Genomic DNA, 227,971 nt, shown 5'->3' with positions numbered 1-227,971 from the left:
AAGCTTTTCAGTGTGGGAGAAAAAGAGGCTTTAAAATAACCTACACACTTTATAGTGCACAGTGTACAAAGGTAGCAAAGAATAACAAAAACCATTTATGCATGGAAGCCAGTGCGTGTTTGTCGTGGGTTGAACCTTTCCAAAGAAGCTACCTTTGGAATTTTCATCAGAAGTTTGTTGACCTCCAGGCGCTCCTCTCACAAAGCCGCCGTTCTATATTTACAACGGCCTTCATTGTATTTCGGTCATGTGGACAAAGTGGTTACTTTTATGCAGGTGTCGTGGAGCAAACAAGCGTGAATGACAAATAATGTAACAGTGGTGTCTGAAGCCAGGATGCAAAACAGCAACTGGAGCGGAAGGACATTGTAGGAAAATAATAATGTGGGATTAATCTCTAGTTTAGTTTGTCTATAAGGTAAAGTCATTTCCCTTAATCCCACACCTTCCTGGGTGCAAGTGACAACAGGAAAATAGAGCCTCTGATAGCTTTAGGTAAGAGGTCATATGGCGGGATGTTTTATATGAATTTATGATCACCTAAGTTAGAGTGTTAGTGAATTGTTACATGTTCTGTTTGATCCAGGGCTCTCATATTCTAGATGCTAAGTAGAAAACTTATCTGGGCTGATGTTTCAGTCCTGGCGTCAAAATAAAAGTTTCAAAGCCTTTGTTACTAAATGCAAAAGAGATTGAGTAAAACATAATTAAAGCAAATTAACATAAAATGCAGTTACAGCAGTTTTCCTGCAAATCCAATTACAGCGGGATATATTTGCTGTTACTCAACCTGTTTACAGTGTAGGCCTCAAGAGAGGTGGCTCCTTGCAGGGCAGGATGGTTATTAAACAGGACTATATCCTCTTTGCAGGTCTAGCACAGAATTAGCTGTGGTGTAGAAGAAGCAGATCCTGCACTTTCAGCACTGTTGTGTTACTGGGACATATCACAGGGAAGTGCAAGAGAAACATTTTTGACAAGACAGATGAAGAGAGACGGCGTATGGGCTCCTTCTGGAAGAAGATCAGACAGGGGGCTGGACACAAAATGCCATGGTCCAGGAGAAGTGCCACCAAATACCTGTCCGATGGAGGTGGCATCAACTTCTCAGAGGTTAGACAATATTTAAATAAAATGTGCTCGAAAGCAAAGAAGCCATCACCATGCACTTGAATTTTCCATATAATTTTGTTACACAAGAACGTAAAACGTTCAATTCAACGGAATCCGGTCAAATTACATGTAATTAATTGGCATACAGTCAGTTTGTACCAAGCATGTGCTCTTTATTGCTTAATTATATGAGTAAATAAAACTTTTATTTTATATATTTACATATTTTCAGTTTTTTATTTTATTTAACCTTTATTTATACATGCAATCCAATTGTTTCAATATAAAAGAGACTAACTAAACTAACTAAATGAAAATCGCGAAAATTGTTTACACAATATTAAAACGGAAAAATTCAGATGCATTTTACTCATATTTATTTCTTCATGTTTATAAGGGCAAATAATGATTTTTACATTGTGGCAAATAAGACATAGCCATTCATTTATATTCATTCATTCAGCATTAGTGACAACATTGTATTCATTCATAAATAATCCATTATAAGACAAGAAACCTTAATGATTGCTAATGTGCCTTGAAAGAGAAATGTGTTAAATAGCATATAGGTCGAGTAGCGTTAAGATACTCGTCATCATATCCACTATTATTATTATGGGAAGAAGAAGAATATCCCGTGTCTAGGAAAAACACTGAAATATGAGTAAGTATACAGACAGCTTTAAGCCCAAAATAAAAATGGTCATGTTGGAAAATATGTCAGCAATTGTAAATATGGGCTACACCGTGGTTCAGTGCATTCCACTTGCATAAGGTAGGCAGGTCTGCTTTACTTTAGCACCTGGACAGTCAGACAGACGGCAGAGGGAGGCAGAAGCGCAGCGGGGTCCAGGTCTCTCCACCTCTCCACGGGCGTGTGTCGTATTTAACAGTTACTCGCGAAGAGCAGAGTCTGTAAAAACACAGTAGTCAAAGAAACCGTGTCCAGTAACTTTGGACAGCTCTGATTTTTCACTTATTTTTATGTGTTGTCGACACTTCCCGACGAGAAGATGAGCGGCGGCGTGACGCGGGCGGTGGAAAAGGGAGAAGAGGACGACGAAACTAAAGTGAGTGATGCTGCGTGACACTGGTTTAAAAGCACTAACTACTAAGTTTAGCGTTGCACTCACCCGGATTTCATACTGGGCACATTTTGGTCCACAATGACATAGTTCCCATTAGACTTCCCAATTTTTAAGAGCAGTTTTTCATATGAAAGCGAAACTTTTACCCGCAAATAAGAATAATAATAACAACCTCACATGAACTATGTAAAATAATGTGACGTTAAAGCAAAAATCTATCCTTCCTCATCCTCGTTCACCATATTTGCATCACGTTTCCTTTGCTGAACACAACGCAGACTGTTTTTATAAAGATGGCAAATCTAACAACATCACTTAAGATGAGACTTAGGATCCTTGGACTGATGTCTATATTTCTCTAACAGTGTGGGGACATGATCGTGAACATTTATAGTAATACTTAATAAAAATTTGAGTAAACGCTTCTACTCACCTTAGACCGCCAACACTGTTAATTATAAGCTACGACTATTTAACTAATGACTCTTATTTTAAATAAATAAATAACTCACCTGTGCTGAGGTACTCAATATATGATGCAGTGTTTACCTTTCTTGTTGTTTACTTAAAAAGTGGAATAATGGCAAAAGATGTGGGCTGACCACCAATGCTGAAGTCACTTCAATCAAGGGACACGACAATAGTGTAGATCACGGGTGGGCAATTAATTTCCCCAAGGAGCTGCATGAGAAACTATTTAACTGGTGAAATTAACCAATATTCATTTCATCTCTTTATAAGCTTCTTAAGGAAATTAATTACCCACCTTTGGACTAAAAACTTGCTGCTGTATCCTATAGAAGCTGCAGAAAGAAATTTGACTACTATAAATAAACTATAAATAATGCTAACTGCAGCACATATATATTTTAAAGCAGAATTTAATAGCACATATGGCAATCCAAACCAAAACTGTGATGCTGCACCTGCATCAACAACTTCTAAAGGTAGTATACTTCTCATGTCACATATAGCAATATTCCTGGTGTATAAGAAATCAAAATCTAAGCAATAAAAGCATTTAAAGTAATTCCAAATGTTCTGTGATTTCAAAGAATAAAAAAATCTCAAGCAAGTCCAGCCACTGTATTGCAGTGCTTCTTGTTGCTTGACTTTAGTTTTATTAATAACTTCGCCTGCACAGAAAAATAAGCACTACCATTGTAGATACACCAATATTGCTCTCATGGGCTCAGGAAGTGGAACGGATCCTCTTCCAATCAGAAGCTGGTTCGATCCTTGGCTGCTCCAGTCTCCAGTCTTTCTCAAACTGAGTTGCGTGTGAATGTGTGTGTATGATGTTTACATAGAAAGCACTTACATGTATAAAGAAGTGCTTTTGGGAATGCTTAGAGTGATCAAGTAGAGAAGGGAAGTGCTACACATGAACCTTAACCGTGACCATATACAATAAACTTTTTAAGAATGAACTGATGTGTTCACACAAGGGAAATGTAAACGCTATCAACTCATTAAACACCAGTGAACAATTATTTTGTTTTTGTTTTTTATTACAGATACAGTAACTGTAATCTTTCGAGCCATTGTAGAAGGATGACAAAGCAGGTGACCGGACATTCAAGAAAGTCAAATTTACAGGGAACTCTGAGCGTCACAGCGCTCATTAAGAATGTGCCAGTACTTGTTGGTTTGGTAGTTAAGTAGAAATATGATCACTGGCAATCAATCAGTTTTTTTTCTTCCAACTGTCTTGCGCATTGTTTTCTTGAGATGCTTCCTTGTAGATATAAAATGACAACTATTTATTGTGAATCTGCCAAGTAAAACATTAAACATTGCGTGATGCTGTCAAGATCTCGGTTAAATTAATTTAGTGCTTTAAATCAATGATTTTATACGTGTCGAGTCCTGTTGTGATGCCACATGTGGTACATGGTGGCAGCGCGAATGAACAGATAATTTGTTTATAAAGACTCTTGGCAGGAAGCAGAAATCTTTCCCAACAAATGCACTCAGGCTGTTCAAGCTTTTCTCCCTCTACTGATAGATCTGGTGCAACAAATTCATATGAGAACTGTTTGTGGTTTGGAGGGGATCTTGTTTGTGTGGACTGTTCTGAGATCGTTCTTGACTATAGTCTCAGCAGATGCATGCAGCTGAGAAGACAGCAGTGTTTTCACATTCAGTTAAGTAACCGGTGAAATAAATTGCTGAAAAAGTAAATAAAAGCAACCAAATTATTTCATTTTCTGAATTGCCTCTTCACAACCATGCCTGTCAAATAATACGATGTGTTTGTGCTGATATGCTGTGCTTAGTTTTCTCCAGATGTAGTGCTTTGCATTAGGGCCAGACATCTTAATTTTGGTTTAATCTGTCCAAAGAACATTGTTCCTGTCTGTGTTTTGTCCTGCCTCCTTATGTTCTCTATTCTTTTATCTTCTCTTCCCTACCTCATTCCCAAACCGGCTGTGTCAGATTGCTGCCTCTGTTGGAGATTTCTTCCTGTAAAAAGAGACTTTTTCTTCCCGCAGTCACAAAGTGCATCTTCATATGGGGTTACTGAGTTTTTCCCCAGAATACAAAATCTTTACTTTTCAACATAAAGCACCTTGAATTGACTGTTCTTTTCCCCCCGACTTTTCAAAAAGAAAATCCACCAATATAGCCGATATTAGATTATTTTACATCATAAAAATGTATTTTAAGGCCACCTAATGTGAAAGAGTTACAGCTATGACTTTTTAGAATAGGTTTAGTGCCATCAGAAACAATTTAAGGCGGTTTATTGTAGTTTTATAGCTAGAAGTAAAAGTGCAATGTTAGTTTTTTGTCTCAAAAATCTTCCCAGTTTTCTTATTCAGAGAGCCTGAGACCCACAGGTGTCGAACTCCAGGCCTCGAGGGCTGGTGTCCTGCAGGTTTTAGATGTGTCCTTGATCCAACACAGCTGCTTTAAAAGGCTAAATGACCTCCTCAACATGTCTTGAAGTTCTCCAGAGGCCTGGTAATGAACTAATAATTTGATTAAGGCGTGCTGACCCAGGTTGAGATCTAAAACCTGCAGGACACCGGCCCTCAAGACCTGGAGTTTGACACCCCAGGATAAGAGCCTTTGGGTATATTGTATATTGTGTACTGTATATTGTATATATCAGGCAGAGAAAACATGGGTTTTTTCACCTTAAACATGACCTCAAATAACCCATTTAAATACATTTAGAGGTTTATTTTGTATTAAGTAATGGTAACGGTAATTTAAGGGTAATTTTAGGGTCTCTTGTGTCATGTGTGTGAACATGATGTGAACAACAAGCGCATTCTAGGTAAGGTTGTTATTAAAATACCTTAGCTGGATTCCAATGTGGTTTTCTTAGCTCCACGATATACTTGGAGAGCGACGTGGGAGAGATCGCATGCAAGTCTTTTGTTTGTATTGCAAACACGTCTAAAGGTTATGTTGGCACTACTTACACATCAACAAAAACAACTGAATGACAATGACAGCTGGAAGACAGTGAACCGAGGTTAAAGCAGCACTTAGAAGTTAGTGAAAGAATATGGGGATTTTACATATGTTTGTACATATATCACTAAATCAGAGCACGTGTATATATGACTTTTCCCTATGTTAAACATGAGTAAAAATGCTTTGTTGATACTCTATAAAAGTAGAAACCCCATATTGTTTAAAATTGTGAAAATGGTCCTGCACAACTTTCCAAAGACTAAATATGTCAATTGATGATTTTGTACTGTCCAACAGGAAACCAGAAGATTTAGATCATTAGTTTACTAACAAAAAATAACAAAGAAACCATAAAATAAGCATGTTTAAGAGTCCTTCTTAGATGGTCTGCTGTCTCCTCATTTGACAAAACAAATGATTAGTTGATTGTAAGTTGAACTGTGGCTTCATTATAAGCTTCAAATGGCCACGAAACACGTTATGTAACAGAATATCAGGATTAATATCATTTAGGAGATGTGCGTACTAAGTCAAAGATAGCTGGATAAACATGCACTAACATGAACATATTTGGTCGGTGCAGCATTTGACTTTTGTTTGCATGGTTTTGTTTGCTCTGCACACACGCACCGTGCCAGTAACTCGTTATATAAAGATACTTCATTAATCTCTGTTATGTAACTCTTAACACATTCCTCAGTGTGCTGCAAACTACCACTGTCACTATGTGGCAGATAAATGAGGTCATTCCTCATGCGTACATTAAGATACTAACAGATCAAAGAAATCATTAAATGCCCAAAATTAGCGTGACATTCATACCCATGATGAGTGTATGTAAAATTGTAATCACAACTGCTTTCCTTTGTCACATTCATCAACAAAAGATGTTAAAACAAAAGCTCAGTAGGTTCTTATGTTTAGACTCGAGCTGATCATTGTAATATTTGTTTAAATTCAACGCCAACAAAGTTTTTAGTCCACAGTTCTGTAGGGGAGACCGGGGATAGTTGTAATGTGGGTCAGTTGTAACACTTCCAATTTCTCCAATCAGGGCTAAGTTTCAAATGATGTGACTCATCCTGTGCATGCCCAACTCAGTTCTGCTATCACATGTGAAAAATCAGCACATTTTGTCAAAAACAGACAATTTAACACCAAAAAAAGTAATTTGTATGCCAAAAAGTAAGTTTTTCTACTTCATTTCAATTTCTAATAGCATTATCTGCTTTGCAGTTAAAGTCATCAAACTTAAATTATGTTATTTGTATGTCTATGGGGATATATTCTGTGTAGGTCTTTAGTGCTAATGTTTTAGCCATTGGCTGTAATGTTAGCTAGTTCATGGCTATAGGAGTCTGGGTCAGTTGTAACAGCAACAGTCTGGGTTAGTTGTAACAATAATGCAGATGTTACAACTTACCACACTATTACTTTAACTTATATTAAACAAGTTGGGGCAACGACATCAGCAGAGAGAGATTCACTGGTCGCTTTTGTATATGCGGTTAATGCCATTGGCAACACAATTCCTCCACTGTTTGTGTTCCCACACATACATTATGCAGACCACTGTGTCAGAGATGGACCAGTAGGAAGTACTGGTAGTGGAAATAAATCAGGATGGGTGCAAGAAACAGATTTCCTCATCTTTCTGAAGCACTTTGCAAACCACACCAAGGTAAGCCATGATAAAAAGTAATGGAATTGCGATGCTGGTGAACAACTACATTTTTTCAGGTTCATTGTTATGTTCAAAATTGGTGCAAGAGTTGTAGGTTATAATGCCCACTGAGCCAATGAGGCCAAACTCAAGGAAGACCAACCAAAATTAATGAAATATTCAGTTGCAGAAAATTCCATAACTTGTCTTTTTTGGGGGGTTGGGATATGTTCAAAAGCTAGATTTCTGCATTCTGTCACACACACACACACAGCTACATTAATGGCTCTAAGTGCATTCATGTGTTGAATAAACAAAGATTACATATTAATATTTTGTCAGTACCCTTATTTCATTGTGTTACATTTCACCCCAGGATATGTTACAACTAACCCAGACTATGGGGTTAATTGTAACATTTCACTCTTTGTGTTTGAGACCATACCATGCAATGGGTAATTGTGTTGCAGAGAAAATAGCTGCACTATTTAATAGCAGAGACATGTAAATACTTTGCATTACATTTTGAATCCACTACCTTAAAAGAGCTCCAAGTTACAGACAGAAATGTCAAAAATGTTACAACTATCCCCGGTCTCCCCTATAATCTAATCAGTGGAAATGCTCCCTCCAGTTTTTTCCATGCTGTATTTAACATCACAGTCCTGCAGGGAAGCTCTGAACTGCATGCCTCCTTGAACTGGCGCTCTCGCTGTAGCTCTGACGGGAGAATAATCTGGAGGGGGGGGGGAAAGGGTTGGGCAGCTGATGCAGCCTCGCCCAGCCATGTAAGGCAAGACAGCCGTGGCTTCCCATGTACTTAGTCACACAGATAGAGACAGTCTGGATCGCAGCTGCCTGATCATCCCCGGGAAAAGTCCTAGACAACTTTCTCAGCCCAGGTAGATGTAAGTGTGATTCTTTGTGAGATAAAGTGGCATGGTGATTATTATCATGGTGATTATTATGAGGGTAAAGTCTGTGATGGTTCTTGTGGTTGTAATATTTTGCTTTTGCATGGTGAAGTATAGAGCGGTGGTTGGCAGATGATTCATTTAGCTTTGTCTTCCCAGTAGACCAGTCGATACATGATCTCTGCAAGGAAATTCTTTAAATGAACATTGCCGTCTGTTTGATCAGCACGATTTCTCCGAAAAGCAACCACCAAACTTTTATTATTCAATCTGAATTGACCTGATTCTGTTAAGTTTCTTCTCACCTCCTGCGTGCTAGCAGCGGTATTTAACTTGTTACATAAAAGTAATTGTAAAAGTGACACCTCCTATTTGTCAGTTGTTTTCTTGTGTCATGAAAAAAATGATTCAGCTTTCATTGTATTAGCTCAATATTCTTTGGGGATTATTCATGAGACGAGTCTATATTAATACCTATAATGTGTATGGCGTGCGCGATCTGGTGGAGCAGGATTTGCGGATAACAAAAACTTGTTTTAAGCAGATAATTACGTCTTCATTCATAAGGTGTTTAGCCTGTTGCTTAGTAATAAAACACGTCTGTTTTGACTGGTAGTGGAGATGGGTAGGTTTCACACATGGCTGTGAACTCGGGGGGTCTTGCTGTGAGTTACTGCTCGGCCTGGTTTTCCCTTTCCAATGTTTTTAGCTTGCTTCAATGATCTCTGAGTGGCTGATCCTTTATTCGGTGTTGCTCTATCCTTTCACTATGACATCATCTCCAGATCAGTGAACGGCAGTCATGGAGGAGTTAGTTGCCCCCTTGGTGGGACGCTCCTCTATTGATTGTGTAAGGTCACCGGCGATAGAGGGATGCTCTGGTAGCCCAGACTCGTATAGGGGAAGCTGTGATGCCACCTACTAATCAGTACTCATGAGTCAGGCTGGACAGATTTATAAACAGCTGTTTTCATGTCTCCTGTGAGTCTGTTCCAATAATGATGATGTGATCTGCAGTGTTGTTGAGTCTTTGATCATCTCAGCTTCAGAGATAATGACTACCTAATTCTGCTCCGCTCCGCTTACACTGTCCAAGTCCCCCTCATGCTTTTGTGTTCTGGTCTGAGATAAGCCAATCTTAATCTGCTCAGTTAACAGTTTTACAGGTTTAGGAATAATTAACTATTTTGATCATTGTTAAAAAAATGATCTCCATTAAATAAAATTCTTTTTTTCTTTCCTCCAGTCAAATTACTTCTTTTCTTATATAGTAGTAAACTCCATATCTCCACAATATGAGCTGTTTTCATCCTTTTATATGAATCACTGAAGTTACACCCTCCACTAAAGGAGGTAGAAAGAACTAGAAATGCATACAGTAGCTTTGGCACCTCTCAGTATTCCACTTCCATTGTTTTTTATGCTGAATGCAGGACATTAGAGACAGAAAACAGACTCTCCCTTTGGGCTCTCTGCTGCTGCTCAGTTACACAGTTAAGCTACAGTTTGTCTTTTTACCAGAACCTTTATCTCAGCACTTTGTTTGCATTTTTGCATTTAATGTTTCACGTCTTTATTAGTGTCACAGCACTGAGATTCGTAATAATTTGTTTAACTAGTAACTAAATTGTTAGTAATTGTTAATGCTGTTGTGCTCTCACACACCAAATCGAAAAGTTCGAATGCCACGTGGTTAAGAGTGCTGTTCTCATAGCCAGAACTGTGACATCACACAGTGCCAAGAGCAAAAAAAACCCAAAAACTGCCTGAAACAAAACATTTAGCACAGTCTGAAGCATGAGCTTTTGGCTGATTACTTGCAGACTGCTAGTTCTACTTCATGTTGCACAAAACAGTTATTTAATGGTGCTTTGTTCCATGCCTTTAAAGGAAAATCAATCAACTCCCATAGAAAAGCACGTCCCTCAGTGGCTCTGATATGATCAGTTAAACTATTTTCATGAGCTTTCCCACCTTATGAAACAGTTATATTTGTAAAGATAATATTTCTTTGTGCAAAAAAGGCTACTTGACTTTGCACGCTCTGGGTTCTTAAGGCTTTGAAGTTATATGAGGTCAGGCTTTTACAGAAGCCCTGAGCTGCACAGACAAGCCTGGAGAAGCTGCTCTCCCAAGTGTCTGCCTCTTTGTCTCAAGAGTGGAAGCAGATTATTATCTGCACTGTAAACGCACAGAGCAGATGAAAGGTTTTTTTTTTTAAATTATGTTCATTAAAAACGTGAGTTAGCTCATGCCCAAAGAGCAGATACATGTAGATAGTGGAGCTGTGTAGCTCTGATGATGTGGAACTATATCGAACAATCTGTAAATGCAAGTCTATGCAAGTCATCCAGTTTAGGAGATAGCTGTACAAATCTTTTAAATATAACAAAATTTAATGGGACATTTAGATTTAAATTCACAAACTACCCTGGCAAGTGTATCATTCTGCAGAAAAGACCATCTAAGACCCTTGTGCTAGTGGCAGGCTTTATAACAATGATGGTGTCTCCACTCGGCTAAGCTGTGATGTTAGCAAAGTGCACACTTACTGGCAGGTGCAGACAGAAGTTTTTACAAGCAACAACTTGCAACAAGGCTTTGGGACTTTTTAAGTGTTGGGGTGATTCCTGAAAAGAAACTTTGCAGCTGAGTTTTCTTTATTTTCTTTCTGGCTCTTTGTTCGCCATAAAGAGAGTGACATCTGGTTTCCTAGCATTCTGTCTAAGGCAGATATTTCTATAGGTGATACTTTTAAAACATAACACTGCCAGCTCCGCCCAGGGTGCGCCTGTCCCATGATCCTGCCTGCGTCTCTGTTGAGAGCAAAGCCCTTGAGGTGTCCCTCCCTCAGATCAAAGTTTCAGACTTGGCTTACCTCTCACCGCCTCTGTGCTGATGGTTTTCAGGTGGCACAATCGCGCTCTGAGAGCTGCCATTCAAGCTAAGCCATTTGTTTGAATTGCAAACAGAGAACTGGTCGCTTACGTCAGTAGCCAAATGTGTTCCCCACATTTGATGCGTTGTTTAACGTGGCATGTTCATGCATGCACCGAAACACTCCAGAATCCGAAATCTGTTTCCACTCAGTCACACAGTTTCATTTTATCCCAGTGACCATCGTGATGAGCAGCCACTAATCAACAAACCACCAGCAGTCAGTGGGCGTACCCCCAACTGCCTTGCCACAGAATTACTGGAAGCCTGACACGGTTAAACGGGATTTCACAGGAAAGAAGGCATGGCTGACTAATGAATTTGCCAGTTATTGTATGTGAAACAAAATCTGTAAGAAAAAAGAGCAAAATATCTTATTCTAGGATGTGTTCTACTTTCCATCTGGTTTTCTTGACTAAAAGTGCCTTTCAAGTTTAAACCCCGAGCTTGTTTAGGATTACACTGTGTCCCTTATATCTCGAGTATGTGTGTCCATGTGCTCACAAGTAATGCTTTCTTAAAGCTGACGACAGACTGTGGTATGTAGAGTACGTGTCAGTGCCTCTCAGGTGTCATTTTCACTGCAAGCAAATTAAAGGTGTGTAAGTAGGAACAATGTGTGAGAAACATTACTAAATTATTTCAAAAGCATGCTGGGTGCCACTGATGAAACAGGGTGGTATTAATAGTGAGAATATTATAGAACAAATAGCGTGTAAATGTAAAATATGATTCAGGTGGAGTTTTATGGCATTCTTTTGCAGAACCAGAGAGGGAGAAACATCTGGTTCTTTGCTCTCTTTGCATTTTGTGAAACACAAGCATCTCAAATGCTTGTGAAATAGCTAAAATACCTTTGTGATGGAAAACAGGAGGCTGGAACTGGAGAAACATATTTATGTGGGGATCAGTAAACCAGTGAACAGCAGCTGTAAACATCTGGTGTACGCAATACAAGTAAACAAATCAGCATACCTCAAACTCATGCTATTAGGAGTGTTTGAACTAACTCAGCATATTCTAGCCTTTTGTCATAATAGTAATAGTTTTGGGTATTTACTACAGGATTACAAGTTCAAGTTTTTAAACTAAACGAAGAAGACAGTTACAGTGCAAGAGCTTTATTTTTGCCTCAGGCTCTTAAGCTGTGCGCCATTTTTGCAGCTACCTGTTGCCCTCTGTGGTCACGCCCACACGGAATTTAATTAAGGCCACTGATGACAGCGTGCACAGCAGAACCACAAAGCACACAGTGTTTTCACAGGAGCTCGGCCTACACAATGTCTTAGCATATTAAGCACTCCATATGCTCATATACTGTAGGGTGGGGACAAACTATACATGAGCTATACACTCCAGACATAGTGGATTTGGAGATAAGATAAAAATGAACTGTTACGTAGCTCACCAGCAATTAGAGTGTTATCCTTCACTTTCAGGGGATTTTGTTTGTCAAAAGGACTAAACCGTTTGTTTTCTTTGCATACTTGGACTAAAGCAACACAAATACACCTTCATCCTACTAAATGGGTGTTCCCAAGGACAAGTGCGTGTTTTTACAATATTAAGCATTTGTTTGTTATGTGGTTTGACTAAAATCACAGGTGGGTTTAGCTGACTTTCTCGGGTGAGTTAAATGTATTTGTGTCTATGTTTGTGGGAGAAAAAAATGAAAAGTACCCCTCAAAAACGAATTACTACAGCAAGTCACGCTGATTAGCATGTGAGCGTAGATTAAAGAGTCATGATCAGCACACAATGACACGTACTTCCAGTGAAAGAGTACTCTCACTGGCGGGAGTGTCTGCCTTATTAGGACAACAAGATGCAACACTATTGCAGCAATAACTGGCAAGGACAGTTTAAGGAGATGATCCACACAAGGGCACATTTACTGGGATTCCTACTGCCTCATTCAGAGAGCAGAATTAACTAGAACTGAACTGAAATATAAGTAGGCGATATATCAAAATAATAGAATAGAATAGAATAGAATAGTATACACATATATAACAATATCTACAAAATAGAATGCAATGCACTGCAGTAGATTCAAGAGAAGAGGTCACATCTCTCGGATCAAACATAAGGCATGATGCACTGATCAAAACAAACCAAACAGAACAGATACTATAAAAATGAGTGGGACAGACTAGAATACAATAGAAGAGATGGACAGTTACAGTGAATTACGTTGGCCATGAGTTATGTTAGTCAAACCATCTGAATCTTTCTGGAATTTCCAGTGTGTGTGTGTGTGTGTGTGTATTATATAAACTTTAGTTTATAAAAGCCTGCATGACAAATAATCTCCGTATTTTCTGTTTCCGTTGCCAAGGCGACACGTTGACTCTGGAGTGACTAAGCAGTCACGGATGTTTTGAGTTGTGATATTTTTGTCCCTGACTGGTCAGCCTTGGTTTCATTTTCTCCAGTGTTTGATCATAATCACCAGACTTGGCCACGAGGGCAGAGTGGAAATGTTTCCTCATTGGCGGTTGCTAGGCTTCACAGTTTAGCTGTGTGGCATCCAAGGAGAAACCTCAATAAAGGGGAAGTTTTATGCACCCCCCCCCCCCCCCCCCTCCCCCGTCTTTCAGTTGAGACTTTCATTTTGAGCCCTGCTTCATTTCCCGATGCTTCATTTAGCACATCTTATCTCATCTTTCATTTCAGGACCGTTGCAGGCAGCTTAGACTCAGCTTACAACGTCGAGACCAGACAGGCAACACCTCACAACAGCACAACAGTAAGGTACAACTTCAAAGCAGTTTTAAAACTATTTGTTAACTGAGAGAAAGAGAGGAATGCAGAATGGGAAGTTTGATATATACATATGAGGGTTTGTGTTTGTTTTTGTTTTTTTATACTGAATGTAGGAGAGCACCATAGAATTTGCGCCGCCGCAAAAACCTGAAGGGCAGGAAGACGAAGTTGAAGTCAGACCTCACATAGAAGTTGAAGTCATCAAAGTATGTGAGCTTGTTTTGCTTGCTCATGTTTATTGATAAAGTTTGAGCAACTCAACACTTCAGTTTTAACTGAACTACAGTCATATTATCTAACATGCTGCGGTCACTGTGTCATCCAGTTTTACCTTGGAAAAAACCCACCGGAAGAAAGCGTCAAGATGCTTACGGACGAGGTGTCCCAGATTCAGGAGGTCAGTGTGTGGACAAGTCAAAGCTGAAAAGCTATTGGTGGAAAGCAGAGTGTGTTTCTTTAAGCACAGCGTTCAGCTGTGTCAAGGGTATACCTGTGGTTCTGCATAGTACACATCTTTTTAATGCCTGATGTGTTTTTGTATTTAGGTGAGGTATTGTCTGAAGACTCTGAGACAGCAGATGGCAGCCAGGCAGAATGGCAACAACAACCAGGTACACACCCTCTGCCTCAGAAACAGTTCAACAGATTATCTTTGGTCCGGCAATTTGGAAGAATAGTGATTTTAATGCCTTAAAAGGATCAAAAGGTTAAGTATATTACAAGTTATGTATATATATGTGCTGCATATAAGGCTAATTTCCTCCTCTGACCAAACAGTAAAGATCTACAGTAAATATCTACCAATTTTACAAGATCTACATGACATTTATAAAATAAAATAAAAAGCTTTTTTAGATGAGCTTTGCCCTTAAAATAGGTGGCAGCATCTAAGTAAAATGCAAATGACTGAGCAGAGTTAGTGGTTAACAATAGCCTCCATATAAATGATAGAATATTTAAGCAAGAGTTACAACTGGAAAATTACTTGCCTAGTTTAGATGTTATTTGGCAGGGTTTCGATGTGAATGCAATTTCTTTAAGTTGCAAAGACAGAAATATCTGCCTGTATCCTTCAGTTTAATACCAAATGCATATCAGATAAAGAAGATGTTATTATTGAGCATAAACTTGTAACTGCATTTGAACGTGGGTAATTAGTTGATAGGTGTATTTAGTGCAATTTAATTTAATGTAATGTTTTTAACATGGGACTATAGAAAGTGACCTTTGAGTGCAGTCACTCCAGGACCTGCAGCTTTTAGAGCTTCATAGGTTGCTGCTTGGTCTTTGTGAGTGTTGAACTGTGCGTGTGGGTCACCTTCTCTTAACCTAAGAGGCTTACGAGACCTGCATGGCCTTTAAAGCAGACATATGGAATACCCAAATTATGTAACACCTTAGTGCTCCTGCTTCTTGGTTTAAACACAAACACAGCGTATCACAATATTAATTGTGTAGACCTGAACTGTTCCATTTTATGTGCAGCTTTTTCCGCACTAATTCCTCCTCCCATTTGCTCCTTTTTCCTATTCAGCGTCCAGCCAATGGCTTCAGAGTCAAAGCACCCACCAGCCAACCAGGTGTCATCAATGCCAACGGCGTCCACACTGATGCTTACGTAAGCTCGCCGTAGTTTGCAGAATTATCTGACCTCTTCTGAGGCGCTCCCGTGTGTAGCCTTTATCATTTGATTATTCATCAGTCTGAGATGAATGAAATGGGGAAATGGAAGAAGTCACTTTCAGCTGCAGTTCATTTGAATGCATTCAAAGTTTTATTCAAATGACAGTCGTGATGGAAAAAAATGCCTGTCCCTGCAGCAGTTCCTCATTGATTCAAACCAGACAACTGCCTGCTTTTGTAGAGAAAATGCTACCCAGGCTTTCATCAGCTCATAACAAAGCTTACCACACACACACAAGATATTGTCTTTCCCATGCATTATTCTCGACTTGGCGGATCATAACAACTGCTGTAATTCAACACCATCTACCAAGCAAGCAGTGTTGGCGCTGCAAGAAAGCTTGTGTGTGTTTGTGTGTGTGCATGCTAGTCAAACCCAGTATCTTCTATGTATCGTATATAGGTAAGGTAGGATCAATTTACACTTCCCTTTAAGTGGTTTCAGATTGTATCACAGTGCATTAGATGTGTTGTGTCTCCGGTAGAGGAAACCATTCTGTCTTCCCAAATAGGAGCCTTGAGTTAAAAGATTATCTGAGTAGAGTTTAACAGCTCCTTGTCTAAATGATTTTGTTACCTCAGGCTAGACCATGCAGCCTTGTAAACACAAAGCAAATGGCCTATCAGCAGCCTCTTTTATCAGTTTGTTAGCCCATGTTGAGCCCTCTGGTTCAAGAGGCTTGTGAGATTAAATCTAATTGAGCACTTTCTTTGTGTGTGTGTGCACTCTCAGGTTGGGGATAATCAGGAGGAGAGTGCGAGGCTCAGAGAGGTGACCAAACGCCTGTATGCTCAGCTGAAGGAGATGGAGAAGCAGCATCAGGAGGAGATCGACATACTGCAGGTCTGTATCAGGAGATGAGTAACGTGACACAGCTTCCTGTCCACTGCAGCTATGACTCACCCCTCTGATGCTCTCTTGCTCCTTTAATCGTCCTTGTTATCTGTCAGTGTTATCTTTGGATTTCATCCCTCATCTTGTGATCCTCCACTGTTTGGATCTTTGCTCTGCAGTACATTCATCTGTCAGGACATGTAGGGGCACCGCCCGAAGACAAACACTTTACTTTACATATGCAATTCTTTACTGTTAGTGACTCCAGCGAAACAAAATTACGCAACAGGAGGATATGAGACATTATTTACTAGGAAGTTATCTAAATCATTAATTTTTTTGACTGAATTCAGTTTAGACAGAAATAGCCGAGAACAATACATTTAAAAACAAAACATACAGTCACTTATCAAGCTAAAGGGGATCAATTATCCTGATTTTTTATATCAAATGTACTTTGTTACAATGAAAGTTTCAAGTGGTGAGGTCAAGTATGTACAAGCAATACCTGTGAGCCAGCAGCTCAGGCTTTAGACTGCATTAAATGCTCAGTTTCAGCATTTTTGTACTCGTAGCTCTGTGTGGGATCATAGAGGGAGGATATCCTTAATATGGTCATCCAGGGCACACAGATCTGCTGTTTAACCTCATGTTTGTGATCAAGAACACGTAAAACTACTCTAGTAGAGTCCAAGAATATTTTTGTATGCATAACAGGTTCTCTTTAATGCTGCCAGGAGAAATTAATAAAGCTTAGAATCATTAATTTAGCATTTCTAAGAAGCCCTAAGGAGACAGATTGGATACCTGTCCCGAGGTATACGCCGCCTCTCACCCAGTGACTGGGACAAGCTTCAGAATAGATGCATAATTTCTGAGCAGGCACTGTTTTGCCTCAACTAGTTCAACACTTTGAACATCTCATGTAACAAAAAGCAATAAAAAGGTGCAAATAAAATGAAACTGGGGGGATTCCAACTAAGCCGCATTTTCTACTCAGGTGGCAACATGAGTGAAAAAAATACGTGGAGTTACAATTTGTTAATTCAGCTATCTTAGGGATACTAACTGTGGCAGTGAATCGGCCTTATCAAATCAATGAAAACCAGACTCAGGTCAAACTTTATATTATAGCACACCAGAAGGAAGTTCTCACACTTTGATTTTCCTCTCAGGCCGAATCAAACGAGTATCAGGCACAGCTGGCTGAGCAGACAGAGCGGCTGCAGAAGGCCGAGGAGCAGTCTGCAGAGAGAGGTCAACAGGTGGAGGAGCTGCAGAAGCTGCTGGGAAACATGGAGATCGAGAACGGCATCCTCAAAGACAAGATGGCTGCAGGAGAGGCGGAGCTGCTGCAGCTTAAAGCAGGCGGAGAGGAAGCAGGAGAGAAGGAGCAAAGGTAAGACTGCACGCAGACTCATAAAAGAAGAAGTTTCTAATAAACCAATAATGAGGAAAGGCTCTGCCCAGAGAGCATCTTATAAAATCTTATCTGATTGATGTTGCGTTATTTAAGGGAAAGCCACTTTTATGTCCTGCAGTAAAAGAGAAATACATCTTTTACTCACGTGCTTGACTGTATATAAGCTTTCTCATGTATCTGCTTTCAGGTGTGCAGAGCTTGAGAAGGAGGTGGCTGTCCTGAAGGAAAAGATTCATCATCTTGACGACATGTTAATGAGTCAGCAGAGGAAGGTCCGCCACATGATCGAACAGGTATTTATGCACATAAGGATGTTGCCTGGTGGTGCATAGTGTACACAGACACACACAGACTTGCAAGCTGCCCATAAACACACACACACACACACAGGAAGCCACTAATGAGAAAATGTGATTTCTGAGGAGGCGGCCACATGAAGTAGAATTGATTTGGGGGGATGAAGCCAAGCGGAAGCATGTGGTGAAGCAGAACCGCTGGTGATAAATAAGTGATGATGCATCTGCTTCAAGCAGACAAGCATCTTGTGTTATTCATACGGTCTCTTATTGTTTGTTTGTTGCATCTATAACGCAGCTCCAGAACTCCCGCACGGTTCTCCAGGAGAGAGATCGAGCCATCAGGGATCTGGAGGAGAAGGTGGCTTTCCTGGAAGCAGAGGTGAGGAACTTTCTAAAAAAAAATGCAAACAGGCTGAATCACTGAATTTATCTCTGTTTTCTTTTGTTTTTAAAGCCTTTCTTTGCTCAAAAGATGATCAAAAACAGCTGTAGCTTTCTTAAATGAGCTTTTTAAATCTCATGATAAAAAGAGTCTATTATCCCCTGTGTTGTTCCTTAAACATGGCACACATAAAAGAAGGTGGTGCTCAAAAAAATGCACTTTTTGCTCCTGGCTGTGCCCAGGCATGTTAGAAAAATTCGTTGGCCTGTTATTTCAATGAAATTATATTTTTTGCAATTATAGATTTACAAGTTCATCAGAATAAATTAGGTGTTGGTCACAGAACCATAAACAGACTATCGATGTCAGGTTTTTGTCTTTTTATGGGCTTTGCCAACAGTAGGAAAATATAAAATGGCTTTGTTGTTTGAAGTAAAGCTGTGCCTGTGTCAAGCCGAAAGAATGCGCCGTTTAACGTCGTTAATCCCGTTCCTGTTTACAGAACAAAGAAATGCATGACCACATGGAGTACTACCTGGCAGGCCAGGATCTTCCACCCTCATCTACTGAGAACAAACCAGAGGTTGTTTACAGGTGAGCCATCACTTCCTAACTTACAGTCCTTTCTATTAGTCATCCTACAGTCAGATGTCTAAAATAATCTCTTAACATTTCTTTTTCTCCCCCACCTCTGTGCAGCAAACCGCTGACACCGACAACTCAGAGCAGCAAAGCCCTCCCATTCATCAAAGTCATTGAGATCAAATCATGATTGGAGAGACAACCAAAGGAGTTAAATACTGTGTACATATTTATATATTTAACCATATATGTAAAATGCAGCTCTGCAGTGATTTTCTTTTAATTGTATTTTTATAAAGGCTGTTTTAGCAGACCTCACGCACATTCTGTCGATACCTCGTTGTTGCTTCTAGGGCTGTTCTTTGTACCTTCTTTTGGTTTCCTCAAAACAAACAGGGATCCATGCAGAATCTGAATAAGCTGTTTCAACAGGTCAAACTATAAGGCGTGTCAGTTAAACGCTGATGCTAGTCTAGGGTCGAATGCACGAATAATCACAGTGATTTTAGTGTTTTCATGATCACAGTCACTCTCGGGGTTCAGGGTCAAATTCCTCAGTGCTTTGCACCACGTTGCCAATAGCAGGCGTGCGGTTATGATGTCAGCAACAAAATTTGTTTCACGCTTAGCTGAGAGATTGGGTCAATCGTCATACTATTTTGATTTAAGTTTGACCTTGTTTTAGCTGCGCAGTGACAGACTAACTGCCTCAACGTGCTTATTGTACAGGCCAAACATGTTTTGTGCTAAAAGGTTATATTTAATTACGCTTATTTTTGCTTGACTATTAACATAATTATGCATTGTTCGCATTGACTTTGCTGCTTCTTCCTGTCAAATACCTTGTTGCACTCCAGGATGCATATTTTTAGAAAGTTACTTTATACTGTGAAGAGTGTAGATACCCTTAAGTTCAGTCTGCGTCACTTTTCTGTAAACTTTGTCCAGTTTTATTTAAATTTAATAAAAGAAATGGTTTATTTGACTCAGTTGATTTACAGCGCTTTTTTTTTTAAATCATGGGTTACTATATCCTTCCTCTATGACCTCACACCGCCACCTAGTGGAAATACAGGGACAATAATTATAAAAAAAGAGGATGGGAAAGTTCCCTCAAAACCACAAAAAACCTTTTATCTTCATATAAATACACGTCACACGTATGAATTTAATAAGTTAGCATAAATATCTTACATTTGTACATTAATCAAACATTTGTATTTACAAGAAAAAAATAATAAATTCAGTTGACTTGCTGCTTTTACAAAAATGAAATGAAACAATTGTTTTCCTCTGCACACATTAAACAGCAAACACACACATACAGAAAAGGAAAAAAAACCTCCTGTGACAGCAAGACTTTAACAACTGCATCATTTTCTAGATCAAAAATATAGAGGATAAGATGTCTCTCGCTGTCCATTCTGAGCTTATTTTAAGTTTGATGTTTTAAAGCTCATTTTTAAAGCCAACCAGTCAGTCTGCTACAGCTTTTTATTTCCCCGTAGACTGACCGCACACCATACAACCATCCTATGACTGCATCACAGCGTGCTCTCCAGTGTGTTGTAGTTGTCTTTGAAACTTTTGAGCTCCAGAAAGTGTTTGGGCCTCTTGCTGCGCTGGCCGGTTGAAGGCAGGTAGGTGATCTGGATGGTGGAGGGAGTGCTGCGGACAGGAGAGCCTGTCAGGTCCTTGGCTGCGGACTGGTGATGCTGGTCGAGGCTGGTGGTGCTGGAATACGCCTTCACGCTGAGGGTGATAAAACAGATGATTTCAAATGTACTGCATAAACGGACAATGCAGACCGCATCACTTGCTGCAACAGAAATAAGACTGGTTTCAAGTCTGGACCAGTACGGTGACACTTACACGTCAGCCAGTTCGTTTAGAGCTTGCTGATATTCAAGAAACTCAGGTTCCCCAAACACCTGAAACAAATATTTAAATCCACATCAGCAGATGAAAGAATTTAACTCGTTATATTCTTGTCTTTTATGAACCCTCTGTGCCCCTCTGTCCTTCTAGTGAGTGTCAGATCACAGTTTACTTCATAACGTCAGGTGATGAGCAACCACAACTTTTTACTCTGAAGGAGGCTGTAAAACTTTGTAAAAAGCCTCGATGAGTCAAAGAAGCAGGATCACTGTCATCACGAGGATTTCCAGAACTTTTCTGTCAATAAGAGTTGCTGATTCAATAAGTGCATGCAATTAGGCCATGTTACTGAAACTTTGTTTGAAGTGACTTTAAGGTTGTTGGACTCAGATGCTTAGCAAATAAACTTTCATGTGATGTGAACACGTAATCAAACAGGAGACAAGGCTTGAGTTGAGGAGGAGGAGGATGAGATGGAGATTAGAGGGAGAAGAGAGAGCAGTGGTGGATGTGGCAGATGAAGAAGACGTCTTAAATGGTCCTAAATAGTTTGAAAGCAATAACTGCAAAATCTAAATTAAGATTATATTTAGAATTAACACTTTACGGTAGCATTAGATTTCCCATTCTTTCTGAATTCTGGAACCTGAAACATTCTAATAAAGTTCTGTTGGGATACAGTAAAATACAGTAAAAACATTTATGCACCCCAGTCCCATGACGAGCGCTGTCGTAGCCTTCAAGCAAACGGTCAATAAGTGCACTGCGGCTGCTCTTTATCAGAGAGTGGGAGTTGCGCAGCTCAACTAGCCAGCTCCTGAAGCTGCGTCCTGTAAATGCGCTGGGGCTCCCACTTATCTCCTGCAAAGGAATTCCTGTGGCAGAGAGAGGAAGGAAGACAAGTTGAAGGTCAGGAAAGACGTTTTAATGCTTTAAATGGAACAAAAACAAAACAAGAACAGAATTAAAAATTATTTTACAATAATAAAAAAAAAAAAAGCTGAGACACAGTAGAAAATTCAACTGAAACCACAACAAAAAGACTTGTGAATCACTAAAACTCTATATTTCACTCAAGCTTGAAACTTTTGTGCCACCACTGTTTGGCCAAAATTACAGAGAAAGCTGAGAAATGCATAAAACCACTGAGTGGACATATTACAGCTAACTGGCAAATGTTTACCTTTAATATGCCCAACAACGATTATATCATCTACTGATATAAAATCAGAAATATAAACAGACTCAGAGAAATCAGGCTGTCAGGTGGCACAGCAAGAACTCATGAACACGGCTGCAAACCACCACCAGCCAACTCAGTGGTAAGCTGCATCCACAAAGCCAGTTCAAACTCTACTGTGCAAATATGGGCCTGAACTGCTTTAAGTTGGACTCAGCTGAAGCATAAAATGATCCTGTCTTCTTTTGGATATTCTGACACTTCCGCTGGGATAAAGAGGAAAGGTGCTATCCAGGTTCAAAACCCATGTCTGTGCAGGTATAGGGGTACATTACTGCAACAGCACAGCTTGCATATGTAAGACGGCTTCATTAATTCTCCTGGACAACATGTTTTGGAGCAACACCATGTTGAATCTATGCTAAATCGCCTTTTGCATGCCGGTGCAGTAAAAGAGTTAGGGTGCTGAACTGGCCTCCCTGCAGATCAGATCTGTCACCCACTGAAAAAAGAATGAAAAGGGTAGCCCTGAACTCTACAGCCAAAATCCTATATAATTCAATAACTCAAAACTACAGCAATATAAGTAAAACACTTGAAAAAGATGATGTGGGTTTGGACAGCTGTGAACAAGCTCAGCATGTTAAAAATGTGCTCCTTGAATCCATGAACCTTCTCTGTGGTCTTCCTTTGTTCCTCCTGCACCTATACCTTCCAGTATATCCACTATCCCTCCTCTGCACATGTCCAACATATCTCAGCTTTGCTTCTATAACTTTGTCTCCAAACTGCTCAACCTGAGCCGCATTCTCTCTTGCTTCTACCTCTCCACCTGCTCCCTCCTTTTACTACAGATCACGATGTCATCTGTGAACATCATAGATCATCAGAGACTCCTGCCTGACCTCATCTGTCAACCTGTTGATCACCACTAAACTGGAAGGGGCTCTGAGCCGATGAATACATTTAAGGAACAAATTGTAACTCTCACCTGAGTCACGGATTGCATCCAGAGCTTTCATTCTGTACAGGTAGTTGTAGCAACCTTTGAAATATAAGATATCAATTTGTTACGTTTAAAAAAATAACTAAATAAAAAGGACAACATTTGCTCAAAATGAGTTTAAAAAGCTGACTGACTTATCTGTGATGCCCGCTTCAGTCTGTCGTCTTCTTCTGACAGAAGCAGAGGTTCATAACGTATCTCATGAACTTTGGACAGTCTGGACTCAATCTCCTCCCTCAGACCCTGTAGATTAATTCATAAAGAATTTATTAATATTAAGGCACAAAAAGTTAATAATAATAATAATAACAAAACAGTAAAGATCCACGCCTCACCTTTGGTGCATTGTGGCCAATAGGTACATGAGGCCCTCGGCGGGATCTCATTGCAAAACGCATGATCTGCCTTTTGACGAATATAAACAGCAATACAAACACCTGAACACAAAACCAAGCGTGACAGGATTGAGGTTAAAACTTATCATAAACACACCTCCGTGTACCAGGTATCGAGCTTTTAGTGTAACTTACTCACCAAGCTTCCATAGGCCATAACCAAAACAACATTGACTCCAGATAACGGCGATGACTCTGCCATGCTGCCTGTCAGTGCTTACAGTCTATGCGACGACGAATCACTCTACAGCTTCAAAGTATGCTTCGAAAAAATAAAATATCAGCAACTGAGCTGACCCTTGTCTTTTTCTTCATGGGCATCATGCGCTAAGATATGCTATTTAGCTTTCAGTTAGCTTTGCACTGTGAGGGCGGGGCCAGAGCTGATTTCCGCTTGTGAGTGTTGGATTACCGTAAGAACCATGCAAGAAGGACACGCTAAACAGACTTCCTGTCGTTATATGATGCTTAGTATATAGGTTATTATAATTACCTATTACTAAAGTACAAACAAAGAACTGCAAAAGAAATAAATAAAAAATAAAGACTTTTTTGCCCCCCCCAAACAACTAAGTAAAATTCATCTGTAAACACAACCTGCCTAAAAGGGCACAATTTATATCATATACACATTATATTACTGTTGGTGATATTTGTAACACATTCAATGATCTATGTAGAATGTAATACTTATACATATTATTTTACCTGTTTCATTTTTTGTTTATTATTATTATTATTAGTAGTAGTAGTAGTAGTAGTAGTATACAACACTATGTAAAAGTATTGATCCAGCCCTGTGTGAAACAGATGCATAACTAAAAATCTAAAATACATTAAAATGCAGTATATTAGGAAAAATAATTCTACTATACTTGAAAGTTAATATTTGGTATAATCACCTTTAATTCTTCAACACAGCCTGAACTCTTAGGTTGTGAACAACCACTTTGTACCTCTACTTTTGTACTTTGTACACTGAACACAGTCTGAACCAAATATTTCAAATATGTATTTATCACTCCACCAGACCTGGTTCCCCTGACTTTCAGTCCAGGTCTTGTGTAATTTAGCATATCTCAAACTTTGCTCCCCCCTTTCCTTCATTAAGAGTGACTTGTTGACAGCCACCATTTCTGAGGCTTCACGAACAGTAGATGGATCATCTGAAGGACCAGATACATCTCTCAGGTCCTGTGTCAGATCTTTTCTGGATTTTTTCTTAAGGACGTGGCTTTTAGATATTTCTCATCTGCTGAAGATATTTTTTTAGGTCTTTCACTGCTTCACTGCTTCTATCCTCCTCATGTCCAGTTTCCTTAAAGATGTTTATAGCACAAGCACATCATGCTGAGATATGCCAAGTTTTCTGTTAGAAGCACTTTGGGAATCACAAAAATAGTATTTTATGTCTGTCAATTTTTGAATAGATTCAGCTAAACAAATGGGAACAAGCCATGTGTTTGACACAGGCTGCTGGAAACAAAGTGTCTAAAGATGCAATTCATAATTGGTTCTTTGTTGTGTGTTGTATGTTGACAAGGGCTGGACTAGAAATGAGTGAAAAAGCAGCCAATGTCCGGAGGACAACTTTGAAAGACATCAGAATGCCTGGAGAACTGGTGCTCACACATTATCACAGCATTTATGCATCCATATACTACATATGAGGGTGTTATTATGAGTATACTTGTGCATAAATATCGACTATTACTTGTTCATTTACACATCAGTTGAATATATTATTATTATTATTATTATTATTATTATTATTATTACTTCTCCAGCTCTGACATGTCACGTCTCTCCGCTGACGATATATTGCTGATCACGTGGTGTGGGTCCAGTTTCCTCGATGCGCTCTGCAAACCACGTGACGCAGCTCTCCGTGGTGTCAGAGTGGAAAAGAAACAGGTAAATTCACCGTCTCTCGCTTATTGTGTGAGCGAGTCGGCTCGCTTTATTTTTCTCAATATAGCTTATAACACTCGGGGTTCAGGATTTAAATCCTGTCCTAAATCCTACTCCGGAGGTCGACAGCGAGATTACTTGTCGGCCGGTTGTGTAGCAGTGTGTAATACTGAGCCGGGTTTCTGGTCAGTATTGCCTGTTATTTATTTTCATTTTAGCGGCCTATCGGCCTACCCTCAGCCTCGGCGGTTTTTTACGCCTTCAGCCCGGTCCGTGAGAGTACGCCGGGGCCACTGGTTCTAAATGTTGCAGAGCGGTGTCGCGGCTGCTAATTCGCTAACGTGGCTAATGTTTCTTGGCTAACCAAGAGGACGTTAGTTTGTTTAGTTAGCGTGGCTATCAGTCGCTAGCAGACAACCGGCGGCATCGGAGTGGCATGGGCGTATTTTTTTCTTCTTTGGTTCACCCGGTCGAACCCGAAATCTCCGTTAGTTGTTAGCGAGCTAATTAACTTGTTTGCTATTAAGCTAAGTTAGCTAGCGACGCAGCTTTGTGTAGGTAGGTATCACTGTTTAGTTAGCAGGTTAGCCGTTAAAGTTAGCCTCGTTGTCGCCATGAGGTGAAGCCGTGAGAAGCGGAAGCCCACCGAGACTTGAAAGCTGGATGCTTTCCCCTCAACTATTAGCTTGCTGGCTAGCATTTTGGCCATGTGGCTGGATAGTAGATTTGGATATGGTCGACAGGCCCTGTTTTTAGGCTTGTTTGTGCGCGAATCAAAACAGGGTTTTACGTAACATGTGCAAGATTAAGGAATCGATAGCAAGGTTAACAGTATACTGTGTGAGATTGTATGTTGTCCTTCCCCATTTGGTGTTCTCCAAAGTGTATATATGTCTGTTTTTTTTGTTTTGTTTTTTGTTTTGTTGTTTTTTTAAAAGACATTCGCTTGTTTGGTAATCTAGATTTACCTCAGCATTGAGGCTGTTTTGATGCATAAAGTGTTGCCTCATGTTTGAGTGGTAAATAAGTTAGTGCTCGTTTTCCTTGTGTGCAGCTGCACCCAGTTTACTAAGGAGCTCTTCCCTTTTTTGTCCTCCCTCGGGTGGCCTTGGTTTAAGACATGGTCTGGGAACAAAGGTGATATCACTGCCAGCTTCCAGCAAACCATTAAGCAACCAGGCAGTTTGAGGAAGTGGTATCGTACCATACGTGTGCGCGACATAAGTAGGTCACAAGCCCTTCTAACACTCCTTCTCACCCTTCTCTTCTCAGGTGTTATTCCTTTGTAAATACTGTTATTTGTATATACTGTAAATGATGACGTCCATGGGCGGGAACCGAGCCCGGGGCAACTGGGAGCAGACACAGGGCCAGACACAGAGCCAGACACAGCACAAGCAGAGGCCTCAGGTACCCTCTCACACTCACCACCTGTCACACTGCCCAGATGCTCTGTGATATGCACCAAGGTTGAATATACTCAGACAAGGGTTTTTTTCTTTTCTTTTTTCAACTCGTAATTACATACAAGTTTTTAGCTACAAAGTTACATACTTGTTACAGTTAGATTTGAGATAAGTATAACTTTAAAAATTCAGTCAAAACTAAGTCTTTATTTACTGAGTAAAGGGCTTTTGCAGATGATGCCATCCTCACTATAAAAGCTTTGGATAAGTTGGGGTGATGCTGCTGAGTAATTACAAGTCGAGAACAAAATCTCTGATTGTGAGCTTTTGGGATCACGGCTTCAGTCTGAAAACCCAATAGGGAACACAGTCTGACCAACTAATATGCAGGTTTGATGATAACAGTAAAAAGACGGTGGTTACTGTTTGTGGTATAGTAGTTGTGTGAAAAGGGTTATTTACAAGTGTTAGCATTTTTTAAGCACTGTAGTTGTTGTTGAAAATGGTAAATTAGTTGCAATTAGTAAACCTGAAGTGGATGCAAAGGTGCTTTCAATTTTTAATAATAACTTTAGTGCTACAGATTCTATTAACATCTAAATGTTATGTTTTCTCAACAATGCAAATCCTGTGTTTGCTGATGCAAATCTTGGATCTTTTTCACTCTCTTGGAACAGGCTACCGCAGAGCAGATCCGACTCGCACAGATGATTTCAGATCACAATGATGACTTTGAAGAAAAGGTCAAACAGGTGAGCAGATGCACTTTCTTTTTGTCCTGCTGTTTAGGTGTTCCTGCTCCTTTTGTAGTTGCACCACTTCATTTATTGACACGTGTTATATTGTATCATTTATTGTGCTTGGCAATAGACATGTATGTCTCTTGTGTTAGGATTTTTTTTTTAAGTGAACATATACAGGATTTAACCATAAATGATATCAGGCCTGTCAGCTTTAATGATCAAATCATTAATTTTGACACACTCATTGTCATCTAAGTTCAGAAAACTCAAAAAACAAGTCATCGTCACCTTCTGATAAGAGAGTTTACTTCTCAAAGATCAGTGTCTTTATTTAGGAACTAAAACAAGTGGATGTAGTCAGAGTATTCATAGAAAATTAACTTTATATACAATCTGTTGGTTACCTATGGTCTTGTTACAAAGTTACTGAATGTCTACTCAACTGCTGAATCTCAGCAAGCATGTAGTTAACCCTCTATACTGACCTTTTGATAAAATTAGATTTTTATTCTAAGTGTAATTAAAATAGTTTACTTTTTAACAAATGACACAGAGATGTCATGGGTCAACTCTGTCTGATTGTGAAAACCCTCCTTTTCCAGCTGATTGACATCACAGGCAAGGATCAGGATGAGTCTATGATCGCACTGCATGATTGCAACGGGGATGTCAACAGAGCCATCAACGTGTTGCTGGAGGGCAGCCCAGACACTGTGAGTATTGGCTTTGTGTGAAGGCTTGTGCTGTGAGCGCCGGATTCTTGTGAAATCAGTGCCACACTGGATGTTACAATCACATCAGGGAAAACAGTGGTTGGAGACAGCAGCACAACTAAAATTATTGTGACCAGGTTCAATGAACATGCAGCCTTTGAAATGGTTGCTTTGAAGATGGGTACCACAAACGGTCAGATGCCATGTTCAAAGTGACTGTGATGCATGAGCAGGGCGATAAGATGGCGCCAGTCTATCAGTTTTCAATTGAATGCGGTTGTGTACAGCGATACAGCACTAAACAGATAAATCATTAAAAAATCGTAAATCTGCTGTCGTCTTTTGCTGTCTAGATACAAAGAAGTTCACATTTACTTTTAAATGACTCAAGCCAGAACCTCATAGGTCTGAAACGCACATTCAGAAATTCCTCCACAAATAGTGATGGAGTTGCTGCAGGACGGCAGTTTAGTAGGTGCATGGGAACCTTGCATTTTTGTATAGGAACATAACCAGAATCCAACAAGTTGACAACCAGTTGAATCAAGTCCCCAGTTGCAAAGAGACTCATTGCAGACGTACAGCACTTGTCAGTGCTGATTGATTGCAATCTTTCTACATTTATAAATTAGTTAGCAAGTATTTTCAAACCTTTGCCAATCTGTCTGAGAGTTATTACAGTCAGTCTGAGTCAGGCTGTGATTGTTTGGAAGCGGATTGTCTTCTACTGGGCGACTGTGCATTCATTTTCCTGTTGAAAGTGGGTACTGCAGCTGTGTACATTTTCTGTGTTTTCTTTGTCAACGTGCCTCTTTTGCATCCCCTAAGTATGTTGTCACTGACCTGTTGAAAACCAGAAGGGGACTTGAAGGAGGGCAGTCATCTCCTGAAGTGGAGACTGCATTCACAGGGCATAAGCTTCCTATTAGTTTCCATAAAAATATTTGGGTTCTTCTTTCTGCGATGTTTTAGGAAATTCTGCTTGGTACGTTTGTTGCAGTGTCGCTAACAGACAGACAAACGGATGGCACAGATAACATATCATATCTTTATTTGGCTACTTAAATGTGTGTAATGTTTATCTATAAGTTATCAAAAAATAACTTAAAAGCTTGAATAATAATCTGACTTGTAGAACATGGTGAGAAATTGAAACTAGAGTAAGACTTTGAACAGTATCTTGCCGTTACACATTAATCACAGCTGATCAAGAGATGCTATGCCCTTTGGATTGTCAAATACTGGTTCATTGGAGTAAAGACTTTAAAAGGAGTTTGATTTATACGGCTTGGTAGGGAATAAATAAAATGAACAACATTTCCAATTGTGATTTTCAACTAGCTTCCACAGCTTCCACTAAACAGCTTCTTAATGCACTGTATGTGAAATGCGATCCCAATCAGATTCAGACATACGTAAGCTTAGTGGCAGTTTATGCTCCCTGTTGTTAATCTCTGTGTATAGCGGCATGGCACACATCTGCAAACAGGTCCGTTTTTACAGGTCTTTGTATGATGCATAAGTGTGGTAGCATCACATTTTCCAGATGGCACAGAGCGATATTGCTGCAACCGATGGAAAAGGAAGAGATATTCGTCAGAAAACTATGAAAAGGCCGTAATGGTCACATAGTTTCCTGTTTTGGCCGAGGGTCTCTAACAGTGGAAAAAAAAATTCAGATCATCACCATATCAACTAACCTTTCATCCATTTCAGTGTGTGTTTTCCATCTTAGTGAAATGTGCCAAGACAATCAGTTCTGTAGTATTCTGATTTAGACGAGCATCATTGTAATGCTATATTTATGTATTTCTTAAGGACTCCTGGGAAATGGTGGGAAAGAAGAAAGGGGTGTCAGGTCAGAAGGAGACCAGCCAGGCAGAAACTGGAGACGAAGGAAAAGAGAACAGAGAGAAAGGAGGCGAGAAGGATGCAGCACGTCGCAGAGGTGGAGCTCCACGCAAGGGACGTGGCGCTAGCAGGGGACGAGAGTGTAAGTCTTTAACTCATCCTTACATTGATTTGCCTTCTTCTACAGTTTGATCTGGAAACGTTAGTCAGTGACTCAGTTTTTACAAATGGGTGTGTCTGCCAACACAATAGATTTTTCTGACCTTGAATTCAAGTATGAAGGGATTGAACAAAAATATTGAGAAATTTGTCATTTTTATACACAGTCCTGTATTTACAGAGGCTCAGATTTAATTGAACAAATACCATTATAATTTTCTGGTTATTTAAGGCTCTGTTGAAGTCAAGATCTGCTTGAAGTGTGGAGCCAGTTGAGATTACCAGAGTGTGGACCTTCATTGTGATCTTTTGCCAGGCCTTTATTGTATCTGTCTGCAGTTCTTGTTTATTTTTATTGGTCTTTACATCTTTAGTTTTGGCTTTAGTTTGATTTAGGTTTAGATGAAGAGGTCAGCTTGGCTGCTGCAGAATATTAAAAAAACAAACAAACATTTTGCCCTCAACTCTGAAAAGAAATCATTGAACAAATGGTCACTAACAAGGTGGTTATTTTATCAAATTGCATGCTGTAAATGTACAGCCTGAAAGATTTTTTTTCTTTGAATTTCATCATGTTTCACAAGTCAAGGAATGCTGTTAATTTGAGTCATGCCTGTGCTCTGTCAGACTCAAGTTTATCGAGTCATTTTGTAAAAAAGGCTTTTTGCTTTTGTTGCCTAAAGGGGTTCATTGAGAAAAGAAATGTATGGTTTGCATGAACAGTTGCTTGCTGGCTTATTTCGTCATTTAGATGAAGTTGGATACAGAAAGGTTGCACAGGTGCACCAGAATTCTGTAAAAATAAAAGTGCAAGAAAGCCTTTTAGAACTTATTTAAACTGCATACATCGTCATAGGAAAGGGGAGCCAGCACCTTTGTCTGTCCTTTTGATTCTATCTGAGGGGCTGTTAAGGTTCTCAAACATTAAGTTTTATTTAATTGTCTGCTGTTTTTGCACGCGCTATTGTGTCGAAATATGAAGCCATTTGCTCTCTCTTCATTACTCAAGTTCGTGGCCAAGAGAATGGCTTAGACGGAGGCAAGACTGGAGTAGCTGGAAGAGGTGCAGAGCGAGGCCGAAGGGGAAGAGGCAGAGGAAGGGGAGCAGTTGGTAAGTAATCCTCTTTACTGTTCTTTGAAGGACGTGTGTCTAATCAAAACAAGGGGTAGCTGGGATTTTTGGGATTTTTTTTTTTTGCAATGCATACATAATCTGCTGGCTTCCTTTCTTATGGCAAGATTTGTCGAACTGAGAAACTGACACACAGTCTCGTTCTGTCCCCAGGAGCATCTGGACGGCGAGGAGGCAGATTTTCGGCACAGGGCATGGGGTAAGGGAATACCTGCATTGCCTAAATCGAGAAGGCCTTTTGTTCCACTTTTACCTGTTGCTATGGTCACCAGAGAGCAGGACCCCAGCCTATTGTTTAGCATTAATCCAAAGGAGGGAGGACATACATCAGCCAATGGGACGGAACAGCGTGGGCTGAATATCTCTCTTCAGAGTTTGCAGTCTCTAAAGATTTTATTTAGAGTAATATTTGGATTGATTTATGAAGAAGACTGTCAGGGACCGAGCTGGTTTAGCTTTACAGTTATATTAAGCTCTCTGGCCCCAGGCTGCAGGATTATTCAGTTTGTTTTGCTTGTGTTCTTTAGTCTCTCTGAGCGCAAAAGGGTGCAGTTAATACGCATGTCAGTTGAACAGTTAGGTGTCAAAACAGAGGAAGTGCTTTTTGTGCTGACTGTGATGGCTTTCTCGACTCATTTGATTGTCATTAATTGGGCAGTGTATGAGTAAGACTTGTGCTGTCATAAGACATTTCCTGGATTAGGTTGTGAGCAGTCAGGTATGATGTGACTCTGGGTGTATATGTGTGTGCGTCCTAACTGAATGGCTCCCTTGCTGGAGAAGCCTGAATCTGATGTTCTTACAAAAACAGTGTGTTTTGAAGCTGCTGTATCAATACAACAAAAAGCATACTTGCACATGGTTTTAACCTATGGGAATGACTAGAATGTAAAATAATTGCTCTATGATGGTGCAAACGATAACCTGCAGTACGATCTTTATGGTCTGTGCTCTCTGAGCCTGTGGAAGTGTTCCAGTCTTGGCTGTGTTTGTTTTGAGTGTTGACCTAGATATTGACTTGCATACTCAAACACTATAATACGCTTTTCATACAGATTTGGGGCTAATGTTTTAAAGTGCTGGCTGAGACGTTTTTGTGTTACCTAAACTGTCCTCACCGTCAGCACACAATAGTTCTGTTATTGCTTTTGCTTCTGGATGCTGGCAGACACTGTTTACCAGCTTTGCACCAATGTTTGTTGAGAGAAGTGTGCATGGCTTTAAAGGAAACTGCCTTAAAGCAGATAAAGTACTTGTTGCTGTGTGATAAGATGGTGATTTTCAGACCTGCTTGTAGATGTGCGTCACTGATATTTTATGCTTTTAATAGGCAACGTATGCTATTCACCTCACATTTTGCTTTCAGATTTCATTGAAATTGAACTAAACCCAAAAATTAATACTCGGGTTTAAAAGGGAAATGAGTACCACACTTAATTACCAATGAATAAGCTGATCAGATAGATTTGTTTCAGAGTTGATGTGACGGTTTAGATGATTCAAGGGAAGTTGGTAGATGATTTGGTTATTATCTGCATGTGTGAGTCTCTCTGTGAAGTAATAGTGCTTTCAGTCTCTTTAATGGAGCCACATTAAAACCGGCAACCCAGATTTTGGTAACATGAAGACTGGATTTATCACTAATGTAGCCTGGTTCAAGGTGTGTTAAAATGACTGAATTGAACACCTATCCATTTGTTAAGAAATGCAAATTGTAATCTTTGGGTTTTTTCCTGTCTTTTCTGGACAGAAATCATGTCACACCACCCACCACCCATTTTTGTTTCCATAACCCCATTTTTTTAAAATCACCTATTGATTAGTGTCTATTTAGACAAGGTTTTCCAGGTTAAAAGGGCAGAAAGTAATTTCGCACCTCGGATCTGAGAACACCGTTAAAGTCCCACATTACAACTGACTTTTTTTTTTTCCTCTGGTGTTGCATTCAACTAATTTCTTTCTTTGTCTGCAGAAAAGAAACTGAGGGAAGAGATTGAAATCCACTCTGTTTCACACATATGGGATCATTTTATGTTGACATATATAGAAACCCAATGAAACAGGCTGATATATGTTTACAGCTGTAAAAACTGTAGTAAAAGTGTAGGTTTGCTTTGGTGGGGTGTTTGTCAGAATCGAGGCAGTTAATTTGGCGCTGTACAGAGTTATCACAGAGTGTGTATGTGACATTCTCAACTTATTAGGTAAATGAGAATGAGACTAAACAAGAGACTGTGTGATTTGAGATGGATGGAGTTATTATGCAGACCGATGCACCGTGTGTTCAACAATAGCTTTGAGCTCATGTAGTTGTGTGATTGAAGGTGTCGATGAAACTGCTAACTGCCATCATCTACCAGCTGTTTTTTGTTTGCGGCTGATTTATGAAGCCTATACGTCAGTTCAGCTGGGTTTCTTGTGTATTGACCCACTATGACTAAAAGCACACTGGCTTGCTTTGCATTGAAGAGTGATTGACTGGAGCAGAGTTGATATTAAAGTACTGGCTCAGGCAGCTTGAAGGCCTTTTGCTTACGCTGCTGTAGCTGTCGATGGTGGTGGTGGATAAAAAAAAAAGCTTTTTCTTTTACTTTGTTGTTCATCTTGTAATTGTTACCATTATTTTTCTTCTAAAGCCAGAATGATAAGGGGCCCAGATATGATATTGCAGGCAGTAGGAGGTGAGTGCATCGCCTCTTGTGTGTGTATGTGGTGTTCTTGCTTTCTTTAGGGAGCCTTTGAGTGCTATAAAATAGGATAATGTAATAGCAGACATTAAAACACCTCATTCTATTAATAGGATATCAAATGGATATGGCCTTCCCTTAAAATTTGTCATTTAATATGCTCATCCAAGCTATAAATGCATCTTGATTTGCACAGGAAGGATCTTTGACAAATAATGAAAGCTGCTTGGCTTGGCTTCACTCAAAAGAAAAGTGTTGCACTTGATCATGTTGCTAGGCTGCACCAGCTGTAATTTCCTCAGCATACATGGATGTGTCAAAATAATGAAAGATGTTTCTTGCCAGGAAAGAGTCGTTGAAAAACTAAAACAGTACTTAGATGCTTCCCCACTACAACAATGGTAGTTTCACTGCTTTAACCAAGTTTTTTTTTAGGATTTCTTTTACATATCATTTCCTGTTGCAAATTTGGTTTTGTTTCTGAAGTGTTTTATGAAGTAAAAAGCCTAATGATGTCAAAAGACCACTGCAAGCAGACAACCACCTTAATCAGTTGTGGTGTGCACCTCATTAAAACTTAATTGAGCGTTTGCTTCTGCTCAAACAGGGCTGACCTCTAGTAGGTGAGTAGGTAGTAGCTGTGACTTATGCAGACACTCCTTCAGTTGTTGGGGAAGTCATTAGTCCATTCATTCACTTCTTGACTCCTTATCACTATGTTTCCCAGAACATTCAACCCTGCTGACTATGCGGAGCCAGCTCAGACAGAAGAAAACTACGGAGGGGGCAGTACCTGGAACAACACAGGAAGCGTGGAGCTAGAGGAGGGAGCTAGTAAGTGAATTTATTCCACAAAGGTCACCCTCCAATAAGAGAAGTTAATCTTATCAATTCAGCATCTGTTTAACATCCAAACTATTTTAAAAAGCATGGTTAGCTTGCCAAAGAAGCTCTTGTTGTAAAGACTACAAGGATGGTTTGCTTGATAGTTGAGACATACACACATTTCAGACATATTGTAATGCTCTGACTAAAGAATGATCACTTCCTCTGGTAACTCTACATTAGCTTTAATCTCCTCACCTCGGTCTCTGTCTCCAGGGTTGGAATACTCTGCAGGAGAGGGAACAAATTATCCACCCAAGTTTGATTCTGCTCCTGGTAAACCTGTCTTCACTCCCCTCTTGATTTTTTTTTCTGCATTCCTTATTCTGTTTGAAGTTCTTTGTTCAACGTGAAATCACTGAACTGTTTCTCTTTCACTCACAGGTGCCTGGAGGTCTGCCACAGAGGAGTGGGGCACTGAGGACTGGAATGAAGATGTGAGTGTTTTATTTTTACCTCAATCACATTATTTCTTTAACAAAAACAGTACATTGTCCTCGAAGAAGTTATAGTTCAGTATTAATGATGGTGATAGCAGCTCCATGGTGTAGTGGTTTACATATTTGCTCGTACCTTGCCAGGAGGAACTTGCGTCAACCCACTAAATCAAACTTGTGGAGCTGCTGTGGCGACCCGTTGAGAATAAGGGAGCAGCTGAAAGTAGATTAGAACTGATTCTGATCTGCACACTTGAACAGAACTAAAACTTCATCTTCTGCTCTCCTTTCCTCTGCAGCTTTCAGAGACCAAGATATTCACAGCTTCCAGTGTAGCGTCAGTGCCTCCGCCTCAAGAGAATGTTACCATCACTAAGGGACAGAGGTGGGTCACTTACACAATTTATTACACTGCTGCTGAGCAAATTGCTTTTCTGGGAATTGATGAAGAGAAAAAGAGCAGTCACTGTTTTGTAACCTTCTCTCTTTTTTGTGGACAAGGTTATAATTGATTTCTTGATCAACTGATTTATGAATGAGTTGATGTTCAGAGAATTATTGGCCATATGCTTGTACTGTTAGTTATCAAGACAATATGCAAATATTTAATTACTTATTCTGCTAGCTGGACAAAAACGAGCAGTGTTAATATCGCTCACTTGATACTTCTGTTGAATTTAAATAGTAAAAAAAGATTAATCAAGAAAACAATGAAAATGAATGCAGCTTTACAATAATTAACCTATTTTTATTGAAACTTTTTATAGGTATCATAATGAATGGTTTTTTTAAATTTCTTGTTATAGGATTGATCTCGCGGTGCTCCTTGGGAAGACTCCACCATCTTCTTCCTCAGAGACAGAAAATGCCCCCATGGAGGCCACCCAGCCCCCCTCTTTGTCCCAGTCACTGGTTTTCAGCAACTCCAAGCAAGGAGTGCCCCTCTCTCAAACATCCTCCAGCACCCCTTACACCCAGCACAACATGGTGAGACTCTAAAGAACAAAGCATGGCAGTTTTTCCTAACACTGCAGTTAAATGTACATTGCCTCTCAGATAGCTCACTAATGCAAATCATCTTTTAACGTTGATAAGTCCACCACTTCCTCACCACACAGAACACGGGCGAGTATAGTGATATCGCGGCATAACTGCATTATTGTGGCTCAAGTATTTATTCAGTTGGAATAATGGTCTGTGTTCTTCTACCAACACTGCAGGTCAGCATGCTGAGCAAGGGTTTTGGGGAAGTGGGGGAACCTAAAGGAGCCAGCACAGGGACCACTGGGTCCCAGTTTTTGGAGCAGTATAAAACAGCCCAGGCACTGGCCCAGCTGGCAGCCCAGCATTCCCAGACTGGACCCCCCAACACAACCCCTTCATCATGGGACACCAGTGCTGCCTCACTGGGACAATATGGTGAGATGAGAGCCTTTTTTAAATTACTCTGAAGATAAATTATCTGCACACTAAATGCTATTGTTATTAAATGCCTTGCTGTAATATGTGAAGTGGTATATTTCATAATGATTATAATTGAGCTTTTTACTCTTCTTTTTTTTTTTTTTTCAATTTCAGTACCACAAAATACCTGCTGAGTTTATTTTTTCTGACTTTTGTCCCCCCACTATTGTCTAGATATGAAGGCTCAACCGGAGTCTGCAATTCATACGCCCTTTACAAAGAGGCAGCCCTACCAGGCCACCACCTCAACCTCGTCCATGTTGGATGTTTTCCTGCAGGACAAAGGCCTGCCTCCTTCCTCTTCTGTCTCCTCATCATCTTCCTTACCACAACAAACAACATCCTCCCCCCATGTGGTGCCTCCACCTGCTTCCTCCCTTCCTAAAATGGCTGGAGTCCCTTCTCTAGGTCAACAAGTTTCCCCAAGCTCCTCAGATGCCCAGGGTTCAAGTCCTCTGCCTTTGCAGCAACACAAAATCAAACAGCAGAAGAAGAGGGCCTCCATTAATACAAAGGTGACTTTTAATAAGAGATTTTGAAAAGGTGCCCAATAGAAGCTATTGAAAACAGACTGGTTTCATGTAGGGATGCACTGATCCAAATGTTTTCTCTTCCAATATGATGCCAAAATCTGTGCGTTGGATGTGAAAATGCTTCCAAAACAGGTGACAATTTGCTGTTGGCTTCTTTCATCCTGTGTTAGATTGCCCACATTGCTGTGTGGTAAACATAGAACAACAGAATTGAATTGCGTTGAACTGAATTGATCTTCCTCATAGATTGCTGTGTTGTCACCAATACTCGATCTAGTTGTCTGAGGCAGACAGATATCCAATTAAAATAGCACACCAGTAGAGTTTGTGTCTTATGTATGAAAGCAAGCTTTCAGTCTTTGTGGCCTTAAAGAAAGCAAATTGCTTTTGTCTTTACTCAGATTCCAGCAATGGCAGTGGAGATGCCTGGCTCAACAGACATCTCAGGCCTGAATCTTCAGTTTGGAGCGCTGCAGTTTGGGTCTGAACCAGTTCTACCAGAGTACGAGTCCTCCTCTGCCACCACAACACCAGGCAACCAGGTCCAGAACAGTCTCTACACAAGCCCCAGCAGGTTGGTACTTCCCAAAGCAAAGCTCTTCCTGTACGTAAACAGGAAGAGCTTGAATGGAGGACAGTACTCTTAAAAACCTTCCTCTCAGACCTGCTAGTTGTACTCAGTGTTGTGCCATCTGCTGTGCAACCAGCCAACATAAGGATAGTTCATGTTAGAAAGTTTATGTTGACACAGAACGCTGTGGAATGACAGATTTTTGTTTTTGATTCAAGAACGGTTCTCTGGAGTAAAGTTTTTCTTGACTTTGTAGTCCTGTTCATTGACAGTCATTTTGCTAATGCTTCTGGGCACTTATTAAGCGTGCCTATGCAATATCACGCTGCTTATTATTTGTTGGATTTGTTGTTCTTCTTATTTTGCTGCTCCTGCTGTCTAAATGGCAAGAGAGCTATAACTTTAAATAGAACTTGGATGTGTATAATTTATTAAATCACCTGTTAAATCAGATTTTTTTTTTTTTTTTTTAACTTAAGTTTGGGGACTTTGCCCCCCAAAATCTTAAAAATTCTTTTGTCCCCACAAGTTATACTTACTGTCTGCATGTGCACAGTCATGAAACTTAATGGAGCAGTCCAAAGTGCATGCTCAATCAACATCTCTAGCTCATCCCACCAGAGCAGGAGCCACATCAAAACAATATTGATACAGTGCTAAGATAACAACAATGTATGCACAAAACATGTTGTGAACCTCACCTGTGGGGATGCATCAGTGCAACAACTCAGTTTGGCAGTTGTGGGCAGGCAGGCTAGCTGCCATCGTTGACGCACAAATTTCTATTCAGGGTTTTAGTCGAGCCTGTCTCTCTCATAAAGTCTAACATTTTGTACCGCTTATTCAACAGTGTTTGCATACTTTTCTGATTGCCAGGAATACTGAATTATTTTACCAGTTATAACTGGACTTTTAAGAATTTGGCTTTTGATGTTGATTTTATTTTTTCCCCACACTCTGTTTTACTCAGCACTTCTTTAAAGGTTAGATCAATTTTTGGTGTGTGTCCCAGTCTATAAAACTCATTAAATTGTAATTATCATCAGTATTCAAGTCAGAACCATTAATTGAACCCAATTAACTTTGAGATTGTCCATTTCATTGCAATCTGCAGTGAGTCAACTCCAGTTCTCTCCAACTCCAGCCAGATGGACCTGTATGATCAGAGACCATCTCAAACACGGCGTTACCCTCCTTCAGTCTCCTCCTCCCCTCAGAAGGATTTGCAGCCCAAGGTAAAGCCAACACTTTCCTCTTTCACTTGATCTACTAAAATGTTAAATACCCCATTTTTAGTGAAGTATTAAAGGAGGAGTGACTGGGGACAGCATGCTCAACTACCACCTGCTCTGTTATGCAAAAGCCTTTTAAAATAAACTCTACTCTTATATTTCTAAATTCTTTTGTTTTCCATTGTTCTCGTTGTAAAGTGCTAGTGGTTTTTAAACATGGGCTGTATTTGATATCTGCGTATCAAATAAGCTTCAGCTTTTTATCAATGGCCTGTCTCCATAGAAACCTGTGAGCTCACGTTCATTGTTGGTTTTACAGAATGGCTTCAGTTCAATACAGGCAGCACAATCCGTGGAAGGTAAGCGTCTGCTTACTAGTCAGGTCATATTTTCTGGCACATTTAGCCCACATACACGTTTCCTGAGCATTATTAATTGAGTTTTGTTGGTTTTATTCCATCCGTTTCTCTTTTGCTCTCTGCACAGCTGCAGCAGGCTCTGCAGTATCAGTCAAGCCGGCCTCTGACTCGGTCACGCCCGCATCGGTCTCCAGCATGGGCACTTTAACAGACAGCAGCTCAGCCTCCTTGTTGACTGCAGCCAATCAGACGCCCCTTAGTGCTCTGGGTCACAATGAAGACTTGCCTCCAAGCAGCATGGCCCCTCCTCAGCACAACAAGTGAGATGCAGTTAATCTCTTAAATCTAAATTATGATTGGTGTTAACCTAAGTGTCAGTGAATGTGATGTGATTTGCTGATAAGTGTAATAACCCCTGTATATCCTGTGTTCTTTTACAGCTCTCACCCATCACAACAGAACAGTCTGACTCCATCTGTCCGGACATCGAACTCAGGCTTACTGGTGAGCACTTTGTATGCTCGTGTCAATTTTTACATCAGAATCAATTGTACTTATTTTTTTTTTTTTTTTTAACAAGTCACAAATGAGTATGAGTAGCTTATGCAGGAGGTTGGGTCTCCCTCCCCCACTCACTCAGTGTGAGCATTTTTCAAAGCTGCATTTCCTGTGGTGGTAGATGGACACATTATATGTTCATTCACTCTAATGGAAATGTAATCTCATCAATCTTCGCCGCATTTATTATCTTCCGCCCCTACAGCATCCCAGCGTCGATGGAGACTCGAGCCTGCACTCTTCATCCTTCCCTTCCTCTGTCTCAGCCGTGCCGTCTTCATCAGTCCCCTGCTCCTCTTCCTCTGTGGCTGCTGCACAGGTGTCCTTAGGGGCTCCTCAGGCCTCCTCAGTGGGCTCTGCCACAGTTTCAGCTCCCTCGGGCCTAGGCCCCGTCAGCAGTCTGGCCATGGGCCTCAACACTGCCTCTATGGGTGCCCCAGTAGCAGCAGCTGCCGCCGCCACTGCTTCAGTCTCCACAGCGGCCTCGACCATTCAGTCTTCAGCATCTTCGTCATCAACACGCAGCTCTGCAGCATCCTCAGGTTAGACAACACAAGCACAAATATATCAAAATGTAGATTCAGTTTAAATTGTGTTTGCTTTTCACTTTTTCTGCATAGCTGACTTTAAACTGTGCAGTCAATACCAGTGATATAATTATAAGCTTGGTAACTTGATGTGAGGCCTTCACAATAACTTGGTGGTAAAATGGACAGTCAGTCGTTTACTGTATGCGAATCCATTGTGGAGCTTCTGTTACAATATTGCCATTGATCGGGTCATGTGGTCTGGCTTCAGAGAGCACACACAAAGTAGAAGAAAAGAATAAAGGAAAGCATTAAGTAGAGCTTGTCTGGGGTGTTAGGCCGTTGTTTAATCCTTCATTTTGACTAGATTTTAGAACCAATTGAAGTCCTTAAGAGTTTAGTGGTTACAGTTACACAGATGATGTAACCTTCGGGGCATATTTTGTGGTCAGGTGGCAGATGGATGCATAAATTTATGTTGACTTACAGTAGAGCAACTGTGGTAAAGGATTTCTTGGGGAGTTTGTCAGAGATCGTCTTTGATTAAAGTGAGTGAGTCATGGGTGTTTTGTTTTGTCTGGGATTCGATCTGGTTTTCATTTCCTCATCATCACAGGTGTGCTTTTCATGATTCTGACTCTTTGGTTGGTCCCCTGAGGCTTTTTCTTTCACACACGTAGAGTGTAATCTTTGCTGCTAAACAGTTTGTCACGTGTTTTACTGCAATGTTTTCATTTATTATTTCTGCTAAAGGCAATGTATTTGTAATACTTTGGTTATGTAATGCAAGTTGGTGAATAATTAGAATAATTTGGTTGCTTAGCGCATGGGTAGAATTGTCTAGCAAATACAGGCACAGGTGTATTTTCATTGTGATTATGAGGCTTATATTTCTGTTTTGCAAATAAATGCATTTTATTGGTTTATTTTAATTTGTGCATACAGGGAAAGCACCTCCAAACCTTCCACCCGGAGTGCCCCCTCTACTGCCCAACCCATACATTATGGCCCCTGGACTACTGCATGCCTACCCTGTAAGTACTGTCAAAGTTTCTATGGCCTGAGCTTCACATGTACTTACTAGATTTTTATTTACTGTGTTACTTACTCCACACTAACTTGATTTACTGTTCTTTTCAGCCTCAGGTGTACGGCTATGATGATCTACAGATGCTACAGACAAGAATACCGCTGGTAAGTGTTGTTTGTGAAATGTGTTTAGCTGCTGCAAGAAAAATAATGTTATGCACAGTTAGGAGTGTAAAATTACACAGCATTGTCAGCTTTGTATGACTCGGGGTTTAGGTGTGACTGTTCAAATCTTCAAACAAGTTGGAGTTGTTTTTGGGGGGGTTGGTTTTGTTTGTTTGTTTGTTTTTTACTGCAGTTACTTGAGGGCCAAATCCCTCAAGTATAAAATACATTAACTACACATTACCTGTGCTGTATTTACGGTTTGTCTTAAATGAACCAATAAAATCAGCAATGTAGTTCCATCTCTACAAATTGAGAAATCCCCGGGCTCTCTGTCCTGGTCGTTGTGTCCTTGGGCAAGACACTTTACCCTACTGCCTACTGGTGTTGGCCAGAGGGGCCGATGGCGCGATATGGCAGCCTCGCTTCTGTCAGTCTGCCCCAGGGCAACCGTAGCTTGCCTCAACCAGTGTGTGAATGCGAGAGTGAATGAATAGTGGCATTGTAAAGCGCTTTGGGTGCCTTGAAAAGCACTATATAAATCCAATCCATTATTATTATTATTATTATTATTATTATTATTATTATTATTATTATTATTATTAAAGACGGGCTCATAGGCAACAGTGAACAGTTTAGAAAAAATGTTTACCATTACATACCCATCCCAAGTTATGTGATGGTATGTAGGCACTCAATTTCTTGTGTTCTTATACTGTAATATTTTTCTTATCCAGGATTATTACAGCATTCCCTTTGCAGCAACACCCACAACAGCACTGACAGGCAGAGAGGGCAGCTTGACAAGCAACCCTTATTCTGGTGAGACACTTTCTAGTTTTTAGTTTTTTAGCTCCATTAAAAGTCTAAAAGAGTGAGACAGACTATCTACTACTATGTGTGATTAGAAAATATCATTTTATTTTAAAAATGTATTATTTTACTGCTATATCATGTTTCAATCTTTTATTCCCATTTTCTTTAAGGTGACTTATCAAAGTTTGGTCGAGCTGATGCCTCTTCTCCGGCTCCAGCTACCACATTAGCTCAGACACAACAGAATCAGAGCCAGACGCATCACACCACACAGCAGCCCTTCCTGAATCCTGCGCTGCCGCCAGGCTACAGCTACACCAGTCTCCCGTACTACACTGGCATGCCAGGATTGCCCAATACCTTTCAGTATGGACCTGCTGTGTTTCCGGTGAGAAATCTTAATATCCAAAATGATTTAACTTTTTCCTTGTTTGCAATTTCTTAGCGTTATTATATAACAACAAGCAGTTGTTGATTTATTTATTAATTTTTTTTCTTTTCGTGTGGGTATGAAGTCCAGTGCCTTATATTTCCACCACTAGTAGATGAGGGGAGTAGATTAGAGTATTAGAGGCTCATTGTATAGTTTTACTGAGAAAGAAACAAATGTTAATTGAAAATACAAACCTGTGAGAAGTAGCCAGTCAGAAGAAAATTGCCTTAATGGGAGGGTGGCCTTAAAAGAACAGGAGCTATAATCTCCTCAACAACTGAGGGGCTGCACCAAGCCCCAGTGTATCATGAGTAAGTATTCTACTCTTAATAGTGTCCAACAATAAAGATAAATTGAGTATAAAAGGCCGCCTTTAAATTAATTCTTCCCTTTAGACAGTGAGAGACAGAGTGGCTTCTGTCAGCCTGTGGTCATCTTTGAAGATGTGTTGCATATTGAGCTGGCAGCTAGCAGTGATGGGAGAGTAAAAAGCTACTTACTGTAACAAGTACAATCAGTTTATCTTTGACTTCAGCCAGACAAGAGGCTGCAGCTCGACCTCTACCCGTCTTTCTAGTAGCTTTGCCTTAACGTTAAACTTTTCTAAAATAGAAAAAAAGAGGGACTAATTTCTTGTCAACGATTTAAAAGTTCACCCTAGCCAGTTGGAATTAAAGCCAAATTTGTGATTGTGAGTGACAGAAACACTGGCCTAAACAGGTTCCTTCAACTTGCCTGATATCGCTTCGTTTCAGCCCCCGACGCTGCCTGTAGCCTTTCCTCTGGTGGCAATATGAGAGCGATTTAAGCAGTTTAAAAAATGCATTATCAGAACCTGAATGTGTGTTTCACCAACATGATTGTGAACTTTTCACATTTTCCTTTGCTGACCTCTTGACTCTATTTTTTTTCCCCCGCCCGTCCAGGTGGCTCCTACCTCGTCAAAACAGCACGGTGTGAATGTCGGCGTCAATGCCTCGGCCACACCCTTTCAACAGGCTAGTGGCTATGGTTCCCATGGATACAGCACTGGTGAGAGCCTAAATAATGTTGAAACGGCATGTTTACGGGGTTGTGCTAGTATACTTGGACACCGATGACTCTGTGCTGATTCTCACAATGAGCCCATTGATTTTCCCATCGGTGGAGTGCGTATTTCATTCGAGCGCTGCAACATCTGCAAGCATAAACATGGTGCTCATGTAATGGCCTTTGTTATTCTTGTGTCAAGACACTTGCTCATGGTTTATGAATCATTCTTGTGACCCGGATGTTGACGTGAAAGTTTAATGTTTTCATGACCAGAACATGGTTTGGTGTGTCAGAAAACGCATCTGCATCTCATACAGTTTCAGTGCCTGTACACGTGAGGAAAATGCCTGAGTAATTCTTCTCTAACAACAAGAATGCATCTTATGTCACTTTTATTTAAGGGTGTCTTTAGATCAAGTATATGCTGTCTAAACAGAAAGGGATAAGGGGCTTTAAAAGTGGCATCTGGCTGTACCAGTTTACAAACGAACAGGGTTAGATTATGGGTTTCTCGCTTTTTTCCATGGCTTGCTTTGCTCATCTCAGAATGCAGTTTGCCCCAGAGCTTTACTATCCACCACCTCGCCTGCACACACCTTCATGTTGAACACATCAACACATGAAGCCAACGTCTTCCTATTTTTCCCAAAGACTGACATTTGAGACGATATTCTTTCACCGGTTTTTATATATTCTATCCAATCACTTCACTGAGGCTGTCGTTTACATACTTTATTCATCACTCGGTATCCACCTTTAGTCACAACATGTGGAAAACCTATTTGTTCTAAGCTGCACCATCTGCTGCTTTCTGCCATTACCCAACTCAAGCTCACTCTCCACCCCCATACACACGCCCTGCCTGCCCCCTCACTTCCCTCACCTCCTCCCCCTCAGACTTGGGTCAGATGGTACCTGCAAATGACGTCAGCGTTGATTCTGACCTGCTTGTTGTACCGGACGGACAGGTTTTGCCACACAGACGCTGCAGTTGGTATCAAAGTTCTGGTTGTTACAGCGGAGGGAACTTGATACCGTCTGCATTGTCCCAACTTGGTAAAACCTGTCCATGTGGTCCAATTTTCAAACAAAACGCTATGAATCATTTGCAGATGCTATCTGAGGCAGGTCTGCTTCCCCTGCCTGGTGTGTCTAATGCTGTGGGCTGCGGCTGTGTGTCTGACTGTTGCAGGCTATGAGGATGTGGGCCAGGCTTCAGGGAGTGGGGATTTCTGTAAGGGCGGATACGGCACTGCCGTGGCCGCTGCTGCTTCTGCACAAAACAAGCCAGCCAGCTCTGTCACCGGGCCTGGAGTCGGTGAGTGCCGCCACATGCCAAATTAAACCTAAAGCGAGAGAGAGAGAGAGAGAGAGAGAAAAACCAACCCTGTCCCTCCCGTCTTCCTCCTTGTGTCACCAACCATCCTTCTCCCCCCTCTTTGCTCTCGTTCCCTTGCCTCATCGCTGCTGCCTGCAGGAAGACCTGTCACACTACATGTGCTTTCAGATAGTCCAGTGCAGCCTGCCTCTTTTACAAGCCTTGTTTGCATTTCTTTACCCATTTTCTGCCAGGGTAACTCATCATCACTCCAATGTACTTCTATGTAAAACAGCTACACTGTGTTTAGAGGTTGTTTTTTTTTTTTTTTTTTTTTTAAAAAAAGGTCGTATTAACATTATTGGGCTTCTACAAAGTGATTGCGAGTTACTCTGGTTGATGCTTTCCCATTTTCCCCTGTGTTGCTTGCTCTTCACTCATGTTCTCATTGCTGGTGTGTCCGTCTCCAAAGTAAAGAGTTTGCTGTCCTGCGAGGGTCGTAGTTTGCAACCAAGGACAGAGAGGGCAACAAAATCATCTGTAGCACTGGTGATTGGTCAGAATAACGCCGTGTGTGACTGAAATGTTTTGTCAAAACTGTGTGCACTGAACCAAACCTGGTACATAGGAAGTTCTGCTTATTTCTTTGAACATCACTGACCATTATTGGAGTATTGAAGTTCAGCGTTACCTAATTAGATATGATGACAGTGGATACAACGGATGACATCGGTCACTCGCTCAAAGGGAAATCTGTCATTTCTGCAGGAGTTGTGATAGATTTCATTAATGACTTATTTGTTCTGGATTAAAAAACCCTTTATTACCTTGTGAGTGTACGAAGCAAGAAATGCTGCATTTAACGAGCGTCTCGTTAAACATGCAACTTGTCAGTGTAAAAGTGTTTGGACACTCAGGATTTTAACACATTTCTGTGAAGCTTCCACACAACACAGGGCTGAAATGAGTGCTTTCAGATTAACAGAGTCTCATAAGGTTGAGCGTCTCTCTAGCTGACAGTTTCTTTAGCAGCTTAAAAGCAAAACAAAAGTTTAAAAATCCATCACTTGTGTTATCTGCAGAAAAAATGACAGAAACATTTAATATCACTTGTATACAAGATTCTTCTGCTTTCCAGCAGTGCCAAGACTTCAGAGCAAAATATCTGAGAAACCTATCTTTAATCATTCATTCATTGACTTCTGTTAAAGAGAACTAAGAGATGTATTTTATTTTTATTAGTCTGTTAATTTATTTATTTATTCATTTTTTTGACAAGTACAATTTACAAAATGATGAAAATGCACATCTGGTTACTAAAGTTGTCTTCAGAATAGGGATGCACTGTACTGACCATCTTTTATTGAGTGTTACTGTTTTGGGGGAAATGGAAAAAAACAACAACAAATTAAAGGGACAGAAAAAAATATCTTATCCTTTGTTGGGCAAATTGTCGTCTTGTTTTTTCTGATCAGATGTCAAAAATCCAAAATCATCAATTATATTTTCATACAAGACAAAGCAAAGAAGCACATGATTGTCACCAGTTATATTTGGGTAATTTTCTCTGAAAATGTTGAAAATAAATCATCTGTAATTAGAAAACTGGGACGGGACTAGCATTTTGTTTAATATCCAGAGTCTCTTCTTTTTTGGTAAGCTGATATCATAGAGAGTTAAAAAGGAAGTGTCAGAGCAAACCAGAGCAACAGTAAGACCAAAGCCTGAAACATACACTCAGCTACACCATCTTTCTCTGATTCCTCTTCCTGTTCATCTCATCCTTCCTCATCTCCTCAGTCTCTTTGCCGTCGTCACTAAAGGGAAATTCTGCTGAAATCATCTATGGACTCGTGCTCACATAGATGTTCATACTTGGAATTTCCCAGTGTTCTTTTATAATTTGGATTCCCCCCCCCCTCATAGATAATGTCTATACATTAATTTCCTTGTTGTCCATCGACCCAGTATCATCTGTGCTGGTTGGAATCAGAGCGTAACCACGTGGGTGGTTACTGTAACATATTCGGTTTAACAGTTAATGAGCTCAGTTTGTGTCGTTTCCCCCTCTCTGCAGGAGTCTCTGTGACATCAAGCAACACAGGAGTACCAGATATTTCAGGGTCTGTTTACACAAAGACGCAGGTAACTACAGAAATATTTACTCGCAGGATATGCTTCTGCTTGTCTTGTAGCAGCAAACAAAAAAACACTATAGTGGCCCAACTGATTATTCTTCTTCCTGGTCCCCTGCAGTCGTTTGAGAAGCAGGGCTTCCACGCTGGGACGCCAGCCGCATCATTCAGCCTGCCCTCTGCGCTGGGCAGCGGGGGCCCCATCAACCCTCCTGCCGCTGCCGGCTACGCTCCAGCTCCATTCATGCATATCCTGACACCACACCAACAACCCCACTCTCAGATTCTGCACCACCACCTGCAGCAAGACGGACAGGTGCAGTGTGTATATATAAATGCTTACGTATTTGAGGTCATGTGATTTTTAGAAACAAGCTGAGCAAATAAAAACATATACAGGCATTATTCGTTGACAAGGAAACTCCACCCAGTGAGTCAAATAGTAATGATCAACAGTCTGAATGAGCTCAAAAATGCATAGGCTGAAAGTAAAAGATGGAAGTGTGTCGACATCAGTTTCCCCGAGCGGTGACCAATGCAGCGTCAGCTTTAGAGCCTGAGATCGGGTCGGCTTGACCAAAATTTATGGTCAATGCTGAAAAATGAGTGGGTGACATCACTGTAGCTCCATCTTTTATATTCAGGCTGTTAACTAGTTGACAACTTCCAGTCTTTTTGATAAAGCACATTCAAAATAAATGAAGTAGCACTTCAGCATCATGCAGTCAGACTGTTATAAGTAGTAATACAAATCTAGTGAATTGCCTATAAAAGATTTGTTGGCAAGTTCATTAAGTGTTTGTGGTTTCACCGTGACATTAGCTGTGCTGCTTTTAGGTAAACACATGGCACAAAGCGGCAGCTCACTGATGAACTTTGTGACTCTCCTCCACAGAGCGGCACTGGACAGCGCAGCCAGAACGCCTCCATCCAACAGAAGTCTCAGATCAACAAGTCGGCGTACAACAGCTACAGCTGGGGGGCAAACTAACATCCACTCACGGGACCTCACCCCGCGCAGTGTCAAAAAGCTGGGAGGGGTGGGAGGCTCTTCACTCCTTCGGCAAATAAGTCTCCACGTATAAATCCCCGCTTCCTCCTGCAAAGATTTCCCTCCAGTCTCTTGGCCCAGCACTCCCACAGCTCTGACCGCGGTCAGAGGAGGTGCTGTGCCGAGAGAACGAGCACTGTTAATGATGCATGGATGGATGGGTGGGAGGGACAGGAGGGGCTTTAAAAGTGAGGGGCGATCGGAGATAAATGGTGATAGAAGCAAACCATCAAGAGGGTGAAAATACTAAGTGTTGGGAATTTGTATCGTATTAATCTTCCCGCCCCTTGCGCCCCCCCCCCCCCCATTTTTTTCCTTTCACTTGTAACATAGAACTGTTTTTCTAAAAGAATGAACGTTTCCTGTATGGTCTTTTTTTTTTTTTTTGTCTTTTCCCATTTTTTTCCCCACTGAAGGGGAGGAATGAAGTAATCTCTAAAAGGGGGTGGGGGCAGGCTGGTTTTGTATTTTAGACCCTCAACTCCCTGTTACTTAACTTTTTTGCCGGAAATTCTTCCCTCCTGAACAATTTCCAAACACAATAATTTGCCGTTGACTTTTTTTATGTTTTGGGGTTTTTTTGTTTTTGTTTTTTTATGTCATTTTAAGTTTGCAGAAACAATTCTATAAATTGGTAGAGTTGTGAAGTTTATTTTTTACCGAATATAGATATATTATATATAAAGACATATAAGCAAGCTCACTGGCTTTGACTGTGAGGAAAAAGTGTGTTTGTCATGTGACTGCGTGCATGTTTGTACACACGGGGGGACCATGGTTGCGTACTGTGCTTGGGTTTTTGTTTTGTTTTTGTTTTTTTTGCCTAGCACAGGTTTTCCATTATCCAACACTTGTACAGAAACTTTTCCCATTAATTATAAATATTTCATAAGGCCCCTCTTATTTTGAAAGATGAGAATGATTTCCAAGGCCAATACACACCCGGTCTGCCTTCCAGTGTGAATAATTTTGTTTCTGAGGCCCTCCCTGCCCCGCCACCTGTCCCCCCAACATTGTAAGGAAATCTGCAGCATTGAATACTGATGGACAGAATTGTACTATGGGTTTTTTCTTCTTTTTTTTTTTCTTTTTTTTTGTCAGTGATTTTTTTTTTTCTTTTTGTACTGTGCGTTTTAAAAAAAAAAAAAAAAAAAAGTTTAAATGGATAAACTTGTCTTGTACATATATAAAAAAAAAAAACAAGTACTGTAGTCCCTGTTTGTTCGATGGCTTTCTTCTTTTCCTTCTTAAATCCTTGCAGACTTGTTAGCTTTTTTGTTTTTGTTTTTTTTATTTTGTAAAAATATATAAATATTAAGTAAATAAACAAGAAAAAGACATTTTCATCATTTTGGATGTGAATGTCTTTTTAAGAAACTACATTTCTCATGTGGCATTTAAATACTGCAGCATCTCTTCACTGTCATTCAGTACAAGCAGTTCATGGATGAAGTGCTTTCCAGTTGGTTTCTGTTAGTGGGCTCAGTCACAACAATATCCAGGATGTCAAGAGTACCAAATGAAACTCCAAACTTATAACTACATCACACATTTTTTGGTCATGTAATGTGCGGTATTGGTTCGGGGTTTTTCTTTTTGTACATTTTACCCTCCATCTGTCTTGGACACACTTTAGCATTTTATGTTTCTCCATGATATATTTTCTACCCCCTCTAGATATGCATCTTGGCACCTTTCTAGCAGGCACATCAGAGACAGAACTGTACTTTTAAATGCATCCCAAAGGTGCTCTGTTGAATTAAGGTCTTTTACTGTATTAAACGCAGCTAAATTTTACTTTACTGGCTCAGGCTTCAGACTGCTCTAAACACTTGGTCTCTATTAGGTTTCTTGTGCCAAGCTCATGTCAGCTTAGTATGATTTTTTTTTTTTCCCTTTTTCCCAATATGTGATTACACCTTGCAAGTACTAGCTTATGTTTTTAGAAGCCTAGTGAGTTGCAGCCAGTCAGAAGACATTGGGCTCTCAATGAGTGGGCTTGAAAAGGATCATTTCCGCCACTGGATGAAGTGAGACATAGCAGAAATTGGATTTCTTAAACTCTGAATCATGCAAAGCTTCTGTATTGGAGCATCAGAATAAAAAAATAAAATACTAAAAGCTGTAAATGTTCTCTCTAAATGAGCTCTGATCCAATTTGGCATAATTGTATTATACTCTGATTTCATGAGATATATATGACCCATATACACTTACCAGTTACGCCTTGCTAGCAGCAGATTGTACTGTTATGAAGGGGGGCTTCATAACTGCTTAATTTTTTTTCATGGCACTGGAAACATTCCTCAGAGATTTTGGTCCCCTTCGACATGATAGCATCACACAGCTGCAGAAGATATCCATGCTGCACCTCCATGATGTTCCACTGGATCCCAAAGGTGCTCCATCGGATTGAGATCTGGCGACCGTGGAGGCTGATTTTAAAAACTCATTGTCATGTTCAAGAAGCCAGTTTAAGGTGCATGAGCTGTGTGACTTGGCCTGTTATCCGGTTGGAATCAGCAATACTCAAGAAGGCTGTGTCTAAATTGTACTAAGGGGACCAAAGTGTGCCAACCAGCAGCAGCCTGAACCACTGATATAAAATGGTTCCAAGCTTTCTGTTGTCAATACCAAATTCTCACCCTACCATCCAAATATGCAGTTGAAATGGAGACTTATCAGAAAGGCAACTTTTATCCAATCTTCTGTTGTCCATTTTTGTTGACTCCATGCAAACTGTAGTGGTCTAATTCTGGTGTACCGTTCAAGGTGGTTGGTCGTACTGTTACCTGAATCTCAACAGTGCGCTTTTATTTCGAGTGCCCGTTTTATCTATTATTTACGGTAAAGTAACATTACGACAGATTGCGTCATGATAAATCGTCTAGAACGCTTTACGACACTGTTGACAGCTGTAGTACTTCTTGGCGAGTTTCTCTAGTTGGTGTCCGTTGCTTGCACATTTCAAGTTATGGTTTAAGTGTCCACCAAAGCTGCAGTTAAATGAGTGTTTTTGATTTATTTCGCGGGTTCTTCGGGGTACCCGGAGGCCATTATCGTGGCCGGAGGTGAGTTTATGGCGTCGGAGTATGTAGCTGTACACTCGGCTACGCTAGCTGAACTTAGCTGCACGCAGAGAAAGTGTACTATGTCAGGGACAAGATTAGTGTTTTCTGCCAGGAAAACCACAGGGGTCCTTCAGCTAGATTTTGGTGCTATTTATGCTCACGGAGTTAATACGATTGAGTACTTTGAGGTCTGTTTGCTGGTGGCATGTTGTAACGCAGTTTCTAAACCAAAGGGAGATTTCAAAGTTTGTACATTTGTGTTACTTCGTCTATCAGGGACCCTTTCTTCGATGCCATGACTCATGACGACGATGAAGATGAAGATGATGAAGATGGATTCCACTATGATGGGTTCAGTGGGGAGCAGCAGGACCCATTTGACAGCGCCTGGAGGTTTGGCTTCAGTTTTGGCCCGGACGGGATGCGGATTCAGGACCCCCCGATGTTTGGCCACGTCCTCAGGGAGATGGAGGAGATATTCTCCCAGCTGGGTCGTTGGGAGGGACATCCAGAGTCTGGACGCTTTGGTATGAAAACAGACCCACGAGCCCCGTTTTCATGTTGCTTGTTTTTAACGAAATGTAACAAAACAAACAAGTATAAAAAGTGTCAGTAAAGATGTATGGTGTACAATTCTTTCACCCTGGAAAAAGAAATAATTAAAATCGCAAAGTTAACCATAATATCCATGCCCATGAAGACTCAAATTCTTACCACAACTCGACATGTTCCTCTCCTCTGTGTTTAACCTTTTTGCTCTTTTGCCCTCTTTGTGTTTTAGATGTTCCCCACATCATGCCACCACCACCGTCTCAGGACAGAGCAGAGAGAGGACGAGGAAGCTCCAGTGGAAACCCTCTGAGAGACTTTATGCTCAAATATCCTGACAGCGACACACAACAACGATCCAGAGAGCCCCGAGGTGATCACAGACCTTCTTATGAGTCACCTGAATTTCATGGCCGGACCCCTTTTTCCAGGGTAAAGGAGATATTCACTCCTCCTTCTTTGTTTCTGTTGCGACACAAGCGGTTGTATATTAACTGAGATTTTTGTATTGTGTGTTTAAAAGTTTAATGATATTTGGAGACACAAAACTCCACAGGAGGAGCACAAAGGTGACAGAGGTGGGTGCTGATATTTACATTTTATTTGATAATTTAGTGGAAGCTCTTTTAGATTGTGTCAAATTTATTTTCTATTCCCATCCTGATCCTCCCAAGATCTGGACTCGGCTGTGTCCTCTGATGGCTTGGATCAGCTTCTGACGCCACCTGCTGGTCAGGCACCCAACCAGCCCAGAACTCGGTCTTTCTTTCAGTCTGTCACTGTCACTAAGGTGGTGAAGCCTGATGGGGTGAGTGTTTCTTGATTCTGTAATAATACGTTCATAGTGATTCTTTTAATAGTTTTGTCTCCGTTTTGATGAGCATTTCGTTTGCGTGTGTCAGAGTGTAGAGGAGAGGCGTACGGTAAGAGACGGCCAAGGCAACGAGGAGACCACGGTGACTCGCTCGGGAGGTTCTGGGATTTCTGGGGGACCAGATCATTCGAATGGACCCGTGCTGCAAGGTCAGCCTGTCTCCGGTGTGTTCTTTGAATTGTTTATCTGACACACACACACAAAAATCCTGTATTTATTTTTGCTTTTCTTCCAGGTGATCCCCACCGCTTCTCAGACTTGCGGGATGATGGCTCATTATTCTCCAGGTTCTTTGGAGGCTTTAAATAAAATGTGAAGGAGTTATTAGAGATGTGAGCTGGCATATTTATATTACGTACCAATGTATGGACAAATAGTTTCACGGTCTTTCTTTGCCAAAACGAATATGTTGGATAAATTCTCGCTGGCTCATTTAAGATGAAACTGGAAGTCCAAATTGATCATGCAGGATCGAAGCTGCAGATCCTGAAAGCTATTGATGGTGACACACTGAGACACATGAGACGCTGAACAATTCACGTTTCCATATTTTATTTTTGTATTGTCCTGTAGACAAGCCTGTGTGGATGTGAGTGAGTGAAGACTCTTAATATATGTACAAAGTTGTTTGGCTCATATTTTTGTTAGTAACAGTCTTCAGATTTTACATGATCAAAAAACAAAACTGCACAATATACTTTTAAGCAGAACTTAAAAAAATGCTGGATGTATCAAATATGATACAATTTAAAATTCATATAATTTTTAAAAATTTGACACTAAGTTCCATAAATGCTTCATTTTCTGGCAAATATTTCGTGGTTCAGGCTCTACAGGGTCACAATTTCTATCACGCGTCATGTACAGCTCATTTAAACCTCGAGTGAGACGGACCAGTGGCGTTGCCCTTTCTCTTAATTTAAAGGAGCTTACACATTTAACCGTTTGTGTCAGTTTGTCAACACGATAAAGAAATGCTGTTGTTTTAAATGAAGGAAATCTGTCAGTCCAACTGTTTGTGCTTAAATTATCAGAAGTAAACTTGTAAAATTACAGAGTCAGATCTGGTAGCTCAGCGCCCGGACTGTGCTGTAATTATAAAACAAGTTTTTCTTAATTCAAAGAAAAAGTTGAATGTCTTTTTTTTTTTTTTTACCGCGTTACAAAATGAGACATTTCTGTAGCAGACGGTGCTAAATTTAAACTTTTTTTGACATTTCAATGTTTGTCGGTTACTTTGTTGTAGTGAAACATTTTTTACATCTATGCCCTCCACATTTTTCTAAGCCGTCCAGGCCTTCTGTTTGACACTCCTGCTTTAAATGGTTCCTATTATAATAATCTCTGGCTCCATATGTCTAATCTTGACTGTAGCAGAGTAGCATTTTTTTTTTTTTTCTTATACTGTACCTCAGTGCAGCCAGTGGAAAAAGTCATTTTTGGTTCATCTGTCTGGTGAAAATCTCAGAGGGTTTGAAAAGCAGTTAGTTGAGCTTCTGTGTTCAAAGCCAGAGAGGGATATAAACTAAAGGTAATGGTTTAGGCTAAAAGGAATAAAATAGAAATACAGATGCTTTTGTTTTTTTACATTGTAAAATTTTAATCAAGAGGAAAAATGGACAGGCAAAACAAATAACAATAGTTTGTCTTTTTTCTAATCACACAGAATAAAACAACACATAAAGCAACTAACTTTATATTGAAAATTGATGCATATGTAAACAAATGAAATAAATGATTTTCTTTTAAACACACATTGTATACGAGGGTTAAATCACAGTGACAGTGGGCAAAGAATTAAGAAAATCAGTGAAAGAATAGAAGTTGAAAAACTGATAAGCTGGGTTTTTTTTCTACTTTAAGAAATAATTTGGGGATTGGTTGCGACATTTTGTGAAGAGCGGTGTAAAAGTCAGTATTTTGTGCTGCATAGAAAATACCTCGAGCGGAATGATGGGAAACCAAACATTTAGTTAGTTTTTAGCTCTGCATAGTTCTAGTTACAATAACCTTGGAAGAGACACATGAACAAACAAATGTTCATTTTTGAGTCTAAAGGGGTTTTGACATGAATTCAAATTCTTCCAAGTCGATCAAGTCGTCCTCTGTTTAACTGTGTTTACGAGGGTTTATAAAACCTTTTCTCATTGGTCCATCCTAATCAGCTGATTCCACATAAACCTTTTCCTTCTGCTCTGCAAATGAATGTGTCAGGTTTTCAGTTTCTATGTTTACAGGATATTAATTTACGTTTAATCAACATTAAAAGGTGCTGGATACTCTTTGATGTGCGAGGTCTTGCTGCTGTGCTCAGTTATTAAGAGGAGCGAGGATAACGGGATCTTTCCTGTGGAAGCTGGCTTCATATATATCATAATCAAACTATTGTGATGCCGATACAGAATTTATGTGATCTGATACTGCATGGATGTTTGCATTCACTTAAATATCAGTTGTACTCTTTTTATTTTATGTGTTATATTTGTTAGAAAAAGAGATTTTAACCTCAATGAGTCTTTTTCCTGGATAAATAGAGGATATATATTGCGTGACAACAACTTTTATGAGGTAGTCATTTTTAATGGGTTAAAATGAAGTTTAAATGTTGGCTTAACCAAGCAGAGCTTCATCTTGTATCATGTTATCAATGATGTGAGGTCCTTTTGCTGCCCTTTGTCCACAGATCCCCTGTGATCTGTGAACCGTATCTGGAAACCACTACAAAAACCAGAGCCCCTCTCACAAATGTCCTTTTGCTGGGTGGGGTGAGAACACAATCCAGTCTGTTTATATAGAAGTGCATTTCAATCTGATCATCTTTTGACATGTTTAATTGTTTTTATGTTTTGTAATGGTTTTCATCCTGTGGGAATACTAATGATCCATGTTGAGAAATATAGCAGTGGACGTAACATAACAGAGTTAAGATCTTAAATTTCTTTTCCGATCAAACGGGAACAATCAGATCCAGTGCCAATCAAATGAGGAAACCCTCCACTGAGCCACTATCGAGCTTTTGGTGCACGGACTGTTTTTCATCACGCATGCTGTGATTAAGATGTCCTGAGTCCACACACACTCATAATCACGTCAGCAATTCCATAAAGTGTGTGACGTAGCCTCCACCTCCAGCATGAAAAAGCAAACTCTGCTCAGCCAGGCAGACGGTGCAGTTCTGCGGGTCAGATCCACCCGATGACACCTGCCCGGCTCTGAAAACACACCTGCTCCCAGAGTGTGTAGAGGAAAGCTCAGGGATGGAGAGGCTGCTGAAGAAATGTCAGATCAGAAACCAGCTGATCAGGGAGTGCATGGCCGAATGTCTCGGCGTCTACGTCCTGATTGTAAGTGTCCTTTTCTTCTTCTTCTTTCAAACATTTAAGATATAGTTAGCTGTGTAGGAACTTAGTAGAACTAAAAAAAACAAATAAAGTTCCCTCAGTTCAGCCAGTAAACTCAACATGAAGTGTGTCAGTCAGTGAGTTTCTTGTAAAATGCCCTGCTGGTTTGTTTAGAGCACCTCATAAATCTGCACGGTGTATAACTAAGGACTTTGGCCTGAATGAAACGGACAGAGGGTGACAGGGACTGCAGGGGAAGGGGGGGGGTAAAATTGGACTCTCTTGTTAGTGATTTCCAAAGGTGATATTCTTTTGACTGCAGTGCTGTTGTTTTATCTCTAATGACTATCTGGGGCAATGAACATTTACAGCACAAATCATAAAGCAGCTCTTTAGTTAAATAATAAAAAAGGATATTGCACCAAGTGTGTCAGAACATGACGTCTCTACTGTACTGCATGGTGAAAACATTCAAACTGGACGTATGTTGAATGAATCTAAGCAAGATAAAATGCTGCTATTGTGGATTAATCAGAAAATGAATTTGGGGAGGTTCTGAAGATTTTGAGAGTTTGGATCATTATCCACTGTTTTGATTGGGTACACTCGTGTATATATTCGACTGCTAATACTTCTCTTCATTTCATGTAATTGCAGCTGTTTGGATGTGGCTCTGTTGCCCAAGTGGTCACAACTGAAGACAAAAAGGGCCAGTACCTCTCAATTAATCTGGGTTTTGCTCTGGGAGTAACATTTGGGGTCTTCGTGTCTCGTGGAGTATCGGGTAAGGGACTGAACGAAGTTACTGGGTATGCAGAACTGTGATTAGAAGTTTACATACACTAATCTTTGCCATTAATGTCATGGTAATTTGGGGAATTATTTCTTTGCACTGTTCTTTTTCCAGGGTGGAATGATTGTACAGCATACATCTTTACTGGTTTCCTTTAATCCACACAGGTTCAAATATATACACACACTGACTTAAATCTTTTAATAAGCAGTGCTGAGGGGTTTTTAACTTGACAAGGCCAGAGCCTTTTAACTTCTTGCTAGTGATCATGAATGACTACAGTTTGATAGTTTTTCATTACCAGCATGAAGGAGCATGACTGACTCCACACCTGGTGACAAGTCTTACCCTGATCAACAGTTTTGTCTGAATCCCAGTTTAGATCATAATACCTGGAAATGAACTCTTTGATGTGTTGTTTGGAACTGCCATTAATATTATACTAACCAAAAATGCAGAAAAAAACACCTTACATAATAGTTATAAACCGATTTGCATGTCATAACTGTGATTTCTTTTTAAGGTGCTCATTTAAACCCCGCTGTGTCTCTGAGCTTGTGTGTTCTGGGCCGCCACTCATGGGTGAAACTGCCTTTCTACATCTTCTTCCAAGTGTTGGGAGCCTTTCTGGCTGCGGCTACAGTTGCTCTGCAGTACTACGGTGAGTGTTTAACAGTGAGCCCAGGTACAGCAAGGGAGTTGATAATCATCAATTGAGGCTTTTCAAATCAAATAAATCATGTCGTTTGATAAGCTCTCGCTCTCATGTCATCTCATGTTGTAACATCATTTGTGTTCTGGAAACGTCGCGGCTCTGAACAATAAACTGTGTTTTGTGTCTGTTTGATGATGCGTGCGCGATGAGATGTTTGCAGACGCCATCCAGGCGTACAGCGGAGGCGATCTGACGGTGACGGGTCCCACAGCCACAGCAGGCATATTCTCCACTTACCCCGCTGACTACCTGAGTGTGTGGGGAGGTATCGTGGACCAGGTCAGCCCTTGTTGTTCTTATTAGTTAAGGATCAGTCATCGTTATCAGGCTGACAGATAAAGATGGTATAACTGCTCAATAGTCGTGTGAACCTGTATCCGGTTGTTCAGTCTGACGTCACTAGCCGTGTCTGGGCCTAAACTCCGCTGCAGGTCCATATATCAAACGATCACTATGGCATTACTGAGAGTTGAAAAACTGTCTAAAGTCTTTCATCTTTAATAAAATGATCAGCGTTCTGCTCTACCAGGTGTAACAATTGAGTTTAACATCCAGGCATCCATGAAAACGGAATTTATGACATTTAACGGAGTTAGAAGTTAGCAGGGAGTTAGCTCGCTAGCTTCTATCTAAATACAATATAGCATGTCCTGACTGCGGGGTTTTGGAAACAAATTAAAACGTACAGCTCTGTTATCACTTCCAGCATAAATGAAGACAGAAAACTAAACAGCAGTGACGTTTGTAGGGTTAATGAAGTTTGGCTAGCTGGTATATAATGATGTGCTACGTGACCGCTAGCGACACAGCTATGTTAGCATAATATAAACAAGCTAACTTTTTTTCCACTCGATAAAAGTTACCGTGAGTGTTCTCGGTGGTCAGGAACAAATGTAATCGCATGGCAGGATGCTGTAAAAGGACCAAACTTCAGCCAGGAGAACAACTGAGATAATCCATCCACAATACGAGGTTAGTCATTCATATACTGCTGCATGGGCTGGGCTGTAGCTACATCCTAAGGTTTTAAAAACTGAGCTTAAATAAATGATTAGCGGTAATAAAAGCCGAGGGAGGTCAACAGTGATCACTGACTGTTTTAGGAGCTTTTTGAGATCAAATAGAAGAAAATACATAACATTAAACATGTTAACAACACAAAAGCCATATTAAACGCATACTACTTTAGACCCGGAAGTAGGATTCGTCGCGTCATCACTGAACAACCGGATAGTTATATCGCCAAAATATACCAGGCTATTTCCTGAAACTTGGCTCCACATTGATAAATGGAGTAACTTGCCTTGACCCAGCCAGGAAACGCTGTTTTTCCATCAGATAAAATCATACTGTTCCTTCCTGCATATCTCTAACTACTTCCATGGCATCCAGGTGATCGGCACGGCCGCTCTGCTGCTGTGCGTCCTGGCTCTCGGGGACCACAGGAACAGCTCCATCCCTCATTATCTTCAGCCTGTCTTAGTGGGAGCAGCAGTGCTGGTCATTGGCATCTCAATGGGCTCAAACAGCGGATATGCACTCAACCCGGCAAGAGATTTTGGACCTCGGTTGTTCACCTACATTGCCGGTTGGGGGGCGGATGTTTTCAAGTTAGTGGCTTCACTCCGGATGCTCTGCTAATTCCCATCTTATTTCCTCACATTGTTGACTGTCTTAAAGCAAACATGCTGTCTATTTTTGCAGGGCCGGAAGTAGCTGGTGGTGGGTGCCCATAGTGGCTCCTTGTGTTGGAGCGCTTCTGGGAACACTGATCTACGAGCTGATGGTTGAAGTCCACCATCCTTCAGAGCAGTCCCAATCCCAGGCCTCGTGTCCGGAGGATAGAAGTGACAAGGTGGGGGTTGAGCTGGAGGGGGTGGAAGCGGACCGTGAAAAGCCAACTTAATGATTAAATCGTGTAAAAGAGAAACAACAGTCTGTGTGTGGTAAATGCTTTTTAAGCTGTGATAGTAACTGAAATTATCTATGTAGAGATAAATGATTGATCCAAACAGGCAGCTTCGGATTGCCTCCAACTTATTTTGAGGCATAATTGCACCAACACCTACAAGTAAACTTTAGTTTCCTGGTTATAGTTTCTTCCACAAATAAGACGGACTGCCATAAGACAGTTGCTTTAGTTCAAACGGCCTTTGAGTTAGAAAAATATCTTAATATCTATTGTTACAGATGTTTTTACAAACATTGACATTTTGCCAGATACTCAGGTTATTGGTTCACTTTTCATTTAGCGTTACTGTCAAGTCAAATGAGTGAAAGCCAACCTCCTGCAAAAAAAAAATGATATCCCCATTAGCCTCATGTTTGCCTTTGTATTTAGTGCCAACTGGCAAATGTTTGCATAATACTGAGTAAACATCACAAAATGAGCATGATGTCCAGTCACTTAGTGCCTTAATGATTTGCTAATATTGACCAATGGAATATACGAGTCTATCTATATGTAGTCCTATATGCAACCTTTTTAATAGAACATGTGTAGCAAATCTATGCTGGACAAACTCTCCAGTGTTTCCAGTATTCTGAGCGCTCCCTGCAGCACATGAACAGACGCACGAAAAAGCTCCAAAGCTCTCACCACAGTATTTCATTCACGCTGAGCTCTGGAGTTTTGGGCATGGCAAAGCTTTAGCTGTTGGACTCACACATGACTGTACTTTGGTATCAGGAGTTCATGGTCAGCTCAATGACCGCAATATGACCAAATCGTCACCCCTCCACCACCGTGCTTCATAGTTGACAAAGTGTTTTTGTCCAAAGGAACAAGTCCTGTGGTTTGTTCAGATGCAGCTTCAGTCTTTTTCTAATTTTGCCATCTTGAACCTTAATATGCTAACTGAGGCCTTTACAGTCTGAGATGTAGCTTACAGGGTTTTTTGCAGCTTCTGTGAGCATTGCACAGTCTGACCTTAGTGTGAATTTCCCGAGACATTCCCTCCTGGGAAGAAATCAGCATTGTGTTTATAGAGGTGCTCGCACTTCCACACCAATTCCTATGGAAGTAGTAAAGGTGGACCCAGGTTTGCACAGGTTTGCAGTCTTGTGAAAACTTGCTTTTTTATGACTGACTGTAGCTGCAAGGGATACGATTAATTATTATATAACATTTGGCTGATTGTTTCTCGTGAAAATTACCTGGTATGCTTCTAAACTACATAATCAGTCACCAAATCTTTCCAAATGTCAGCTCATCTGACCAGCTGAACACTAAGATTTTCTTTTCTCAGGGAATTTTTAGAGGATTCAAACCAACCAAGTGTGCAAACAGAAAAGCATCGCACTGAGCCCGATGCTGACCTCTGCAGATGAATCCGCGACACGAGCCGGTCGTCTCTTTTACACATTTATTTTGAAACAGCACAAAAGTGTATGGCATTTCAGCAAGCAGACCACGACCATGGAAAAGAAAATGACATGAAAGTTTCCACTACTGAGCTATATAAATATGATATGACATATAAAAAGATACAAACAGAAAACCAAAGAAATCCACTCATAGGCCTCCAATAAAGTGACAGTGAAGGCTGTTTTTTAAACATATAAAAGAAATGTGAGTACAGCAAGCACTGTTGATTTAAAAAGAAAAAAAAAAGAAACATTTGTTTTCAAACACATTAAGACAACACGACCCCCACGTTCTCCCTCTGCTTTGTAATTACAATGTATAGCTAACTCTGAGAGGGGATTCTTGTTTTCTTTTGGACTTCAAATTGTTTTGAAAAAAAGGGAACAGTACAAGTACAAATACTATACGTATTCACATTATCATAGCAAGTTACTAAAACCAGAACCATTTCTTTTAGTGTAATTATATGTATTTACATGGCAAAACTCGTACACGTATACTACTGACAGGAAGCCTTACCTCTCTTCTTCTAGCTTAACGAGTAACAACATCACACATTAGTCACACTACACGGGTTACCACCTCCAGTAACCTCGCCTCCTAATGAAACGCCTCCAGAGATTCTCATCTCATGTCTCTGTTGCAGGTAAATCACACCATGTCTCGTAACATTTGATGCAATCGACTCACATACACCAACAGCAGTAATGTGTTTCATATAAATAAATATTATAGCAACATAAAACTCAGTGTCAAATTCCCCGTGCCCACAAACGATCCCCTTCATGCTTCAGGATGTCTCGGCACGATGAGTTTTTCCAGCTCCCACGGGCTGGAAAAACTGATCTAATTGCCAGAAAAACAAAAACAAACAAAAAAAAAAACGAGGACATGAAAAACGATGCGAAGTACAAAATATCTGCAGTACAGCTGTGAGGAGTACAGTGGGAGGTGCTATGTATCTACGTATGTGCTACAGTAACAAACAGGCAGGTGGCTACAGTCGGTGAAGAGTGAGTGCTCGAAATGGACACAGTATGGCTGATATACAGTATAAATGCTTTACTCTGGGGGGGAATGGTCCACACAGGAGTCCATCACAGGTGACGAGTTCATTTTAAGTGATCAAACATGCAGATACAATCGCACAGAAGAGGTGCCACAGAGGGAAACTGTTTGTGGTGGCTTAAAAAAGAAAAGAAAAGAAGTATACGACGACTGCACAGGAGCAGCTGTGTTTCATCAACATTCATATTCTACAGTATCGCCCTCCTCAGCCGTGACCCCTCGGGAGATTATCCGTCAGCTTCAGACGACCCCGCCCCCCTCTTCTACTGGGGCTTGTCCGTCTTGTGTGCCGTGAGGAAGGCCATGCCGTGGGTCCTGAAGTGGGTGTTGAGGTCCGTGGCCTTGTCGAATCGCCGGCCGCACACCTTGCAGCCCAGGTTTCCGTCTCCGTCCTCGCCCTGTGCCTGAGGAGAACCGGCAGCGGGAGAGCCATCTGGAGAGCCTTGGGCGCGAGGGGTCCCGCGTTCCGCGTCGCTCTGGGTGTCCCGCACTCGGTGAGTGATGAAACGGTGTCTGCTGAGAGAGCCGGCCGATGCAAAGCAGACTCCGCACTGCAGGCACTGGAAGGAGGCGGTGTCGCCCCGATGCTGGGGGATGTGGCGCTGAAACTCGGCCCCGTCTTCTGTAGTGAACCCGCAGGGGACACAGCGGAAAACGTTATCTTCCTCCTCTGCCTCACTGGGTCCCACTGATGTTGACGCCATGGATGCCCTGGTTCTCTTTGCGGGACCGCCGCCATCCTCTGTGTTGGTTTCGTCCTCGTCTCCCGCTCTGGCCGCAGGAGGACCGACCTCACCGTCTTGCTCCGAGGAGCTCCCCGGTCCTTCTCCCCCTGTGGCTGCACGCTTCCTGGTCATAGGGGGACCCTGAGAAAAAGGGAGAGCAGAGGCTAAGCAGCTGTGGAGACGATACAGGAACAGAGCCTGCCCCAAGAACCTTTACTCACCTGTCCATCTGTGTTTCTGTGATGGAGTCGAATGTGTTTGTCCATTAAGAACCGACTGCCAAATGTACGTTTGCCTTCTGTACAATATCTGAGGAGTAATAATAAAGCAGCTCTATTAGTGACTGATAACAGATAAAGAAAAAAAAGACCATGATCTACACTGAAGACATTTTAAAAAGGCATCAAGTGGTCAGTGCCCTCTGCTGCACAAGCAGTGTAATGGTGCCATTCTTTTTTTAAACTTCTGCCAAGTTGATGTCAGCTTGGTATGGATTTCCATCTACGGTCACACCTTACAAGCACTGGCTTCAATCAGAAGACTTTAAATTACACACCTTTAACTGGGTTGTTTCAGACAGCGGATGAATTGAAAATAAGGATATTCTTACAAAGCTACTCTATTTAGTGCTCCAGGATAAAAACTATTGACTGACCTTGGAGGTCATCTGTGTACAATGAACTCATTGTCATGTTCAAGAAACCAGTTTGAGTTAGTTAATTCCACATCCCTATGTGCCCGCCACCGTCTTTTACAATTTAAGGTTGTGCATAGGTTCCATCTCTCCAAAGTCAAGCTATCTCGCATGTATCCGAATGTGGACCCCTCTTATGATAAGCGTGGGAGTGCAGAGGCTTCCCTTATCCATATGTTCTGGACGTGCCCTAGCCTTGAAGGATTCTGGAGAGATATATTTCAAACCGTGTCCCTATTTCTTGGATACCACATGAATCTTAATCCATTAGTTGCGCTTTTTGTCACCACTGGCAGGCTGATGCACGGTTGACCTTGTCACAGCATTGCACGCTCCCTTGTAGCTAGACGTGCGATCCTACTAAGATGGACGAGCGCCCCTTTGCCCAATCATGCTCAATGGCTGAGGGACCTTATGTACTATCTGAACCTTGAAAAGAACCGTTATGCGATTAGTAATAACAACAGTAAATTTTACAAGGTGTGGGGGCAATTCCTGAAATACTTTTCCAGCCTTCAGGTTGTGAACCCGACTTCCAGCATTACTCAGTAAATCCTCCCCCCTGTTTTTTTTTTTTTAGTTATTTGTGTGTTTTTTTATTTTCTTCTGCTTTGTCCTGTTGTATTTGTGATGGTTTTTTTTGTTTGTTTGTTTTTGGGGTTTTTTTCCTACCTGGCCAGAGGGATGGGGCTACTAAGTGGTATGGGTAGGGAGTAAACTGATAAAAGCAATTACAAGATAGGTGAGTGTGTCATTAATCTGCATTCTATTATTTCAGTTCAATCAATCATTGTTAAACCTACTTGTTGTTTAACAATTCTGTGTGTATCTGTCTTTCTTTGTTGCTTCAATTTAATAAAAATATCTTTGAGAAAAAAAGAAACCAGTTTGAGACGATTTGAGTTTTATGACATGGCACATGAATCCTGCTGGAAGCAGCCGTCAGAAGACAATGCGATCATAAAGGGATGGATATGGTCAGCAACAACACTCAGGTAGGCTGTGATGTTTAAATGATGCTCAGTTGGTACCAAGAGGTCCAAGTGTGTCACACCCTCATGCCATTAGCAGCCAGAACCACCGATCCAAAGGCATGTAGGATCAATACTTTTATGCCGACAATCAGGCAACAATTTTCTAATCTTTTACTGTCTAATTTTGGTGAGGATTTGGTGGGAACTGTAGTGTCAGTTGCCAGTTCTTAGCTGACAGGTGTGGTTTTCTGCTGCTGTAGATCATCTGCTTCAAGTTTTGACATGCTGCATGTTCAGAGATGCTCTTCTGAATACCTTGATTGTAGAAGATGCTCAGGTCATCTTTACCATGTCTGCATTTTAAATGCAAAATTACCAAGCACTTGAACGGCTGTACCTAATAAAGTGGCCAGTGAGTGTGTATTACATTTAATCATACAAATTATAATTGCTGTAGGTTTATATCTGAGATTTACTCGTGTCTATATGCTACCCATAAACAGTGTCTGTACTGAAAGTGTAAGTTACTCACTGGCAATGGAAGACTCTTTTGTTGCCCTCATGAATGACACGCTCGTGACGTCTCAGGCTGGAGGATGTGCTGAATGTGCCTCCACAGATACGACAGGGAAACTTTGGAGATAACATCACACATAAAGACATTGAGAGAAGATTTAAAAAAAAAAAAAAAAAAAAGGATACTGAAACTTGGTCTTCCTACCAAAAGGAGTGGCTCTTTCCCTACTTCACTATCCACAATATGCTAAGCTAACAGAAACTAGATTTCGTGCACTTCTGTGTTAATAACATCTGTTCCTTTCCTTCCTGTGATCAACATTATCTGTCACACCTTGCCGTGCTCCATCTTCACGTGACTCAGATAGTCTTCGTTGTCCGTGAACGTGTTCTGACACTGAGGGCAGGTCCACTCGGTTGGAGCGCTTGGATGACTGCTGCCTCCTGTGGTAGTGGAGTGACTCCCTGGAGCCTCGTAGTCCTCATCGGCATCATCGTCATCGTCCTCTTCTTCCTCTTCTTCCTCCTCCTCCTGCTCCCGACCCCAGTCCTCTCCATCAGAGTTATCAGGCTTTCCAGAGGATTTTGACTTGAGGCCAGAAGGACCAGATGCGTTGGCTGGAGCTGAGGTGGGGTTAGCGCCATCGGTCTGAGACTCCTGTTTGGCGGACGGGCCTCTGTGAGCGGTCTGAGCGGGACGACAGGAAATTGTATGAGAAGAGAACAGAAAGGCAAACGGAGAAAATCGTCATCTTGAAGCTGTTCTTTGAATAAATACGATTATTTCGACTACAAACAAGTTCTAATGTCTCTATTGCTAAACTTTTGTACTTGGTATAGAACTTAGGACGAGGTCACCGGAGGGGTACCTCGCTAAGGCCGATCCAAGAATTACTGTCTGCCTTATTTGACACCGCATTCATTGTAGAAAGCAACGAATGGGCAACACATAAAGGCAAAGGACTAACACATCATGTGCTGTGACATTCTGTATGTACCCACCTTAATATGCTCCATCATGGAGCCTTTTTGGGCGTAGAGCTTGGTGCAGTCAGGACACTTGAACACATGCACTTTTTGCTTAGCTAAATGAGTATCAAAATGCATGTACAGCAAAGGTTTTTGGGTAAAAACTGTATCACACATCACACATTTGTAGATCATTCTGCAAAAGGAGAAGAAGAATTCAATGGTTAGGGATCAACTTAGAGAATTTTCCTAAACAGTCTGAAAATATTTCTCTGTGGAAACGTTGAAAAGCAGCACACGTACTTGGCCTGTCCTCCGGTGAGCGTTGGGTGCTGGGTGCTGATGTGGCTCTGGGCGCTGGGGGAAGACTTGAAGGCCATGGGGCAGCTCGGGCACTTGTGGAAGACCTCGCAGTGAGCAGTCTGAATGTGGGACTTGATGGAGTTTAACCCTCCGAACACGACCTGGCAGCTCGAGCACCTTGGTTAAGAATAATGAGAATAATCAATAACAGGGATAAAATAAAAAAAAATAAAAAAAAATATGTTTAAGTGTCATAAAGATTAAATGCGTTGTTTTTCAATTAAACCCATGGATGGAATTGTGTCTCAGGACTCTTTGGATGATTGAAATCAATCTTGGACACCTATGATCATTAGTTTGCCAGGTGAGCCCAATTAAAGGAAAAACTACACAAGAAGGATGTTCCACATTATTAAGCTGACCACCATTTTCAAGCAATATAGGAAGGAAAAATTATCTCTCTGTTGCTGAAAAGCGTGAAATAGTTGAATGCCTTGGACACGTAATGAAAACCTTGGATATTTCACAAAAACTTAAGCGTGATCACCATAATGTTAAGAGATTTGTGGGTGAGTCAGAGCACACATGGGTCCGTGCAGATAAAAGCACAATGATGAAGGTTTCTGCCAGACAAATACATCAGATTAGGAGAGCAGCTGCGAAAAGGCCATTACAAAGCAGCAAGCAGATAATTGAAGCTGCTGGTGCCTCTGGAGCCCTGCGAACATCAAGGTGTAGGATCCTCCAGAGACTTGCAGTTGTGCATAAACCTTATATTTGGCCACCCCTAACCAATGCTCACAAGCAGAAACGGCTGCAATGGGACCAGAACTACAAGAAGACTAATTTTCAAACAGTCCTGTTCACTGATGAGTGCAACCCTGGATGGTCCAGATGGATGCAGTGGTGGATGGTTCTTGGACAGCCACCATGTTCCAACAAGGCTGCAACATCAGCAAGGACATGGTGGAGTCATGTTTTGAGCCAGAATCACGGGGAGAGAGCTCCTTGGCCTCTTTAGGGTCCCTGAAAGTGTGAAAATGACCTCTGCAAAGTATGTTGAATTTCTGACTGACCACTTTCTTCCATGGTAGAAAGAGAAGAACTGTGCCTTCTGCCAGGGCTGCTCAATTAATCGAATTTTAATCTAAATTACGATCTGGGCTTTCAACGATCATTAAAAATGACTGAGCCGATTATTAGTACCTTACTCGTGCTTTACTCTCGCGCTGCTCCGTGTGGTAAAACGAGCGCACCTCTCTGCGATTCAAACACGCGTCACAACAATTAAGAGGACCCGAGGGAAGCTCGGAAAGCTAAGCAGAAGTTATTTGGAGAGGATAATGGGTGCTGAAGAAAGAATGCTGTTGGTTGAAAAGAGAGGTAAAACGACTTCAGTGGTGTGGAAACATTATGGGTTTGCGGAGTCAGACGTGGATCAAGTAGACATAGTGTGTAAACTTTGCTACGGTGTCGTAGCTGCACCACAGAGCAACACTACAAATTTATTCAATCATTTGAAGACCGCTCACGAAGCGACATACGATCAAACAATGAAGGAGCAGCAACTTTAGTTGACATACCTCAATGTCAGTTTGATGCAATTGTGCATTGTGTGGCTACACAGCTTGCCTTGATGTTTGGTTATTTGTATGCATAAAGATTATGCAGTATTTTGAAGTTCACTAAACATAGATGTTTACATTTTTCATTTATTTTTTATATTGCAAACATTTGCACTGTTATCATTATTTGCACACTATTTTATATTATTTTTTGACAACCTTTAAAGCCATTATTCAATACATTGTTACTGTTATATAAATATCGTCAAATAATCGAGATCTCAATTTCAGTGAAAATAATCGTGATTATCATTTTTGCCATAATCGAGAAGCCCTACCTTCTGCAACAAAATCATCTTCATGCAAGACAAGGCACCATCTCATGCTACAAGGAATACCTCTGCATCATTGGCTGCTATAGCCATAAAAGGAGAGAAACTCATGGTGTGGCCCCCATTCCTCCCTGACCTCAATCCTATTGAGAACCTTTGGAGCATCCTCAAACAAAAAAAATATCAGGGTGGGAGGCAGTTCACATCCAAACAGCAGCTCTGAGAGGCTATTCTGACATCCTGCAAAGACATTCAAGTAGAAACTTTCCAAAAACTCACAAGTTCCATGGATGCAAGAACTGTAAAACTGCTATCAAATAAAGGGTCCTATGCTAATATGTAACTTGACCCGTTAAGATGTTTTTGATTGAAATAGCTTTGATTTCAGTAAAATTAATTGACTAATGCTGCAAATTCAACAAATTACCATTTTCAATTCTCTACAACCTATAAAATGTTTTGAAACTGTGTGCGTAATAATTTGGAACAGTGCATTTTAAGTTTTATATTTTTGAAAAACATACTGTTTTCATTGGGAGTTTTGTTGAGTAACATTTGAATTATACTCTTATGCTGACTGACATTTGAATCGGCTATTTAGGAAAATCAGAGAAAAATATCATTTGCATAATAATTTGGTGCGCGGTGTATATATATCAAAATACATTTCCTTTGTTTGCAGCAGTATGCGACTTAGCTAAAAGACAATAACCAAAAAGCTTCTTCACTTTCAACTTTCTGTTTTGTGTTGCTTTGCACATTGCCTTCTAAAGCTTTTATTGCACTATAGTAACATCACAGCTTGAAATCAAACTGATTCAAAATATCTGCGCTTCACCTTTAATCATCTGCTCCACTCTGTGTGCACGCAGAGTGAAAATGAGAGCAGAGCAAGACGAGAAATGAGTGAAGCTATATATGATAGCAAAGACGGCAAAGAGTACAATACAGTTGAGCTGTAATGAAACGCGTGCAATAAAACACGGTACATAAAATATAAATATTTACATTTTTTGTCTCATTAATCTGTCTGTCTGCAATTTACCCTTAAATCTGAAAAAAAAAAGAAAACTGGCATGAAGGTGTCTATTTCGGCCTGAAGGTTCTTATCTATATCACATATTATGTTGCCTAGCAACCACTAAAATGCCCACTTGCAGTGTTTTGCTTCGGTAACACCTTAGAAAATTCTGGTTATAATTTTAATTTACAACAATACCATCCAATTTATATCAACAAAAGCTTAACTATACGTGTAATATTATGACACCTTTACAACATCTGGCAACCACCTAGCAACCGCTTGAAATAGCCTGTTTTTTTCTTGTCTTTTTGCACTTATAAAAGCTTATGAAAGCATGCTGTTGTTTTTCTTTCACAACAATAATAGCTCATTTAGATCCAAAATAGTTGGATTATACACAACATATTGTTATCGTGTTATCTATCTATAACATGTATCTATAATGCACCTTATAAAAGCATCAGGCCTAACAATATTGTAGCCTGTGCTTAAAAAGCCAGGTAAAAGACAGTAAAAATAAATTATAGAACTGTATGAATCTTTTCTTTTTGCAAATCCTCACAGTGAGAAATATATCTTATTAATTTAACACTGGGATCGGATTGGCAGATCCGCAAAGTTTCAATATAGGGAGTGAGAAGTTGGAAAGTGCTGTCACTTCATTGCAAGACGTTCTTAAGACTCCTGTTGTAGCTTCAGAAGCTTTTTCCGCTAGTCACTGCTCCAAACATCTGCTTTGAATCAGACGGACTGATTACGTGACGGATTTTATAGTTTATATTATTTTATTTTAATAATTCTTAGCTACATTTAAGCTGCCCATTAGCAAATGCCTCCCACAGAAGAAGTGGACATGATTTTCAAATACCTTTTGAACTGCCAGTTACTCAATTGGTCATGTCATATGTTAACCATGTTCGATAGCGTGTCCACACCTGTAGCCAATGCGTCTGGCAAAGTGCAAACAGGCCTCGTCCAGGTGGGTCTGGAAGCTGGCCTGCCGTGCGATTCCACCGCACTCGGGACAGACATGAGGCGCTCTGTGTTTATGGATCCTCTGGTGGGCAGACACGGCACACGAGTTAGGGAGCATCATGGGAGGCGAGCACTGTGTACATGTCTGAAAATGGGGAGAAAAAAGGAAAATGAAACAAAACAAAGTCATCATCACAACTTCATAACCAGCAGCACGAAACATACTGTTCACTCATCCCCAATACTCACTGAGTTAGGCGCAGCTCTGATCTGCTGGAAGTGGGTGACCAGCTCCGCTTTGCCAGAGAATTGTGTTTGGCACTCCGGACATTTGAAGTTATTGTACTGCAGCCCTTCAGCCTTCTTGCACGGCAGAGGCATCAGCGCTTGCGGGCCCTGAGGTGCTCGGCGGACGGATCGAGGCTGAGCTGCTGCTGCTGGAGATGAAGTGTCCTTCATTGGGCTGGAATTGGCAGAGATGTTGGGGCCTCCGGGTGTGGAGGAAGGAGAGGAGACTGGAGGAGAGGAGGACGAAGAGGAGAGCAGGCCTGGTCAGCCAAAAGGTGAAAAACAAGAGGAGATAAATGAAAAACGGTCAATGAGGATGAGTTACACATGAATGACATAGTTTTTAGTTCAAAATACATTTGCTTCTTTATTTTTTTTAAATAAAGAGATTAATATTTTAATGAGTGAATCATGGTCAGGTAACAAACAGCTCTTATTTCCTTAATATTTGTTGTTTATTCATTTTTTAAAAATCAACAAATGAAAAATACCTCTGGGCTTCCAGTGGACCTACTACGAGTTTTATTATTTTATGCCTGTTTCAGTGGTGGTGCTGATTACACACGGCAAAAGGCTTCAAATAATTGAGGTCAGTGTATATGCGAATAATCTCTATCAGCCAAAAGGTTCAGACTGCTCTAAACACTTTGCTTCAGATGCTTTTTTTCCCTACTCGTGGCTCTGTATGATGTCAAAGAGAGAAGATATCCCTAATATGGTCATTTAAGGTACCCAGCTGTGGATGTGACATGCCTGCTTGTCAAACCTGTTTACGAGGGAGAGCATGAGCAGAAAGTAGGCTTACGGAGAGGAGAACTAAAAGAGCTCCTTCTAGACAGAAGATTAACTGATTGGCTGCAGGCTCAGCATGAGATAAGTAAGGTTTGTTTCAAAATGTTAATCATGAAAAGCGACTCATAGATCTAGAAGATTAGTCTGATTGGTCCCCATTAATTCCAACAATTTTCTTTGAGATGATATCAACTAAATGATAAATAAAATATGATTAACTGATGATTAAAGTAAGTGTTGGCTGCACTTCTGCTTACCACCAATTGGCGTTATGTCTTGTTGTCCAATCATCTGCTCCACAGTGACAGGCCTCATGACCAGGTGCGAGCACTGCATGACCAGCCCTCGCTCCTTGTGCTCTCTGGCATGCAGCAGCAGGCTGCACTTATTGAAGAAGGCCAGCCTCTTTGCACAATGGTTGCAGGTCACTTCGATGCGGAGTGATCGTCTGTCATAGTGTCGTGCCAGGCTGCGCTCCAGCGCAAACGCGTCTCCGCACTCCAGGCAGCGGTAACCTGTTGCAGGGAGGGGAAGGCCCCACTCGGGTGGTGGCAGAGCAGAGAGGTCGGGCTTGTAGCTTGGCAAAAGGTTTTTACTGTTCAGAATTTTGTTAAAAGCCTCCACCAGGCTCGACTGGCTCCGGGAGATGACGGCCCCCGTGCTGTTGACGATGGAGGCGGGTTTGTTCGGCTGGAGGCCGCTGCCTATGATGGTGCCGCTTCCTCCATTTGCCGTTTTGTTAGTGGTCGTACGTACGCTGATCCCACTCGCAGCAACTGAGAACTTCGGGGAGGAGGCTGCAACGGGGGTGACAGGCAAGGCGGCCGATTTAGTGATGCTTACAGCGGTGGCGGAAACCTTGGCCTTGTCAGACGCAGCCATTTTGTTTTGGACCTTTGTGGCGGCAGCTAGCATGACGCTGCTGGCTGCGAGTGTAGAGACAGGCAGAGCATTTAGAGCACTTACTTTCTGCGAAGTTGTTGTCATGTGACCAGGGGAAGACTCAGGTTTTTGGGCCTTGTTTCCTAAAACCTTACGTTCCCCAGCTTGAGCTTTAGGGTCCACACCTTTCCCTGCAGCACCACCTTTAGGCGCCACCCGTGTCACGGTTCTGGTGATTCCACCTGTGGAGGTTTTAATAGTTTTGATTCTGACTTTGAGGGGTCTGGATGGTGTTCCAGAAGCAGCAGGTGTTGCATCACCTGTGTCCCCCGCGTCAGTGGACACGGGTTTAGTTTTACCATCGTCCACCTCCATATTTTCCTCACCCGTTTTCGTGTTTTCTCCCTTGTCAGCTTTACCATCAACAACCCTGTCTATGCCGTTTCCCACCTCCATCTCTTCCTCCTCCTCTTTAGGTTCCCGCAGTTCAGAAGGAGGTGGGGTGGAGGCCACTGCAGGGCTGGAGCACCTTTTAGTTGTGACTTGAGCCGTTGATTTTGGCATCTCAGGTTCAGGACTCTCTGGTGAGTCTCTCTCTTCGATCACGTGTTCTGGATGCCTGTCCTCCACCTGGGGACTCTCTGTTGAGCCTAACGGGGGAGCTGATGAAGTCAAAGATGCCCCCGAAGGAGTGTCCCCAGGTTTGGGCTGAGATGCAGTAGAGGATGAGGGCTGTGCCGAGACAGAGTCAGACTTATAACGTCGGCTCAGCTGAGTGCAAGTCGGAGAGTCCGGGCTCTCCTGGATTACCAGGGGGCTTCCCAAATCTGGGTCAGAATCTTCCTCCTCCACCTGCTGGTGTTGAAATTCAGCAGGACCACCCTTGGGAGCTCCGTTAAAAGGCTGCGATGAGCGTAGAGGGTGTGATGAGGGTGCAGAAGGTGGAGTTGAAAGCAGGGGCTTGGAAGGTGGAAAGAAAGGCGAGGCTAGTCCCACGGGCCCACCAGCACCCAGAGGAGGGGACCCAGCTGACAGAGACGAAGATGAAGGTAATGAAGCTTTCACGCCGTCTGCTCTCTCTTGGCCCGTATCCTGCTGCTGCTGCTGGTGCTGCTGCTGTAGCAGCTGCATCTTTCGGGCTCGACCCACAGGATCTCCAGACCCCTGTGCCACAAGTGGTTTAAGTCTGTTGAAAATGTTACCACCCTGCTTGTGAGACTTGGCCGTACTAGCTCCTGCTGATTCTGAAGACACTTTGGGTGTATTTACCAACCATGGTGCACCATTAGGCTGAGCCTGGCTGAGTGGAAGTGGCGTAGAGACGCCAGAAGTCCCGAAACCATTGTGGTTGAGAGCTTCAGATTCAGCCAATCCAGGAGCGCACGCGCCAAGTCTAGGGCCCACATCCACCCCTGTGATCACATCAATAGTGTCCTGGTCTGCATCTACCTCCCCTCCATCCACCGTCTCGATACGCACTTTATTCTTCACAATCACACTCACGATTGAGGTGTCTGCCTGGGGGTCCGAGGGGCTTGGCGCTCTCATGGATGACCCAACGCTTTCTGGCTTCCCCAGAGGTGCACCTGCAGCTCCGTGCGGTCCCTCTGCCTCATCTGGGGCAGACTGGATGGCCTCTTTGGCATCTATGTCAGGAATGTCAAACGCTGCCAACAGGTCATCAAAATCTGGGGTCTTCATGTCCCCCATACCGGGATTACCTCCTGTAAAAACAAGACACAAAGCATGACTCTACATCCTACTACATAACCCTACATGCAAAAACTCTACTATAAAATGACAGTTATATTGTGTTTATATTTCCATGATAACCTGAAACAACAGACATGCACCTCCCTGTGATACACAAACAGGCTCCACTCGCTAGCTAGCTCGGATGCTGCATTAGCCAGCTAGCACGCTAGCGGCGGCGCTTCTGCTCCCCAAACCGCTCTCTCCGGTGGCAGGTTCAAAAATATTCCACTATGAATGGGAAACACTCGTCACTCCATCGTGCTTTTACCGCATGCAGGGCCCTGCAATAGTGACCATTTAAGAGGCGGTACCACCGACAGAGCGTTTTTGTAGCAGCGACCACGGTTATTTTTGAGCTACTACACTTGAGGCTGGCTAGCTGGCCGCTGAGCTCCAGCCAAGACAGAGAGAGACAGATAGAGAGAGGGGTCATTTAGCTAACGAGCTAGCGTTCGCCATTTAAAAGGCAACAGAGCGCTTCGCTGAGGTTTGGTGTGACAGCAGCGGCCACCCGGTGACAGCAGGCTCGACGAAATCACAGAAAACGGTGGCCGGGATGGGGATTTTCCTTTAATATTTCATGTATTTTTTGATTTGTTTACCTGGATGTGCGATTCCCGACTATCCTAGCTTGCTTTCAGCTGAAAATGCTGCGCTTCCCGTCACATGACTCAGCACATCCTATCAGCCTGTGATAGTGCTGGAAAAATGCACGGGAGGATGCTGAGAGCGACACGTATGTTTATTTCTGCTGGGAATTACCGCTTTTTAAAGGCTGATGGGGCTGCAGAAGTGTCACCACACCACAAACACATGTTTAGACAGTTTTTATTGCAAAAGAAACCCACAAAGACATGACAGGAGTGTGGCTAACTGTTTGGTTTCAAAGCCTGCCACCACAAAAAAAAGAAGAAAAAAAATCTGTGGCGAGAATTATCATTAATTGTTATAACCATGTAGAGAAATGTAGAGTGAAGGGTGCACAAGGCAATTTGAGAATGGACCATTATTATATTTTAATAGCATCAGTTTCTTTGTGGGCATATTAAACACTACATAGTTATTCAGTACTGCAGTATTTTCTTCTATATTGGTGCCTCTGAGTGTCTCGACAGAGAAGGATAGTAATAAATGTCTGAGTGCTGTCATGCAGGGCGATGCATCAGCATTCTTGTCATACATGTAGGAAATCCTGCATTAGTCTGCAATTGTTCATGTTTCTCTATTTCATTCCTCATTTCTTCTTCTCTTCATCCTTTTTGCCGTCTGGCTTGTTTCCCGTCTGGGAGGCCAGGGAACCCATGGCGTTGCGGATGGCCTCGTTGTTGGGGTCGACACCCGGCAGGTTCTCCAAGACGCTCTGAAGGAACTCTGGGTCTTGCATCACGTCATAGTCATCTTCCTCCTGTTCAGTTAAGATACAGCATATATTATACACAGCTGCTATATGGAAGTTTGATTCTGCCACTAAAATTAAAAATGCACTGAATGTGATGTTTTGCAGGGAAACCACAGGTCCTGACATATATTCAGATGCTACTTTTACACATTCCACTTAAACCCCTGAATGATGTCACAGGACCAAAAAGGACCCGAAAGGATTAATTACCAGCCCCACAGAATATCTACAGGGGTCCTGTGTTGTTTTGGTGGGATGAGAATGATTGGGCGTTGGTCCTTAGCAGAGCTTTGCAGACAGTTATCTACATGTTGTAGCTGTGCACTCTCACCAGGGGGCAGTGTCAATGATATGTATGACAGCTAGTCTGTGGGCCACTGTTTCACTATCTATTTCATAGCGTCATCACCACCAGGCTGCCCGCTGCTGGTTATTTGAAGCTTTTTGTGCAGTCACAGATCTACAGAAACTGATAGAAGCACAGGCATTTCACTTCACACACTGTCAGGATGTGGTTTTAATGTTGTGGCTCATCGGTGACCACTGTATGTATGGTTTTAGCACCATTTTGTCACCTAGAACTTTGCCAGCTCATCTAGTCCGCATGTTGTCTTATCATCTGAAGAACAGTTTGCCACGATGACACCATGCTCATACAAATGAACACCATTTAAAATAGCAAACTATTCAAAAAGACACAGGAAATACAATTTGATGCTTAAAGATGCTGAGTACATTCAGGTCCATCTCACTATTGTTAAACTTGATAGATGGATATTTATTACTGAAAGGCAAGTGCCTCCTTATATTTAATATCTGCTAGATTGAACCCCGACTATTCAGAAACAAGCTACTTTCTTATGAAATCATTCCTCCTTCAGGTTATTAATTTAATACGTTTTATTCGTATCGAGTCTTTGAAAGGGCTCCAGCTGTTACGTCGGTTCACATTATGTGTGCTGGAATAACTCGAAATATTTCCTTCCTTTATTACTTTATGAAAAGTCCACAAAGCATGATGATTTCACATCCAACACTCAAAAATAACAGTTGCCTTAAAGCTCAATTTAAATCATTACGATGACTCACCTTGGCTGATTCAGCTGTGTCCATGGGGGCTCCTGTGTCCATTTCACCATACTCTGTTCACAAATAAGAGGATAGTTATGCTTTATGTTCAATAATAATAATAATAATAATAATAATAATGGATTGCATTTATATAACGCTTTTCGGGACCCCTCAAAGCGCTTTACAATACCACTATTCATTCACTCTCACATTCATACGAGTTAAAACAAATACACTGATCATAAGTGGAAGTTACCTCCTCCAGCAAGAGACATCTGCATGGCGTAGGCTATCTGCTCCTCCTCGGTCATGCTGCTGAAGTCAGGAAGCACTGCTGCACCACTCTCAGGCTGAGATACTGACATCTTCAGTAAAGCCTCCTCTGATTCTGCGTTTAAAAAGAACACTTGGTTAAATTCTAATGTACTGTAATAATTTTTATCTCAAAGGTGAAAATAACGATCTGTGAATTCTGCAGTCACCATCTGCGCTGGGTGTGGGCACGCCTGCCTCGGCCGCAGAAGCGGCAGCAGCTCTGCGGGCCTCTTCCTCCTGCCTCTGTCGCTGCTCCTCCATTGATACACGCAGGGCCTAAAGCAGGGGCAGCACGGTGAGATAAAAAGGCACAGGATGGACTCAGTCCACAGGACAGGAACAAGAAAGTCACTTTTTAAAATTTGTGGCAAAGCCACAGAGTACTTGAAATATGACTGAAGTCATGTAAAAGAATGAGTACTCTGTTTCATGTATCTGGCACAAGGGCAAGATATAGATATAAGAAAGGAAACTGTGGAGATAGTCGTCAAGTTGTTATGCAGGAAATAGTTTAAAACAACCTGCTTTTATTAACCTTAGACACGCAAGTTTCCAAAAGAGGCAGCATCGAAAATAACACCATTAATAATTTATTTCCTAAATAAACAAATGAACTAGTGTAGAAGAGCTGTCCTTTACATTTTTGGCCTCATGATTATCAGCTTTTATAAAGATGATGTCACTGATATTAAAAGTCACATTCCTTTACTGCCATTTTAAAGACTGCTTTGGAGCGTCACACCCATTCTCTACACGTCCATCAGTTGTGCCAATAGCCACATCTGTTCTCTAGTTATGGAAGACCAAATTATTATCAAATATGAATAAGGTTCTCCTGCTGGTGTGTGTTATGGTCTTTGTATTTACAGTGGTAGTGGGAAATAAACTCCCCAGTGTTGCTCACAAGCAGCAGTAGCTCTGTCAGCATAGGCAGGCTTTGAGTTGAGTATCTGAAAGGATTTTTAATTTTCTCCTTTTCCATGCAACTATTTTGGCACATAATATACCACATTATCAGCTTCTCAACCCACCTCCCTATATTGCTTACCAAGGCTAGCTCTGGATCAGCACTGGGATCCACCCCAAACTCAAAGTCGCTTGCACCGAGACCCATCATAGAGCCTCCTTCCCCGGCCAGGATGGGAGAGGACAGCAGAGCATCAGCCAGACTGGGTCCTGGAGGGACTGTGACCAGGTGGGAGCCCGTCCCCTCCTTCCCATTTAGAGTATTTATAAAAGCAGTCAGCTTCTCTGTGTTCGCCTCCTGAACAAATAGTTGGAGACAGTTTGTTTAGATATAGAAGCACCAGATATGGAAATGAAAACAAAACAATACAAAAAAAAAAAAGAAAAATGTTGGTAGGCTTTAATGCATCTCGTTTTATAGCTCTGATATGGAAGATTATCCAACAATGTCTCACCTCCTCTCCAAAGTTAATAATATCCACATTCACTTTCTCCTTTTTCAAGCGCTTTGCCATCTTCACAAGCTGAAGAATCGGTAGATTAGGACAACAGCAGGCGGAGAAATATGCACAAACACATGAGTGCGCAGAGAGCAGGAGACATTACACCTTTTGCATATAATGTGTAGTTAAAGAACATTTAACAAAAGGTCCTCACATCTTTTTCATTATCCTCCACAGGACTCCCAACAAAGGCAATGATCCTCATCTTGTGGTTTTTTCCTTGTCTGTGCTTTAGGGCCAGCTAAAGAGGGAAAGGATAAAATTATGGATCATAAACTGCCATAAACTGTTTTTTGTTTTTTTTTGTTTTGTTTTTAACCAGTTACTGCAGTTTACAGGTTACACACATGAGCGACTCGGATGCCTGTGCAGAAGCAAATCTTTCCTCTGGGCTGGACAGCGTGGAGTTTGGACAGGATACGGCCAGTATCCGGAGTCAGTGTGGTCAGGACTTCACAGTTACTGCAAGAAAACATACAAAAACCCAGGAGTCAACACCTTCAGTTGTTACCTTAACAGGTAATTAAATCTGACACACAATTTAATACACAACACTGTCAAATGAGTTTGTGCCAATTCCAAATAATCCCAGTAAAGTACACATTTAACAAATTAACAATTGGTTAATATTAATATTAAAATACTAAATATTAATTAGAATTAGCTCTGTCAAAGCAGTGTGGTGTACTAAAGAGCAGCTTTCATAAATAGCAGGTCAGACTGGTGGTTAAAGGAAGTGCTCCTCATTTAGAAACCATATGGTTTGATCGTTTTGATGTTGTGCAAATGTCTGTTTACATTAACCACGGGTTGGAAAAGAGCTAGCACAGCTCATGTAACACCTGCTTATCTTTTGTAAAAATGCTTATGGTTAACCAGCAAACAGTATTAAACCTCAGACCCAGCAGCAACAGGCCAGAGGTCTGAGCTATGAAGTAGGATTTTGTGTTATCCAGGTAACATCGGGGTTTTCAGTACTACAAAGATGGACCACTTACTTACTGGGTAACTTATGAGATGAGATAGCCTTTATTTGTCAGTTGCAGGTCTTTTGCCCACAACCGAGATGACAGACCTTGCCGACCGTACATACAATACAAACATCACATTGGGGAGACAGGTCAGGCCAGGTAGCGAGGAAAAAAAAACATTGAAATGCACAGATATCAACACACCATAACACAATAAACACAGACAGCAACATGGGAAAGTGTTCCAGTGTGTACATCTGATCTGGGACTGCTGCAATCTTTCTACTGCGCCTCCAGCTGACCCAATGTCCACATCATGGGGGAGGTAAGCGTTGGAGGTGGCGTTGGATCCGGGGTAGGGAGGGTGATGCGTCGGTGAGTGCTTATCAGTATCAGTATATGTATGTGTGTGCGTGTCCATAGTTCAGCTGAGACAGTGTCCTTCGCCCTGCCAGGCTAAGTAAACAGTCTTCCAGCCAACCCAGGTGGCCTTGTAGGGAATGGGAAGGAACAGACTCAACACAGTCGTTATCAGGGAGTTGTTGTTCGGCTCCAGCCTTGAGCTGGCGCCAAAGGGGTAGCCGGGTTATGATGGAGAATTTCAAGCTGTTTTTTAACACTCCGACACTGGTCTCTCAGTCTCCCGTTAATAGCTGCGAGCTTCTCCGTGATGTTATTAGCCGTCGATTTTGTGGTCTTGTCACTCTTTTTGCTCACCTAGCAGATTCTGAGACCTCACGACCGCAGCCAACTGATCCGAGGTGTAATCCAGCTCCGCCCAGAGATGTTGTTCTGAGTTGATTCTTTCCTGATGTAATCCAACATACATACGCTCAAAGGTGTTATTCTGAGCATTCACTGCAGTCGTAAGTGCCTCCAAGCTCTTAACCATGCTGCCTTCAGTGAGCCCTTTCTGAGAAGTCGCACCTGTTGTTCCAATCCCAGCGGGCAGCCTTGTGGGGGTTTGAACAGCCGGTTCCGCTCTCTTAATTCTCCGATAAGCCAGGGCCAAGCCAGCTCCGATCAGCAAGAACCCTGTTATCATGGTTCCGAATATGTAGATATCTTCAGCGTCCTCGATCGACAGTCCCGCCAGGCACACGATCCTCTGCCACCCGTCCATCGTGTATCCGGCAGGGAAAGTCCCTCCAGGGCACTCGGGTTCTCCCGAGCCCAGACTTCTCGTTGTTAAAGTGTGTCAATAGCAAATCTTCTGCAAATCTAACCTGCTCCGGAGTAGGTCGGGTTCAAGATTAAAGAACAACAAGTATAAATCATCACCACTACTCCAGAAAATAGCATCAGCATTCCTGGAAGATCGTTGGACTTCTTTACACAGATTGTGTAAGGGCCTTAAGTTTTTTTTTTAATAGCATCTAAAGTCTAAATCAGCCAGTCTGTTGCCAGTACACTTATCAATAACTGATTGGTCAGACGCTGCCAAAAACCACTCTTGCGTTAACTTATGGAGAGAATAACACTCTTCGTGTGACCTCTTATCCTGACTGTTAGGATAAGTGAATCCAGATAACGGAAATCTACCCTGGGTATGTTCAACTTGTTTTGTACAGGCCTTAGCTGTCACAGCCTCTACACAAAGATAACAAATGCACTTCTTTATTTAGAAGGAAGTCATTGCACTGCATCCTCTGAAGACAGCCATCATCAGTAACCATGTACGATTTAATGAAGTGTTATGACTTTAGCCACATAATTGTTTAATGAAGAGAGAACGGCTTACTTTGCCATAGTGATGAGGCCCACGTTGTTTTCTGGATTGCTGCGTGTTTTGGAGTGGCAGACAATGTTGACAGCATCCTGCTGAGCCTGTAGCCTCGTTGGCAGGAAGTCTCCATTTCTCATGTACTCGCTGTTGTCCACACTGAAGAGGAAACAGCACTTTAATGTGTACTCCATCACAAAGCTTAAGAGTTAGTAAGCGTTCACGTAATTCATTATCAGCCATAACCTACATTGGCCGAATGGGTAGTATAATATATTCACCGGGAGAAGCAATAAACAAAAGTTTAGCCGCTATAAAGCGTAACAGGGTAAAAACAGTCACAGCTAGCACGGCTTGCTAACGTTAGCGAGAGGTGACTCTACATATGCCGCTGGAAAACAATCAAGTAACCGCTGGTGTCAGTTAATAATTTAGGCAGAAAACACCAAAGTGTAGCCAGCGACATTCTGGAAATTAAGTCTCGTGGCTTGCAGGTAAATAAAGACTTTAATAAGACCTCAAATCAAGGCTAACTTTAGCTACAATGACTCAGCCGGTCGATATTGCGTTAGCCGGCCCACAATCAACTGTGCATTATCAGCCTGGCTGGCAGCGACATTTACCCCATATGCAGCTCGGTGAGCCCCCTTATAAAGTAACTTACTGGTACACCTCCATATGAACCGCTAACGGGTTTATAAACACACACAAAAATACATTTGTAGAGTTCTTACCAGACCATAGTACTTTCAAGCACCATTTTGGAAACTTCTTGTTGCTTTCTGTCGTAATCCAACAAGCTCACAGATTATTGGACGACGGTTGAACAAAGCGAAATATGATTGGGCAAGTCTTGTCTCCTTCAGGTTGTAGAGAGCTAGAGAGTATAATTAGAGCTGGTCTTTACTATTTAGAAGTTCTTTGGGGAGGGGGAACTGGTTTAATAAGAATTAAACTAGTTCATACAGGTTTACCCCCGAAACATTTTCTTCGTCAAACCATTTATAGGCTTTGTCTTCAGTAATAACCTATAGATTAACTCATTTATCACCCCCGAATCATCTTTTCTTTTCGGCTGGTGCCTTTAGGGGTCGCCATCATCTATTCCTTGCATCTGTCACACCAGTCTTCTGCATGTCCTCATTCACTACATTTATGAATCTCTTCTGAGGTCTTCCTCTTTCCCTCCAAATTCAGCGTCTTTTGTCCAGTATATCCGCTGTCCCTCCTCTACATATCCGAAATATCACAGCCTTGCCTCTCTAACCTTGTCTCCAAATCGCTCGATCCAGCTGTCCCGCATATGTATTCATTTTTAATCTTGTCCCTTCTGGTCACTGCTAATGAAACTTTTAACATCTTTAGATATGTCAGCTCTAATTTCAGCTCCATCTTTGCCAGCAACTCCAAATCATACATCATAGCAGGTCCCACAATCTTGCAAACCTTCAAGTTCCTTCTTGCTGCTCTCCTTCTTTCACAAATCAGTCTTTATACTCAGTTCTACCCACGCCACCCTGCCTGCACTCTCTTCATCTCTCTTGTGCACTCACCTTCACTGTAGCGTCCCTCTCATTCACAGTCATGTTTAATAATCTGAACGAATACAATTATTTCCCAACTGGCCACCACAGCAGATGAATGCACATGTTTATTCTAAACAGTTCAGAGTAGGAAAAAAATACAGGATGATTTAAAACAGTTACAGCAGGAGGCTTTAAAAAAAAGTTTCATGTCTTCAATTCAGGTTTGCCATGCTGGAGCAAGCAATTTTCAATCCACCACAATTACAAATAAACATTAGAGAGACCAGAGTAATACATACATTATATAACGCTGTAATAAATAGGGCTACGTGTGCATCTGTTTGGAACCATTAAGACTTTTATTGTCGGGACAGGGCATCACCTCAGAGTTTGGTTTAACAGACAAGTGAATTAAATAATCTACAAATGCGGTTTGCCTTTATATAATTCCTCCTGGTGGGAAAATTGTCAACTGGTTTAAATTATTGCACAGTTTTTTCACTGAAATATGCGGTGTAAACAAAAAAGCATCCCTTAAGTTACAGTTTTCTTATATCCTTATATGCAGCTCAGCATTTTTAGACATCAAATACTTGGGAAGTATTTGCAGTTTAACATGAGCCAAACATAACGCCAAGTTAAGACATTGTACATGAGAGTAAAAACATTTTGTTTTGTGTTTTACAGTAAATACAAAGTCTACACATCTCTGTTAATATGCCAGGTTTTTGTGATATATAAAAATAAATAAAATAAAAAAAATTAGATTGTTTTTCTATCTTCAGTGCGACCTATAACTACACAGTTTAACTAAAACATAAACTGAAAACATAAGTGTTGACAACCTCGGATAACTGCAATCAAATTTATGTTAAGTAGTCTGCACACACCTGCCATCTTTTGATCAAAATCACATATAATTCAGATGTTCTAGTGAGATGTTCCTGATATTTACATAGCTGCATCTTAAAGTCATAGCCATTATTGTCAAATGAATGACATTATTGAAAGGTATCAATCAGGAGAGGGCATTAAATGTACCACAAAACACAGTGAAGACAGTCATGAACACGTGGAGAATATTTGGCAGTGGGACTGCAAAGACTGGACATCACTCTAAAATTTATGAAGAGACCAGAAGAAATGTGGTCATCTGGCAAGTAGTCTTCATGAGTCTGGGCTATGTGGTAGGGTAGGGTGGTAAAACAGAAGCCTTTTCTCACTTCCAAACATCCAAGCCTGGCTACATTTTTCAGCATTTTTCTACAGGTTGACCTAAAGGGGGCTGTGCAGAGGAGACACCCTCACAGTCTGTTAGATTTGGAGTGCTTTTTGCAAAGAAGAAAGTTGAGATGTACTCCCCCTAAAAGACTTCTGTATGCTCCAACAAACTATAAGTTTTAGTTCCACTGTACAGGTTATAGATCGCATTAAAAGGTGGAAAAAAAACCCTGCAAATATCTTGGTATAATTTTACGTTAACATCAGCAAATCCTGGCATTTTAACAGAGGTGTGTAAGCTCTTTATCTCCACTGTAGCTTATGAAAAGGTAGGCTAGCGTCCACCTTTACACATCAGGCAGTCATCACCATTTAACTAATGAAAAAATAGCAGTTAAACCATAATAGGTACCCCTCAGTTTTCAGTCTCACTACTCTTAGCTTTACCTAACAAAATCAAATTAACCCTGGATTTACAGGTCCTGCTGAGAGGTTTACAATCATAAGACAACATCAACAGATCAATATCAGAATTTAATAAGAGGTCGAGGGAAATGCTAAAGCCTGTGGGAAATTGCACCAACAAGTTATATTAAGATTGTAATAAATATAGACAAAAAATATTAGTAGCAATTGGGAAATGCTGAATGCATGAGTAAAAAGCGAATGGACAGGAATGCATAATGATAAAATAACCAAAGACAGCACATCATAAATCAGTTAGAAAGTATATAGAAGTCGTCATATATAGTTGCAGTTTTATTTAGTTTGCTTCTGCCAGCAAATAAATGTAAATAGTGGAAAAGAAAATGCAGTACCACCAATGATTATAGTTCAGATATTCAGCAGCCAAAGCTCCTACCAACTCTATATTACTCACTTTCTTTTTTTTTTGCACATCCTGCCCTTGTTTTCAGTGGCCACAAAGACCGAAAACAACAATAACACTTAAGTAGGTCCAACTATTCCACCACACATTTTGAAACGTTCATTTAGAAAAGTTTCCTGTGCTGTTAGATGTGAAAAATAAAATCACTTAAAAACTAACACAATCAATTAAAAACAAACACAAAAATCCCACACAAAGTACAGGTGACAGTCATGTCTGAATTTAGAAGTAGATGCTTTCTTTGCGCAAGATGCACATCAGCAACTTGTAAACTGCTGCAGCTCCGCAACTCCATGACAGCGAGGGTTTGTTTCAGGTGTTATGCTGGTCAACGATGCTGTTCTTGTCACAAAAGCGCAACAGCATTATACCAACAGTGCACACTGTGCTGGTGTGCACTGTGTCCTGTGAAGCAGCACAAACACCCTCCAAATATATCACAAAGTTAAACACACAACTCTCTTAACACAGGATTTTCACAAAAGTTGAACTATATTGAGAGCTACTATTATAATCTAAATTGGAAAGGTCAGACTTACTGCAGGACAGCTAAAGGCCACATTAGCTTCAGCTAGGCGTAAACCACAGTGTTGAGAAAAAAAAAGAAAAGAAAAATAGGAGTCTATTATTCTGGAGAAAAACAAAACAAGGCAAATTACATGCAACAGTAATTTTTCATTTGTGCTGGCAGTATATATGTATATATATTTTAAAAAAAAAACTTACTGCAACTTTACTAGTACAATATTAATTTCAATGTCCCAACTTATTACAAAAACATAGTGATTGTACCAGTTTGTACTAATGCCACAACATGCTCTTTGGTTACCTAAAGTGGTTAGGTTTAGTGTGATTCTCCTATTTCTGTTTTTCTTGCATATATAACACAAGCTTCTCTTTGCCGGTTTGGTCCGTGACACCGAAGCTGACTAACTCATTAGTTTTGCTACCGAGTACCAGTATCGGTCTCATTTGAATACAAGCCAGTCGTATAAAAAGAAAACATTTAAAATAACCTTCTGGCCTGAATATCACAGGTGATATTTAAGATTCACAGTCTGTAAAAGCACTCCAGGTCCACGGGAATACTTGGGTAAATAAAAAGCACAAGCTGAAGGTCTTTCGTCCTGCATGATTTGCATTCAGAGTAAGCTTTTAAAAATCAGAAGCTTACAATGCATGAATACAGTAATTTCTTTAAAAACTAAGACTTTATTTAAAACTCTGTTCTCAATCCTCATCATAAGGCTTTCCGTCAAAGCAGGTAGCACAAACACTACTCTAGACTTGGACCTTTGGGTGGGCGGCAGGCACACAGAAAAATCTGCATGAAGACGTGCTACAGCCATTTGGTCAAAAAAAAAAAAGAAGAAGAAGAGAGAAGCAATAAAAATAAAATAAAATAATAATAATCCCAAAAAGGACAATGACGTATATAGCCAGGCCTGAATGAAGAATCTCAGTTCTTCAATAAGGCAACATTTCCACACTAAATGCTTAACTGAGCCAAAAATGATCATTGGTTGTGACTACAGGCACTTCTCCTATGGGTTTAATAATAGTGTTCAATAACTACAGCATTACCGTGTCTGCAGTTACTAGTGTTGCGACACAACCGCCCAGTTACATTATCATATTGTGCAAAAAAAACAAAGACAACAAACATTTCATATCCCTCTTGGTCCAGGAGATGCACTGCGTAATTTTTTTTTTGTAAGTTCTGGTACCTCAAATCATACCAAGGGAGTTATAAGATTTCAGGAAGGCTCAGAACATCCTTCAAGTCATTCTTTTTCCTCACATCTACACCTGCAAACCAAGTGAAAGAGTATTAGTTTTAAAAAAAGTTCAAATACGAGTAAATATTTTGATAGCAGAACCTGAGGTTTGAAATCAACTTACTGAGCAGCTGCTTACACACGGGACTACGTCGCTGAGTGAGATTGCTTCCTCAGCACCACTTTCTTCAAGAGTCCTAGACTGAGCCCTGAAAACAACAGGAGAGTCATGAGGATGCATTTGAACCTTAACACAGTACGAGGCACTGGTTGTGGAGGTGAAAATATTAACAGAATATACACTGCATTTTTTACAGAAAGCTTTATGAGCTAATTCGACGCTTGTTTCCATGCCTAGAATCCTGTGCTGCTTTGGGAAAATGTTGACTTTCCTGAAGTTCTGGTTAAGGCACATTTTTGTCTTCTGAGAAGGCCTCACTTCCAATCTGTGCATCAATGGGTCATTCATTTATTCCTAAGTTGATTTGCATTCCACTTTTCAAAGTGTTTCACAACTTGAACAAAAGCCACACATTAACCAAAGGATCACACGTTCATTCCAACATACACACTTCCATACACGCAAAAACAAAATACTGAAGAACACATCATGTGAAAGCTGACCTATCTAAAAAGGAGTTTAAAAATGTAGGCCTCTAATACAGCCTGAAAGAAGCACTGCATTTCGGATCACTTTAAATGGGAGAAGTAGAAGATTTCTTACTTCAGAGAAGGATATATAAAGTTCTGTTTTAGGTGAAACTAAGTGTTTCATCTTTAAAGACATTTTTGTTTGAATATGTTATTACTGTGTTGTTGTTGAACTTTGTTTTGTTTCTGGTATTTTGTCCAGCTCTTGTGGTGATTCAAATACACCAGCAGGTGTGTGCACTTTATATCCAAAGCAGAACATTTAGTAGATGATTACAAGTTACTTCTGGTACTACCATATTCAGTTAGTGTAATTAGACATTAATCAATGCATTCAGATAACACTGGTGTGTTGTAGGAAAATGTGTGTGTCTGTGTGTACTGTCATAAAAGTGACAGGTGGATCGTTAATACACAAACTATTACACTATATGTCCCCTCTTACCCCTTGGGGGTGCTGTCTTCCTCGTTTTGCTTGTTCGAAGATTCTCCCCGAGTGTTAGACTGAAGACGACTTGCTGGTAAAAATCTGGGGCTTCCCAAGGAGGAGATGGCAGTTTCAACAGCGCTAGCAACAGGGTTGCGTGGAGGAATGGTATCTGGGAGGAGGTCAGGACGACCTGCGAGCATAACTGGCGAGAGGGGACAAAAACGGTTTATTGCTGTGTTGAAAAAGAAGCATCTCCCATAGTGGTACATGTAAGAAGACTAAATGTTTGCAGCTGTCATGAAAAATATGAAACATAAATAGTTCCCCATAGAGAAGTTAAAGCTTCTGTGCTCTTTCATCCTCACTTTTGTCTGCTTCGCTGTCCTCTCTGGTGTCTGAACTGGCTTGATGTTGGAGCAAAGGACTCTGGGCGGTGCTGCTGCTGCTGGCTTGGGTCATCAGAGAAGGTCCAGAGCCAGCCGCTCTTTTCACAGGACCGGCTCCTGCACGGCGCTTCTTAGACGGGGAGGTCTTCACTAGATACGAGACAGAGAAACTTTGAGTCTGTGCAGTAACACTGGTGTGACAGAGTCATGTTCAGACGGAGACAACATAAACTTACATGCATTCTTTCTAAACACTGTGTTGCACATAAACTTCTGAAATCGCTCGGCATAGAAACCCGGTCTGTGCACTGATACAGTGTCCTGAAAAAAAGAAATAAAACAAGTTAAAATCTGTATTGTTAAATCATTGCAACCAAACTAGCTAGTACTAGTAAGGGTCCTTACCCCATCATGAACCAGAGCCTTCCAGGAGTGTTCAAGCTTCTTTGCCAATCTGAAAAAACACACACACACTCTGACTTGATGGTAAATGGTAACTAGACTGGTTCTTATATAGAACTTTTTCTACTCTAACTGCTCAATGCAGCTTGCCTCATTTACCCATTCGTCCAAGCACTACTTTTTCCCCCCTCTATGCTTTTCATAAAATTTAGATCCTCAAACAGAAGTATTTTCTTATCACACGCTCACTGTAGAAACATTTGAAAGTGCCCTTGTAGTTTTATCTGGATGCTGAAATCCTGTTTACTCATGTCATGTGAACTCTATTTTGGATGTTGGCCACACGTGTCCACAGTGGAACAAAGAAGATCATATTTTAGTCACCACAGGTGGCGTCATGGTTACATGTTGGCAGAGATTTTCCAGTATAGATAACGTTTATTTGCACAGTTTCTAAATAAAGTAACAAAGATTCATTGCCTCACTGACCGACCGTAGTCATTCTCTACTGTCCGCTCTGACCTTTAGTGTAAAACGTCAGGTTAGCTAACGAGACAGTGTACCGGGGTTTAACACTTGATACGGTCCCTGAACGCATTCTGAACAGACAAAGACGGAAGCTGCTGCTTTCCTGTTCATGTGCTTCTTTTGTTATGTGAGCTCAATGAGGACAATAAAGTGAATTATTACCTATAAGACTGAAGAATGTCAATAATACCGATGTACACCAGCAGCCTCTCGCCTTTCGAGTTTCGTGCAGGGATTCCTCCCGTTCTGCAAACAAAAACACCTTTAGTCTTCTGTAATTCTTCTCAGACAGAAACTGGTGGGACAAGCCTGCTCGATACGATCACAGACACTCCGTCACTCACCTGTCCTCGGTTTCCATGGATCCCATGCGTCCCACCTCTGCTTGAATGGCCTCTATAGCCGTGCTGTACAGAGCCTTTTGAACTTGACCCTTTGCCCCAGCCCCCGCCTCCTCGTTGGCCTGCTCCTGACAGGCCTGATCTACGTTATGAATTCCCACCAGAAGGCTGTAATCCATAATCTTGAAACTCTGCAGGAGCTGGATGGAAATTAAGGAACATGAGTACTATAAGATCAGGAGGACATTTAGAGGGAAGACATTTTACTTATTCTATCTAAACCAATTCCAACACTGTTATTATTCTGGTAGCCTCATGTTTTCACAGTTCTCACCAAGCAGTCTCTCTGGAGGGTCTTGCAAAGAGCATTGTACTTATCAGCGTCCAACGAGAGCCCTTCAGGCATGTCCTGGATGAAATCCAGGTCCTTATATGTGGGTACAGCCTTTTCTCTTTCTTTAGCCGAGGCTCGTCGCTTGTAGGTAGAGCCCTTTAGATCATACTTGAGGTGCATTCGTACTGCACTAGGAAGCAGATTATTCATGACTGCAATGCGGATGTTTTTACCAGCTGATTGGACGCAATACAGCCCATAAAACTTTGGTAATAAGGTCCGCTTGTTCTGGTTCAGGTTCTAAGGCAGAAAGAAAAATAGTAGAAGGAAGAAATATGGACAAAATGAAAAGAAACATCAGTATCAGCGTCACCAAAAGTTAAATGAATGGTTGACTTAAGTAAACTGATAAAAAAAGAAGGCAGATGTGCCAGAGCAAAAGTAAACTCAGTCAGTAACAAGCATGTCGAGTGCTTTAAATGAAAACCAGACTAACTAGTTGAGAGAGACTTTAAAGACAAACAAAGCATTTTAGCAGCTCAAGAAAACAAAGTAGGAACAATATTTGACTGCAGAGTGTTACTTCAGTAACTGTAAATACGGCCTCATAGTTCCCGTCTTGCACCAACCCATTTGGCTGCATTTTACATCCATGGCTATCCAGATGTGACCTTTGATATTTTGCCTCAAGACAAAATGACAGCTTCTGATTTTATTGTGTTAGTTGACATGTTTTGTAAAGTCACAGTACCAAATCTAATCATGTCGTCCTTCAATCCAAAGAAACATATCTGCAAAATTTCTCAGGACACTCCTATTGTGAAATTTTACTAGAATGCAACAATTAACACACGTGAGGTGAAAGCTGATCTTTGGCCGTTAAATTCTAATCAGTTCCTTGAGTTAAAGTTGATAATGAATAAAATTCCCAGAAGGAGTACCAAGGGATATCATGATAATAATCGTAGGTGGAGTACATGAGGACAACATAAAAACATAATGCCCACAGCTATGGCAGTTGCAGACTAACAAAACAACTGCAGATTAGTTTTAAAGGTAGCAAAGCGTCGCTGTAAAAGCGCCACTGATATCCAAGACCTTGCATTTGATAGTGATAACAGGATGATGATTAGGACATTTTGTGACCATCAAATCATACCATGAAGTATCCAGGCAGCAGTTTCTGCAGAAATTCTGCCTCTTTGTGCTGCACCGTCTTGATGATATACTCATCATCTCTAGAGACGTAGAACAAAGATCCACTCGCCCCGGAGTTGGACAGCTCGATCAGCGACTCGTTACACAGAGAATACTATAAACACAACATAAAAAAACGGTCTTTACACATGTGATTAAAAGCAAAAAAACACAATCTTATTGCTACATTTTACACATGAATGCTGACTGAAGCCATGTTCTCACTACAAAGCATACAGAGTTTGGTTTGGGCGAGAGGCAGGACCTGGAGGGAGCATGCAGGAGGCAGAAAACATGAAATATCCAAATATCTCCAATATCTGTCAGTCTAAAAAAAGTTTAAATATACATTTAATCAATGTGATATCTTAATAGAGGCCAAAGAAGTGCAATTTCAACAACAGGTCTCCGTTTTTCTACATGATAATGAAATACTGCTGTAGTAAATTAAAGAAATCTGTCAGCATGCTTCTTTAGGCTTAAACTGTAAGAAGTAAACGTGTAAAATTACAGATATCTATAATTGAATTTTCTTTGGTGTAGTATGAATGATGATGGGAGAGGTCTTGATCAGTAGGAAAAGCTGTAAAACTTGTAAATATACAGTTGAAAATTATGCCCTCTTTCACATTTTTTCAAAATCGGCGGTCCAAATTGGAATTGTCACCAGTCCAATTCTGGCCCCCAGCCTTACATTTGACACCCCTACTTTAAAACCGTAAGAACAGCATCTCCACTCCTCTCCTGTGTCAATACTCCATTATTCACACTTCCCTAGTCACAGTTACTCAAACACTCCTTTTTCCCCAAAAGTGAACTGCTCTCTTTCCTCAGAAATATTTTGGACAACAATTGGTGATTATACAAGAATACCATGTAGTCATCGGGCCGGATGCCAAACATCTCTCTGAAGTAGCGGAAGGCCATCGGGGCGTATGTTTTGAACCTGAAGTCTCCATAGTGGTGTGCCGGTGTCAGGTTACTACCCTCACTGCAGGTCACAAACAGAGGAGCACAAGATTATTTTCCACACAGCTTCAAAGTAGGCTTGCAGAAGTAAAATATCCTGATCCTGTCTGCACACAGGGCAGACACACATTTCATTTCCTTTACAAACTAATTCATCGTTACAAACTGACCAGGGGAAGAAGATGCTCTCCACCACCTCAAAGTCCTGCAGCAGCACATCTCTTTCAGGTTTTTGACTTAAGCTGCCTATCGTGTGCGTGATGCCTAACTGGATAGCACCTTTCAGAGCTGATGATGTTGTCTGGAAGAAAGGAAACTTACATGTATCAAATGCAACAAATGCATTTCAAAGTGAATACTTCAAGAAATTAAGTGGCATAGGGACTTGCAAGCTTTGGCAGGTGGGAGACACTTTTTTTCCAGACATTTCACTAAAGATTAATAGATAGGTTAACTCAAAAGGTTCACCAAACAGAGCCCATGTTTACTGTTAGGTGGGGTGGTGGTGATGGTACAAACACACTCAACATTCAACATTCAGCTGAGAGGCAAATCTCTACTGGGACCAATGTTCAGTTTGCTTTCATTTTCACTTGCTATGTGGTCAGGTATAAATGTAAAGCCTACAATGGTTTAAAAAGGAGGAAAATATTCCGGTTTGGTTCAAATGTACTCTAAACAGTGTGAAGTACCACCACAGCAACAAGTGCCAGCACAAGTGCACATTTTACAAGTGCTATTAGTGGCTGCATTTTCAAGTCCACCATTTATGCTTTTTCATATGCATGGTTACAGTGGTTGTTGCTTCTATTAAACATGTACAAAGCTTCAGCTTCCTTTAACCTGACATCCCTAATACCGTATGTTCATATCAAGCTTGTCTGTGAGCACAGTAGCCCACCCACCTGCCGTTCAAGCATGCTGTTTAGGAAAGGAGGCCAATAAGAAGGGAGTCGGCTAAAGGAAGAAAGAAGGAAGTTTAGGCATTAGTCACACAGGCCTTGACTGGTTAATGACCCATCTGGAAACCTCTAGTCACTTGGAAAACTGTGTATACCCCGACAGGTTGAAGAGCGGTTGCTGAATGTCGCATGGTGAACTCACTTGCAAAGAAGATGCTGCACCAAAAACCTCTTTGTGACTGCTTTGCTCACCTGGAGTTGGCACAGAGGAAACCAGCTTGTCTGCAAATACTTGCTATTTAGTTGAAAGAAGTGCAACACAAGCTGGAAACGGAGACTATTTGTCTTAAAAGTAAAAGTCATCCAAACAAAGCAAGTCACGAATGGTCTCCGTTTCCATTTTGCACTTTTCGCAGTTTCACTCCCAATTAGCGAGCAGTTTGTAAGGGTTTGCGCACAAGATGGTGCCGTCCATGCAAAAATGACCAAAGCAATCGGAAAGATGCTTGTGTTGCAGCCCTGCATACATTTTTGCAACCAAAGTGACTTCAAGCAAACTCCAGCAACAGCCCACAGATTACACACACTTTCCTTGTGACCGGTAGTTGCCAGGGGTCACTGACCAGTGTCTTGGCCTATGCGAATTGGGAAACTTCACCTTCACACCAACTTCCCAGCAGCTGGCAGCAGCCTCCAGTAAACCAGTTGGGTAATACTCACAAACAGGTACTTCATTACCTTTTCTATTGGTCTAGGCCTGTCTGACTGGGGCCTTAAACAGTGTGTTTCAAACAGTGAATGAACAAACGGCTGTTCCAAGGTCCATTATAGGATAAAATAGGGTTATCTTAAAATATGGAACACTGTTTTGGTGGACTTCACAAATTGTAGGAAATGTAACTATAGCTCCCAACAGCCTGTAGAAACACCCTGTGGGTGTCAAGTTCAACTGAATAATCACAAAGAAGTCCCACAATGAGGTTTGAAGAGAGGGAAAAGACACAGAGCACTTGCGTTATAAGGATTTCCAGATTATGAACACTAGCAGTAAGCGGAGAGCACTTATTCAAGAAGGCAGGACAGATTAGATCATATGTGTGGGTGATGAAGGGTTAAGCTAATGGCAATAAAAAGAGACTGCTGTGCGTTTCACAGGCCAGAATAGTGAGCAGCAGACAAACCAAGGCACAGATTTATAAATTTTGAGATTACACTACTATCACTATTTTACAAGCCAAATAATTCATTAACTCATCAAGAGAACAATTGGAAGAGGAAAAGATAATGAAAGTTTTTGTAAGATGCAGCTCTACAGAGTGAAAAAATGTGCTTAAGTCTGCAATGGCTGATCCCCAACCTTCTTGTACGTCGTCTCCCCAGTGGGATCGATCCCACGATGCCCGATTTTTTTCAAAGCCTGAGATGTGCTAGCACTTGGACCCTGTCAGTATAAACATGGCACAAAACAGAATTACAAGAGGAAAAGAACTCATTGTAAGTGCAGGAACATGTAATATTCTCACGATTCAAACAGGAAGGCACAAATGACCTGTCAGCAGAATACGGGCTAATCCCAAACTGTTTATGGGGAAAGAAATGTGCAATTCCTAACTGACCGAGACAGATTTTCAGTTTCTTCCCCACAAATTCCCTCATTTCTCACCTCAGCTGAAGCATTTTTTCGAGACCCATTCAAGTCTGGAATCAGAAAGAAAGACATAATGTTACACAGGAAATTACACACACACACACACACACACACACACACACACACACACACAGGACAGGAAATGAGCAGATAAGGCAAACAGTTATTACAGTGGATGCAGTAATGTCAAACAACACAGACGGAAACAGCTTCTACCATTCCCTAACGCTGAAAATAGAGAGTGCAGCTGAACATGCAGACACACCTCAAACATTACCTCTGAAAGAAGACAGTTTCCTCCAGAACTGACTCTGCAGGTCTTTGTGTGCAATGGAAGGAATTAGATAAGGATGCTATTAAAGTGAGTTCATACAAAGCCGGTGAATTTCCTGATGTGTATTACACTGTAATATTACTGGTGTTTGAACTTAATGACACTTAGCTTCCGTTCATCTTTAAGGAAACACACTTGTGAAAGTGACACAACATCATGATGTCTGCAATTCACTTTCCTTTAAACATTTATTATGTATATTACAGCACCATTTCCAAAACAGCTGGGACACTGTGTTGACACAAAAATTTTTTGTTTTTTTTAAACAAATATGTTAATTCTGAATTTGATTAACGCAACAAATATCAACAAGGTTCAGGCAACATCACCAGACGACTGTAATAAGGAAGATGACTGGCCATTAATTTGCAGAACTAAAGCTGGGGAGGGGTTTGCCAATATTTCTAATCTACACAAGAAGCAATATTAAATGCCTGTCATCTTCAATGCTCAGACAGCAATGCAATAAAGGCAAGCACAATCCTGTTGTGAACAACCCTCATAAAAATCATTATCAGTGTACACAACTGCTGTATCCACAAATAAAACTAAGACAACAAACACATTTATTTTAAATCCAGAAAGGTTTTTGCTTGCTCTAGGCCTGAGCTCAAAACTGACTATTGAGAGTTTCTCCAGCATGTCAAACATTTTGGAGCTTTTTGGCTTTCAGTTAAAGGAAATTTGCCAGGACTGTGATAGTAGAACCAATAAAAATAATAATAATGATGATGATTATGTCAAAGGTATGAAATCTATAATAAAACACACAAGACTGGAGACTTAAGCACCAACAAAACCAGACGGAGTTCCTCATGCAAGTCACTCCACCATCAAGAACCCCGAACAGCAAACACTCAATCACCTTTCATGTTTAAGCATGAGGTGGGGCCAGTTAACAGGCTTCTATACAGGGACAGCAGTTGCAGTATGTTTAAATGTAATGCACGTGACCTTGGTTATTAAAACGCATTTAAATACACTAACTTCGCTTGGGTTTATAAGTCTGGCTGCTGCATTTTGAACAATCAAAAGACTGTACAATGATTTGTGATTGATACCTGCTAAAATAATTACAATAATCCAAATGAGAGGAAATAAAAGCAAGAATGATAGTCTTAGTGCCACTAAAACTGAGTATCGATCTTGTGATATTCCAAAAATGGTAGAAGCACTGGGAGACACTTCTCAAAACTGAGGCTAGAATCAACTAAGAAAAGAGCTGATGCTTGGATCCACCTTATTTGACCAATAATAAACAACTTCTCTAAGCTTCATTTTTTTTTAATAGCACACATCTATTTTTGATTTCAGTTAAACAATTTGTAAGAATGGCAAAGTTTGTGGGTACTTTTTATAAGATTTCATTTACTCTAACTTTGTTTGTGAAATGGCCAAAACCAACAGGAAAATACTCAGACCTCTCTTGACTAGAGCTGGGCGATATGAGATTTTTTCATATCACGATATGTTTTTTTCATTTCAGGCGATAACGATATCTATCACGATATAAGCCAAATAACTATATTTGTAAGATTTAAATGTGCCGTTGCTCACAAGTAAAATGTGAAATAATCAGCAGCTTGTTTTTATTTAAATATTTATTTCCCATAATAAGTTCAACAGGGTAAATGTACTTAAGGAACATGAGACTTTTTCAGATAAATAAAGGCAAATATTGCAAACTACACAAAAGGCAGCCGCTAAAGCGTTTAAGTTTCAAAATAGAACAAATGAAACAGACTAAATTGTCAATTCCACTTAGAAACAAAATATTAATTCTAAAAATAAATCTTAGTTTGTTTTACAGAAGAACAGACAAAACTGACTAACTTTTGTCAATATCAAATAAACTGAGAACTAAAAGGAAATTCTCAATCTCTCCTTGTTGTATAGCTGAGCTTTTCAAACAGTTTTAACAGTTACTTTAGTCTGACAAAAGCCGAATGACGAATTAGCGCTTCCAGTCAGAGACTGAGGCTACGTCCACAAGTACACGGGTATTTTTGAAAACTGAGATTTTCCGTTTTCGTTTTAAAAAATAATCCCGTCCACACATAAAGGCAGAAATGAAGGAAAACGCTGCTATGAACATGCCAAAGCAGCAGGTGGCGCTAGATTCCTAACCGTGCCGAAATGTTGGCCAATCAGAAGTCTAGAAGCCTCGGTGGGAAAAAGTAAACAAAGCTGGGGCATAGAAGCAGAACCGAGTCGTATGTGTGGAGGGACAGTAACTGTGTGTATATGTAAGCATTTAAACACTGCAGAGAGTAGAATTAACAGTAACAGTATTGTAGAAATTCATTTCACCGAAACAATAACGTGGCGCACAGTGTGACGCATGCTCCAGTTTATTGTATTTCCAGACTTGCTTTCGGCACAATTTACAGTGCATGCTACTCTGTTTTTTGTCAGACTTGAAATAGCCGAAATACCTTCACACTACGGAACTTCTATGGCTCTTCCGTTTGACAATCTCTCCGGCATTGGAACCATCATCTGTTTTCTCTTCGGTCACGCTCGGTTGATTTTTCTAGTCGGCACACTCATTTCCTCCATTACCCGCTGGCTGCTTCCCAAACAAACACACGTGCGGCTTGGCACTTGTGCTGTACGTAACAAGCCACGCGACGTGACGCTGCGGCTGTGATTGGTTCGGCTCTGCGCTACTTAATTTGGATTGGCTGACCTTTTTTTTTTTTTCTTTGAGGACAAGAGCGGCGAGGTCTATCGCAATAGCTTAATTTCTCTATCGAGTAAAAGTTATATCGCGATACATATCGTTATCGTTCTATCGCCCAGCTCTACTCTTGACATAGATAACAAAGACTTTTTGCCTTCACTATATATGGACCGGTTATGTTTAGGTTCATAGCCCCATCCCCAAAGCCCATTGTAAGCCTCCTGCTGCCTGTGGTCTGGCAAATCAAAATGCGAAATCCTTTTTGGATAGCATGAATGCCTCATCCTCTGAGTTCAGGGAGGGAAAGACCATTCAGACTGCTATCAGTTCAAAAAGCCAAAATCTGTACTGGTATGGGAGGGCATTAGCTCACAAGGCAGGGTTAACTCACACATGTGTGAAAGCATCATTAATATACCAATTTTTCTCGCTACATACGCAGCTAGAAAGACAGCTAGTTTTGAAAGAGGTCCTTGTTTAATCCAGTAAGGACTTATTATTATTATTACTGCAGTTCCAACACCCACTAACAAAAATGTGGCATTAGAAAATGTAAAACTAGTCAAAGGAGGCCAAAATCTCTTGTTTCAACACTTTATTATTCACACTTCCTTAATTTCAGTTCCGGTTACTCATCGCTCCTTTCTTCTTACAGTCAACAACTGGTTTCCTTTCTTCAGAGTCTATGCTGTTCTTGTACATTTCCATAGAACGGATGCTGAGTAACAACATTTTTCTGGAGTAGTGACAGCAGTGACAGGGTGTATATAAAAGTGTTCAGAGGGATAGAAATAGTGTGAAACTGTTGTGCAGCTGAATTCCTGTGTTAAGCAATAAGGAGAAAACAGTATGTTTTCATAACTAGAGCAGTCAGTGTTGAACATCCTCCTGTCCCAAATGAGTTGATGGCATCAAATTCAAAATGATTATATATTTCTACGTTTACCATTTAACACAATGGCACAAAACTTCTGGAAAAGCGCTCGTTTTAATCTTTAATAAAGTGAGGCAAGTACGTAAACTTTCTGTGAAGCATGAGATCCATGTACTTTGTCCTGCAAACCACTTTTTTTTTTAAAGATCAAATCAAGGACAGCCAGAAACATCTGATTTAAGATGTAATTATGTACTCGGGCCAAGAAAAGTGGCCTTTGTACTCAATTAAAGTTTTGTTTTTTGTTTTTTTGTTTTTTACCTCAGATGCTCTGATGAAAACTTTGTGTCATAAATCTACTGTGATGTGAGGTAAATAAACATATTTTTTCCATTTTCTTTCCTTTTTAGTACACATTAAAGGAATAGTTAAGATATTCTGCGAAGTACTTTTATTTGCTTTCTTCTTCTTTTATTTGAGATGCCCCAAATTTACTGAAGACAAAAAAAAGGTTGTCTTTTAACCTATTAAGGACTCTGTTAAATGGCTTCAATTATACATCTATATTGATTGTAATGATTGAAGTATTTAAAATATGCCTGTGTACAACATGCATAAGTCAACATAATTAAGCATAGTTTACATACGTGATGTCAGGTAAGCATTTTTGGCTACTCCTCTATTATCCCCAGGTGGTCCCATATGAATGGACCCCCACCTCTTTATCTTGAGTACACTACCATGTGAGACCTAACCGTGGGTCATGTCTCAGAAATAAGTCATCGCTTATTTCTGAGACATGCCTTGAGAAGTGAATCTGTATGAAGCAATTAAAGTTATTTCAGGCTATATGTTGTATGCACTGGCACGAAAGGTGGTGTTTTACAACACAGTACTTACTGCCAGTCTGGCCCTGTAGCCCTGGAGGCTCTTCTGCAGCTGTGGCCATTCAGACAAGAAACTACACTCTGGACTTGATTTGGAGGAAACTGGGGGTCTTTATTCACCCCTTCAAATGTATCGGTGACGTCAGTTCAGCAAGGCGTGGACCTGTGTGGAAAAAATGCCCAGCTCAAGAACAGTAAACACTCTACATGATTTCATGCTAGAAATACCAACAACAGCCACGTTGAACAGCTCTGCTGATGGAGACAAAGGTGACATAAACAGGCGGCAGCTTCCTACCAAAAGCGACTAAGCATCGAGTAGGCTATTAAGTAAATTAACTTTTAAAAAGAAACACACACACAACAACACAGAGAGGCTAATGCGTGTTGTGACATGTTAATGTGGGAGATACCGAAACGTCTGAGCAGCGCTATTCAACTGAACATAGGCGACAACGCTAGCTGCCGCTGCTTTAACTTTTCTAACTTTAACCACACAGATAAGTCTCGACAATACACACAAAACATTAAACTTACCAGAAAATCGTGTTTAGACGTTCTTATAGCTTCTAATTAAATTTAAAAAATACTTTTTATTCTTTTATAAAGGCGGTGTTTTCCTCAAAACAAATAAACAAGGAAGCAGTGCGGAAGCGGCAGTTTTGTTTGGGCTGCTAGTCTGGGCAAGAACAGCATTTCCGGTGGGGAAATATTTCAGAATAACATAGGCACTTTCAAAATAACATAACACCACCCCATGATTTAAGAACCTTCTAAAATTAATGTAAAAAAGGTGGGGAAAACAAGAAAAATAACTTAATCTAAAGAATTAGTTAAGAAGCTTTGTAGTGGGAATAATAAGAAATGCAAAAGTAGCTATTTTTAAAAACGTAGAAGAGAGAAATAACTTATTTGTACTGCTAAACAGCATTTTAAAAAGGTAGAAGTAGCAATATTATCATGTAGTAAAATTGTTTTGTTCAAAATGTTATACATTGGGAATAAAATGTAGTTGAAGTATCAAAATTTAAGTTGAATGACGTATTAATGAAGGCTAATGACTTGATTTAGTGTTTCATGATCACACATACAGTGCCATTTACTTTTGTGGTTAGTCATGCAGAAACCTTTGTCTCTGTTCTTTTGTTGTGAAAAAGTTCAATTTCATTGGTAGTTGAATTAAGATCTTAAAAAGGAACACGGCATGTCACAATCTATAGAAACAGCTATGAGACAAAGTCATTGACGTCTATGAGTCTGGAAAGGTTACAAAGCAATTTCTAATTTCTTGGGACTCCAGCAAAATGCAGTGAGAGCCATTATCCACAAATCAGGAAAACTTAGAAAAGCAGGGAACTGTTCCAGGAGTGGCCGTCCCACCAGAATTACTCCAAGTACAGTGGTATGCACCTCAAGTTTGGGTACCCCTGAATTTTCATGTTTTTCCTTCATAAATCATTGGTTGTTTGGATCAGCAATTTCATTTAAGTATATCATATAGCAGACAAACACAATGATATTTGAGAAGTGAAATGAAGTTTATAGGATTTACAGAAAGTGTGCAATTGTGACTTAAACTAAATTAGGCACGTGCATAAATTTGGGCACCCCAACAGAAGAATTACATCAATATTTAGTAGATCCTCCTTTTGCAGAAATAACATCTCCAAACACTCCTTATAGCTCCCAATGAGAGTCTGGATTCTGGTTGAAGGCATTTTGGACCTTTCATCTTTACAAAACATCTCCAGTTCAGTCAGGTTTAGTGGTTTCCCAGCATGGACAGCCCGCTTTAAGTCACACCATAGATTTTCAATAATATTCCGGTCTGGGGACTGAGATGGCCGTTCCAGAGCATCGTACTTCTTCCTCTGCATGAATGCCTTAGTAGATTTTGAGCAGTGTTTAGGGTCATTGTCTTGTTGAAATATCCAGCCCTGGCGCAACTTCAACTTTGTCACCGATTCTTGAACATTGTTCTCAAGAATCTGCTGATATTGCCTGGAATCCATGTGACCCTCAACATTAACAAGATTCCCAGTACGTGCACTGGCCACACAGCATGATGGAACCGCCACCACATTTGACTGTGGCTAGCAAGCGTTTCTCTTGGAATACTGTGTACTGTTTCCACCATGCATACCTCTTGTTATGCCCAAATAACTCAATTTTAGTTTCATCAGTCCACAGCACCTTATTCCAAAATGAAGCTGGCTTGTCCAAATGTGCTTTAGAATAGCTCAAGTGACTGTTTGTGGCATGTACGCAGAAAAGGCTTCTTCTGCATTACTCTCCCATACAGCATCTCCTTGTGCAAAGTGTGCTGAATAGTTGAATGATGCACAGTGACACCATCTGCAGCAAGATGATGTTGCAGGTCTTTGGAGCTGGTGTGTGGGTTGACTATGACTGTTCTCACCATCATTTGCCTCTGCTTATCTAAGATTTTCCTTGACCTGTCACTTCCGGCCTTAATTAAAACTGTCCCTGTGGTCTTCCATTCTTTGGGATTTCTTTAAGTAAAATCAGTTTGGCTCCTTTTTTAAAAGTTAATAACAGATGAAAAAAAAAATCAAATTTGTGATTGTTTTGATCTTGCAAATTACTAAAAAACTGTTCCGAGTGATCACCTTGATCTGTGTCTTTTCAAGGATGACAACACCCCCATCCATATGAAACGGGGGTCACTGAATGGTTTGCTGAATCTCAAAATGTCAGTCAAATCATATGGGAGCTGGAGTCACCAGATTTTAACTCCTGTAACGCTTTCACCTTTTACTTTGAAGGAGTCACACAGATGACCATTCCAGTGATTGTGGTCTGGATTATATTAGTGAAGATAACTCAATCAATGGTGGTTGTAAAGTTTTGATTTGAGATTTTTTTTTTTTTTTTTTTTTTTTAACTGCACAAAGATGCTACACCACACTGAAACCTTTATTACCCATCAACAACATGTTACAGCCACACATGCTGATAATCCAGCCAACTGTGACCCCTGGTGGAGACCTTTACGTCATATGTATTTTTTCAAAAATAATTCTACAGATTTGTGACTGGATGTTAAAAAGATTGATTTTTGAAGGCGATATATCAACCTTATAACAGACCTTCATGGTAACAAAAACCACATCAGTCTCTTTGCGGAGTGCGTTTATTTTTCTCTCTAAAAACACTACATGTCAGAAATTACAACATTTAAGCCAGACACATTCTGTGAGCCTTATAAAATTAAGCACCGAGTTGCATTTTAAAAATGTGTTTCCTATTAATATGGCAAAGATTAGTTAAAATGCTGAGCTGATAACAAGGCTAGATGGGACTCTAATTGTCCTTAGATAGTGTAATCCAAACCAGTATGTCCTGTCCGCATCAGGAAGCAGCTGTACGTGACAAAGACAAGATTTAGATAGCATTGTCTGATAGAGGTTTGCAAGTGTTTCTTCAATACTATCTCCCTATAGGAATGTGAAAGAGTGGAAAGTTATTATTTTCGATCTCTAGCAGGTATTTGGATCAAACGTGAATCCAGGCTCCTCTGGGATTTCAGGGGCATTGTAGCCTGGTTTTGAGGTGTAGTTTGGGTTTGGCAGCTCACTGTCGAAGCATGACCAGCGGGCTTCTCCAGTGTTCTCACAGCACTCGTACGGGAGGGTCATGGTGGAGTACTCTTCCACACAGAACAGAGACAGGGCGTTTTTCCACTGTAAGAAAGAAGAGTCATGTCACACAGTATCGTCACATTAGCTGAGGGGGGGGGGGGGGGGGGGGGTGCAGCTCACGGCGATTCACTCAGCATCAGTCAATATTTTCTTTTTATCTTCCATCTGCATAATTATTTTAGAGAACTTTAAAAGTAAAGGTCAAGTAAAATTTAATTTGTATAGCACATTTCAAGATAAAAAATGCTTGAACATAAAAAAGGTTTTAAAGCTTGTATTATAACTGAAAATCATCTTGTCATTTTTATTTTTGATCAAATTCATTTACATTGATAAATAAAATGCAATTTGTCTTTATTTTCTGTTGTAGCTGTCGAAGCTGGATGCTTCTAACAATTACGGCCAAAGTTTAAAAGAAGTTGGCGAGGGAGGTTGTTGTACGTTTCTACTCCGGTCAGCAGCTTCACACACCCACTACTGAAGACATCCATTTGTGATGAGCTGCCAGCTTAGAAGAAGGCTGATCTAAAACACAGGTGGGCAATTCATTTTTCTAAGGGGCAAGATTAGAAACTCGCTCTCTTGAGGGTGCCCACATCAATAAGCTGAACTCAGTTCTGTTAAAAATAATTTTATGCTTTATTAGCCTGGCCCCACACAACAGTCCCTGCTTGTTTAAGTCAAAGGAGTAACTGAGAATTAAACTGGAAGTACAGATCGCTGAAGTACCTGAAGCAGCCAAAGCTTTTTCAGGAGTGTAAACCCACTGCAGCTTCCAGATTAGCTTGCATGTCATCTGACCAAGTATTTCTTCAATAGTTTTGAAGTTAGATGAAGTATTTTCATCCTCATGTTGTTGGCACAACCAACTGTCACTCACCAATTTACATAAAAGTGATTGGAAACTGCTGGCTTCAGCAGTGAAGGGGACAAAAATGCAGGTATAAAATGCTTTACTGTGTCGTGTTCTTTAAAATTATACTAATTTGTATGAATTTATAGTTTTGAAAACCAAAGCCTCTTGGACAGTCCATAAATTTTAAGACAATGAAGCTTAAAAAAAAAAAAAAAAAAAAAAAAAAAAGAAAAAAAAAAAGGAGTATTATTAATTCCCTACTAACTGTATAAATAGTAAATAATAGCAGAACTCTCCCTGATGATATGCTAAGTGTTTTCAAGTTTACTTCGGTCCCAAACACTCAGAGACTCACCGCTTGTTGGGCGCAGCAGAGGATCTGGCTGCTCTGCTCTAGGTGTCCACTGCAGCACACTCTGAACCACGACTCTAGGCGGTTCATGGCATGTCCACGGCGTCGGAAGTGGCTGGACCCGGATTTGGGGAAGAAACTGGGAGGGTACCTGGGGCGACCTCTACCCTGATGACAAATGGCAGCCAGATTGTGAGTGGTGGGACGGGCAGGGGGGAACGGGACGTTGGGCTCTTTGCGAGAGTTCTTCTTGGTCTCTGAGGAAATCCAACAAGAAGAAATGGAAAGGTTCAAAGCACTACAGTTTGAAGAATGCATAATGTATATATTCTTAAAAAAAAAAAAAAAAAAATCTATAAATCTATTTACCTCCCAGATGTGCACCATAAAACAGCACCAGAGCAATTATGCAAAGTCCTGCAAGGCGCCCAGGTGAAGTCATGGCTGGATGGCGGTGTGATGGAAATCGAATACTGAAGAGGCTTCTGTGAATGTATTGAGAGAGGATGCTCAGCCAGCTTATATGGGAGAGCCAGGATTTGTGGGCGTGAAATGCTTGGAAGTGACCGGTGCACATTGGGGAGGGAGACGATATGAGGGAATGAGGTGGTGTAATAATACTGGAGGCTGCTGAGATAAAAACAAAATGAGTTTGAACTTTAGGGATATCTGCTGATGCGTGCAAGGTCGGGCTACACAGTCAGCATTCACTTAGGATGAAATCAGTCCAAACTTAGACATAATACCATCATTAGCAATAACAGAGTTTGGGGGGGGGGGTGGGGGGGGGGCAGATCCTTTGACCGTCAGACTTTCCTCCAAACATCAGCAATGGCTCTGTTCTATAAATAGAGCAGAACAGCATAAGATACTGAAGAGGCTTTAAGGAATAGAGTTTGTATTCATATTACTTACAACTTTTGTCTGCTATGACATGTCAAAAACAGATCAAGTGCTGTGCAGAGTCTTGAGCTACCCCTCATTTCTTTATATTTTGGTAGGAAAATGGGACATGGGTGCAGTGATTTATTGAAAGGTGCACACATAAGAGAAAATACAGAAATTTGTACAATTTTAGCAAGCAGGAAAGTCAGTACTTGGAACGGACATCTTTATTATTTAATGCAGCCAGGCACAATAGATGAAAGGGGGTACCAAGTCAGGTTTTTAACAAATAAGTTATTATAATAAGTAATTTTAACCAGTGTACAATTTCATGGTAAATACAGTCTTATAAATACGCTGTACTTTTTGGTGCACAGATTAACTTTCTTTTTACACCTTTACTTAATATTTATAATGTTGATGTGCATGACGTATGCTTTATTATTCAGCTGTCCTTTTATTTTACCATAAATGTGACGAGGACTGTTCTCCTTTTACAGCTTAAAGAAAAAAATATCAATCCAATGAAACTCTGCAGGCTTTATGGAGCCAAGCCTAACCTTTTCCTTCTTTCGTAATCATTGTTCAAACACAACTTCTTGAAAGGAGTGTACAGAAAAGGAGTGTCTCCTTTACCTATAGTTATGCAATTTTTTAAATTACTCTCACACTGCCAAAAATAACTTGCACATTAGGAAAAATGATTTACTGCCATTTAAATAAACTTGCAGTACAAACAGCCTGCCTTGTTGTCGCCTTATTCTACTATATGTGCAGTTCAACAAAATAACAGTCCTGTGAAAATGATCGGGCACAAACACTGGACTGAAAACGGGTGAAAAAGGAGTTAAACGTCCAATAAAGAACATTTGGATCTTTAGAACCACAACACAAAGAAATGAGGGCTGGCACATCTGTGATCTAACATAACTCTTTACTTTATTATTATTTAGCAGACGTACCCTCCCCTGTGTTTGTGGTATGCCTCCCTCTGTCTCAGACTCTGATTCCTCATCTCATGCGTGTTGTTTAGTTTTCGTACTCATGTCTCCCACAGGTTGTTTTGGAGAAAGAGTCCTGTGTCAGTTGTTTCCTGCCCTCCTCTCCCTGATCAGCCCGGTTTGTATAAATAGTCGTCCAATCTCTGTGTTTGACCTTGTTAGATTGTTTGTTGATGGTCTCCATTGATGCTACTTATGTGCTTTATGTGGACTTATTTAACTTTATCCACCGTATTGTTCTGCATTTGGATCCTCGTCTGTACACCGCACGTCATAACATTTAGCATTAGTTATGGTGTTTTGTTTCATATGGGAAGCAGTGGTCAGATTTAAGAAGTGTGGAATAGATACTGCAACTTTGTGAAGGCAGTTCACTCATTGTTTCCCCCCCCACACACATACCATAGTTGTAATTTAGTTTCAGTAAACTGTAATAAACAGAGAAGAATGTAAACATTAAAAATGAGTGCTTAGTTTTTATGTCATCGAGCCACTTTTTAATTAACCATAAAGTAGAAAATGATTTTTCCTCTTATCTTTGCTGACTGGTCAAAGCTTGGGAGTAACGTGGTTTATCAAAAGTTTTTCCAGACTGCACACTGCTTACGGTCAACTCCCCCAAACCTGTTTTCAAATACTGTTATCAGTCCGGGAGAATGCTGAACATGGTTTCCCACTTTTATTTAACTGTCGTGCATTCATTTGTTGTCTGCTGTTGACTGACAGCTAATGGGTGGTGGTTTCTTTCAGCCAAATCAATAAGTGTCTGTCAGCATTTTATTGGTCTGTTCTGTGATCCTTAAACACTCTTAAAAATTAGTGTTTTTATGATTAATTTAGTGGCTTTTTATATAATGTACTGTAAAAGAATTAATGTCATTTTAGTGTTTGTTTGGTACTCATATTTTAAGCTTTTTTGAGAAACTCAAATTCTCTTAATGCTCTTGTCCTATGACAGCTGGGATAGGTTAATAATGCAAATGCCAAACAGCTTATTCTGTAACTGATGCTTGTTTGGTGTCATTTAACCATACACAGCCACAAGATGTCACGATCCTTGGTCGCTTTACCAAGCGTTTTGAGTTTTCATATATTTTGATGGTGCATGTTTAAGTTAATTTAGTTATCTTGAGCTCCAAGGTTGCCCAGTTGTATTAGATTAGAGATATTTAGCTTTCAAAAAGTTAAGATTACCCGATTTCCTGAGTGGTACGCAGTACTTTCCTGCCTCCTGTGTCAGCCTCTGACATCAGGGCACAGTGAGGGCAGTGTTACTAAAGTTCATCACAAATTTACACCCAAAAGACAGACATCAAATTATGTGCTGTGTACAGAGAGAACTACAGAGAGAGCTTGACTTATGCTTCCTGATACAAAAAGTCTGCTCATTACGGTGTAGCATTTTCAGTGGGAGAAACATTTCATCACTCATCCAAGTGACTTCCTCAGTCTCAGCTGAATACAGGTTTCCCCAATGATTGAGCATATATCAAGAAATGCTTCCTGATACTTTTTAAAAAAAATCATATTTAGAGTCCACAAAAATATTCTGAAGTTGTACTCAGTCATCACCTGATCCGTTTGAGTCAGAAAAATTCAAATTAAAACCCAGAGACTTTGGTGAACGATGCCAGTCTATCACTCTTGCCTCTTACACCACTCATCACCGGGGCAACCAAGAGCAGTGCAACAGCCATTGTTGAGCGCATTTCCAGCACGTGTGCCATGAACAGATGCAAGCAGTGCTTGTTTCAGGTCTTGTGGTGTTATGTCTACATTTTCAAATCTCCCACATGCTCAGCATATCACGTAGACTACTTCACGGACACTCATGGTCAGCTTATTCATTTATTTTTAACCGAAGGATAACTAGAAGAGTCATTGATCGCGAGTTCATCACAGAAACATTTCTGTTTATATTACAGTCTTCTCAGCAATTGCCCTTCCATCTATGTAAGAGCAAGTATGAAGTCAGTTTTAGAGAAGATTAAGGGTATTGTCATATTTTACTCACTCTGGTGTCATCACCCTTATCTACTTTGATCATCCACTGAGCACTGTTGAGTGTTAGAGACAGGATGTTTGTAATTTTAGTGACCTTGTGTAAATGCAAGAAAGCAGTCTGTCACATTGAAGGACATATCCTGGTCAAAAACCAAGATTCCTCAAAGTGTTACTGGAGGCCAACATAATGCTATCCAGATTAAGTGATTAGACGCCATGTTTCTAGGATTTTTAGGACAGTACAATAACCTCTGTTACATGTGAATTTAGAATCAGAAAATTAGAGGCCATCCAGGTCTTTATATCTTTAAGACATTCCTGCAGTTTAACTAATTGTGTGCGTGTTATCTGGTGAGCAGCTGGGTGTCATCTGCATAGAAGTGAAAATGTATACTATCCCTTCTAATGATGCTGCCTAATGGATTGTATAATGTAGACAGAAGTTGTCCCATCACACAACCCTGCGGAACTCCATAATTTATCTTAGTGCGTGAGGACAACTCCGCATTTACATGAGCAAGTTGGAGTTTGATAGATATGTAGATACGATTCAAACCACTGCACTGCAGTACCTATAATTCCTACAGCATATTGCAATCTCTGATCTAATGAACACAGAAATGAGTCATCATAGGTAACCTTTAGTGCTGTTTCCATACTTTTCCTGCCACCCAACAGGTACCCAAATTTCATGCTAAAAAAGATGTTCCACTATTTTTTGGTACCATCCTATACCCAGAGTACAAATACTTTGTTACTGTACTTAAGTACAATTTTCAGGTATCTACTTTACTTGAGTATCTGTACTTTCTACTCTACATTTTTAAAACAGGCTTGTTACTTTCAGTTTAACAGCTTTGGGGAGAGGATGTTTCTATATTTCTAAAAATAGAAACATCCAAAGAGCTCCAAAGAGCTCCTTTTTACTTTGAGTAAGTTTCAAAGCCTGCAATTTCTTTTACCTTTACATGAGTAAAGTTGAATCAGTACTTCAACTTTTAATAGGATTTTTTAATAGTAGTTTTTATACTTCTACAGAATGTCTGTACTTTTGCCAACTCTCACTAAACCATACTGTTTGGTAAATTTTGTCTCTGCTGTCACTGTCACGGTTCACGAGGCGAGCCGTATGGAATTGTGAAAGGATCCAAGATGCAGCACAACTGAAGTGAGGAAGCTTTGAGGGACCGTGCTTAATACAACAAAGGCGAGGGTGGCGAAAAACAGAACTGGGAGTAACCTAAACTGGGAAAAGCTAAATAAAAACAGACCTGAAACCTTGAGACATGAAACAGAGATGCAGGGAGACGTAGAAAGACACAGGGAAACCACTCTGGACGACGAAGGGGAAAAACGCAGACGGACGAGGTCACACACACACACACACACACACACACACCAGGAGTCAGGGAATGGGAAACAGGAGGGGAACACACCTGGGAGACATCACCGCTGACGAGGCAGGAGAAACGTAAACAAAACGCACTGACATCAGACAGGGGCTTTCAAAGTAAAACAGGAACACATAGACGCAAAGACAGACTAAGAAACGTGGACTTGACACAGGAAAACACAGGCAGAAAAGACTAAACACTAAACTGAGGAAGAACAGAACCAAAACCCAAAGAAATAGAAAACCAGAACCAAAATACATCACAATGATAGAAAACACAAAACGCTGGGTCAAAAGACCCAGGATCACAACACTGTCAGACAAACAAAGTTGACATTTCTTTCCATCTCAGTTTAACCAGAAACTCTGGTCAGACTGGAGCTGACAAGGGCAGGTTTAATGAAATATGTGGGCTGCAAACTGTAGCCTTCAAACTAACCTTGGTTCCCGACTATATGAAATACAAGCACAAAAAGGAGATTTGTGTTTAACATTTAACTTATATTTAAATAGCATTGGAGCCTGATTATTGCTACTCAAATGTTGCAGCAGTTTATGTGGGTCGTGATCATGGAAAACCAAATCTTCTCTACCAGTGCCAAACAGTTCCTACAAATGTGAAACCATTTAAGGGAAATAAACAGGCATAAGATGTAATACCAAGAAGAACTGTTACAACAAAAAAAATAACTAACCAAATGTCTTTTTGTGACACACACACACACACACACACACACTTAAAGTCATGTCTGTATGACTTAAAAAAAAAAAATCCTAAAATTGTTGTCATGGTATTTAAGGTTTCATTTATTGTCAAATTCACATATATGTTAAAATGATGTCAGTAGGTGAGCAGATTTTTTTTTATGCTTGATGCATGAATACAAAAAAAAATGTGCACCAGTGCGTTAGACAAAGCCTAAAGGAGCGTGCAAAAACTCCAGTTACTCAGATTACTTCGTCAGAAATATTGCCTGTCTGATGTTTTTGTTACCTTGTATGCAATGGTTTAAAAGCAGCTGTTTAAAATCCTTACCGATGGTGAAGTTCACTCAGTCTGCAAACTGGCCTCCACCCTCTTCTTCAGGTGAGCAGAGCTGAAAAAATAAAAGACATGTTTTCAACATTGGTAAACGGCCTGTATTTATATAGCGCTTTACTAGTCCCTAAGGACCCCAAAGCGCTTTACATATCCAGTCATCCACCCATTCACACATTGTCACAGGAGAAAATTTCACAGAGCAAAACAAACCCCAAATATTTCAGTGTTTTTTTGTTTGTTTTTTTAACGGAGCCCTGTATGGAGCCCCGCAGGGGACATGCGAGAAAAAAAAACAAAAAAAAAAACTTTTGCGAGATCTTGCAAAAGTCAGTCTTAATTTTTTTTCCCCTCCCATGTCCCCTGCGGGGCTCTATTTTTTAACTAGAACTTTAAATGTAAAAATATTTAAATTTAAAGTTTGATTTTTTTTTCTTTATATAATTTAAGTAGATCTAACAGACTCCTAAGTCCGTATGTGGTCTCTCTCTTCTTGTCACAGTGCCACAGCCGTGCCTGTCTTTGATATCTCCACTACATACTTACTAAGAAAATGCAAAAAGAAAACTTACTTTTCCATCTTGTATTGTTATAAAAAAAAAATCAACAAATTGCCTTGACAATGGCATATATCCAAATCCTTTTTACCTACGCTTTTCAATTCAGTGAGATTCAGGATGCTTAAATTTCTAAAGTTCACAAATTGGCCAGTCATCTTCCAGGTAGCTTTTCTGGCTTCTCCCAGTGCAAACACAACGACACACGAGTCATTTTATTTGAATCCATCCATCTATTTTCTGGAGTTGACTGTAACAGGACTGGGATGGGCTCCAGCTTATGGGTTTGGCCTGTGACATAAAGTTAGCTTAAAATATTTCACAACAAAAGGATTGAAAAACATGTGAAAGTTCATAAGGACAAACTAAAAGATGTTAAAAGATCATTCAAATTCAAAATCAAATTCAAATTTTATTTGTCACGTACACAGTACGATATGCAGTGAAATGCTTAGACAACTGCTCGTTACAATACAAATGTCATATAAGAGGATAAAAAAAACAAACAAAAAAAAAACTGCAGAGCCTCGCTTTCCCTTTTTGCCCCCTTATATGGATGTGAGTAGCTTTGTGGCAGCAGTTTTGCATTGTTACGGTCACATATTGTATGTAATATGTAATAATGACCCTGTGATCTTTGGTCTACAACCACAAGAGTAATGAGAGGGTGCAAGCTATGTGCACAGCTCTTTGTGACTGCCTTACTGCTGCTTAGTTATTTTCGAAAGGATCCGGAGGAGCATTTACTGCTCTCACATTGTGATGTAGTGCTGTTGTACTGTAACACCATTATGAAAAACAAAGAATTAAGCTCTTGTCTTATATGTAGGAAAACCATGCCACAGGTAAAAGTAAATGCTCTAATCACAAGTAGCTTCTTATACTACAGCTACTGTTCGCTATATTTAGCGATGCTTTTTCTTCTGGATCTGGTGTCCACATTTCCGTTTTGCTTGGCCATAAGGAGAAAAACAAAAAACGCTTTACACTGCTAGATACCACATTGGTAAATGGTCTGTATTTGTATAGTGCTTTACTTGGTCCTAGGACCCCAAAGTGCTTTACACTATACACATTCACACACTGGTGATGGCAAGCTACAGTGTAGCCACAGCCGCCCTGGGGCGCACTGACAGAGGCGAGGCTGCCGGACGCTGGTGCCACCGGGCCCTCTGACCCATTGTATGGTGAATACTTTCTGTGCTACCAGTTTGATTATTACACAAGCTGTTAGCAGAGATGGGCAGTAACGCGTTACTGTAATCAGATTACTTTTTTCAAGTAACGAGTAAAGTAAGGGATTACTATTGCAAAAACGGTAATTAGATTACCGTTACTTTCCCGCAGGAACGCTGCGTTACTAAAACCGTGATTTTTTGCGAGAATGTCTCATGACAGTGACGTAAGCAAGTGCGAAGTTGGTGACAACAGCTGTGTGCAGATCAACAATGGATAATATATGGAGTGCGGGAGAGAATGTGAGCATGCAGCGTTTAAAGTGTAGAAGTACTGACCTTAGTTTAATTCCATAAAAAGGTGACAAAAACATTAGTGTCCGTTGTGCGTGGGAAGAAAACTTTTTACAGCGGAAAAAACAAAACAAAAAAACCCTAAACTTCCAAGCAAGCACCAAGTGCGCTATGACCTAATGGGAAATTCACAGAGAAACTCACGGATTCTTCCACTGACCGCTGCAGCACATCTGCACCAGGGTAAACCTCCGCCTATCCTACTCCTGCTTTACAGGTGAAAATAGAGCAAAAAGACCGCTAGTCTTTGACTTTATTTATTTTCTGCTGTGTTTTACTTGCATCTATTTGAAAGAGTGAGTGTTAACACACACAAAAAAAAATTTATGTGCTGGAATGTGCAGAAAATAGGTTTAAATATTAAACAAATTTCTTCCAGTCAGAGAATGTTGCATGTAATTAAATTTTATGCATAAAGTTAAAAGATTAAAACTAATAAAACAAGTTTTAAAAAGAGACTTTTCCATTTGATTACATTTTGTATGATGGATTATGCAGAAAAAGTAGAATTGGGCTGAAAGATCTATCGCTTTATCACCTATTCAGGTTGTAAACCGTGTTTTTAAAAATTAACTAAGTAACTTAGTAACTAAGTAATTAATTACTTTTGAAAATAAGTAATCAGTAAAGTAACTGGATTACTTTTTTGGGGAAGTAATCAGTAATTAGTTACTGATTACTTTTGTTCAAGTAACTTTACCAACACTGGCTGTTAGACAGCCAAACAAAACAAGACAATCAGACGCATACAAAGCAGGCCTTTCTGTCTTTCCACCTCCCTAAAACCTGAAATACCAGTCCAACTGGAGCTGACAGTAGGAGAGTGACCCAGATCGAATTTGAGCCGTTCACACTGTCATACCATGATCGGATATGGATCGCATAGGGTGGGTTAAAAAAAAAAAAAAAAAATCGGATTTGATTCGCTTTCGCCTGTAGTGTGAACGTAGCCTATATGAAAAAATATGTGGCCACTTTGCAAACCATATATGCTTGAAGTTAAGCTTAGATCCAAACCAGGAAGACGGGATGATCCATGACTAAGTGAATTACACATAGCATGCTAAAAGTACATACAAAAAAACTCCAGTTCCTGAGATTCAAATAAAATGACATGTCTGACATTTTCCTGTCTCTTCTGTAGTAGTTTAACAGCAGCTGTTTAAACTCCTCACAAGCAAAGTTGAGCTTTGATTCATCAGCACACTGGCCCCCACCCTCTTTATCGCTCTCAGAGCAAACGAGGAAGTGAAAATTAATACCATAAGTTCTTTCCGCCGTGAAGTAGCAGCTTGCGCTTTCTGTGCAGTGGTCTCCATTCAGGCAAAGTTTGTGTGGCAGGTTAGAGAGCAGAAGAGAACTGGAACTAAAGTTTAATATACTGGCTAAAAATAAGGTAAGAAGCGATAATAGGAAATGAAATGCCTTTTAATTGCACTGCTAATGTCTCAAGCGTGACTATAGAAACCTGTCCTTCCCCAGAAGCAGCATCAATGCAGACTAATTGGATTGTGATTATTTTATCCGTCTTGTTGACCATGGGACTGCTGATGGTGGTCCAGAGCCAGTATCAATTGAAGCGCATTCTGGACAGCAAGATTGAAACAATGGAAGTGGCGTTAGAGAAATCTTCTGATGATTATCAAAGTAAGGACCTCTTCAAAACCGCTGTGGAAAAACTGCTGGCTCAGGGCCAGAAACATGTGGACGATATGGAAGCTGCACTCAATAAACTCAGTTCAGAAACGGAGCAGAAGAAAGCAGAAAACGATGCATGCCAAGAAAAAATGGTAACAAGTCTTCCTGGTTTTTTTTCTGGTTTTATATTATGCAAACACTAAACGTCAATAGAGACACATCTCTTATCAGCGCCAACGTTACTGCCTGCATAGGGAAACGCTACTTCCCCTTTGTGCTACCTCATATTTGTGCCGAACTAAATCTGAGAGGGGAAACAATTTTCATTTACTTTACATATGCTTAAGATTGAACCGCTTGTTTTCTACTCACCCTGTAATTAAAATCCTGAAATTTCCAGATATTTCAAATTATCCACCGTTTAAAAAAAAACAAAAAACATCTGGCCAGACTTTTTTGTTCATCCATTTACACCTGATTTCAGCACATTTTGATTTCAATACGAGCTTTTCACTTAAGATTGAGTAGTTTTAGAGTATTACAAGTTTTTTTTAATGCGTAACATAAATCCAGCCCAACCTTAAAAACATTTCTGCAACATTTCCACAGAAAAACGCACAAGAAGAGCTGGAAAGTATCCAAAAGACACAAAGTGAAACTAAAGGTGAGGCACGCTTATCACACAGGTAATCCGCGCCCTGTTGCCCCCATGTGGTCAAACACTAGCAAAACTCTTGAGGTCCAGCATGTTAATCTCTTTCTCTCTTATCCAGCTTCCTTGGATGCAGAGGTTGAGGCCTGGACTCAGGAGATTAACACTCTAAAAGAAACACTGGTACAACACAGTCCAATATGTGCGTATGTGAAGAGGAGCGAGTTATCTGAGTATGACCACATTTTTCTGTTCTTCTAGTTCCAAAACATACAAAACCTTTGCAAAAAGTAGGAGTTATAAGCGCTGGATTAATTATGATGCATCTATGTCTTTCAGCAACGTATGTGGCATAAACCTCAACAAGGATACAGCTCAGCCGAATAAGACCAAAGAGAATAAAGTTAATGAATAAAAATAATAAAATAATAATAAAATCAACTTTTATTAAAAAATGTGTAGTTCCTTTCTTCCTTGTTCTTTACAGAGATGATGTACCCTTCTTCTCATATGGTCTTTGTCTACCCCTTCATCTGCTTTTATAGTTGATGTACAGAGTTTTCCTTCTGTGTGTTTCCATATAAGCAGCTCAGCATGTGGTCGCAGGCGTGGGACTGCCTGGATGCAGGCGTAGGACTAATGTAAAGAAACTCCAGAGGAAAGCAGTGAAGTGTGTGAAACTGATAGTTACGGGTAAATGGCTGTTTAATGAGTCACTTATTTTATCGGGGAAGAACTTGTTTGTAAAATATAATTTTAGTTACTAATAAATTGAGGGAATTAGGTTTTACGGAAGAGGATTAGGGCCACTGGGGGGAAGAATTCTGAGAAAAAAAGTCAGAATTCTGAGATAATATGAGCACTGCGTAAAAGCAGTGAAGTGTGTGGAAAACCTAGCCGGGTTTACCATGACTTCAGCAGCTGCTGGTGTTACCTCTGACACCGGTTGACCACGAATGAGTAATTCATTAAGTTTCGGTTTCTGCTGCCCCGCGCAACACGACCTGCAGCAGCCGCATCACCGCTCCGGGACTCGCCTCAGAGGAGGGGAGGGCGGTGGAGGAGAGCGGAGAGAGGTGAGCGGAGTGGACTCAGTTATTACAACAAGCCGATTACTGAAGGCTACTGAGCCTTCTGTCAATATGCGTCTGTCCTCTCTCGGTCAGACGGGAGGAGGACACAGCAGCCCACAGCCGGACTTTCCTTTTTCCCTTTTTCACATGAAAAAACTTTTAAGGGAACTTTTTTAATGGACCTACTCCACGAGAACGCACGTGAAGAAAGCCTGGATGTTTTATTTGATAAGATCTGATTTATTCTGTAAGATGTGTGTGTGTGTGGCACTCTGCGGAGCAAACGGTGACCTCCAGGTACTTAAAAGGTTGGGGTTTTCTTTGTTTGTTTGTTTTAGCGGCTGCATTATAAAAAAAATTTTTTTTTAATATAATAGCGAAAGCTGTTCATAATTTGATCTTTACGCATTTAATTTATGTAAAGGAGGTTAAATTTGGAAGCCAAATGAAATGCTTTGCGCACCAAACTTTATTAGTAAGTGAACTCCAAGAAGCCAAGTGAGGGGGGGAAAGTAAAGCCCCTCTCTGCCTCGCTCACCTGCACGTGCAAAGTGTAAAAAATGAGCAGCCCCTCCAGGAGTTTAGACGGACAGAAAGGTGACGGCTCAGGCACCAAACCGGAGACGCCCAGGTACCGCAGCTGGAGCAGTCTCCGCTTCTCCAAATGGAGAAATGCGTCCCAGAGGGCAACCCCGCCTGCCACCCCTTCCCCGAAGACAGACAAGAGGAGCGACGTGAGCAACACGCTCTTCTCTCTGGTCAAGACTCACAATGACGACTACACGGCGGATCCGGATGGCCTCCTGGAGACCAATGGAGAGGGCGAAGGAGACAGCGCTAGCCAGTCTCAGGACCAGGCCACCTACTTCCAGAAGCAGTTTGGCTCCATGCTGCAGCCCGGGGTCAACAAGTTCTCCCTGCGCATGTTCGGCAGTCACAAAGGTGTTGCTGCTGAGCAGGAGAGGGTTAAAAGCTTTGGAGTGTGGATCATACACCCCTACAGTGACTTCAGGTAATTAGTAGAAAGCCCTTAAACTAATTTGCTCTCATTTTATTGCAATTTGTGTAACTTAACGCATTATAACCGTAAAAATTGGACAGAAATCTGACCAGTGACATTTTTCATTTCAAGGTGCTTCCAGTCGCTCAATATTGTTTAGAGTTCCCTTGAAAGCATTTACCCTTTATCCCACTAAGCACCCTGTGATTGAGGACTCACATCCAGTTTTTCAAGGACAGACTGCAGGATAGCAGCTGATGTCATGGTTCCCAGCACATGATAAGGCGATGAAGGGATTTGATTAGTGATACAGTATATAGGACAAGATCATCTGGATTAATGATATCATTCCCGTGTGACTCCTTTTTTTAACCCCAGGAGGAGAGAGAAGTGCATTCATCAATACTCATGACTTAACCAATCTGACTGAAAATCATCCAAATAGTTTCCTAATCTAGTTTGGCCTCACTTTGGAGGGGGGGGGGGGGGATCTGTCCAATAATTCAACTTTCAGGGTTAAACAACGACTCAGGAGTGATGCCCAAGCAATCTGTCGGTGAGGTCACTAATAGCCCAGCGAATTTAAAGAATTTTTAACATCAGGCCGATGCCAGACAGAGGGGATAAACCCATGCATGGGGATTATTACCCATAAGAATCCGTATAATTCCAATCTTACTCTATTATGCAATAATACACAGGCAGCTGAGGGAGGGATTAGCACAGGCCTGCTCTTCTTAAACCTTATGCTCCCACTTCCTCTTAAAAATGAATGAATTGGGACAGTAGAGTTTTGGTCAGATTTCCTGTTTAGAGTTTAAGGTCACACAGCTGGTTGGTGCCTTTCTCTGTAAAATCTGCTTGTCCTCAATATTTCTCTGGATTTTTTTCTAGTGCTTCGTCCTCCTTGTTCCAAAGATGTCCATGTTTAGCTAATTATCAATTCTACATTGATTGTAATCTGCATGCGAGTGGTTTGTCTGTATCTCTTTGTTGGAGCTGTGATTAGACTTATAGTGACACTTCCGGGTGTATCCCACCTCTAACCCAATGTCCCTTGGGATAGTCCCCAGCTCCACTATGACCCTGAAAGGTGGAATTAGTTGTACTCTGGGTAAAAGTGACTGATTACCATAAGACCAACATCCCCAATCTTTGTGTGTGTGTACACATGTACACACACACACACACACACACACACACCTGTGGTCTGCTTGTAGTCCGAATGCTGCTGACTTATGTTTGGATAAACTTTTGTTGCATGCAGTTAAAAGATCTGTATGGAGAAAAGAGTAATTTCATTTCCAAAAATTATAAACTGTATACAAAAGATGGACATGGCCACAGTGACATCACTGATTGGTTTAAACTCTGCAGGCCTGAAGCCTCCACACTAGCGCTTTACTTTATTCAAATTCAACCTGAAATCCTATCAGAATACACTCATGTTCCTGTCCTGCGCTCACTGCTATTAAAGCTTGTCTAAAGGTTTTAGATACAGCAGATTTTATTCTGCTCCTCTCTCCCTCTCACTCAGACTCGATCTATAATGTCAACAGCTATAATGCCTTCCAGATTGGTGGCGTTAATAGCAGCAAGCAGCCACTAATCTACTGCAACATGAGAAATAATGGTAAGCACTCATGTAAAGCAGAGAGTGGACAGAGAGGTCACGGACACGAGTGAAGAACACATCAATCACTTCTGTGTCTCTGCTCAGTTTTGTCACGGGTTCACGTTGCAATCACTGAAGGGTGACTGTAATCAAAATTGGTCTGCGTCAAGTTCTCTTTCTCTGCCTTTGTAATCAAAGAGTCACTGAGAGCGAGAGACCCAGTGTGATTGACAGCTGATGGAAACAATCTGTAAGAAAATCCAAACCATGTCTTCCGACAGTGTACGAGACATTTGAGAGCTATAGGGAAATGGGACATGTATGACTTGAAGGAGACAGTGTATTTGTACAGCACGTGCAATTAGGGTTGCCAACCGTCCCTTAAAATACGGAATCGTCCCGTATTTCGAAACAAAAGTACACGTCCCGTATTGAGCTAATAAGGGACGCACTTTGTCCCGTAATACAGTGAGAATCAAAAGTAGTCTATAACTTTTAATGGAATTAACGCTTTGTTTGAAAACATAATTCCCAGCCCCTCTCCTGCTTTGTGACCAATGAGCTGACAGCACACTTATGACAATTCGAGTATGACAATTCAGATTACCGCTCATCTCATTGGTCAAGGAAAGGTCGCTTACGGAGAAAATACCGGAAGACAACAGATGACCACAACAAGAAGCATGGCCAACAGGGAAACAAACGCCGACACTGCGGTGCAAGTCTCGGACGACAGTACACCTAAAGCTGGGCAGACACTGTGCGATTTTTTCAGTCACGTTATTCAGCTCCTGCTCAAACTGCACGATTGACTCGCAGGGGTTAGAAGTTCGTATGTCACGATGCAGGTCTTACACTATACCGCCCGATGCTCTGATGCGACCTGAGTGCTCACACTGTGCCTCCATAAAATGAAGGTTATAACAGAAAATCTGTCGCGCTCTCTCTCTCCGTCTTTCACTCAGACACGCACACCACCACCATCAACTTTGCTAAATTGCTAATGAAAAACATTGATCGGGCAGCTGTGACTGAGCAGCAATGTAAATCCAACTATTTTCACGGTTGTGTGCCTCCATCGCTTGTGTCCAGATCACACGCTGCACAGCCGTGCTGCTCCATCTTTTACACCAACGTTTACGTGTTTGCGCGCGAGCAGTGTGAGCGGCTGTGGTGAGACCCTCACGAGCGATTGATGATCGGGAGCTGGTCGTGAGGTGTTAATCACTTCTCGTTACCCCACGTATACTACACGATGCAGGCCAAAATCGGTCCGATCACTCAAAAATCGGCTAAAAATGGGCCTAAAACCGCACAGTGTGAGCCCAGCATTAGAGCAGCAATGTTTGTTCCCCCTCAGAGAAAGGGAAGAATGGGAAAAGGAAAACACCTGGCTGGAAAAAGTTAATATGGGCATGTGCAGTGAATATCAGCGCTATGTGGCCAGAAGTGTGATAATATAATTTATTTTGTGTAATAAACAACTGTAAGGATAGATGATTACAACAAATAGATGACTAATACATAAAAGTAATACATAGATGAATAATGATGATGAGTTAAGATGCGTAATCATGGGAACAAGCGGGTTTACAAACAGGAGCAGCTGATTAGCATTAAGCCAATTGTACTAAATGCACTAAATGTGCACTGTTACAAGAATGTTTTTCTTTCTATTGTTTTCTATTATTTTAAGTTAAGCAGGACAGAGTTCTTTTAAAGAAAGATTTACTTATATTCTCAAAAGTTAAGCATGACAGGCTTCTGTTTAAGAAGGAGACCTGTTTTATTGTGTTAATGTTGTCATTTTGAGCTAAAAATAAATGGCTAAATGATCATTTGTTTCACATGTGTTCATATCACAAAGAATACACATCTACTTAAATCAAATTCAAGTCAAATGGTTAAAAAAAATAATTTCACACACAAAAAAAGAGCTAGAAAATTCACCACACTGGGAAGGGTGAAGACAACTGGGTCGCCCGGCCCTGGCCACGAGGTGTCCCTTATTTATTTTTCAGGGAGTTGGCAACCCTACGTGCAATCAATATATCCAATCTGGATCTGGAACAATGAATGCAAGCTCTAACGCACACAGGTTGGACCGTTACCGGATCACATGGGGAGATTGATCAGCTTGGACCTGGATTTCAGCTGGGTATAAATGCTGTGCACACATGATCACATCCTTAACCCTAGAACACTATCGCTGGGTGATTTACACCCGAGAAAATAGATTTACATGATTTCTCTCTCCTGCAGCTGTTTGCGTGTCGAGGAGCCTGTGCCTTCACCAGGGAAGTCTCAAATGTCCCAGGAATGGGTGGACCAAAGACCAGCTTTCCAGAGTCATTATTTTGTTTTAGGAGTTTTATTTTTCATTTTGTTAGACATGGCACAGTTGAAAGTAAAAGAAGACCACTCTAATTTGTCATGTGTTGTCATATTTTCATATATTTGATTACTTTTCATTGGTTATATTATATCGGGTAAAAATCACCCGGCATTAGTGATCGTGTTACTATTTATAGCGATAGTGTTCTAGGGTTAAGAGAAACTTTACCCAGCAGGTTAAAAAGTCAATCTCCTCTCGATAGCATAAGCTGCCAGGGAACAGGAACAAGCAGCATTAGTAGCTAGCAACTCCATTATCGTGCTGTTCGACAACCATACTTCATGGGGCCAATTTGCTGACACTCTTGGACCCCTTGCCACCTCTCTTTCTAGCACTGTTAGCAACTTAGGTGTTCTCTTTGACAGCTCCTTTAAGTTTGACAAACAATCCTCTGTAGTTAAATCTAGTTTCTACCAATTGCGTCAAATCTCCAAGGCCAAGCACTACATACCGCACAGGGACCTTGAGAAACGAATCCATGCTTTTGTGACCTCTAGATTAGACTACTAATTCCCTTTACTTTGGTCTCCACTCCACACTTCTTCATAGATTGCAGGTTGTCCAGAATGCTGCGGCACGCCTTCTGACCAGAACCGCAAGGTTTGCCTCCATCATGATCTAAGATCATCAGGACAAATATTCTTAGGCTACGTTCACACTGCACACGAAAGCGCATCAAATCCGACTTTTTTGACCCTATGCGACCCATATCCAATCATGGTATGACAGTGTGAGCAGCACAAATCCGATATTTTCAAATCCGACCTGGGTCACTTTCGTATGTGGTACTGAATCCGATACATATCTGATGTTTTAGAAAGAGACTGCTGTTTGAACGGTCATGTCGCATTAAAGCCGTCTTTTACATCACTGACACAAGACAGACGCCAATTATCAGCTCCGGAGAAGCGCCCGAGAAGACACTGAACGCTTCCTGGCCATCCAGTGAAACTGTTGGGAAGACAACGTTGGAGAAACGGGAATATTTTATTTGTACTGTATAATCTGCAGATTCTGACAGAAATCTGCAACTATCCTTTGAAGCACTGCTCCTCTCTAAAACAGCAATAAGGATCATTATTAGGCCATATTTAAATAACAAAATAACTTTATAACTTAAAGCAAAATTGGGAAACGTAAAGTCCCAATCAAGTCTTTATATTAAGGGCCATCAGTCAAACAATACTGTTTGCTCTGGGTCTAAACAGAGCGCGTTGTGTGTGACGTCTTCTTTAGCACATGCGGGCCGCTTTGAGGCTTCACACTAGAGCGTGTTTGCTGTCACATTTTATATGTAGTGTGAACAAGCAGACAAAAAAGAAAACAACTCAGATTTGATCAAAAAATTGGAATTGAGCATTAACACCTGCAGCGTGAACGTAGCCTTAGTGCAGCCTAGATCCCGGCTAAAGGCCAGAGGTGACCGTGCTTTTGCCCTGGCAGCCCCGAGCCTCTGGGAAAATCTTCCCTCTGACTCCATCTATTCATTTAAATCTCAGTTAAAAACGTACCTGTTTGACCGAGCGTTTTCAGTTAGTTAGTGCACTTCCCCCTATATTTTACCCTTATGTTACTTATCTTCCTACTAATGTCCCACTGCATAAATACCCCCACCTTATATTTATGTGTTGCAGCTCCTCCAACCTATGGCCGCGGCAGGCTAAACATGAGGACACAGATGACGCGCAACAATATACGCATAAAATACGCTTCTGTACCATTTGCTCCTTTTATTCCACATGCAGCTGTCCAATATACAAATCAGCACATGGGATTAACTATTAAAAAAAATGCACAGACTGCACAAACAAATAACTGCACTAATTACAATGCCAACTTACAACTTGGCCTATGACATCAATTAGTGCACAAATATACATAAACCATCAAGTTACAGTCAAATACATGAAAATAATTCAAGCTGCGTTCAACAGAAAGTTTTGCCTCATGCTCACCCTACCTTTCTGCTCATCAACATCAGATGCAGTGAACAGGTGAGTGCAACCACATTTATCATCTACCACACCCATGAGACACGCCCCACACCCGTGCACCAATACAGCGAGTCCATTTAAACCAACCCACTTAATCAAAAAAGGAACAACTCATATGGCTCCTACATTATGAATACCCTGTAATTGTATCTTCTAAACCATGCTATAATGTTTTACTTCTTATTCTGTCTGTACCTTTGGGGGGTTTGTTATAGCCTTTTATCTTTTATCTTATGTTTTAACCTTGTTGTGAAGCACTTTGGTGTACCTTTGGTTTTAAATGTGCTATATAAATAAAGTTGTACTGTATTGTATTGTACAGAAAGTGACTTAAAAACAAAAAGCTCGATTACGTGATATCTTTGCTACTAGGTGTCCAGTCTGCATACTCTGTGTATGATGGCATTAAAGTGGTATTGGGCAGGTGGGGGCACCCTAATGTGCATCAGAGCGTGGGGCAAAAACAATCATTTAGAAATAAGATTTTTTTTTTTTAATTGTATTGTGAGCTCCAGTAGATTTGTTTTCTTTGCATACTGGCTGTGATCCGCAAACATGTGTTGCTGCTGCTCTAAAGTTTACTACTCTTTGTGGATTTAACTAAATTTAGCAAGATATAAGCAGACAGATCAGCTTAAAAAAACATCTGCTACCCTCAATGTAACGCAACACTGACTATTAACCAACCAGAGCCGTAAACTTCACCACAGTACGGTAAGCTCTCAGTCCTCTATACCTTTAGCTTGTACAATTTGGTGATATTTGCTAAGCTGTTTAAAACATTTAAAATCACCTGCCAGTTATAAATGTTACTCTGTTTATGCTCACACTTCTTCTGTAGTGCCAGCCAGAGCCATCAGCTAAAGTGTAAAGGGTGTAAAGGGGCCATGGGATGTTATTATTTTTCTTAAAATTGTAATAGTAATTCCAAACTGTCATCAGTAAGCAACACAAAAAGAGCACTCTTGGCAGTATTACGTCAAAGCTAACAGATTTTCTTACTCTTTAATTGAAGATGCTGGAGGGTGTTCCTAAATTTTCTGATGCACTTAGAAGAGCAAACGGAAACCTTACGGTTCATATGTTAGTACCAGGTATACATGTGACTGCCCTCATTAAAAATGTTGCAGATGTGCCACACAACCATCAAATTCATTTGAGATTGCTAACATATATTTGTATTTGCTATAAAAAGCCATATAAATATATAAAACTCATGAAAAACTCAAAAACAGCAGTGGATCACATGATTCACTTCACATCTTTGGTGTTCACAGTCAGCTCTCTTCTCTTGACAACACATGCAATTTTGTGTTTGTTGTGATATGGCCGCACTGACATACAGTACAGAAATAACTACGTGCACGCAGCAGTCAAGTTGTGATTAACACATAGATTTTCAGTTTTAATTCAAAAGGGTTCATTAAAATACTTGAAGTATATTTGAATAACCACCTTGTCATTTTGTTTTTTTACAGTTTGGCCCAGAATGAGCAGATGTGTTTGCAGTAAATCTGTAAATCATCTGTAAATCTGGAAACGGTCAAAGTACGAATAGGTCCATTTGAAGTTTGTGTAAAGGTTGTGATCCTAAACCGAGCTCTGCACTCATCCTCTTCTCTCCAGGTTTTACTGGGACATCGTAATGCTCCTGTTGATGATGAGCAATCTTGTCATTTTGCCCTGGGGTATCACCTTCTTCGAAGACCAGAACACCATGCCCTGGATCACCTTCAACGTCTTGTCAGACACACTCTTCCTCATGGATCTGGTTTTCAACTTCCGTACGGGCATTTTGGAAGAGGACAGCCACATCATCCTGGACCCCAAAGAGATCCGCATTCATTACCTCCGCACTTGGTTCCTGGTGGATTTCATCTCCTCCATCCCTGTCGACTACATCTTTCTCATCGTCGACCTCGAATCCCGACACGAGTCATCAGACGTGTACCGTACCGCTCGTGCACTTCGCATTGTGCGTTTCACAAAGATCCTCAGTCTGCTGCGTCTTCTCCGTCTGTCTCGCCTCATCCGATACATCCACCAATGGGAGGAGGTAATGCAAAGGCAGGGAAGCGGGCACGTGCTTAGAACAAAAGAAACAGAAATATTGTAATTTGATCGTCTCTGTGACTTTCTTTCTGACAGATTTTCCACATGACTTATGATCTGGCCAGTGCTGTGGTGCGTATAGTCAACTTGATTGGAATGATGTTGCTGTTGTGTCACTGGGATGGCTGCCTGACATTTATGGTACCTATGCTGCAAGACTTTCCTTCAGACTGCTGGGTATCCAAAAACAATATGGTGGTGAGTAGATGAAGAAAAGAAAGTAAAATTACATATTTAAAGTAGTATGTGAGTATATAGCTACAATTCAGTGTTAGTTGGCATTTTTTTGAAGGAGGCAAAGTAATTTTACTCAGTGGCATACAAACCACAACACAACAAACCAAACCACAAACTTGGCAAAGCCACACCTCCGTCTATGGTCATGACATGCCAACTCACAGTGACATCGTCCACAAAAATCAAAATTGAAATGAGATACTGTTCTCACATTTGGAGATCATCTTAACTGAAACCAGGACCACGCGTCAAACACTGCACCTGCACATACATACTGTGCAAAAGTCATGAGCCACCCCAGCATGGTATGCAGTCAAATCCAGTCTGACACTGGACTTGAAAGATGCATCTGGCCCTTCAGTTAATCTACTGTTCACCGAAGCCTCATCAAAAATGGTCTCAGTGGAAGGGTGGCTGTCAAGATGCCATTCATAAAGAAAGGAAACAGAGAGAAGAGGCTGAGGTACGCCAAATTACACAAGAACTGGACTGAAAATCAAAAGCAACAGGTCTGATGGAGTGATGAATCCAAATTTGAAATGTTACTTCAAATTGTCATCAATATATATTAAGAATGACAGCATCATCATCATCCATTATAAATGTCCATTATAAAATGTCCATTATTATAAAATGTCCATTATTAAATGTCCATTATAGAGGACATGATGATCCCAAACACATTACCAGTCCAGTAAAAGCACACCTGAATTAAAAAACACCCACGGAACACTATCAGTCACGGATGGGCTTCCCCGGAGCTCGGGACTCAACATCATCGAAGCGGTATGGGATCAGCTTGACAGAGAACAGAACAAAAGGCAGCCAACATCCAAGGAAGATCTTCGAGTGTCCTTCTAGAAGAAATATTCCTGAAGACTCCTTAAACACTACATGTAATTAAACTTGTTTCCAACTGTTTTGCCGTGTTTTAGTCTTAACTTCTGGTTAGGTTTAACAGAGGTATGTGTGTCTCTGGTGTTTTCTCATTTAACACAGTATTCTTTACAAGATACAAAATCTTTACTTGGATGTGAAACGGCTGACAACTGTCTGTATTTTCCCAAAGTTGCAGGCTCATAGATGACCTCATTTCATGCTCTGTCTCACCTCGCCTCATTGTTAACTACCTTTTTCAGAACTCTACATGGCACATCCAGTACTCCTACGCTCTGTTTATGGCCATGAGTCACATGCTGTGCATAGGATATGGTGCTCACCCTCCAGAGGGCATGACCGATGTTTGGCTCACCATGGTCAGCATGGTAGTCGGGGCCACGTGCTACGCCATGTTCCTCGGCCATGCCGCTAACCTGGTCCAGTCCTTGGACGCCTCGCATCGGCAGTATCAAGAGAAGGTAATCATGCACATTTGTGACCTGCAGCTTCAGTTGCTTTGTGGACAATATGTTCCAGGAACCTCACGTGGATGCTAATGTGATTCGGGCTTTGAGCTTTAATATCCCAGCCATGTTTCATATCACAGACTGGCTTACTTGCTCGTACTTTATTCGTACAAACTGTGCCAAATGCCTAGAGAATATGTGTATTATCTAATGGATTTTGCAGCCTTACCATGACCCATTCCAGGGGATTTTCACAAGATAAAGCAGAACAGATGATGGACAAATGGCGGCACCTTTGTTTTGGATAACTGTCTGCCAATGCCCATTACAAATGAGTTTGTAATCCACTTAAAACGGGAGAAACAGCCTGCAAAACAAATGGAATGAATATGTAATTATTGTTCTTGGGGATAATTCGCAAAACACATGCTAGAACATGTGACTAATTGTGTGTTTTCTGTTGTTTCCAGTATAAACAAGTGGAGCAGTACATGTCATTTCATAAACTGCCAGCAGACTTAAGACAGAGGATCCACGATTACTATGAGCAGCGATTCCAAGGCAAGATGTTTGATGAGGACAACATCCTCGGAGAGCTCAGTGACCCACTCAAGGAGGTGTGTGACTTTACCTGCTGTTTCTTGCTTCCTCTCTCCAGTTTTTTATTAAGTGTTGAATAAGTTCATCTTTTATGTTAAAAAGGGTCCATGAAAATTTCTTTAAATGTGCCTTTATCTAAGCGACAGTTCAAAACCTAAATATATTTTGTTTATAATGAAATTGGAAAACATCTGATCAGCTGTTCGATATGCTAAGAGCTAGTTAACAATGCTTTTATTCCTGTTTATAGACTAACTGACATATTTTTTTCCACAATAATATGCTATATATCACAATATGGTAAAACATAGACTATTTGATTTGTATGTTGATCTGTAAGCTTCTTCCTCTTGTTTTGGCTTTTGTCTCAGTAGATCATCTGCCTCCATTTCACTCTATCCCAGCATCCTCCTCCTCTGTCACACCAGCCTTCTGCATACCCTCCTTGACTATGTCCATAAATCTTTTATGTCGTCTTCCTCTTTTGCTCCCACCTGGCAGCTTCATCTTTAACATCATGACCAAAATCCTCCTGAGAACTGAGGAAATTTTTTTAATGATTTCCTGCCTCTTTGGAGCTAAAAGAAGCCATCCAAACACATGAGATACCGATGGAAAGCCCAGGATGTCCTCTATTTAGCATTTAGGGTCTTAGTAAGGTAGCTCAAATAAGTCAAAAGATATAGACCATAAACAAATGTCCATTATAGAGGACATAAATTAATAGCCTGGTTCTCATGAGGATATATTCACTATCCCTCCAATCGCCTCCAATCTTTTTGCCAGTTCTACAGTCTCCACATTGTACATCACTCATCCACCTTCACTATCTCTACTCCTTACATATTCACCTTTCCGCCTGCCTCTCTCTCATTCACACACGTATTCTGTCTCACTTCTATTGTCCTTCATTCCTCTTCTCTCCAGAGCATACCCCCACCTCTCTATGCCCCCACCTCTCTATGCTCTCACTTCTCTCAGTGTTATCTGCGAACATCATAGTCCATAGAGACTCCTGTCTGACCTCATCTGTTAATCTGTCCATCACAACTGCAAACAAGAAGGGGCTCAGAACTGATCTCTGATGTAATCCCACCTTGAACCCATCTGTCACTCCTGCTGCATACCTCACCACTGATAGACAGTAAACAATGGTTTTGATACTTGGGTGATGAGTTTACTTTATTTCATAAGAAAAAAAAGAGCTTCACATTCTCAGTTTCAAGCTGAAGAGTTGCTGTCTGAAAACACTGAAAACTTTACAAATGTTTTAAATCTACCAAATCTTTCATAAATGTGACTGTAGTTAAAACCTGGCAGAGATATTTTATGACAACTTCTTGTAGCGTACATTTTCTCCCCCTCATGCAGGAGATTGTCAGCTATAACTGTCGTGGACTCGTAGCCAATATGCCACTGTTTGCCAACACTGACCCTCATTTTGTGACGGTGATCCTGACCAAGCTGCGTTTCGAAGTCTTCCAGCCGGGAGATTTTATTATACGAGAGGGAACGCTGGGTCGGAAAATGTACTTTATCCAGCACGGCACCGTCACCATCATCCCACGTGGTAGTAAGGAGATTAAGCTCAGCGATGGAGCATATTTTGGGGGTAAATCGTGCTTTCTTTTTCCTGTGACTGTATTGCCAAACTTTTTCCATTTTTAGTCTTTATGATAATATAATCAGGTGGTATTTCTTCATATTTATGGTCCAGACATGCAGGTGGTATAGATCCTCTCATTTAACAAGTGGGATGAACTACATATTTAAAATTATGTCTTCCTTGTTTCAGAGATTTGCTTGCTGACACAGGGACGACGCACAGCCAGCGTGAAGGCTGAGACCTACTGCCGTCTTTACTCGTTGAGCGCGGACAGTTTCAACGAGGTCCTGGAGGAGCATCCTCTGATGAGGAGCGCGTTTGAGAGTGTGGCCGTGAACCGACTGGACCGCGTTGCGCGCCGACCGAGTTATCAGCCAGTCCCAGATGAATGACTTCCTCAGCACCATGAGAAAAACATTCCAGCCAGACTCATCGAGCACATTTGTCACATTTAAACTGCACATGACAAAGATATCTTCTATTGAAGCACGCTGATGGACAATCAGATAGCGAGACCTACTTAAACTTTTTAGTACAGCATTACTGCGATGATGTGACAATAGTCTACCTTTAGTGGTTTTATTTTATTATTTGAACTTGAATCAGCTGTAATATGTGCTCATGTTTGTGTTAGAGCTTTGTATACTCTTCGTGTAAAATGACCTGTATAATTTTGAAACTGTATGGACATCAGCGATGATCTTTTGTTTCTCCCGTTCTGATGATATTACATTTTGATTTACATGAGCTTTTTTATTCATGTATTGATGTATTGATTTATTTTTTTTACCAACAGTCTGTCTAGATTGGTCTCTTTCCAGCTGTAAATACCTCTTTTAAAGCACATTTTAGTGGCCTGTAGTAGCCACTTTGATTATCTATCAGATCATCCGTCCAGGATATTGACAGCCTGCAGGAGCAGCAGCTGGTGTTACATCATTCAGCTTTCTGTAGCTCTATTTTACATGATCCTTCTCATCTGTAGGTTGCCTGATGTGAAGATTTAATGCTGATGTTCACAGAAGATCAGTTGCAGTTATGTAATATCTCCAGCTGTACACAGACAGGTTTCACAGAGCTCATATAAAGAATAATTTATACCCAGTATTATTTGTTTCCATACTATTTTTGTTTCATTTTTTTCTGGAATATTGTTTATTTATAATGTAAAACTAATGAATGAGAATAAAGTCTCTATAGGTTAACTAGTATGTAACCGTCAGACGATGCTGTTGTATAATATAAGTTCTATTTTTGTAAATATATCAGCTGAACTTTGTCAGTTTTTTTTTTACTTCACTTTTTTAGTGGGGTTACATACAGGGTCTACATGCAGCATTTTTCACAGCAGAAACCACAGCTGTATCTACACATTAACAATGTAGTTATTAGAAGTTTATTTCTCTTCTGTTTTTGCTTCAAAGAAAGATTTTACAAATTTAAATTGACTGAACGCTGATTTACATTTAGATTAATACTGTGTACTTTTCTCAGATGCATTTGAAACAACATGATTTTGAAAATTTTCATCTGATGCACAAAAAACGGTCATTTTTTGAATTTACAAGTTTAACTGAAATGTCTTTATTTTTTCTTATTTTTCTGATTATTACCTTTATATTGATGATGTCATGTGTATACCAATGTCTGTAACCTTGAAGCATAAATATCAAATATGTATTTTTTCCTATGCACTGTGTTATTTGTGCTTATGTATAAAGAATGTGCAGACACGTTGATCAAAGAAATACTGTTTTACTTAAGAAAACATTTTTGAGGCTCTTTTCCGCAGCTTTGCCAAGAAAATTAAGTCACAGGTCCAGAATGTATCTTATTGTGACTTATCATAATATTCACTCACTATTTCATAAATCTGAGAAGGATTCTTAAAGGTATGCCTTTTATCCTCAGAATACTCTCTGCTCCTTATTTCTGTTCTCTTTCCCTCTCACCCTCCAACCAGTTACAGCAGATGGCTACCCTTCCCTGAACCTGGATATGCCAGAGGTTTCTTCTTGTTTGAAGGGAGTTTTCCCTCCTCACAGTCGCAAAGTGCTGCTCACAGGGGATTGCCTGATCATTGGGGTTTGAAGGGTCTCTACATTACAATATAAATCTCATTCAGGTAACTTTTGCTTTGACCTGATGCTATCTATAGATTTTAAATGAAATCTCATCAGAACTATGAGATATAAAGTCATGGCCTTGTTTTTCATAACAGTAAAGTCCATTCTCACAATGAGATGATGAACATTCTCATTAATGTGAAACACTAAGTAATTATCCATAATTATGGTGGTATGAGCATGTTCTGATTGTGTATTACAAGATCCTGTTATTATAAATAAGATGTTTTGGTATTTCCTATATACTTTGTGGCTTCATAATACTACAGTACCATATTGCTACATTGTTTAACAAACAATAAGTAATTATTATGATAAATAGTATCATATATAACGATATTTAATAAACTGCCATGATTATAAATGCTAATGAACTATAATAACTTGAAAACATATAATAAATTTAAGGTTACCATAGTTTTTATAATAAAATAAGATATGCTTTATTATCCCAAAAGGTGTAAAACATCCAAAATAACAGAATATCTGTAATGACAAGATTAGCTCAATAAAAATTATCATATGGTAAAAACTGAAAGAGAGAGAGAGATTATAAATATAATAAATTAATTAACAATAATGTAAACAAATTATATAAATAAATAAAATAGAACAGTTCATTTTATAAAACCCTTAATATCTCAACATAGGTTAAGTAAAGGTTACATAAATTAAATAGATTATGTAAAAAGCAGAATATAGTAAAAGTAGCTTTATAAAGTAAAACTGTTAAAATCCAACAGTATAAAAATTTTTTTTTCCAAATGTAGGAAAACAAGCACGCTCGGTAAATATAAGACCATATTACAGCTGGTTATTTTGAGAGGGTTTAAAATGCAATATAAAAGCCTAATTTGTGAACAATGAACATAAAATAAAATACGTGCATAACCTCGTAGTTCTCTGGCATTATGTGAGTGTGTTTTAAATAACCCTCCGCATTATGTATCCGGGCCGTGCGCTCTGCTTCCTGTCTCGCTTTATTTCATAAACTCGGGACGCAGAGAGAAGGTAAAGAGGATTGACTGTCTGCTGCCTTACCTCAGCACGTTTGTGCTTGATTTGAGTTCAGTTTTTTTTTTAACGCATATTTACTTTTTTTTTAAATGTAATATCTGCACGTTGCACAGTGAAACCGGTGTTTTTATTCTGACATTACAAGGTTAACCGCTAGCCAGTTTAGCTTGGCGCTAGGCTAGCGGTGGCTATCTGAGTATGGAGGTCAGCGGTGTGTACTCCTGTCATCACACTGAAGCAAGGCAGACCTGATCAGTTTTGTCCAGTAATCACTCGCCCTTTTAGCGACCGTATGAGATAAAATAGCCCAGCTGCAGGATTAGGTTTGATAACATGGCTGGCAGTCGCCTTCACCTTCGTTACTTAACTCGGTTAGTTCTGACATAACATCACAAAAGAGTTAGCACTGGACCACCGTAAGAAATACATCATGCTAAAACTGACAGCTAATCTAAATGTATGGTGTTGAAATGAAATGTTAGCTCTCGTTTCGGTGCTCTGTGTTTGAAATGTATTTTATAAAACTCAGGCTGAGGTGTTTTTAGTCCGATTTGTTTTTAGCTGAGAGGGCCATTAGATAGCAAATTATGATGATCAGAAGATAGTGTTATGACGTTGTTGATGCAGTGACACTGATATGTCAGTAAATATTGTGTGTGTGTGATCTGTGACAGAAAGGGAAACTCATTGTTTTTTACATTTACAGCAGCGTATTTCACAAACTAGTACAGACAGCTTTACGCTGCTCAGCATGGACTGGTAGTAGACTGGAAGTTCAAGTGCCTTGTCCGCCTTTTTGGACACACTCACACTTCGATTTCTTTATTGGGGGAGACTCAGGCTTCAATATCTTGCTCAGAGTTACTTCGGTATGCAGACTGGAGTACCTCTACCCCCTGAGCCACAACTCTCCTCATTATGTCCACTCACTGTGTAAAATATGGATATAGGCATCGTCACATCAGCTCTTGGTTTTGGTTTCTTCAGTGTCACAGCAGGTTAAACAGCACCTCTCTGTGCCTGTGCAGCTGCTTTCTTTTATTAGTGTTTGAAAATGAAATGATTCAGGCTCAGTCTTGTTTTTTTTATTTTTTCATGCAGAAAGGATGCTGTCCTTTTCTCGAGCTGTGGTGAGCGGGGTGGCCCGTGCCCCAGCTGCTATCAGTCAGGGTGGCGTGACTTCTATCACACGATACAACAGCACAGCACAGGTATGACCCATGTTGTTAAAACCAGTATAAAACAAATTAAATCCTTACAACTGTAGTAACAGTTTGGTTTTTTTCTCTGCTTTTCTGGCAGAGTGCTCCTAAGAAAACTAAATTTGGACCGCTGGCAGATCAGGACAGAATCTTCACCAACCTTTATGGCCGACATGAATGGAGGTAACACCCCTGTGTTGTTCTCTTGTGAATTTGATGCAAGGTGAGAGGTTTAACAAACAAAAACACAGTTGTGACCTTCTCATATTTGTGCCACAGGCTGAATGGGGCTTTGAAGCGTGGCGACTGGTACAAAACTAAGGAGATTCTTTTGAAGGGAGTCGACTGGATTCTCAATGAGATCAAAGTTTCTGGCCTGCGTGGGAGAGGTGGAGCTGGCTTCCCTACTGGCATGAAGTGGAGCTTCATGAACAAGCCCAGTGATGGCCGGTCAGTGAGGACACAGATATCATTTTGCAATTTTAGTGCTAAGTTGTAACATTTTTACAAAAATGTAACTACATTTGGAGCAATAATAAACACATAAGTGCTTTTTTTTTTTTTTAGCAAATACAAGCACTTACAACACTAATTTTTAAAAAGGAATGCTTCTGGCGTTCTTATAGATCAATCAGTTTGATGTTTATCATAGTTTTCATAAAATAGAATAAAATTAAATTAAAATTATCTTTGTGCAAGATAAACTCCGCTACTTTGACAGTAATGTTTATTACACCGACTTGTTTCTGTTTTCGTATGTTAGCCCAAAGTATCTGGTGGTGAATGCAGATGAGGGAGAACCGGGCACCTGTAAGGACAGGGAGATCATGAGGAATGACCCACACAAGCTGGTCGAAGGCTGCCTGATCGCTGGGAGGGCCATGGGAGCCCGTGCTGCTTACATCTACATCAGAGGAGAGTTCTACAATGAGTCCTCCAACCTGCAGGTAGAGATGGATAGAGACAACTGAGATCAAGTCTTTAAAATTATCATACACCTCACTATCATCTTCAGTTTATGGAGAAAATGTTGGTCGGACGTAACTAATTTTCAGCTAAGTCAAAAAGCCAGTCACAATCTTTTTCCAGACCTCCTGCTTGTCAGGCTTAAACATGTAATAAATAAACCTTTTGATCTGCTTTCATGAAAGCCACCTGTGTGCTAGCTAGTCTTCCCTGGATCCATAAATTTGGCTGATTAATATAAACTTTCTCCAGGCAGACAGGAGCTATCCTGTCTGCTTCTAGCAATGACTCCCGTACATTTCATTCTGAAGCTTTATGGATTACTTTCCTTTCCAGATTTAAAATATTAATATAACGTGTGAAATTTGATTTTTTTTTTAAAGGGCTTATAGTATAATATTATTATAACCCATTATTATTTATTATACTGCCCTTCAGCCATATTTAAAGTAATTAAATTAGTCTTATTTTTCAAGGCCTGGGAAGGGGAAAGTAAGTGTTTATTTGTTTGTTGTTTAAATGTTATATTGGATACTGATAATAAGCTGCATACTTTCAGATCATATTAAAGTTGGTAATGTGACTAAATTAAAAAAAAAAATCAGCTGTACAACTAATGTCTTTTAGTTGGAGGTGATTCAGACACAAAAGTAGCTGCACCTGCATCCAACTCAATTTCATACAGATTAAGCCTCATATTCTCTCTGCTGGCTCTTAGGTGGCCATCAATGAAGCCTACGCTGCTGGGCTAATTGGAAAGAACGCCTGTGGCTCTGGTTATGACTTTGATGTGTTTGTGATGCGTGGTGCCGGAGCCTACATCTGTGGAGAGGAGACCGCTCTTATCGAGTCCTTGGAAGGAAAGCAGGGGAAGCCCCGTCTGAAGCCCCCCTTCCCTGCAGATGTCGGTGAGTTCCTGTCTACAGAGACGGGGTTAGAATAAAAAAGTTTCTGTATTAATTACATTTTCATCACTGCTGCTTCTTCTGCTGGGCCCTCATTATTCTTGCTCAAATAAAAGCACGTCTCAAATATCAACACCACTCCCTCTAATGTGTTTGAAGGTGTGTTTGGATGCCCAACAACTGTCGCCAACGTGGAGACTGTAGCTGTGGCGCCCACCATCTGTCGTCGTGGAGGCTCGTGGTTTGTCTCCTTTGGCAGGGAGAGAAACTCGGGCACAAAGCTGTTCAACATCTCTGGGCATGTCAACCACCCCTGCACAGTAGAAGAGGAGATGTCTATTCCTCTGAAAGAGCTCATTGAGAGACACGCAGGTACATAATGCACTAAAAATGTAAAAATCACATCATTTTTGCCTGATAGGATTAAAAAAGAAAAAGAAAAAAAAAGGAGGTAGTGGAAGTCTTCCTGCGTGAAGGGGGTCACGGACTGAAAAGATTAAGACAGCTTAGCTTAAGCACAGCCTTAAGTGCTTCTTCTTTTTCCTTTTTTTAACTCAATTGGAACAAACATCTGTCTGGTAGGTGGGGTGCGTGGTGGCTGGGATAACCTGCTGGCTGTAATTCCCGGTGGGTCCTCAACACCCCTCATCCCCAAGAACGTGTGTGAAGATGTGCTGATGGACTTTGATGGCCTTATTCAGGCACAGACTGGGCTGGGCACTGCTGCTCTCATCGTCATGGACAAATCGGTAAATATGTCAGCTCTATAGTATATTTAGCTCAATAAGCAATGCAGAATACTGCTGTTAAACGAGTGGATGGGTTTTACTTTTGCAGACTGACATTATTAGAGCCATCGCCCGTCTGATTGAATTCTACAAGCATGAGAGTTGTGGCCAGTGCACACCGTGCAGAGAGGGTAAATGCCACTTCAGTTCAGTTCTGCACACCTTAATATTTCTCCACCACCTTCATTAAATTAAAACGTGTGAGTTTTTTCTTGTTGTGTTTTTCTGCAGGAGTGGACTGGATGAATAAGATGATGTGGCGTTTTGCGAGTGGTGATGCACGTTCAGCAGAGATAGACATGATTTGGGAGATCAGCAAGCAGATCGAGGGGCACAGTATCTGTGCACTGGGCGACGGTGCGGCGTGGCCTGTGCAGGTAAATGCATGTCTTCATGGAACTATTAATGGGAAACTCAATACTTCAAAATGCATTAGGTACACTTACTGTGTGTGACGTGTAACTAATGCAGGGACGATAATGTTACAGATTGAAGAATACAGCATTACACTCATAGGTGTTTTTAAAGCCTCACCGATGTGTAGAAACCCCATGGCGACCAGAGGTTGCCAAGGGGTTTGCATTGCACTCTTCACAATTGATTAGCGAGTAGCTTGATTACATGTTGTATTATTTGTAAAGCTCCCTGTTTGTTTTCTGCCTCAAGTTCAGCAGGATAACTGACCAAAACCCCTCTCTTCTCTCATCTGTGTTCCCAGGGATTGATCAGGCACTTCAGGCCTGTCATGGAAAGCCGAATTGCTGAATTCCAGCAGCAGAAGCAGGCAAGGGTTTGAACGGCTTCTTCGAGTCCTTGATCTAATTTTCCTTCGCCCAGAACCCTGTGCTTGTCTTTCACAGATTATTTAAAGAAAAGAGAACGTGCCGTCTTATTAACTCTTCATCAAGCGTTGCATTGATGTGTCTGCCTTGTGAAACAATATTACCAATAAAGTTCTATGATACTTTAATAAAGACTTATTCTTTTTCTTGTGGTTCTTTTTTCTTGTTTTCAATCTCTTGTGTTTTTACTTGTAGGAAAAAAAGATCTTATTAATTACAATAATCAGCTGAAGTCTAAATTATTATTATTATCCATTTTTATTTTTACTAAGTCTGTTATTTAAACAGTCCAAGAGTTCTATTTACATGCAGTAAAAGTATTTGAACCCAGTTTTTTTTAAGTTCAGTGTGAACAAGAGGTACAGCTAACATTTTAATATATTTTAGGATCAGTAGTCTCAGGTTTAAATATGTATAATTTTCAATTATCGATTCTCTTAATTGCAGCCTGGTGCTGCGTTGTGATTGGTTGATTGGTTAAATCATTTGAACGCCATAAACCTGGTGCACTGCAAGGATGCCACGATTCCTGTTCGTTTTCATTCTATTCAACATCATTACGGATGTATGTTGAAACTATCTTTTAAAATGTATAATAATGATAGTAATTAATAATAAAACACCTTCTGTAAATAGGCGGAGAAACCAACATTTGAGAAAAAGGTGTTCACAATCTCGCGATAGCGGACGGTCTCGTGTCACGTGACTTTGGCACGTTTCGCTCTGCTGCTTCGTTTCGCCCAGTGGATGCTTTGAACGGTAAAAAGGCGTTTTTAAATTGTTTATGAACCTCTGCTTGCTCATTAAATGCATGTTTAAAGTGAAAAAGCGCAGCGTCACAGTAGGCGGAAGGCTACAAAATAAAAATATAGTGCGGGTTGAATATACCAGCGGAGTCATGTCGCTTTTAGTTGCAGCTCAGCATCCCTCACCTCCATCCTTCTGTTAAATAGTTAGCTCAGGCCTAACGTGAGCTGCTTTTATTTATACTAGCCGATTTGAATTATGTATGATCCCCCTCCTCCCTGAAACATCCTGTTAACTCGGGGGGGGGGTCTTGTTTGTTTTCTTTTTTATTATTATTTATTGCAGTTTCTTCTAACTGGTTGAGGTTTGCAGTTCTGAGTCACATGTCTCTCATGTTGCAGCTTTACGCGGCTGGGTGCTGTGTGAAAGCATGGAAATGATGAAGATCGAGCAGGTGGTTGTCGGAAACGACATGAGGTCCACCTCTGCGGAGATGAAGCCTGAGCCACTGGTCGCCCCCTGTAAGATGACATTTTACATTAATGTGACTCCTCTTTCTAACCGCCACAGACACAGCAACATTATCAGCTTACATGTTTTGATGATAAGTCCACCCTTACTGAACAACTCTTCTCACTGTGACGCAGACCAGCATGAGAGTCTGCAGTGCTTCCAGTGCTTTATCACCTTCTGTAACTCCAAAGCTAAAGAGAGACACATGAGGAAGAGTCATCGGGACCAGTACAAGCAGCAACTGCAGCAGGTGGGAAAAACAGGCTAAATACGCCCAGCAGTTCATGCATGCTGTTTTACTCTCCAGGATTATTTATTAATCTTTGAATTTGTTACGTATTAATAAAAATAATCATTTTGGTATGGAAAACAAGAAGCAGCAAGTCTGAACATAGACTGTAGATAAATGATGGAAAATGTGTTCAGGTACGAAAAGTGAAGCCTTGATCATACTGCATCCACGAGTCCACTGAGGTCCGACAGAAGTGTATTTCATCATCACACGGGGAGCATGACAATCCATGTCAATATCAGCATGCCTCCCTGTTTTTGTGATCATGTGATCGTTGTGAGATTTACCTTACAATGCAAAAACTACTGCACGTCTGCAATGGATTATAATTAAGGCTTGAAGCTAAAGCAAAAGTGCCTCAAACCTGCACTCTTTTCAGTGGCCAGCAGGGGGAGATTCTTCTGATTACAGAAAGATTATATAGAGGTCCAATAGAGAAAGCAGCTGTACTTCTCACACGATTTGTGGCTTTAGTAACTGCATTTCTCCTGAGTTTAAGTTCTCAATAGCTAGTTTACAAGATAATGTTCACGCTGTAAACTATGGTTCTTCTAAGAGTTAGAAATTAAATGCAAACAGGGTAGGCTTCAGGTCAACTCTTCTGTACCCTATGAATGTGTAGTGTCACTTGGCTTCACAACAAGGCTACATACCACCCTCTGCTCAAAGTCATATGCAAGAGGATTACATCTTTTATATACAGTCTATGTATTTAAAAAGCTGGAACTGTGAAATTGTGACAATATATGTTTGAATGATGAAGAACAACCCACACTGTTTTCTTGATGATTGCCCAGTAATCCAGAAAGTTGATTCTGTTCATCATCACAGTGACTTCTTCAGGCTCAGCTGACTGCAGGTTTTCCCAACTTTATAAACAGTTTGGTTGCATAACGACTGAAAGTAGCACCACTGACTAATAATGAACCATGAGCTCAGTTTCATGATCGTTAATATGCAAATGAGGGACATTTGAAAGTCAATGTGTGCCATGAACCAGCCCATACAGACAAACAAACGAAGTAATATAGTGAAAGTGTTTATGTGCCGAGAGGATCGCTGTTGAGGAAACCGAACAACCCTCTGGCTAAGTCAGGGGTGTCAAACTCAAATACACAGTGGGCCAAAATTCAAAACTGGAACAAAGTCGCGGGCTAATGTTAATATTTATTGAAAAAAAAATCTTCCTCCAGATATAAGAATGAATCTTTTCTTATGGACTCAAATAAGTTTTGCTGGAAAACTGAATATGGAACAAGCACAGCTTAATACTAAACAATATATATATTAGCTGTATAATACCAGTAGGCCAGCTCTAATAGTAATTCGGCATGGCTTCGCGGGCCAAATGTAATTAGGCTGCGGGCCAAATTTGGCCCGCGGGCCAGAGTTTGACACCTATGGGCTAAGTGGATGGCACAGCACAGCAGACCTACGAGAGAGTCCAGACCAAGAATATGTTTACAACTACAGGCCGGTGGCCACTTTTCCACTGATGAAGATGTATACGTGTGGTTTGAGCAAGGAGTGCAATTGTGTTAGAAGAGAACAGCCATCTCTGAACCAAAGAGGGGGCCTTACAGTACATCTTTCATCATATTACAGTGCTGTGATTAGCACTCGTGGTCAACAGTGGTCATAGAAATTTCAGTATTAGCAGTCTTGAAACTGGTGTTAGTCAGTGGTCCAAGTTTCAATCATTGTGCAACTGTGATGAGGTGAAACATTACATCAAGTTGTACAAAATCAACTTTCTGGAAATTCACATTGTTGCTGATTAAATTTCTTACTGTGAATATTTACAGAATGAATACAAACAAACAAACATATATTTCTTCTGATTTTTCAGAGTAACACTGTCTTCACATGCTACAAATGTGAAAAGTTCTTCTCCTCTTCCGAGGAGCTCAGCAAGCATCAGGCCACCCACAGCACAGAGGAGAAGGCCTTTGTCTGCTCTTACTGCCAGAAAAGCTTCTTTACCTTCACCGAGGTGAGGACATGGCAGGCATTTTAAAGCTTCTTTTCTGTGCTGGAGGCTTCCAGTGTACCATTTCTTACTGTTTAATATTTTGCAGCTGAACCAACACAGACGTCACGAGTGTAAAGAACGGCGGTGTCCCTGCAGGGACTGTGGTGCTTCCTTCCCCAGCCCGTCACGACTTCGCAGCCATCGCATTGCGGTGCACCCCCAGCCCCCAGAACAAGCCGATGACCTGAACACCTTCCAGTGCTGCAAATGTCATCAGAGTTTCCAGACGGAGGAAGAGCTCCTGCAGCACCAGGAGAAATTTGCCAGGGAAATAAACTGTGACGCTAAGCTGCAAGGCAAAAAACGCGGGCGTAAACCCAAGCATGCAGCTCAAGGAGCGACTGGTGACAGCAAGAGGATAAAACAAGAGGGAGCAGATAACCACGAAGAATACAGTGACCCTCCAACAGACGGTTGCTCCTCCTCCGAGCTCCAGATTCCCTGTCCCGAAGCAGACTGCGATCTCATATTTCCTTCTGTCTTAGCCCTGCGGGCACACAAGCAAGTCGGGCACAACCCACATGCGTGCATACAGTGTGACGAGAGCTTTGCTCAACGCGAGCAGCTCAGCGCACACAAGGCTACGGCTCACAACTCTAGATACACCTGCCTCACCTGTGCAAAGAGCTTTACAAGAGAAAGCAGCCTAAAGGCTCATGAGAGCACCCACACCGAGCGAGAGGAGGGAGCAGAAAATACATAATATAAAGGGAAGAGACTGCAACTCGTCATTACGTGTTTAGATTAAATGATGGTCAAAATGAAGACTGCACAGACCTGTACAGACCAGGTAGTACTCTACATGATCACCTTGGCCTTTTCTTCTTACTAATCCTTCCAGTGTAAGCTATCCTGGAAAGCCATACCAGGGTTTGCACTGTGAGGAAGCAGGATGGTTTGGAGGCAGAAGGCAGAGACATACCAGACAGTCAACTGGGAAACTTTAGTTCGTGTCCACTCACTTTAATCTCATCACAGCTTTGTTAGGTTTACCCCGCAGCTACTACTGCTTTAGCGTGAGTAAAACTGCACTTTTATAATGTTAAAGACGTGCTAGAAATCTCGTTTTTCTGTGTTTTTAGTGGGTTGACTTGATCTAAAACTAAAGGTGGCGACACCAGCACATGTGCACTTACTCACACGGCCACCAGAGGTCAGTTATCTTGAACTGTAACTATATAATTCACTTATTTTATCATTTTCTGATGGAGGATTGTGTCTGTTGTTTTATGTTCTACAGACTATCCTTAAGAGCTTGAAAAGAAGGTAGCTGGACTTCTTTAATTTTGTCCATAATTCTGTCCATATTACCTCCACATTACCTGTAACGTATTTTATTCACTGTAGACCAACAAGTTATTTCTTACAAGTGCAGTGAATGTTTTGTATTTAGCTGAAATCAGACACTGTAAGTCCCAAACATGATACAATCTTAAATACTACAGTACAGCAGTATATAGGGTTCTCTGTCAAGAGACAGTCAGCCTCAAGGTTTCATTTCTTTTCTTTTTTTTCTTTGTTTTTCAGAAGTTGTTGCATTAAACCGTACTCAAATTCCTGTGCTGTCTTTGTCCTTTTTATATTATTATATTTACTTAAATATTTATGATGTGGAAAACACTTCAGTTTGAATAAGTCTGAAAGTAAGTAATTTATGAAGAATCATTTTAATTGTTTTGAGGTGTTTTGGATCAAATTCTTATCTCTTTAAATCTCTACATCTAGTTGAACTCTCACCTTTTATACAGACTAGAATAGACTTTATTTATTATTTTTTTATTAAGTGTACTACTAATAATGTGTGGATACTATCCCCCAAATACTTGATTGTACTTTAGAACAACTACTTGACCTAATGTGTGATCAGAATGTCCCTCTGGTCCATGTTTAGATGATGGCATCACACAGCAGCAATGCCCAGTTGGCACTAAGGGCCTCAAGGTGTGGTCTTCTGTTGCTGTAGCCAATTTGCTACGACATTTCATGTGTTGTGCATTCAGAAGTGCTCTTCTGCATTCTTTGGTTGTAATTGGTGGTTATTTGAGTTACTATTGCCTTCCTATTAGCTTATCCTTCATCAGTTCCACAAAATGGACATGATTGTTTGGGAAAATGCTAGCAGATCAGCAGTTTCTGAAATACTGAAATAAAGCAGCCAGCCTGACACCAACAACCATTCCACATTCAAAATCACTTTCTTCCTCTTTGTGATTCTCGCTTTGAACTTCAGCAGGTCGTCAGATATTTGTGTGGAAGAGCAGTTGAAGTGGGAAAGGTATATGACTAAGTGGCTGTGTTTGGATAATTTTACACCACTACATTATTCAGTTAACTATATTCTGCAGTGTCTCAGATTTCAGTACTCACTACGTGGTTCCCCAGTTACAACAGTGATAGGGGCAATTCTGCTAGATCAGTGTTGTTAGGTTTTATATCATTTTACTGATGATATTTACTTAATGATGATACTTTTGAGTGCCAGACTGACTTATACTGACTTCCTTTTCATGTAAGGTATGAATATTTTACTGAGTAAATGGCCAGAGTACTGCATGAACTCTGCAGCTTTAAAATCAAAGTGAATAGATATCTGTACTTATTTGACATTTTAGAGAACTGAAACAACAACTTTGCTGTTTTAAATTATCTTAAAAGCTGACAAATACTCTCCCTTACTTGCATGCGTACACACACACACACACACACATACAGAGTTATTTAGGACAGAAAACACAACTTTAACTTATTAAGGTTAATATTTGGCTATTTGTGTTTCCCAGAAGAAAGAAACCAATCTCTAATAGTTGTCAATACATGACAGACCAGAGGACTATGACGACTGCTGGAAACATACCTTCTAAATTTTAACTTGATGTTTTATTGGTTCTAAATAGTTTTTATTTAATAACAAAATTAGAAATGAAATACTTAAGACGTATTTTAGATGCTTTAAGAAAAAAAGAAAACACTAGAGATCCAGAGTGTGCAAAGTAAGAAATTTTAGGTATTATAGAAATAATATTGCTAAGATTTACAAAACAAAAAAACAGAGTGATTTTGGTATGAAAGAACATTTTTCTTTAACCAAATCTGATACGTGTAACTGCTTGAATAAAGTTCATCGAGTTGTACCACTGTGGGCGGGGTTTACCGGTGGTAAGAAGCGGACAGTACCACTGTTTTTATATTTATTACATCCTTTGTTTAAACTTATATTTCAAGAGTGACCTGGCCAGAGAGCACCAAACACAGTAGTTGATATTATTAAATGTATAACTGATCTTAGAGTGGATCTAAGAGGAGTGCCACTGACCTTGAGGAGATTATTTATTTATTTATTGGCAATGACTTTTGTGAGTTAATTTACTTCATGCTAACCAGCTCTAACAATTTTATCTCTTTCTACCTAGTCCACAGTTCTTATACTACTACTATTGTTGTTGAACTCATTTAATTACAATCTTCTTCCTCCTCTTCTCTCAGCTGCTCCCTCTAGGTGTCGCCACAGAGGATCATCTGCTTTCATTTAATCCTATCTTTAGTATCATCCCCTGTCACATGAACCCTCTGCATGTATATCCACTATCCCTCCTCTGCACATTGTCAAACCATCTCTCTCTTCCTCTCTAACTGTCCAAACCCCTCAACCTGATCTGTCCGTCTGACGTGCTCATTTTTAATCCTGACCTTCATCTTGGCCTCTCCAAACTGTACATCATAGCAGGTTTCCATATTGTCTGTAAATCATCCCTTTCAAACAATTATTTAGAATATAGACTTTGCAGATCATTGCATTGTGAGTTTATATTTTACACTATATTCAAACTTATTGCTTGAAGAAACACATGTTTTTTTTACAATTATTCAATTTAAATTTGCACATTTATAGCATAAAGTAAGTGACAGTTATATGGCTACAGGAAGCTTAGGAGTGCCACTCCTGCTTGGTGTTGGGGTTAAAGCTACATAAGGAAAGGTTACATAAGCACACTTTAAAGAAAAACTAAACATTAAGCACACCACCAAAAAACACATGCATGCAATAAGCAATATAAAAGAGGTTAGCTGGACCATAAAGTGTCTATTGACTTCCAGTCTGCAGTTATTGAACAACCAAAGTATAATAAAAAAAAAAACATAAGATGAAAAGAATGTGGATATACTGATACTGCTGTTGTGAGAGTGTGTGTAAGTGTTTACTTTGCATCAGTAACATCTCATAGTTTCCAGTTTACTGGAGTGGGAGTACCGTGGCACCTCTGCGGGGCGGAAAGTTCGTTTTCCCATGATGCACTAGTGCCTCTTTCTATCTCGCGCCTTTGCGTCGCAGCAGTCATCTTGCCACTCATCGCTGCAGCCACTCTCTGCTGGCGCGCCGTCCGTGTTGTTGTGTAGTAAATAATGGCGGCATCGGGAGGCGGATTATCTTCTCCCGCTGCTGTCGCGGGCTTGAGTAGCCAGACACCGGCCCGGGCTCGTTTTCCGGGCCGGCCGTGCACGCTTCGCAGCAGGCAGCGTTCGGAGAAACGTACCAGACGCGGAAGGTTGGGCTCGGAGGAGACGGAGCTGCCTACCGGAGGGCCGAGGCCCGTCAACATCGGCCTCGCGTTAAGCGAGGATCCGTCCCTCCTGCGCCTCCTTGGGCTGGAGGAGAAGCACAGGCGGCGGAGAGATGCGGGTTTCGAGTCCAGCAACAGCGAGGAGGTAAATAAGCTAAACATAGCGTGTCGGCTCTACGGGAAACAGTCGCCTTAAAAGACGAATAAAGGCAGTTATTCAAAAAGAGCTGCATTCAAAGGCTCTCTTTCCTTAGTAAGCGTATTTTAGCTGACGTACCGCTAGTTAGCGACAGTGTAGCTAGCAACAGAAGCTAGCCGCCTGCCTGTAGGGTAAGCTTCATTTAGTTTTAGCCAACAGTGATCCCACACTGTAAATGTAGCTGGCCGCTTGTGTTTGCAGTGTTTTAGTGAGGATTATAGATGTGTATTGTTAGTGTGATGACTTCTGTACATATTTGAAGTTCGTTGTTTGTTTTAAAATGATCATATCAAAGCTGTACGCTCGTTTACATATATAGAGATCAAGCCTGTGTCCCGCTGAGTTTGTTGGCATGAAAGAAAAACGATAATTAGATGGAAACTTCCGCAGAGGTGAGGGGGAGTTTTTGTTGTTGTTGTGGAAGCCTGTAGATGTCTTTGTTTTTTTTTTCCCTCCCTCGACACGGTTTGTGAGTTGAAGTTCCCACCCTGTGCCGCTAATCTTGTCGTAGTTAACAGCCGCCGCCACCGCTCCTGACTTTGGGGACGGTACTCTCCACGTCAGAGAGGTCAGCTGACCCGTTCGCTGTTTTGAACGTAAGACTAACGTGAGATGCTACAGGAAGAGAAATAAACGGAAACTCGGCAGTATAATTATATATTATACATAGGGAACCAGGCTTAAACAAAAAGAAAGCCCAGTACTAAATGTGAGCAGTCTTTGTTTACAAAACGCTCATTACGACCACCCTCAGCCTTCTTTCCATGTTCGTATGTAAGTTAATGATTAAACCGCCAGAAGTAGGTTTTCTCTACATGTTGCACCAGAGGATTTGCAAGAAAAATCACATTGCTTCGACAAAAGATGCTTTCTTTGTTTACTTGCATTTGACATTTCACGTGACATTAAGAATTAACTTTAATAAAATGGTCTGTGAAGGTTCTCAGATGAGAGGTGAAACGTCTTCAAGCAACGTAAAGAAGTCCAGATGCTTTTCTTTCCAAGCTCCTTAGCCTTTAATAAAATGCATTCTTAAAGAAATTTTGATCGAAGATTGGATACATTTGTTTCTGATCATCTGTTTCACGTACTTCAGAGGTGCATGGACAGAATTGTAAAAATAATTTTCCTCACATACAAAATCTAGAATAATCAGATCCCTTCATATTTATGACCTCATGGTAAAAGTGCTTACTTGTGTTTCATAGTTTTTAAAACTAGAAAGGGAGGCAGAGCATTAAGGTATCAGGCCCTTCTGCACCTCTCGCTACTTTCAAGATTTAAAACTTTGCTTTTGCATAAAGCATACAGTCATGACTGGCAAAAGTGACCCTGAAACGTCCATTAGGTATGCGGCACTAGGCTTATGCTGTGGGGGGTTTTCCACGATGACTGAGGGTTTCCTCTTCACTCAGCTCTTTTCACTCTGTGTATTTATACACCACTACTGCATTTAATCATTAGTAATTATTAAACTTGGCCCTCTCTTTCCCATAGCTTGTCCTTTGTCATGTCTCTCTCTGCTCTCTTCTCTTACCCATCACCCACAGCTGTCTCAGTGGATTACTGCCCCTCAGTTAGTCTGGATCTGTTGGAGGATCTTGTTAAAAGGGAGTTTTTCCTTCCCATTGTCTCCGAGTGCTTGCTCATAAGGCATCATCTGATTTTTTGGGGTTTCTTTATAACATTTTAGGGTCTTTAGCTTACAGTATAAAGCCCTTTGGGATGATTGTTGTTGTGATTCAATTAAATGGTAAGGATGAAGTCTTGGTAGCATTTTCATTGTACTTTTTCAGATCCATCCAGCTGATGGGTAATGTGAAGACTTTTACTCTACATAATGTGTTTATACTTCCACTGTTCTTATTAGTGGCCTCTTTTTAGCCCCTGTCAGGCTGGATTGTGATAATAATATAATCTCATATATCAGATCTAATCACAGGAGCTTTAATGTCTGCAATCAGTCAGACTTCACTGATGCAATCCCTTTAGGCTGGACTGTAACAGGGTCACATGGCTCATAATAAAGCTTGTGGGTGCTGGTGCTCAACTGGAGTATCTCTAACACTCATGTATACTGCAGTTATAGAATAGATATCGTTAGGGGAGTTTCAGTGGTGATAAATCTGTAGACTCTTATTCTGAGTGTAAAGATGGATATGAGTAACTGCTTGTTTGAGGTTTCTTTCACTTTAATGCAACCTTTGCATCAGCGGTAGAAATGTGCATTAACTCCAAACTCTACTTAAGATGCTGTTGCGAAGAGAGTTTGCCTTTATGTTTTTAATAAGTGAATATAAATTTTTTTTTTTCAGGGAAGAATAGGGTTCAAATTGCCCAGAACCTATTCCATTATTGAGATGATATTGCAGCATATCTAGCTACAGATTAGAATGTGTAAAGGGAGTGAATGGGCCCAAGTCATTATTTATGGTTGACTAACAGATTGACAGACTTTTCATTTGGCACATCCAATCTACAGCGCTCTGATGCAACGGAGGAGTAAGAGTAGCGAGCAGTGCTGGTCTTAGATTGTACTTTCAACAGAATACCTGAGCTTTAAATGGTGGAAACAGAAAGTGGTGAGAAGGTGATGCAGTCTTTTTCATCTCTGTCTCTGGATGTTGTGGACTGTGTGCAATTTAAGTTCTGAAACTTCAGTTGGGCTTAAACAGATAACACCCAGTCACATTCAGAGAAACCCAAGTGCCTGCTGAAACCTGCTGTTCACTGTTTGAAACTGAATACTGAAAGCTCTTTGAATGGTCTCATTTAATTATTTTCATATTATTATAGCCAAAGGCATTCTGTGATTGGTTTAATGTGTGTGGTTGTTGGCAGGATTAAAACAAATTGAAAGGTTATGAACAGAATATTATTATAGTTTTTTTTTAAATTGTAGTATTGGAGAAATGTGAAATTTTGCATCATATCTTAGAGGGAAGAAAAAGAATGCAATAAGAAATAAATGTCTGAAATTGTCTTGCTGCTAAAACATTAGAATCCAAGTATCTAGGGACTGATGCATAGCCTTTGCAGAGGTATGAAGTCTCAGGCACCTGTTGTTGTCTTTAGAAGTTCAAAGTCAAACTGAAACTCGAGTGTATTTATAAAGCACATTTAAAAACGGCTGACATTGACTAAAGTGCTGTACAAAGGCTAGAATGGTTAAAAAACATAAGAAATAAGTCAAATACATGTTAGTAGGTAAACACATACAGTCGTGGCACACAAGATATCAGTGAGCGAATCAAACAGACTCAAATGCCAATAAATAAAAACAAGGTGCAAACACAGAGAGTGCACCTGTCCTCAAAGTTTAAATCCAGAGTGGGGAACAGTGAGAAGCACTTGATAAGCTGATGTAAATCAGATCTATTTTCAAAAAAAATTCAAAATTAGGGGTTGTGTTATCCCTGTATTTTACACCACATTTTTTTAAAATGAAAAGTTCTCAGGAAGCTCTTTTTTGTAACTGTAAATATTACATTACAGGTTCTTAAGCTAATCTGTGGCCACTACAGATTACGTAGAGGTGTTGTGGGATTTCCACGTGAAGCGATTTGTTGTGACAGGTAAGTGACAGCTCTGACTGTCACTTTGGTAGTTTAGCTTAGCTTGCATAGCTTGCTATGGAAGCAGAGTGAGGTTGAGCACCCAGAATAAAATAAAATGCAACAAGATGCTTCTGCAGCAGTCTTTCCTGCTCCAAGTAAGATTCCACTTTAAGTCTGTTTATGCCATATTTAACTGTTTTATACACAGTGGCTGCTGTTTTTGGAGCCAGCACAGTCACTGTGGGAAAATAAAAATCAGTTTCTCTCTTCATTTTTTCATTTCTTATTTATTATATATTGTTGGATATATTTTAACATATTATCATAAAAAATGAGAAATTGTAGGTAGCAAGTATGCATGCAATTTTTCAGTGCTGTCTGCCAAGGTCACAGAGATCAAGAAATTCTAACATGACTTCTTGTCCAAATGCTTTTTTTTTTTATACAACTCAAAAATTGTACTTTATCTGCTTTATTCCAGGAGGATGAGTTCACTGGATTTGGGATGACAACAGTTCGTCCACAAAAGGCTTCTGCTGCTGTTTCTCATTCGTCACTCAGCCAAAAAAAGTCTCCTCATGTTTTGGATCAATCACAAGAAGCAAAGCCTCTTATTGGAAAAATTATACCCAAGACCTCAAAGCCAGGTCTGATTGGAAAAATTGTACCAAGAGTTCCTAAAGAAGACTTGGATGGTAAAGAGAGCGAAGAAAAAGAGAAGGAAATACCAAAGCATGTAATCAAACTACAGGGAAAGCAGGTAGCTCTCACTGCAAAAGCCAAACATGCAGACAAGCAGGCCTCAGGTACACAGAGTGGTACAAAATCACCTGATATTTTCAGAAAAGCAGGAGAAACGGCACATTCAGGCGTGTTAAATCAAGCAGCTGCTACCTCAGCTGGTGGCACCAAGCAAGGCAAGTCAGCAAATGCTGTGACGGCAGCAGTTAAAGGCACAGAAAGAGCTCGAAGGAGGATCAAAGAAGAAGGCGAGGTGTCAGAGGACTCGGATAGGGACCAGTCCCTGACGCGGAGGTCTGTGAAACGCGTCAAGGGTTTTGAAATTGGGCAGCCTCGACGCACATCTCATCTGATGCCTTTGCCGTTTGCATCTTTTCAGAAACGACAAAAGAAGAGGTTTGCTAAAGGTATGGGTGCCTCTCCTGAGGCTGGAGCTGAGGCTGGCGCCCAGAGCGGGGTAGAGGCGGCGATGCCCCTTGAGTGTGAGGCTGCAGATGTTGTTGAAAAAAGAGCACACAGAAGACATCAGCGCAAATCTGTGTTTGGCTACAGGAGGAAGACAAAAAGTCTTCCACTCATTAAGGGGCCAAAACTCGGTCGTCCTCGTACTAGGCGTGTTTTTTATACCTACGAGCCAGAACCCATTCCAGCCACAGACACACAGGATGGCAACGAGCTGCTGATCCAAGATCAGAATGTTACTCCATCGGAGAATAAGGCAAAGCCATTTTCAGAGGAACTAGGCCAGAGCTCCAGTAACTCCTGCACTCCATTAACGAGTGGACGGTCTTCCCGAGTGATTAAAGCTCCAAAGAGATTCTTGGATGAGGAAATGATTCCTTTTCCGAAGGGCCCTCTGTCAACATGGCTGAAAAGTCAACAGAAAGAGGATGGAAAACCAAGTGCATCCATTCTCGAGGCAGGTTATGAAGGCAAATCGCTACAGTCGGACAGTGACTCTAGATCTCTTTTTGACAGCCCGTCAGGCATGTCAAGAATCTCAAAGCCCGGCCCAGGCACGAGCCACCTGGAGTTCTACAAGAACCTCAAGAAACTGACGTTAAAACTGGCAGAGAAAAAGAAAGGACCATCTGACATTCATGGAGATTATGCACAAGATGGTGACAGTTTGACCTCTCATGTCAGGAAAAGACGGAGGTCCAAACTCATGATGGAGGAGTTGGACTCACCTGGTGTTGTGAGGAAGCTAGCTGTGGTGGTCAACACTGATGTGGAAACGCCCTCGCAAGTGCCGTCAGAAGATGGAGATAAAGGAAACAAGAGTAAGGATAAGTTGTATAATTTATGAAAAACTTGTGGTGTATAATATTTAAAATGTTAGTGTTTATTTATCAGTGCAATTTGGATTATATTCCATAAAGATAAAAATAAATGTGATTGTTCCACTGTATAGTTGTATTCTTCAGTGAAGAGGTGTTTGCTTGTAAATCCTCTAATTGGAGTCAACTTTTTATCCTGTTTCAAATGGGGTTTGGCGCAGTCGAAGCACCAAAAATAACAGCGGACAGTTGCGAGGGGCCAGAAGTCAGTGGGCCCAGCCATCGACTAGGTCTCAGTGGAGCCAATAAGAGGATGCTCCACCTGCTGAAAAAAGCCAAAGTCCAGCTCATCAAGATTGATCAACAGAAGCAGCTGAAGTTGTCACAGGTAAGAAATTCTCTCTGTTTCTTTTAATGAGCCCCTCGTATGGTCTTTTTATGTTGCCCCTCATTTCATGTCTATGCTGCCTGCAGTTACTGTGATTCAACTGTTCAGGGTAACTGAGTCCTCCTATTCTATATATTGGTGAGAGAATAACCATCATCTCCTCAGTATAAAGAAGAATAATCATAGCATCAATATAAAGACTCAAGAATGTCAGAAAAGTCCTGAAGAGAGAGTGGACGCAGGGAAAATACAGAGAATTAGAAAAAACTTGAGGTGTGAATATGTTTGGGGGAAAGTACCAGCATTTTATTTGTTTCTGTTGTGGCATGTAAAACACCAGGATACGGCCACAAGATAATTAACATATAAAGATAAGCGCTAGCAACAACATCGACAAGTTACACTTAGGTTGTGCAGCAGAGGTCTAAATCAGTCGTCTGATGCCTGTTGGAGCACATTTTTCCTCTGGTTTTGCTTTTGCTTTGTTTTTTGTTTTAATGGTGACAGCAAAGAGGTTGTAGATGCACTACCCCCACCTTGTATCAGAGTTTTGCTTTATATCCTACCAGGAGAAGGTAATAAAACAATACCTATACAGGATTTTCCCAGAAGCTGACAGCAGGCGTTGTGCATGTTTGCGTGATTGTGCCAAACAGTCTCGCTTAACAGAATTCCATGTATTTTACTGATTTAGCTTTATGAATGAATTAAATTTGACTTAAAATAGTTCTGCTGTTTGTTTCATTTTGTTTGTTTGCTTGCTTTGCAAGTCCAAAACCTCTTTGGTAGGTGCTAATTTATTTGTATACAGTGACAAACGTGATATATACAAAACATATATAACTTAACCATCTTTTATTACTGACATGTTTGGTTTTTCAAGGCTGTAATTCTCTGATTATTTGTTTGTTATCTAGTCAAATTGAATATATTATTTGCATTGTTCAGATAAAGCACATTAAACAGATGTCAGTTGTAGAAAAACCTCTGGAAAATTTTAATGGGCACTTTTTACATTGTTTCTGTATTTATTGTATTATGAAAACAATTCCCTGAAACAATCAACGTGAAAAATGAGAAGTAAAAACTCAAGAAGTGTTCTCACCTAATTTTACATGTTTGCAGCACAGTTCGGGACCTGTTCAGTAGACCGTCCTGATTACTGACCAATAGCAATAAAACTGATATGACATCTGCCAGAAGCTTAGGGCTTTTCAGTTGTGATGCTTGTGATTTAGCCATTTATTTGAGAAGCTAATGACGTAGTATCTTTTAAATGAGACCTTGGTTTTCCTGTTTGTTTGAACAGTTGGGCTCTAGAGAAACACGAATGCCAGTGAGTGGAAGGAGGAGGAGGAGGAGAGTTGGCCTGCCTCCCAAAGATGTTGCTCGTCAGGTAATAAATGTGCATTTCTTTCTTCTTCTTTTCTGTTAATCGCCAATACTGGTATCATTTTTCATTAACTAAATATTACCTGAGTTCACTGAATTTGTATGTCTCTGTATGCAGGAGCAGCCTCTTGGTGGTCCGAGGATCAAACACGTGTGCCGGGCAGCAGCTGTGGCTTTGGGGCAGCCTCGTGCCATGGTGCCAGATGACATTCCCAGACTCAGCGCTCTGCCACTTCACGAGAGAGAGGGCATCACCTTTTCTCCCGCAGCTGAAGGTACAGTCCACCTCCATGTGTAGTTTTTAAGAATGGAGTTGTTAACGTTCCTTTAAAGATATCTCTGCACTGTGTATGTGCAGCAATTTTTATTTAAGGCTTGAAAAGAATGAGGGACTGACACTTCAGATATTATTCAGTGTTTTTTAGTCCTATCCCTGTTAATGTATAAGAGACACAGTTTATATTTTAAGTGTCAAAACCATAGACTGTGTAAAAGCTGGACATGGCTACCATGAATGTCACTCACTGGTTTGAGGTGAGCCTTTTTTTAGGTGTTCTGTAACTGGATATAATGATCAAAGGGAGTACCTGACTTTGAAACCACAGACTTACTAGTGAGCTTATCCTGGATAACCCTTTTTTTTCGTAACGCTTACAATAACCAACATTTAAAAAGTGGGCTTAGCAATGTATTTTTTCCCCCCATTATTATGAAAGGAAATGAATGACTGAGCCAATAAAGTTGTAGCCACAAAGAATGCCCCCTGGTGGCTGTTATTAAAAAAATACAGGCTTAAGGCACTTCCCCATTGGCTTACTTTTTTCTGAGCTGGAAGCTCTGTTTGGTTTTTCTGCTGTCTATGGTCAAAACAAATGCAAACTAAACTTACTTTGCATGAAAAAAGGTGCGTGTCCTTTCCTTGAGAGATGCACAGCAATATATATATGAGTAAATACATGCCTTTGGTTTTTTACGGGCATGAGAAGAATAAACTGAAGCTGCTGATGTGCTTGATCAGAGTCTCTCAGTCCTTTCGGATGGTTGAAATGACAGAAACTAATAATAAACAAATATTAAAAGTAGAGTTTCCTTAAGAATATCCACAGGTCATGAAAGAATAAGCTTTGAAATCAATTTCCAAAAAGCCATAGGAGGTATTAAGTTCCAAAGGCTTAAGTATTGACTGAATTCAAATGCATTTTATGGTATCTGCTGTGTTTTGTAGCAGTTATTTCAGTTCAAATGTTTTTGAATGTGCTCACTGTTAGGAGGACTGTTGCCACAGTCCTATTCAGTCCTTTTTATGGAGTTTCAGACAACTCCGTCACTCCTGCAGCAAACACTGCCACTACTGTGGCAGTGTTTGGGAGGAGGCAAGTGGCTCATGTTATTATTTTAGCATCCACTTACTCAGGTTAATTTAGTGGATTTTGGATGATATTGGCCCAGTATTAGCACAATGTGGATAAACTGGTGTCTGCACATCTGTCAGCTAATGCAAAAAAGGGGGAGTACAACACATTAAAGTAGGGTGATTCCACAGATAAGTTTTGAAACTTTGTCACCTTGTTGTTGTTGTTGTGCCACCAGTGAGCTGATGTGATATCCCATCATATTTTATGGTTATGAAACATAACAAGAAAAAAATAGAGAAAGAAATTTGAGGTACTTGAATCATGAATTTCTATTAAAGGTTATATGAAAATGTTGGATTTTATATCCTTCTTACGTTTTTTTGCATCACAGTACCTATAGGGTTACACCACCAGCTACTGCTTATGTATAGTTGGTGTTACTACAGCCATGCAGTAGTCAGGATTAGTATTTAATTCACAAACTGACTGTAGTAATATAGATTGACTCTACTGTATGTAACCCTGCTTTAAGGTTGGGTAGGGTAATTAGTGTTGTCTGCACGGATTTGGCAAAAGGTGCTCTGCTATTTTATTAAAAATGAAATTCTAATAATGAAATGAACTAAAATATTCGGATCCAATCTGACTAGCAAAGCTTCTGCACTTCTAAACAAAAAACCTAAATAAAAAAACAATTATGAAGCATAATTTTGATACATTTTGGCAAAAATTAACATGTAAGGCAAAAAAGTAAAACATGCTTTTTTTTCTTAGCTCAATGTAGTTGTAACTAAAATATTTTCCAGCAAAAATATCTCTTGTCACACACAGATTAGCCACCGCTGTTGGAAAGCTATACCCAACACTGGTCAAGTGAGCATCACTCAGTATGAGGTGAGGAAGTACTGTTTGACAAACGGACTCACTGAACACTACATCTAGACCAAAAAGTGATCCTTTCACAAGCTTCTTCATGCATTATTTATTTAAAATTTCAATAAGTTCGCACGTCTAAGTAATTTTTCCTTTTTTTTTTTTTTCCAAATGTGTGCAGTAGCATTGAAATAATACAACTGTGGGATTCAAGAGGATGCCTGTAAGTTTGAAACGGGTTACCGTACATAAGGGAGTTCCCACCCATAAAGGATTTTGTCTCCAGTTTTCATCCAGTCACCTCATTTTTATTGTAGAGCATCTTTAGATTTCCACCTCTCCAGACAAAAGGGAAGAAAGGTCTGTACTCTGTTTGGCTCCAAGTAATAATTAAATTCTTAAAAAATGTAATCCTCAGGAAGTTTGTTAAAGAGACAAAAGACCAGCACTAATCGATAAAAATCAGTGTAACCTGTTGACTAACATGTTAGCAGGTCTACAAAAAAACCAATCGCCACCAGATATGGGCTGCAACAATTCATTGAGTAATTCGAATGTTTCGATTATTTAAAAAAGAAAAAAAAATCATTGACACACGTTGTTTGCTTCAACGTTTTGTTCAACACGTGGCTCTGTAGCGTGCCGATGTGTCAAAAAGATTGACAACACAACAGCAGCAGTGATGATGAGGCTGGAGCCAGAGTCTGTTTACACACCGAGGAGAGCAAAGAAGTGAAGCCGGTACAGAGATGGTGAGCTCAGGTTACATGAAAGAAAACCTGTTTCTAGTGTCCAAACAACATCACTGTTCCTGTGATCACCATTAAAACATTTACTGGGAAAAATCCACCGGTGTTTGTTTAACACAGAGAAAAATCTGCAGTAAGGCGACATCAAAATATGCAGATGAACAGTTTTATTTTTCACAAGCCAGTAAAAATGTACATGGGCCAGTAAAAGTCTGAGTAGCCAGTGGCTGACCTGTGGGCTGTTGTTTGTTTGACTTTGATCTCTGACCTTGGGATTATAAATATTTATTTTTGGTTTAAGACAGTGTTTTCTTTGGGAAAAAAATTCAGTTTTAATATGGCACATAGATGCACTCAAAAGCTTTAATTGTTGTTGTTTTGTTTGTTTGGTTTTTTGTTTGTTTTTTACAGCTGTTGTATGCAGTTAAACTTTAAAATGCTGTAATTTCTAAAATGAACAAGAATGAGCAGCTCTGAAAAACCTGGATTTTGTTCTCTATTGAATATTTATAATTGCTCATTAATAAGAGAAAATTATTTTTATCCAATTAATCAATGGAGTCATCGATAGATTACTTGATTACTAAAACAACTGATAGCTGTCGCCCTACATGTGATTGCAAAAACAACAGAAGATGAGGGCTTCTCCATTAATGCAGTGGGTCTCATTCACTAATATGTACACTGAAATATGTCCAAAATTACTGTTTGACTTACAAAACATTCTCAACAATTCCCACAGCGGGCTCACTACGCCCTCATTTCTCCAAATAACAAAACCTGTTTCCCTCGAGGTGACGAAGAGAAAGAAGTGAAGCCTCTCTTGCAAAAACCCAGACGATGGTCCAGGTTTCTTGTAAGAGAGAGAGAAGCATGCACAGCTGGATGTGGTGTGAAAGAAAGTCTGATTGAAGAAATTGAAATAAGTTTCTGAAGAGGAAGCCAGATGAGTTCAGAAGTCCTCCTCTGGGAGCTGCAATGGCTAAAATAAACAAAGGATGATAATAATAATAAATACAGTTTTTTAATATAATTTCCTCTGAATAAAATACAATGTCACGCAAAGTTGATTGGAAGAAAACCCAAAACTAAATTAAATACTCCATTTAAAAAATAAGTAAATAGGTCAGGAAGCACCAGCCTATCTCATGGTAGGATAATGACAAGAAATTAGATATCAATTGGTGACATCCAGCAAGTGACTAATTTCTTAAAAGCAGGGATGCAATTGTCCAGTGGACTATTACCAAAGCAATATCCAAGGGATTCATTACAGAAAGATATACAAGACAGAATCCTGTACAAGATTTATATAACTTTAAAAAAAAGAAAAAAAAAAGAAAAATGTTTGGATGTAACAGAAAAGGCGAATCCATGGAGGAAAAAAATCAAGTTATATGTAAGTATGTTTAAAACATGATTCACGATTTAGCATTCCTGCAAAAGAATCAGTCATCATAGGAATCAGAAATGGTGACATGGTACAAAATATGGAGCGAAATGGTGTGCAGACCTTGTTTTTTCTCTTGTTTGCAACACTTTTTGGGGGGGTTAGGAATTAGAAAAGTTTGCCTTGATGTGCACACACTTGGTCTATCAACTCTTCAGACAGTCGTTAAAGGAGAGTAGCTGTACAAGTGCAAACCAAACAACAGTCCATTAAGTATAGAGTGGAAGACGTTAGATCTGCAGGCTGAATAGTGAGATATGGTGTCCAAAGATGTCACCCCCAGCACATCGCATGCACATAATGGTGACGCAAATGTGTCCTATGGCTCTTTTACCCGGCCTCTCTGTCTCTCGCCTTCAGATGTGGCAGATGATGACGATGACATCACTGATCAGGGCAGGACCCAGTGGGTTGTCTCTCAGGAAAGCATCCAGCGCAGGAGGAGAGGGAGGGGCAAGGGCCACAGGTTCAGGAAAAGGAAGATGCTGAGTCAATATACTCGTGGAGGAGTGCGTTCGAGGCGCTGTGGACGCTGCAAAGGCTGCTTGGTGGAAGAGGACTGTGCCAAATGCATCAACTGCCTGGATAAGCCCAAGTTCGGGGGGCCAAACACCAAGAGGCAGTGCTGCATGTGAGTGAAGCCCATCACAGATTTGCATTATTGTGCTTTACATGAAAATCATGACCTTTCTCATATACAGATAAGCCCTTAATGAAGTTTTACTTCTACTTATTTGCCAACACTCACATTAAAGGAGCTGGCTATATAAATGTATATATAAAATATATTTTACTCAACTCTTGTATTTTCATTTATATGTATGTTCCAGCTCTGTAACCTGGAATAATGTTGCATGTCATCTTGAACAAAGCTAGATACGGCTGCTGTATAGGCCCTAATTTCATATACTCACTGAGTTTGACTGCAAGAAGATAATTTGATTTCCATTACATATTGATTTAATTTAAACTAAGCCAGCCTGAAAGCTGCATGTTCTCATCACAGACTGAATAAGTACAGCTCCAAACTATTGCTGTAAAGGCAAGTTATCCAGCTGTTTGCGGAAAATCATTCATATATTTGGTCCACAAATTAAAAATGAACCGCGCTACATGTTTTAATTGGTGCCTAAAATACTGTGTACCTTGTAGATTTAGAAATTTCTTGTACATGAAACATAAAAAAATACTTATTTCTTTTCAGTAACGCATATTAAAGAACTCAGTTAATGAAGGCAAGTTGACTCTTTGAGTTAAACACATTTATAGATGGGTACACTTGAACTTTGCCCTGGACACACACTTATGTTTTTCCATTTTTTCCCCCTTCTAGATATAAGAAGTGTGACCGGATTGAAAAAGCAAAGATGGCGCGGATTGTGAAACCATTTAAAGGTATGTTTTTATTTTTGGATATACATTTATTTTTTAGTTGAATCTAATAAGTTTGAATGACTACTCCGGTTTAAAAGCTTGTGTACATAATTAATCAAGGGGCTCCTTTTTCTCAGTCCAGGCGAAGGGGTTTTTAGGCTCCGTTACAAGCAGTGACGATACAAACTGGACTTCTGGAAAGCCGGCCGAGGGAACGTCCTCGATGGCGCTTGGAGTCCGGAAGCATTCACTGCGTAACATCACACCGCGCTCTTACAGCAGTCTGCTTAAATCAGAATCTGAAGACGAGGAGGACGAGGAAGAAGGAGAGGACAGGACAGATAAATCGACAGTAAAGCCAAATGTAGCTGCTGCCAACAATCAAGGTAACTAAAGCTTTGGTTTTGGCACACAAGCCTCTGAGTGTCAAGTCTGAATTTCACTCCATTCTTTATTTAAGTAAATATTTATCCTGCATAAACGTTTCATGAACGACTCGCACAGAAAAACAGGCGCAGCATGATGTAAATCATCACAACGCCTAATATTGTTTGTCAGCAGCTAATGATTGTGAAGCAATTTTGGTGATATTTTCTCCATAATTCCAGCTGTGGCTCTGAGCCACACGGAAACACCAAAACAATTCCTGAATTAATTTCATAGCAGTTTTGATCTACATGATAACTGGAACTTATCTATTTAAAAATATAATAACGCTGAGATGTCTCAGAAATTGGCAACTTGATATTACACCACAGACTTGGTAAAAGAAAATCAAAACGCACGGCACAAAGTTGTGTAGCTTGTACTCCTTCCTCTGGCAGCATGCATGCATCAAGCAGGTTGAAAGGAGAGCAGATGCCAAATCTACTCGATTACTTTAACTCCAAGTCTCAGAGCCCCTGAAGTTGTAAGTTGATGTTTTTCCAGTTCAGATGTGTTATTTCTGATTTTCCAGCTAATTTTAAGGTAATGTTGACTGCCCTGTTGGTAACTTAGTTGAGGTAAACATGATTCGTAAAAATCATAACAGTACGCACATATGCAAGATATGTAGTGAATATACACAAACCTTTGAATATGAGCTGTTGAGTTCAAGGAGTTCATAAATAGATGGAAATAAATATGTCAGTTTACCACTAAAGCTCATCGGGGGCTCGGGTCCAAGTGCATCCTGGGCCGTTTCCCCAGTTAATTTTTAAGAATGATTTCTTTGTGCATTCTCCAATAATCTAAATATTAGAAGCACAGAATCCCTCCTTGCTCTGAGCCCTGATATTGTTTGAAACCTTTTTTGTGTCAGCAATTTTTCTTAGATTTGTGTATCTGTGTTTGTTTTTTGTTTGTTTGTTTGTTTGTTTTTTTGAGATCTTGCTTCTCAAGATGGTGGATCAGCGGCAGACGACCCAGATGCAGGGAGGCATCGCCGGCTGCCTTCCAGAGGAGCTGGCAGCAGAACCAAAGCTTACAAGGTAAAAACATGTTTCCCTAATCCGCCTCTAATAGACCACCTAATGGAGCCTGGGACAAACAGTACTGTTTGGAAAAGTTTACCTTCATACCTGTCAGTATTTCTAGACAGGTGTTTAATTTTCTTTCTTTCTTTTCTTATTTTAAATATTAATAAAGCTTATCTTATCTCAATTCATTTATTTGATTAATAAATGAATTTTCCTCTATAATTTAACTAAATATTTAACCCTCAAGTCACAATTGAAACACTTATTTCCAAGTGGTGCTTTTGTCCAGCTCTGAATTTCATTTTTCAGTTTTTCCACTGTTTCTTAGTTAAACCACGTCTGTTGGGATAAAAAATTCCTTAAAGAAGTCTTGTAGCCCCGTTGATCTTCTGTTTCTCACTTCCAGCTTTTTATAAGACCCTTTGCATGTACTCCGTCTGTTTCATAAATTATGGATCAATCAAGCTACGTTCGGGATAATCTACAGCATGCTTTTTTTTTTTTTGGTAGCACCGTGAGTGATATTCTGTTTGAGAACAACATCATTGTCTCATTTAGCACCATTAGTGAACTTGTTATCCAAGTATGATGTTGGTATGGGGAAGGAAAGTCATGCCCCCCCTGTTATGCGTGTTTTACTCTCTGGAGTCTTAATGGTGGTGTTTTTTAAAATTAAAAAAAATATATCTGCAGGAAGACGCTGAAGAAGATTCTTTTGTCCAAAGTCAAATATTTTCTTCAACGTAGAGGTGCTTCTTTAAAATTGGTAATAACTAATATTCAGGAGTCAGTACGGCAGTTTGTAAATAGTGACGGAAGCCTCTTTGTGTCAAGTGTTTAGTTTAACTGGGACTGCGATTGCCTTAATCAACACAGCAAATGTGTAAAAAGTCAGCATTGCCTCCTCCCACCCCTGACTTCACAGCTAAAAGGCTGTTTGCTTTGTCTTTATTCGGGCTGAGATGATTCTTGGTTATGCCGCTTGCTTCTTCTTACTAGCATTTGACATTTTCAAACTAGAGCTGTCAGTTTCGAAATTGTTCCTCTCAAATCTTGTTCTGCTGGCTTGAAAGAATGGTCTATTGTCAGTAAAAAAAAATTGTTTTTGCTTCTGCATTGCTTCAAACTTCTGCATTTTTTTGTAATCTCTCACTTCCCCCATAAAGCTGAGAACAGATATTCTTAAAGTGTAGTCCTGTCTTGTCTGCATTTGATGTTTTGCAAATTAGTAGCCCTATTTTTAGCAGATTATATGCACAGAGATGCACTGTGGGTGGGGGGTGGCACCCGGCAGCACTTGTAGACATTACAGCAGGAGTATTTGCTGTGCTATCTCTAATCTGCCAGATTATGCTGCTGTGGCTCGTTGCATGAACCATTTTTTGGTAGTGGGTTGGTTTTTGCATGTGACACAACAGGTGTATTATCTCTTTAATTTCATAGAATTCCCAAGTGTAGAGATGGAACTATGCAAATCCATAATTTATGAAATGACCTTTATTTATTCTGCATTCCATCTTACACACCTGATTTGTTAGATAAATTATTAGTTTGTGTGCATTCTATAGCAGATTAATTTAAATTTCACCAAAATATTTGTTTAGCTTTGTGTTTATGATTTTTCTAGCTCTTAAAATAGTGTGTATTAATACTCAGTTAACGCTTCTGTGTGTGTTTCTGTACCGCTACTGAATGCATACACTTTAAACGCTGCTTCCTGGCTAACCGTCTTCTAAAAGTCGCAGTGCTCCTTCCGTTTTCTGTCATTTTGGCTGTTGCCGGTTGCCGCCGCTGCATGTCACTACTATCAGTGTAACTTTGGTACATCTCTTGCTGGTTGGCTTAGGCAGTCCCCTCCTCCACAGGCACAGGAGAGCGCAGAAGAGATGGAGGCCAGAGAAACTTTCCCTGAGCCCAGACCACCCTGGACCCCAATGCGGCAGCTACAAATACACTTATACCGTCTGCCTGACTTTGTCCTGCAGTCTCCTGCTGTGTATTTGCTGCGGCAGTCGCCCCAACATGATGATGTGGATCGGTGTATTGCACAGTCGCATCCACAGTTGTCTCATCTTGCAACACAGCCTGCTTTTTCCCATTTGTCATGTCCCATTACAAACTGTCCCCCAGAAATATCCCATCCTGAAACACAGCCTGCTTCTCCACTTTCACCTCATCCCATTAGAGACTCGCCACAGAAGTCTTTGCTGTTACGTTTGCAGCGTTTGCCCCAGTCCGTGGTGCAGTCAGCCATGCATTCGAACAAATATGTGTCATCACCACCTCAGCAGCATCCACAGTCCACGCTACACTCAGCTCTGATTCAGGTTTCATCACAGCAGTGCTCTCATGGGCGTCCAGGGTTTGAGGTGGAGCACACAGAGACGCACAGAGCTAAGACAGATAAAACTCTGAGCAGAGTTGTGCCTGGCCCCCCTCAGACTGTCAGTGCAGGCGCAGAATTACAGGAGGACGCACAAGACGAGCAGGAGGAGCGACGACTGGAGCAGGCTGAAGAGGACAAGCCGGATTCTTCTGTAAAAGAGACAGTGCTGCAAAACTGTCCAACAACTGACCCACACTCTGTCCTTCGTTCCCAGAATCCTGCAGAGTGTACGTCAGTGAACACCCCGACAGGGTTAACTAACGGATTTCCCCAAAAGGGCCTGTCGCAGAACACGTACAAGATCCGTGTAGACTTCAAGGTGAGTCTCAGCAGCCTGTTTGCTTTACAACTCATTGGGGTTTGTATTTACTCTACAGTGTTACCTTTCAGCACCACCGTTATCGCTTTCTCTCAGGAGAGCTCATTCCACCTTAAGATCCCCACATAGCTGTAAAATATAACTGATCTCAGACTGAATGCCTCAGGAGGTTTTTCATAACAGCTGCTATACAACTGCTTAATGCACAATAATATGATTTTATCCACATTTATTAAGAACTTTATGATATATTAATGTTGCTTTGAGGTTTCAGATTTGTGCTGTTATCTGTGTCGAAGCTGCCGTGCCATATAATCTCCTGCAAAGGAATAATAAAGCATCCATCTATCTTCATCTGTCTGCATAAACTGCAGGTTATTAAGTTTGTGTAGCTTCAAGTAAGGTGGTTGTTACATCTGTGGGCTTTGGTCACACACTGGAAAGTCATTTTTTATAGAAAGCATCATCTTTGGGAAAATGACCTTAGTGCTGACTTCATGTATGACATCAGCAAACACATTTGTAGTTAATAGTCTGAGTTACTGATTTCAGATTTTCTTTAATTTTCATTTTGTAGGTTATGGCTCAATTTAGAACAGTGTATATGAAAAAACAGTATGAGGCATATTCAGTTTACAAAAATAAAAAAAGGTCAAATGTCAAACTAAATTTTCCTTGCCATGTTTTATATACAGTTTAGGGGTCTGAGAAAATATCTCTGAGAGAAAAAGTTCATTTTCACTATGACAAACACTCTTTTCAGTTTGCTTTCAAACAAACATCAGTATTTTCATGCTGTGTAAATGGGAGGAGAAGGCAGCGGGGAATGTTTGTTATTTCAGCATATGGATGATCAGCCATGCTCTCATTCAGTTGTTACAAACCGGCATACGTTCATAACCTTGATACAGGTTAGTGAACTAATGTAGCACCTGGAAACCTCTGGAGAAGAGGCTCTGATTGCTTTGTTTGTGCTGTTATTGGGTGTCTGTCCACTAGGAGGACTGTGCGGTCCAGAATGTGTGGCTAATGGGCGGCCTCAGCGTTCTCACGTCTGTCCCAACTACGCCTCAGCCCGTCTGTCTGCTCTGCGCCAGTAAAGGGCGACACGAGGTAAGCTGAGCTTGACTAGTTTGGCAAAGTATGCAAGTTGCTTATTTGGGTGCTCACGCAAATGGCTTGTTTTACATTTCAGTTATGTGACAAAAAACAAAATAGAAACATTTCATATGCATTCTGAATGTTGTTATTGTTATTTTTTTAACTCCTCTACCTCCCACTTCCATCAGATGATCTTCTGTCAGATCTGCTGTGAGCCTTTCCACAGTTTCTGCCTGTCACCTGAGGAGCGCCCCCTCGAGGAGAACAAGGAAAACTGGTTCTGCAGGCGCTGCAAATTCTGCCACGTGTGCGGACGTCGAAGCAAGAGCACAAAGGTGTGTATGAGGCGTAGCGAGACTTTATAATATCCCAAGAAGAAGAAGAAGAAACAAGTTTGCAAACATTATCCACGCTTCTTAACTATTTTACACACGAGATCTGAATTAAATTACATATTTATCAATTTTTGGTGTACATCATAGTCGAGTATTTACCCATAATTATTATACCTTTGTTTTTTTGTCCCTTCACAGCCTGTGCTGCAGTGCAGGAGATGCCAAACGTCATACCACCCTTCATGCTTGGGACCAACATACCCTAAACCTATGAACTCCAGCGTCCCCTGGGTAAATGCATTAACAGCTTTAAAGTAATTAGGAATATGTTCAGTTTATTTGAGGATAAATGTGACGATTTCATGACACCGTACATCACATATGTCTTTGTGCAGGTGTGTATGTCGTGCATTCGGTGTAAAAGTTGCGGCGTGACTCCTGGAAAGACCTGGGACTTGACGTGGAACCATGAGCAGGACCTCTGCCCTGACTGCACTTCACTCCACAAAAAAGGTAAGACTTCTGAGAGTTGAACTTGTATGTAAATATGCTTGAAATGGATGATGTGACTCGTCTGTGATTTCTGTTTACATTACGTCAGGTCATTTCTGCACTATCTGCCACAAGTGCTATGAAGACAGTATCCAACCATCACAGATGCTTCAGTGTTCGCAGTGCAGCCACTGGATTCATTACAGATGTGAAGGGATCTCCGGTGAGTTTCGCTCATAAAGTTTTCAGTTCAGTCAGTTTTTGTTCACTGTTTGTTGGATTTCATGTTTTCTCAGGCTGTTAAAAGTAGACCCCCACCCCCTCCACCCCTCTTATTGTTGTAATGCATCTATCAGTTACAAGGGTGAATACTCATACTTTAATAAGGCCACAATTTCAAATAATGACATCACATTACAGACAACTAATCCCTGTGAGAAGAAAGCTCTGGTTTCTGGCTCTAAAGGCTTGATTTGAGACTTTTCTAACCTAAAGAGTGGATATAGAGACAGAGAATAAACTTGGGTGGCTTCACCAAAATAAATATGAATAAATTTTAACAGTGAATTAATCAAAACTGAAAGTTTTCTAAATATATAAAGGCTGTTATGAGCTTGTTTTCTGAATGAGTGACTTATAAAACAGGACCAAACTATGGAGATAAAATGTGATTGCTGTTAACTTGCTGTGTAGAAACGAAGTTCTTCTTCTCTGTCTTTGCAGAGGAGCTTTTTGGGCTGCTCTCAAGTCAGCAAGGCAGAGTGGATTTTACATGTTCGCCCTGCAGTCAGCACCAAACCAGTCACAGCATCCTGAAGGTGGAGCTGCAGAGGAGGCTCACAGCCAGAGTGGAGGAGGTGCTCACTGACCTCCTCTCCTCCAACAGCACTCAGCACCTTATCACGTGTAAAGCGGTAAGAGCTGCCCACAAGACTCTGAGAGGATGCACCAGGAAGCCTTTTTATCCTTTAAAACGCCCCATTTTAGTATTTCTCCTTTAACGTCAAAGCCTGATTATGTTCCAGATGTGTCACTGAAGTAGTTGTCCCTTACTGTCTTTCAGTGTCAGGAACCAAACATCACAGCATTTATCAGGGAACAGCAACCAGTCTGTGATCTACAAGCGGTGGAGAGGAGGTTTAAAGGGGGCGGATACACCTCAATAGTGAGCATATATATCCTATGCATTTACACTTAGGCTCTTTTTGTAGAACCCACACTGAATTAATAGCATTTTTTTCTTTTTTCCTGTCTCCCAATCAGAAAGCCTTTCATAGCGATATTGCTTCTGTGATAAGGCAAAGGCTGCAGGAAGAGGAAGCTCTGCTGGAAGATCAGAGACCGACCCTTCAGGCAATGTCACACTACGTTGAAGTAAGCACTCCCTTTACCATTTTCTAATTGCTTTTAATGTATTTTTTAGAGACCCAGACCTTAATTCATTTTGTAGGGAAACCTGTTTTTCCTCAGGATAAATCACAAGTTGACTAATACAGCTCCTTTCTCCCCAAGTTAAGCACTCGTAGCACATTCATACAGCGCTTTAGTCTATGCCTGAGTGTTTTTTCTAACATTCACACTTTTACTTTGACGGATACATCAGGGCCAGTCTGGGTTCAATATCTTGCCCAAGGATACTTGCGAGGAAATGCCCATCCGTTTCATCTACCACCTGAGCTACAGCTGCCCCCTTTCTGTTCTCGTTGTCACATCCAAATGAACACTGTCCTTCAACATTCCTTAATTTTGGTCTTACTTCATTGTTTCATGCCTGACAGGTCATGGAAAAAGTATTCAGTTGGTGCAATGTCAAAAAGTGGAACTCGTTCTCAGAAGAACTTCCGAGGTAAGTGAATGCAGCTAAATATAATTTACTTAACCAATTTCATAAACGTCGTCATTTACAAGGTTGGCACTAAATTAAATCTTAATTATAAGTAAAACGTCTGAAGACCTTGTAGTAGATGGACAGGTGCCTAAAATGGCTCTCTTCAGTTTGTTTTTATCCCCTCCTCTTTAGTGGCATGCTCCCCGAGGCAGTTCTCCCACCATCTAAAGAGCACAGCTATGCACAATGGCTGGAGAGAACATACCAGCTCAAAAACTCCAGGGACCCACAGACGGGGAAAACCGACTCATCAGTGACTTCACAGCAAACTCCTTCTCTGAAATTACTTGGTATGGACGCTATTACAATCTGTTTTGCAGCACACTGAAGACAAAGCTAAAGGCACTTTCTTGCAATAGATCGGTCACATTCTCAAGTTTAAAATGTTTACATGATCCTCCAGAGATCACCAAGACTGAAGATGTGAGACAATGTGCCCTGTGCCAGCAATGTGGAGACTCTGCTCCCAGTGTGAGTTTTTATGTCAAGGCTTTTGGCGCATAGATCTTTTTTCCCCACTTAATTTTGGTGTTCTTTCATGCATTGTTTGCTCTGAAGGCATCAGGATAGACAGAAGTCCTCAAAATATTCAGCAAGTTTAAGTTAATCATTTTTTTAAGTTCAGGATAAGGGGAAAGTATCTCCTTTTCACTGTTTTTGTTAAAGAAATGACTGATTATGTGAGGATGTATAGAATTTTTATTAAATTGTTGACCATTTTTTGTTTTCTTGGCACTATAATAACAGCTCCCTGATACTTAAGTGATATAACTGCTCTTTTCTCAACAGGAAGCAGGACGGCTCCTGTACTTGGGTCAGAACGAGTGGGCCCATGTTAACTGCTGTCTTTGGTCTGCAGAGGTGTACGAGGAAAACAGTGCTCTTCTTCAGGTGCACAGTGCTGTCTCAAGGGGGCGCCACCTGGTAAGATTAAATTAAATGGTAACTAAGGCTCTGCGTGACAGCTAGGTGTTCAGACGTCGCTGCTCTTGCTAGAAATACAGTTCGTTAAATCTCATTTCATTTATGTGCCGGCACCTGTCTTTGTGATGGCAAGATGCAAACAAGCGAAGCAACGACAGCTGTCGATGGTCAAAAGTGGTCGCGGTACGATCACAAAAATCAATTCGAGACAGATGTTTCCACATAGAATAACGATCTGGTCAAACTTAACAAATGTGAAGAGACAGCTGCACCGTTATCCACACACAGACTTAACAAATTTAACAAATATAAATCTGAATTTGGGCACTTTAATTTTTTTTACCTTTTTCTGTCCTTCGATGTCAGCATTATAACTCTGCAGACAATTTGGCGTAAAGTCAATTAACTCCTTGGATGAGAAATGGTCCCACGAGGCAAAAGACCATTGAGATGCATGAATTCTTTCTCAAAATAATTTTGTTTGTTCAAATCGATAAACGGATATACAGTATTCCCCTTCAAGAAACTCTTAACAAGGAAATCCAGGCAATGTTTGCAAATCACCTAAACCTGACATTTAGGCCAATTATGTATCTTTAATTTGGAGGATTTTTTTTTTTTTTATCATCATGGGTTAAAAGTTGAGAAAAGACCGCCAGCTGACAGCCATTAAACACCAAATGTTTGCTGAGAAGGAAGGAGGGCTACTTTTACATATATTTCTGTAACATTTTATCCAATACAAAGTGTCACTTTGCTGGAATAAAAGTACATTTTGGCTATTGAAAAATATGATTAATGGTTTCTTATGTGAAATCTTTTCTTATTTGTATTGCCAATGTTTAACCTCGTCCATTTTTATTATTTATTTATTTATTTTTCTTCCTGTCTTCCATTTAAAGATCTTGTGAATTATTTGATCATTTCTAATCCTAATGGCCTGACTTTAGGATCAGTCATTCATTTTGTGAGGTTGACAAGTACCCTTTGGTCCTAAAACTATGTGTGTACATATTAAATTTTCCTCCAGCGCTGTGATCGTTGCGGGCAGTCAGGAGCCACCGTGGGCTGTTGCCTCCCCACCTGTCAGAGTAACTTCCACTTCATGTGTGCACGTGCCCAGAGCTGCGCGTTCCAGCAGGACAGGAAGGTTTACTGCTACAAACACAGGGACCTGGTGACTGCAAAGGTGTGAATTTATGTTGTCAGATTATAAATATATATTTTTGTTGGAAGCAGTATACATATTTAATATTATATTCTGATTTTGTGTTCGTTATGCTGACTATTGTTTGTGATTCTTCACAGATCGTCTCTGGTAAAGGGTTTGAAGTCCCGCGACGGGTGTATGTGGACTTCAATGGGATCAATCTCAGAAGGAAGTTCCTCACAGGTCTTGAGCCAGAATCCATAAATATGACCATAGGTAAGATTATCTTGATGTTTCATGTTTTTGACTCTTGTAATGGGATAGATTCAGATTGAATTAAAATACGGCTGCTTTATGTCTTGATCCAATGAACCTCATTATCTGTTTGTTTTTTTTTAACCTTCCAGGCTCGCTGCAGATTCAGAAACTTGGTGTTCTGTCAGAGCTGTCGTCAAATGGAAGGATGCTGTATCCTGTAGGCTATCAGTAAGTGATAACTGCCTTTGTATTCAAGCGGGGGTTTTTTTGGTTGGGTTTTTTTTGCGCAAACAGCAACTTTTGAATTATAGATATGAGTAGAAATTAACATGCCTGTTTCGTATTCTATAATTTATAAATAGCTAAAAACAGCTACAACACATAGTCTGCAAAGCTGTCCACAGGCCTAGCGCAGAACCATGTTTTCCTCTTTATGTATAAGGCGCAGCGGTACATTTTTCCACAGTTGTATTATTAAAGAAAAATAAAAAGTACCCACAGGGAAATTAGTTTTAAAGTCAGACTGTTTTCTCTATCAGGCTGTAAACCCTTTCATTTCTACTTTAGAGTAGAAGCACATTTAAACAGAAGACTCTATTAGCCCTCTTCCACTGCTGCCTACTCAGCTGGACTGAACTCAGTTTATGTCGTTTTCCATTACAGTCGACCTAATGTGCATGTGGTCATTATAGCAACAAGGCCGAAAGTCCAGTGAGGTCATTTGTATGCGACGTGAACAACACAACAAAGGAGTCGAGACAGTGTCATACCTGCTGTTTGGTGTATGGCTTATTCTCAGACTCAGGGACCAGAGTGTTGTTTTTTGTGTAGTTTTCTATGGGCTCAAATTGTGGTCATAAATATTTTGTACTTGTAATTGTCATTGTAACTTATGTAAAAATATTTACACAAGTTTAAAAAAAATTTTTGTTAAGATCTGGTTACAGATACAAAGCAAAAAACGATGTGTAAAACTCTGCGCTCAAGTTCCCTGGCTGTGTGTGGGATTCAACTTACAAGTACTAATTTTGACCCAATTTTTCTTCCTTTCACCTGATTGGTCAATGTCATGTCAATCACAAATTGAACAATCCAGTCAGTCTATTTATGTCACATTTTTTTTCGATCGCCTCGAATCGCTTGGAACCCCGGCCAAGTAGATTAACCCTTTAAGACCTACCATAGAACCAAGTTTGCCAGAGCTTATATTATATTTTTACATGCTGTGGAGCCATTTTTGGGAGCATTTCAAGTTGCTATACATCAATACAACCATTATAGCCCAAACTTTAATAATATGTCTGCATTAGGTGCATAGTAATTACATAAATTGCAAAAAAGTGCAATAAACTACAAAAAAATTGAAAATCGTTTTTGTTTTTTTAACATATATTTCTAGTTAGAGAAATTTAAGAGGCTTATCCCTCAAAACTGTAAATACAAAAAAGTTACACAAACTAGTTTCCTACCACAGGAAATTTATTTTGAGTGTCTTCATAGTTTTATTTTTGAAATAAATTTTTATATACTGCAGGAAAAACGAAAATAAATATTATAGTGCAAATTTGCAAAATAACAGCATATGCATCAAAATAAACTATTTCCAGCAGTGCAATATGAGTCTTAAGCATCCCAGAAACGACACAGAAAGTCATAAAGTCAAACATAACTTTTTAAAACACATAACAAGTAAAACACAAGCTCATAAGGCCCCGATCGTAAAAAAACTACATTTCCGCAAAATGACGTCACTTCCGGTTTCGGGCAGGTCATGCGGTCATGTGATAGTTCGCGCTGATGGACGTAGGAAGTGTTACAAACAGCTGATGGATCGGCGAAGCGTGTTTCTGGAATATCATGTTTTTGTTGCTGCAAGTGATTTTTATGCAGTTTTTGCAAAGCTATATGTGGAAGGAAACTGTGACCTAGGACAAGCTGATGGCATAAGATGTAAGTACAACTCCTCCAGTTTCATATGCAAAAAAAATTATTGCGCTAGCTTACTTGGTTGCAGAGCTACCGGGATTTAAAAATAGTTACGCAAAACAGAGCGTGCCCGCTCCGATCGGCTGTAAAGGGTTAAAAAAGAAGCACCTGGTAACAGGTACTACCACCTAATGGAAACCCCTGAAAACCATGCCAAGCTGTACTAATGGGGAAAGGGTTACATGTGATTGGCTTAGTTCTTGGCTGCTGTTACTGACATTACTGATTTATCCATAGTTCATTGTCTCTTCATTAACAAGCTTGAAACGTATTTTCTTCCTTCTTTTATTTTCTAGGTGTTCACGGTTGTACTGGAGCACCGTGGACCCACGCCGGCGCTGTAAGTACACCTGCAAGGTGACAGAGGTGAGCACTCCTCTCCCTGGTGAGGAACAGAATTTGAAGTGGGAGGATGAAGAGAACCACACCATAGTCCACAGTCCGAACCACCACAGAGGTGAGCAGGATCTCAACGGCTGTGAGAAGAGCGCTGAAGCTGAAGCAGTGGACAAGAAATTGAAAATATGGGTAAATTTTTTTTTTACTGTGCTAAAAACTTTTTTTCTCTTTTCTTTTTTTTTTCTTTCTTCTAGATATTGAGTCTCCAGATATTTTAAGTCCCACATCCAGCCCAATAAAATCCACTTCCATATCACCCAACTCTAAACTGCACAACACACCCGGGTCTAAAAGCCCTGCTTACACACACACCAGGAGACCAGCAGGAGGATCATCTCGACCACTACCATCTCCAGGTACGTGGAGTTTTAGGAGAAGATGGGTACCTGTTGTAGTGTGACTTTAAATAAAAAAAGTAAACCCCCTTTCACACTCCCTTTTCTTGCTGTCAGGGTGTGCTCCACCCAAATCCCATCACATCCTGACTCTGAGGGACCTGGAGGAAACCCGGCGGCCTCGAAGGCTCTCGTCCAGAAGCCGGTGCAGCTCCTCGCCATCAGAGAGCGACCCGTCCGTACCGATGACACTCCGCTCTGGCGGCACGGTCCACTCCCGATGTGCCCTATTCAGCTCCCCTCCGAGAGCATCGAACTTTGGATCGGCTTCACCTCCTCTCTCACGACAGAACTCTGCATCTCCAGTCTGGAGCTCCCCACCTAGATCCAGCTCCAGCATTTCTACAGGGCTGTCGCCTCGGCAAGGAGCCATCACTCACTCCCCCAGAGGGAGGCATAGCTTTAAAATTACCACTCCAGTCTCTGCCGAGGTTCCCCAAGACTTTTTGGCATCCTCTGAGGCAGAAGATGCAGCTGTGGCCACTACAAATGGGATCTCACTGGCACCTGATAACCTGGAGGAGGAAGTGGCCCACCTGATGTCTCAGGAGCTTCCTTACACTGTGTTTGACACTGACACTGAGGTAGCAGTGGACTCCATGCTGAATGCTAAGCTTGAGTTTGATGAGGCTTTGCTCACAGAGAATGTGTCGCTTCATTGCGGGGCACAAGGCAGCAGAGAGGTGGAAATGCAGGGAAACGATCAGGAGATTGATTCTGAAGAAGACGACTCGAGTCGTTATTTTAAGTTTTCACGCACGGTGGTGTGCGATCACACAGCAAGTGGCTCGGATACCTCAGGTCAGCTTAATTCAGCTCAGTCTATCCCGCAGTTAGACGGTGCGGACGGCGGGTCAGAAACTGAAAGCGAGGCGGCCGATGAAGATGCTCAGGATGCAGAGGGAGGGAATGAAGAAGCTAAAATTCAAACCAACCACACTACACCCACTAAACAACTAACGGTGGCGCTAAAGAGGCTTGAGTCAATCTACACGGTCCCAAAGTCACCAGTTGAAGAACAACCTGAACCAGTGCTTCAGGAAAGTCTTTCACCTTCTGCTCTCCTGGAGTCAGCTTACACAAATAACGAACTGTCCGTTCAGGAGGAAGAGGTCCCGATGACCTCAGAAACATCGCCGTCTCAAAACGAGGTGTTCTTGGATTCATCTACAGGCCACTTTGTTCCTGCTGAACATGGCTCTGCAGAGTATCCAAATAAACACATCGTTGGCGACAGAGATGACAGCGCTTCGTCAGCTGACTCAGATGAAGGATTTAAAGATGATTTGAATGATCCTGATTATTCTCCAGAGCCTAAAACCAAAAAACCTCCCACAGCACAGATGAAAACGGTCTTTGTGAAGACAAAACATGCTGCGCCAAACCTCAAGCGCTTGGCGATGAAACCTTCACTTCCCCTGATGCAAGCCAAACTGCCTTTACCCCCTCACCCTGGACAAACTGCGTCCGTTTCCTCTGCTGCAGTTACTTTTCATGCAGTACCACGCCCGGTCGCACCCCCTGCCATTATCAATGGTTTAAATGCTTTAAACATTCAGCCAGGTGCTTCACTGGGGAAAACCATCGCTATAAACTTGATTAGCTCCAAGCCAGAAAGTCAGCAGCAGGCAGCGACGGAGAACCCAGCTGGGTCAGCTAGCACGCCCCCAGTGCAGGCTTCTACCCATCAGGTCCTGCTGGTCAACCGGCACGGTCAGATTATGATCAAAGACCCAAAGTTGAACACGTATCAGCCTCTCAGTACAGATTCACCAACCTACAATAAGATAAGCCAGATTGCCAAGATTCTCCACAGTGGTAATGCTTTACAGCGCTCCATGCCTCATGTCATAATAAAGCCTCGGCCCAGCCCTTCAGCTGCAAACGCCCCTCCTGCCCCTAACCTCCAGGCGGCCCAGAGGAAGATCATCGTCAAAATGGTGCCCATGAAAAGCAACAGCACAGCTGCTGCTCCCACAACTGTCAGCATGTACAGCTCACCTGAATCTAGTTTCTCCAACATTGAAGAAAGCACAGCCCAAGCGATTATCGATAGAGCCATGGCTACTCACCGCGACGCACCCAAAACAAAACCCATCATCCTCAGCAGTACTCGACAGCCAAAGGCCAAGCATCGGAAACCATTGCCATTTCCCAACGTCGAAGACTCGGATCAGTCATCAGCTGGTCGTTCGGAGTCTCCCAGTGTTTTCGGTAATGAATCAATACCTGCTGCATCGCGCCACCAGGTGAGAGTTAAGAGAGTGTCGTCGGTGTCTGAGAGACCTTCCAGGAAGAAATCCAAGATGGACTTCTTGAAGGATCCATCGAGTGAGCCGGAGGACACTGATGAAGCCAGGTAACAGATGATTTTAAAATGTACTTACTGCAACATGCAGAACACGAGTAATATTTAAAAAACTAATATTTACATTGATCTTAATGGTTAACATAAAAAACAAAACAAAACTGATCTCCAGCTTGATTTTGTATGAAGCACCGAGCATCACATACAGACTGACATTTTATAAATTGGTCCTCTGATCTGCAGAATCTCAGCAATGAGAGAAATTTGCACTCTCAGCAGCTGAAAGAGTTTTAAAGTAAAAGATGGCAAAAGAGAAAATAAAGCATGTTGATGTCTTTCAACAGGCCGAGTGGTGTGAGAATGAAAGCTCCAACAATGAAAGATGTTCTTGATCTGGATCGCCAGCTTGAGCCACAGCCAGAGCCTGAGCCACTGAGGATCGTTGCCCCACCACCACCTCCTACACCCAAAAGGTTAGCCTCATGTATGGACTTATTACTGCGCTACAAAGGCAAAAGGAGGCAAATACTTAATGTCAGGCTGTATTTAAAGATTTGAAAGAGCTGAAAGGGCACATGAAAACTAATTATTTAGGTCCTCGAGCCTGAAGTAGTTTTTGTGTATGTGCTGTTTTTTGTTTTTTTTGTTCAAAAAAGCAAGATGCTGTACGCATTAAATTGACTTAATAGTTAATTAAAAGAAATTCAAAGAAAAGGAGGGGAATGTGGGGGATGTGAAAATGTTTTCCAGACAAGGCAGTCTGTTTTAGGTCAGTGGTTTATCAAAGATACAATGAAATGAGGTTCAAAATTCTGCTTCCAAGTAAGCATAGTAAGACAGATATGAATTAAACTAGTTGGGGGATCAAAGTGACTACAAATATTTACAAAATAAGTGAACTAATTCAGACAAAGCTGGATAAAAAGATTTTACTTTGGGGGAAAATGAATAGTGCTGCCTTTGACTGTGAAATAAACCCCACCTTCCTAATTTAAGAAATGACATCATGTCTTTGAGCCACAGGAAAATGGATCAAAGGTTAGGTTAAGTAATCAGGTCAAAACGTGCTGTTTATGGCAGGAATAAACTGTTGGGATCATTCAGGACTTTAGTATTTTTAACTCTGTTAGTTGCAGCCTAGTGCAGAGTGTACCATGAACGTACACTAAGGACAGCTTTATCCCAACATTGATCGCCCAGTCCCATTCCAGTCCAGGCTCCTGCTCCCAGGCTGTTTTGTTTTGACTGCAGTGTTCAGGGCCATCAGGGTGTCATATTTCGAATACTTGAAGTGATTTTTGATCGGGTCCAAAGACCGTTAGACCATCCTGTAGTAGTTAAGAAGAAGAGAAAATCAAGGGAAAAGAGAAGAGACAGAATGTTTAACCTGTGAAAAAATGGGGGGGAAAAAGTATTTTTGACAAATATGTTTTTTCCCTTGTGTGCAGGTGTTTTCATGATGACAGTCCACCATTTCCCACCAAAACCAACAGTCAGATTCAGGGTATGACGCACAAATGGGTGAGCGCTCGGCACGGAGACCTCTCTGAGTGGGGCCCTTATTCAGGTTTGTGACTATAAGTTTAGTCATTTGTGTCTAATTTAGGCTAAAAACCTTTGTTTTTACATTTAACATTTATCGTTAATCTCATTTATATAGTTTTGATTGTCTTTAAGTGTCATTGCTTTGCGAGAGAGAATATGTGGTTAGGTGTGAGACTATCTTTCACTTTTTGCAGGTTTTAGCTCAGAAGAAGAAGCACCACCACCACCTAAACCCACAGCGAGGACTTACATGAACCAGCCCCACCTGCGCTTTGAAATCACCAGTGATGACGGCTTTAGCGTTAAGGCTAACAGCATAGAAGGTAGGAATCACTCCTCTGCTTCTTATTTAATTCTTATGCTGGTATTTTCTACTCTTTGTCATTAAAAATATAAGAAATAGAAGTTTATATCTCATTGGATAATAGCCTCGACTTTTATCAGCAAATAAGAGGATTTTCATTTATGTCAGTGGCTGATGTTTATCTGTTGCCAGCCATTTCTTTTCTTATTATAATATGAGAATAAAAAGGAGAATGAATACAGCATAAAAGAATCAGCCCAGGTGTTCTCTTAAACATTTGTCCGTGTTATCTTGCGTTTTGGCTGCGTGTTCATCTTTGCCTCCCTTTCTCACCTACCGTCAGTTGCCTGGCGCGCTGTGATAGACGGCGTCCTCGAAGCTCGGGCAGGGTTCCACCTAAGGCAGCTGCCTCTAGGTGGGATGAGCGGGCCGCGGGTGCTTGGCGTCGTCCACGATGCCGTCATCTTCCTGCTGGAGCAGCTGCAGGGCGCCGCATACTGCAAACGCCACCGCTTCCGCTTCCACCGATGTGATGACATCGAGGAAGAACTCCCCCTCAACCCGAGTGGCTGCGCCCGAGCTGAAGTCTGCACACGGTACAGACACCCTAGTTCACGGGTTTTGCTTTTAAAACCTTCTGCGCTTTGTCTGTATGTGTCTTGTTATGACGCACATCACAAATGATTTTCCCTGATCCTTTAACCAGGAAAGCAACGTTTGACATGTTCAACTTCCTGGCGTCGCAGCACAGAGAACTTCCCGACATATTGGGTCCCTTTGATGAAGAGGAGGATGAATTCCCGCTCAAATCTTCTAGGTTAGTCATTCAGTTTGCTTCACTTTTGTCTGTGAAGTTGAGCAGTTTTCACATCAGTACTGACAGCTGCTCTGTTGCGTCTCTGCCAGGCGAGCCACCAGCAGTGAGCTTCCCATGGCAATGAGATTCAGACACCTGGAGAAAATCTCAAAAGAAGCAGTAGGAGTCTACAGGTAACGACAAATGACCATAAAACCCTTTAGGGTTTCATTGATGTCCAAAAATAAATCAGTTAAACTTTCGAATCTTCTCCCCCTGTGGCGCCTTAGATCGCCGATTCATGGTCGTGGACTCTTCTGCAAAAGGAACATCGATGCTGGGGAGATGGTGATCGAGTATGCCGGTACTGTCATTCGCGCAGTCCTGACTGATAAGCGGGAGAAGTATTACGACAGCAAGGTTGGTTACACTCGGAATTCATCATCACAGAGCATCTGTGTTTAATAAGTTTAATGTGAAGCAGCAGTAACTAGTTACAACTACAGAGAAATCACTGAATACCACAGCATGCAAAGACACGGTCTGCTTCCAACAATTACATTAATCATTAGTACTTCAAACAGGAACAAACAGGCACGTCGGATGAACCTGGAACAAGTCAGGTGATTAAAATAAAACTTTTTTTTTAAAGGGTTTTTTCTTTTATTCTTTGATCACCAGCTAAACGCACTTCAACATCTTCCTTTTGCTTTCACTTCCTTAAGGCACACTCTCACTAGACTCGGGGGGGCATACCATTAAAATTTAAGGCGGTCAAATTCCTTTTACATCGTGGGCAACATTCATAAGGGGCGAGAACAATGAAACACCTTTAATCCTAAAATGTGAAAGTAATGTGTGTGTTTCTGTACTCCAGGGCATCGGCTGCTACATGTTCCGCATCGACGACTTCGACGTGGTCGACGCCACGATGCAGGGCAATGCGGCTCGTTTCATCAACCACTCGTGCGAGCCGAACTGCTACTCGCGCGTCATCAACGTGGACGGACGCAAGCACATCGTTATCTTCGCATTGAGGAAGATCTACCGGGGAGAAGAGCTCACCTACGACTACAAGTTCCCCATCGAGGACGAGAGCAACAAGCTCTCCTGCAACTGCGGGGCGAGGCGCTGCCGCCGCTATCTGAATTAACCCCCCCTCACCGCTAACCCTAATAAGCTGTCGTAGCTGATGCAGCTCAGGCGGCAAATGAAATCATGAAGGCAACTGTAGCCATATGATGGAGGTCAATAACGCACACAGACCTGAGCCAGTGTTCAGAAGATCAACCTACAGACCCGTGAAGGACGTACACAAGACAAGAGCCATATGTGAAAGCTTGGGATGAAGTCTACACATGCACGCACATACACGATGGATTTATGTACTGTTTCTCATCTACTTCACACTTTGTTTTACATCGCTGACTTTGCTGTCAGCGCCCTTTGCTGGAACTGGGGAAAAAAAGAAGTGCAAACTGAAGTGACCTAACTTCAGCTGTCTGTCTGTCTCTGTAAATAAGAAGTCAGAGAGCGACGAAGAGGAGAATTTCTACAGCACCTTAGCATGACCCAGCCTTCTCTGGCAGCAGACAGGACTCACTTTTACTATAAAGCAGCAGTGCAGCTCTTTTTACTCTGGATACCACATCTCTCGGAAGCAGGGACTTGAATTAAGTGAATTACAAATTCCCATTCACTTAATATTTTAGGTGCTGATGACATTTATCCCACAGGTTAGTTTTAATAGCGTCAATCGAACCTTTGTGCTCCTCCAGTCAGCCGAAAGCTTCTGTTTTTATTTGTAACGGCACAGATGCTGTGACCCGAATGCTTTTACCCACTGTTACACTCTTTCTTTGTTCTCTTTGTTTGTGCAGTTTGTATGTTTTAAGGCCTACGAGGAAGCATTTCCTTGGTGCAGCATTCAAAAGGAAAACGGTGATCTTTCCCCGGCACGGTCCCTTACAGCTCTTTTTGTACATTTGAACAATAAATGTATGGTCATCAGACTAATGGAAGTAAATGTGTTTGAGCTTTTAACCTTCTCTTTGTAGGCTGAGCAACAGTGAAGCTTATTCCCTTCAATTGTTGTCTGGTTAATCATTGTTTTGTGCCCCCCCACACAAATCTCCCTCAGGTGTTCTACCTCAAAGAAAGAAGTGAGATTTAATTTAATTACACAACACACAATGGAAAAACTGCTTTCTTGCTCTTTAAGCTTTCTAATTATTGAATTTCAATATTAAGAAACAGGTAACATCACTGCTGTTGGACACTTAGAGTAGGTGGTCACCTTTTTTGTGCTTTTTCTTTCTTCCTCTTTTTTTAATTTTTTTTGTTAGGAAACTCCATTGTGTAATTGTGCCCCCGCTACTGGATGTACACAAGGATCTGGGACTTTAGGCTGACTGCTGTAGACTTTTTGTTTTGTAGGATTCATGACTGAATTTGACACAAATCTTTGTTACTGTATCAGCTCACATGGATCCTGTCCTGTACATAGTTGTAAAGAATTTCTAAGCCTGTTGAATATTTTTTTACCTCCAATTTTTTTTTAATTTATGTTCAATAAAATTTGTTCAAAGTTTGCTTTCCTGCTGCTGATTTTCTTAACGCACAAACAGAACCTGAAGGCATTCACAGTGAAATATACAGGAAAAATCACACAGCTGAAGATGTTTGATTAAAAGTAGAAAAAAATCAGACCTGTGGGGAAAAAAACTGATGATCTATCAGACTGGATTGATCTTGTAGAAACATGCCAGAATGTTATGAACTTATAAAACGGATTATTATTATTATATAAATTATCATTCAAAGCTGGAACCAGCTTTTTGCATTACTGGGAAAAGGGGGCGTGGTGTCTATCTGTCTATTTGCCTAACTGCTTAGGCACATTCACTTCAGTGCAAAAGTCTTGAACCATATCCACCATAAAATAGGATCTGGAAAGCATCTGACTGACAAAAGGCCTCATTTTTCAGCACGATAATGAGAAAGACGCACAAGGGAACACTCCCAGAAGTCATGGATTGGCCTCCCCAGAACCACAGCAGTGTGATATCATCTTGATGGAGAACAGAACAAAAGTTAGCCAACACCCTGAGTGTCCTTCAAGAAGCCTGGAGAACAATTCCTGAAGACTTTAAAGAAAACACAAGAGCTGCCTAAAAGCGTTCACACTATGTTGAAGAATAAAGTTGGTCACACCAAATATTTACTTTCAAGCTTGCCTTATATACTGAACTATCATGTACATTTGCATGTTTCAATAAATCACTATGCCTATTTCCCATTTTTCTAACACAATATAAAGAAATGAGGGGTGGCTCAAGAGTTTTGCACAATACTGCATATTATGTTAAGTTAATTGGTGATTCTACATTAGCCGTAGGTGTGACTGTGTGTGATTGGTTGTCTGTCTCTCCTGTTCAGGATGTACCCCATCTCTTGCCCAGTGACAGGCAAGAAAAGAACAATAATTGTACATTTTATTTGAATTAAAAGAGTTGAAAAGTGCATGAATGAATTGAGCCTCTGAATACAGGTTAGTGTGTGATGTTGTCTTGAGAACCTCGACACACGGTCTACCATAATGTTATGCCTGGCTCATTTAAAGAAGGAGAGATCAATCAGAGAGAAAGAGTCTAAATAAATATCAATAGTTTTAAAAGTACATAATGACATGTCTGTGAGATGGATATAAACAGCTTTTTTGTCTAATGATTAAAATTAGTCATTGCTAGTTAGAGTTAAAGAAATGCTTGTGCTTTGATGTGGGATTATCGTGTCTCCTAATGCATTCTTGTGGAGGCAGGAGATATGTGCAAAATTAACATTACATCACCCGATTTTCAACCAGTTTTCTACTACCCCAGCAATCTTCAGTGCCTGTGGGAGCCCATCGTTGATGACGCAATCTGCAGGAACCTTATCACTACCGTCCCCGAGGTCACTGGTCTGCGCTGGATCCGTGCATGGAGACACCAGTAAATGCCCAGTGAGTTAAAGCCCAGTGCACACAAAGAGACTGAGGTGGTACACAAGTATGCGCATGAAATCTGAGACTGAGTGCACTTCTTATTAAACTTCACTGGTGCAGGTTTACACTCTAATGGCATCTAATTGAGCATCAGAAAGATGCTCTCACTCTAATATTGACTGTAAGAGGGAGATCCAGCAGTATTGTTGGAGAGAAAACCTAGTCAAAGTGTCTTAGAATGTAACTAAGTACATTTACTTAAGTACTCTGTGATATTTTATACCTCACTTCCGCTACAGTTCAGAGGGAAAGAGAGGAGAGAGGCTTGCAGGGATGAGAGGTGAGGGTGCTTGCCTGTTATCAGGAGCCACCTTGGTACAAAAGGACCAATTGATTGCCTTTTTCTGTTATTCCTGATTGTAGAGACTGAAGAGGATTTTTAATTACAGAAATATAGCACTCAAACAAAGACATCATAAGGACAAGTGACCAAATGTAGCAAATATCTGTCAGCATGGTGGTTTCATCACAATCACATGGGTAACATTATGACATCTGCCATCATCGTGGTTTGTTTGGGATTTAATTTACTCATTGCATGTCAAGAATGTTTTTTTCCAGAAAAGATGTCATCAGTTACATTCAGAAGAATCTTTTATCCATAACTAACTTACCTGATCCCACGTTTAACAACTTCATGCTGTGATGCTTTGAAGAGAAATGTTACAGGTGTTGTCTTGCTCAGCTCAGACAGGGCATCTACTAGTCCTTATACTTTTTAAATACACATTTACAGATAAAATCAAGTGATTCATGTGTCCTTGGTTCAGTTTGGATAGATCTTGAGTGTTTTTAGCCAATTCACTGTGAGAATTATGTGCTCGCAGTGCTGCTATTTTCAGCCGCTCTGCAGATTTACATCATATACTGGTTTGTTTACCATGTGTTCCTGTGACCTCACCCTGTCATTGACATGTTGCTTCTATTCCTCTCGAACCCAGTCCTCATAAAACCTTATCTTATGAGCCAGTTGCTCCATAACTCATGATTCACTCGCTTTTTTCAGCCATTTGTCTTGTGTTAGAGCAGGTATGATGCACTCATTTTACATGGAGACTCACGTTACAGCCCATTTTGATCCTAAGCAGGCAGCACCAGTGAAACTAAAGAAGTTTAACTACATATTTAGAAAAAAGAAAAAGAAGGCCATTTGTAACAGCTTTTCTTAGTTTTTGACGTGGTAAAGAAATGCTGCTGTAGTAAATGAGAAAAATGTGTCAGCATGATTTAAATTGTAATAAATGTATAAAATTATAGAAAAAGGGGAAGTTTCTGTTAGTACATGGAACATATCCTGTTTTGTTTTTTACAATTCAAATTCTTTGAATTGTTGTGTTATTGTGCTTCTAATTGTCACTTTTCTCACACAGTGCTGTTATTCTGTTTGAGATCCATTGTTTGGATCTCTGGGCCAAAGTATTTGGAGTAAAATGCTTGTCTTAAGCTACCTAATTTGATCATCAGCCTGTTAATCTGAATGTTATGGGTTTTATAGATTAAACCTTTCATAAAATAGGTGAAAGTATGCCAATAAGATACATTAGATTAAAGCCTATATCTACAGAATGTACGGGTCTTAGCCTGGTGTTCAGGTCTGGCAGGGCTTGCAGTACACTGGTGCAAACCCTGAAGATGATGAAGAAGAAAGCCTTGCTGACCAGCCTTCTGTGAAATGAATATTTAAGTTTACTGAATATGTATGTCTGTGAAGGTTCTCAGTCATCCAGGTCATCGTAGTCAAAGGAGCTTGCAAAGAAAAGCGTCTGGACTTCTTTAAGTTGCTTGAAGACGTTTCACCTCTCATCTGAGAAGCTTCTTCAGTTCTAAGGTCAAATGGTGGGGAGTCCCAGATTTAAACTTAGTGAGAGTATCACAGAGGGACAAAAAGACCCCCTGATGATCCTCTAATCGCCTGAGCCAAGGTGTGAAACTGGGTGTGGGTCCCAATCAGCCAGAGTTTCGGGTGAGCTCATTGTGAAACCTGGCCCCACCTTATCATGCGAATTCCTGAGGTCAGATGGCCCAGGATGTGAGTGGGCGTTAAGGCGTCTGGGGAGGGAACTCAAAACTGGATTATAGATGGCAGACAGTTGGAGTCATAAACCACCGCCTCTGTTCAAAGATGGTCGCTCACAGTGGACGTAAATGGCTTCTTTCACTCCTCTTTCAAACCGTCTGTCCTCTCTGTCCAAAATGTGAACGTTGGCATCCTCGAAAGAGTGACCTTTATCCTTAAGATGCAGATGGACTGCTGAGTCTTGTCCTGTGGAGGTGGCTCTTCTGTGTTGTGCCATGCGCTTGTGAAGTGGCTGTTTGGTCTCTCCAATGTAGAGGTCTGGACATTCCTCGCTGCACCGTACAGCATACACCACATTGTTAAGTTTGTGTTTTGGCGTTTTGTCTTTCGGATGAACCAGTTTCTGTCTGAGCGTGTTGCTGGGTCTGATGTCATGCTTGGAGAAAACTCCTGAGTTTTTCTGATACACCGGCTACATAGGGGATGACAATGTTGTTGCGTCTGTCTTTCTTATCCTCCCTCGCTGGTGTCTGGTCTTCTTTTCTGTGCCTGTTTGCTGACTTTAAGAACGCCCATTTAGGATAGCCGCACGTTTTGAGTGCTTCCTTTACATGCGTGTGTTCCTTCTTTTTCCCTTCAGGCTTAGAGGGAACATGTTCTGCCCGGTGGTGTAGGGTCCTAATTACTCAATTACTACATCAGCTGGATAAGCAGCGTCATGAGCAGCAGCTAAACTGAGCAAGAGTCACTCACAGGCCCATATAAAAACTGACATTCAGTCAGTGCTCATACTCATTTTATTCAGAGCATCCTGTATAACGTATATGTGCTCAGTAATACCATTCTGCAAACACAAAGTTAGAAAATGAATAAAAATGTGCATGAGAATTCTTTGCATTTCTTTCCTTTCTACATCTGCTCTCACATTTCTTTTTCTCTCCATTGCTTCACATTCGTAGGCAAAAATACGAACATGCTTTTGCTTTGTAACACTGCATTCGGAGTGCTTTTGTTTCCACTCTGCGCCTTAATGTTACAAGGCCACCGCCAACCTCTGACTGCTGCAAAACATTCATGTATGATATTTGCACTCGCTGTATTTTAGACACATGCATCGCTATGAAGTGCCTCTTTGTGCTCGGTTACTGTCGGCACTGGGTTGATGTGGGAGGAGGGTGAACTTGAGTAAATAAGCGGTAAGGCATAACTGCATTCCTTTTCTCAGGATTCTTATATAACGTCCTCAGATGGCGCTCTGTAAACTCCGCTGTTTCTTGTTTGCTGAGGCAACCTGAGCACACAAAAGACAATAAAAAGAGGAGAGAGGACAGTCGTGCTGATGTAACAAACTGAGAAGCTATACTCTGCACACAAGGCATGCAGTATTTATTTAGAGATCCCAAGAAATATCTCACATATGATTATATGTTTTACATTGTTGCCATAACTGAGACACAACACTAGAGGGAGCCACTTCAACTGTATGCTGCACATCTGGTGCTGTAAAGGGTTGAGCAATAATGACATTTAATTTCTGATGTCTTTGAAGCCCTCTGCAAGTATCAAATGTGTCTACAGTCATGATAAAAAAAAAAGGAAGCGCACACTCTTTCAGTTCTAGAGTTTTACGAATGAGATCATGAAAAATAAATCATCTGGCCCTTAGCAGGTCTTAAAATTATCCAAATACGAACACCTCTATAAAAGGAGATGATGGATTGTATGGTAATAATCTCATAACCCTTCCCATACTGATGCTCTGGAGCGTTCGGGTGCATTAACACAATGCCAAGAAAGAAAGACATCACCTTGGAGAAGCAATTCTTGCTGCCCGTCAATCTGCGAGGGGCTATGACATCATTTCAAAACAATCTCAAGTCCATTTTGCAGTGAGAAAGATTATTCACAAGTGGAAAACATTCATGGCAGCTGTGGAAAACCCAACAAATTCACCGCAAGGTCATCCGTACAAAGCTTGGATAAACTCTCAGTTAGCGCGTTAAGTGTTAAAGTTCCCGACAGCAGAGACCTTCTTTCGGCTGCATATTCACAAGGGATCACCACAGAGGATGAAGCCACATATTTGATTTGGCACAGATTTTTGTCCTTCCTGACGCCACCCTCCGAGGGATTTGTGTCTTCTGCTGGTCTTGAACTGGGGATATTTCGCTTGTTAGCTGAATGTGTAAACCACTGAACACTACAATTAGAAAAACACTAAACACATACCAGCACAGCTCAGGTTTGCAAAGCTACATCTGAACAAACTAGACCTTAGAATTAACAGATGCTGTGCTTTCTTTTTACTATGACAGCAAAAAATAAATGTAATGAGCTTCCATTTATTCTTACCTTTTAAGAGTAGCATCTCATACTGAATAAAAAACAAAAATCATTTTTATTTGTCTTAAACTGGGTCTGAGACACAGCCTTTAAACCAGCTTTTATCCAATTGATTTCTTCATAAACAAAAGGCTTGAGCAGTAGGTGGGTGGGGCTGCTGCATGTCTGAGATGACCACATTAGGGAATTCCCTACTCTGTGATATCGTACAGATCCAAGACTAGAAAAAGACTGAAACTCTTAGCCTGAGCGTTTGGCTCAAAGGAATTACTTTTACATACATGGACCTCAAAGACCATAATGGGTCCACTGTAAAGAGTTATTTAACAACATTATGACAATTAGACATGATCCCCTGCTCACTGTCACTATAGTTCTGCTGAAAAAAAGTATTATTTTTATCCTCTACACCATAAAAATAATACAAATTCTGATTAACCCCTCTCAATTACAGTCTTTAACTAACTGCAGGAATAATATGCACATTACAGAGAATGAAACAACATTTTTATGCACAGATAAATCCACATATGCATGTAGTGCAAGTCTAACAACTCACCTGCCCAGCGATCCTATCCAGGTCTCTCTGACCCTGAGAGGTCAGTCTACGACCGCTGTAAGCACAAATATTTTAAAACATTTAAAAATAACAGTTGTTGTGAAGTCACCACCTCAGAATCACATCGTCTCAGCATTCACCCTTCTCACCCATTGGGATCCTTCTCCACCATCTTGAGGCCCTCCAGAGCTTGCAGGACCTTCCTCGCCACGTTCCTGGATCCTACGCTGAAGTGGGCGGGGCATACGCCGTTCCTCTGGCGGCCACCGTAGATTTTGATCATGGAGCCCACGCCGACCCCTCCTCGCAGGTACAGGTGGCGGGCCGTGGATGCTGGTGGCACGTATCATATACAGTGCAGTATGTTTCAGTATGAACTTATTTTATCATTCAAAATACAAGAAGTCAACATATTTTAGAGCTAATATAAGTCAGTACAGGACATCCACAGGTAAAGGAACAGTGTGCAGTGCATGCGTTTCTATTGAATTTCGCGAATATTCTTTATTCATATAACAAATTTTTATTCCAGGCAGAAGCACAATGTGCAGCATGCTACTATCTCAATAATGGAAATCTAAGTTAACAAACAGGAGAAAGTGTCAGGATTGCAGACCCAGACATGGGACACAGGAGTAAAGCATAAAGTAGAGCCCTTAAATATAAGCATAATAAAGTCTGAAAGTAATCCAAAGCAAAGCATAACTCCAGGCAATCCAATACACAGCTGAGAAGGAAAACACAACACAAATCAGGGATAATGGGACAAAAGATGTTGCACTAAATAGAAACCATCAGGGACAAAAGACCACAAACATAAAACAGGAAATGAACTACACAGAAAATGACCACAGAGACAAGACTGGCAAACAGAGAAGGATCACAAAAGGAAGTAACAAACTTATTACCATCAAAGCAAATAACTAAGGGCAAAAATAACAAAGAGATTCCAATGGACCAGGGAACATAAAACATTATAAACAGAAGACCAAACAACATAAATCAAAACTCAAAAGAAATCATGAATTAATAAAATGACATAATTAAGACAATGTTCCCTAAATCAGGGGCTCAGAAACAAAGAACAGATTTGACTGTACTGCACCTAGGTTCATGGTAGCCACAGTGAAAGGCCTGCCTGTGTTACTCAGCTGTTTGTGTATGATCATAAATCACAAGGATGCCTAAAAAAGGTACAAATAACTCCAAGACCGAATTGTTTTTCCATCTTAAGATGAGATTTCCAGAACCCAAACTTTATCAAATAAAATATATCTTCTGGTTAAACATTTCAGTTCACTGAGTCAATTCAGCTAATGATTGCTTTTCATGTTGACTGTAATCAACTCTGTTTGGGTAATTGTTCGGTGTGTAATTGTTTATTTTGTCTGAACAATAATTAAAACAGCTTGAGACAGAGAGAAACTGCACATCCACACACTAGAGAGGACTGAGCCTGACATGTTCATGACTTTCATTTACTTTTTATGATTATTTGTCACTCCAGCTGCACGTGGAAACGAAAACCAACCTGCTCTGGTGTAAAACCAGTTGTCGTCACAGGGGGCAAGCTCCTTGTGCCTGGCAAGCTTCACGGTATCAACCCACTCTGGGACCTTCAGTTTGCCAGACCTGAAAAATCAATTAGTAGGTGATGTGATGAATAAAAACAGCGTGATACATATTAAATTGTTTGCTTTTCCAACTCATATATATGATAATAAAGGTAAAGACTTCATCGTGTAGAGTAAGGCAGATTTTTTTGGTCATAAAAAGCTTTGATTACAATTTGGATGAGAGTCAAAGTAAGAACTTCATATTTTATTGCTCTTTGTAGGATGTTTCCACTTAAGTGCACTAACAGTTAATTAAAGTAGTTCTAAGTTAGAAATTTCCATCATGAGAAATATGAAAATACAGCCTCTATTAATCCCATGCAGGCAAAAGTATGGCAGTAGAGGTACAGCATATGTGCAGAAAGACCAGTGGGGTATCTATTGTAAAATAAAGCACAATAAAGAAAATGAAACAAGCTGGAATTTTGCTTTCTTTTTTCAGCATTCAGGGGGTGTATTATTGTTGTTGCATGAGTCTGAGCTCCCTCTGGAGTACAGGCTGACCTATATAGGATTTTTAAGACTGATACTGATACCAATATTTAACATAGTTAAAAAAAAACTAAGAACCTGATACATCAGCCAATAGTTTTTCTTTCAGACACACAAAACATAAAGAAAATTATTATATTTGTTATATATATTCAAATTACTAAGCTAATATGAAAATGCAGTTTAATCTAGTTTTCTTGTCACAGCAAGTCACAGATTACTCACTGCCACTCAGTTCGGATCAGCTGGTTATCACATTTGTGTTGCCAACATGGAAGTTAGAGAGCGCCCTTTTGTAGACATACTATACAACATCAACACTCAGTGTTTAAGGGCATCTCGCCCCTCTCTTCTTTACATTTTCACTTTAATTTATCGGCTATTGCAACTGTAGCCGATATATCGGCAAACAGTTAATATCAGCCGTCAGTCGGGCTGTACTCTGAAGGTTCACTGGTTGTAAATGTGATTTATCGGCCAGTAAAAACCACACAATAAACACTGACACACACACGGTGGTGAGTGAAAGGGAAACATATGTGAAACTGTTTATACGTGTGAACAAGACAGCAGTGATATACATAGAAAATCAGCAATACTCAACTGAGAATGGCCACATACCACAAGAGAGAGAACATCTGTGATGTGTCAGAAGCCGCACTGAAATACAGCATCATGTCATCATGGCTGCTACTGTGGTTTACTACATTCTGGAGCCCATGTGTGTTTCATTCTTTTACTCTGCTACGGAGACTGAGACCCTTTAAAATAGTTATATTAAATCACTTTTTAACTATGAACTGGATTTTCCTGAGTGACTTACATTTTACAAAAATTTTAATCTAAATACAGAAGACGTAACTGGCCACGAGACTGGTTGTTTCTTTAGTACTATTAAAGTTATACAAATATAATTGTCTATGCATGCATATACATTTTAAGAAATCATCTGTGTGTGTGTTTTACTGAAACCTAGCTGTGAAAACTATGCAATCAAAACTTCAGGTTCTGATTGTAACCAAATTAGATCTCTCATGTATATTATTTTGGTTTTACTTCCAGTTTTTCTTGTTTTTTTCCTTCATTGTTTTCACCTCTATTTAGTTGTCTGTGCCTGAGCTCTGCTCCCACCTGTGTCTTGTTTGAAATTAGCCCTCTGTGTAAATACACTCCTGTATTTGTGGTCTGCTTTTCTTCCCGAGTTTCTTCCATTCTTTGTCTCCTCGGTATGCCAATCTCTTATTACTTTGCATGGGTCTCTCTAGGAAGTCTTCAAGATTAATGTAATCGCTGAAAAACAAAACTTGTAAAATCATTGCATGTTAGGAAGACTTGTAGCTTTTTTAAAAAAATTATAAATTTGATTTATAAATAAATAAGGTCTGACACAAATTCAATTAAAAAAAATTGGAATATAGTTCAATATAGTAAATTTAGCAGCTTTCCCTCTCAAATCTACAGTTTTAATCATTTCTTTTCACAATCCCACCCAATATGTGCCAGTTTTTTGCCACAAAAAAGTGTCAATTCTTCTTCTGCATTTACCTTTTTATCCCTCATAAATCTGCCAGTTTATTCTAATTTGCGCTACTTTGACGTAAAATTAGCTAAACACTCACAAATTTACACTCTCCGATTAACTTCATCTCTCAAATTGAATTTTTCTTTTCTAGGACGCATAGTTTTGGGTTGTTTTTTTTGTTTGTTTGTTTGTTTTGTTTGTTTTTTAGCTTTTGTTTTTTCCTTCGAAGCATTTCTTCTTCAAATTTACAATTTTAATCTCCGAAGTTTAATTTTCAAGTGTTTATTCTGTTGTCCTCCTCTCTTCCCTCTATCGCCCGTCCTTTAATTAAAATAAAAAAAAAAAAAAAAAAAAGTATAATCTTAGGTGGCCCTCAGTTCGGTGTCTGCATTAATAAACTGTCCTTTCCCTGTGATTCACCGCGTATTGCAGCTGTCTGAGCCTCTGCCCAGCCTTCACAAATACCCCATCATCCCGCTTGATTGACAGGTGGACATCAGCCCGTCATCAGATAAGCGCAGAGGCAGGTTGTGGTGCATTACTTACTTTTTGAGGAAAGCTGACAGTGCTTTGACAAACTCTTGCTGGTTGACATCTTTCACCGTGACGCTGGGCATCTAGAAGGACAGTTGGAGACAGGGGTGAGCTGAAAATGATACACTGTTTGCGGCTTTACGAGCAGAAAATCAGCGCTGATGTACCGTCCGTGCTAACGTTAGCTAAAACTCTAAGCTAGCCTAGCTAAAGTAACTGAAAGCGGGGCAGACACTTCGCCTCTTTCTGTTACTCAAACGTACACCTGTCATTATCATATATTACCAAATATCTTACTTTGTATAGGCCCCACAGAGACGACAGGCAGGCGGTTATGGACTCCCAGCTTAGTGGCTGCAGCAAAAAAGGATGCTGAAGAGGGATGGAGGGAGACTGCCCTCGTTTGGAAAAGATGATACCTTATCCCAAACTAACCTCGCCTGCCGCTTAATATCCCAGCTTAATTCACCCTTTAAACCTAAGTAACACTGACGGCAATATTCTCCACTTGTATTGTAATCCTACGGGTCAAAAAAGGTGGCGAAACAATATTAAAAAGCGAGTTTTTGAATATGAGGATGCAGTTTATGAAGTACTCCTGCTGAATCCCAGCAGGGGGGACTGTTGTGGCACCTTTCTTTACACTTCGTGTTTATCAGGATCCTTTTCAGAAAGTGCTCTGCAGTCAGGGAGGAGGGGGGGGAGGAAAGCACCAGAGGGCTGGTATCGTCTTAATTTTTCACCTGCAGTGAACTCTAGTTTATGCAAATACAGTCAACGTTGCTTTTATTTGGCTGTCAAACGCTAAATGGAGCTCATTCTGCGGCTGCCGAGCCTGTGCTCCGTGTTTGAAGGAAACACAAGAGTGCATTTCAACGGTTGATCATGACACAACGCATTAGATTTGGAGCTACCCAAGCAGTCAGCATCTGTCACCATCCCCCAAACTAAGCGCTTTGGCCTTGTTCAGAAATATAACAAAGATCAGAACCCATATAAGTCTTTATCAGATACATAACAAACTATTTTATTTGATGGATATTACATTAGGCTTAATTCTATATTGTAATGTTAAAAAAGTCCATCAAATACACTTCAAGGGAAATGATGATTACAGGCTTGTACTCAAGTTTAAAATAAAAATGACTAAAATTGGTTTTGAGCTGAAAGCCACTTAATTGATTAACAATAAAAACAAATGGCTTGTTAAATGTGAGGATTTGAAGCTTTCTCTTAACTTTAAGTCCAGGCTCTTAAGGGGTTTTATTGTCAGTTCAAAAGCATGTGCAGGTTCAAGGCATCTCATCAATACCTTTCTCTGAGGGCATAAAACTTGGGTTTTTAGCGTGGCGCTTAACATTTTGCCGTCTAAAATTGTCCCGTTTAAAAGGCAAAGTGAAATCTTACTAGGCCACATAGTCTCAAGTAGAAAAAAGATTTTTAAGCAGACGTGCAGTTGCTTCAAAAAATGCATTATGTAATCCCAACAAAATGACCAGACCACGTACTTTTCTATGCATACAATGGTGTTACAGAACAATGTAAATTCATTTTTAAAGATGCTTTATAGTTGTGTTAATGAAATATCAAGGTTATTATCACTGTATAAATTAAGTGAAACATTACTTCTATTGCCTCATAATTTGCAATATTTCAAAGAAATGTGTAATATTTGATGACATGGGGGGAAAAAATAACATTTTATGTAATTGCTGCTTACAGGCAGCATTATTTTAGTTTTTATGCAATGAAGGGCACTTTCAATCCTTTTCCAATGAACTTTATAATTTAAAGTGCCAGCAGCATTACAGTGCAGTAGTAGTGATGCAGAAAAAGTCAAATGTCAGAACAAAAGAAACCTAGGTAGTTTGTTCAACGGGAGTCTTAAGTGCAAGTATAACATAAGTGTAATTTCCATCCACCTTTTGCTGATCCTGTTTAACTAGTGAGTGCTCCTAGCTCCATACTAAGTGGAGTCATTTGTTTACTTTTGGGTTGCACGTCATCCCGGTATCTCCTACTCTCTTACTTTCATAGCCTTGTTGTATTCAATGATATTTGCCTCAAGTGGTTTTCACCTGTAGCTGGAACAATTTCCTTGCGTATTTTTGCACAGTACTGTTCCGTTGTGGATATCAAAGTATCTTCGTACTCCCCAGGCTGACATGCAGCTCTCACTTGGATGTGGCTGGGTTTCTGTTACTGTGCAGTGTGTTAGCCTACCATAGATCACAGGTAAATTGATTTTATATGTATTTCAATTAAGACAAACTATATGACAGGATCTAAACTAAAATACAATAACAATGTAAATGTCCTCATTTTTAGGTTTTGTCAACCTAACAGGGTTCTTAAAGGTTTGGTGCAACTGAAGTTTTAGGTTCTTGTTGTACAGTTTCTAAACCTAAATCTTGTCCCTGACATACATTCATATTTTAGAGAAAGGCTTAACAAACTAAACACTTGCAAATTCACTACCTAAAATACATGAAACTACGATGCATTAAAAATGAATTCAGAATAATTAATTAATAGTACAATGTCTCAAATAAACGAACCCAGTGATACAGTGTACCCTGTCCTTTTCAGGTTGTCACTCACTTTGCGACACCAAAAGGTTGTTTGTGTTCTTCTGGACGTAGCGTTTTCAGTGAGGAAGAAACGTTTCGTCGCTCATCCAAGTGACTTCTTTAGTCTCAGCTGACTGCAGGTTTCCCCCAACCTTATAAACAGTACACTTGCACAATGACTGAAACTAGCCCACTGTCACTTTAGGACAGCAGGGAAAGACGCTAACCACCTCTATGGCTACGCAAGTGGAAGCGGGTGGCTGGATGATCTATTGCAGGCTACGTGCAGTTTTTACAGGCTTTACAAAAAACGGCTTTGTAACAGTTTATTTTAAGGTCCACTTCTTTCTGCATTAATCTCCACTGAGACAAATTAAATAACTAGCCTGACATTGAAAGGGATAAAAGTTGGGTAACCACACTATAAGAATTTGTATACTTTTAGAGAGAGGAGGCGGGGCTAAGCGGCCACTGCAGTGTATGTGTGAACTGTCGAAGAGGAGAGTGAGGAAGCACAGCTGGTATCGGTGTATCAATACTGCGGAAAACACGTATTGAATCCTCTTTCAGCTGTTCAGAACCAATGCATATTTGGACGATGCTCGTTTAAGTCTTATGTGGCAAAGTGCTGAAAATGCAGAACGTTGTGGCTTTCCTTGTCCGTAAAGTCGCATCTTATGTGGCATTTGAGCTAACGTCTTGCACCAGCGTGTGGAAGCACTGTATCTAAATCAAAGCTAGCTAAATGTGTTTACAAATGTGCAGACATGTTCATACACACATACACAGCAGCTCTGCTCTCTGTGTCAGCCTGTCTAAGCGCCTTCCCCTCCCCCCCTCTCAACATCTCTCTCCCCTTTTTGTCCCCCTCTCCTTTTCCCTCCCCTCGCTGCTCTCCTGCCTGCGAGCACTATTTCAAGCCTGTGCTGAGGACAGAGGGAGGGAGAGAGGCAGACGCGCACAGATGCGCAGTTAGAGAGCGAGGGGAGGGGAAGGCAGACAGGATTTGGAGTTCAAGTGCACGTGCAGAAAATGGGCTGAATAGAGGAGAGTCGAAGCAGAAAGGAAACCAGGAAAGGGAACGGCAGGAGCTGGAGACAAAAGACACAGTAGCTTTCTTTCTTCCTTTTCTCTTCAGAGAAAAGAGAAGGTATTAGCCCCATGAAAAAATGAGAACCACAAAATTTGAATATAGCAAGCATAAGACAAAAATGTATTCCAATTCTTGCCCCCTCCTCTTTCCCCACCGCCACACTCCTCCTCCTATCCCTCCCTCCATTAACCTCCAGTCTCTCGCTTTCTCTCCTCTCTCTGGTTGGCTTTTTCTCCCCTCCCACCTCTTCACACACACATGCACACGCCCCGGACTCCTTCCCACTCATTTCCCTCATGCTGTTCACTTTCACTGGAGACCGACCGCAGTAAGCTCAGTTTTTGCCTTCTTTTTCTTTTGCTCGCCATTCTGCTTTTTATACCCTCATATACAGCAGCGGCGCCACCGCCTCACTATGCGTGGCAGCCCTGAAAAACGCAGGCCGTGGATTGTCCCTGCATTAGACTGCATGCCATGTCCTTTCCTGTAAACAGTTTTTTTTTTCTTCTTCCCTTCTGCAGTATATATATTTTTTCTCCTTTCAACTCCATAGTTGCGTTCTCTGTAGAAAATCTTATCTGCATTTTGAAGTTGAAGCTGAGGGGTTGAAGATTATGTCTGAATGGACACATGAAGGAGACTGAGGCAAAAGAATGAGGGGAAAATGGAGAGCATGGCCTTAGAGAGAGAGAAGGCAAGAAAGAGAGCAAAAGAGACGTAGGAGAGTACCGGTACTGGCAAGAAAAACGGGAGGGGGAAGAGAGGACCAGTAAGGGGATAGACTTGGGAAGGAGGGACAGCTGCATAGGAATTGACAAAAATCGCGGGAAAAAGGGGGGAAAAAAACTCCAGAACGAGAAGAAACTGGACTTCTCTCCAAACTCAGACTCGCACTATGTGGCCGCCTTTGATTTTGTTTTCAGACATGATTTTTCATCAGTTCTGATCATTCATCTGTGAGTATACTGTGTACATGTCCTTTTTCTCATATTCTGTCTTTCTTTTCTTCCTCTTCCCCCTCACCTCACTTCATTTTTTCCCCCAACTCTTTTCCTTTCTCTTTTGAAAAATGTGTTCCCTAGGTTGCTAATCCCCCCCCCCCCCCCCCAAAAAAAAAAAAAAAAATCCTGCTCCTCTATCCCATCTCTCGCTCCACCTCTCACCTTCTTTCGGCGTCTTTCTTTCCCCCCCCTTCTGCCCCTTATCGTGGGTTATCGCTGTTCTCCTTGCCTCTCCTTCAAGGATTACCTCTGCTCACATTTAGATGAGGGCTTTGGAAAGGGATCACTGAGTGCATCCAGTTTTAGGGGGGCCCCTGAATGGGAGGCCAGCACTCGAAAGGAGGCATGTGTGAGACTCTGTTCATGTGTGTCTGTGCATGTGTGTTGTAATATGTTGGAGTGTGATTTAGAGTTAAGGGAGCCGGCAGTACTTACGCATGCGTGGAGTTGCTCGATGATCACGTTTCGTATTCAGGGATTGTGCCATGCTGCTAGTTATAAAAATGTATAGAAATGAAAGCGGAGGTAGTTGGATGAGAAATGAGGAGAATTAAAGTATTGCTGTTTTGTTTTTCATTAGATGTTTCTCTCCTCCCATACGGCTCCCTTTTTCTTTCTTCTTCTTTTTTTTTCTTTCCCCCCTCCTTCATCCGGGTACCCCCAATCTCTCTGGCTGCTTGTAAAGACAAAACCCAGTCCAAGATGTGATTTTTTTAGTATAAAGATTTCAGTTAAATGGCAAACAGGTTTTTAAACTTTTGTATCTGAACCATGACTTTTGAAGTGCTTAACTTTATGTAAGAGCAGTGAGGTAAGTACAGTCAGACAATTGAGAGACTCGGGATATATAACAAGTCCCCTATCGTCCATTTGCAGTCCATCCAGCCCTGACTACTTTTTTTGCCTGCGGTATTAGCCTTGGATATCTTCTGGCATCTCCTTTCTTTTCCTTAGTTATACATGTGTCTGCTGTTTTTTTCTTTTATTTACATATCCTTCTGTTATGTCACATTCTGTACCACAGTTGCTATCTTAATCCAAGGTATTGCTCCAAGGGGTGCGTATATGTGTGTTCCTGCGTCGTCGTTCTTTATAGATGTGAATGTGCAAACGATAATCCCAGAAATGCTTGATCGTGCAAGTTTATGCTTTTTCTTTTTTCTCCCCCCTTAAGTTTAAAATCCTAATCACCTTTTTGTGCATTAAGACTGCGTAGTTTTGTAAAGTGAATTCAAAACTGTCATCTTGTAGACTGGTTTAATTGTGTAGCCGAGAGCGTTGGATAACACTCTCTATCCTAGTTTGGTAATAATAGTCTGTGACTAAATGTGTGCTCAATTTGTGTGCAATGAGATGACAGCATCACTGCATCCTGCGATCAGCCAAATAGGGAGGGTGCTTTTTGTTTAGCATCATTTCAGGGTCAACCTTTCCATGACCTCCACTGTACTGTAGCTCTTAAGAAAATGAAAGGGAAAAGCCTTTGATGTCAGAATTTTGCTGGATCCGCATATCTGCTCTGGTTAGCAAAAACACAGAACAGGATAGGCTGGCTAAAGCTGCCCAGAGCCCTCAACCTGCTCTTATTTATTTTAAATTCATTTTTCCCCCTTCAACTTTGGCTAAAATCTGCCAAGCATGTTTTGATTCCACTTCTGAGCGGATTTGGTGTCTATTGCCCTGTGTAGTGGGACCCCCAGGTTATGAAATATTACTCAGACAGACCTGGTGTTATGTAATCTTACGTAACTGAGGCGGCAGCTCAGCAGGCTCGTGATCAGGGGCTCTGGAGGAGAAGCTATATGGGTCTGCTTATGGTATGAACTCGCTGGCAGGGTCAACACACTCCTGACTACCTGGGACTTAAAGGAGAAGCTGCACAAAGGATGCTACAGCAACCATACATAGTGCATCAAACTAAGGACGATGACCCAATTTGTAGCAGGTTGTTTTTGTGCTTCTCTTTTAATCTGAAAATGTATAATATAGAAGCCAGTTAATGTTAAATGATTTACTAATCTCTGAATTTAACTTTAAATAATCTACTATCAGACCTTCGTTTGTAATATTGAAAATATCCAGATTATTGCAGTCCCTCTGCTTTCCCCACGATCCTCTACCAGCTCTCCGTGAATCTCATGTGTTTCTCATTCATAATTGATGGCATTCAACCGCAGCATACATTACTGGATCAGAACAGACCTCAGGAATTCCCATGCAAGCTGCCGTTGTAGCAGGTTTGAATTTTGGTGCTGACGGTTTTCCTTTTAACCTGGAAACTGTAGTGCTAGTGCAAAAGAATCGGGCTTAGTGTGAAATGTAAACTATACAATGAAATCTCTGCAAGAGACAAAGTGTGGTCTGTAGCAGAGGACTAAAGACCTTGAAATAGTGGCACAGTTGGGGGGGGGGGGGGGGGTAATTTTACTTTGATATTTTAGCTCTTATAATAAATAACCTATAATAAAATGGTGTGAAATTCTAAGCTGTAGATTCAGATTAGCTTTAAAGGTGAATAACCCACAATCTTTTTATTCACTCACATTTTCCAAATTTCACTACATACTGATTGAAAGTTGTTTCAAGTGATTTACTCTGATTTGTCTCTTTCAGACTGAACCTGAAACAGCCAGATCATCAGGACGGGATTTTAAAAGGTAAGGAAATTTCTTGCTATAAAGGGAGATGAAAGAAGCAAAAAATTCTGTAGTTTGTGCTTTACTGATCAGAGTTTTGCTTATTGGCACTCAGTAGTCAGGAACACTTGGTCAGCCATTTTAGTCTGTGGTCCGATCGAAAAGCCGATGCACCATCACAATAATTGAATTACTCTTCCCTGAGTCATCCTGTTGTGACACAGATATCTGCTAACCATGGGCCTGCGTGAAAGCGGCAAACATGCAGTCTTTAACTGCACATCTTTTTTTTTTTTAAACCAGTTTAGTGCAACTCTTGTCAGCTGGGCTTGATCTTAGTAAGCAACAAGTGGAAGGGTCATCAGTTGGTCATGTCCTGAATATCAGATGCTGTTGAAAAGTGAGAGAGCATGGGTATAAAGACAGGCCTGTGGTCTAGCCTTGAAGCTAGCTTTGGAGATGCCTCACATTACATTTGTGTCTTTGTGCTGATGTCACCCCATGCCCCCAGACCAGCACGAGGATAAGAGCTACATTCTGCCTCTGTGACACAATAGAGCCCTTCTTGCCCTGATATTTTCACAATGTTTTTGCAGGGCCCTCGGTGTGCACACACATGCACACAGTCCTCTGCAGGCAGCACAGGCTGTTGATTCAGAGCTGGTATCGCTGCTGTGCACTTTACCTGATATTACAATTCTCGTGGAAGGTGTTTGCTCAGATTTGTAGCACTCTGCTTCCACGGTGCGTTGTAAATAACACGCTCTCAAAATGACAAATGTTAACGCTGCTTTATGAACTGCGTGCTTTCTGTAGGATGTGTCGATTCAGTGGTGCTCTGGTTCCCTTTTACAGTCCGTACAGTCTGGAGGTGTGACATGGGTTAACGTCTGAGGCCTGGAGGAATGTGTCCGGGTCAGCGCTGAGAATTCCTCAGTCCTTCGAGACTAGGTCACTGCACTGGCAAGAGTCTGCCACCTATTTTAGCATGCGCACTGCTAACTCTCCCTCCCCTCTTTATCTCTTCCAAGTCTGCCCTTCTCTATCCTTTCATTTCATCCTTTCATCTTTTGTTCTACCTTCTTGCTCTCTCTGCTGTCTTTTAGTTAATCTGTCTGCTTGTCTTTCAGTCACACCATCTATTTTGTTGTCCTACTTTGCCTACTGATTTTCTCGCTCTTTGTTCTGCCTTTTATTTGTCCCCATGCACTCGTGCTCGTATTTCTTCAGTTATTCATGCCTGTAGGTATTTACACTCCAGCCGTCATTATACTGTCACTGTCTGGTTTATCCATTCTCAAACCACTCGCCCTCCTTTTGTTTTTCTCACTTTGTCCTTTCTTTCTTGTTTTTTTTTCTTTCCTGTGGCACATTGAGTTCAGTGCTGCAGGTGCTTTCAACAGGGCATATGAAGCACAGAAGCACAGGCTCAACTGGCTTGCTTATTAATGCAGTGCAGTAACATGCATGTGGTGCCTGGTGCTGGTCATGTATGATTTATATGGTGTTCTTACACACAGGCTGAGGGCTTTCATACCAGCTATCAGTATTCCTGAGTGAAGGAGTTTGCAGGCTCACCTCTTCATTGGCTTGGCTAACAGCAGGGGTGACAGACAAACCCCCTGGTACTGAAGTGTTCCCACTGATGGCAGATGTGGTGATTTGACAGTCTGATCCTCACACGCTGGCTGGCTGGAAGCACGCACTTCAGACGTGCAGTTTTTAGACATCATGCAGAGTGCAAGGCACATCTTCTAGACTAGGAATGATAATGAGATTGGGGGTGATTTAAATTTGAGAAAGAATTGATGTTTTTTTTGTTGTTGTTTTTTTTAAAGCAGGTTTTTGATTTGATAGGAAAATACTTTCCCTATATAAACTGTTAGCAACAGCTCATAGTTGATAACGACTGATGAGTAATTGATCATTTTTAAGTAAAATAAGGATATCTGCCTAAAATAGTTGGCAATCAATACAAGAATTTCATTTATTGCACAAAGAAATTCTCATTAATGTATAACTTTTTAGCTCCTTGTCAAAGTGTTTCAATATTTTGCAAACAAGATTTGCTGTCTATGTTTAGCATCCATTTTGTGCCAGTCAATATGTTGGTGGGTCGCTAAGAAATATCTGCAGTTCATTTTAGTTTAGACATTTAGTTTTCTCCTATTTTGATTTGTATGACTTGAATACAACAAATACAATATATAAGCAATTTCAAGCATCTTGGGCTTTAACAATGTTCCATTTTAGTATTTCAACCATTTATAGATAGAATGGGAAGTAAACCAGTTTGTGAAATAAAAAATTAGCTGCAAAAAATAAATCCTTATTTTAGTAACTTTATTTGCATGTTAATTTTTGCACTTTCATTTCAGGAGCCTGCATTAAAACCACTGTACTAAATTAAATAAATCCAGCATGTTGGAATTTGACACCAGATTGTGTGACGCACAGTAAAATTGTATTTACTAATCTGACAGCATAGGTGTAAATCTGTTTGTGTGCACTCTTTGGACTAAAGCTTTGGTGGTTTCAGACAGTGAGGAGAGGTGAGACGTGAGTAATAGCAGTGACTGATGTCACAGACAGCAATGCGCCGCTTTAACTGCCCCCCTGACCCGGCTTTAGGATTGCAGCAGCAGCGTGCAAGCACCCGTGGGTAACGCACGCCAAAGCACATTAGAGAAAGGGACACGGAGAGAGGCAGCGAGGGAACAAACAGAACACACCTCAGGGGGACTGAGAGACAGGGAGACAGACGGGTTGGGTGGGGGGTGTCGGATTAAAGAGGACAGAGAAAAGCTGAGAGACGTGGTGAAGTCTGGCTCGCCATGCTGCTTTTTTTTGTTTTCTTTCTTTCTTCCTTCAGCAGACTGTCTGGTTTGAGTTGATGTACTACATCACAGCCTCGGGTTTCACTGTCAACCTCTCTTTGCTGGATTCACTCTGTCACATGTGTTTATTGCAGACGAGTCTCTGGATGTAAAAGGAAATGAGCTGAACAACAAATGTATAATGGTTAAGTAGTCCGATGGGAAAAGGTCAAACATTTGGTCTCTGAGGATTTGCCGCTTTTTTAAATATGACAATTCTAAGAACAGTGATGACACCATTGCACTTTACATTCACAGATGTTTCACTTAGAGCTCACAGGGTAAAAATATTAGAGGCCGCTATCATCCCCTTCATGCACTGGTGTGGTGTTTCTTCGTTTTAGGAGGGGAAAAATTGGGAGAATTGGAAAATTTCTTCTGACAAAAGGGCTTATCATTGGGTAAAACCTCAATCAACAGAGGGGTCTGGTGTAATGGTTATGGTGCATACTACATAACTACAACATTAAGTTTAAAATTTTAATTCCTGTCTGTGGGACTTTCGTAGCATATATATCATCACTTTTAAGGTCTAAAAGTAAAGCAATAAAAAAGCAAATCAATTCAAAAATAATTGTAATGTCTCACCCTTTTTTTTTTTCTTTTTTTTTTCGTGTCTCACTTTATCTTGTTTATATCCATGGTCACTGTCTGTCAGCTCCCCTCATGGTGTGAAATTGCTAAAGGTGAAAATGCTAGTGCGAGTTCAACAAGGGGATAAATGAGCGACAGTGATGTAGCTGAGGGACTGCTGAGCTGGCTGCCTCAGACATTATTTCCCATGCAAGTCTGATAGATTGACTCCCTCCTGTGCTCCACTGGGTCCATTGAGCACTACGAAATATGCAATTTGTGATGATTCATGTGAGGCAGTAGAAACATTTCTGTAGCTCAGATGCACCGAGAGACAATAAGATGTTTGATCTACAACCTAGAATTTGGTGTCATTACAGTCACACCTACACACCATTGTTTAACATGACTAACCTCCCTCTTCTACTGGGTCAGTACATTACTTTCCCGTCTCCTCCTTATATTTATGAGCCACAAGAAGCAGTTTTATTTACACACCTACATTAATTTATAAGAATATAGCAAATCTATAATTTGTATATTAAACCTCTGAAAATGGTAACAAAGGCCTAAATGCAGTAGAATGAAAGCTGTGCCCTTCTTTATACTTCCTTGTATGCTGCAGGTGTCACTGCTAGAAATTAAGGTTTGCTGCTCTCTGCTTCCAGAAGTGTAGAAGAAATTTAGAGATTATGATGATCTAGATTGCACATACTTTTTTGTGTTGTTTTTTGTTTTCTTTAGATTGGAACAGATAAAACAACCACTTTTCCTCATTTAAGCAAACAACACAGGTGGCTTGCTTGCACCTTGCATCAAACAGTCCGGCAGCTGGACGGTCAACTTGACCTGGGTATTTAATAGCCCATCGCAACGATTTTACTCAGTTGTGTAAAATGTGTTTATGTCAAGCTTTGCAAAAATTAATTATCACCAAAAATCACACTTTATATTCCGCAGCCAGATGTTTAGATTTAGTTTCACCAAATTCTGTCCTCAGTACAGGTTAATTTGACAAAAATACACATCAAAACACAGCAGTACTGTCATTATTGAAGTCAGTAGTAATAATTATATCAATCTGGCTGCCAGCTGATCCAACAAATACATGATTTTTAACTTGTTTTGCCCCATTTCAATGAAAGTTATTTATTACTCCATTTGCTAATAAGCCAGTGGCAGTCAAAGGGTATCTGGGCTTTCCTAAATGAAATATGTAATGTCAAATATGTAATGTTAATGCTGGCGCTCACTATTGTCCATCAGGCTTGCCTTATAAAGCCAAACAGTGAATTTCGTAAAAGGCATTGCTATAGGTAGCTGTATGATTAAACAATATCTATACAGCATACAGTATCGTCTCTAAGGCATCATAAATACTACACTCAAAGCTAATTGATGCATTTATCATTGAAATCCATCTCTAGAGCCGAGGAACCTTGAGCTGAAAGTGCAGAGTGCTCATTCGCAGGCACTCAGCACCCATGTGTTTGTTTTTTCGCCACTATCACTTGAAAGTCACATTGAGCTCCGAATCCCAAATGGCTCTTGATGTTTTGATCTCACAGCCAAGAGATGAGCTGATGCACAAAACGGAGCAATCCTGTTTGCGGTTTCAAGGTGATACTTCAAAGTGAGAGGATGTCAAACATGTTTTCAGCACAGGTTAAAATCACTGATGATGCAGTACGTGTCGCAAGTAAATACATTACTGGTTTAAATGCCAGAAGGTATTTGCACACACAATGGCCTAGAAAGACCTTGAAATTCTAATTAATTAAATCTGGTTGCTTTCTCCATTGTCTAGACAAATGAAGTTGGCCAGTATACAACTTAAGAGTATCCTGTCCTTGAGAATGAACACATTAGATTAGGAGCATCTGTCCATATTAAGTATTTAAGTGATGCAAGCTAAAACTTTACATTCAAAGCTGAAATGATATCTTGGACTTACTGTTTACAGAATTATTCTTGGAAAATTGCCACTCTGATTTAATTTGCCATTTTCTAATAATTTTGGGTAAAAACTACTGATCAGAGTAGGAATTGACACCAAGCAAAGTTTTAGGATTCTTCATACTAAAAATCACTAAAATGAGAAATTGGGCAGAAGTTTAGCTCTTTTCCAATCTGAACATGTTGGGTCCTTGCTGATGTCGCTGAGCAAATGTCAAGCTCCAGCTGGGAGTTTAAGTTGAAAGGTCAGAATTAAATCCTTCCTTTATCGAGATTTCTTATTGCGCCTGGTGAGACAAATTCATTATTTAGACACAGAATTTAAGTGAGGGGAAAGAGTCAAAGGTCATTTCAGCTACAGCTGGAGGGTTCAGCCTTGTTTATTTGCAGCCATGACCTTCTCGCCCTGGTTATCAACAAATCGGATCTTGCCAAAAAGAAACTAACACGGGGAAAACTGTTGCATAAAATATAAGTAAAGCAGAAATCATAGTCCTACTTACTACTGCTGCAGAGAGGGAGAGATGTATGTACATTTGGAGATTGTGGTGTGTCAAGGGTTTTGTAACCTGACAGGGCTTTAAAAAAAAATTACAACAAAGAGAATCCCTTTTTAAATTTCACTTTCTGCTTGAAATCACCACTGATGCTGAAATGCTGTATATTTTTTCTAATTTTCCTTCTACCTTGCTTAACAATTGGTGACATAAAAGCGCTGAGGGTTGTAGAAGGCTGTAGAAATGAGTGGTCTTTCCCAAGTGGACAGTTAGTAGCTGTGCTGCTGGTAACACATCACCCTTCAACCCACCATCACACATCCTCCCCCCTCCTCTGCTGTGGCGCATCACCCCACTCACTTGCTTTCAATCTCTCCTTCTCTCTCCTTCACTCCCTGGCTTAATATTGATCTTCATTTGTTTCCTATTGATCTGCCACTCCACCCTCTGCCGCATTGAGCAAACACAAGGACATACCGTGCACGCAGAAGCTTACAGACGCAGTACATGCATGTGCGCATACACGTGCGCAAACCTCTCGGATGCAGATGCAAAGAACAAAAGGATAAACACGACTATTTGCAAACCTATAAGACATAAACTGCTTCAAAGGTTGTGCACACACCTGCAATCACACTCTCCTGATATGAGAGCTTTTAGGCTGAGAACACAGTGGTTTGGAGAGGTCTCAGCTCAAGCATCAGGCAAGCTAATGGCTTACAAAGGAACCTGGATTCTATATTGATCCAACACTTTCAGAGTAAGATGAAAACATAGTGAGTCTAGGGCTGCTGGTGGCAGGCGACACAAGTACAGCTGCAGTTCATTTCTCAGGTTTGCTGAATTACAGTCAGAATCATTAGAACAACAAATGAGAGGCATTCATTTTGGTGGTAATTGTGTAGCGAGGTAAATGAGCCGAGGTGACATTTGTGGCAGTAATTGCATATTTCTTGAAAACTATTCAGTGAGTTCAGAGTAAAATTTTACAATTAAGTCAGTCAAGGTTAGAGCTGCATGCTGATGGGCTTTCCCAAAATGGTTTCATAGCAAATACTGAAATGTAATAATGGCCTATCATCTGTTAGGGGGAAAAGGAGCTAAAGCACACAATGGGATTAAGGAATTGGTGATCAAACACTTCCAAAAATCTCAGCCTACCTTTTCCAGTATCAGCAGTTGCGTAGAAAGGAATTTGCACAACTAAAATTTTAACATTAACACTTGCTGTATTTGAGCATTGATTTGTAATATACTGTTTCTGCCGCTTCTCTTCCAAACACTGTCTTTGCTAGATATTTGAGATTGCATGCCCTTATTCTCATGTTTGAACAATATTGTACCCCTCCCTCTCCGTGTTGACGGACAGCTTTTCACTCGTTGTATGATGTGTCCTCAAACTACTCTGCAAATCAAGAGCAAACAAACTAGTTCAAGCATAACCCCAACCCTTACTGTGAAAAGACCAAAACCAACAAGGCGCTAGTCCATCTCTTGTGCAATCTTTGGGTGGCTATTGGTTTCTGCTTAAAACTTAATTCTTTGTAAAAACCTGGAATGAATACAAGCCATTTCCAGTTTCAAAAAGGCTTCCCTAAAGAAGCTTGGATTGTGATACATACAGTTGAAGTGGTTCCTGTGTTTACATCAGGCAGGATTAACATAACTACACTGTCCTTGTCAATCATAAAGGAATGGTGCCATCGGCATGTTTTGGCATGTTCCTAACTGATTTCTTAATGAGTTTTTTTTTTATTATTATTATTTTTTTATAATAACCAGGTGCCGAGAGTTTGTCCACTGATAGGTGGACTGTTTCTGCAGACCAACCAGCCACACCAAATTTTTGGTTGGCGGCATCAAGTTGCCATGACACCAGACTGTTTGTCATGCCCTCTGACCTCCTTTCAGGACATGCTGTGCTCAGTCAGACTGCATCTCCAGCAGCAGCTTGAGTTCAAAGGGCCAGAGGAGGGGAGTGAGAAGCAAGGGGAGGGGAGGCTGTGTCTGCACTTATATTAGATAAGATGCACCACAGGCAGTACTCTGCTTAAGCCTTAAGTGCATACAGACAGGAACACACAAGCCCATATATACATCAACATGTGGGAATCTTGGTGCACACCAACAAAAAAGCCATGCATTTGTCTCTTTCATTGTATTGCAGTGTCATAATTATTGCATTTGTTTGGGTGAATGCTGTTTAATTTATGACGTTGGATTCTATTTTCCAGCGTTATTAATGTATTATTCATTGCCATTGTCTTCAACTGTCTCCGCTGTACATGAATTTTTGTACCACCCTCTCATTCATGCTTTGTTGATGGCACAGTGTTCGTTCTCACCATTATCTTCCACTTCAACCGTTTCATACTCTGCAACACAGTGTTTGAGGCTTCCTGTGTCATAAATGCATAAATTGCTATACATTTTTGTGCTACCAAAGGCAGGGCCATTATGGTTTACTTGGTCATGAACAAATACTTTGGGATGAGTCCAGAATGACTTCTGCTTTAAACATCACTGTTTATTTACATACCCAAACTGGATGTTTAAATTTGTTTACTGATTCTCCCTATTCTATCCTGCGGTATGCTAATAATCTACACAACGCTCTGCAGTTTTCAGGAATGCCTAGGTCAACCATCCAGCAGCTCCATGTAGCGCCATGGAAAAATAAAGCTCCATGTAATTCCTGGTTGTGACGTTAAATACTTCAATGTCTTTCCTTATTGATATCCAGAGGTGTGACTCAAAGGTAAATGGCGCAATAGATCAAGGGTAATGATGGCTAAATGCCTTTTAGCCTGACTTTTTATGAAAATGATCCCAAATTTGAATTTCCATCATTAAAAACACTATTAACACATTAGGACCTTTTGGAAGAAGACTGAAACGCATGGATCATTGCTGCATATGTTACTCAACATAATCGAATACGGGGCCTCATGTAACTGCCTGCAGGCTTAATCTTTCCTTTTGTCTGTTAGCCAACAAAAGCGGCCTTGCATCATTTGTCAGCCACAGTCAAACCATTAATAAAAAAATAAATAATTTTTTTTTAAATGGCCCATATTATTTAAAATAATTACACAGTAGATGCATATAAAAGCCCCTATTATGGAAATGGAACACTACCATGTTGGTCTACATTTATTTAATGCCTAGATATTGTGTGTAATCTACAAACTTGTGTATTTGTGTGAGAGTGTTCAATCTCTCCTACTCACACACTGGCCCACACAACCCAATAGCCATTGACAACAGTGCCCTAGCAACCATTGGGCATCATGCCAAGCCACTGAGGTTGCCTGGTAGTGTGTTCCCATGGTTACATTTTCTGCCTTTGTAAATAAGGTACGATGAGAGCGAGGGGTGGTGGTGGCAGTGGGGTTGGAGAAATTGTACTACAGAGTCTCATTTTATCTTGGGAGCTAATAATTTATGGTTTGTGACTCGCAGATACTAAATCTGGAGCTTCAGCCAGCTGTATTCCTACTGAAGGGGTGCTTCAGCATCAGCGGGGATCTGGGGTCAGTCCTCTTCACACACAGTCCAATCAGATTTTTAAGGAGGGCTGCACAGATGCATGTCATTTTCATTTTTTTTATTTTTTTATTTATTTTTTTAAATACACACCCATTCCAGAGATCTTATTAAAATGTGGATTAGAGAATAACATGGATTCGTATAGTTTAATTCCTCTGAGATTTCTAACAAACATTTTGGGGATTTTCTTGTTTTTGTTTTGTTTGTTTGTTTGTTTTTTGCTCTGATGACGTGCATTTGTTTTGTTTTGGGGTTTTTTGTTTAAAAAGAAAAATCAAAAAATCAAATAGGCCGGCATTGCTCCCTCACCTTGAAGTTGAGAACCACCGTCTGAGGCCTGCATTCCTGTTGAGCTAGCACTTGCCAGTTTATTTGCTGTCACTGGGCAGATTTCGCTAGACTCTGCCCCTACATTGTTTGGGTGGTGCCGTACTCTGCGCATCACTTCTCAAAGCCAAGGAGTGGCTGAGAGCCACCTGAAGTCTTTGTTCTGTCTTCGAAGGCAGTGTAAATGTTTTGATCATTTGTATGAAAAGTGGTGGGCTTGATTTTTAGTTGACTGGATAACTCGTCTATTTCTCTATTGCTCAGTTTTGTTTTATATTTATGTATATATGTATACATAAATGTTGGTTGTGTGTGTGTGTGTGTGTGTGTGTGTGTGTGTGTGTGTGTGTGTGTGTGTGTATGTATGTGTGTATATGTATATATGTATGTGTGTATATGTATGTGTGTATATGTATGTGTGTATAGGTATATATATACTTATTTATTTATTTATTTTAAATCCTACTGGACATTTGTACTTGTATAAAACTACTCCTAGTACTAATCTCGGGGTACTTTAGCAGGTGTAGAAACATTAAAGTAGGAAATGAGTACTAAAGTATCAGATTGCAAGCTAAGATTTGCTTTATTTTGAAGAGTGGAGGTTGGCTGTCATAAAGCAAACAACTTAAACAATCCAAGGAACTGGGTTCAGGGAGTTTGTTACTCCTAGCAGCAAAAAAAGGAGAAAACGACCAACTTGGCAGCAAATGCTAGAGAAGCAAAAAAAACCAAAACAAAAACCAGACGCTCAAACCCAGTGCAGTGAATTGCACTCTGGATTTGGTCATTGTGGAAAATTCAACAGCTTTTTGTAGGGCATTTTAGTCTTGACTGACTTACAAGATCCTGTGCATGCATTTAACACCATGTGAGCTTTTTAGATTTGTCTCATCCCTTAACCAACAATATTTTTTGAATATGTACAAGAATATTGCAGCATTTATAGCCTTTTCAGGCACAGTGTCACATAAACAAATCTTTAAATTTGAGAAATCGTTTAGTACTGTTTTGGGGCTACATTGTTGTGTTGAAAGCTTGGATGCGAATCTAATGTGTTTTTTTTTGTTGTTGTTTTTTTCTTTTTCTTTTAAATTGGCGCAATACCAATCTAGAGTAACTGATTAGCTTCATTAATGGCAGATTTTAATTAATGCTCTCTGCACAGATATCTTTGTTATAACAGCTGGGCTCTTTGGTGCATTTTCTTCAATTTGATGACCTTTTTGTGGCAACTTGCATCTAACTTTATACTTCTGCTCAATATAATTTCACTTTCTCTCGCGCTCCCAAAGGGGCGACTGTTCTCGCGAAGCTTCACCTAACCCAACACCAGCTGGGGTTCGGGCTTATAAGCCACCCCTGGCCTCCAGTGCAGGGGCTTCCCACCAGAATCTCACTGGCACACAAACACACCCAAGCAGATTGGCAAAGAGCTGGCATTGGCACAACCATGCCGCATTCATGCGTGATCCGACTGCGAATGAGGTGAGAGGTTTAAAAAGGGGAGGAGAGGAATCAAGAGGATGGAGGGTGGAGAGAGAAGGGAGGGCGGTGGAGTTGTTATGAACAGAGATTGTCTGGAAAAAAGTTGTAAAGAGTTTGTTCTGTGAAATGTTCAGTGATGAGGGACAAATAAGAGGCACTTAGAGGTGGGAGGATGGCCAAAGGAAGAAAATGAAGGATGGGCAGCGTGGGGGCCTTTCAGTATGGCAGAGGGGAGGGCAGAGGGGTGAGGTGAATGAGTTTATATTTGGAAGCTGGCCCAAAACAAGTCTCTCTGAAGTTTGAAGTTTCCTGAACACAGGCTCGTTTTTCTTTTAAGTCTTTTTGAATCTTTAGTACAGTCATAAGACAGTTTACAAACTACTTTTAGTCCTGCTAATGTAATTGGATAGGGCCCTTCACAGCCATGTATCATCCTAATAGACCTATGCTGGGCAATGTATACTAATACACCCTTAATGGTTGTGGCAGGCAGCAGTGAGTTACCCTTTAAGGAATCTGTGATTTCCACTTATGTGTTTGCATCCAGCTCTGTGAGAGACTAAGACTTGTGCATTTAATGTTTTGTTTTGTTGTTTTTTTTGTGCAGTGGCCAAGCTGAATGGAAGGCCTAGCAACTCAGCTGTGCAGCAGCTATCAAGTAATCAATGAGTCCTTGAGGCACACAGGAGCAGTGTCAAAACACAGCCATTGACTGCTAACAACAGCCAATTTGCTGCTTTTGCAGGAGATCACCTCAGCTAGATGTCGAATGTGTGGGTGCGCCCCATTATTTATGGAGTATAATGAGGCAGATTGACTGGATAGTGCTGTTACTCCAAATTGTCATCTAATTATTCACCCATTAGATCCTGTTTGCTACACTGAAAACTCCTCTACAATGCACCAATTTTTGCATTACACTGAATAATACCCTATTAAATAGCATAAATCGGCATATCCTCTTACAGTGTACAGAGGTGTCTGACACCTTCCTGAGATTCAGATGAGGAAGAAAGTCATGCATAAACCAGCAAACGACAACTGGACAGAATGTACATCAAATGCGGCTTTTATCTGTATTTACAGACTCAATCTCATTCTTCCATTCATGTATGCACTCAAATTTGCTCCCTCGATTGCTCTTGGGAGGCATTGTCCTCTGTTCTCAACAGTCATCTTTCAGCATTACAAGCCTCTCTGCAGCATTGCTCAACTCCACAGGGTGCTTCACATTTGTGTTTCGGTTTGCCCTTGTTAGTATAAAGACCTAAGGCCAGTGATGTGTTCACTACTGCTGCAATTCTGTTAGGTAACACTTGACAATAATTCACCACCGCAAGGTCAGTTTTGCCTTTTTAGAAACTTTTCAGAGAATAATTTATCTTTATGTGATAACAATAGAGAGCAGGGATGTGCATAAAGAGTTTAGTCTGATTGCTTTAAAGGGATGAGAAATGATTGCAGTAATTCACAGGCTGGCGACAAGTGGGATTTTTGTTTCTTAATGGAAAGTACCAAGATGTTGTAAATTTGAAGATTCTATAGCAGTTGGTGTTAAATCTAAGCGATGGCTCCTCCAAATGGCCACACGCAACAGTGGAGCAAATTGCCAGATCTCAGAGGAGTAAGATAATGAAGCACATTTGCAGTCAGTCTGTCCTTGAATTCACGTGGCTCTCGTGTTGTGCTTGGTTGTACACAAGCAAACAATGAATAAAGGGTGAAAACGCTGCCCACTAACACATTTCTGACTGCCTGGCAACAAGACCGCCATGTCTTTTTCAGGAAATTACAAAAGACTTTAGATGCAACCCTGCACCCAAACAACCTATTCATTTAAGGATGGACAAGGCAATCTAAGACATGGCTTAAGTCTCCTAGTAGAAACACGGTTTAATGTCAATTTTAAAAATGAGCTAAAATGATGCAGGTAAAACACAGCTGGAATTTTATTTCTACGTAATTCTATTTGCACAGCTCTATGCTGCTGCTTTTTTTTTAGAGCATTGTAAAACGTAAGGAAACCTACAGGTTTTTTTTTTTAGGAGGGAGCCTTGGATGTAGAGTTTAACAAAGGCAGTTTTCTTCTCTGTGGAAATTGAGACGTGCAGGAATCAACTCCAGTGTTGGCTTAGGGCAGTTACTAAATGGGCTTCCATGCAGGAAGGAATTTGCTCCATTGGCCTACGTAAATCCCTGATGTCCTTGCCACCAATTGAGGTGACTGCTCTCATTGGTATCTATTCCAAAGGATACTGCTATTCAACTCAGGACCCACCCACTTAACATCTCCAGTCAATATTTGGCCCGTGGCTGCTTGATGTTGCTGAATGTCCTCAAATTTGTGGTATCCGGTCGTCACTGAGTTTCGTATGTGGGTGCTCCTTATCTCAGGCTCGGCAGCAATCACTGCTCATCTCAGTGCCAGGCCATTTCAGCTGATGGCTCAACTGATGCCCCTCTATTGTTTTGAGACTGCACATCTGCAAGTTGCTTTGCAGTCCACTTCCACTTTAGCTTCTCTTTTTCACCATCCTGTCTCCAACTTTATCTGTAGGCATCGATTCCTCCTCCTGTTCTATGCTGGGGTCTTGCTGCCTTCCCTGCCACCTGCTTTCCATGTTTGCACACTGAAGGGGCAAGGAAGTCCCACAACACACCCATGCTGCCAAATATAAATTACTACAGATGGAGATCAGTCTTTTATTGACTGCAGTTCTGAAAGATGCCTTTTAAAGTAAACTGAAGTACAATCTTTAACATAAGTAAAAGTGAAGAGCGGCTGAGATGAAGGCAGGTGATCTGCTATGACGATCTCTTATGGGACCAGGCAAAAGATTATATTTAACTGAAACAGCTGGCAATTTCCTTTTGACAATCAAGTCATACCCTTTTAGTCGAGCTCAACCTGTCTCTGTATTTCCTGTTTTTAACCCAGTTAACAAAACCGCTTGAATAACATCATTTTCTGCAGGAAACTTCAGTTTCAGCTTTTCCAACTGTTAAGTCTAATTGTTGAATGTTGCCATTGTGTTTCTTAAATTTGTACAGTCTTAGTTTAAGCAGTAGGATCAAAGCCATTCCTTTGATTCTGACCACCTCTCCAGCCACTCTGTGCTGGGGGAGGTTTTATTGTAGATACATCCTATCTGAAAGATCTGTTTCTTTTGATGTAAGCTTCCTGGGTTTATGACCCTTTGGTCAGCAGGAGGTCTCACACACACATTCTCACATAACACACACACACACACACACACACACACACACACACACACACACACACACACACACACACACTCAGTGTATACATTTACATACAGTGCCTTGTCTTTGTAACCAAAGGGGGGTTGCAAGGGGAGGTGCTTTGTAAACTATTGTTTGAAGTTTGTCAATAAAAGGCAGCGAGAGGAGGCCACCATTTTTTGGGGTTCTTTGTCGTGCTGGACACAGACGAGGCCTCCCTTGTGCAAGTAATGGATCGATCGACTGTCTTGTTTTCTTCATGATGAATAAGTCTCTAGAATTAGCGGGGTTTGTGGAAACACAGACCCAACATCAACGTTCCCCTTTGGTCTCTTGTCAATGATGCCCCAACTATGCAAATTTTATAGGCAAAATGCTTAAATATAATCGGGGGGTGCGCAATCTTATTGTGTGCATGTATATACTAAAGGCTTAAGAATGCTTATGGATTTATGTCTCGACATCCCACCATAGAAGTGAACAAAGAAACGTTCCTTCGATCAGCTTTGGAGGTCATATGTGATAACCTTCAAAGCTGATTGCAGTGCTGGAATACAAGTATGGCTTCAGCAACAATAAAAACAGCAGCACAGGATTATTAGACTTTAACCTCTGAGAAATGGTGGAATAGTGCTCTGTAGTGCTGAATTGAATCTTTGAGGATGTGGAAGATTCTAGCAGCTCCACTTGCAGAAGTAGGTCAGGCAGACGCCTACAGTGAGCAACTGCAGGTTAAGTGCTTGTCTTTGTATTCATAGATGGTGAAAGTCTGCCTCCACCTCTGGTGGGGGGAGGTGGTTGTCGACATACTGCGTCTACCCACAAGAGGGAGACAAGTCCACAAAAATGCAGAATGCGTTATTTCAATTCAACCACTTTGGTGTTAAACTTTGATCTTGTAATGAGACTGGGAGGGGAAAAAAACTTCAAGAAGCTTATTTGATTCCTCGCAATAGAGAAGTCACTAGAAATATTGTACAGTAAAACATTTGAAGCTTTGATGGCTTTGAGATCATAAATGAAGCAAAAGATGAGAAGACTGTGTGGAAGAAGACTCCAGTGCTAACCTGCTCCTGTGCTCTGCAGTGTGAGGTAGTTGGTTGTATGGTTTCGCATAATAAAAAGCCTGGAGATAACTGTACAACCTTCTAGCTTTCCCTGCGGAGTCACCCAGACTTCACCTGAATGCATCCACATCGTGCCTCTTGATGTGGTAAGTATGAAGAAGAGCACAAAAAATAAGTGACTTCCTTTTTTAAAGTGGTAATGAGTTTTCAGGGCTGTAGTTATATATTTATATTCAACACTTTCAACATTTTTAAAATCTCTTTCAAGGTCTTTTGGACGAAACTTCTGTTGGCTTTTCAGTCAACGACAAAAAGATGCACCAATGCTCCATGCTGTACAGATGGCGTCCGTTATCAGATCTAAAATAATTTCTCCTTCAGCAAATTCAATTTCACACCAATAATTATAATGAAACATGGAGGGGGGTGGAGGGAAAAAAAAAGCTACAAAACCGCTTTAAATCTAATACATCTGAAATACTAATTGGGTTTTGCTGTCGAGACCCACCTAATCCAGACATCAATATATCCACCTTGCTCTGCAGTGCTCTTTGGTTTATTTGGTGCAGTCCAACGGGGTATAGAGCAAACTATCAATAGCGGTTTGTTTCTGGGCTTTTGTTAGCACGCCATGCACAGGAACACAGAATATTTCCTGATGTCTTTGGGCTGGAATGTGAGGAGCCTAAAATGCAGGAAAAGTGGAAATTTAATATTTCGTTGAGAGTCAGAAACATTTTATGGTCTGGTAGTGACGATGTAATTCAAGTTTGCCTTAAGTCCCCTATTGTAACAGTTTGAGTATATGAACAGTTTGTGAATATGGCAGAGCTGTGGCTGTGTGTATCCGGCTGACACAAGTCTCCAAAATGAACTGTGCCCGCTGCTCTCTGTAGTCATGGTAGATAATGACAGTGTGCCCAGACGTTCCTATCAGCGTGTCCTCGAGCACAAGGCTGTATGTGAACTTGCTTACTGCCTCCGCCTCCTTCCTACTGCTCCCTCACACCCCCACCCCCTTCCCCCACCCTGCTCTGTCCCCCAGTGTGTCTGGCTAGTGGCTCAGACACCCAGTATCCGCATTGCGTTGCAGTGCTCAAACGAGGAAGGGGGGAGAGGAGGGGAAGAGCACATATCAGCAATCTCTGCCGATCGTTGCTCTTTTCTACGAGCACACAAAGAAACTACTCCCCAGCATCTTCTGACTCCAAATTCAGCTGTTTGCCACCTGCTGTTTTACAAAAAGGGCGGCTCAAGTCTCCATTTGTCTTTAATTTTTAGCACATTTCACACCGTGACTGTTTTCCCCGTTAACACATCTGTTTTCTGGTTACTTTATTAGTCTGCCACTTCAAATTCTCACTCGTTTTCTAATTTCGGAGATTCTTCTGTCAAAGGAGTTTACTGACACTTTTTTAATAATAATATTTATTATTATATGTATTCAGGAGTTGTGGAATAAAAGCTGCTGAATTAATGCGTAGATGGTTCAGGCAGGTTGTGTTGATGAAAGACTGAAGAAGAGAAGCAGCAGTTTTGTGGTCAGAGCGGCTGGGAGGTTAATCACCTTTGGGCTTGCTGTGGCTTTGATCCTCGCGCTGTGTAAAATCCACAGCCTTGGTCTGAGCTCCCTACGCTGCCTCTTCCACCCCCACACCTTCATTCCCCTCTATCCTGCACACACTCTGACATAGATGCATGCGTGCACGAGGACAAAAGTGCGCACACACCTCAAACACGCGCCCCTCCCTCTGAACACATTGACTCTCTTCCAGATGCACCGAGCACAGCAGCCCAAGTTCAAACGCACACGAAGTTAGACACCCACGTAGAGACACACTGCATCATGTGAACGTAGAGTTGGGGTTTTTTTGGGGGGAGGGGGGTTGTTGTTTGTTTTTTGTTGTTGTTTTTTTTCCCTTTTCAGGCGAGACGGGACGTCAGGCCTGGAAAGAAATGAAAGGGGGGGTTGGATAGCGAAGCAAGGGTGCAGAGATGAGGAGGGAAGGATGAAAATGAGGGGTAGGGCTGAGATGAAGCAGGGGGAGGCGGGGACAGAGTGATAGAGGGTGTTCAAGCAGGAGAAGAGAGCGATAGCTGGAGATACTGCATGCTTGCATAAGTGTCTGCCTGTGTGTGTGTGAGAGAGTGAATGTTTGTATGTAGGTGACACAGATTTATGAAGGGGAGGGGGTGGGGGGTCATAGCGCTGTTGGTGGTTACTGGGTGGTGGTGGTGGTGGGAAGTGGGGTTATTGGTACAGCACCAGATAATGGAATCAATGCAATCGTCTGTTTTTTACTGTGGTGTACCTGCCTCATAGTCTGTTCGGACTCTAATCGCCTGGAGAATTAATGATGTGACTTGGCAGAGGGAAACGGGTACAGAGCAGAGCCAGGGACAGCGCCTGAGAGAGGGATAGAGGAAGAGGAGAGACAAAAAAAGAGCAGAGCGAGAGATGGAGGGGTAGCGAGAGGGGAATAGCTTTTCTGTTCGCCGTCGCCGCTGTGTACTGCACTCAGAGGAAAAGGAAGACTGAAGATGAGGCAGGATAGGTTTTATCAAGCGCTGTTCTTTACCGCTGGATTAATTGGCTTTTTTTTTTCTGTAAGAAGCAAGAATGGATCAATAACTCATCGTAAGAGTGTGTGCGCTTATACCTGTTCTGTGTACATGCACTTGTTGTATGCGTGTTCACAGGGAATGAGTGTGTTCATGTAGGGACCACCAGGCAAACAAATGGTGAGTTCGAAATGACTCAAGCGGGCCGTCTAACAAATCGAGCGATTTGACTGACCACATCCACCCGCCATATTCCTTCATTATGTCCACCTTCATGTTCATTCTGTTATAGGGTCTTTTTTTTTTCTTTTTTCCTCGAATATTTCACTTCATTTCCCCTCCAGCCTCTGGTTCACATCCTCCGCTCTTTGTCTGTCATGCGATGTTTGAGAGCAGCAGAGAAGCTCATAAAACTGGGGCAGAGGAAAATATCTCCAAGCACAGAGACAAAGAGGAAATGGGGAGAGGCAGTGTAAACTCTCACACAGACTGCAAAAAGGCTTTATATTGTGAGCACCTCACTGTCGCATGTTTGTCTGCATGCGTGCACCTGTCCACAGGCTGGTTTTTGGTATATTAAGGACATGCTCTGGATTTTTGGCAGGTGACAGCTTAGTCATCTGGACACAACATGCGTGTGATGCAAATGGAGCTTCTCAGCTGTGCATGAGTTGTTTGAACTCTGCCCGATTCTTTCTGCCGTGTCAGGCTTGTGTGACTTTTTGTCTGGCTAAGAGTAAATCAGTGCTACTCCCTCAAGGCTGAACATCTTTGTCATGGGGGAGTGATTGCATAATCCTGTGAGATCACGAGGCCTGTAGGAAATGTAAGACGACAGTGTCTGCGGTTGCAGGCACAGCTGTCCGTGGATGTTACATATATGTGCACAAAGATTCGTTGCGTGTGTGAAATGCACGACCGCTCTAGAGTTTAACTCGTCCGTATAAGGCCTGACTTGTACGATAAATTTGCGGGTTTTTCTTTGCGTACTTGTCTACTAATGCTGTCTGCCAGCAGGGGGCGTTTTTATTTCAACGACTTGCTGCACAGACCTGCACTGAATAGCAGGCGCTGGCTACATCAGGAGGAAAAGCAGCCAGACGGGGCCCTGAAAACAAAATGTAGACGTGTAACATTCCGATAACGGATGTTTATATGCGGACTCGTGTCCTAATCAAATCCGTCTCTCTTCACAGGATTTGATCCAGTTCTGTCGGACGAGACGATCGGACTGCATCGGAATCGGTAACCAACAATGGTAACGTCTCATGTGACGCATCAATTGTCATTTTAAAGTATTTTTTTTCTTTCCCCGTAATGTAAGATGGCATGTATCTAACATAATTGCATAATAGTGGCGTAAACATGACATGCTTATGAATTAACCACAAAAAGATGGCACACGTCACTGCAGTCCATTACGTAGAATTGACGGACACCTGACTGCGAGCAGCTCTCGGTGTGCTTCGTTGTCCCTGAGACCCTTAACCTGTGATGATATGAAAGGTCACAGGTGAGGTCCTTGGGAACAAAGCTGCATGCATTTGCTTCTGGATGCCAAAAACAATGTTCTTTAATAAAGACCAGCAAAAGTAAAAGCTCCAGAGTGTGCAGAATGATCTCCAGAGAGTTTCCTAACCTTCCCACTCATCCTGGAAAAGCTGAGAAGAGACAGCATGGTTCTCTCCAGGGGGCAGAACCTTTTGGCCGGCTTTGTGCTCTGAGTATCAGCCATCTTTTAATAAAGACAGCCAATGGTCGTGACCCCGATATGATTCGCACAGGACTTCTTTAACTCCAGAGATGGAAAACTACAACATTGGAACCTTTAGGGAGAGTTTTAAGCTCCTCATGGCAGCTGAAAATTTGTGCGAGTTCCCTTTTAACACATTCCTGAAAACGATAGGGAATTATTCATGTTTCTTTTCTACACTTTAAGACTAAATTAGCTCTTTAGGTTAACAGAAAACTGGCAAATTTTAAGTTAGATGTTGGTACATCCAGTATTTTTATGGATGTGATGTGTTATTGTATTTAAATGCCTTGTGAATCCAATAAATATAAGAGCACTTGAAAGCATTTCAAACTAATAAGCTGTGTTCCTTTATCTTGTGGGATACTTTTTCAACATTTCATACCTGTGTAAGAAAGATCGACATGTGACTCAAGGCTTCTGCAGATAATGCAAGTAAAACTTTCCAGGTGACTAAAAATGAAAGCGATGCAGCCTTCTTTCAGCCTCTGACGCTCAGCCAGGGTGGCTCTGTGTTCCCTGGCTCGCAGCCCTCCATGTGTTTGTGCATCCCAGGACAGTTGACATTGATTGTGCAGGAGACAGACTGAGACACATTAGTACGCAGCTCGCTCCTGCTGCTGAAAAACGCATTAACTGGCTGCATTGGGAGCCCTGTCTGGTAACCATGGCAAAGCACACAGGCGGGGAGGAGGAGGAGGGCTGAGACGGGGCAGTGGGTTCACCGTGCAGCCTCCCAGGGGTTGTCTTTCTCAAACGCGCCTTTCCTTTCCTCGGGCCACGTCTGTCATTTTCTCTCAGCCTCTCTCCCTCTTTTGAACTGACAGCTCCCCTCCTCACACATAAACATATTTGCATATTTCTTTTTCTCCTCACATTCTTCTGATTGATGGTGACCTCACCGATCTGCCCTTACTTCATACTCCACCCCCTTATCCAACTTCCCAGCACAACATAATCTGCCTCCAATTTACTTTTTTTCCCCACCAAATGCCTTTTTCTTTGTCTATGTGGTTCCTGCTCGTAGAACAATTACCCCCCCCCCCCCCCCCCTTCCTCTCATTTTCGACCAAAGTAGCTGATCATTGTCCATGTAGCAGGTAACTTTTCTGTTCTGCTTCAGCTCTAACACTTCTTCCTGCATGGGATCAAAGTTTATCTAAAGTGAGTCACACCCTCCTCAAATCACAGTTCAGCCTTTCTTTTGTGGGCCTTGATTCTTTTTGTGGAGACTTCTGTAAGTACATAAAGAGTCCACTTTGTTACTTCTGAATAAAACTTTGTACATTTAAGAGGAGTCTTTTCTTTATTTCATACACGCGTGAGCGCTTCTATAAGAGCAGCGGTTTTATTGTTCTGGAGCATGCAGGTGAGTGTTAACATGCCCTATTCTTTCCAGGAGTGGGCATCTTAGCAAATTTACCTCGAGGTTAGACAGCAAAGCTTTGAAATGTAGCGTGCTGGGGTTTCTGTGTGAAGTGTTTGTTTTATATTTTTTCTTTTGAAGACTACAGGCCACTGCATGTTAAAGTTCATAACAGCTCGCTTGCAAAAGGACCGACTTGTTTGGAAATGCTTCAAGAGACTTCTCTCTAAAAAGAACATGGCAGCATGGCTTGAACAAACCACCCGACCTCTGGAGCAATGTCCTTTGGCCAGATGAGACCAAAGTAGAGATGTTTGTCCATGAAGAACAGAGAGAACCATACGTGGCATATCAACTCACCACCTCATACCAGCTGTCAAGCACAGTGGTGGAGGGGTCGTGATTTTAGCTTGTTTTGCAGCAACAGGACATGTGCACGTTGCAGTCACTGAGTCGGCCATGCACTCAGATGGCTTCACATCGTCTATAAACAGCTAAAAGATGACTGAAATTGGTTCATTTAATATGATAATGTTCCCAAGAACTGGAGCAAATCTACAGAATGCCTAAAAAAGAAAATCAAGGTGTTGCAATCCAAAGTAAAGTAATGCAAAGAGTAAAAAATAAAATGTGAGACTAACTCTTTTAGCTGAAGAAGCTTGTAAAGCTACAGAGTCCTGGTTTAAAAAAAAAAAACTTGGTACAAGAAATTAAAAATTTTGTGCAAACTGAAAACATTTAGATATCATTGTGTTGTTGAATAAAGTGTCAAACGTTAAGCTCCAGTGAAAAGGTGTTTTATTATAGGGATCTTGTTTTGAGGCACAAAAAATAAAGGACTTTGTTCTAAACCTCTTACTCGAGTTGCTGGATGCAGAGATTTTGCTACATTGATTAAATGCATTGCACATGCTTAATGCTTGGCACGATGAATAATAGTAAGTGACTTGTCTTACACTATAATATGTGAAAGCATTTTAGTCCTTCTTTAACATGTTTTATGCCTGTGTGCACCATTACCAGCTAACATTTTCTAAAATCTGCAAATGAGCCTCTGGAGGGCAGAGCTGAGTTAGTCACTCTTCACCTTCATCTGGTGAAGTACTCTTATACTTTAATTAAAACTGAGACAACACACTCGTACCCATCATTTACTAATGAAGATAATGAAAACAGCACTTGTGAATATTTATGAAATGTATAGAACTAAAATATGAAAAGCAAAACTAGGCTTTAAATAAAGTAGCCCTTCTTTATACTTTAGTCACGGGGAAAAAACAACTTGGTTAACTGGTACGAAAAAATAAAAAAAAACATAGACTTCGAAAGGGTGAAAAATAGGGTTTAGACAACTGACAAGACGAAAGTTTTATTTTTATGGAAATACTTTCTGAATCTTCCCACCTATGCTAAACTAACAGTGAAACTAAAACTTCAACAATAGGGATGAGATAGCGTATTGAATATTTATGTGGTGATGCATTAAAAAATAATTGTGTGTAATGTAAAAAGCAATACTTCTGGAAATATGAAATATGGTGGTTAAATAATTGTAGAAGTTATATATAAAATGTATTTAAGTACAACATGAATCTGTGTGTTAGGCATATTTATTTATAGCATATATTATATTTTAGATTGTATAATTAAAACCGAGATAAAATATGGGTTAGGAATTCATAAGCATTTGTTTTCGCCGCCTCCTTTTCAAACAGCAAATGTCAACATTTTTATTTTTTCCACGTGAAAATGATGACTTTGATTTCACGTTTAATGTATGAACACTTGTTTTTTGTTTGAGATAAAGACTTGATTGATTGAGCACTGTCAGAGTTGGCTCGTCTTTGGCACCACAAATGTAAACCTGGGGATGCTTCCTGCAGCATCAGTTATGACACTCTCACCTCCTGTGTCACTTCACACTATATTTTCCAATGTGCCAAACTGAAATATGACTCTAACAAAAGAGACAAAACCTCCTGAGAATCACCTTCTGCCAGCTTCACCCGGTTATAGGTAGTTTCTCAATATTTCCACTGTTTCACTTTCTTTTCTTCATGTTAGTTTCCATCATATTTGGCCAGAATCTTCACAGCTTATCCCTTTGTGGTGATTTTCATATTTCCACAGATAAACCTGCACTAGACATTGATAAAGGGCTTCCCTTATGCAAGGGGAAAAAACCAAAAGCCAGGCAGAGCTAAGTCATAATTTCAAGCTAAAAGATTTGACTTAATAGCTTGAAATTTCCAGTTATTTTCTCTGAAGTGTGGGTTAATAACTTGTTAATAAATAACGTAAAAAAAATCAACTTTTTGAGATAATCAAAAAATTTTGACTTACACATAAAAATATTGTTTTCAGTGGTTAAAAATTCCCTGCTGCTATCTTTACATCAATTTTAAATTTTGGCAAGCATACAATAAAAATTCTTTATTTTTACTGTCTATGTACTTCATCCATATATAAGGTAAAATTAAAATAAAACATATCTTTTTTATTGTCTGTGTAATTTATCCATATATGAAATTAAGTGCATGATAAGATACAATATAAACCTTTTATACTGTCTATGGATTTTACTCAATTATTAATGTTAAATAAAAGACAGACTTTAAGATAATGTATATCTTGCAGTAACACCAAAATCAAATCAAAAAGTGGGATCCTGGTCCCCCTAGGGCCCTAGGAATTGCTGGGGCGGAACTGAAATTCTCCGCTGTAGTTTCCTCCGGAGCCGCGTGGATGTCACGTACGGCCGGAAGCGGTCGCAAATTTGAACAGCCATCACAGCAACAATAAACGCGCACTTTCACTTTACGGTATGTCTGCTGAATCAATATTTTATGAAAAATTAAACTAAAATCATACAGGATATTTATGTAAGGTGAGTTACGCAGCCCGTTGACGGCATTGTTTTGTGCGCTTCACAGCGTTAGCTACTCTTTTCAGCACCGTCGATTTTGAAACAGGCTATTACCTGAAAAACAGTCTGCTCCACAGTCATAGCTTCTGCTAAAGGCCCTTAAATGCAATTAAATGTATTGCCCTGTAGTTATTGCTGAGAATGCACGGGGTCTGTGTGATTTTTTTCGATAAGTTGCACAAGTTTTAATCTGTAAAAATTGCACCATTAAAGCACAAAATAACAGATTTTTGCATGCAGGGATATTAATTGTGCACGTCATTAGTGGGACACCTCAACACCAGCAGACCACGGCTACACTTTCCCGCCGTTGCAAGGTTGTAACCCAGAAAATAGACGTAGCCGTGCAGACCCCATCTCCTAAATAAGACGCTGAGCATGGCATCCTATTTTCCCCGTCAGTCCACCTTAAAAGTGCTAAATCGCCTGCAGAGGGACTCGTTTAGTCATTTTAAATTGATGCACGAGTTAAGTGAATCTATTCAAATTCACTGTAATGATTACTTTAGTTGGCTTTTTTCGTTATTAAAAATATAAATCATTTTAAATAATTTTTCTGTATTTTTAAGCTATTAAGTTTTTATGGTCTAAGCTGGATTTTTCAGGGGTTGCAAATAGACAAGCCTTTTTAAAATCTAACATTTTAGTTAATCCTAGTTTATGCTACTTCCTGTGTTTTTGTTTGATCGTTGATAATAAAACATTTATCACAGTCCTGGAGATTTTCCTTGGTTGGAAGCTCCAAACCTCTTTGGTGCGCACTTTTTTTTCTTTTTCACTTTCTGTTTCTTCTTTATTTGGATCTTTGTCTTGTGGGCCGAATGTGTAAACCACTACGCTGTTTTTATTCTAAGCCCAGTAGAAGATATGGCAGGAGACGTTAGAGGCCACCTTTGTTCAGAATTTTTCTTGTTATCACAAGCTGGTTTAACTCACATTTATTGATAGGCTGCTTATTTGTATTTCTATTAATTTGTTGGAGTTCTGAGGACTTTCAGCCTGTGGTCTCGTGGTGGTTGTTATTTAAGACTCAGACTAAAAGGAATGTCATTCTCTGCTCATATTATTCAAATCCATGTCCATCAACTATGCAGTCATATAGTTATTACATAATGTTACATATAATTAAGTAATTACATGGTTATATATTATTCGTGTTTTTGAGTTAGTACATGGTAAATGCGAGAGGACCCAAAATGGAGCCTTGGGGAACTCCAAGAAAGTTTTGTAGACTTAAACATGTCATTTCTGATCAGCATGTGTAGTAATACATAGGGTGGCTGTAGCTCAGGTAGCAGAGCAGGTCAGCCACTAATCAGAAGGTCGGTGGTTCTCAATATCAGCTGGAAGAGGATGCCGTTAAGACAGCCCTATTATTTTTTCCCGTTGACTGCTTCTTTTAGTTTCAACCAACACAATTAGCAAACTTACTCATGGGCAAATACATCAATAAATCGTTCCTGTAAAAACGACCATTGAAAGGCTCAGCCTATTGTCCATGGTTGATAAATACGTCCAATCTTAATACATTGCAGGTGTAGAGCATTAAGATCCAATAAAAACACAACTGTGACTCTGACAACCTCACATCACTTAGACTGCTCTCATTAAAATGGGAAAAGTCCTGACTGAAAGGCATCGGAACTGCTGTTTTACAGGGATAAGGACTTTGATGGTTAGCTGAGGCAAATAGAATCGGCCAGTTTTGCCCTGTAAATGTGTTAAATCTGTATAAATGTGCAAATCTGGGTGGTCTCTAAGATCTCTGTAATTTGATGATTATGATGATTAAAGAGGACCTCAACAGTCTTCAGTATTAACCTATCACAGTATGTAAAGTTTTGATGAAAACATGCCCCCCTGACTCAACATGAAAATGACTGAATACTGCCCTCTATAGGTGTTATGCCCCTTTTAAGGTGGACTTGAAAATCCCCATAAGAAGCCAGTGTCAGAGCAGTGTGAGTTAAATAACAAAAATTAAGCAAACTACATTATTAGCTTCATAATGATATTATGAAAATATAATCAATGTTCATATATGCTGTCTTACAATGCAGACCAAATTTCTTTGTGTAATCATAAGTTATATGAGTATAATCACGCTTTTCGGTGATGATGGGAAATGTTTTGAAGCTACGATGTAAATTTAAAAAAAATAATAAAAGGCCCAGTACTTATTAAACGTAAGTAATGTGCAGTTTTATGAACAGAGTCAGCATTTTTATTGCTTTTGTCACATGTGTCAGTACAAGAAGTAATCGTAAAAGTAGCCAGTAACTCATAATAGCTGAATTTCAGCTTGAGAGGTTATCAGCCATTGACAAGAAAGGCATTTATTTACATTTATATCTATAACTGCATTTTAAGAGCTTAAGGTAGGCCCACTTGTCAGGGACACAAATTTTTAATATTAATTTCATCTATACATCAATTTTATCTGCTGCTTATCCAGTTCAGAATAATGGGGGTGGAGCCTATATGCAGGCTTCACAGTGGACACAGGGTTGTCATAGCGATAGGCATAACCATTAACACCTATTGTCAATTTAGCATCACTAACTGACAAACAAACATGTCCTTGGACTGTGGGAGTAAGCTGGAGTACTTGGAGAGAACCCGTGTAGGTACAGGGAGAACAGGCAAACTCCACACAGAAAGGCCTCAGCTGACTTAAGTCACTCCACCTCTGAGACATTTACTATGGATTTATCCCTCCAAAAAATTGATTTGAAAAATTAAAAGATTAAATAGTGGTAGGGGTTATCATCTTCCATACACAATCTGTGGTCTGTCTGGACTCCACGTACCTACACGTAGTTATTATGTTATTACGTCCAGTTATGTAATGAATCATAATGAGTAAAATGAAAACAATATTAAATAATAACTGTAATTTCTTTGTTAAATATGCAGGTGCACACCAACAGAAGTAGTCCACGCTGAAGCCGGCAGTATGGAAGAAGAAATTAAAGAACAAGGAGATCCTGTGAGCAATGAAAGGCAGGCCAGTGTAGGCAATCCAGTGAAGAGGGGAAGAGGGAGGCCGCAAGGCTCCAAGAAGCTGAACGTTTCCAACAGCGAGTCCACACAACCACAGAGGGGAAGAGGGCGTCCGAAGCTCTCTGGCACAAAACAGACAGAGCAGCGGGGCTCAGGAGATGACCATGCTGACAGTTTGGTCCAAATTCACAGGGGTCGAGGCCGGCCCAAAGGGTCCAAGAGTCAGGCCAGCGATGAAGACAGGACAGAGCATTCTCCTAAGAAAAGAGGCAGGCCACGAAAGTCTGTAACAGATGAGGAGGCTCCTGCTGAGGACTTACCGAACGGTGGCTCAGATACGCAAAAAAGGGGACGTCCAAAAGGATCGGTAAAGCGCAAGTCAGAGAGTTTAACAAGTGGGGAAGATGATGAAGGCAGCTCTGTAACGCCCAGGAAAAGAGGTCGACCGAAGGGCTCGCTTAATAAGAAATCAAGGCTGGAGAGCGAGCTTGGCATTGTGGGGATCTTAGATCTAAATGAGAGCCTAAACTCGGACAGAAGAGGACGACTCAGGAAAGCGGTGGTGAATAACACCTCGGCAGATATGTCGAATGGCATCTCAAATACGCCTCAGAGAGGAAGGGGAAGGCCAAGAAAAAGTATTGAACAAAATAAACTGGGCACAGATGGCTCCCAGCCTGTAAAGAGGGGGCGAGGCCGGCCTAAAGGGTCTTTAAACAAGAAACCCCCAGCATATAGGGTCCATGGTAAAGTGGGCCGGCCTCGGAAAGTACACATCCTGCCTGTGAGTGGAAGAAAACGTGGTCAACCGCGACAAAAGCCACCAAACAAAAGGGGGAGGCCGAGGAAGTACCCCCTGCCATCGCCTGAGGAGAAGAAAAAGCCAAAAGTGTGGAAGCCGCTGGGAAGACCGAGGAAATACCCTCGTGTGGATCCCCCAGAGGGATCTCTGCCCCCCCCTCGCAGAGCCCGTGGTCGGCCTCGCAAGTCAGAATCTAAGAAAGGCGCTCATTTACGCAAGAGTCTGCCTGCCGCTCCATTCACACCGCAAGACCCCATCGATGAACCTGCGAGAAAAAGGGGCCGTCCTCCAAGTACTGCAAAAAGCCAAGGCGAGGTCCCGCGGAAAAGGGGTCGCCCTAAAGGTTCGGTCAACAAAAATAAATCGAGAAGCGAAACCTTCCCCAACCACTCGAAAGCGTTGAGCGGTTCGCCTGCGGTTAGGATGGAAAGTGAAGCGGAGCTGGCAGAGGAGGAGATGGAGCACAACACGGAGACGCTGGCCATCGAGCACGCAAGCGATGAAGAAGCAACTCTGATTGATCAGGATGTAAACTTCGATGTTAGCAGCCAGGCTTGATGAGCGATCCTGGTGTGACCAAAAAGAAATGTTGCTGTAGTAATTGCTGTTTAAAACATAGGATCCATTCATATAGACAGAAACATGTTTTTAACATTTTGCCATCAGCTAGGCTAGATATCCAGCAGCTCCTCTGTTTTTCTGACTAACGTGTCCATCTTGTTTTTATCGTGCTACTTTTTTTTTTCTTCAATACCTTTATTTCCGTCATCCAAGTAAACAAAAGTACTAATAATCTTTTACTAAAGCCGACATGTGGAAGTGATTTTTATAGACCGATTGTTCCAGTTTACATTCAGCTTTCAGATGTAGTGTTTGTTTTGTTGTTACTGGGGAATAACCTAGAGGCAGGATGAAAGTCCAAATAAATGTTAGGACGATGAAAGGGAGGAGAAGAAGAACTATAAACAGCTTTTGTACGACAATGCAGTCTCTCATTAAGCCTTTCATCCTAAAGAAAAGAAATGTTTTCAAGGGATTTGTTTTCCATATTTATGCCATAAACTGACACAAAAATGCAGAGCTAAGCGTGCTCGCTCACACCTCTTACACTGATACTGCTCTGCTGTCCAAGTCCCACAAATGACTGACCAAGTGTGATTGTAAGACGGGCAAATTTTAGTTTGTTTCCCCAAATCTCATTTAACTGGATAAATGTATGCAGTAAGATCAATATAAATCTGATAACAGTGAGCTATTTGCCAAACATTTTAAACTTATTTATATACATATTTTCCCCCCTATTGTGTGCTTGAAGTTGCTGTGACGGATATTTTTGTAAAAAGCAGTTTGAAGATGTGAAAACAGAAATGTTTATAGGTGAAAAATCACCTGAATCTGCAGCCGTACTCGACTTATAAAGTCTTGTGTTTAACCAATGTTGTTGACTTTGGCCCAGTCTCACTGCCTGCACCAACGTTACCAACTAACTTAATGCAAAGATGGGTGACAAATTAAAGACGAGACCCACACAAAGGGTGATGGGACCAGTAGACTCAAAACCAGTAGGTCCTGGGTATGAGTCCATCATCTGGCTGGGTTTACATGTTCTCCCAGAGTACTCGTGTTTCTTCCCACAGTCCAAGCTGAGTCTTTTGTCCACATACAAAAGGCGTGTCAGCTCCCTGAAAACAGGTTTTAAAAAACCTTCCGGGTAAATTTTCATGACTTCATGTGGAAAACTTTTTTTTTCTTGCAAATTCAAAGGTGTTGCACCCTTATCACCTGTTTTGTTTTGTTTTTTTTGTGCTCCATGTTATTATTTGCTCAGGATGGTTATTAGCCAACATTTCCATACGTTTGTGGTTGTATTTCCACCTGTGGGGATGTTGTTAGCAGATTATACAACAATCTTTTAAAGGGTCTGCACTTAATTTCTGCTCAAGGTCAGCGTGTCATTTCACGCTCATCTGTGAGCTACTGTGTCATGATGTTTTTAAACGATGCTCGTGTGGATGGGATTTAAAACAAAAAAACGGAAAGTTCCTGGTTTAAAAAAGTATCCGAGTACCTCTGGACATAGCAATAGCGCACATCTGTGAAAACACTTGTTTCTGCACTTTATTTAGGTTTTTTTCCTTTAATTTGTCACCCAGTCACTTGTAGCAGCTAACAGGTAAAAGAAAGCATGTCATGGGTTTATATTTGCAAGGTGGTTCTAAATCCAGCTCAGAATGTGCTTGATGATTAAAAGTTATTTGGTAATGAGTTTAAATTAAAATGATCTTTTTTACTTTTTTGTCCTTTTTTTGGTCAAACCTATGAGCTGTAGCAGGTTTCAGCCACACTGTCTTGTACTCTATATGAAATTATTCAAACAGAAATGCTTAATAAAGCAGAAACTATTTGGTAAGATTGAATTATTAGCCATTTGTCTCATTGCAACAAAGCAAATGTTGATGTTGTTTTAAAGATTTCTTTATTTTCTTGTTATTTATTTTAAGTTTTATTAAACCAAGAAAACCTTACTGAAAAGTTCTCAAACATGGCCCTGTGTATCCGAGAGGAGAGTTTACAGCCTCTGGAGGTTACTAACGTTTGAAATGATGTCATGATTTGTCCTCTACGCAGGTCCACGGTCGACGGTAGCTTCATCTTTCTTTTGCCTTAATCGCTAAAGCTTTGAATGTACCATCCCGTGCATTCCTCCTCTACATGTACCATTTTAAGCCTTTTTTACTTTCCTCTTGTTGCAGATATCATTTCACTAATTTTTCAAAATGTTAGTGTAGCTGTGAAGCCTTTCGTTTGTTTGTTTAATCTTTGTAACTGTTGTGAGATCAAAATCCAGCTGTTGGGTTGGTTTCACGAACACTGCCTGACTTATTTTGGACGACCTTGTATAAAGCTGTGTGACATGTACGCCGTTCATACTGATTCTGTTTGGGTCAAATAAGAATTTAAGTTTCTAAATGCTGGATTGTGCTTTTCGTGAACGAAGGAGGTTAAAAAAAAAGGAAAAAAGACACATCCCAGTAATATTTGACCTGCCTTTGTGAAGTCGAATCATTTCAAGTGGAAATTTGCATTTTGTGTGTGTGTGTGTGTTTTAAACAAGAAGCCAATAATTTGTGAGATTATGGTCGAGTTTAAAATAAAAATGTTGATCTTGCCGTTTTATTTCCCAAAGCGTGGTGTGATGTTTTGGTCTGTTTTCTGTCCATCAGCATTATTTTATTTATTTATTTATTTTGGGGCTGTTCATCGCCTTCAGACAGTTTACGTGACTAAAGGAAGATTCATCAGTTATCTGTTCATTACAAAATGCTGCTGCTCCACTCTCACCAGTCCTGTTTATGACTGCACTGGTGCACTATGCACCCGAGTCATGCCGGAGCA

At 40.8% G+C, this 227,971-nt stretch overlaps 16 protein-coding genes and 2 long non-coding RNA genes across 35 annotated transcripts; 12 read left to right on the top strand and 6 right to left on the bottom strand.

The window, feature by feature from the left end:
* Positions 1-834: 834 nt before the first annotated feature.
* tuft1b (tuftelin 1b) lies at positions 835-20,099 on the top strand. 4 transcript variants are annotated; one of them, XM_082520975.1, is made up of 13 exons: positions 835-1,113; positions 2,127-2,183; positions 13,821-13,898; positions 14,024-14,116; positions 14,236-14,307; positions 14,456-14,521; positions 15,445-15,528; positions 16,327-16,437; positions 17,604-17,827; positions 18,039-18,144; positions 18,446-18,529; positions 19,035-19,126; positions 19,232-20,099. In XM_082520975.1, the coding sequence occupies exons 1-13, from the start codon at positions 1,003-1,005 to the stop codon at positions 19,302-19,304; spliced, it is 1,251 nt and encodes a 416-aa protein (XP_082377101.1). In that variant the 5' UTR covers positions 835-1,002; the 3' UTR covers positions 19,305-20,099. The 4 variants fall into 4 exon arrangements, with proteins under 4 accessions (XP_082377101.1, XP_082377104.1, XP_082377102.1 ...); XM_082520978.1 differs by lacking the exon at positions 835-1,113 and having other exon boundaries at positions 2,144-2,183; positions 13,821-13,893; XM_082520976.1 differs by lacking the exons at positions 835-1,113; positions 2,127-2,183 and adding an exon at positions 8,071-8,201 and having other exon boundaries at positions 13,821-13,893.
* A 146-nt stretch (positions 20,100-20,245) lies between these two features.
* On the bottom strand, positions 20,246-23,973 carry LOC309698498 (protein C1orf43 homolog). Its single transcript, XM_082520979.1, has 7 exons — positions 23,713-23,973; positions 23,514-23,615; positions 23,313-23,421; positions 23,164-23,217; positions 21,701-21,867; positions 20,987-21,045; positions 20,246-20,866 (listed from the first exon to the last, which is right to left on the bottom strand). Exons 1-7 carry the CDS (start codon positions 23,773-23,775, stop codon positions 20,659-20,661), a joined length of 762 nt encoding a protein of 253 aa, XP_082377105.1. The 5' UTR covers positions 23,776-23,973; the 3' UTR covers positions 20,246-20,658.
* Positions 23,974-25,392: 1,419 nt separating this feature from the next.
* ubap2l (ubiquitin associated protein 2-like) lies at positions 25,393-50,102 on the top strand. Of its 8 annotated transcripts, none has more exons than XM_082521424.1 (30): positions 25,393-25,487; positions 26,757-26,894; positions 27,568-27,642; positions 28,236-28,346; positions 30,165-30,339; positions 31,366-31,467; positions 31,642-31,687; positions 34,125-34,169; positions 34,903-35,009; positions 35,277-35,336; positions 35,445-35,497; positions 35,797-35,882; positions 36,304-36,484; positions 36,718-36,916; positions 37,136-37,476; positions 37,896-38,068; positions 39,210-39,300; positions 39,617-39,656; positions 39,784-39,976; positions 40,097-40,160; positions 40,420-40,756; positions 41,687-41,775; positions 41,882-41,935; positions 42,673-42,757; positions 42,922-43,139; positions 44,111-44,216; positions 45,409-45,534; positions 47,612-47,679; positions 47,791-47,985; positions 48,565-50,102. In XM_082521424.1, exons 2-30 carry the CDS (start codon positions 26,799-26,801, stop codon positions 48,658-48,660), a joined length of 3,612 nt encoding a protein of 1,203 aa, XP_082377550.1. In that variant the 5' UTR covers positions 25,393-25,487; positions 26,757-26,798; the 3' UTR covers positions 48,661-50,102. The 8 variants fall into 8 exon arrangements, with proteins under 8 accessions (XP_082377550.1, XP_082377547.1, XP_082377552.1 ...); XM_082521421.1 differs by having other exon boundaries at positions 39,180-39,300; XM_082521422.1 differs by lacking the exon at positions 25,393-25,487 and adding an exon at positions 25,504-25,669 and having other exon boundaries at positions 39,180-39,300.
* Positions 50,103-51,595: 1,493 nt separating this feature from the next.
* hax1 (HCLS1 associated protein X-1) lies at positions 51,596-53,812 on the top strand. 2 transcript variants are annotated; one of them, XM_082521430.1, is made up of 7 exons: positions 51,596-51,791; positions 52,068-52,318; positions 52,573-52,772; positions 52,864-52,918; positions 53,015-53,148; positions 53,243-53,363; positions 53,450-53,812. In XM_082521430.1, exons 1-7 carry the CDS (start codon positions 51,727-51,729, stop codon positions 53,521-53,523), a joined length of 900 nt encoding a protein of 299 aa, XP_082377556.1. In that variant the 5' UTR covers positions 51,596-51,726; the 3' UTR covers positions 53,524-53,812. The 2 variants fall into 2 exon arrangements, with proteins under 2 accessions (XP_082377556.1, XP_082377555.1); XM_082521429.1 differs by having other exon boundaries at positions 53,243-53,378.
* A 2,508-nt stretch (positions 53,813-56,320) lies between these two features.
* Positions 56,321-59,984, top strand: aqp10b (aquaporin 10b). Its single transcript, XM_082520592.1, is given in 7 exon segments — positions 56,321-56,385; positions 56,387-56,558; positions 57,213-57,339; positions 57,872-58,009; positions 58,224-58,342; positions 59,456-59,673; positions 59,768-59,984. Coding segments are annotated over 7 exon segments (1,014 nt in total). The 5' UTR covers positions 56,321-56,347; the 3' UTR covers positions 59,970-59,984.
* Positions 59,985-61,414: 1,430 nt separating this feature from the next.
* On the bottom strand, positions 61,415-75,012 carry znf687b (zinc finger protein 687b). 2 transcript variants are annotated; one of them, XM_082520891.1, is made up of 10 exons: positions 74,895-75,012; positions 71,913-74,261; positions 70,825-71,123; positions 70,536-70,720; positions 66,680-66,856; positions 66,410-66,572; positions 65,742-66,095; positions 65,424-65,524; positions 63,445-63,532; positions 61,415-63,364 (listed from the first exon to the last, which is right to left on the bottom strand). In XM_082520891.1, exons 2-10 carry the CDS (start codon positions 74,245-74,247, stop codon positions 62,762-62,764), a joined length of 4,305 nt encoding a protein of 1,434 aa, XP_082377017.1. In that variant the 5' UTR covers positions 74,248-74,261; positions 74,895-75,012; the 3' UTR covers positions 61,415-62,761. The 2 variants fall into 2 exon arrangements, with proteins under 2 accessions (XP_082377017.1, XP_082377018.1); XM_082520892.1 differs by having other exon boundaries at positions 70,825-71,090.
* A 92-nt stretch (positions 75,013-75,104) lies between these two features.
* On the bottom strand, positions 75,105-82,152 carry psmd4a (proteasome 26S subunit ubiquitin receptor, non-ATPase 4a). Its single transcript, XM_082520895.1, has 10 exons — positions 81,975-82,152; positions 81,259-81,399; positions 78,894-79,008; positions 78,701-78,787; positions 78,499-78,567; positions 78,126-78,341; positions 77,245-77,353; positions 77,019-77,150; positions 76,781-76,833; positions 75,105-75,697 (listed from the first exon to the last, which is right to left on the bottom strand). The coding sequence occupies exons 1-10, from the start codon at positions 81,998-82,000 to the stop codon at positions 75,527-75,529; spliced, it is 1,119 nt and encodes a 372-aa protein (XP_082377021.1). The 5' UTR covers positions 82,001-82,152; the 3' UTR covers positions 75,105-75,526.
* Positions 78,997-106,055, top strand: LOC309698449. The gene is made up of 3 exons (XR_014274103.1): positions 78,997-79,065; positions 103,253-103,418; positions 106,033-106,055. It is a non-coding gene; the product is annotated as an uncharacterized lncRNA (long non-coding RNA).
* Positions 83,105-99,913, bottom strand: pip5k1aa (phosphatidylinositol-4-phosphate 5-kinase, type I, alpha, a). The gene is made up of 16 exons (XM_082520894.1): positions 99,758-99,913; positions 99,234-99,383; positions 94,458-94,492; positions 94,152-94,235; positions 92,063-92,193; positions 91,797-91,914; positions 90,886-91,038; positions 89,727-90,026; positions 89,396-89,592; positions 89,214-89,297; positions 88,527-88,575; positions 88,358-88,442; positions 88,101-88,271; positions 87,751-87,937; positions 86,779-86,863; positions 83,105-86,685 (listed from the first exon to the last, which is right to left on the bottom strand). The coding sequence occupies exons 2-16, from the start codon at positions 99,280-99,282 to the stop codon at positions 86,680-86,682; spliced, it is 1,734 nt and encodes a 577-aa protein (XP_082377020.1). The 5' UTR covers positions 99,283-99,383; positions 99,758-99,913; the 3' UTR covers positions 83,105-86,679.
* Positions 102,357-110,470, bottom strand: ecm1a (extracellular matrix protein 1a). The gene is made up of 4 exons (XM_082520897.1): positions 110,410-110,470; positions 104,460-104,575; positions 104,094-104,347; positions 102,357-102,924 (listed from the first exon to the last, which is right to left on the bottom strand). The coding sequence occupies exons 2-4, from the start codon at positions 104,530-104,532 to the stop codon at positions 102,721-102,723; spliced, it is 531 nt and encodes a 176-aa protein (XP_082377023.1). The 5' UTR covers positions 104,533-104,575; positions 110,410-110,470; the 3' UTR covers positions 102,357-102,720.
* A 3,272-nt stretch (positions 110,471-113,742) lies between these two features.
* Positions 113,743-115,243, top strand: LOC309698447 (uncharacterized protein). Its single transcript, XM_082520896.1, has 5 exons — positions 113,743-113,894; positions 113,981-114,288; positions 114,746-114,800; positions 114,910-115,021; positions 115,128-115,243. The coding sequence occupies exons 2-5, from the start codon at positions 113,992-113,994 to the stop codon at positions 115,201-115,203; spliced, it is 540 nt and encodes a 179-aa protein (XP_082377022.1). The 5' UTR covers positions 113,743-113,894; positions 113,981-113,991; the 3' UTR covers positions 115,204-115,243.
* Positions 115,244-115,835: 592 nt separating this feature from the next.
* hcn3 (hyperpolarization activated cyclic nucleotide-gated potassium channel 3) lies at positions 115,836-130,505 on the top strand. The gene is made up of 7 exons (XM_082520893.1): positions 115,836-116,873; positions 124,492-124,921; positions 125,014-125,175; positions 126,354-126,572; positions 127,031-127,177; positions 128,532-128,772; positions 128,956-130,505. The coding sequence occupies exons 1-7, from the start codon at positions 116,422-116,424 to the stop codon at positions 129,156-129,158; spliced, it is 1,854 nt and encodes a 617-aa protein (XP_082377019.1). The 5' UTR covers positions 115,836-116,421; the 3' UTR covers positions 129,159-130,505.
* A 1,291-nt stretch (positions 130,506-131,796) lies between these two features.
* ndufv1 (NADH:ubiquinone oxidoreductase core subunit V1) lies at positions 131,797-136,746 on the top strand. Of its 2 annotated transcripts, none has more exons than XM_082522087.1 (11): positions 131,797-131,903; positions 133,011-133,120; positions 133,212-133,294; positions 133,391-133,561; positions 133,875-134,058; positions 134,796-134,985; positions 135,142-135,354; positions 135,565-135,731; positions 135,820-135,901; positions 136,002-136,147; positions 136,489-136,746. In XM_082522087.1, exons 2-11 carry the CDS (start codon positions 133,016-133,018, stop codon positions 136,564-136,566), a joined length of 1,419 nt encoding a protein of 472 aa, XP_082378213.1. In that variant the 5' UTR covers positions 131,797-131,903; positions 133,011-133,015; the 3' UTR covers positions 136,567-136,746. The 2 variants fall into 2 exon arrangements, with proteins under 2 accessions (XP_082378213.1, XP_082378214.1); XM_082522088.1 differs by lacking the exon at positions 131,797-131,903 and adding an exon at positions 131,935-131,958.
* Positions 136,747-137,267: 521 nt separating this feature from the next.
* LOC309698184 (uncharacterized protein) lies at positions 137,268-141,739 on the top strand. The gene is made up of 5 exons (XM_082520488.1): positions 137,268-137,371; positions 137,761-137,880; positions 138,007-138,122; positions 140,014-140,157; positions 140,243-141,739. Exons 2-5 carry the CDS (start codon positions 137,790-137,792, stop codon positions 140,897-140,899), a joined length of 1,008 nt encoding a protein of 335 aa, XP_082376614.1. The 5' UTR covers positions 137,268-137,371; positions 137,761-137,789; the 3' UTR covers positions 140,900-141,739.
* A 2,754-nt stretch (positions 141,740-144,493) lies between these two features.
* Positions 144,494-178,752, top strand: kmt2ba (lysine (K)-specific methyltransferase 2Ba). 2 transcript variants are annotated; one of them, XM_082521071.1, is made up of 36 exons: positions 144,494-144,900; positions 148,993-150,535; positions 150,754-150,920; positions 152,230-152,316; positions 152,431-152,587; positions 157,100-157,370; positions 158,073-158,134; positions 158,251-158,499; positions 159,482-159,585; positions 161,439-162,278; positions 163,278-163,391; positions 163,568-163,714; positions 163,913-164,005; positions 164,110-164,227; positions 164,316-164,429; positions 164,930-165,120; positions 165,270-165,371; positions 165,470-165,580; positions 165,985-166,052; positions 166,227-166,384; positions 166,498-166,565; positions 166,884-167,018; positions 168,049-168,207; positions 168,327-168,444; positions 168,576-168,654; positions 170,709-170,869; positions 171,006-171,167; positions 171,264-173,565; positions 173,859-173,987; positions 174,963-175,081; positions 175,254-175,382; positions 175,707-175,959; positions 176,070-176,180; positions 176,270-176,353; positions 176,450-176,579; positions 177,037-178,752. In XM_082521071.1, the coding sequence occupies exons 1-36, from the start codon at positions 144,598-144,600 to the stop codon at positions 177,310-177,312; spliced, it is 9,414 nt and encodes a 3,137-aa protein (XP_082377197.1). In that variant the 5' UTR covers positions 144,494-144,597; the 3' UTR covers positions 177,313-178,752. The 2 variants fall into 2 exon arrangements, with proteins under 2 accessions (XP_082377197.1, XP_082377198.1); XM_082521072.1 differs by having other exon boundaries at positions 144,495-144,900; positions 162,174-162,278.
* Positions 178,753-182,983: 4,231 nt separating this feature from the next.
* LOC309699375 (small ribosomal subunit protein eS19) lies at positions 182,984-189,926 on the bottom strand. Of its 2 annotated transcripts, none has more exons than XM_082522378.1 (6): positions 189,585-189,926; positions 189,300-189,370; positions 186,655-186,755; positions 185,273-185,456; positions 185,124-185,178; positions 182,984-183,512 (listed from the first exon to the last, which is right to left on the bottom strand). In XM_082522378.1, the coding sequence occupies exons 2-6, from the start codon at positions 189,368-189,370 to the stop codon at positions 183,465-183,467; spliced, it is 459 nt and encodes a 152-aa protein (XP_082378504.1). In that variant the 5' UTR covers positions 189,585-189,926; the 3' UTR covers positions 182,984-183,464. The 2 variants fall into 2 exon arrangements, with proteins under 2 accessions (XP_082378504.1, XP_082378503.1); XM_082522377.1 differs by lacking the exon at positions 182,984-183,512 and adding an exon at positions 184,154-184,376.
* A 3,299-nt stretch (positions 189,927-193,225) lies between these two features.
* Positions 193,226-198,827, top strand: LOC309699376. 2 transcript variants are annotated; one of them, XR_014274314.1, is made up of 3 exons: positions 193,226-193,278; positions 196,565-196,608; positions 197,443-198,827. It is a non-coding gene; the product is annotated as an uncharacterized lncRNA (long non-coding RNA). The 2 variants fall into 2 exon arrangements; XR_014274315.1 differs by having other exon boundaries at positions 193,258-193,906.
* Positions 198,828-220,558: 21,731 nt separating this feature from the next.
* On the top strand, positions 220,559-227,761 carry LOC309698087 (uncharacterized protein). Of its 2 annotated transcripts, none has more exons than XM_082520360.1 (2): positions 220,559-220,666; positions 223,687-227,761. In XM_082520360.1, the coding sequence occupies exon 2, from the start codon at positions 223,727-223,729 to the stop codon at positions 225,131-225,133; it is 1,407 nt and encodes a 468-aa protein (XP_082376486.1). In that variant the 5' UTR covers positions 220,559-220,666; positions 223,687-223,726; the 3' UTR covers positions 225,134-227,761. The 2 variants fall into 2 exon arrangements, with proteins under 2 accessions (XP_082376486.1, XP_082376487.1); XM_082520361.1 differs by having other exon boundaries at positions 220,648-220,731.
* Positions 227,762-227,971: the final 210 nt, after the last annotated feature.

The sequence above is a fragment of the Aulonocara stuartgranti genome (genome assembly GCF_965226115.1).
Source record: "Aulonocara stuartgranti genome assembly, chromosome: 22".
Lineage (NCBI taxonomy): Eukaryota > Metazoa > Chordata > Actinopteri > Cichliformes > Cichlidae > Aulonocara > Aulonocara stuartgranti.
The sequence above is the reverse complement of the archived record's forward strand: the minus strand, read 5'-3'. Positions and strand labels throughout refer to the sequence as shown.

What these genes read in the sequence shown, in the direction of transcription:
- hax1 (XM_082521429.1), top strand. Translation starts at nt 51,727, where the DNA reads ATGAGTGTTTTTGATTTATTTCGCGGGTTCTTCGGGGTACCCGGAGGC. An exon ending in TCCAGAGTCTGGACGCTTTG is followed by an intron (nt 52,319 to 52,572) that starts GTATGAAAACAG and finishes TTTGTGTTTTAG; the next exon opens with ATGTTCCCCACATCATGCCA. An exon ending in GCCGGACCCCTTTTTCCAGG is followed by an intron (nt 52,773 to 52,863) that starts GTAAAGGAGATA and finishes TGTGTTTAAAAG; the next exon opens with TTTAATGATATTTGGAGACA.
- LOC309698447 (XM_082520896.1), top strand. Translation starts at nt 113,992, where the DNA reads ATGCAGACTAATTGGATTGTGATTATTTTATCCGTCTTGTTGACCATG. An exon ending in GACACAAAGTGAAACTAAAG is followed by an intron (nt 114,801 to 114,909) that starts GTGAGGCACGCT and finishes TCTCTTATCCAG; the next exon opens with CTTCCTTGGATGCAGAGGTT. An exon ending in AAGAGGAGCGAGTTATCTGA is followed by an intron (nt 115,022 to 115,127) that starts GTATGACCACAT and finishes TATGTCTTTCAG; the next exon opens with CAACGTATGTGGCATAAACC.
- tuft1b (XM_082520975.1), top strand. Translation starts at nt 1,003, where the DNA reads ATGGGCTCCTTCTGGAAGAAGATCAGACAGGGGGCTGGACACAAAATG. An exon ending in TCCGCCACATGATCGAACAG is followed by an intron (nt 18,145 to 18,445) that starts GTATTTATGCAC and finishes TCTATAACGCAG; the next exon opens with CTCCAGAACTCCCGCACGGT. An exon ending in AAACCAGAGGTTGTTTACAG is followed by an intron (nt 19,127 to 19,231) that starts GTGAGCCATCAC and finishes ACCTCTGTGCAG; the next exon opens with CAAACCGCTGACACCGACAA.
- znf687b (XM_082520891.1), bottom strand. Translation starts at nt 74,247, where the DNA reads ATGGGGGACATGAAGACCCCAGATTTTGATGACCTGTTGGCAGCGTTT. An exon ending in TGAAGATGGAGCACGGCAAG is followed by an intron (nt 65,525 to 65,741) that starts GTGTGACAGATA and finishes TTATCTCCAAAG; the next exon opens with TTTCCCTGTCGTATCTGTGG. An exon ending in ACAGAAACACAGATGGACAG is followed by an intron (nt 63,365 to 63,444) that starts GTGAGTAAAGGT and finishes CCTTTTTCTCAG; the next exon opens with GGTCCCCCTATGACCAGGAA.
- LOC309698498 (XM_082520979.1), bottom strand. Translation starts at nt 23,775, where the DNA reads ATGGCAGAGTCATCGCCGTTATCTGGAGTCAATGTTGTTTTGGTTATG. An exon ending in TTGGCCACAATGCACCAAAG is followed by an intron (nt 23,422 to 23,513) that starts GTGAGGCGTGGA and finishes ATTAATCTACAG; the next exon opens with GGTCTGAGGGAGGAGATTGA. An exon ending in GGATGCAATCCGTGACTCAG is followed by an intron (nt 21,868 to 23,163) that starts GTGAGAGTTACA and finishes TCTCTGCCACAG; the next exon opens with GAATTCCTTTGCAGGAGATA.
- ubap2l (XM_082521421.1), top strand. Translation starts at nt 26,799, where the DNA reads ATGATGACGTCCATGGGCGGGAACCGAGCCCGGGGCAACTGGGAGCAG. An exon ending in TTGAAGAAAAGGTCAAACAG is followed by an intron (nt 27,643 to 28,235) that starts GTGAGCAGATGC and finishes CTCCTTTTCCAG; the next exon opens with CTGATTGACATCACAGGCAA. An exon ending in CTGAGGACTGGAATGAAGAT is followed by an intron (nt 35,498 to 35,796) that starts GTGAGTGTTTTA and finishes TTTCCTCTGCAG; the next exon opens with CTTTCAGAGACCAAGATATT.
- ecm1a (XM_082520897.1), bottom strand. Translation starts at nt 104,532, where the DNA reads ATGACTTCACCTGGGCGCCTTGCAGGACTTTGCATAATTGCTCTGGTG. An exon ending in TTATGGTGCACATCTGGGAG is followed by an intron (nt 104,348 to 104,459) that starts GTAAATAGATTT and finishes GGATTTCCTCAG; the next exon opens with AGACCAAGAAGAACTCTCGC. An exon ending in TCTGCTGCGCCCAACAAGCG is followed by an intron (nt 102,925 to 104,093) that starts GTGAGTCTCTGA and finishes TCTTTCTTACAG; the next exon opens with TGGAAAAACGCCCTGTCTCT.
- ndufv1 (XM_082522087.1), top strand. Translation starts at nt 133,016, where the DNA reads ATGCTGTCCTTTTCTCGAGCTGTGGTGAGCGGGGTGGCCCGTGCCCCA. An exon ending in ATGAGTCCTCCAACCTGCAG is followed by an intron (nt 134,059 to 134,795) that starts GTAGAGATGGAT and finishes GCTGGCTCTTAG; the next exon opens with GTGGCCATCAATGAAGCCTA. An exon ending in GTGCACACCGTGCAGAGAGG is followed by an intron (nt 135,902 to 136,001) that starts GTAAATGCCACT and finishes GTTTTTCTGCAG; the next exon opens with GAGTGGACTGGATGAATAAG.
- hcn3 (XM_082520893.1), top strand. Translation starts at nt 116,422, where the DNA reads ATGAGCAGCCCCTCCAGGAGTTTAGACGGACAGAAAGGTGACGGCTCA. An exon ending in TATCCAAAAACAATATGGTG is followed by an intron (nt 125,176 to 126,353) that starts GTGAGTAGATGA and finishes TACCTTTTTCAG; the next exon opens with AACTCTACATGGCACATCCA. An exon ending in TCAGTGACCCACTCAAGGAG is followed by an intron (nt 127,178 to 128,531) that starts GTGTGTGACTTT and finishes CCCCTCATGCAG; the next exon opens with GAGATTGTCAGCTATAACTG.
- kmt2ba (XM_082521071.1), top strand. Translation starts at nt 144,598, where the DNA reads ATGGCGGCATCGGGAGGCGGATTATCTTCTCCCGCTGCTGTCGCGGGC. An exon ending in CCAAAGATGTTGCTCGTCAG is followed by an intron (nt 152,317 to 152,430) that starts GTAATAAATGTG and finishes CTCTGTATGCAG; the next exon opens with GAGCAGCCTCTTGGTGGTCC. An exon ending in GATTGTGAAACCATTTAAAG is followed by an intron (nt 158,135 to 158,250) that starts GTATGTTTTTAT and finishes CCTTTTTCTCAG; the next exon opens with TCCAGGCGAAGGGGTTTTTA.
- psmd4a (XM_082520895.1), bottom strand. Translation starts at nt 82,000, where the DNA reads ATGGTGCTTGAAAGTACTATGGTCTG. An exon ending in GGCCTCATCACTATGGCAAA is followed by an intron (nt 79,009 to 81,258) that starts GTAAGCCGTTCT and finishes GTTTTCTTGCAG; the next exon opens with TAACTGTGAAGTCCTGACCA. An exon ending in CAGGCATCCGAGTCGCTCAT is followed by an intron (nt 78,788 to 78,893) that starts GTGTGTAACCTG and finishes TTCCCTCTTTAG; the next exon opens with CTGGCCCTAAAGCACAGACA.
- pip5k1aa (XM_082520894.1), bottom strand. Translation starts at nt 99,282, where the DNA reads ATGGCCACAGCTGCAGAAGAGCCTCCAGGGCTACAGGGCCAGACTGGC. An exon ending in GGGAGACGACGTACAAGAAG is followed by an intron (nt 92,194 to 94,151) that starts GTTGGGGATCAG and finishes CCTTTCTTCCAG; the next exon opens with ACAACATCATCAGCTCTGAA. An exon ending in GGACAGCGAAGCAGACAAAA is followed by an intron (nt 87,938 to 88,100) that starts GTGAGGATGAAA and finishes CCCTCTCGCCAG; the next exon opens with TTATGCTCGCAGGTCGTCCT.
- LOC309698184 (XM_082520488.1), top strand. Translation starts at nt 137,790, where the DNA reads ATGGAAATGATGAAGATCGAGCAGGTGGTTGTCGGAAACGACATGAGG. An exon ending in TGAGCCACTGGTCGCCCCCT is followed by an intron (nt 137,881 to 138,006) that starts GTAAGATGACAT and finishes ACTGTGACGCAG; the next exon opens with ACCAGCATGAGAGTCTGCAG. An exon ending in GCTTCTTTACCTTCACCGAG is followed by an intron (nt 140,158 to 140,242) that starts GTGAGGACATGG and finishes AATATTTTGCAG; the next exon opens with CTGAACCAACACAGACGTCA.
- LOC309698087 (XM_082520360.1), top strand. Translation starts at nt 223,727, where the DNA reads ATGGAAGAAGAAATTAAAGAACAAGGAGATCCTGTGAGCAATGAAAGG.
- LOC309699375 (XM_082522377.1), bottom strand. Translation starts at nt 189,370, where the DNA reads ATGCCCAGCGTCACGGTGAAAGATGTCAACCAGCAAGAGTTTGTCAAA. An exon ending in CTGGTTTTACACCAGAGCAG is followed by an intron (nt 185,457 to 186,654) that starts GTTGGTTTTCGT and finishes ACGTGCCACCAG; the next exon opens with CATCCACGGCCCGCCACCTG. An exon ending in TGGATAGGATCGCTGGGCAG is followed by an intron (nt 184,377 to 185,123) that starts GTGAGTTGTTAG and finishes AAATATCCCCAG; the next exon opens with TTCAAGACCAGCAGAAGACA.